Here is a 249,012-nt window from a genome sequence, read left to right as displayed (position 1 = left end):
GAATGCCAGCCAGGGGACCTCACTTTGGAACATACTTTCTTAAATATACCAGAGTGTCCAATCCCTCTTTTGGGTGGAGATCTCCTTTGTAAAGTTCAAGTAACTTTTCTGTCAAAATGGCTTGATACCAGAGTCCCACCAGAGCAAGCTTTAAGCCTACAGATGACAATCATAAAAACCCTAGAAAACGAGACAGAGCTCTTTCCCCACCAAGGTATATGGAAATATAAGACCAAAAGGGTGGGCAGATGGTACCCCAGGGAAGGCCAAAAATGCATAGATCTCATTAAAAAGGGATGGTAGGACACTTAGCCAATACAGAGCTCATTAAAAAGGGATGGTGGGTCACCTAATCTAAAACAACATCCTCTGAGACAAGAGGACAAAAAGGAAAGCCAGACAATTCTCAAGAAGTTTTTGAAAATAGGACTGACGAAACCCTGCAGGTCCCATACAAAACCCCTATGCTCTTGGTCAAAAAGTCAAACGCAGCAGAATATCGCTTTGTCCAAACTTGAGGGCTATTAACGAAATAATTTAAGAGTTGCACTCTGTGTGTGCTCTGCTCACAATTAATCTGAGAGAATATGGCTGGTACTCAGTTTGGGGACTTAAAAGATGGTTTCTTTTCTCCCTACATTCCTATTTGAGGAAGAATCACAGCAGCTATTTTCTTCTGAATGGCAGGACACAGAAACACAGGTAGTCCAAGAGTAATGTTGGACAGTCCTGCCTTGAGGATTTAAAAATTCCCCTACCTTATTTGGGAAAAGGTTGGAAACTTAATATTGAGTGAAGGACTTTTACTGCAATATATGGATGACTTGCTAGGGCGATTATCAAGTCGTGATGGGATCACTTCTCTAACAGACTGACTTGTCAAAATACCAGTCAGTGTATTCAGAAAAGGACAGAGAGAGGGTCAGATAGTAGGTTTTCTCTCTTGATTGCCTGGCTGGAAATGTTGTGCACAAGGAATTGTTTTGATCCCTGAGACACTCCTGGACATTGTGCCGCAGCACATTCATGAAATGAAAATGTTAGTCGCTCAGTCATGTCTGATTCTTTGCAACCCCATGGATTGTAGTCTGCCAGGTCCCTGTGTCCACGGAACTCTCCTGGCAAGACTACTGGAGTGGGTTGCCATTTCCCTTCTCCTGGGGATCTTCCCGACCCAGAGATTGAACCCAGGTCTCCTGCACTGCAGGCAGATTCTTTACCATCTGAGCCAGCAGGGAAGCCCCGCAGCACATTCATAATAGTACCCATTATGGGAGAGATGCCACCTTAAGTGGATTCAGAAGTATTTAATGGGGTCTAACCTATAAAAGACTACACAGTGAGTCACTCAGAATGGCTTGATTTGTGCAAAAATAGCCCAAAGACTGCTGTCAGAGTTCCCCAGTTGGGGACTCAAAACAGAGGGACCTGCCCCACTGAGAACTGGAAAATAGACTTTACTCAAATGTTTCGAGCGGCAGGAAATTCCAGATACCTGCTAGTGCTTGTGTACAGTTTTTCAGGATGGGGGAAAGCATATTCCACCCAGATAGCAAAAAGCCTCTAAAGTTGTTATAGCCCTTCTTAAGGAAATTATTCTCCAATTTGGATGGTCTCTGATGTGTTATGTGCTAAGTCACTTTGGTCAAGTCCGACTCTGCGACCCTATGGACGATAGCCCACCAGGGATCTCTGTCCAAGGGATTCTCCAGGCAGCAACACTGGAGTAGGTTGCCATGTGCTCCTCCAGGGGATCTTCCTGACCCAGGGATCAAACCAGTATCTCTTACGTCTCCTGCATTGGCAGATGGGTTCTTTATTACTAGTGCCACCTGGGAAGCGGTTGGACGGTTTAGTACCCTTCAAAGTGATAAAGAGGCTGGCTTTGTCTCAAGCATAACCCAACAAGTGTCTAAACACTGCACATTAGTTGAAAACAACCACCAACCCAGAGACCACAATCAACAGGAAAAACAGAAAATCAATCATACGTTAGAAAGAAGCATTGTTAAAGTATGTCAAGAGACTAATTTAACTTGAGATAAGGCCTTGCCAGTTGCCCTGCTACAGATTAATGTGGCTCCTAAAAGCAAGCTTAAATTAAACACTTTTGAAATATTTATGGTAGGCTATTCCAGGTGTCTGGGCAGGAGAATCTATAGATGTCTTAAAGGACCTAGCAATCACTGACTGTGTTAAGACTTTAGCACTATATTAACTTCCATGAGACAAACTTCATGAGTTTGTCTCTGATAGTCTGTCTCCCCAAATGAGGAAGTCCTGCTCCCCTTCCTGCCTGGGGATCAGTTCCTCCTCTAAACCTGGAGAGAACAAGGACCTGAACATCAACTTGCCACTAAGTGGACAGGACCATACAAGGTGCTGCTGAACACTCACTCCTCTTTAAATTAGTGGGGATAAGACCATGGATTTACCACACTCAAGTATTAATCACTCTTCCGAAACCTGGATGGAACAAAGAAAAACAGAGTTGGTCTTATGAGCCATTGAAAGTGAAAGTGAAAATGATAGTCGCTCAGTCGTGTCCGACTCTTTGCGACCCCGTGGACTATACAGTCCATGGAATTCTCCAGGCCAGAATACTGGAGTAGGTAGCCTTTCCCTTCTCCAGGGGATCTTCCCAAGCCGGGGATGGAACCCAGGTCTCCCACATTGCAGGTGGATTCTTTACCAGCTGAGCCACAAGGCTTAAATTGTTATTTCAAGTCAGACTTCCTACCAGATAAGGAATGATGACTGCTGCTCTGCTCTTTGTTTCACTGCACTGGCGACAGACAGGGAACTTTTGGAAAGGACCAAAGGAGGAAATAACCTTCCCTCTTTTATAAAATGTTTGCATGTGTGCTCAGTCGCTCAGTCGTGTCCGACTATTTGGGACCCCATGGACTGTAGCCCACCAGACTCCTCTGTCCAATAAAACTTGTTTCTCTTTGTAAAAGACCATTGACTTGGTATTTTGTCTTTCCATTGTGCAGCAGGTCACAAAACCACTTGCTCGGTTACATTTCTAGTTATAAGATATAGGTTCTAATGAGTCTTCCCCGGTGGTTCAGATGGTAAAGCGTCTGCCTGCAATGTAGGAGACCCAGGTTCGATCCCTGGGTCAGGAAGATTCCCTGGAGAAGGAAATGGCAACCCACTCCAGTACCCTTGCCTGGAAAATCCCATGAACATAGGAGCCTGGTATGCTATAGTCCGTGGAGTCATAAAGAGTTAGACATGACTGAGCAACTTCAATTTCCTTTCCTTTCCTTTCCTAATGTGTAGGACAGTGACCATGGATTTTGTTATTTTTGTTCAGTCACTAAGTCATGTCTGACTATGTGATCCCATGGACTGCTGCACTCCAGGCTCCTCTGTCCTCCACTATTTCCTGGAGTTTGCTCAAACTCATGGCCATTGAGTCAGTGATGCCATCCAACCATCTCATCCTCTGCCACTCCCTTCTCTTTTTGCCTTCAGTTCTTCCTAGCATCAGGACCATAGTTAGTAATATTGTATTGTACACTTGAAATCTGCCAAGAGTAGATCATAAGCGTCCTCACCACACACTCAAAAATTAAATCATTACAACGTACACCTTTTAAAAATCACATACAACCTGAATATTTACAAGTTTTGTCAGTCAAACCTAAAAGAAATTGGCAAAAACAAAACAAGAGCACAAGAAAGATATCCAGAAAAGGGCTGAGGCTCTAGGGGGAGTCCCCAAAGGAAAAGTTGATGGAATGAACTGAACACGAAAGAACTGAAAATGAGGTGAGGGAGAGGGCCATGTTCTTGGGCGGTGAACACGTTGGTGAGGGAGAGAAACAACAGGGAAATGTTTTCCATCCCAGACTCAGAGTTATCACCACTTAGTGAGGGGAAGTAAAACTGCCTCAAAACCACCTTCAAAAGTGAGGGGGATGACACAACTATTTCTCGAAAGCCAACTATCTATGTGAGCGTTCTGGGGGTGAAGATGTATCCGTCAACAAGACAAAGTTCCTGCTCTCATGGTGCAGAAGGGGGATAATCAGCAAATAAACTAGAGGGCATTTTTATGAATCTCCAGATGAAAGAAAGTGGCATGAAGAAAACTCACGCCAGGTGAAAGTTCAGAGAGTGGTTGTGGTGAGAATAGTTTGGCAGCAATCTAGATTGAATACTCAGAGGTCTCTCGGGGAAGGTCACATTTGAGCAGTGGCTTCAGTGAAGTGAAGGCGTGAGGCACGTGCACATTTGGGGGCAGATGACCAGTGCTGTGTTCAAGGAGTAGGAAGCAGTCATCGTGGCTAGAGCCTAGTGAAGGATGCAAGACGAGGGAGACAGTGGCAGGAAACGATGAGGGAAGACCTTCAGCTCTGGCTGCTGCTGAAGGCAGGTAGCCTGGAATTCCTGAGGCTTTTAGCTTGATGTCCCCTTCCCTAAATTCTTTCTATGCAAGATATCATCTCATTCTTCCTCCTGGTGTAAGTCGTCCTCTTCCTAGTGGAGGGCTCTTTCCTTTTCCCATGGCTTGGTTGTCCACCTACAAGGTACTTTGTCTATTGCAGGTCTGTATGCTACAGTTTAGAAGTCAACAGAGCTAAAAATAACAAAGTCTCGATGGAGTGCAGTGATAAATCTGCTAAATTCTGCAGAGAGCCAGAGGCAGTAGGGAACCAGACAGCACAGGCCCCAAGCACCCTGCGCAGTCTCTTCCCCTAAGAAATCATCACAAAACTTCTGGTCTTGATCTATTGATCTCTTTCACCAGTGAGAAATGCACTTTTTGATGAAAACATCTCTTGATAGATTTGCTCCTTCCGGAGGTGGTGAACAGCACCAGCCTTGTAAACAGAACAGCCTCTTAAACACTGTGATGCTGATTTTAAAGACAGACAAAAGAAAACAGTAATATTTACCTAATTATGAAGCAATGCATATTTATTTTTGGGAAATTAGACATGCAGAAAGGTATAAAGAAAAATCATCCAAATAACACCACCTGGAAATAACTATTATGACGTGTAATTTCATACAGTTATACACTTAATACGTGTTTGAGTATACCTGAGCATTTGGTAGTGACAATTTTGTATCCTAACTTTAAATTCAGCGTTATTTAGTAATCAGCTTTCCACTGATACTGCTTTTTAATTCCACAGACTGGGCTTTAGGCTCTGGTGATACCAAGGAAACTAGTGCAGGGAGAGGTTGGGGTTGGCAAAGTCAGAATTATGTCCCATGTGGTTGTTTTCTGAGATAAACACTGTTGTGTTACAACCTTGGCAGCTCCTTGACTCCCCTCTCCAGTTCATCAGGGTGTATTATACAAAGAGGATAGAGGAGACTCAGAGATCTGGGGACTGTTTTTTATTTAGCTGATTATCTTATTTAGTGTGTAGCTGTCATTAGACCTCATTTCAGTGCATAGTGCATTACTGAGGAACAGATACATACACACCCACACAAATGGCATTAAAATGTTTTGACTGCCCCTACCATGGAATACAATGACTTCCCAGGTAGTTCAGTGGTAAACAATCTGCCTGCCAATGCAGGTGACCAAGTTCAATCCCTGGGTCGGGAGAATCCCCTGTAGTAGGAAATGGCAACCTGCTCTAGTATTCTTGCCTGGAAAATTCCCTGGATAGAGAAGCTTGGTGGGCTACAGTCCATGAGGTCACAAAGAGACACAACTGAGCGACCGAGCACTCACACAGGCATGCACACACCACGGCATACACATCCTGACCTTTATCCTAAAAAGTGGGGCTTTCTAACCAGAGAAATTGGCTTATTCTGTAGTCTTAAGAGATAAGGGGAGCCGTCCTAATCAAAGATACTATCAGAGATTAACTGTTCTCTGCCTGACTTGGACATAACAGTTCTCTCCTTATTTTTGGCCCTGCTGAGCCTCTAAATGATATTTGTAATGAGTTCAGCCTACAGATAATTTTTTAAATTGAAGTTGATTTATAATATTGTGCTAGTTTCAAAAAAGAAAAACAAAACAAAAAAAAATATTGTGCTAGTTTCAGGCATATGGCATAGTAATTCAGTTATATATATATATATATTCTTTCAGATTGTTTTCCATTAGAGGTTATTACAATATATTGACTATAGTTCCTTGTGCTATACTGCCCTTGTTGTTTACCTGGTTTGTATATAGTGGTGTGTGTCTGTTAATCCCATACTCCTAATTCAGCCCATGGAAGATTTTAGCCACCTTTTGCATTTCTACAATTTTGATGTGTTTGTTATCTTCTTTTATTCTGATTGTGGCCAGGGCTAAAGCAAGAATCAAACAGAGACCAAACCCATTTCTTGACCAGTCCTAATCATATCATATGGACGACTTTATTATCCTTTCTTCATATCAGAGCACAGTGGATCCTATGACACATTACACCACATGATAGCAGCCACTGTTAGCTCATTCCCCCTTTCTTCAGCTTTGGCCACAGTAAGAGTGAAAGACCAAAAAATGTGCTAAAGAGTAGGATAGAAAGGCTGAATAAGCATGAAATTGTGACTGGTCTAAGTCAATCAGAACTTTAAATCTCTTTGCCAGATAGTCACCTTTCAGCCTGTGTTGCAGTCAGAGATGGCTCTTTGATCCAGTTCCCATCTTGGGCATAGAAGAAAGTCTGGAAAATATTTCCTTCTTGATGAACAGGAAAGGTGTTTTTCCTTTGCCCCCTTTTCTCATCTTTGAATGCTGTGTGAAGACCTAAGGCCTGGAGTTTCTGTAGCCACCTTGTGACCTTGTGACAAACGTGAGGATGCAAGGCAGCATGCTTAGGATGCTGAAACTCAAGGATGAAAAGCCGCTGGGTCCCTGATGACATGTTTGAGTTGCCAGTCAACTCTGAAACTGCCCACTTTGGGAATTTTCCTTAAGAAACAAGAAAATTTCCAGTGGCTTAAAGCATTTTTCTTGCAGGTCAATCTATCCTAATTGGTGCAAAGAATGGTCAAAGAATGAGAGTTAAGCTTTTCTGAAGGGTACCCTCAATGTTGTAGTAACAACAAACTCAGTTCAGTTCAGTTTAGCCACTCAGTCATGTCCAACTCTCTGCAACCCCATGGACTGCAGCATGCCAGGCTTCCCTGTCCATCACCAACTCCCGGAGCTTACTCAAACTCATGTCCATTGAGTCGATAATGCCATCCAAGCATCTCATCCTCTGTCATCCCCTTCTCCTCCCACCTTCAATCTTTCCCAGCATCAGGGTCTTTTCCAGTGAGTCAGTTCTTCACATCAGGTGGCCAAAGTATTGGAGTTTCAGCTTCAGCATCAGTCCTTCCAATGAATATTCAGGACTGATTTCTTTTAGGATGGACTGGTTGGATCTCCTTGCAGTCCAAGAGATTCTCAAGAGTCTTTTCCATACCACAGTTCAAAAGCATCAATTCTTTGGTGCTCAGATAACAAATCCAGTTTCAGGAGTTGACCAGTTGGGTGAACAGGGTACATTTGTCTTCTAACTGGTAGAAGCTGATCTTTACAAAAGATGGACAGATTTAAATTAGCAAGTGGCCAAAAAAGAACCAACTAGATTCTATATTCCACCAAACTTTGAGTACAGCTATATGGCATATTCTTTAAAATATACTCTCTGTTACATCTAAAACATGTTGACATTAGTATAAATGTTTCTGACAATACCCAACAGAGAAAAGTAACCTATATAGTATAAGAATGGGCTGCCCAGGTGGCACTAGTGGTAAAGAACCCACTTGGGAATCCAGGAGACATAAGAGACCCTGGATCAGGAAGATCCCCTGGAGGAGGCCACGGCAACCCACTCCAGTAGTCTTGCCTGGAGAATCCCATGGACAGAGGAGCCTGGCAGGCTACGGTCCACAGGGCTGCAAAAAGTCGGACATGACTGAAGTGACTTAGCATGCTTGCATGCATATTATAAGAACAGGGAGTTAGAGTCTGAATAGGGACTTTTCAAGGAGCTCTGGCAGAGAAGGCAATAGCAACCCACTCCAGTACTCTTGCCTGGCAAATCCCATGGATGGAGGAGCCTGGTGGGCGGCAGTCCATGGGGTCGCACAGAGTTGGACACGACTGAAGCGACTTAGCAGCAGCAGCAGGAGCAGCAGTAGCAGCAAGGAACTCTGGAAGGCACTAAGGAAGAGAATGAAGTTGAGCTGGCACATGCATCCATTTCAAAGCAGGTGATACTAATTACGTGTTTTCAGAACCAAAGGAAATCAGAAATATCTCTTGATTTCAGCTACCTCACAACTAAACATTTTAACTTCCATCAATTTTTAGTGAGTGGGTATTCATTTTGCAAATCATTACTTACAGCTCTAAATGGTCCTTTTCCTCACAGCACCTAAAATATTGTTGGGTCTATTTAAAAATTGAATTATAGAATCTCTTCAGGAACATAGTATTAAGGAAAGTTCCTTAACTTTAAAGTCAGACCAAGAAGAATTTAAATTTCCTGATATTAATTAGCTGTGATCTTAGACATATTACTTTATACATTTGAGTCTCATTTCTTAACTGAGAATAATAATGCCCATCACAAAAAGCTGTTGCATGATTTAACTAAAGAATGTAAAGTATAAAACACACAGTAGATATTGATAAGTAACAGGTTCTGTGTCAATTAAGGTCTAACAGGAAATAGATGGAATATTCAAACTGGGATATTTTAAGTTTTACTTTTTCTTTAAAAATTATTTCCAATGGTGGGCAGGACTTAGGGGAACTACCTCTAAGAAAAAATTCCAGGGTAAACAAATAAAGTTGCTCTCCAAATTTAATTTACAGGATTGTTTATCACATCATTTTTGTGAACTTGGGGAACATTAGGAAGCTATCCAGATGTCTAAGTATAGGGGATTGTTATAGTCACATAGCTGAATATCAAAAAGCCACTAGAAATAATATTGTAAATGTATTTACATCAAATATTTTACTAATGTAGTACTAAATGAAAAGAGCAGGTTTAAGACATCATGGAGAGTAAAATCTATTTTGCTTTAATTATATATATGTTTATAATCTACATTTATACCTAGAAATTAATATTTAAAGTCAGACCCTTAAGATTCTTCTGAGATCTTTTCTGAATTGCCAGTTTTCTCAGTCCTGAAAAAGATAGAAAGTTTATTTTAGCTTTGGGGAGATAGGAGTCACCCTTAACCTGATTGGGATGATTTACATTGAGTGGCCAGAATTCTGTTCAGTAATGAGCCTTCTCCTGTGTGTCTGAATCTCCTGCTGTCTCTGAGGTGGGATGGGGTTCAAAGTGAAGGTGGAAAAATTGCTCTTGCTTGCCTACGAGTTTAGAGCATGCTGCCTTGCCAAGTGTTGCTTGTTCCTATGTGATTAATGATGCATGGGATATCTGGGAAACTGAAAACCGCATGAAGGCTGTGAAGCAGTATATTCCCTTTAGAATAGAGACTATGAAATTGGACTGGCCATGGTTTAGCTCAACACAGGCTGGATGACTGAAGTCCACGTATGGAATTACTTAACACAGAATAACCCAGAAAGCATAGCTGCTGGACTACGGTGGTCTGAGTTCATTTTCTGGCTATACCTCTGAGGGTGGAGAGGAGGAGTTTCATCAACAGGGAACTCAAACTGAAGTGCTTTCACTGTGACAGGATGTAATGATACTTTTAGGGAACACATATATGCTAAAGAGTGTTCTAAGGTTTTCTTGAATTATTACTTTAAGTCCTCTAAAAGCTCTGTGAAGGGGACTTCCTTGGTGGTCCAGTGGCTAAGAATCTGCCTGCCAATGCAGGTGACAAGGGTTCCATCCTTGGTCCCGGAAGATCCTACATGCCGTGGAGCAACTAAACCCCTGAACCACAGCTACTGAGTCCTCACTCTAGAGCCCGGGAGCTGTAACCCGCTTCAGCAGGTGCTCTAGAGCCCATGCTCCCTCAACAAGAGAAGCCACCGCAACGAGAAGTTTGTGCACTGGAATAAAGAGTAGCCCCTGGCTGGCCAAAGCTAGAGAAAGCCTGCATTGTAGCAACAATGCCCAGCACAGCCATAAATAAGTAGATTAAAAAAATTTTTAATTAGTTTTTAGAAAAAAGCCCTATGAGAAAGACACTGTTATTAGTTCAGCTTTACAAACTGAAGAAACCTATACACAGAGAGGTTAAGTAACTTGTCCAAAGTTACAGAGCTGGTTAAGTAGCAGAGCGGGGATTTGAACCCCAGTCTGGCTTCTTAAACCATTGCAGTCTGCTACCTCTGTAGTAAGTATAATGTCCTTGATTGAAGCTGGCAGGATGTAGAGGAAAGGGAGAAGGGGAAGCTTGGCAAACTGGAGATAATGTCCTGACAAATGTCCATTAGCAAGCCACTGCTGTGGAGGAATACGGGCCCAGTGTTTCCAGATCATCCGAGTTTCTAAGAGAAAACCAAAATCTGACTTTTATGTGAGATTCCTAATTTAAAAATATATTGCTGATCAAAGCATGAGCGTGCACGCACACACATATGCACACAAACACACATTCTTACTACCATGGATGACTAACTTTTGAACCCTGTAATAAAAACAATGGGTATTTTGGAACTTCCCTGGCGGTCCAGAGGTTGACTCTGCACTTGCACTGCAGAGGGCGTGGATTGGACCTCTGGTAGGGGAACTAAGATCCCACATGTCACAGAGCATGGTCAAAGAAAAAAAGGACATTTCCATGTTCAGTTATCTTGATAAGAGAAAATAATCTAGCTGATTAACCTTAGATGGAAAGGAGAAAAAAAAACCTCATCATTTATTATGCTGTGGTTTAAGCAAGTTAATGTCTCTAAAGTTTTTATTTCATCTGTAAATCAGTGGGGATAATAGTATTATCTCATAGGATTTATGTGGGGGGCTATGTGGGACTATGTGGGGGCTGACTTGGGCAACCAACTTTTAAAAACATAAATAATAAATAATTATTCAATATATAATGTGGTGAAAGTGAAGTCGCTCAGTCGTGTCCGACTCTTTGCAACCCCATGGACTGTAGCCTACCAGGCTCTTTCGTCCATGGGATTTTCCAGGCATATAATGTGGTAGATGTGTCATAAATTTATAATATTTTAAAATATTAAATATATATTTTTTATATATTGTATTATATATAAAATATATAGCTATAATTGACAATTGTTTTATTACTTTAACAAAAATGCAAAAAGTGTTTACTGGAAATAACTGGAAATTATACATCATGCTGTATTATTTGGGCTTCCCAGGTGGTAAAGAGCCTGCCTGACAATACAGGAGACATAAGAGATGTCGGTTGGATCCTTGGTTTGGGAAGATCCCCTGGAGGAGGGCATGGCAACCCACCCCAGTATTCTTGCCTGGAGAATCCCATGGACAGAGGAGCCTGGTGGGCTATAGTCCATAGGGTCACAAAGAGTCAGTCATGGCTGAAGAGACTTAGCATGCACACAACCAAGCAGTCATTTATCAGACGCATCCTTTGCATGTACCTTCTCCCTGTGTATGCCTTGTCTTCTCATTTCCTTGACTGTGTATTTCACATATCAGAAGTTTTTAATTTTAAATAAATCCAGCTTATCAATTATTTTTTTCATGGATCCTGCCTTTGGTATTATATATCCACGGTCTTCTATCAGTTGGCCAAAAAGCTCATTCGGATTTTTCAGTAACATCTTATGAAAAAACCCAAACGAATATTTTGATCAACCCAATATATTTTCACCTGTTATCTTCTAGGAGCTTTATAATTTGGGGCTTTATATTTAGGTCTATGGTCTATTTTGAGTTAATTTTTGTGATGGGTGTGAGGTGTGCATCTAAGTTTGTTTGTTTGGGTTTGGTTTTTGCTTGTGGATATTCAGTTGTTCCAACAGCATTGTTAAAAAGATTAGCTTTTATCCTTTGCTAGAGATCAGTTGACTACATTTACATGCTTCTATTTCTAGGCTCTCTATTCTCTATTATACTGATCTGTCTATTCTTTCACAATACCACACCATTTTGAATAATGTAGCTTTAGAGTAATTCTTGAATAGTGTCAGTTCCTCTGATTTTGTTCTTCTCCTTCAATTCTGAGTTTTTTCCTTCCCCATATGAGCTTTTTTAATTAAAAAAACCAACGACAATAACTGTGTTTTAAACCAGGAAATCTGTGGTAATTTGATTTTTTGTGTAATCTTATCTATTTTTATTTGGCTGTGCTGGGTCTTTGCTGCTGTTCGGGCTTTTCTCTAGTTGTGGTGAGTAGAGGCTACTCTCTAGTTGTGGCACATGGGTTTAGTTGTTTAGTTGTGAAATCTTCCTGGACCAGAAATTTAATCTGTGTCTCCTGCACTGGCAGGCAGATTCTTTACCACCAGGGAAGCCCCTCATATTAACTTGAAAATCAGTTGGTTGATACCCACAAAATAACATGCTGGGATTTTGACTGACATCACATTGAATCTGCAGATCAAGTTAGGTTGGGAAGAACTGACATCTTAGTCTTCCTAACCATGGACATGGAATATATCTTCATTCACTTAGTTCTTATTTGATTTCTTTCATCAGAGTTTTGTAGTTTTCATATACATCATGTCCATAGTTTTTAGTTTTACACCTAAGCATTTCATGGGGGCGGTGGTGGTGGTGCTAATGTAAAGGGTATTGTTTCAAATTTCAAATTCCACTTTTTCATTCCTAGTATCTAGGATATAGGATTGACTTTTGTATATTAAAGTGTATGTTGTACATCACTCATTATCAGAGAAATGCAAATCAAACCACAATGAGGTACCATTACACGCCAGTCAGGATGGCTGCTATCCGAAAGTCTACAAGCAATAAATGCTGGAGAAGGTGTGGAGAAAAGGGAACCCTCTTACACTGTTGGTGGGAATGCAAACTAGTACAGTCGCTATGGAGAACAGTGTGGAGATTTCTTTAAAAACTGGAAATAGAACTGCCAAATGACCCAGCAATCCCACTTCTGGGCATACACACCGAGGAAACCAGATCTGAAAGAGACATGTGCACCCCAATGTTCATCGCAGCACTGTTCATAATAGCCAGGACATAGAAACAACCTAGATGCCCATCAGCAGACGAATGGATAAGGAAGCTGTGGTACATATACACCATGGAATATTACTCAGCCATTAAAAAGAATTCATTTGAATCAGTTCTAATGAGATGGATGAAACTGGAGCCCATTATACAGAGTGAAGTAAGCCAGAAAGATAAAGACCATTACAGCATACTAACACACATATATGGAATTTAGAAAGATGGTAATGATAACCCTATATGCAAAACAGAAAAAGAGACACAGATGTACAGAACAGACTTTTGGACTCTGTGGGAGAAGGCGAGGGTGGGATGTTTTGAGAGAATAGCATCAAAACATGTATATTATCTAGGGTGAAACAGATCACCAGCCCAGGTTGGATGCATGAGACAAGTGCTCGGGCCTGGTGCACTGGGAAGACCCAGAGGGATTGGGTAGAGAGGGAGGTGGCAGGGGGGATCGGGATGGGAAATACACGTAAATCCATGGCTGATTCATGTCAGTGTATGACAAAAACCACTACAATATTGTAAAGTAATTAGCCTCCAACTAATAAAAATAAATGAAAAAAATAAAAAAATAAAAGTGTATGTTGTAGCCTTACTGTAATTACTTACTAGTTTCAGGAGGTTTTTTTTGTCAATTTTTTTCAGATTTTCCACATAGACGATAACGTTATCAAAATAAAGATAGCCCTGGCCCATGCAGACTTAGCTACATGCACTGTTTTGAGAGTAAATTTGTAAAAATTTGTAATTATTCAAACTAACTTTGGGTACAGTTTGTGTCTCCAATTCTTACGATAGCATATTCCAGTGTTTAAACAAAAAATTAAAATAAACAGTGAGAGCACTGTGGTTGTAGAAACAAAGAAATAAAACTTGAGTTACTTCAATTCTGTCATTATATGTAATGTTGTGAAGTTTTTTGTTTAAAAATTTAAGATAAAATTAAAAATTTAAGATTATAGAGATATTTTCAAGTTACTAGAAATGATCCTGAAGAAATAAACACATGGGCAGTGTTTTGCAATCTTGGATTTTATTGTGAAATTGAATTCTTATGAATCTCTGCTTACCTTTTGTCCAAAAAAGAAAATTAACTAGTTTATCTTTGTATACGTTAACAGAATTTTTGAAGTTAAAATTAATTAAAAATTAATAAATCTGGCTATACTGTCCATTAAACACGAGTATGCGAAGATCAGTTTTGACCAAGTCACTGACAAATCTGCATAGGTTAAAAACAACTTTGTCATTTAGAGGAAAAAAATGTTAAAAATTAGTCTGCCCCAACAATCAAATGCTGGGTTTGACTCAAAAATAAAAGGTGTCTATTTTCAGGGTAGTCCAGTTAAATTTTTCTCTCAAGTATCAGAGTTCCTGCCTCAGCTTCCTCTCTTTTTTCTTCTCACTCCTCTCTCTTGTCTTCCTCCTCACTGCCTCATCCAGCTCTGAAGTGCTATTTTAATATGACGGATCTACTGAGAGTGAGTGAGTCTGAGGTGAATTCATCAGAACGGGTTGCAAAAGAAACTAACTGAATGAAAAGTTCGAATCACAAATAGGGGAACAGGAAAGATTTTTAAAAAGGATGCTTTATCAAGTAGTGACCTTTTGGTAGAGAGTGCTGGGTACAGTTTCCCGGTTGCGAGGACTGTAAGGGCTCTGAATGGGCTGCTCAGGATATCCACACAAACTCTTGATGGATGCAGACAAGCAAGATGGGAAGTGCTGGGTGGGCTGGCGGTTACTGAGATGAGAGGGGAAAAGAGAACTTAAAATGCACTGTAAGGAAAGACGGTGCTTTTCAAAAACACAGTGATACAAATTCCTCTTTTGCTAATGCTTTCTTTACCTGGGACAAGGATGCTACATATCCAAACAGAATCAGGATTACTCAGAAAAAGTAAGTGCTTCTGGATCAAGGATATTCATGGAAAATTAAAAAAAGAAATTTAAAAAACATGAATAAAATATAAATGTTATAACATTACAACAATATTGTAATTCTAATAAAATAAAATATGCAACATTATTACAATTTAAGAAATATGAATGAACAGAGAATCAACTTGGTAAATACTTAAAAAGCCACCAAGTGTAAGCATAATGTAATATGTTGTTTGTGGAATATACATTGGTAAGCACTTTTTGATGAATTCAGCAAGTGGCTCTAGCGGTAAAGAACCTGCCTGCCAATGCAGGGGACATAACAGATGCTGGTTTGATCCCTGGGTCGGGAAGAAACCCTGGAGGGCGAAACGGTAACCTACTGCAGTATTCTTGCCTGTTGAATCAAGGACAGAGGAGCCTGGCGGGCTACAGTCCATAGGGTTGCAAAGAGCTGGACATGACTGAAGCGATTTAGCACGCGTTCCTTAAAAATCTATATTCATTTGAACCCAGCACTTCCATCAGAGGAAATTACTGTGATTTTTGGGAAAGATTTAACCTTATGAAAGTTAATTATAGTTAATTATTTTATAACTATAGAAATTCTGGAAATACCTCAACTACTCCAAAATAGTGGTTCAAGTAGATATATTAGAGTCGCCTTTGACTGAAAATTTATCTAGTGATTTAAAATTATGTACTATGTGCTGTGCTTAGTCGCTCAGTCGTGTCTGTCTCTGCGACCCTGTGGACTGTAGCCCTCCAGCCTCCTCTGTCCATGGAATTCTCCAGACAAGAATGCTGGAGTGGGTCACCATGCCCTCTTCCAGGGGATCTTCTCAACCCAGGGAGGGAACCCAGCTCTCCCACATTGCAGGTAGATTCTTTATCACCTGAGCTACCAGAGGAGCCCCTAAAATTATATATTGTGTGCTATCAAATATTTAAGCACATGGAAATAGGCTCTTAACTTAAAAAAACAAATTACCAAACAATGCCACGTTATCCTTTATGCTTAGACAAGTAACTGGAAAATATATATTGAAGTAGAAAGAAAATCTTTTTCCCCTTAAAAGTCTTCCCTTTTGCTCGTCCCTAATCCATCCCAATCCTGAGGAGTTTATAATATTTTGTCAAATTCTGGCGTAATGTTTTAGCCAGTGATAGATTGGCAGTCTCTCTGCATTCAAACGGCATATGTATAACTCCCTCTCTCTTGTCTCCTACCGCCCCCATGCGGTAGGATTGGTAAATTGACTCAATCAGCTCGGACTAGCTGTTTTCACCTGGTCTGTCTTCTTCATAAGCTCATTATTGCTTAGGCCTCCTGTACCTTGTGGTGAGTTAGAGAGTGGAAGATCCCAAGACATGTAATTGGGCTAAGGAAGAAGTGAAAATTCTAAGTTTATAGGGAACCGTGCTAAATCTACCCCTCAAGCATGCAAGGTCTAGGCTGGCTGTCTAAACCACAAGGAGGGTAGGGGATTCCTAGAGATACAACCATTATTTAAGTCATAGAAAATAGAAATCTCAAGGAAAGGAGGCTTTTAGGGTGCGAAAATATTTTTTGACCAAATCCTTTTGTAGCCAGACTTTTGCCCAGACTACAGTCAGAAATAGTAATAACCATCTGTTTTTATTTGCCCCGCATCCATTTTTTCTTAACCTGATATGAACACCATGACTTCCTCTACTGAGGTTTTTGACTTTCACGAGCTAAACGTCTTCCTAGCTTTAGGAGTTGTCACAATGGTACAAGTCTGGTTGATAAGAGCTATGCATTGCTCTGTCCATCGTATTTTGTTTGGAGATGAAACTGCACAAAAGGGAAGATGTTTCTTTGAAACTAGGTGCACTGACATGAACTACAACTCTAATACCTGGAAAAGTCTGTGCAAATAAAAATTATGCAGAACTCATCTAGGAGAAGACATAGAGAACACTCATTGATTGAAATGTCAATAAATCAATCCCTGGTATGGCATAAGAGATGCTATAATGTTAGTGCCAATATTTTGTTGTTGTTCATTGCTGTTCAGTCCCTAAGTCTTGTCTGACTCTTTGCGACCCCATGGACTGCAGTACACCAGGCTCTTATGTCCTCTACTGTCTCTTGGATTTGTTCAGATTCACGTCCATTGAGTTGGTGATGCTATCTAACCATTTCATCTTCTGCCTTCCCCTTCTCCTTTTGCTTCAATCTTTCCCAACATCATTGTTTGTTCCAATGAGTCAACTCATCGGATCAGAGGGCCAAGTATGTATTGGAGCCTCAGCTTCAGCATCAGTCCTTCCAATGAATATTCAGGGTTGATTTCCTTCAAGATTGACTGGTTTGATCTCCTTGCAGTCCAAGGGACTCTCAAGAGCCTTCTCCAGCATCATAGTTCAAAAGCATCAATTTTTCGGCTCTCAGCCTTGTTTATGGTCCAACTCTCACATGCATACATGACTACTGGAAAAACCATAGCTTTGACTATACAGACCCTTTGTTAGAAAACTGATGTCTCTGCTTTTTAATATGTTATCTGGGTTTGTCATAGGGTTACTTCTAAGGAGCAAGCGCCTTTTAATTTCATGGCTGCAGTCGCTATCCACTGTGTTTTTGGAACCCAAGAAAATAGTCTGTCACTGTTTCCACTTATCCCTTTCTATTTGCCATGAAGTGATGGGACCAGATGCCATGATCTTAGTTTTTGAATGTTGAGTTTTAAGCCATATTTTTCACTCTCCTCTTTCACCAAAAGAACGGTAGAATTATGTAATTATCAGAGTGATTATTCATCATTTCTTCAAGTAAGTGCCACTGTGATTTTCTCCATTAGTGTTTCTTTTGTTCAGTGGTTTTCTGTTTCACTAAAATTTGTTTCCTATTTTCTCTCTTACAAAACATCTATTACATGAAAAATTATATCAGCAAACATCATAGTAACAGAAGTATGAAACGAATACACAATGCAGCTACAGTCATGTCTACACTAAGTATTATTTTGCCTCGAATACCTGATTTCATGTCAGGTGGAGGACCACTGAGTATACTACCACCTCTTCCTTCTTCCTTATAGTTCGGTAGTTTCTAACCTTGCTGATAGTGACAATCTTTTGTTGTTGTTGCACACCCCTCTGTAATTGCATTTCTTGGCATCATTAGGGTGGATAATAATAGTTTCTTATAAAGTTAAACTTATATCTGTTCTATATCTCGGTGATTCTACCATAGGAAGTTCCCCACAATGATTCATATATATATATATATATATTCATATATATATATATATATAGCATAGCAGCATAATGCATGGATTTATTCCACAGAGTGGAAACAAACAACCAGTACTGATTAGATGAATGGCAAACAGACTGGCATATTCATTCAGTGGGAAAACCCTCAGTAAATCTGAACAAGTTTCTGATATGTGTACAATCATGGATGTATCTCGTAGATAGGATGATGATAGAAAGAAACTAGAATGAAGAAACTTCATATAGGACTTCCTTTGTATGAAGTTCTGGAATAGTCCAAACAATACAAGGGAATGGAATTTTCATCAATGTTTCCTGATGTGAGGGAATGGAGGGATAGAGAGAACTTTCTGGAGTGATGGGAAACTTTTATCTTTATTGGGGTGTGCTCAAAATGAATGTTTCCTTCCAAAGTTCACATGTTGAAATCCTAAACACTGCAGCCCCCCACCCGCCCCTGCCAGGTAATGGTATTAGCAGTTGGGGTCTTTGGGAGGTGATTGGTGCTTTTACAAAGAGGCCTCAGAGAGATCTTTCAACCCTTCTGCCCTTTGTGGTTAGGTGAGAAGGAGCCATCTATGAACTAGGAATGGTTCTCACCAGACACTAATTCTGCTGGTGTCTCCATCTTGGACTTACCAGCCTTCAGAACTGTGAGAAATATTCTTGTTTATTAACCATCCAGGCTCAGTTCAGTTCAGCTGTGTCCGACTCTTTGCAACCCCATGAACCACAGCACACCAGGCCTCCCTGTCCAACACCAACTCCCGGAGTTTACCCAAACTCATGTCCATTGAGTCGGTGATGCCCTCCAACCACCCCATCCTCTGTCGTCCCCTTCTCCTCCTGCCCTCAATCTTTTCCAGCATCAGGGTCTTGTCAAATGAGTCAGCTCTTCGCATCAGGTGGCCAAAGTATTGGAGTTTCAGCTTCAACATCAGTCCTTCCAATGAACACCCAGGACTGATCTCCTTTAGGGTGGACTGGCTGGATCTCCTTGCTGTCCAAGGGACTCTCAAGAGTCTTCTCCAATACCACAGTTTAAAAGCATCAATTCTTTGGCGCTCAGCTTTCTTTATAGTCCAACTCTCACATCCATACATGACCACTGGAAAAACCATAGCCTTGACTAGATGGACCTTTGTTGACAAAGTAATGTCTGCTTTTTAGTATGCTGTCTAGGTTGGTCATAGCTTTCATTCCAAGCTGTAAGCGTCTTTTAATTTCATGGCTGCAATCACCATCTGCAGTGATTTTGGAGCCCAGAAAAATAAAGTCAGCCACTGTTTCCCTATCTATTTGCCATGAAGTGATGGGACCAGATGCCATGATCTTAGTTTTCTGAATGTTGAGCTTTAAGCCAACTTTTTCACTTTCCTCTTTCACTTTCATCAAGAGGCTCTTTAGTTCTTCACTTTCTGCCATAAGGGTGGTATCATCTGCATATCTGAGGTTATTGATATTTCTCCCGGCAATCTTGATTCCAGCTTGTGCTTCTTCCAGCCCAGCGTTTCTCATGATGTACTCTGCATATAAGCTAAAGAAGCAGGGTGACGATGTACAGCCTCGACATACTCCTTTTCCTATTTGGAACCAGTCTGTTGTTCCATGTCCAGTTCTAACTGTTGCTTCCTGACCTGCATACAGGTTTCTCAAGAGGCAGGTCGGTGGTCTGGTATTCCCATCTCTTTCAGAATTTTCCACAGTTTATTGTGATCCACATAGTCAAAGGCTTTGGCATAGTCAATAAAGCAGAAATAGTTGTTTTTCTGAAACTCTCTTGCTTTTTCAATGATCCATCGGATGTTTTGGCAATTTGATCTCTGGTTCCTCTGCCTTTTCTCAATCTTGCTTGAGCATCTGGAAGTTCACAGATCACATATTGCTGAAGCCTGGCTTGGAGAATTTTGAGCATTACTTTACTAGCGTGTGAGATGAGTGCAATTGTGCGGTAGTTTGAGCATTCTTTGGCATTGCCTTTCTTTGGGATTGGAATGAAAACTGACCTTTTCCAGTCCTGTGGACACTGCTGAGTTTTCCTGGCATATTGAGTGCAGCACTTTCACAGCATCATCTTTTAGGATTTGAAATAGCTCAACTGTAATTCCATCACCTCCATTAGCTTTGTTCGTAGTGATGCTTCCTAAGGCCCACTTGATTTCACATTCCAGAATGTCTGGCCACCCAGTCTAAGGTACTTTTTTTATAGTATTCTCAACACACTAAGACAGCATGGTACTTACAAGTCAAACCTCATCAAGCTACATCATTAACTCTGAGCATTTTATTGTATGCTGAGTATACCTCAAGGGTTGATTTATTAAAAAAAAAAAGTTCTGACTTCAGCTTCTTTTTAGCTCTTTCCAGAATCGTACATCATTATCATGATCATCACTGTCTCATACATCATTTTCTTTGTTTTCAAAATCATTTCTGCATAGGATTGCCTGTAAATGAACTCAACTCAAAATAAGGTAGTTACCATGAGCAACTTATCTCACTTGATTTCTTCTTTTGTGGATTATGTCTTAGTTAGAACCAGTACCACTCATGTTAACAGTTAGAAAAGAAAAATGTCCTACTGTATGAATGTGTTGTATGCAACACTGAAGGATTTTTTAAAAATTAGTGCACTCAGGAATATTCAAACAGATACAAGTATGCTTGAGCTCAGCTGAAATCAATTTACCATGAGAAAAGGCAATTTCTTTTTAATTAAGTATAGTTGATTTACAATATTATATTGTTTTCAGGTATACAACATAGTGATTCAATATTTTTATGGATTATACTCATTAGAAGTTACTGCCCTTTAAATACATGATGCCAGATGCCACTCCCTTCTAGCCTCCAAAGTTTCCACAGAAAAGTCAGCTGATGGCCTTTTGAATTACTGTTTTCCTTTTCTTCTTTTACATACCCAGGTGTGGAGTTGCTGGATCATACAGTAGTCTTACTTTTAGCTTTTGATAAACCTCCATACTGTTCTCCATAGTGGCTGTACCAATTTATACTCCTACCAAGAGTACAGGAGGTTCCCTTTTCTCCACATCTTCACTGACACGTTGTTTCTTGTCTTTTTGATAATAACCATTCTGAAGGGTATGAGGTCATATCTCACTGTATCTTTGATTTGAATTTCTGTAAAGATTAATGATGTTGAGAATCTTTTTTTATGTTTTTATGTATGTATGTATCTTTGACTGCACTGGGTCTTTGTTGCTTCATGCGGGCTTTCTCTAGTTGCAGCAAGCAGGCTTCAGTAGTTGTGGCATAGGAATTTGGTTGCTCCATGGCATGTTGAATCTTCCCAGACCAGGGATCAAACCTGTGTCCCCTGAATTGGCAGATGGGTTCCTATTCCACTGTGCCACCAGGGAAGTCTGAGCATCTTTTCCTGTGCCCGTTGGTCATCTGTATGTCTTTGGAATGTCTCTTCAGGTCCTCTGCCCATGTCTTAATCAGCTTTTTTAAAAAAAAATGTTGAGCTGTTCTTTGTATCTTTTGGATATTAACCCCTCATGGGATATATCATTTGCAAATACCTGGTCCCATCCATTAGGTGGTCTTTTCATTTTGTCAATAGTTTCTGTTACTGTGCAAAACTTTTTTAGTTTGATTAGGTTCCGTTTATTTTTTTTCTTTTGTTTCCTTTGCCCAAGGAGACATATCCAAAAATATATTGCTAAGACCAAAGTCAAAGAAGGCACTATGTTTCCTTCTAGATGTTTTATGATTTCAGGACTTATATTTGAGTCTTTAATCCATCATGAATTTATTTACACTTGTGGAGTGAGAAAGTTGTCCAGTTTGATTATTTCATGTCTACCTGTCCAGTGTTTCCCAACGCCATTTCTCGAAAAGGCTATTTCCCATTGTATTTTCTTGCCACCTTCATAATAGGTTAATTGCCATATAATGTGGTTTTTGATTACTGAAGTTTTGTAGTATAGTTTGAATTCAAGAAATGTAGTATATCCAGCTTTGTTCCTTTCTCTCACGATTGCTTTGGATATTCAGGATATTTGTTTCTCCATGCAAATTTTAGAACTATTTGTTCTAGTTCTGTGAAAAATGCTATTGGTATTTTCATAACTAATGAAAATATACATTGAATCTGTATATGCCTTGGGTAGTAAGGTCATTTTAACAGTATTAATTTTTCCAATCCATGAGCAAGGTATAGCTTTCCATTTTTTTTGTAATGTGTTCAATTTCTTTCATCAGTTTCTTACAGTTTTATGAGTACAGTCATTTTCCCTCAGATTTATTCCTAGGTATTTCATTCTTTTGATATGATTGTAAATGGGATTCTTTTTTTCCTGATAGTTTGTTGTTAGTGTACTAAATGAAATGCAACAAATTTCTGTATATTAATTTTGTACTATACAACTTTATAATATAAACTAAAACTATAGTTTAAACAACTATAAGCTACTGTAATAAACAATATATACTGTACTCATTGATGAGTTTTAGTAGCTTTCCAGTGTCATCTTTAGGATTTTCTATATATAGTATCATGTCATCTGTGAACAATAACAGCTTTACCTCTTCCTTTCAGTTTGGATTCCTTTTGTTTCTATTTCTTGTCTCATTGCTCTGACTAGGACTTCGGATACTATGTTGAGCAAAAGTGGTGATAGTGGGCACCCTTTTCCTGTTCCTGATCTTCAAGCCTCTCTGTCTGGTTGAGGTCAGCTGACAATGAGCTGGGTCCTGGTGCTCCTCTCAGCGCACGGACCTTCTAGGATATGTCTCCCAGATTACTGCAGTCTCGAAGGTTCTGTTAGTTTTCAAAGTGGTTAGGGATCATCTCTCTGGTGCAGGTCCTAAAAGTTGAAGTTACTGGTATGGAAATAAAATACTTCGCTCCTCAGAGAGGAGCTTCAGGTTTTGAACTTTCTCTGCGATATGTGCCACTGTGCTGGGGGTGTGGTTTATGGCCAGATTGTATCCCAGCCTCCTACTCAGTTTGATGCAGTTCCTGTTGTTTGCCTGACTTGTAGTCATCACTCAGCCAGGCTTTAAGTTTTTGAAAGACATTGTTCTATATGTAGCTGCAGACTCTGTGTCTGCGAGATCAAGATTTTCCTATGTTGTCTTCTTGAACCAGAAGCCCCTTTTTTTGTACTCTTTCCTTGTTTTTGGCTATTTTCTAGATAGTTCTGATTACGTTTGACTATCTCAGTTATTTCTGTAGGTCTTGGAGTAAAAGCAAAAATTAGAGAACCCACTATAGTAGTAGTGGTAGTATAACCACTGTCTTTTATTTTCTGTATATTGATGCTTTGACATCTGGGACCTTGCTGACCCTGAAGGGACTACTCCTCCGGAGGTTAGTACATTTTTAGAGATAATAAACAACTCTCTCATGAGCACAGTTTTCAAATACAAAGTAGCCAATCCAGAGCTCACATTCCAATGATCTCTTTTACTGAGCTCTCACACTTAGGGACATTTATCCACATGCCCTTATCACCCCAAGGCTAGGTACCAGATAGCTAGTAGGGACAGCCCCTATGCTACAGAGACCATTGACATTATTCAAACTAATCCATCCTAAGCCTGCTTACCTAGGCTGGTCCGTTCCTTCTCACAGAAGCCACAATGAAGGCTCTCGCCCACAGCTCCTCCCTCCCCCTCTGCCCTACGACCAGCATCAGCGCTTCTCTGTGTGGCCCCCAAGACATAGAGCGTCCTCTTTTCTTGGAAACTGTAATAAACTAACCTTTCAATGTCAGTTGTCTCCTGATCTTTTGGCCCTACTATACCTCTCGCATTCTGTTAATGCACAAGTCAGAGAAAACGACCCATGTTTAAAATAGGTAGGAGAAAACTACCAATTCTTCTTATTCCCCATCTTTTTTCCTGCACTTGAAGAGATGCTATTTTGTATGTGAGTGTGACTAGTAATTACAAATAATTTTTATAAATAATTTTTCCAATAAGTTATTTTCCTACATAGATTATTTTCCTTTCAAACTCAAAAGGCAGGGGCAACGTGGTGGAGTATGTGGTAGAAAATGTTCTGGTTCTGGTTTCAAGTATTGGCTGTTTAGGTTTTAACATTAATAACATTAACTAGAGACATTTAACTTCACATCTCCAAAGTTCGATCTTTCTATCTTTAACATGGGGTAATAATTTTAACCTAATAAGATTTCTTAAGCATGAAATGAAATAACTTCCATAAAGTATCTAGTGAGTTCTTAATATTGCTCTAAGTTTTATGTGAATCCTTGAATTTGGATGGTGTCCTGGCTATCAGGGCTTCCCTGGTGGCTCAGACGGTAAAGAACCTGCCTGCAATGCGGGAGACCTGGGTTCGACCCACGGCTTGGGAAGATCCCCTGTAGGAGGGCATGGCAACCCACTCCAGTGTTCTTTCCTGGGAAATCCCCACGGACAGAGGAGGCTGGTGGGCTGCAGTCCATGGGGTTACAAAGAGTCAGACACGACTGAGTGATTCAGCACAGTACCCGGCTGTGATGGCTGCTTCATTAAGTCTGACAATGGTCACTCTTCAACTCATTTCCAAAGTTACAGTAGGGGAAATTTTCATTGGACTTTCCCTGGCTTCTCTTTCTTGGAGGATGTGAAATTTTTAAAAAAGCCATTCCTAGAAAATGTGTCAGTTTAGAACTCCAAGGGATCAACATTTGGGAACTTTCTTCTCCCATTTTCACTCTTAAAAGTCTATTTCAAGCTGCAGTGGTCTTTGAGAGCGGTCCTCAAACTATAGTGTATAGTTTAGCTTTTGTAAATATAAAAAAACCAACCATATAGGACCTCGTGCTTTTGCAAATAGTTTTACTGGAACACAGTCGCATTCTTTTGTTTATATATTGTCTATGGTTGCTTTCATACCCCAGACTGCAAAGACCCAAGGCCTGCAAGCCTAAAAGATTTACTATCTCATCCTTTGAGAAAATGTTTCCTGACCCCTGGTCTTTGCTGTTTGAAGCTTGGCTTCTTTCTGTGTGGATTAAAAATGACTACACATTCTTTGCACTGTTCTCATCAAGAGGTGGAGTGTAGGGGGACTTCCCTGGTGGTCCAGTGGTTAAGACATCACACTTCCACTGCAGGGGGTTCCAGTTTCATCACTAGTTGGGGAACTAAGATCCCACATGCCTCATGGAACAACCAAAAATTGGGGTTGGGGGTGGGAAAGTGCATGTGACATGTTTTTAAAAAAAGAGGTGGAGTTTAGGTTCCTTCCTGCAGTGACTCTGAGCTTGGCCCTGGCCTGGTCTGGCCAATAAGACATCAGCAACTGTGACAAGTACAAAGGCTTGCCTAAGTGCTTTCCACAATGGGACTGAGAACATCCCCTCGGCATGCAGTAAAAGTCCAGTCTGGTCTGTTGGAAGATGAGAGGCCGTGAGGACAAAAACAAGGCACTCTAGTCTACAGTTAGCATTAAGCGCCTGTAAGCAAAGAGAGGCCATCCTGGGCTACTTACCCCTCCTCTGTCATCAGATGAATGCAGTTCCATGTGACTCTAGGTGGTACCAGAAGAAACAGTCAATTCACAGAATCTTTTTAAATTAAAAAAAATTTAAGACATTAAGTTTTGCCGTGGTTTGTTATGTAATTGCTGACTTACATGCTTTCTTTGACCATCAAGGGAGAAAATGGCCATTCTGTACACATTACTGTTAGAGATTAGCACTTTGACTCCCCGTCTGGACTTTGCTTGAGTCATGTGATAACTTTTCATATCAGAGTATGCAAGGTAGCTTAGGCAAAAGGTCAATACCCAGTTCTGACAAGGCCTTTCACATCCTGTGGCACAAACCCTTTTCTGTCTTCTGTGTATCTTGTGAGGTTTTGGGAGATGGAAGGGATACAAGTCAGAGAGCAAATGTTGGTCACCGCTTTCAAACTTTGTATGAAACGAATGGTACTGCTGCCGCTGTTGTTGTAGAACATTTCATGTAAGGCAGTCAATTCTCTATTACCTATAATGGAAGGGTGTGCTAGCATGGCTGAACCAAATTGAATTAAAATAAAATAAACTTTAATTTCCTGGAGTGATGGAAGAGAAGTAGACTCCTTAATGGCTTGAAGGAAATTCCCAGGTCTGGCACTGATTAGCTATGTATCATGAGCAAGTTATTAATTTCTTTAGGCCTTCAGTTACCTTATCTATAAAAATAAATTATTGATATTGCCTTGCATAGTTATGAGAATTCGTTGGCATTTAAGTTACTGAAAAGGATGGCCCAGCGTAGTGCCCGGAACCATGGAGAGTAGAGACAGCATATTATGGTTATGTATGTAGGTTCTGAAGCTAAACTGCCGGGGTTTAAATCCCAGCCCTGGGACTTAATAGCTGTGTCATTTAGCAAATTAAGCTCTCAATGTCTTGCTTATCTCATCTGTAAAATGGGGACAACAGCAGCAGTTTAGAGTTGTTTTGAGACTTAAATAAACACATGTAAATGACTTGGCAAAGTAGCTGAAATAAGATTGAAATAAATTGATAAGAGTTTAATAATTGTTAGCCAATTATTATTAGCAGTACATGATTGAGCCCTTATCCTTATCTCCTTATCTTCTAAGTCAAAGCTAGGCCTCAAACCGATCATTTAGAATTCTTGTTTTTCTCATTTTATTGCTCTGTCAGTGTTATCCCATGAAGTTGGTGGTTAAATAAGGAGACATTTATTCAAAAATCCCCGAAATAAGGTGGAAAAAAAAAGATTATAAAGATTTATTGACAAATGCAACAAGTTTTTGTTGAATGCCAATACTAAGGTAGGCACAGTTAGATACACTATTATCTTATGTGCTGCATCTGGCATAAAATAGCAAAGCTTAGGAAAGATCATTATCTATTTTGATGGCATCATTAACATACTTAATTTGTAATGGTATTCCTTAGAAAAAAAAGTGGTTTTATGTCCATATATCTTCCAAGTTGCTACAAGGCATCTGCTGGATCTGAGAAACTGACGGCTGTTTTAATCCAGGCATGCAATATGACATTAGGATCAAAATAGAAAGGAAGGAAAACAAAATTAAGGTTCAAAAGAAGACAATCTTATGAAGACTAACATGGGACCTCCCTGATGGTCCAGTGGTTAAGAATCTGCCTGCCAATGCAGAGGACACGAGTTCAATCCCTGGTGCAGGAAGATTCCACATACCAGTGAGGCAACTAAGCCCATGCCCTAGAGCCCGTGCTCTACAACCAGAGAAGCCACCATAACAAGAGAAGCCACCTCAACGAGGAGCCCTGACACTGCAACTAGAGAGTAGCCCATACACACTGCAACTAGGGAAAAGATGTGCACACAGCAATGAAGACCCAGTGCACTCAAAAATAAAAAAATAAACTAAAAAATTTAGAAGATTAATCATGTCTTGGGGGTACAACGTACCTGTACTTTACATAATAAAAACAATGTTCAACATAAAAAACTGTAATAAGAAACTCATATTCAAATCAGCACTGCAGATACAGAATTAAAAGGGGAGCTAGGATCCCACACACCCGGAGCAACAAACCCTGAGTGCCCCAACTACTGAACCCACGCCCAGCAACTACTGAGCATCAGTGTGGCAACTAGAGAAAGAAGCCCGCACAAAAGACCTGGCATGCTACAAGGAAGATCCCAAGTGATGCAGCTAAGACCCAAGGCGGCCAAATAACTAAGTAAAAGTTTTAAAACCACATTCCATTTATTAAGATAAAAAATGGGATTCAATTTTATGATTCCATTTGCAAATCTCAAAACAGAAAGAAGGATCATATTTTCCTGACTGGTCAATCAATTTAATGATTACAGGAAATACAAAGTTCTTTTGTAAATGACTCTGCTAATGATTGACTTGCATTTGAAAAATGCATGTCAGCTCTCTCCCTCTCCCATTTATCACCCTGCAAAAGAAAGGAAAACATTTAGAAACAGGACCTAATCTTCGTGGTAATTTGATCCCTTAGATAGAGCAATGTTTGCTTATACCATAGGTTATTACACTATCATCAAGTGTATCAGGCAAGCAGATTAAGTGCTTTGGAATCTCTCTACAAGTATCTACATCAGGCAAGAGAATATGGCTGTTAAGAACTTGGTTCTGATCAGAATTCCTTAAAATACTGCCTTCCTTTTGTCTTCCTTTGATTACAATTGCCTTTTTGGATGTGAGTGTTGGTCTCAAAAAGAAACAGCAAATGGGCTTACCACAGGAGAGCAACCAACTGTAACCCTATTATATAATAGGTGAGAGTATTCTTGCCTGGAGAATCCCATGGATAGAGGAGCCTGGTGGGCTACAGTCCATGGGGTCGCAAAGAATTGGACATGACTTAAGAGATACAGCATGCACGCACAAAGAGCTTTACAGGGCTTCCCAGGTGGCACTAATGGTAAAGAACCTGCCTGAGAATGCAGGAGACATAAGAGATGCGGGTTCGATCCCTGGGTCAGAATGATCTCCTGGAGGAGGGCATGGCAACCCACTCCAGCATTCTTGCCTGAAGAATCTCATGGACAGAGGGGCCTGGCGGGCTACAGTCCATAGGGTCGAAAAGAGTTGGACATGACTGAAGCGACTTAGCATGCACCCATAAGAGCTTCACAACTCGAATGTACTGCTTCTAGGTGAAATCAGAAAAATACTTTGACATCAAGATCACCAACAGGGACTTCCCTGGTGGTCTAATGGCTAAGAGTCCTCTCTTAAATGCAGAGGACCCAGGTTCAATCCCTGATTGGGAAACTTGATCCCATATGCCCCAACTAAGACCTGGCACAGACAAATAAATTTTTTTTAAAATCACCAACAAATACTCCCTCCCTTTCAGATGGTAAGTTATTTCAGCTTAGAGTGACCCTATTTAATTTATATTTGTACCTTCAGCACCTAGCACATAGTGCATGCTCAGTTGTGTCCGACCCTTTGTGACCTCATGGATTATGGCCCCCAGTGGATTGTGGCCTGCCAGGCTCCTCTGTCCATGGGATTTTTCAGGCAAGAATATTGGAGTGGGTTGCCATTTTCTCTTCCAGGGGATCTTCCCAACCCAAGCGTCAAATTCAAGTCTCCTGTGTCTCCTGCATTGGCAGGCAAATTGCTTACCACTGAGCCACCTGGCAAGCCCAGGGGGTCTCTATACTGGCTTAGTAATAAATGATTTACAGTATTATGTGCAATTTAAAGACAAAAACATACACAAGCACCACTATAATAAAAATGTCATGGTATTTTCAACAGCTATGCACTTCTGTGCATGATTCCACTTGACTTAAGAGGTTCCTAGGTAATTTTCTATAACTTGTATTTCCAATTAAGTCTTGGGAATCATGACATAACATTACACCTTGAGACTTTGCCTGCTTTAATGATACTCACTGAACTGTCTGGCTGTTTTAAAAGTTATTTTTAATCTTCCTTTCTTTGTAAGGAGAATCTTTATATTCTCTTATGGTATTCATTAATGTGATATAGTATCATTTAAGGAAACAATGGTCACAAGGTGAAAAGTCAAAATGACCACTAAAAACGGTCCCTTAAATTAGCTAGCATCTATTCAGTATTTGCTAGGTGGTAGGCCCCTTATGCGGAGAAGGAAATGGCAACCCACTCCAGTATTCTTGCCTGGAAAACCCCATGGATGGAGGAGCCTGGTGAGCTGCAGTCCATGGGATTGCAGAGTCGGACACGGCTGAGCAATTTCCCTTTCTATCGTTCCTGTTGGCAAAGGCAATGGCAACCCACTCCAGTGTTCTTGCCTGGAGAATCCCATGGACGGAGAGGCCTGGTGGGCTGCAGTCTATGGGGCTGCAAAGAGTCGGACGCGACTAAGCAACTAACACAGGCCCCTTAAGAACCTTCATGTACTGAATTATATAGTCCTTCCTGTCTCTAGGAGGTGGGCTTGTTAGCCCCATTCTGCCAACAAGGAGTCCCAAACACAGAGGTTAAGTGACCTGTCCAAGTGATAAAGCCAGTAGTTGGTTGCACTGGGAATTTGAGTCTTGGGTGGAGGGCTATAAGAACAGAGGGTGGGGGGCTTCCCTGGTGACTCGGTGGCCATGACTCCACGCTCCCAATGCAGGGAGCCTAGATTCGATTCCTGGTCAGGGAACTAGATCCCAAATGCTACAACTGAGAGTTTGCAGGCTGTGACCAAGACCCGGCGCAGCCAAATAAACAAAGCATGGGAGGTGGCTGGAGGGGATTCACTGACTGGCAGTGCCCCATGGGGTCTGTCTCTCCCTTCCTCCTTGCTCTCTAATGCTACGGGCCATCTGGAGGTCTGCGAGTTTACTTTTTCCACCCCTTCTATGAGCTACTCCGTGCCCTCCAAGAAATACACTCCCACTTTTTAAAATTTTGCTAGTCACCAAGAATCAGTGTCTGTACTGACATCTCAAAGAGCCCCGAGTACCTGTGTACCCAACAGTACCCAGCAAGTACCTGTGTAGCCCCTACCACGTGCCTGCCCTGGGTTAGCTGACATAAAGCTCACACAGACACGTAAGGCTGACTTCCTGCCCTCCAGCTGCTTACATATATTTCAGAAAAGCCATGGTAATGATTGAATCCTCTGCCCTCCTATGCAGGTTCTAAGTGAAAGAGAACCAGACCTATGTGGGCTAGATCATGGAGAAAAAGGCTTCATGGAGGGCCTGGCATGGGATCTTGAGGGAGTCACTGCCTTGGACAACTTTTCATCATCTGCCCACCCCACAATCCCTTCTTCCAACACTGTCCCTCTCAGAATAGCTGATCCTGATGCACATGGTAGGCACTCATTTGTTGAATGTAGGAAAAACCCATCTGTCCAGAGATAAATTTCAACTAAAACAGATTGGAATAAAATCTTTATCAGCTTCACATGAAATTACATGAACTCTACTCTCCCACACAGTTGAGAACCTTATGTTGTTTCATTTTTAAAAATTGCTTATTTACACAACAAAAACGATGTCCAATGTTAAAAAACAAACCATACTTCTCTAGTTTTGAACTATTGAAATTAGTCGCAGAAGAGCTCATGATTCAATTTGATACTAGGTCAACTCCAAATTGGCACTTGCCATCTGCCTCTATAAGGATTAAATCATGAGCTGCTGCTGAAGATCAGCATCCCTTTTAGACTTTGCTACTGATTTTCAACACCCCTGAAAGGAGTTCAACATGGAGATAGCAATGAGGCACTGTGCTCTGGGAAAACTCAGCAGATCAGGTCTTCAGATAGATATTTCCAGGAGCTGATTTTATAAGCCCAATTCTTGTACCTCCTCATATCTAGAAAAACACTAAATCTTTCATGGTAACAGCTGTTCCTTGTGACTAACAGAAAGCTTTTGCACACACACACACACACACACAAAAACACGTGCTTTGGAGCAGTTTCTCAGAGTTATCTTAAATGCTGTCTCCTGGACTATAGTCCTCATTTTGCTGCAAATAAAACTTAACTCCAAACTCTCACGTTGTGCTTTTTTTTTTTTTTTTTAAAGAGGGCAGATCTTTCTCAGATTATTCTGTGCAATCTCCCAATCAGGCATGATGCTTGCAAAAATACCCTCCAGCTGTCAATCAGTTCTCTGATCTTTATTCAAGGCCCAAAGAAAGAAGATGGAAGCGAGATAAAAAGGATAGTTTTGTCTATATAGTGGATACATTCAAGACATTTAAGACAGAAAGGGCACTTCTGCAACAGACTCTTCAATCTGGGTTGTTAGTTTACACCTCCGAGCCCTGATTTTCTCGCCTTTAAGACAGATTCACCCTAGAATCTTTCAGTTTCAATGTTCTATGATTCAGTTTCAATAGATGCACACACTGACATGCTAATATATTTTGCTGGAAGTTGGTCAGTCCCTAACAAATCGACAGCCAAAGAATGCTTCACTTCTTATTTCATATCTATACTTGAGGCATAAGCTAATGGAGGGTTGGGCTCCAAAAAGGCATGAGTGAAATTCTTATTTGGGGTTGGAGCAATGCCTGGATGTAATACATAGCTTTTTTTTCCCCTGACACTGCACAGTGGAATCACCTGATGAACTGTTTTACTGCTGCCCTGTTCCCACCCTTAGAGATTCCGCTTCATTGATCTAGGTGCAGCCTGGATATTTAGAAATTTTATCAGCTCTCCAGGTGATTCTGACCTGAGAAAAAGGTGACTATTGGCATAGACCAGTGATTCTCAAACTTCAGTGTGCATCAGTTACCTGGAAGGATTATTAAAACTTATTTTTGGGTGCCCTACTAAATTTCTGACTCCTAGGGTGGAGCCCAAGAATTTGCTTTTCTAGCAAATTCCCAGGTAATGTTGATGCTTTTGTCCAGAGACCTCACTTTGAGAACCACTGCCGGTAGGGAAGTATCTTTGGTAGTGGCACCTGAAGTCCTGAGTTTAAATCCTGATTCTATTATTACCACCTATGCAATCTTAGAAAGCAACTTATTCTCTTCTTTACTGTCTTTTTAACACCTAGACCTCAGAGTTGTGAGGCCTCAACAGTGTTACCAATCACCTGGCACAGAATGCAATTAACAGGTATTCATTTCCTTTTTCTGTTACACATGGCTAGATGGTATGACTAAATTAATAGCATTGGTTAAAACTTGGCAGGAAAAGATAACAGAGAATTGAAGCAAACAATGTCTCATTAGAACTGTACATATAACATAGGATGATAAATGTAGAGAAGTGTTTTAAGTAAATGTCTTAAAAGATACTTTCATTCAATCTTTAAAACTGTGAACATTTTGAACATGGTAATTTAGGTGCAAGGAATATTAGATTCAACTGATAAAGTGATAGAAATGTTAGATTTGATCTACAAAGAGCATGAATGTTTTAATGACCTACAATGGACTCCAATACTTATGATGAAATTTAATTCTCTAGAAAATCAGAAATAAGAATATAATTGAAATAGCATACTTGCCTAAACCTTTTAATATACTGATATTTATTTTTTAATTAATTAGGCTGCATCAGGTCTCAGCTGTGACTCATGGGCTCTAGCACACTTTGGGGTCAGCAGCTGTGGTACAGACTTAGATGCCTTGAGGCATGAGAGACCTTAGTCCCCCGACCAGGGATCAAACCTGCGTCCCCTGCATTAGAAGATGGATTCTTAACCACTGGACCACCAGAGAAGTCCCTACTGACTTTTAAATACAATTCCAGAGAAAACCTGAATTATTAGTGTATCAGAATCCCTCTTATCAAAGCAAAACTCCTACCAATGATGCGATGGGTGTTTTTATTTACATATACCAACACACAAAAGATGAAATAGCTTTCCATCCTGCTTGCCTATTGCTTCCTGTTGTATGTCTCAAGGTCTCCTCAGGAGTTAATGTTCAAACCTCAAGAGGAATCCTGGGAGGAAAGCAGGCCCACTGCAGAAGCTGCTGTACATTCCTCCCGATACAGGAAGGGCACCCGAGGTTGTGCCTCCACAGTGGGGCTGGTTGAGGTGAGAACTGGAATACTGTGAGGGTTTCACCATGGAATCTAGGAATGCAGCTGTCTAAGTTGAGCCTCAGAGGTATTAAACTGTTTAGGTCTGGAGGCAGAAATCCTCAGGATCATTTACAGAAAGTTTCTTCTTCTACCAATAGGTGACCCAGAGGCAAAGTCTTATCTGAGATTTTTAGTTTTAAAAGCCTTCTCTTTCCACTTTGGCCTGATGCCATCAACAGCTTTCTTTTTCTGAATTCCTTAAAAAAAAAAAAAAGTGCACATCTTTGTTGCTGCATCATATTCTGAATAGTGCCATTTCTTTTATTATTGTTCTCAACTATTACTTAACCTTAAGATATACTTTCAACTTCTCATCTATTTATAAATTCTCTTAACTAGACTATGAACCAAGGGTCCTTAACTTGACCTCTTCCTCCACAGAACTTTCTCAAGTGCCTCAACTCTCACTAACCATCCCTTTTGTTGTTTGCAATATAAATTTGACCCTAACTTGCAATGCCCTGCCTATGGAGGTAACTGTATACTATTTTATGTGAAAAGGTGTTCTCTTCCCAAATGGAAACCCCCCTCCAAAAAAAAAAAAAAAACCCTTCAGGATGAAGGCTATGTATTTTGCTTCCTTCTAAAAGTCTTAACAAACCTGATGTCCAACAGACATCTGTAAAATTTTTATCAGATTATCCATGCTAAAAATTGGACACAACTGACTTCTTGAGTCCTGAGGGAAAGTTTTCATACTCTTGCTGCCAAGATTATGTAAAGCCTATAGCCTGCCAAGTATACGTAGGGGATGGAAATGATTTTCTTTAAGCCAGAAAATTAGCCTTGGTTCAGCTCTCATGAGTGCTTTAAAATCAACCTTCAATACCACAAGAACAGGAGGGTTCCCACCTCATTAGTGCCCTTGGTATTCCCTAATATCCATTCATCCATAAGTTTTCCCCACAAAACAGACACCAAACTTCCAGAGCCCCTAAAACAAACAAAACTTTCTTCCCCTTCCTTGTAAAATACTTCATTCATTAAAAGCCATAACCAGTGCTTAGAACCTTTCAAAAAAAAGAAAAATCAGCAACCCAAACCGTTTCAACTTAACTGAATAGAAGGAGAGCTGATTACATGCCCGTTCCACTGGGGAGCAGTCCCTCTCTCAGAGTTTGCCTGTTAACAGAAACAGGAAAGAAAGACTGGTAGATGGCCTGAGTTTTCTTCACTGGGTTGGTTTGGCCTCAGAGCTCTGACTACAGTCATTCCAGTTGATCATTTAACAGGACTATAAGGTACCAAAACAGTCACTAGAATAGTCCAGAGACTAGTATGATTTACATTTACATTTCCCAAGTTTTTTAAAGACTTACTTGCACAAAGCTGGATTATGGCATTTTACCTCAGCTGTCCCATAGGTATTATGAAGAAGAAACACTGTTCTAAGATTTTTAATTAGTTGCTTTAGTTTTTGTTTTTTTTTAATGACTCAGATTGCTATAGCCTCTTTTAAGTCTCACTCTGTTACTCTTGCTTCATACTGAATTCTTCAATTGAAGACTGTCACTTAATCCTTACAGCAGAAACCCAGAAACCGGAGTTGCTTTCCACTTCTTTAATTCTCCATAAGGCATCAATATTATACTATCATACATGAATATGTATGTATATATATATACGTGTGTGTGTGTGTGTGTGTGTGTATATATATACATATTTGCTTTTTTTTAAAGTAGAAATGTTCTTCTCATTCATCTTTGTTTGATACAAAGTAGGTGCCCAAGTAGGTAGTAATAGTTAGAAATTAAATAAAAGGCCACAAAAACTTCCCAAGGAAGATCATTAAAGAGAAAAATCCTTTTTTCCTCTTATTACAGCTGGCCTTTGACACATGCCAGGTAAGAAAAAAAGGAATACTGCAAGGTGATGGGAAGACTGGACCTTTCCCATTTTTTGGGTTGTAGCTGAACTTCTATTGGCGGTTCTAGTAAAATACATAACTCTTCGTTTGTTCTAGGCAAGTCCTTCTTTCGGGTTTCCTTCAAACACTGCCTTTACTCTCCCATGAGAATATGAGGATTCAGAGATTTCGAATAGCAAGATTCTGGTTGAGTAGCAGTCTCTTGAAATCATGAGCTGGCTATGTAGAGGGACAGTTATGGAAGATTGGCAGGAGAGGGTGAGAGAAAAAGAGAAACGTATCTTCTTCTTTGGGAGCACAGGAAGAAAGCAAGTTTTTCAAAGTCGTTGCCGGTATCTCATGAAGGCCCAGGCTGCTACCACGGTGAGGGCAAACACTGGCACCAGCACCATAGTTATGGGAATACCACTTGGCTCCCCTTCACCTTGAGGTCCTATGGGCCCATTCTGCACCTGTAACTGGAAGGGAAAGAAAAATGTTAACTCTAGTGACAATGTGTGTTTACCACAACTGCAGTGTCCAAGGTGACACATTACCTGGGTCAGCAGTCCTGTATCACTCAAAGCTGTAAGCCCTCAGCACTACCAAACAGAAGGTGTCCTCTGTCTGTCCCGAGTTGATACACCAATGTCACTGATTCTTTGGAAACAAAGTAAGTCTGATGGAAAGGCATTTAACCTTGCTGTGCTACTGACCTAAAGGGACCCAAGGGTAAGTCAGACAACTTCTCTCTATTTCTGCATCGTCTCCACCAAACTATACGCATACCATACCAGGAAAATGAAGATATGAAATGAAGCCTACTGATCCTATGGGAAGCCTGGAAATTATTGGGCAAGGGCAGGGGTGTCCATCTTTCTAGAAATGTTTACCGAGAAAAATTATCAGTAGTCAGCGTGTAATAACAGCAGATCTGAGCAATGGGACAGGTGCAATGACATTATTTAGAAATACTTTTCAATTCCTGAAAGGTACCTACTCCTTCTGAAGATGGGGTCCTGTCCTTCATCCCCCATTTGGTAATACTAGTCAAAGATAAAGGTGAGACTTATACGGAATGAAGGTAAAAGATTCAAAGGTAAATAGGTTTAAAAATTTCAGATCCTAACAGTTATAATTTTCCATTTCCGAAACATTCCCTTTTGAGGCTTGTAATCTTTCTTCATTTCAGTCAATTTTGTAAAAGGTAGCCTTTCTTAACATCAACTTTTTAAAAAAAACCGTTTTTAAAAATTGAAGTACAGTTAATTTTAGCAAAGCGATTCAGTATATACATAAATGTATTCTTTTTCAGATTCTTTTCCATCATAGGTTACTACAAGATACTGAATAGAGCTCCCTGTGTTATACAGAAGGTTCTTTTATTTATTTTATATATAACAGTGTATATATGTTAATCTGAAACTCCTAATTTTTCTCTTCCCCTGCCTCCACTATCCCTTTTGATAACCCTAAATTTTTTTCTGTTTCTGAGTCTATTTCTGTTTCATAAATAAGTTCATTTGCATTTTTAGACTTCATATATAAGTGATATGATACAGTATTTGTTTTTCTGATTTATTTCACTTAATATGATAATCTCTAGGTCTATTCATGTTGCTACAAATGGCAATATTTTATTCTTTATGGCTGACTAATATTCCATTACCACATACAAACACACCCCATATCTTCTAGTCATCTGTTACTGGACACTTAGGTTGCTTCTATGTCTTGACTATTGTAAACAGCATGAATGTTGGGGGCATGTATCTTTTTGAATTAAATTAACATTAATTGGTAATAGATAACTTAGTAACTGTGAAGCCATCTTGTTTTAGTTAGATTTAATCTTATTAGTCCATGAAACTCTGACCCCTCAATCTGAAAGACAAGACTGAAAAAACTACCTTTTCTATCTTATACCCCGCTACAGCTTTCGTTCATTTCCTGATGAGATGTCCTGAGAGAACATGCTCAACAGAAAGATATGGCTTTTATAGGTCAATTCCTTGACCAGAACAATCTGTTTTGTTTGGAGTTATTTATGGATGTTTCCTTAAGAAATGAACTCACATGCCTTCAAATTTAACTCTAATCATATTACAGTGTATGCCTATATTTGCTTGCCTTTATCTGTTGCGTATCAATACTTTCTCCCATGCTTTAAAAACAAAGAAGGGCCAAGGCAGAAGCAGCTGAATACTAATATGTCTCCTATTGACCTGGTTTTCTAATCCATCACACCCAGATTCTGCTTGCCACCTTGACTGTTTTCTCAGGTATCTTTCATGCCTTGTGCCCTTTCCACTTCTTTCACTATCTCCTGTTGAATTCTTCAGTCTCTGAAGCCTCACTCAGGAATTGGGTGAGGCAAACATAGCATCAATTTAAGAAGGAGCAACTTTAAAGACACAATGAACCTGTGTTGTCAAGTGCATTCCAAAGTCCTTCATGCTACAGGAGGATTATGTCCACTCAGGCTTTTCTTCTTATCATCCAAACGATAAAACACTAGGAACTAAAGAGAGGATATAGAGATAGGTAGCTGTCTTGATCAAATTCTGAATCTCATTTCTTTTCTCCTGGCGCTCCCATTTGAGCACTAGGCCTTTAGTCAAGAGGATGCCCAAGTTGAAGAGCATTGAATAAGAGCATTGATAAGAAAAGCATTCATGATGATGATAGGGAAAAGCACACAGTGGGTAACAAAAAACCCACCACCTCTGAAACTTAAAGAGTTTCATAAATAAAAATGTTCAAGGGAAGACATATGTTTCCTCCCCTACTAAGAAATAAAACTGGCCTGGTTATATTTTTCCCCATTTATTTTAATTTGGTTGTCAGGCTTTATCTTTAGGGTACATTACCTTGAAGCTACCAGGCTGCAAATGTACTGTTACGAATTTCCTTTAATGATTAGAAGAAGTCTCAGAAGACCCTTGCCTATGACAGATAATCTCTTCAAAAGAATGAGAGGGAAAGGAAAAAAGCCAAACACACTACTGAAGATTACACCACATGATTAATTCACAACAATGTCAGAAAAACCTGGTGGCAGCAAATGACGCCTACCCTGTGTTGTACTCTCAGGGACACAGCATAGCCTGCGTTACGGAAGAGGTCTACAGCATCCTGGTGCAGCAGGTTCTTTAGGTCTTGGCCGTTGACCTGTCAAAAGCAGCAAGGAAAAGTAGTGAGAGAAACAGAATGGGAACTCTCGTAAGTCAAAAGATTTACTTACATGTGACCACAGATTTAAAAACAGAGACAATTCCAAGGGCTAGGAGAAGGGGTAAAGTTACTTGGAACTCAGAGTAACTTTTTCATCTTCAAAGCTACTGGTCTTCCAGGTTACCACTCTATATCCTTTATATTTTTAATCCCTGGCATGGCTGGGCCAGCTTCAGCTCTAGAAATGTAACTCTAGGAAGCTCTCCCACAATTTAGTTTGATGTGGTACAAATCGACTAGCCTTTTCTATTGTTCTTATTCTATTCTGAACAATTTTCACTGATTCCATGGATATGCCTATCCTCCTCAAATTTACAAAAAACCATGTTTCTGTGATGATACAAACTTCTAAAAATGTTTTGGTGAAGCTGAGTCCTACCACCTAAAGGTGAGAGATGCGAAGTACTCTGCTATCAACACTTCTGTGTCAGGAGTGACACTGGCCACAAGTGGTATCTAGTCTATGCTATACTCAGTGATACAGAGTAGCCCATGTTATGCAAAACCTCCATAGCTTTTATACATGGCAGTGGCAGCAAGAACATCTAATATATTTGGTAGCTTCTGTTCTACATGCTTTCATACATTATCTCATTGAGTAATCACAATCCTATGAGGTAGACATTATTTTTATCTTGTTTTCACAGATGAAAAAAAAAAACACTGAAGCTTAGCAAGGTTAGGTAATTTACCCAAAGTCATAGTAACTGTAGAAGCTAGGGCTAAGGAGTTTTATATCCTGGAAGGAAGATTAAAGTGCTCTTGCCTCTTACTGCTCCTTCTGGACTATTACTCCTCCACCCTGACTCACCAACTATTCCTTCCTCTGCTGAAGCTCAAGTCATTTACTTATTCAACCTTCTCATCTTCCTTGTCACGGTTTCCCTTCTCCAAGAAGTTCATAATCATCCCTCCAGTCTTTTCCCTGTCAATATTCTTACTGAATAACTCCATCAACACTCTGGTCTTACTGTCTACCTTTCCAAACTGAAGGATTCCAGCTCTATTCCATTCTAGTCATCAACTAGCGTAAGCCTTCCACTTCAACATTAGGCATGCTTCAGCTCCAATATCTCAAACTTAAAAAAAAAAAAAAAAAAATTCTACTTTCTCTGTACTTCCTATACCTCTGAAAATCTCCTCTTCATCCTCATCAATGCCTTTTAGACTTCTGGGAGTTCCTACTATTCCAAAAAAGCACCTGGAAAACTACCGGAATCTGTTATCATGATCTTCTACCATCTTTCCAGTCCTGGGCAACACACTGCATTTCCTTTTCATGTCATCAGGGAGTTTAACATTCCAAGAGAAAAGACACACAGTCACATTTTTTCCACCACAGACCCATGCGAGCTGGCTTCTGCTGTATCTTTACAACCCTTCTCATCTGGTGAACTCCCTAATACATATGCAGTGGGTAGCTGTTCCCAAGACCTTTCCTACCATCAAACTCCAATTCCACCTCTTTTCTCAGCAGATTCCCGTCTTAACTTTTTTGAGAATACTGAGAACTTATAACAAACATTCTCTCCATTTTCTTTCTTTTCCCCTTAAAGTTTCTTAATATCCTCTTAGTGCTGCTTTCTCCTTCTTTTTTTTTAAGAAATTATTTATTTATTTTTGGCTGTGTTGGGTCTTCATTGCTGCATGGGCTACTCTCCACTTGCAGTTCGAGGGCTTCTCATTGCGGTGGCTTCTCCTGTTGTGGAGCACAGGCTCTAGGGTGTGAGGGCTTCAGAGGTTGTGGTGCATGAGCTTCCCCAGTGGCTCAGCAGTAAAGAATCCGCCTGCAGTACAGGGGACGCACAAGATGCAGATTCAATCCCTGGGTCAGGAAGATCCCCCAGAGGAGAAAATGGCAACCCACTCCAGTATCTTAGCCTGAAGAATCCCATGCACAGAAGAGGCTGGCTGGCTACAACGCCTGGGGTTGCAGAGAGTCGGACACAACGGAAGCCCCTGAGCAGCAGGAGCATGGGCTCAGTAGCTTTGGCTCCCGGGCTCCAGAGCACAGGGTCAATGGTTGTGACACATGGGCTTAGTTGTTCCAACACATGTGGGATCTTCCTGGACCGGGGATCGAACCTGTGTCTCCTGCACTGGCAGGTGGATTAAATACCACTGAGACACAAAGGAGGCCCTGCTTTGGGTTTGTCTTTGTAGGTCTTTCTTCTTCCATTCCTCTCTTGTTCTCTCCTCCTGTGGTCCAATGACCGTTGGATTGCTTTTTCTTTTTTCTCTTGTGTATGAGAGTGTATGTGTGAGAGAGTACGTGTATGTGTGTGTGTATCTATTGTAGTTTTAGGGTTTGCTGTTCCCATGAAGTTTTGATATAGCAGTCTATATATGTAACAGGTTGTTTCAAGTTTCTGGTATCTTCCCTGCTTCGAGAAGTTCCTTTAGCATTTGTTGCTGGGACGGCAAGTGTAATCTTGGTCCTCATGTGAGCTTCCTTTTGCCAAGAGGGAAGAAAGACATTGGGTGACATCAGGCAAAAGAAGAGAACAGGCCAGAGATTTCTTTCAACCCTCCTAGTTTTCTAAAGGTATTCTAAGAGGTCAGTTACTCTAATTGCCTTTAAAAAAAAAAGTCTTTTAGAAATGCAAAGGACATTTCTTTTTTAAAGAACCATTTCTCATCCTTTGCCCAAGTATGTGGGAGGTAAAACAGCTCCATAAAACTAATGATTCTTTCTCTGTTGAAAAGTATACATCTCTCTACTCTAAAGCTGAATTTGCTTTCTAATATTTACCTCCTCTAAGTGTTTTTACAGATTCCAGTTTTACAGACTAACTTCCAAGTGCTGTAGATTTTAATCCTAAATATATGTGGAATCCACTCTATCACAATTCTATTAGGTTGGTGCAAAAGTAACTGTGGTTCTACACTGTTGAAATATGCCATTTGATATTGGGATACATTCTTAAATAAATGTGGTTATGCTCTACATTATTTAAAGTGCATTTCTTGCTTTATGTTCTTTTAATAATGACTTGTTACTGTTTATTTTATATTTTAGACTACAGAAATGATTGATGTTAGACAAACAGCAAATTCAAACAATTTTTTTATTTGAGTTCAAAATGGGTCATAAAGCAGTGGATACAACTTGTAACATCAGCAACATGTTTGGCCCAGGAACTGCTGATGAACACACAGTGCAGTGGTGGTTCAAGAAGTTTTGCAAAGGAGACGAGAACCTTGAAGATGAGAAGTGCAGTGGCTGGCCACTGGCAGCTGACAACAACCAACTGAAAGCAATCATAGGAGCTGATCCTCTTACAACTACACAAGAAGTTGTCCTGGAACTCAACGTCAACCACTCAAGGTCATTCAGCATTTGAAGCATATTGGAAAGGTGAAGAAGGTTGATAAGTGGGAGCCTCCTGAGCTGACCAAAAAACAAAGAAATTGTCATTTTTGAAGTGTTGTCTTCTCTTATTGTATGCAAGAAAACAAACCATTTCTCGGACTGTGACATGTGACGAAAAGTGGATTTTATATGACAACTGGCTCAGTGGTTGAATTGAGAAGCAGCTCCAAAGTACTACCCAAAGCCAAACTTGCACCAAAAAAAAGGTCATGGTCACTGTTTGGTGGTCTGTGGCTGGTCTGATCCTGGTGAAACCATTACATCTGAGAAGTATGTTCAGCAAATTGATGAGATGCACCGAAAACTGTAATGCCTGCCTCTGGCATCGGTCAACAGAATAGGCCCAATTCTTCTCCATGACAATGTCCACCTGCTCATCGCATAACCAATGCTTTAAAAGTTGAACGAATTGGACTACGAAGTTTTGCCTCATGGGCCATATTCATCTAACCTCTTGCTAACTGACTACCCTTCAAGTATCTCAACAATTTTTTGCAGGCAAAACGCTTCCACAACCAGCAGAGGCAGAAAATGCTTTCCAACAGTTCACTGAATCCCAAAGTACAGATCTTTACCCTACAGGAATAAAAAAACTTATTTCTCATTGGCAAAAATGTGTTGATTGTAATAGCTCCTATTTTGATTAATAAAGGTGTGTTTGATCCTAGTTATAATGATTTAAAATTCATGGTTTGAAACTGCAGTTACTTTTGTACCAATCTAATAATATAAACCAAAGGTTCTCAAAGTATGGTCTCAGGACCAGCAGCATTAACTTGGGAATTTGTTAAAAGTGCAATTTATTAGGACCCATTCTAGTAATCTGGTGATTCTGAAGTTTAAATTAGCTTTAACCTAAATTGCTTGAAGCTTTCTTTACACCCAGTCTACTTACCCTACTTAATCCATAGTCTATGCATCCACAGACTCCATCAATGATTTTCCATTTACTGGAGTAGTGATTTTTCAAAGACAGGTCTGTTGACCCATTACAAAAGATAGTGAAGTCAATCCAGTGGGTCAAGATTATAATTTTAAATAAGTGAAATTAGAAAACACAACATATCAAAATGCATCACATACAGAAGAGATAGGTATTATTTTGTTTAATTTTGCTTATGTGCATGTGCTTGCATTTCCCATTACAGGTCATAATTTGAAATGTTTGAAAAACACTTGCCTATAGCTGTGCTTCTCAAAATTTATCCACAGGCTGTTTCCTGAGACTCTGCATTTGTAATAAATTCCCAGGTGATGGGTAGATGGTCCTTGGACCCCTCACTTTTACTACCAAGAGCTATTCAATTGAGAAACCTTAGAATACTGCTAAACTTGTTACTTCAGTTTCCTTAACTCATGGTATTGTAAGTTGTATTAAACTTGAGATATGATAGATTTGCAACATGCTAGAAAATTTTGTTAACTGAATGATCAGTGTTAAGATTGTGGTATTCTAGTTAACCAGTGGGGAATCATATGATTTTTTTGCTTTAACTATGGCTGTTTATTAGTTTTTAAAAATGAGTTTCCCATTTCCTGCCTTAGAAAAGGAGTAAACTGAGTTAAAATAAGCCTTCTTGGATGATTAATAATTTTGGACAGCACTAAGATAATCTAACATTTAGGATAATGTAAGAGTTACTGGAGTGCTAACTATAGGATAATATAAATGCAGATGTGTAAGATACAGAGAAAGAATGGGGTCAATTTAGTAAGCACTGACCTCAGATTATACTCTGGATAATTTAATTCTTCCCCCAAATCTTGAAATGAATTACAATTTAGGGGGAGGGATTCTCTTTTTTCATTAAAGTAAAAAAAAAAAAAAAGATTATCTAGTTCCAATTAATCAAGTCAAACCAAAAAGGTCAGTTATAATTCATTCCTAACATTCTGCATTTGCAATAAGTTCCTAGGTGACCAAGCTTCATTCACAGAGCAACTAGCTTACTAGATGCTTACTCTGTGCCAGCTACAGGTGTACATGGTGCTAACGGAGATGAGAAAACAAGGACTTTTCCTTAGAGGTATTCAAGTGTTCTTGCCTGGAGAATCCCACGGATGGGGTCGCACAGAATCGGACACGACTGAAGTGACTCTGTCTAAAGGATTCTGCATATTTCAATGTCTCTGTAACTGACTGGATGAGAGTGTCTAGTTTCCAACTGATCTCCTAAGTGAAAAGGGAAAGTGTTAGTTGCTCAGGCATGTCCGACTCTTTGTGCCCACATGGCAGTAGCCTGCCAGGCTCCTCTGTCCATGGACTTCTCCAGGCAAGAACACTGGAGTGGGTAGCCATTCCCTTCTCCAGGGGATTTTCCTGAGTCAGGGATCAAAACTCTTCTCCTGCATTGCAGGCAGATTCTTTACCATCTGAGTCATCAGGGAAGCTTTAAACTAATAGTCAATAATTACTCACATGAAATCTAGGTCATTTAATGATATTTCTATTAGTTACCAAAAATGAATATGTACTAAAGAAAGGACATATTCTTAGTCTGATTACCTAGCACCAGAAACAGTCGGAGCAAATTTTACAACATGGAAAAATAACCATGTGAGGAAGATATGGAAGCCCTTAAAGAACAAACGGGAATACAGGCCAATAAATAATTTAGCATAGTTTTACAGAGGCTCCAAAGTTAATCATAAATGAGCACTTAAGTACATCAAAGAGATAAAGCAAGCTCAAGAACAGGTGGAACCATTTAATGGTTAACGCCTAACAAGTACACTTAAGGATACAGAGGGAACAGGATGGTGAGGCAATATTTCTTAAGAAACGGGATCTAGAATTTAAATTTTGCAGCTCACTCTTAGAAGGGGAACTGGAGACAAAGAATGTAGCCCTCGATAGAACAGAGAACATGCTGGCCTTTTCTTCTTGTATAAGCTCCGTCTTTTCTTCAGTCTTCTCTATTTCTCTCAGTATCTGTCTTGTGATGAAGGCGAAGAATAAGAGGGGGCCTGTGGTGAGGGTGACTGCATTCCCTGAGGTATGGTGAAGTAGGGAAGACGGCTGTTGCTGCAGTTAGTCGCTGAGTCGTGTCTGACTCTTTGTGACCCCATGGACTGTAGCCCGCCAGGCTCCTCTGTCCATGGGAATTCCCAGGCAAGAATACTGGGGTGGGTTGACATTGTCTTCTCCAGGGGATCTTCTCGACTCAGGGACTGAACCCACATCTCCTGCGTTGGCAGGCAGATTCTTACCACTGAGCCACCAGGGAAGCCCAAACAATAGTGAGATACCATGGGTGCTCAGTTGCTAAGTCATGTCCAGCTCTTTGTGACCCCATGCACTGGAGCCCACCAGCCTCCTTTATCCATGGCATTTTCCAGGTAAGAATATTGTCTTATATTTTTGCCTTTTGTTTGCCTGGCATTTTATCCTCCCTTCTTTTACATACCTCCTCCTTACATGGCCAGAACATAAACTTCCATCATTCTTTGGAATATGTCTTATATATAGTTGCAATGTTTTATATCTTGCAAGAGATCTTCATAATAAGTTTTTTGTATTTTGATAAAGTCAAGTTCTCTGCTATAAATTTTAAAGACAATTGAGCTGAGGTTTTTAGACATCTACTTTTCTCTTCATTGACATTCATCTCCTACCATATCTTTTAAAAAAACTTGAGTGGCCTTCCAGGAGTTCCTTTTCTCTCTGAGGTGATGGCTCACACACGAAAGCCTGCTTATCTTGGCTCAGGTCTAATAAATTCTCTCACACTGAGGTGTACGTCCTTTTGTTCTATCATTTTACCCTTAATAGAGAAGACTAATTTCAGTTTTTATATAAAACCATACATAAACTCTACTACTAATTCACCATCCAACTTTCTCTTTAGGATAAAGAACCCTGGCTCTTCATTTATCTTTTAGAAGGCAATATAGTATATGAGTTAAGAGTAGAGGTTCCAAATTTGCAGACCAAGTCCTCTGCCATCTACTAGTTATATGACCTTGGGCAGGTTTTTTGACTTCACCAAGCTTCCTTAGCGGCAAAATATGCATAACAATTATACCCACCTCATAGGGCTGCTATAATATTACATAAGTTTTAAGATCTCAGTATACTGCTTGGCATAGAATGCTCAAAACCTTTTAACTATTCTCATTTTTCAATGATTTATCTTTAACCAAAGCCTTTTGAATAATGACTCTCTTCTTCACCCTACTTTTTTCAAGTCCCTCTTCACCATGAAGCCTAGTTCCCAGTATTTTGAAGAGAATGCAGTTATGTGTCAAAATATTAAACTGCATAGTTTCTAACTACATGCTACACTTTAATCTTAAAAACCCATTCTCAAGTTTTCCTTAACACATCATTCAAGTTGACTTCATGTTTTTAGAATGTCTTTTTCCTGGGAGCAACAGGAAATAACCTGCTTCTAAACTTAGGTAGATAATTACTGTCTTTATCTCACAGATTAATAAACAGGGCCTAGGAGACCCAGTAAAGAAGCAAAACAATCAGTGAGAAGGATTAAAATGGGGTATTACCATCCATGATGCTATTATTTATATTCTAGATCAGCCAACCTTTCTGGGTGTTCTTAAATTTCTTAACTTGTTCATTTGTTAAATATATATTAAACACCATGCTAGAATATAAATGGTAAAAAAAAAGATGTAGTCTGAGCCCTTGAGGAACTTCCAGAAAATAATAATATCAATGGTCAACATGAAGTCAGTTCCCTCTTAGAGACATTAGCAGGGTGAAGTGGGATCATGGTGGACAGATAACCAAATCAGACTGCATTCCAAATTTCATCTTACTAATGAGTTATTAAAAGGTCTTTGAGTCTAAAAGGACAATTGTCTAAAGGACAATTCCTACCTTCCTCTTTTGTCTCCAATTTTGGAGTAAAGGAAGACACACTTTAGTGTTTAATCAACAAAAGGAAGTAATAAAGTATAATAAAAGAATAACAAAAAAATGTGAGTTTTAAGTACCTTTCCCACACACCAATCCCGCACATTCTGGATTTAATTTGCCTTCTCCGTTGAGTGAGGTACTATCCTCCATGCTCTATGGCAGGGCTGGAAAAGATGACTGATCAAGGTCCTCTTACCAAACTCTGCAATCTGGATACAGTAAGTCCCCTACATACGAACGTTTAAAGATCCAAGTGTGTGTTCGAATGTCCAGTCACGTAAGGACTGATGAAACTGCAGCTTGCCCTCCATCTCCTATAGCTGAGCATCCTTCAGCTCTATCATCTCCCACCTCTTCTCCCTCATCCAAAAACTCTGCTTGCTTGTTCATTCACTGTCAGCCCCTATATGCCAGCTGTTGTACTCCTCTACTTTTCAAGGTACTGGACTGTAAGATTTAAAATGTTTCATTTTCTGTTTTTTAATGCATTATTTGTGTGAAAAGTATTATAAATCTATTACAGTACAGTACCATGTAGCCAGTTGTGCTAGCTGGGTACCAAGGCTCACTTTGTTGGACTTACAAACAAATCAGCATTATGAACTCGCTCTCAGACAAACGCATTCGTCTGTGAGGGAATTACTGTATTTCCAGATCCAAAAAGGCAGGCAGGAATCTTCCCAAGGAAGGGGTTGGGGTTAGGCACTAGTGTCTAAGGAGCCAGGGACAGTGAAGGAGGCGGAAGCCAGTTCTCACCGAGAGGATCTTATCACCCTCCTGGAGCCGCCCATCCAGGGCTGCAGCCCCGTTCTCTTTGATGCGGCTGACGAAGATGCCACTGTCATTGGAGACATACTGCTGATCTGTCCCACCGACGATGTTGAAGCCCAGCCCTGAGAAAATCATGGAGGAGTTGTAAAGGAGATAGGGGTGCAGAAGGAGGAAAGAGGTTAAAGAAGATAAGGAGAAAGAGAAAGGAAAGGCCTTGTGGCAGGGTTAGGGGTTAGGGAGTGGTGGTGGGGGGTACGCGGGGTAGGAGAGTCCAGCCTGTGATGTAGCTGGTGGCTAGTAATGAGCAAGATCAGTGATTAGTATCACTAACAGAGGTCAAGAGTACCCAGAGTTACTCAATGAGACCAGGCAGGGCTAAAAATACAAACACAGTGATCAACATGGTTAGTTGAATACAAAAAGAAAAAGTTTTTTTTCTTCAAAGTCATTAGCACTGTGATGGCTCAGAGTAAGTGGTTAATAAATATCACCTGTCATTATAATAACATGAAAGGCTCTGAGAAGTCCTGCAGGAAAGCACCCTGCTCAACTTTAGCTCAGCCTCTCCCCAGCCTAGCTGCCTGCAGAGCCACCATGGAGCTTGCAAGATGCACCATTGCACAGAATGTATTTGTCCTCATCAAACTTTACACTGCTTCCTGAAACCCAAGACAGCCTCAGCCGCCCGACCCCCACCCCCGAGAGCAGGATCCGGGCAGGAACCCAGGCCTCTTGGCTCTGAGCTCTAAGCTCTTTCTTGCCTTTATGATATCTCTCTATCCCCAAAGCACTTCTTCCAACCAATAAACAAAAGAATTAGGAGCCATTCTCCCAGGCTCCCAAGACTAAGTATTTCACATTTGGATTCTTCAGCACTTATTGGTCAGCTTTGCAGACCACAGGCAATTAAGGCAATTCTAAGATGTGCTGCTCATATTTGATTTAGATTCTGTTGGTAGCATTTGGAGGATCCAAAATACTGACTTTCCTGCTTAGAAGAAGCAATGCTTTTAACTAGTTGGCAAATGAACTGTTCCTTATTGAGAGGGAGATTCTAAACCAAACCTTCCCCTGTACATTTCTCCCAACCTTCAGAAGAGTTTGTGTATGGTGGTGCTTTGGAAGAAATGGCCTTGGGAGTTCATTTATTTTTCTCTATTTTGAATTGAGGTGGTGTCAGAAAAAGATAACTGATGCTTCACGGCAGGACTAAACCACCAAACTCATTCTTCTTTCCTTTTATGCCTCAAGTGCAAACAACTACATCCTTGGGTATAGTGACTGTTAAATATTATTCACTGTGTGTGTGTGTGTTAAGTTGCTTCAGTCATGTCTGACTCTTCACGACCCTATGGACTGTAGCCCCCCAGGCTCCTCTGTCCATGGGATTCTCCAGGCAAGAATACTGGAGTGGGTTGCCATGCCCTCCTCCAGAGGACTGTCCCAGAACCTGCGTCTTATTTACTATAGATAACTAATAACCTATTGATTAGCAACTACCCATTTCCTGCTCTTCCTAGCCCCTGACAACCACCATTCTGTTCTTCACTTCAATGAGTGATTATTTTAAACAGGTGTAAAATTTCAGTTTTGCAAGATGGAAGTTCTGGAAATCCAATGTACAACATTGTGCCTACAGATAATAGCCTTATTAGATATTTAAGAAACTGTTGACAGTAGACCTAATTTAAGTGTTCTTACCACAATAAAATAAAGTTGAATTTAAAAAAAGAGAAAAAAATGACTACCAAAGTACTATTTCTAAGGACCAAACAATAAGTTGTGGGAAGGGTTTCATTTACAAAACTATTGTTATATGGTTTCTATCTATGCAATAGAGAAAAGCCACTTTTTATCTATGCAATAAAAAGAAAAGAAAGAAAATAGGGCCTTCTTTAACATCCAGTGCTATAGAAATCAAAGACACAGTGCAAAGAGAAAGGAGATAGGAAACACATATATCAGGAGACACATAAAACAGATACAAAAAAACATATATCTGGCAGCACAACTGGAAAAATACAGCCATAATCACTAGCCTACTACTGGTTTCAACAGAACACAGATACTTAAAGGGATGAGATGAAAGCTTAAGTGAACCTCATTGTATTAACATACGCACTAGCAAATCAATCTATGATTTAAGGAAACACATGGCCAAAGAAAGCAGCAGGCAGGAAATGTCTAATTGAAATAGCCTACCTCCTGTACAGAGTATCTGTAGCTAGCGAATGAAAAGGATACATAATACAAAGAACTTCCACTGGAAGATGACTACGTCAACTTCTTTAAGTCAGTTCAGTCGCTCAGTCGTGTCTGACTCTTTGTGACCCCATGAATCGCAGGACGCCAGGCCTCCTTGTCCATCACCAACTCCCAGAGTTTACTCAAACTCATGTCCATTGAGTCGGTGATGCCATCCAGCCATCTCATCCTCTGTCGTCCCCTTCTCCTCCTGCCCCTATTCCCTCCAAGCACCAGGGTCTTTTCCAATAAGTCAACTCTTCGCATGAGGTGGCCAAAGTATTGGAGTTTCAGCTTCAGCATCAGTCCTTCCAATGAACACCCAGGACTGATCTCCTTTAGGATGGACTGGTTGGATCTCCTTGCAGTCCAAGGGACCCTCAAGAGTCTTCTCCAATACCACAGTTCAAAAGCATCAATTCTTCTGTGCTCAGCTTTCTTCACAGTCCAACTCTCACAGCCATACATGACCACTGGAAAAACCAGAGCCTTGACTAGACGGACCTTTGTTGGCAAAGTAATGTCTCTGCTTTTTAATATGCTATCTAGGTTGGTCACAACTTTCCTTCCAAGGAGTAAGTGTCTTTTAATTTCATGGCTGCAATCACCATCTGCAGTGATTTTGGAGCCCCAAAAAAATAAAGTCTGACACTGCTTCCACTGTCTCCCCATCTATTTCCCATGAAGTGATGGGACCAGATGCCATGATCTTAGTTTTCTGAATGTTGAGCTTTAAGCCAACTTTTTCACTTTCCTCTTTCATTTTCATCAAGAGGCTCTTTAGTTCCTCTTCACTTTCTGCCGTAAGGGTGGTGTCATCTGCATATCTGAGGTTATTGATATTTCTCCCGGCAATCTTAATTCCAGCTTGTGCTTCTTCCAGCCCAGCATTTCTCATGATGTACTCTGCATATAAGTTAAATAAGCAGGGTGATGATATACACCCTTGACGTACTCTTTTTCCTATTTGGAACCAGTCTGTTGGTCCATGTCCAGTTCTAACTGTTGCTTCCTGACCTGCATACAGGTTTCTCAAGAGGTGGGTCAGGTGGTCTGGTATTCCCATCTCTTTCAGAATTTTCCACAGTTTATTGTGATTCACACAGTCAAAGGCTTTGGCATAGTCAATAAAGCAGAAATAGATGTTTTTCTGGACTCTCTTGCTTTTTCGATGATCCATCGGATGTTGGCAATTTGATCTCTGGTTCCTGCCTTTCCTAAAACCAGCTTGAATATCTGGAAGTTCATGGTTCACGTATTGCTGAAGCCTGGCTTGGAGAATTTTGAGCATTACTTTACTAGCGTGTGAGATGAGTGCAATTGTGCAGTAGTTTGAGCATTCTTTGATGTTGCCCTTCTTTGGGATTGGAATGAAAACTGACCTTTTCCAGTCCTGTGGCCACTACTGAGTTTTCCAAATTTGCTGGCATATTGAGTGCAGCACTTTCACAGCGTCATCTTTCAGGATTTGAAATAGCTCAACTGGAATTCTATCACCTCCACTAGCTTTGTTCGTAGTGATGTTTTCTAAGACCACCTGACTTCACATTCCAGGATGTCTGACTCTAGGTGAGTGATCACACCATCGTGATTATCTGGGTCGTGAAGATCTTTTTTGTACAGTCCTTCTGTGTATTCTTGCCACCTCTTCTTAATATCTTCTGCTTCTGTTAGGAAGCAGAAGAGTGCCGGCTGCGATGGACCATGCAGTAGCGTGGCCGTGAGGAGCTAGCCCTTGCTCAAGGTCAGGGGTGGCGACTGAGAGCACCAGGCTGCGACCGCACAGGAGCGGCCGAGAGGAGCTACCCCATGTCCAAGGAGCAGCGGCTGCATGGGTGCAGGAGGGCCGAGAGGAACTACTCCATGTTCAAGGTCAGGAGGGGCGGCTATGAGAAGATACCCCTCATCCAAGGTAAGGAGCAGCGGCTGTGCTTTGCTGGAGCAGCAATGAAGAGATACCCCACGTCCAAGGTAAGAGAAACCCAAGTAAGATGGTAGGTGTTGCGAAAGGGCATCAAAGGGCAGACACACTGAAACCATAATCACAGAAAACTAGCCAATCTGATCACAGGACCACAGTCTTGTCTAACTCAATGAAACTAAGCCATGCTGTGTGGGGCCACCCAAGACGGACGGGTCATGGTGGAAAGGTCTGACAGAATGTGGTCCACTGGAGAAGGGAATGGCAAACCACTTCAGTATTCTTGCCTTGAGAACCCCATGAACAGTATGAAAAGGCAAAATGATAGGATACTGAAAGAGGAACTCCCCAGGTCGGTAGGTGCCCAATATGCTACTGGAGATCAGTGGAGAAATAACTGCAGAAACAATGAAGGGATGGAGTCAAAGCAAAAACAATACCCAGTTGTGGATGGGACTGGTGATAGAAGCAAGGTTCGATGCTGTAAAGAGCAATATTGCATAGGAACCTGAATGTTAGGTCCATGAATCAAGGCAAATTGGAAATGGTCAAACAGGACATGGCAAGAGTGAATGTCGACATTCTAAGAATCAGTGAACTAAAATGGACTGGAATGGGTTAATTTAACTCAGATGACCATTATATCTACTACTGTGGGCTGGAATCCCTTAGAAGAAATGGAGTAGCCATCATGGTCAAGAAAAGAGTCCAAAATGCAGTACTTGGATGCCATCTCAAAAACGACAGAATGATCTCTGTTCGTTTCCAAGGCAAACCATTCAATATCACAGTAATCCAAGCCTATGCCCCAACCAGTGACACTGAAGAAGCTGAAGTTGAATGGTTCTATGAAGACCTACAAGACCTTATAGAACCAACACCCAAAAAAGACATCCTTTTCATTATAGGGGATTGGAATGCAAAAGTAAGAAGTCAAGAAACACCTGGAGTAACAGGCAAATTTGGCCTTGGAGTACAGAATGAAGCAGGGCAAAGGCTAATAAGAGTTTTGCCAAGAGAACGTCCTGGTCATAGCAAACACCCTCTTCCAACAACACAAGAGAAGACTCTACACATGGACATCACCAGATGGTCAACACCGAAACCAGATTGATTATATTCTTTGCAGCCAAAGATGGAAAAGCTCTATATTGTCAGCAAAAACAAGACCAGGAGCTGACTGTGGCTCAGATCATGAACTCCTTATTGCCAAATTCAGACTTAAATTGAAGAAAAGTAAGGAAAACCACTAGACCATTCAGGTATGACCTAAATCAAATCCCTTATGACTATAGAGTGGAAATGAGAAATAGATTTAAGGGACTAGACATGATAGTGCCTGATGAACTATGGACGAAGGTTCATGACATTATATAGGAGACAGGGATCAAGACCATCCCCATGGAAAACAAATGTAAAAAGGCAAAATGGTTGTCTGAGGAGGCCTTAAAAATAGCTGTGAAAAGAAGAGAAGCGAAAAGCAAAGGAGAAAGGGAAAGATATTCCCATTTGAATGCAGAGTTCCAAAGAATAGCAAGGAGAGATAAGAAAGCCTTCCTCAGTGATCAAAGCAAAGAAATAAAGGAAAACAATAGAATGGGAAAGACTAGAGATCTCTTCAAGAAAATTAGAGATACCAAGGGAACATTTCATGCAAAGATGGGTTCGATAAAGGACAGAAATGGCATGGACCTAACAGAAGAAGAAGATATTAAGAAGAGGTGGCAAGAATACACAACTTCTTTAAAGGGTAGATTATAAAAATTTTAAGTTACTAAATGGTTTCTCTCAGAAAACTCTTATTAATTTTTATCATAGTGGGTAGAAGGTAATGGAAAAGGGATGGGAAGCAGTTCAGATCAGATAGAAAGGTAGGTGGAGCTTGATTATAAAAGGCTTTGAAATACCTTTAAGACCATGACAGGTTTCAGCAAGGTGCGCTGAGGCCAATCAGCCTCTCTCAGTACTGGGAGAAACAATTTGGAGAAAATTTTTCAATGAAATCCAATATCCTCACCAAACAGAGTTGCCTCTCGGAATCTTGGGAATAGGAAGTATATGTTATGTAGCTGAATGCAACATAGTAATTAGAAAGAAAAAGGACTCTGCTACTGGGTATTTAAAACTACAGAACAGTGATTAAAAAAAAAGAGTGGGAAAAAAATCTTCCCAAAATTTCCTATACACAAACAAGTATAGTCTACTCCTTCCCCCACCACAATATATAAGCATATTTATAATGCCACGCTGATTGCTACATCAATTGTAAATGAACCACACCACTTAATATGAGAACTTCTAGACTAACAAGAAGTCTCTTTCTTCAGCTACAACATTTACAAACTGAACTTACCTTTAACTTGAAGTGTCGCTGCAATAAACAGGAATCTCTGAAGCACTGAGGAGCAATATTACCAATTCAAGCCTACATGAATACCTACATAATCCTCAATCAACTTATTCATTATTGATCATTTACTACATGTTAGGTATCGCATTATATTCCATGGAAGACATAAAGCTAAACTGGACAGTCTCTGTTTGAACAACAAATAGAAATATATCCTTTTTCCTGTCCCTCTTAGAGTCTGCAAAAGTAAATTAAAGTCAGAAGACCTAGCTACAAATTCAACTCCATAACTTACCCAATATGTGGACTAAAACAAGTCAGTGTATCTTTGATCCTCAGCTGCTTCTTCTGTAACCTAAGGATTATAAATTCTGTCCTCTCTAACTGAAAAAGTAGGGTCCAATAACATAAAGTCTGAAAAAGTCCTTTATAAACTATATATAGTGGTCGCTACATGGAGTAGCTCCTTTAAGAGAAGTTGCCAATAAAACAGTAGTGCCTGCTACACCCCCAAACTAGACAGTCTGATGGAGAAAGGATGAATAGACATAAAGTACAAATGTGAAAAATCCTGAAATAAAGGAAGACAGATTAAAATGTCTATCCATCTATTAATAGGATAAGACTGGGCTGTGGAACTCTATTAAACTTTCATCCTTATGGAAATTAAGGCTGTCTATTACCTATGACCCAGACATCTCCCTCATTGAGTAATTTCTAGCAATGGCAGTATTGAAAATATTCAATAATTAGGCCAGTACATGTACCAACCAGATGTCAGCTGGAAACAATCAGAATGGGAAGGTCTACCCTAGTATACAACCAATGATTATTGGCTCCATCTCAGGAAAATCTTCCTAAATAGGGTGGACCACATATCTTGGTTTGCCAGGGAATCTTGATAGACACATACTGTCCCAGTGCAATTAAAATAGTCCCTTTCAATTTCAAAAGCATCTCAGTTTGGACCAATGTGATCATTTTGTCAAGGGTAATGTAAGAATATATTAATTGCTACATGTTTTGCGGTAGTGAGGAACTGATGGCAATTTAGGTGTTCACCCTTTGGGGAACAGGTAACTAAGAAAAAATTAAAACATAGATGCACTGAATAATCATACACTAAGTAACAGTTTTAAAATGTAATGTTGATATTAATAGTATGTGTGTATGCATGCTCAGTCATGTCCAACTCTTTTGCGACCCCAAGGACTGTAGCCCGCCAGGCTCCTCCATCCACAGGATTTCCCAGGCAAGAATACTGGAATGGGTTGCCATTTCCCTCTCCAATTAATAGTATAAAATCTTCTTAAAAACATGTCTATGCAGAACAGTGTTATCTATTTACAAAAATGTATACATATTTAAGACACATTATCTGTGAGGGAGGGATAGAAGATAAAGCTTAGGAATGAAAACCAAAAGGAACTCTGAACCTACTGATGAGGACAATGTATTATGGAGCTGAAGCTGCAGTCATTCAGTCGCTTAGTCCGCTTAGTCGTGTCTGACTCTTTGCAACCCCAGGGAAGCACGCCAGGCTTCCCTGTCCTTTACCATCTCATGGAGCTTGCTCAAACTCATGTCCATTGAGTCAGTGATGTCATCCAAACATCATGTTCTCTGTCATCTCCTTCTCCTCCTGCCTTCAACCTTTCCCAGCATCAGGGTCTTTTCTAACCACTCATCTCTTCACATTAGGTAGCCAAAATACTGGAGCTTCAGCTCAGCATCAGTCCTTCCAATGAATATTCAGGACTGATTTCCTTTAAGATTGACTGGCTTTATCTCCCTGCAGTCCAAGGGACTCTCAAGAGTCTTCTCCAACACCACATTTCAAAACATCAATTCTTGGGTGCTCAGCCTTCTTTATGGTCCAACTCTCACATCCATACATGACTACTGGAAAACCCACAGCTTTGACTATACAGACCTTTGTCGGCAAATGTCTCTGGTTTTTAATATGCTCTCTAGGTTTGTCAAGCTTTTCTTCCAAGGAGCAAGCGTCTTAATTTCATGGCTGCAGTCACCATCTGCAGTGATTTGGGAGCCCAAGAAAATTAAAATAAAATAAAATTAATAAAAACAACAAATAGATTGTTTTCCCATCTATTTGCCATGAAGTGCTGGGACCAGATGCCATGATCTTAGTTTTCTGAATGTTGAGATTTAAGCCAGCTTTTTCACTCTCCTCTTTCAATCTAGAGGCTCCTCAGTTCCTCTTTGCTTTCTGCCATAAGGGTGGGGTCATTTGCGTATCTGAGTTTACTGAAATTTCTGCCCTGCAGTCTTAATTCCAGCTTGTGCTTCATCCAGTCTGGCATTTCACATGATGTACTCTGCATATAAGTTAAATAAGCAGGGTGACAATATATATAGCCCTGATACTCCCTTCCCAATTTGGAACCAGTCTGTTGTTCCATGTCTTGTTCTGTTGCTCTTTGACCGGCATACAGATTTCTCAGGAGGCAGGTAAGGTGGGCCTGGTATTTCCATCTCTTTAAGAATTTTCCACAGTTTGTTGTGATCCACACAGTCAAAGGCTTTGGCGTAGTCAATGAAGCAGAAGTAGATGTTTTTCTGGAATTCTCTTGCTTTTTCGATGATCTGACGGATGTTGACAATTTGATCTCTGGTTCCCCTGCTTTTTCTAAAACCAGCTTGAATATCTGGAAGTTCACGGGTCATGTATTGCTGAAGCCTGGCTTGGAGAATTTTGAGCATTACTTTACTAGTGTGTGAGATGAGCCTAACTGTGCGATAGCTTGAGCATTCTTTGGCATTGCCTTTCTTTAGGATTGGAATGAAAACTGACCTTTTCCAGTCCTGTTGCCACTGCTGAGTTTTCCAAATTGCTGGCATATTGAGTGCAGCACTTTCACAGCATCATCTTTTTAGGATTTGAAATAGCTCAACTGGAATTCCATCACCTCCACTAGCTTTGTTTCTAATGATCCTTCCTAAGGCCCACTTGACTTCACACTCCAGGATGTCTGGCTCTAGGTGAGTGATCACACCATCATGGTACCTGGGTTTTTAAGATCTTTTTTGTATAGTTCTTCTGTGTATTCTTGCCACCTCCCGTTAATATCTTCTGCTTCTGTTAGGTCCATACCATTTCTGTCCTTTATTGTGCCCATCTCTGCATGAAATGTTCCCTTGGTATTTCTAATTTTCTTGAAGAGATCTTGAGTCTTTCCCATGGAGCTGAAGGGTATTAATCAATTCAGTACTTGGCATCTACTGTCCAAAAGCAGTTGAGGGGAGAGGGAGAAAGAAAAAGACAGGGACTCAACAGACTTTTTAAAAAGTGAATAAATGAAGACATACTTCATAGTGAATCCTGGTTATAATGCGTCAATAAATTTTTAAAATGTCATCAAGATTAAAATGGATTGCTTGGTCTCTAATTTGGAGAAGTCTAAGCACAAAAATGTACGGATGGCATAAGAATGACACCATCATATGACTGAGAGAGAAAGAAAGTATGTCTAGTTTAAGAGCTTTGTAAAATGAAATAAGAAATGCCTTCCTGAGACCTCTTCCTGTCTCCAGGTCTGGATCGTGAGCTTGTTTACAAATAAGAGCAGCAGCAACTAATAGTTATTAAGTGTTTACCAGGTATAATGCCATGCACTCTACATACATTATCCCATTTAATCTCCCCAGTAAACACATGAAGAGGTTATCACTCACACTTTATAGATGAACTTAAAAGGGTAAGGCATGAAGAGATTAAGTAATTTTTTAAAAGGTAACACAGCTAATTCTTTGTAAAGCTCAGACACTAAATTAGGATGTTTGATTGCTAAGTATAAGTTGTAAACCATTTTGCTATGCTGTATCTTTGTAGAAAATATGAACAACTGCGTTAGAAAAAAAGTTTGCATAAATCAACTTGTTTTGGGGGCTGGCTTGAATAAGCAATGTTGGGATAATGACTGTAGAACAGTCCTCAAGTATAATATATTCCAAAGGAAGAATTGGTTGTTCTTGAGTTGTTACCTCAGTCAGGATCCCTATTGCTTACTATCATGACAGAGAAGGGAAAATCTTTCATTTCATTCAGATTCTTCTCTTTAAAATCTAAACATTATAAAGTAAAAGAGCAATATTTCACAATCTGTTATTCTGGAAAAAATAATTCATTAAAATGAAACAAAATAGTCCATTAACACCAATGATGGTGGCCACACGTTGAGTTATGAACACTAGATGAACAAATACTCTACCTTCCCCCTATCTACCCAAGGGTCTTTCTATCCCAAGATAATCTCTGTAATTTTCCCTAGACACCAGTCAAGCTCTATTGGTCAAACAACCCACTATTCATTTAATCATTTCATGGCAAAATATATGTAGCATAAAATCAAGCTCTAATGGACAAACAGCTTAGTTTGTTTAAAGGTAAAATATATGCAACACAATATTTAACATTTTAACCATTTTAAAGAGTACGATTCAGTGACATTAAGTACATTCACAATGTTATGCAACCATCACCGTTGTCCATATCTGCAACTTTTTCATCATATCAAAGAGAAGTCTCCATCCATTAAAAATAATGTCTCACTCTCCCCTCCCCCTGGTAACCACTATTATACATTCTGTCACTCTGAGTTTGCCTATTCTATATACCCCATGTAAGTGGAACTATACAAATTTGTTCATTGTGTCTTGCTTATTCCACAAAATATGTCTTCCAAATTCATTCTTGTTGTACAATGTATCAGAATTTCATTCCTTTTAAAGGATGAATAATGTTCCACTGCATGTACATACCACGTTTTCTTTAGTCAACTGTCAATGGACATTTGGTTGTTTCCATATTTTTGCTGTTGTGAATAATGCTACTATGAACACTGGTATACAAGTGTCTGAGTTTCTGCTTTCAATTCTTTTGGGTATATATCTGGAACTGAAATGCGGATCACATGGTAATTCTATATTCAAGAATTTGAGGAACTGCCCAACTGTTTTCTATCACAGATGTACCACATTTTACATTCCAAAAAGCATTGCCCATGGGTTCCAATTTATCCACATCCTCATCAATGCTTATCATCTTCATTTTTGGGGGGGTTTAGGATAATAGTCCTAAACTATTGATTAATGGAATAATAGAGAAGGAAATGGCAACCCACTCCAGTGTTCTTGCCTGGAGAATCCCGGGGACGGGGGAGCCTGGTGGGCTGCCGTCTCTAGGGTCGCACAGAGTCGGACACGACTGAAGCGACTTAGCAGCAGCAGCAGCAGGATAATAATCATTCTGATTAATGTGAAGTGGTTTTTCCCAAAGGCTAGTGATGTTAAACATCTTTTCACGAGTTTATTGCCCATTTATGTATCTTCGTTAAAGAACTGTCTCAAGGCCTAATTTTTGAATGAGGTTGTTTTAAGCATTCTTTATGTATACTGGTATTAATTCAGTATCAGATACATGATTTGCAAATATCTTCTCCCATTCTGTGGGTTATCTACTCTCTTTATAGTCTCTTTTGAGTCATAAAATTATTAATTTTGGTAAAACTCAATTAATTTCTTTCTTCTGTGTCTGTGCATCTGGTGTCACATTAACAATATCAGTGAATCAAATGTCATAAAAAAAATTTCCCTATCTTTTCTTCTAAGACTTTAGTCTTACCTCTCATATTCAAGTAGTTGATGCATTTTTAGCTAATTTTTGTATAAAATGTAAGGCGAGGATCCAAATTCATTCTTTTGCATGTGGAGATCTGGTTTTCCCAACATAATTTGTTGAAAAAACTGTCTTTCCCCTCACTGAATAGTGGTGGTATCCTTTCAAAAATCATTTGACTATATATGAGGAGGCTTATTTCTGGGTTCTCTATTCTATCCCACAGCTCTATACATCTGCTCTTACGTTAGCACCACAATGTTCTGAATACTGTAATTTTCAGTAAGTTTTGAAATCAGGAAGTTGTGAGTCCCTTAACACTGTTCTTTGTTTTCAAGATTGCTTTGGCTATTAGGGAGTCCTCTGAGATTTTATACGAGTATTAGGATGGGATTTTTGTATTTCTGTAAAAAGGCAGATGAGATTTTGATAAATACTGAGTCTGCAGATCACTTTGGATAGCACTGTCACTTTAACAATATTAACACTTCTCATCCATGAACATGGAATATCTTTCCACTTATTTATGCCTTTAATTTCTTTCAGTCAAATTTTGTAGTTTTCAATATACAAGTTATTGTCTCATTAGTTATTTCTAAGTATTTTATTATTTTTAATGCTATTATAAATGGGAATGTTTACTTAATATCCCTTTCAACTTGCTCATGTATGGAAACTCAACTAATTTTGTGTTGATTTTGTATCTTGCAACTTTGCCAAGTTTGCTATTAATTCTGGGGTTTTTTTGGTGGAAACTTTAGAATTTTTTACACATAAGACTGTGCCATTTGTGAACAGAGACAATTTACTTCTTCCTTTCCAATTTGTATGCCTTTCTTTTTCTTGCCTAACTGTTCTGGATAGAATTTCCAACACCATCTTGAACAGAGGTGGTGAACCCAAGCATATCGTCTTGTTCCGGATCATGGAAGAAAAGTTTCTTATACCAAGTATGACGTATCCATATGTGGATTCTTCATATATGACCTTTATCATGTTGAGGAAGTTTCCTTCTATTCCTACTTTGCTGAGTGTTTTTAACATGGAAAGGTGTTTAACATGGAGAGGAAATTTTCTCAAATACTTTTTCTATATGGTGGGGTGATAATGTGGGCTCTTTTTCATTCATTTTATTAATATGTTGTATCATATCAACCGATTTTCTTATATTGAACCATCTTTGCATTCTTGGAATAAACAGCACTTCATTACAGTATATAATCCTCTTATAAGGCTACTGAATTAAAACCTTGTAGCTCTGTAATCACCATAGCTTTCTGAAGAAAATTTTTGAGTTACTACCACAAGGTGTACGGCCCAAACAGAATCTAGCGGCTTCATTGGTTGGATGAAATGGGGATCAGAGTTTGGGGAGGGTGAGCCTGCTGGAAGTTAGTTCTGGAAGGGCAAAGTTCTGGAAAGGAGGAAGCTAGACCAAAAAAAAGAGAGTACAAGAGAGAGTGCCAGGTATTCGCATGAGTCTACTAAGAGGCCATGTATACATTAAGTGAAACTCCACAAGGCTAGACAAATAAAAACTAGTACAGGCTAAGCAATTCTCAAAAGTTAACACATGGTAGAGAGACCTTTAACCAACCAGAATCAAAATTCTCAGTGATATACTAGGAAATTCAGTGGCAACCCACTTAGAACATTTGGAGGGTTCAACTATCCCTGAAGTGAATGCTACTTTAGATTCACCCTAGAAAAGTTTATAAACAGTTCTAAAGAGGTACAACTGACCTGCAAGTTACTTAACTGCCTACCAAAACAAATTCAACAATGTAATACTAGAAATAAATGTTAATGCAACAAAACAAAATGCAGACACTGAGCAACGTAATCAGTCACAACATCCAAAATCTAATTAAAAACTTTTAACATGCTGAGAAGAAAACAAGGGTCCATATAATAAAAGCTATGGTTTTTCCAGTAGTCATATATGGATGTGAGAGTGGGACCATAAAGAATGCTGAGTGCTGAAGAATTGATGCTTTTGAACCATGGTTCTAGAGAAGAGTCTTGACAGTTCTTTGGACAGCAAGGAGATCAAATCAGTCAATACTACAGGAAATCAACCCTGACTACTCACAGGAAGTACTGATGCTGAAGCTGAAACTCCAATACTTTGGCCACTTGATGCAAAGAGCTGACTCACTGGAAAAGACCCTGATGCTAGGACAGACTGAGGGCAGGAGGAGAAGTGGGCAACAGAGGATGAGATGATTGAATGGCTTCATCAACTCAACGGACATTAGTTTGAGCAAACTCCGGAAGATAGCGAAGGGCAGGGAGGCCTGGCGTGCTGCAGTCCATGGGGATGCAGAGTCAGACTTGGCTGAGTGACTGAACAAGGAAAGAAGAAAACATGACCTAGAATCAAGGAAAAAAACTCGTCAAGAGAAAGAGAATCAGAAATACAAAACTAGCACACAATGATGTTTAAAAGGCTATTACAACTATGTGAAAATAAAGGAAGTAAACATAATGAGAAAATGGAAGTTTTTTCCTCAAATATTGAAGTTGCCTTCATTTTGAGCTGATTTTTTTGTGTGGCATAAAATAGTAGTCCAGTTCCATTCTTTAGCATTCAGTTTTTCCAACATCATTATTGAAGATATAAATGATACATTTATTATTCCTCCACTGTATATTCTTAGCTCCTCTGTCACAGATTAATCAATCATATGCATATGGGTTTACTCTCTGGACCCCACCCTGTTCTATTGATCTGTGTGTTAAAAATGGAAGCTTTTTTTAGGAAAACGAAACTAATAAGTTTAAAAACTACATATCTGAAAGGAAAAATACACTAGATGTGAATGACAACAGATTTGATACCACAGGAGAAAAGATAAGTGAAAAGATAAGTGTAGGGAAACCACAGTAACACTTGGGATAATGGTACATGGTTTAATACATACGTAACTACAGTTCCAGAAGAAGAAGAAAAAAGGGAGATAGAAAAAAATGTCTGAAGAAAACAACTGGCTCAAATTTGATGAAAATATAAACAAATCTGAGATGTTCAAACTCCAATCAGGATAAATACAAAAGAAAACACACACACAAACACTAATACATACCATAGTCACATTGCTCAAAACCAGGTATAAAGAGAAAATTTTAAAAGCAGTCAGAGGGAAGAAGGACATAGTAAGTATAAAGACATCACAGACTCAACAGATGAGTTTGAGTATGCTCCAGGAGACGATGAAGGACAGGGAAGCCTGGCGTGCTGCAGTCCATGGGGTCGTAAAGAGTAGGACGTGACTGAGCAACAAACAACAAAGTACAAAGGAGTTAAGCGAAGAAGGACAATAGACTTCTCCTTAGAAACTATGCAAGCCACAAGTCAATGAAGCATCATCTTTAAAATGCTAAAAGAAAAATACAAATTAACTTATAATTCTATGTCTAATGAATACAGCCTTCAAAAGTTAGGCAAAATAAACACTTTTTCAGAAAAACAAAAGCTGTCAGAATGTGACATAAGCAGATTTATACTATGATAAATGTTAAAGAAGTCTGTTAGGCAAAAACAAAATACCAAACAAAAGCTTGGATATGAAGGAATGAACACCACTGGAAATCATAAATGTATGGGTAAATGCACCTTAAAATTAACAGGATGAACGCAGATATACTAAGCAGCTGGACTGGTCCCATGAATGTAATAAAAAGTAAACTTCAGAATAAGGAAAATTACAAGGGATAATAAGGGACATTGACTTCTTAAAAAAAGAAGTGCATATAGATGCACCAATAACAGAACTTGAATATCAATGAAACAAAAACTGAAATGAGAAAAAGGCAAATCAAAAAAGACTTGTAGGATTTTCCTGGTGGCACAGAGGATAAGAAACCGCCTGCCAATGTAGGGGACATGAGTTCAGTCCCTGGTCTGGGAAGATTCCACACGCCATGGAGCAACTAAGCCCAAGCACCACAACTACTAAGCCCACGATCTAGAGCCCAGGAGCCGTTGCTACTGAAGCAACTACTGACCCCATGTGCTGGAAGTACTGAAGCCCAAATGTGTAGTGCCTGTACTCTGCAACAGGAGAAGCCACTGCAACGAGAAACACATGCACCACAACTAAAGAGTAGCCCCTACTCATTGCAACTAGAGAAAGCCCATGCACAGCAATGAAGACCTGGTGCAGTCATAAATAAATAAAACTTTTTTAAAAAGGACTTGTAGATTTCAACATTTCTCCCTCAGTAATTGACAACAAATAAACAGAAAAGTCAGTAAAAATACAGAATCTTTGAACAACACTAAGAACGAACTTAACCTAATTTCCATTTACAGAACAATATACTCAGCAACTGTAAAATAAACATCCTTTTGTAGCGCACAGGAAATGTTCACAAAGACTGATGGTAGGTCAATAAAGTAAGTCCAATAAACTTCGAAAGACAGAACTGAATTAGAAATCAATAAAAATAACTATATTAGTCTTCTTGGGCTGACATAACAAAATACCACAGACCGAGTGACTTAAAAGAATTCTATTCTGGAAGCTTAGGAAGTCTAAGATCAAGGTACCAGCAAGACAGATTTCATTCTAAGGCCTCTTAACTTGTAGGTGGCCACCACCTTGCTTTTGCTCCTATGACTTCTTTGTGTATGCACAAGGACAGAGTGAGCTCTCTGGGTCACTTTCTCTAAGGACACTAATTCTATAAGATCAGGGCCCCATTATTACAACTTCATTTAATCTTAATTACTTCAATAAAAGGGCCTGTCTCCAAATACAGTCACATTAGAGCTTAGGGTTTGAGTACATGAATTCTGGAGGGACACAAACATTGTCCTCAACAATAAAGATATCTTTAAAGAAAAAAATCCCTAAATGTTTGGAAAGCAAATAACCTATGAGTTAAAGATGAAATTATTAGGAAAAATAGAAGACATCTTAGCTGAATGACACATTAAAAAGTTTTTACATTGTGGTACACAAAATTATGCAGATGACAGAAAGTGGCAGAAAGTGAAGATGAACTAAAAAGTCTCTTGATGAAAGTGAAAGAGGAGAGTGGAAAAGTTGGCTTAAAGCTCAACATTCAGAAAACTAAGATCATGGCATCTGGTCCCATCACTTCATGGCAAATAGATGGGGAGACAGTGGAAACAGTGTCAGGCTTTATTTTTTGGGGGCTCCAAAATCACTGCAGATGGTGACTGCAGCCATGAAATTAAAAGATGCTTGCTCCTTGGAAGGAAAGTTATGACCAACCTAGATAGCATATTAAAAAGCAGAGACATTACTTTGCCAACAAAGGTCTGTCTAGTCAAGGCTCTGGTTTTTCCAGTGGTCATGTATGGATGTGAGAGTTGGACTGTGAGGAAAGCTGAGTGCCGAAAAATTGATGCTTCTGAACTATGGTGTTGGAGAAGACTCTTGAGGGTCCCTTGGACTGCAAGGAGATCCAACCAGTCCATCCTAAAGGAGATCAGTCCTGGGTGTTCACTGGAAGGACTGATGCTGAAGCTGAAACTCCAATACTTTGGCCACCTCATGCGAAGAGTTGACTCATTGGAAAAGACCCTGATGCTGGGAGGGATTGGGGGCAGGAGGAGAAGGGGACGACAGAGGATGAGATGGCTGGATGGCATCACCGACTCGATGGGCATGAGTCTGAGTAAACTCCGGGAGTTGGTGATGGACAGGGAGGCCTGGAGCGCCGCAATTCACAGGGTCGCAAAGAGTGGGACACAACTGAGCGACTGAACTGAACACAAAATTATTAATAAAAGCTAAATAAATGAAGCTGTACCATGTCTTGGACCAGAAGTCTTAGTACTTATAAGATGCAATTCTCTTTAAATCAAAATGGATTCTAATTTACTTTTTTATTGATTTACAATATTGTGCTAATTTCTGCTATAAAGTGACTCAGTGATACATATATATATATATATTTTTTTTTCCTTTTCTTTTCCATTAACGTTTATCACAGGATTTGAATACAGTTCCCTGTGCTACAGAGTAGTACTTTGCTGTTTATCAATTCTGTATTTAATAGTTTGCATCTGCTAATCCCAAACTCACAATCTACCCCTCCCCCACCTGACCTCCCCCTTGGCAACGGTATGTCTTTTCTCTATGTCTGTGAGCTTGTTTCTGTTTCATATAAAACTTTGTTACATTTTAGTTTCCACATATAAAGTGACATCATATGGCATCTGTCAGTCTCCTGATTTCACCTAGTATGAAAATTTCTAGGTCCATCTATGTTGCTGCAAATAACATTATTTCATAAACTAGTAAAATTTTAATGTAATCCCAATGAAAATCCCACCAGACATTTTTATAGAAATTGACAAGCTGGTTCTAAAATTTACATGGAAATTTATACTCTGGGTTTGTTTTTTTTTAATTTACATGGTTAAACTTCTATTTTACAATAGTCAAAACATTTTTGAAAAGGAACAAACAAAATTGGAAGGCACGCTTTATTTCAAGGCTTACTAAAAAGCTACATTTGTCAACATATTTGTATAGAGAAAAACAGGATAATACAATCAATTTGAGACACACACTGGGCCTACATATAAATGCTCAACTGATCTGATACATTAATGTATTTCAGTGGTGAAAGGACAGTATTTTCAATAAATGTTGGGACAACTGTGTATGAGATAGACATAAAAAGGAACTTGAATGCTTAACCCCAAATACATGCAAAATAAATTAATTTGAAATGAATCACAGAACTAAACATAAAAGCTAATCTATAACATTTTACTAGAAAACATAGAAGAAAATGTTCTTTACTTTAGGGTAGTTAAGATTTCTTAAACATTACACAAATAGTATCAACCATAGAGGAAGAAAGAAAAAAAAACCTGACAAACTGTTCTTAAAACTTAAAGCCTTCCACTCTTCAAAACACAAACTCCACTTCCCAAAAAGAAAACGCAAGTCAAACAAAAGAAAATATCTGTAGCACATAAACATGACAGAGGACTTATGTCCAGAATATATAAAGAACTCTTACAATCTGATGAGAAGAAAACAAGCAATACAATAACAATGGGTAAATGACTCGAATACTTTCCAGAATATATATGAAAGGGCAATAAATATATAAAAATATGCTCCATCATCAATTGCATCCAGGAGATGCAAATAAAAACCATTCCACAACCCTTGTAATGACTAAGATAAAAAGGAAAGATAATATCGAATTTTGGCAAGGATGTGAGATAACTGGAACTGTTATACATGCCTGGTAGAAGTATAAAATAACACACATATTTTGAAAAACAGTTTGGCAATTTCTTTTAAAGCTAAACACACACCCTTAAAACCAGCAAACCCACTCTCAATTATTAGGTATTTAATCAAGACAAATTAAAATACATGTTTACACAAAGAGCTGCATGTGAATACTCATAGCAGATTTATTTTTAATAACCAAAACCCCAGAAACAACATAAACGTGAATTAGTAAGTGGATGGATAATCATATTATGGTATACAGTGGCACACTCACACACGAAATGTGGTGTGCTTTGCTCAGTTGCGTCCAACTCTGCGATCCCATGGACTTGCAGCCGACCAGGCTCCTCTGTCCATGGAATTATCCTGGCAAGAATACTGGAGTGGGTTGCCATTTCCTCCTCCAGGGAATCTTCCTGACCCAAGGATCAAACCCGCGTCTCTTGTATCTCCTGCATTGGCAGGCAGATTCTTTACCACTAAGCCACCTGGGAAGTGAAATACTGACAGTAATAACAAATAAATGTGTAAATGAGTGAAAGAAGCCTAAATACACACTATATGATCCTATTTCTGTGACATTCTATGTTAGGCAAAACTGATCTACAATGACAGAAATCAGATCAGTGGTTGCCTAGAGCTTGCAGTAAGAGGGCCCACTGCAGGAAGATGCAGAGAATTTTCTCAAGTGATGAGTCATGATTATACATATGTATATTATTTGCCAAACTTCTTAGAACTTTACACTTAAAATGGATGTACTTTACTACATGTCAATGATACTGCAATAAAATTGATTTAAAAATGAATCTGATAATTCTCAAGAGCAAAAATGAAAGTATTCTAAGCATCTAATATTTTAAAAATATATTTAAAATATATAATAAATAAAAATATATTTAAAAATATATTTATATTTATATATTTGTTGGGTCTTAGTTACGGCACGTGGGATTTTTGTTGCATCATGCAGAATCTTTTGTTGGAGCAGAGACTCTTCAGTTGTGGCATGTGGGCTCAATAGTTTTAACACGTGGGCTCAGGAGGTTGCAGTGTGCTAGCTTGGTTGTAGCGTGCTAGCTTAGTCGCTCTGCAGCATGTGGGATCTTGGTTCCCCAGCCAGGAATTGAACCTGTGTCCCCTGAACTGCAAGGGGAATTCTTAACCACTAGACCCCCAGGGAAGTCTTTTGTTGTTGTTCAGTTGCTAAGTTGTGTCCGACTCTTTGCAATCCTCTATTACTGACTCACAATTAATCAATAATAAAAGATAGCCCAAAGTTCCTCAAAGCACCAATTACTTGGTAATAACTGAGCAAAATATGTGATTACATTCCCCTACTTCTCACACTTCTCCACAGAACTGACTATTACTTAGCACTAAAAAGAAATGGACTATCAAGCCATGAAAAAACATGGGGAACCTTAAATGTATGTTACTCAGTGAAAGACGCCAGTCTGGAAAGGCTACATACTGTATGATTTTCACTGTATGAAACTTTGGAAAAGGCAAAACTATGGAGACAGAAAAAAGATGAGTGGTTACTAGGGCTGGGGGAAGAGAGGGCTGTATAGGTATAGCAAAGAGGATTTAACGCAGTGAAAACACTCTGTATGATACTGTAAGGATGGACATAAGTCATTCTACACTTGTCCATTTCTGTAGAAGGTACAATGCAAAGAGTGAACTCTAAAGTGAACCACTGGACTTTGGGTATTTATAAAGTGTCAGTGTAGGTTCACCAATTGTAACAAACACTCTAGGGGGGATGTCAATAACGGGGAGGCTATGCATATGTGGCTTCCCTTGTAGCTCAGTCAGTAAAGAATCTGCCTGCAATGCAGGAGACCTGGGTTCAGTTTCTGGGTGGGGAAGATCCCCTGGTGAAGGAAATGGCCACCCACTCCAGTATTCTTGCCTGGGCAATCCCACGGACAAAGAAGCCTGGCAGGCGATGGGGCCGTAAGAGTTGGACACGACTTAGTGACTAAACCACCATGCATACATATGTGAGAATGGGGGATATGGAAAATCTCTTTACCTTCTTCTCAATTTTGCTATGAAACAAAAATTGCTCTAAATAAATAAAGTCTTAATTTAAAAAAATAATAATTACCACCTCCCTGCTTTTCACCCTTCTATGCATAAGTGTCCCGTGTCTCCAAGATTTTCAATGTCCTCTTCCTTTTGCCTCTGGAGAAGGAAATGGCAACCCATTCCAGTATTCTTGCCTGGAGAATCCCATGGACAGAGGAGCCTGGCAGACTACAATCCACATGGTTGCAAGAGCTGGACACCACTTAGCGACTAAACCACCACCTTCCTTTTGCCTTAAAACACACTTCACTGAAATGACTGGTTTAGTTAGCTCTTTACTGCAATCATTAGTTCCAGTGATGAATAAAGTTGCTATAAACATCCATGTGCAGGGGACTGGCTTTTGTTTACTTTTCTATATCCTGTCCCACACAGTACCCCGTACACCTATGGCCCTCAGTTGGTTTAAGGGTTTCTGTTAAACCACTGAAAATAACACTCAAGCCAGGAATTCCTAACATTTCTAATTCTGGGGAAATGCAGCAAGGTTAAAAATGTCTCTGTGAGCCTCTAGGCTTTTTCAAAACCCGGGGGGAAAAAAGGCACAAAAGAAGAGAAATACAGGAGTCCCTAATGTCCCTAAAATGCCTGTGAGACAGGTTACCCTGCCTTTCCTAAATGACTCAGCTCTTACCCTAGTAAAGTCTACTTTCTACACAGCAGCAGTAATGACAGGCACCATTAAATTAATTAAATGAGTTATTTTTGGCAAACTGCTTAGACAAGTACCTGATACAGAATCAACATCATTTGTAAAACAAAACAAAATAAAATCCCCATTTGATTCTCACAAAGATTCTGAGTAGGTACTATTAATACCCTCATTTTCAAGAAATCAAGGTACAGAGAAGTGAGGTAACTTGCCCAAACACAGGTAGCTAGCAATGCAGGCAAAAATGCTCTTAATCACTATGCTCAGCTACCCACTGCAATTATATTAAAAGTCAGTTCTCTTCTGTATCCCCAGTGCTGCACAGAAACCTGCCCTATAGTCATTGCTCAATATATGTGTAGACTGAAAGAAAGATTCAAATAAGTGACTCAAGAGGTTAATAATGAGGCATCTTTTCACTCAAAACTATTATCTTCTCTAGAGAAACTCTGGTCCAAAGATGAAATATGTCACTTTTTATTTGTTACTTATCCCAAAAGAGAGTAACAAATGTGCATGACAAGCAAGGAGAATAAGGGAAAATCTTAAATCTCAAAGGAACAGAAAGATGGTATAGCAACAAAAAAATGTACTGTGCTCAACTCAGTCCCTCTCCATCCTGCTGCCCTCTCTGATGGAAGCAACAAAGAATATGGCCTATATGAATGAAAAAAATATTGCCCACAACAACAGTAAACATAGGTTGCTGCAGCCATCAAGCCATCACATTACAGCCGCCCTTGACAGTGAACCTTGAGCAAACTCAGGACTGAAACAAGATGCCTGTCTTCAAGCAGTCAGCCACTGCTTGGCCATCTCCAAGGAGGTACCCTGAAGAGATCCAGGGCAAGATACAGGATGCTGGCCCTACAGAGCTCAGGTACATATCAAAGGAACGACTTCAATGAGCCCAGACTTTTGCATCTTCCCATATACAGAAGAAAAGACCTGGTGGCTCAGATTGGGGGGGCGGGGAGGGTGCGGACCCCACCTGCAAAGAAGACCTGGGTTATGGCCACAAAGAAAAGCTCTAAATTCATTAATTTGATATGTCTGGTTTTCTTTACTTAACAGTAATCTTTTGATTTTCTGACTACCTGGTCTTTGTTGCAAAAACTCGTGTATATCCTGGCTCCTCCCTTACCTCTTTGGAGCAGACTGAGAGCCACCTGAGAGGCTTTGCCCTGGTCTTAAGTCCTCAGTTCCACCTGCCAAATAAAACATAACTTTAAACTTCTAGGTTGTGCTTTCGTTTTTTAAGTCAATACCTACCAAAGATGTTTTAGGCAGTACCTGTCAGGATGTACATCAGGGCCTCTTTTCATTGCTCCTACACTTCCCTTTCAAATATATAGGTAAGCATTTGATCTACTTATTCCTGATCCTTCCATAATTTGGCTTCTCCAGCTGGCTCGCCTGTGGACTTGATGGTTTACTGCAACCAGATTACAGCTAGTTATTATACTAATCATTGGCTTAATTTGTTCTCTTTGTTTCCTGTTTGTGCTTTACGTCTCTCTGCTGCACTTGACTTTGTTAATGTTACTGGTTGTGTTATTTACATCCTGCCTATTTTGTAAGATTGTTGTCTCCTGCATTATTCCAGGCCTCCAACAAAACTAATGCTGTCTTGAGAGTTAAACATATATAACTCTACATAGAATAATTACAATAGTGCAACTCTAGGTATGGGAAGAAGCAACAAGGAAAAACATTTCTTGGATCATAATAAATTAGTAAGACAGGGGATCCAGAGAATTTTAAATTATCAACAGGGCCTAATCCAGAAATTGGCATCTTGAGTGGCATAGCAACACAATCTTTGCCTGATCTAGGAATGAGCCTTCCTAGGGAGGTTCATGGGACAAAAATTAGTCATGAAATGTTTCTCCCAAATGTTGGTCAAATTTATGACCAAGGGGAGAGATTGTGGATGAAAAAGGTCTCCTGCCACTTTGGTAAACAAAGGCTGTTGCAGCCATTAAGCCGACATATTACAGTTGCTCCTGACAGTGAGCCCTGAGGGAACTCAGGTTGGAGACAAACAGGCTGACCCACTGGCAAGCCATCAGCCAGTGCAGCCACCCCCAACGGTGCACCCCAAGAGGACTCAGAATGGGAAAGAATAGGATACTGGCCCTACATACCTAAGGTGTGTATCAAAGGAATGATTTCAATGAACCCAGACTCGCATTTTCCCATCCACAGAAAAGCCTTAAATTCCCTAACTTGAGATACCTAGTTTTCTTTCATTAACGGTAATCTTTTGATGTTCTGACTACCTGGCCTTTGTTGCAAAACCCCTGTAATATCCTGGCTCTTCCTCTACCTCTTTGGAGCACTCCCTCAGAGCTCTTTGAGTAGCTGTCTTGTGGGCCTGAAGTCCCCAGGAAAACTGCCAGATAAAACATAATTCTCAATGTTTAGATTATGCAATTTTTTTCAGTCACCAACATCTTTATTCTCTCATTCCAGGATAAGCCCTTGTGCAAGAACTGAATGCATATGCCTGGTCTCTGCTAGATCATGTCTCTTACTTAAGTGGCAGAGTTAAGAATTGGATGTAGGTCTGTGTGACTGTAAAGAAACCACTTGCGATACAGAAGATGCCATGGGTTCGATCCCTGGGTCGGGAAGGTCCCCTGGAGGAGGGCATGGCAACCCACTCCAGTATTCTTGCCTTGGAGAATCCCATGGACAGAGAAGCCTGGCAGGCTACAGTCCACAGGTTCGCACAGAGTCGGACACAACTGAAGTGACTGCGCATGCTGTGTGACTTAAGAATCCAGGCTCTGAACCACTCTAGAAAGATCACAGAGTCCTGTGAGAGCATAGGGAGAGAAAGAAAATAGTGTTTATTTCTATATTTGCTTCCTTACTTATCTCTCCTCCCTCAACTTCAGTCTGAGCTCTTCTGATTCAAAGGATATATATTTCATTTCCTGTTTTCCTAGTGCCTTCCCTGGCACATGCCACAGAGTAGTCAGCAGATATTCATGAAATGACTAGGCAAATTGATGAATATCAAAAATATAAAAGAATGTTGTTACATAAAAATAACTAGTAACATGGTCTATTTCAGCTTTCAGAAAGTCATAAACAAGGTTCTCCAGTAAACACAATTTAAGAGAGAAGAATGAATTTGGTTATAATACAATGTAGTGGGTAGGAAACTGACGATGATTCCAGAAACAAGGAGATGGACTATGTGGAAAAACACATAGAGTGAGAAAAGTATATGCTATAAAAACTGTATCTTTAAAGATTGCTTCAAGGATCAACCTTATTAATAATTTTTTTAAGACAAGTAGAAAAAAAAAGGTGATAGATGCTCAACTATAGAAACATTTTGTCAAGCCATGTGACTAGGCAGCATAGCAGCCTAGTAAATGCAGCTACTATACTAGGAGTTAGTATACAGAACACTGCGATCAACAGATCTGGGTTAAATTCTGGGCTTTTGAAACTTACCAACTTTAGAACTTGGGCAAATGCTTAACCTCTCTGAGAGACAATTTTCTCATCTAATAATGTGGATTAAAAAAATAATAATAATAATGTGGATTAATCACCACTCATGGTGGTTTTGAAGAAAAAAAATGTATATTCGTGGGTGTGTATATGAAATAACTAGCATACTGCCAGAAAGATAATATGGAATTCCTTATTCATTATTAAAACTGTTCCATCCCATTATCCTCTGCAACTCCTTTAAATAAAGTAGAAAAATAGAAATTCTGCTCCCTTTTTAAAGATGGTAATCAGGAGCAACTTGTTGAAACTTATTGAGAACTCAGTCCTGAACAAGGAATCCTAATATCCAACATGAAGTAAAAAAATCTAGATTAAATCCGTTGTCATACTTCTTAGAGTAACTGAGTCTTTCCAACATTAAGAACTCAATTTGATAAAGGAAAAAGTGAGAGGCTTTGAGACTATAATGAAGCTGGATTTCCACAAAAAGAAAAGAGTGTTCTGTAAAGGATAAAAAGTGAACTCTTCAAATCTTTTAAGGCATTTGAAATTTCAATTGGTTCTTTAGACCACCTACTGTTAGTTAAAAATGGCAGGACTCATGAACAACACATGGAATGGGCCAAAGAATCATGAACTCTTGGAGGAGGACAACACTTCTAGTCATCTAACCTAAGACTCTCCTCACAAGGCTGAGGAAGAAGGCAGAGGATAGATGCCAAGCTACTTATCAAGCTTCTTTTTGCCTCACCAGATACTCACTTCATTGTCATAATTTTTCCAAGATTTTATTTCCTGTGCAGTAAGCAAGACCAGACAGAACAGGTTCATTTGCCTTGCAAAATGGGCCCCAACACTGGAATTATCCAAGACCCTTGTCCCTGACAGAACACTCACACACAAAAACAAAAGTATATACATTCTTGCAATTACTTGATGAAATTATCAGGTCCCTGCAAAGGAAGCTGTACTGAAACAAAGAGCGACAATATAACCTACAAACAGAAATGCATATTTGGAACTAGAGGCTTTTCCTAGTTTTCTATTTTGGGACTACCCAAATTACTGGAAGCTTCTAGGCGTGATAACTGACTTCTTCCCTATATATCTTAATGATGACACAGTGAGGAAAAGTGGAGCCAGACTGTGAGACGTCTTGGGAACACCACACAGCAGGTAACTAGCTATGGCAGGTGATAAACAGAAACTTGACACCTTGTTAAATGAACCAACCAAACTTCCAAAGTCTGTGGCTCTACTCATCTAAATTTTTGAAAGTTTATCAACTTTTATGGGTAAAACACGAAAATGCTTAGAAAAAATTAAAAGTCACTAGGTGAATAAATTCATTCATTTTGAATAAATGCACATACAAAACAAATTAAGCAACTCTGAGGTGAGATATATTAGCTAAAAAAATTATTATTAATCAGTCCTTTGATGCTCTTCCTAATTCCAATAATTCAGAAAAATGGTTATACTAGGAACTTCAGGTCTGCAAGATTAATAGGATCAGAAAAATTTCAGCAAATGGTCAGCTGAACATCAGCACACTGTTATGTAACTACCAAAAAAGATGAAGTGATATTACACTAAACTTCAAAAATATTTAGTGACTGAAATAAGCAAGAGAATATCAGAGTGCTGCTCTGCTCCAGTCAGGTGATTCTGAAAATATTGCAGATACTACATTGAAGGAACTATGTCAAAACAGGTTAAATTCTTAAGCAGGAAAACAAGAATCAAATCTCAAATCAAAACACAAGAGAACTAATGTAACAACTAGGGATATCTGGACCTAGAAGGAAGAGACAAAACAGGAGTACAACCAACTGCCTTTTAATACTTGCAACTACCATAGTTTCAATTGGCCCTAGGAGAACAAGTAGCAATGGATGAAAAGTACTGAAAAACAGATTTTGCTTTAACAATAATTTTCTATGTTAGTCTCCAAAGTCAATAACCATTAACAGGAAGAGAAGGAGAAACTTAAGTAAGAGAAGTATACCTAAGAGATTTGGGCATACTGAATGAGCCTTTGACAAAAGTGTAGGAGCTCCTATGAAGCATGGCATTTGACCATGCAGATTAGCAATAAATTACACTCTCATTAAGCTGATTTCCAATTTTTTATAACAAGAAAAAAGACAAAGATGATTCTGGGCCATATTTTATGAAAAATTATCTATAAGTTGTAGTCAAGCTACTGCAAAATTTCAGATGAGAAAAGATGGACTGATCTAGGTAGTAGTGATGGCAACAGACAGGTGTGTATGGCTTACAAAAACATCTCAGATAGAGTGCCTGGTACTTGATGAGCTGTTGGAAACTTGAAATAACAGTATTTTGTAAGATTTACTGTGTTAACCTATTCATTTATTTCCTAACAATAAAAACAAGAGTAATGAACACAGTGCTTTCCACACAATGTTCTCAGTATTTTACAGATTAAGTGATTTCATCCTCATACCCCTTAGGAATGGACTCCATCATGCACACTTTACAAATGACAAATTAAAGCTTATATCAGTAAAGTTAGCTAATGAGTATCAAAGAACTAGTAAAAGGTTAAATAAACCCAAAGCTTAAGCTCTTAAAGCACTAGACAGCTATGAAGGAAAGGCAACAAGTCAACGTGGGCAGCAATGTTAAGAGCCTAGTGGAGTCAAGAGCATCAGGAGATAAGAGCACTGTAGGTGAAAATGAAGATTTGGTAGTATCAGAATCACATGACAGGTTTGTTGGGAGGAAAAGAGGAAAAAGCCCAAACAAAGAAACAACTGCACTGAATCCAAATTCAGAGAGATGAGTTCTAGGAATTAACTTAAAAAAAAAAAAAAAAAGAACCAAGCAAAGTTGGATAATTTTGAAGAGAAACCAGCTTTGGGAACATTTGTAGTGGATCTCTAAGGTCTCTTTCTGCTTCAACATTCCAGTTAACCCTCTGAATGAATTTTCCAGAAATGAACGGCGGGAGGGAGGAATACCACCACCGAAAAAACGGATATGCAATTACAGTCCACACCGTTTATGCTCCCATTTTCACTAAACGGTCTCTCAGAAATAGGGGCAGAACAGACAAATGGAAGGAGGGGTGTGGTATTCACCAGTGCTGGCTAAAAAGGCAGGCTTCCCTCCCACCCCTCCCCGCCACCCAGGGTTTTCCAGTACCATAAGCAGAAAGAAACCCATCCTGACTATAAAAACAGGTGGTCACGAAAGGGAAGCCTGGCGTGCTGCAGTCCACGGGGTCGCAAAGAGTCGGTCACGACTGAGCGACTGAACCAACAACCGACTGCAAAATTAGGTGGACTCCTCAGATCCTCTCAGGCTAACGCCGGATGCCAAGACAAGTCATCCGTTTGCTCACAAATGCTTCAGGAAACCTCTTGGTTGGGGCCCGTCTTCTCCGGGGCCAAAAGAATCCGGCTCCGCATAAGAGGTGTTTGCTCTGCAATTTACAGCCTCCAGAACTCGACTCTCAAGCGATGATTACTTCTGCACATACCTGACGGTCCTCGGGTGAGATTGATCTCTTCCTCGGTAACCACGTAATCCACTCTTCCGTTCATATTTTACTCTCTGGCTTCCGACCGGGGTCAGCGAGGACCGGCGCAGGTGAAGGTGAGAAGCACTCCCGGCAGCGGCCACAGCACCACACTTTCGGTTTCAGCAGCCCGCGAACCGGAAGAGGAAGCCGGGCGAGGGGCGGGCGCCAGGAATGCCGGGAGTGGTGGTTCTGGCTGCCGCCCCGCACGAACTCTCACCCGGTTCTCAAATCAAACTGTGAGGTGATCAAGGAGCGCGTTTCTGTCGTGATTTTACCATTCCAGACGGATTCGGGGCGGGGCGGGCTGGATAGGAAAGGTAAGAGACATAAAATAGTTGCTCAGTTCAGTTCAGTCACTCAGTCGGGTCCGACTGTTTGCGACCCTAATGACCGCGCAGCCAGGCCTTCCTGTCCATCACCTACTCCGGGGAGTTTACTCAAACTCCTGTCCATCAGTTGGTGATGCTATCCAACTATCTCATACTGTGTCGTCCCCTTCTCCCGCCTTCAATTTTTCCCAGCGTCAGCGTCTTTTCAAATGAGTTAGCTCTTCGCATCAGGTGGCCAAAGTATTGGAGTTTTAGCTTCAACATCAGTCCTTCCAATGAATATTCAGAACTGATTTCCTTTAGGATTGACTGGTTGGATCTCCTTGCAGTCCAAGGGACCCTCAAGAGTCTTCTCCAACACCACAGTTCAAAAGCATCAATTCTTTGGCGCTCAGCTTTCTTTATAGTCCAACTCTCACATCCATACATGACTACTGGAAAAACCATAGCTTTGACTAGACGGACCTTTGTTGGCAAAGTAATGTCTCTGCTTTTTAATATGCTGTCTAGTTTGGTCATAGCTTTTCTTCCAAGGAGCAAGTGTCTTAATTTCATGGCTGCAGTCACCATCTACAGTGATTTTGGAGCTCGAGAAAATAAAGTCTGTCCCCGTTTCCATTGTTTCCCCATCTATTTGCATGAAGGGATAGGACCAGACACCATGATCTTGGTTTTTGAATGATGAATTTTAAGCCAGCTTTTTCATTCTCCTCTTTCACTTTCATCAAGAGGCTCTTTAGTTCCTCTTCACTTTTTGCCATAAAGGTGGTGTCATCTGCATAGCTGATGTTATTGATATTTCTCCTGGCAATCTTGATTCCAGCTTGTGCTTTATCCAGCCTGGCATTTTGCATGATGTACTCTGCATATAAGTTAAATAAGCAGGGTGACAACATACAGCCTTGACATACTCCTTTCCCAATTTGGAACCAGTCTGTTGTTCCAAGTCTGGTTCTAACTGTTGTTTCTTAATCTGCATATAGATTTTTCAGGAGGCAGGTAAGGTGGTCTGGTATTCCCATCTCTTGAATTTTCCACAGTTTGTTGTGATCCACACAATCAAAGGCTTAGGTGTAGTCAATAAAGCAGATGTTTTTCTGGAATTCTGTTGCTTTTTCTATGATTCAATGAATGTTGACAACTTGATCTCTGGTTCTTCTGCCTTTTCTAAATCCAGCTTGAACATCTGGAAGTTCACGATTCACGTACTGTTGAAGGCTGGCTTGGAGAATTTTGAGCATTACTTTGCTACGGTGATATGAGTGCAATTGTGCAGTAGTTTGAACATTCTTTGGCGTTGCCTTTCTTTGGGATTGGAATGAAAACTGACCTTTTCCAGTCCTGTGGCAACTGCTGAGTTTTCCAAATTGCTGGCATATTGAGTGCAGCACTTTCACAGCATCATCTTTCAGGATTTGAAATAGCTCAGCTGGAATTTCATCACCTCCACTAGCTCTGCTTGTAGTGATGCTTCCTAAGGCCCACTTGACCTTGCAGTCCAGGATGTCTGGCTCTAGGTGAGTAATCACACCATGGTGGTTATCTGGGTCACTGAGATCTTTTTTTGTATAGTTCTTCTGTGTATTCTTGACACCTCATCTTAATATCTTCTGCTTCCGTTAGGTTCATACCATTTCTGTCCTTTATTATGCCCATCTTTCCATGAAATGTTCCCTTGGTATTTCTAATATTCTTGAAGAGATCTCTAGTCTTTCCCATTCTATCTTATAAGAGGCTTGTTTAGCCTTTTAAAGACTTGCATACATGTAAGAGAGACAGAAGAAGGATTTTAATTACAAGTTTGTCCAAGAAAATTCTCTATGGAAGGGGAGAGGGGTAAAGGTCTCTCCCTGTTGGTAAGAGGGAAAATTCAGTCTTTTTTTTTTTTCTCTTTTAAGTCACTACAATAAGACCAGTAAACAGAGTAGTTTCTGGTTTGATTATTAATCTGAATTGGAATGCCTTAATTGGGATTGCACTTTTCATTCTTCCACCAATCCCTGTGGTTTAATTCCAGGTTGTTTCTCAAAGCAAAAGCTACTGTGTTTATCAAACAAAGCAAGAAAGGGGCAGATTCAGCAGGAGGCCTTTTATTTGCCAATCTTGAGAGAAGTTAATATGGAGTAGTGGAAAGAACACAGGAGGTGATGTTAGAAGACCTGATCTCAAGTTTCAGCTCCATCTTCTTCCAGTTGTCTGACTTTGATCAGATAACCTAGTATCTCCCAGTTATGTTCTCCTTGTCTTAAAAAGGGCAAGATAACAGATCTTTAAAATGTTTTTGAAAAGAATAAATGAGATGAAAAATTTTTAAAATGACTTCTCGACTTAAAACTCAGATTTGTGCCATCCTCAACTTGTGGCCCTGCTTAACACATGTTAGTTGAATGAGTAAAGTGACCATATGAAAAAAAAAGTATGATAAGTGAAAAAAAAAAGGTAAGTAGATGACATTGGAATGCCAAGAGAGAAGAGATCAAATTGAAATTGGAAAAGAAAATCAAGAAAGTCATCAATGAAGAAATTTTGAGGGAAAAAGTTTTTTATAGACTGCATGGTGGTAGGGGGAATCACTATTCTGTACTTGCAAGGATTGCTCTTTTCACCTGAGCACTCAGCTTCAAAAGAAATACAAGGAACCATACAAGAAAAAGGGTAAACAAATAAATTGAATAAGTACTGACAGTAAAGAATCTGCCTGCAATGCAGAAGACCCGGGTTTGATCCCTGGGTTGGGAAGATCCCCTGGAGAAGGGAATGGCAACCCATTCCAGTGTTCTTGCTTGAGAATTCCACGGAAAGAGAAGCCTGGCGGACTATGGTCCTTGGGGTCCCAAAGAGTTGGACACAACTGAGAGACTGTCACTTCATTTCATTGTCAATAAGTGGAGGGACAGATAAAGCATTTAAATTGCTGTTATACATTAATGTAAATATAGTTTTTAAAGAATGAGGAAACTTTATAATTCAGCTACAGAGTGAACAACACAAGAACATATGCTAGTTCCTCATAGGGGTTGGACTGGCTAAGGACGACCAGCTGAAGATTCGTGGATTTTAAGTGCTTTTGGCTCACTGAAGCTAAAGTGAGAATTTCCTTGCAATGAGTAGAATTTCCTTTCTATCCTTTATCACATGTTTAAAAACCTCACAACTTGTATGAATATAATCATTTGGGGTCTGCTTTTAACTTGGACTGGTTTAATTTTGGAGTGGGAAATGGCAACCCACTCCAGTATTCTTGCCTGGAAAATTCCATGGACAGAGGAGCCTGACAGGCTACAGTCCATGGGGTTGCAAAGAGTTGGGCACAACTGAAGTGACTTAGCACACACACATGCATAGCCTTCAAAGAGCTCACTGTGGTACTTCCCTGGTTGTCCCATGGTTGGGAATCCACTTTTCAAATCAGGGGACATCAGTGTATGATCCCTGGTTGGGGAACTAGGATCCCACAGGCCGAGAAACAACTCGGCCCATGCCCTGAAACTACTGAGCACATGTGCTCTAGAGCCCATGCACCGCAACTAGAGAAAGCCTGAGTGCCGAAATGAAGACCCAGTTCAGTTGGGGGAAAGAAAAAAACACAACTCACAGTGAGATGGGGAGAAATAACAGGAGTTCTCATGGACTGTGTAATTGTGCTGGGGCTTCACATGTGTTCAGAGGTATGTCAGTGTAATTCCTTCACGCAATAAACTGAAAAGAGCCATGCTGTCTTAAAAAAAAAAAAGAATGAGGAAACAATATGTAGGAAGGCAGAAAACAGGAAATGGGAGTTTCCACTAAGAGAAAACAACTAAGAAAATCTGTGGAATCAGGGGAGTCATGTTGTTACCAAATGCAAGTCCTTGTGCCTAATGCACAGTGAGGCCAAACAATATGTCCCACCTAAGAATTATTTTTCTGCTCTGAATTAACTTTTTATCTAAAGCTAAAAAATTTTACATGTAGATGTACAGCTAATGGAATATTGATTTTACATGTGTAGGATAGCAGTCAAGATTTTACTTTTTTGCTAGGTTAGTATTGCTTTGTCCCAGCACTACATATTTATAAGATATTCCTTTACTTGGTGTGCTATGCCTTTTTAAAAAATTTATTTACTCATTTATTTATTGGGCAAATTTGGTGTTGACCTCTATATGTTTTTTTCCTGGACTATTATTTAAAATTTTGTCTGTTATCCACACACATGTGTATGTGCATGCTAAGTCGCTTCGGTTGTGTCCGACTCTTTTCGACCCTATGGACTGTAGCCCAACAGGCTCCTCTGTCCATTGGATTCTCCAGGCAAGAATAGGAGATCTTCCCAACCCAGGGATCAAACCTACATCTCTTCTGTGTCCTCCATTGGCAGACAGGTTCTTTACGGCTCACGCCACCTGGGAAGCCCTATCCTTGTACACATACCTTAATTAGGATCTTGGGTAAATCTTGGCCCTTTAAACTTCCAACATAAACTTGAGAATCATCTCAGGTTTTACAAAATGGCTGTTGAAACTTTGATTGGATTGCATTAAATTTTTACAGCAAGCTGGAGCAAGATTATATCTTTATGATTCTGAATCCTGTAACCCATGACTATCACTACATTTATTTTCAGTCACTTTAACCTCAGAAAAAAAATTTTTTTCTGTGAAATAGTCTTGAATGCCTTTATTCAATGTAAAATTTGGATACTTTTAAGCTATTATAAATTGTTTCTGAAACTTTCAATTTTTTTACCCTGGTATATAGAAATACAATTGATTTTTGTTGACCTTATATCTTACAAACTTGTTAAACTAATTTATCAATTCTAATAACTCATTTGTGAAGGCTTTTGGATTTTTCATACAAATAATCACATTCAAATAATGACATTTAAAATTTTCTTTCCAATCTTTCACCAATTGTTTTCATTTTCTTGCCTTACTGGATTGGCTAGGACTTCCGGTACATTGTTGAATAGAAGTGGTAAGAGTAAGAATTCTGTGGAAATCCTTGATCTGATCTTAAAGGGAATGATTTCAACATTTCACCATTAAGCCTGACATTTTCTGGGTAGGATTTCTATAATCTTGAATCAAAATAAAAAATTTCCCCTCCATTTTTAGTGCTATTAGTATGTGAGGTGACCTAAAAAATTTCCCCCGATTGCTTTCATGGTTATTTTCCATTTCACTGCTTTTGGCAAACTTTCTATGATGTGTATTTATTGTTATTATTATTATTATTATCATTACTGCTACTACCACAGCTATGTCTATTCTGTGTATAGCTTGTAACATTTTTTGTTTGCAGCATATCTTTCATGAGATTTGGCAAATTCTCACCATTGTTTTGTTCAAATGTTGCTTTTGTTCCATTCATTTTTTATTTGTGTTCTAGAACTTCAGTTATATGTAAGTTAGATTGTCTCACAGCATCCTCTTTTTATTTGGGCTTCCCTCATAGCTCAGTGGGTAAAGAATCTGCCTGCAATACAGGTTCGATTCCTGGGTCAGGAAGATCCTCTGGAGAAGGAAATGGCAACCCACTCCAGTATTCTTGCCTGGAGAATCCCATGGACAGAGGAGCCTGGCAGGCTACAGTCCATGGGATCTCAAGAGTCAGACACGACTTAGCAACTAAACCACCACCTCTTTATATTTAACCCTCTCATCACTGTCTCTTTATTTAACCCTTTCATCACTGTCTTAATCCTTTCATGTCTCCATGTTTTATTCTGGATTTTTTTTCTTTCAGAACTTTCAGTTTAGTAATTCTCTATTCAGTTGTGTTTCATTTCTTACTGTTTTTATCTACTGAATCTTAAACACTGGACATTATATTTTTCATATTAGAATTCTGTTTGGTTCTTTTTCAAACTTACTATGTCTTTTATAGCTTCCAGTTCTTTGCCAAAACTTAAAATCTTGTCTTTTATCTTAAATCTATTAAGCATAGTTTTCTAAGTCTGTGCCTAATATAATAATTAGCTAGCTTTAATAGCTGGAGTCCCCACAGATCTAATATTTGTTCTTTCTGCTGGTTCTTGTTGATGTTGCCTTATCTCTTTGTGTTCCTAGCTATTTAAAAATTTTTATTGAATACTGTATTTGCAGAATCAGAATTAATTTCTGGCCCAAGATGACATTTTCATTATCCAGAGAGCATTTCACTTTTTTACCTTCTGCCAGTGCCTAGAGGCAATAGCAATCCAAAATACTTTGATCCAAATTCAGGGATTGAAATAATTAGATGTTTTAAAAACAGTGAGATATAATTACATGCCATAAAATTCACCTGTTTATGTAAAGTAATTAGCCTCCAACTAATAAAAATAAATGGAAAAAAATAATAAAAGCAACTGGACTATAAAAAAAAATTCACCTGTTTAAAGCACACTTAAGTTCAAGAGTTTTAGTATACTTGTAGAGTTCTGCAACTTTAACCATAATCTAATTATAGAACAATTTTATCCAAACAACTTTATGCCATAAAGAAATCCTGTTCTGAGTAGTACTCATTCCTCACTCCCTTCCCAACTCTAGGGAACTGCTAATCTACTTTTGGTTTCCAGGCTTTGCTTTTTTTAGACATTTCATAAAAAGAATAGCACAGTATGTGGTCTTTTGTGACTAGATTCCTTCAATTAGCGTGTTTTCAAGCTTCACTGTGTGGTAGCATGTGTCAATACTTTATTCTTTCTTATTGTTAATAGTATTCCATCAAATGGATATACCACTTTTGTTTATTTATCAGTTAATGGCATTTGGATTATTTCCATGTTGGTTATTATAAATATTGCTGCTGTGCATATGTATGTACTAGGTTTTGTGTGGATGTTTTAATTTCTCTTGGGTATATGAATTGCTGAGTCATATGGCAACTCTATGGTTAATATTTTAAGGAATTTGCAACTGGCTTATGAAGTGAATGGATTCTGGGCTGAAGTTCCTATAAGTGTCAGTCAGCTGCACTTCTAAAAGCGGAAATTGATTTAGTCCATTCTGGCTGCTATAACTAAATACCATACATTGGGTGGCTTATTTACAACAGTAATTTATTTCTTACAGTTCTGAGCTGAGAAGTTCAAGACCATAGTGCCGACAGATTCAGTGTCTGGTAAGAACCCAGTTCCTGGCTCACAGAGTTTTCTAGCTATAACCTTACGTGGCAAGAAGGAGCAAGAGGGCTCTCTTGAGCGTCACATACAAAGGCAGTAATTCCATTCATGAGGGCTCTACTTTCATGACTAATCAACTCCCAAAACCACCTCCAAAATCCATCTCAATAGAGATTAGGTTTCAAGATGAATTTGGAGGAGTTACAAACATTGAGCTCATGACAGAAATACTCTCAAAGAAAAACAACACTAAATGCCATGCTCAACTCTGAATTCCTTTCTTCCCTCTGTTCTCAGCCTGATAATTATTCTCTATCTTGTTACATATTTTATGCCTTAAAGTAGATTTCTTACTATACATTCTATCTAGATGGTCTAGTTTTCTCAGAGTTTGATCTGAATTACCTAGTCTATCACTATTGGTAGTAGAAGTCCTTTAGTTATTTCTTTAGTTGTCAGTTCTTCCCAACTCTACTGTGAATTCTTTGACAAAAAGGGCTGTATGTCTTGTTCATGTCTGTAGTACCAGATCCTATCACCTAGTACATATTTTATAAATGTTATACAAGTCTTAAGTTCTTGCTTTCAAGTATGGAATGGATGCTGAGTAATTAAAACTGCTCACAAAATCTGGGAAAGCCAGAGAGCCAACCACAGTAACAATGAAGCTAGAGCAAACTTAGGTCCACAAATGGTCTAAGGCAGACCAGGCCATTGTTGCTGATGGGCCCATGAACTGCACTTGTATTACTGATACCAATAAAGCTACATTCTAGAGCCGCTCCTGGGGAAGTAGGGCTATTGCTACTGCTAAACAGGAAGACCAACAGGAAAAGGGATGGCAGTAGAGAAGAGCAGGGAAAGCTGAGGAAGAGAGTGCAGGAATGGACATGGTAAATTTTGGAGAAACCTGATCTTGTGAAAGAATTGATAAGGGAATTTAGTCTTTTTTCACTCTTTCAAAAATGTCATCACCCTCCAAGCCATTTAAATTCCACTGCTGTTCAAAAGGATTTCTTCAGTAGCTGCTATGTGGTCTACATGTCCCAACAGTTTCTATGAAAATGACTTTCAAGTAGAACAAGAAACTTGTTAATAAAAAGGATTATATTTCTCATCCACTTACATAGATAGAATTTTTATAGTAAGAATGCTTCTTCAGAAGCATGGTACTCCTCCAGGAATATCATCTGGTTCTCAGTCATCCTGTCCGCAAGTATGTCAAATCCAAAACCAAGGAGTAACTCTGTAGAGGACTGGGATAATCTGTCTGTGCCACAAAAGACTTTGTTTTTAAATACACTTTGCTATTAATATATACCAAAAGATTTCTATGCAACAGGAAATGAAGGACTATCCAGAATCCAAGTGACTGTTTAATCTCATTTCTTATATGTAGGGTCCCTAAGCAGTCTGTCATCTTTCCACTTTAGAGTCTTCCTCTCTTTGATAAGAATAAGTACTTGGATGGGATGAAGGTACTCCATATTGGCCAGAACTAGGAGTCCTCTACCCATACATTTTTGAAGGGATGGGTATTAGCCTAATATGTAGATGTATCATAAGTTATAAACATCAGTGCTTTTTTTTTATGTACAGGTTATCTATTTTTCTTTTCTTCAAAATTACAGATAATATCATAAAGAACATCTATTACTTTGCAGAGGTCCAAATGTTAGGTCAAAAGGGATATTCATTTAAATTTTGATAAATTTATTGAATTCAGATTAAGTTAATTCATAACAGTGAATGAGCATCTGTTTCTGTACATTTTCACTAACTTTGTTCTCTTCAGTTCAGTTGCTCAGTTTTTTCCAGCTCTTTGAGACCACATGAACTGCAGCATGACAGACTTCCCTGACCAACACCAACTCCTGGAGCTTGCTCAAACTTATGTCCGTTGAGTCAGTGATGCCATCCAACCATCTCATCCTCTGTCGTGCCCTTCTTCTCCTGCCTTCAATCTTTCCCAGCATCAGGGTCTTTTCCAGTGAGTCAGCTCTTTGCATCAGGTGACCAAAGTACTGAAGCTTCAGTTTCATCATCAGTCCTTACAATGATTACTCAGGATTGATTTCCTTTAGGATGGACTCATTTTGATCTCCTTGCAGTCCAGGGTACTCTCAAGAGTTTTCTCCAACACCACAGTTCAAAAGCTTTAGTGCTTCGGTGCTCAGCTTTCTTTATGGTCCAACTCTCATATTCATACATGACTACTGGAAAAACTACAGCTTTGACTATACCAACCTTTGCTGGCAAAGTAATGTCTCTGCTTTTCAATAGGCTGTCTAGGTCAGTCATAGCATTTCTTCCAAGGGGCAAGCATCTTTTAATTTCACAGCTGCAGTCACAATCTGCAGTGATTTTGGAGCCCAAGAAAACACAGTTTGTCACTGTTTCCATTCTTTCCCCATCTATTTGCCATGAAGTGATGGGACCAGATGCCATGATCTTAGTTTTCTGAATGTTGAGTTTTAAGCCAGCTTTTCACTCTCCTCTTTCACTTTCATCTAGAGGCTCCTGAGTTCCTCTTCACTTTCTGCTCTAAGGGTGGTGTCATCTGCATATCTGAGGCTGTTGATATTTCTCCTAGCAATCTTGATTCCAGCTTGTGCTTCATCCAGCCCAGTATTTCACATGATGTACTCTGCATATAAGTTAAATAAGCAGGGTGATAATATACAGCCTTGATGTACTTCTTTCTCAATTTGGAAAGAGTCTGTTGTTCCATGTCCAGTTCTACCTGTTGCCTCTTGACCTGCATTTCTCAGGAGGCAGGCATGGTGGTATGATATTCCCATCTCTTTCAGAATTTTCCACAGTTTGTTGTGATCTACACAGTCAAAAGGCTTTAGCATAGTCAACGAAGCAGAAGTAGATGTTTTTCTGGAATTCTCTTGCTTTTTTTATGATCCAACTGATGTTGGCAGAGATCTGGTTCCTCTGCCTTTTCTAAATCCAGCTTGAACATCTGGACATTCTCGGTTCGTGTTCTTTTGAAGCCTAGCTTGGAGAATTTTGAGCATTAGTTTGGTAGCATGTGAGATGACTGCAATTGTGTGATAGTTTGAACATTCTTTGGCATTGCCTTTCTTTGGAATTGGAATGAAAACTGATCTTTTCCAGTCCTGTGGCCACTGCTGAGCTTTCCAAATTTGCTGGCATGTTGAGTGCAGCACTTTCACAGCATCATCTTTTAGGATTTGAAATAACTCAGCTGAAATTCTATCACCTCCACTAGCTTTGTTTGTAGTGATCCTTCCTAAGGCCCACTTGACTTTGCATTCCAGGATGTCTGATTCTAGGTGAGTGATCACACCATCATGGTTATCTGGGTTATTAAGATCTTTTTTTGTATAGTTCTTCTGTGTACTCTTGCCACCTCTTCATAATATCTTCTGCTTCTGTAGTTAGGTCCATACCATTTCTGTCCTTTATTGTGCCTATCTTTGCATGAAATGTTCCCTTGGTATCTCTAGTTTCTTGAAGAGATCTCTAGTTTTTCCCATTGTATTGTTTTCTTCTATTTCTTTGCATTGATCACTGAGGAAGGCTTTCTTATCTCTCCTTGATATTCTTTGGAACTCTGCATTCAGATGGGTATATCTTTCCTGTTCTCCTTTGCCTTTGCCTTTCACGTCTCTTCTTTTCTCAGCTATTTGTAAGGCCTCCTCAGACAACCATTTTGCATTTCTTTTTCTGGAGGATGGTTTTGATCACTGCCTCCTGTACAGTGTTACAAACCTCCATCCATAGTTCTTCAGGCACTCTGTCTGCCAGATCTAATCCCTTGAATCTATTTGTCAATTCCACTATATAATCATAGGGATTTGATTTAGACCATACCTTAATGGTCCAGTGGTTTTCCCTACTCTCTTCAATTTAAGCCTGAATTTGGCAATAAGGAGTTCATGATATGAGCCACAGTTAGCTCCCAGTCTTTTTTGCTGACTGTATAGAGCTTCTCCACCTTTGGCTGCAAAGAATATAATCCGTCTGATTTTGGTTGACCATCTGGTGATGTCCAGGTGTAGAGTCATCTCTTGTGTTGTTGGAAGAGGGTGTTTGCTATGACCAGTGTGTTCTCTTGGCAAAACTCTACTAGCGTTTGCCCTGCTTCATTCTGTACTCCAAGGCCAAACTTGCCTGTTACTCCATGTGTTTCTTGACTTCCTACTTTTGCATTCCAGTCCCCTATGATGAGGAGAAGGCAATGGCACCCCACTCCAGTACTCTTGCCTGAAAAATCCCATGGATGGAGGAGCCTGGTAGGCTGCAGTCCATGGGGTCGCTGGGAGTCGGACACGACTGAACGACTTCACTTTCACTTTTCACTTTCATGCATTGGAGAAGGAAATGGCAACCCACTCCAGTGTTCTTGCCTGGAGAATCCCAGGGATGGGGGAGCCTGGTGGGCTGCCATCTATGGGGTCGCACAGAGTCAGACACGACTGAAGTGACTTAGCAGCCCCTATGATGAAAAGACTCAACTTCAGCTTCTTTGACTTTACTGATTGGGGCATAGACTTGGATTACTGTGATATTGAATGGTTTACCTTGGAAATGAATAGATATCATTCTGTCATTTTTGAGATTGCTTCCAAGTACTGCATTTCAGGCTCTTTTGCTGACTATGAGGGCTACTCCATTTCTTCTAAGGGATTCTTGCCCACAGTAGTAGATATAATGGTCATCTGAGTTAAATTCACCCATTCCAGTCCATTTTAGTTCACTGATTCCTAAGATGTCAATGTTTACTCTTGTCATCTCCTATTTGACCACTTCTAATTTACCTTGATTCATGGACCTAATATTCCAGGTTCCTGTGCAGTATTGTTCTTTATAGCATTGGAATTTACTTCCATCACCAGTGACATCTACAACTCGGCTTTGTATTTGCTTTGGCTCAGCCTCTTCATTCTTTCTGGATCTATATCTCCACTCTTCCCCAGTAGCTTGTTGGGCACCTATTGACGTGGGGAGTTCATCTTTCAGTGTTATATCTTTTTGCGTTTCCATACTGCCCACTAACTTTGTGGGTGATCATAATGTTTTAATCTTTATAGCTGGCTACAGAATACTATTTAAGATCTCATTGAGGGACTTCCCTGTTGATCCAGTGGCTAAGACTCCACACTCCCAATGCAGGGAGCTGGGGTTTGATTCCTGGTCAGGTAACTAGATCCCACATGCCACAACGAAGAGTTTGCATGCCACAACTAAAGACCTGGCACAGCAAAAAAAAAAAAGGAGAGATCTCACTGATTCATGTTTCTTTGGATGCTATTCGGTTGAAAAAAATTTAAATGTTAAGTGGTAACTTGTAGACGTCAGCAAATTTGGAAAACTCAGCAGTGGCCACAGGACTGGAAAAGGTCAGTTTTCATTCCAGTCCCAAAGAAAGGCAATGCCAAAGAATGCTCAAAGTACTGCACAATTGCACTTATCTCACATGCTAGTAAAGTAATGCTCAAAATTCTCCAAGCCAGGCTTCAGCAATACGTGAACCATGAACTTCCAGATGTTCAAGCTGGTTTTAGAAAAGGCAGAGGAACCAGAGATCAAATTGCCAATATCTACTGGATCATTGAAAAAGCAAGAGAGTTTCAGAAAAACATCTAGTTTTGCTTTATTGACTATGCCAAAGCCTTTGACTGTGTGGATCACAATAAACTCTGGAAAGTTCTAAAAGATGGGAATACAATACCACCATACCTGCCTCTTGAGAAACCTGTATGCAGGTCAGGAAGAAACAGTTAGAACTGGACATGGACCAACAGACTGGTTCCAAATGAGAAAAGGAGTACGTCAAGGCTGTATATTGTCACCCTGTTTATTTAACTTATATGCAGAGTACCTCATGAGAAACGCTGGGCTGGAGGAAGGACAAGGTGGAATCAAGATTGCCAGGAGAAATATCAATAACCTCTGATATGCAGATGACACCACCCTTATGGCAGAAAGTGAGGAAGAACTAAAGAGCCTCTTGATGAAAGTGAAAGAGGAAAGTGAAAAAGTTGGCTTAAAGCTCAACATTCAGAAAACTAAGATCATGGCATCTGGTCCCATCACTTCATTGCAAATAGATGGGGAAACAGTGTCTGACTTTATTTTTCTGGGCTCCAGAATCGCTGCAGATGGTGATTGAAGCCATGAAATTAAAAGACACTTACTCCTTGGAAGGAAAGTTATGACCAACCTAGATAGCATTTTAAAAAGCAGCGACATTACTTTGATAACAAAGGTCTGTCTAGTCAAGGCTATGGTGTTTCCAGTGGTCATGTATGGATGTGAGAGTTGGACTATAAAGAAAGCTGAGCATCAAAGAATTGATGCTTTTGAACTGTGGTGCTGGAGCAGACTCTTGAGAGTCCCTTGGACTGCAAGGAGATCCAGCCAGTCCACCCTAAAGGAGATCAGTCCTGGGTGTTCATTGGAAAGACTGATGCTGAAGCTGAAGCTTCAACACTTTGGCCACCTGATGTGGAGAGCTGACTCATTTGAAAAGACCCTGATGCTAGGAAAGATTGAGGGCAGGAGGAAAAGGGGATGATAGAGGATGAGTTGGTTGGATGGCATCACCAACGCAATGACATAGGTTTTGGTGGACTCCAGGAATTGGTGATAGACAGGGAGGCCTGGCATGCTGCGGTTCATGAGGTCACAAAGAGTCAGACATGACTGAGCGACTGAACTGAACTATAGATGGTTCTACATGTATGATATTAAATACTTAACATCAGTAAGTATTTCAGTGAATTGATACATATCAATTGTGTGTCATTTACTGTTCAAACATATTTAAGAGGCCTTTTTGTTGTTTTTGTTACAGAAATTAACCCATTTATTATAGGCTAGCAACATTATCAACTGGTGGTGCTTCAGCTGGTCCTTCAATCCCTTCAGTCTTCTGATGGCAGACTTTACTGTGACAGCAGAAGTGGTGTGGTAGGTCCAGGCACCACCAGCTACAGTTTTCATGCAGGAACCACAGTGCCAAATGCCCACAGCTCATCTCTTCATCTTGGTTTTGCCACAGAAGGAGCACGTATACTTGGCGTGCTGGCTGATTTCAATTTTCTTCACCATTTTCCTGAGGGAGGCACCTTAACGGGCCCTGTATTTGCCCATAATTCCAGTCTTCTTCGTGCGTTTCACCGTGATAATGCAACCTAGATCCGAGCCCACGAGCTAAGAGGCCTTACTTCTTAATGCAAGATTACAATGATGATGATCATTATTTGTGAGATATTTCTACCTTTTCCCTATCCTATTGGTGGTGTGCTCAGAATTGGTGGTATGCTTAGACTTCTCCAAAATAATAAAAATATTCTTGTGGAAAAATAATTCCTCTTCTCACCCCCTACCCCCCTGCCCAGAGATGTCCACATTCTAGTCACTGGAAACTGTGAATATGTTTTCTTATGCAGCAAAAAGGAATCAAGAGATGGAATTTAGATAGTAAACAGCTGTTCTTCAAATAGGAAAATTATCCTTGGTGATCTAGTGGCCCCAGTGTGCCGGGAGCCAGCTCACAGGATCCCACCCATGATAAGGTCATGAGGACAAAACCCGACAGGCAAGGGGGATCAGGTTTTCAGGGATTCCGAAAAGCTGCCCCCTGGCGCTCACCTTAATGATGATATCTGTCTTTCTGATGCTTGCTGCAATAGACTACTCCCTAATTTCTGTGACACAGGCAGAAGGCCTTCCCTGATCTCTTTCCAAATAAGAATCAATTTAGAACTTTAATCAATAAGTTTCCCAGGTGGTGGTATTTTATGAGATTATCCAGGGTGAAAGGAGTGTTTTAATTTAAACTCCTTTGCTGGTATTTTAGTTTGTTTGGTAAATGCGTCTATGCCCTTGGTACTAATATGCATGACTGCTCGTAATATCCTAATCATAAAACAGCATAAAGATCCTGATCATATAAAGGCCCTAATAGACATAGAGCCCTTCGGGGAGTGAGGAAGCCCTATTAAAAAATGCAAGAAAAATTATTCTAAAAGTGGCTACTGGGTTAACATTTGCTTGCTGTGTTTTTGCTCTTAATGTGCTAAGGTTGTGTTATGGAAACCATTGTTAATATAGTTAAAGATCTAGAAAAATAAGAGCTTAGCCCTAGTGTGGTAACAATGAGATGGTTGTTAATTGTCAGCCAGGAGTGCTAGGCAGAGGCTGCCTCACTGAAGCCGCAGAGTCTGTGTGGGGTAAACCTCTTAGATAAATTCAACTGACAACTTCTGCAGAAGAATTGACTTTTATGTTAACAAGGTTATATTTCTACTATGTTGTGACATGCTGTACTATTGCCCTATAAGACTATAACTTTTCTGTTAAGATCACCGCAAAAACATAAAATAGGTTTACATTCACCTGACTTGCATAAAATGTTAATAGGCCCCAAGGCCAGAAGATAATGTGCAAAGATTTATTATAGAAATAGAATGCAGAAAACATCCTGTTCTTCCTAAAGGACAAGCTGATGTAATGTTAAACTATCTTCCCCTCAGAAATGTATTAACTTAGGGTATAAAAGCTACAGTAAAAAATAAAGCATTGCCAGACTCTGCTGCACACCCCCAGCCTGGTCTCTCCCTCTCTCCCTCTCCCTCTCTCCCTCCTTCCCTCCCTCCCTCTCTCCCTCTCCCTCTCTCCCTCCCTCCCTCCCTCCCTCGCTGACTCCGTTCATCCTGAGGGTACCCCTGGATCCTGCCGAGGCTGGACCCCAGCACTAGTTTAATCACTCAGGTCTTTAAAAGTGGAAAGCAGTGGCAGAAGAAAAGGTCAGAGTGATGCAACAAGATGTGAGAGGGGCTTAACTTCCATGGTTGGCTTTGCAGGTAGAGGAAGTGGCCAAAAGCCTATGAAAGTGAGTGGCCTCCAGAAGCCAGAGAAGGCAAGGAGAGACAGTCTCTCTTAGGGCCTGCAGAAAGGAATACAGCCCTGACAACACCCTGATTTTAGCCCAGTGAGACCCACATCAGACTCAGACCTCCAGAACTGTGAAATTTAAAAAAAAAAAGCCACTAAGTTTGTGGTAATTTGTTACCCCAACAATAGAAAACCAATGTCGATGGTAAAGTAGTGCACAGATATTACCAAAAGGTATAGAAATGGGACACAGGGTTTGGGAAGCACTGTATGCTGCAAGAATGCTGAGGGATACATGTGAGTCTAGATTATATGTAATTACCTGTGGAAAGCAGGGTTACCTTGGAGGTAGACAGAATTAGGAGTGGCACTCTTTGTCTGAAACCATCTAGTAATCCAACTACATTATAGCAAACTGGAGTTAACTAGAGTATGAGGCACCTTCTTTCTCTGGCCCTGGGCTACATTAAGAGAACACCCACCCCAGTAATTCCAAAGTCTTTGGGTTATATTCAAAATTGCATTTGGTTACCTACTAATATAAACTCAAGCATGCAGTACGAATGTTCCTTCAATAGCAAAAGGCAGCATGAAGACAGCAATAAAAAATAAACAATAAAAGTTATTAGTTGACGTTCAGGAAAAAGGGCACTAGAGTACTGACAACTCTGCTTAAGAATTCTAGCAAAAACCCAGTAAACCAAGATCCATGTAGCATGTAAATTTTAGGGACGATACCTCATTCTCTATTTTTTGATTAGCAATAAAACCTGAGAAGCCAAACCATTCTCTTCTTTATAAAAGTCCACCTACTAAGGTGAGGAACTGCATAGACCTGCCATTTTGCATGCAGCAGTTACCTGATCTAAGAGTATGTTTTTGTGTAAAGTAGTCATGTGTGCTATTACGAAATACTGAGGAGAGGAAAAGGAAGAGACACTCAGGGGGGAAAACCTTGAAAAAGAACAGAAAAAAAGTTGAAACTAATTTACTAATATTGTTGTTCTTTGGGGGAAAAAACTATTTCTCTTTGTGTATATACATATACACACACCAATATATACATATATCTGACAGATAATATTTTCCAACGATATCTCCCAACCCACATTTTCTTATGGTAGGTGATCTTGCCATTCTGCCTTTAAGAGACAGAGTCTTGTGACAACAGCAGCAGGCAGAATGACACAGTTTCTTCCCTTCATTATGCAACCAGTAGAACGTCCACAACTCGACAGAGGTGCTTCTACCAAACATACGAGGATGCCAAAGAATTCCACGTACCTGTACACCTAAAGGTGGGTGGACTGGAACAGACGAGAGGAGGTGGGACCAGGGGAATAGTGGAGGTGGTACCTACAACCCAGGCTCTCCAGAGAGTGCAGCAATAGCAGGGGAGGTGGTGCATACAACTCTAGCCTCCAGGCGCAGGTGCATGTGCACCTGTGGCCACAGGTAACTGGGCAGCATTGGCAGTGGGGCCTGAGACACTGACCATCCAGCCACTGAGGTGCACATGATACCAGAGCCTTTCCTCCAACCCCACAGCAGCAGAGCCCATGAAGCTTAAAACACGGAACACAGCAGAGGCTCCCATGCAGCTGGCTCTCATCTCTCCAGGCCTCCAGCCTCCCTCTCTCCCTGCAGCAGCAGAACCCAACACTCAGAAGATCCTACACACGGCAGAAGAGTCCACCATCCTGTGGGCTGCCCCAGGCAGAAACTCCAGTAATACTGGCAATACCAAGGCACCACTGACCCTAGAGGCACAAGAAGCCGTAACAAGGCCTCAGGGTGACACCTCTGACAGAGGAAGTGAAGGGTGTAAATTGGCAACACTCAATTCTAGCCAGAGGCAGCTCAAGCAAGAGAAACCAAAACCTTGTGCTATATATAGTGCCACCTACTGGAAAACAGACTTTATTTTCTTGGGCTCCAAAATCAATGCAGATGGTGACTGCAGCCATGAAATTAAAAGACGTTTGCTCCTTGGAAGAAAAGCTATGACCAACCTAGACAGCATGTTAAAAAGCAGAGACATTACTTGGCCAACAAAGGTCCATATAGTCAAAGCTATGGTTTTTTCCAGTAGTGATGTATGGATGTGAGAGTTGGACTATAAAGAAAGGTGAGCACCGAAGAATTGATGCTTTTGAACTGTGGTATTGGAGAAGACTCTTCAGAGTCGCTTACACTGCAAAGAGATCAAACCAGTCAATCCTAAATGAAATCAGTCCTGAATATTCACTGGATGGACTGATGCTGAAACTCCAATACTTTGGCCACCTGATGTGAAGAACTGACTCATTGGAAAAGACCCTGATGCTGGGAAAGATTGAAGGCAGGAGGAGAAGGGGACGACAGAGGATGAGATGGTTGGATGGCATCACCAACTTGATGGACATGAGTTTGAGCAAGCTCTGAGAGATGGTGAAGGACAGGGAAGTCTGGAGTGTTGTTGTCCATGGGGTTGCAAAGAGTCAGATATGACTGAGCAACTGAACTGATACTAGAGGAAATCTTGCCCTAAAAATTGAGGGGGCTCTTGTTGCATATGTGTGTGTGTGTGCTAAGTCGCTTCAGTCATATCCAACTCTTTGCGACCCTATGGTCTGTGGCCTGCCATGCTTCTCTGTCCATGGGATTCTCCAGGCAGGAATACTGGAGTGTTTTGCCATTTCTTCTTCCAGGGGATCTTCCCAAGTCCATGGGGTTTCAAAGAGTCGTCAGGACTGAGTGACTGAACAAGAACAGCAGCAATGGGAAAACAGAATAAAAGCCTTTACTTTCTAATGAATTGAATCATTAGAATCAAGTAGAAGGGTATTTGTTACTTGAAATGCATCAGTGGATGAACAACTTATCAAGCACTACAAATACCCACAGTAACACTGTTCCACAGAAAGAAAATGATAGTGCTCCAGAAACCAAACTTAAAATCATGAAATACTGCAATCTAACTGATTGTTGTTGTTTTTAGTTGCTTAGTCATGGCCAACTCTTTTGTGATGCTATGGACTGTAGCCCAACAGGCTCCTTTCTGCATGGGATTTCCCAAGTAAGAATACTGGAGCGTGTTACTATTTCCTTCTCCAGGGGATCTTCACAATCCAGGGATTAAACCTGTCTCCTGCATTGGAAGGCAGATTCTTTAATAATGAACCACCAATCTAATTGATGAAGAATTCAAAATAGCTGTCATGAAGAAACTCAATGAGGTACAAGAAGACTCAGAAACCCAGTTCAATCAGCTCAGCAATAAAATTAATGAACAGAATACTTTAACAAGGATAGTGAAACTCTAAAAAAGAACCAAATATAAATTTGGCAGGTGAAGAACTCAGTATATAAGATGAAGAATGCATTAGTAATCACTGGAAACAGAGCAAATCATATGGAAGAGCATCTATTTGTCACTTCCACTGTATAATCACAAGGGATTTGATTTAGGTCATACCTGAATGGCCAACTGGTTTTATGTATTTCTTCAATTTAAGCCTGAGTTTTTCAATAAAGAGTTCATGATCTGAGCCACAGTCAGCTCTTTGTCTTGTTTTTGCTAGCTGACTAGAGCTTCTCCATCTTTGGCTGCAGAGAATATAATTAATCTGATTTCGGTGTTGACCATCTGGTGATGTCCATGTATAGAGTCACCTCTTGTGTTTTTGGAAAAGGGTGTTTGCTATGACCAGTGTGTTCTCTTGGCAAAACTCTGTTAGCCTTTTCCCTGCTTCATTTTGTACTCCAAGGCCAAACTTTCCTGTTACTCCAGGTAACTGTTGATTTCCTACTTTTGCATTCCAATTCCCCCATGATGAAAAGGACACCTTCTTTGGTGTTAGCTCTAGAAGGTCATGTAGGTCTTCATAGAACTTGTCAATTTAAGCTTTCTTCAGCATTATTGCTTGGGGCATAGACTTGGGTTAGAGTGATCTTGAGTGGTAATCAGCCGACACCATTCTGTCCTTTCTGAGACTGCACTCAAGTACTGCGTTTCAGACTCTTCTGTTGACTCTGAGGGCTACTACATTTCTTCTCAGGGATTCTTTCTCATGGTAGTAGATATAATGGTCATCTGAATTAAATTTGCCCATTTCCGTTCATTTTAGTTCACTGATTCCTAAGATGTCAATGTTCACTCTTGCCATCTCCTGTTTGACCACTTCCAATTTACCCTGATTCATGGACCTGACATTCCAGATTCCTATGCAGTATTATTCTTTACAATCACTCAATGAATCGGCACATGAATTAATCCTTTCCATCTCCTTTTCTGCTGGAATTTGTCCAAAGAAGAAACCCCCTTGTCTGCCTGACTGGTGACTTCCTAACATTTTATCAATCCAGAATCTCTAATGTTTCTGCTGTCAATAAAGTGCATTTTGTACCTTTCCTTACCTCATAGGTGATACACACAAAAACTGATCAGTGAGTGCTTTGCAAAGTTCCCAAAGGTGGGGACCGTATTTCAGTCCACCTCATCCTGACCAGCCTCAGACTGAATGTTTCGATTGCTAGCACCTTTTTTTTCACAGAATTTACATTCCTGCTGTAACCTTGTACCTATCAGGAGGCTGGTCCCTAGCACCGGGTGCGATTCTGTGCCCTGCAATGCACCACAGAACCAAGCTGAGCAGAAGGGCTGGAACCTGAATTTAACTCTCACGTTCATTAGTTGGGAGCATCCCTGGTGGCTCAGTGGTAAAGAATCCACCTATCAACGCAGGAGATGGTTTTGATCCCTGGATTGGGAAGACCCGCCAGAGAAGGAAATGGCAACCCACTCCAGTATTTTTGCCTGGAGAATCCCACAGACAGAGGAGCCTGGCGGGCTACAGTCCATGGGGTCGCAAGCAGTAGGACACAACTGAGCGACCACAACAACAACAATCCATTAGTTGATGAGATCAAGATGAACTTAAATGAGCCCATTCCCTACAAGAATGTCAGTGAAAGCCATGGGGAGTCAGGGTGTATAACCTTTTAATTAATCTGATTTTTATTTTCTACAGATAGGAATTAAGCTCAGGTTAATTCTCATTTCTAGGGAAAGAAATTATAATTTGGCTCAGCACCAAGGATGCCCTCCAGTCATGGTGTTGTAGTTCCTTGTGCTAGGGATCACAGACCCAGCTAGAGCAGCTAAGCCTACTCTCAGGCAGATGGCAGAAAACCTTTAGAGACTTACTCTCCTTTAACTGACTTGTCAAATGCCAGAAACTAGTTTCCAAAAGAGATGAACTGTTCTCCACTGGTATTCTTTTTCCACCCCCCTCCCCTGTGCCGCATTCTCTACCTGACGAAGCAGCACGGAAGCTTTGGTGCAGATCGAGTCCTGAGTAGTGGCAGGTGGCCTCAGAATGACAGTGTGAAATGTAACCAAAGAAATCAGCTCCGTCTGGGGGAGGGGGACACTTTTCATGACAGTTGAGAGAATAAATAGTCACAGGACTTTGATTTCCCTAGATATGGATTGGGATATGAAATGAAATAAAAGGCCAGCAAGGTGCTAAAAATTGAAACAGCCCACAGCTGTTTCATCTGCTACAGGCAGTTCAAAATCAAACTCTTTAGCTCTTTTCCAAGTTCTCATTTCTCATGAACAGAGGAGAGAAATGGGGCTTGGGATTTGGGAGTGGAGCCAGATGCATTAGATGTTAAGAGGTAGGAATGCTCCTTTTCTACCCAATACAATTTTCAGCAAGCGACCCTCCCCCTGCCCCCCCCCATACACACACAAAAGGGTACAGTGTCACAAGACCACGAGACATGTCAGTGAAATGAAATCCATTCCCTCCTTGAGGTCTTTGATCTGAGATAGATCTGAGATAATCCTTAGAGATCTAATCTAGTCATTTAATGTTCAGGAAGATAATGAAATAGAGCCCCAGGAGGGTAAGGCTAATCCTGGGATCACAGACTGGACTCCCCACACACCTGGTGCTTACAGACGTCACTTACCCACAGATACGCTCTCCCTCACCCAGGCTTTGTACTCAGGGGACAAACATTAATGTGTCCCTGGCTTGTCTGTTTTCGTTGAGTCATAGGTAATATTGTATATATGGCCACTCCCCTTCTCCTTGTTCATACACATCCATCTATTCATTCGATAAGCATTCTTAGTAGGTATTCACCTTGCAATGTTAAAAATGCTGCAAACACTGTTTTTAAGATTTGTTACAAATGTGAACTCTCAGAGGTTTGTTTCCTCACCCACACTCACAGAGACATGCAGAGTTTATCACCCTTGGGAAGAAATGATGGTTCCCATTCACCCTTAAAACTGAAAGTTAACAGAAGGACTGTCTTTAGCTGGTGGTCAGAGTAACTGGATTTCAGTCCAGAATCTTCCACTAGCCAGCTGTGTGACCTTGGGCTTGTTGCCCTTCTTCTCTGGCCTCATCTATCCTTTTCGTAAAAGGAGGACCTCAGTCAAAGATGGGTGATCTTAAGCTTTTTTCTCAGTTTTACATTCTCTAACTTTGCGTGGCCTCGTGCCTAGTTGCTTCAGTCATGTCCGACTCTTTGGGACCCGCCAGGATCCTCTGTCCATGGGATTCTCCAGGCAAGAATACTGGAGTGGGTTGCCATGCCCTCCTCCAGGGGATCTTCCTGACCTAGGGATAGAACCCCGGTCTCCCACATTGCAGGCAGATTCTTTACTGTCTGAGCCACCAGGGAACCAAGTCCCTGCTGACCTCTATAGGTCACCTAGAAAAGTCTCACCTGTCAGGTGCAGTTTGAGGTGATAATAGGTGAGACTTTCTCTGACTCATCTATGCAGATAGCACACGTGAGGGGTTGTTTCCCAAGCTAGATGGTTCATCTGTGTGCCTATTAGTTTGCCAGCCTCTTTAAGGCAGGGATCATATCTTTTCATCTCTGTGTTTTTCAAGCCTTCTAATGACTCCCCAAATGGTGTACTGGATGGTTGTAGAGTGAGTGGAACTAGACATTCATAAACAACTGATGGTTGCATGATATCTGGCAGTAAAAGCACGAGCATTAAAGATTCACAGATAGTAAGACACAACACCACTTACCATTCAACCTGAACTTTCATGGCACTTTTTATCGCCATTTTTATTAAGCTACACATCACTGCAGCCATGAAATTAAAAGACACTTGCTCCTTGGAAGAAAAGCTATGACAAACCTAGGCAGTGGATTAAAAAGCAGAGACATTACTCTGCTGACAAAAGTCCATATAGTCAAAGCAATGGTCTTTCCAATAGTCATGTACAGATGTGAGAGTTGGACTATAAAGAAAGTTGAGTGCCAAAGTACTGATGCTTTCAACTACAGTGTTGGAGAAGACTCCTGAGAGTCCCTTGGACAGCAAGGAGATCAAACCAGTCAATCCTAAAGGAAATCAGTCCTGAATGTTCATCGGAAGGACTGATGCTGAAGCTAAAACTCCCAATACTTTGGCCACCTGATGTGAAGAACTGACTCACTGGAAAAAGACCCTGATGCTGGGAAAGATTGAAGGCAGGAGAAGGGGATGACAGAGGATGAGATGGTTGGATGGCATCACCGACTCAATGGACGTGACTTTGAGCAAGCTCCAGGAGATGGTGAAGGACAGGGAAGCCTGGCGTGCTGCAGTTCATGGGGTTGCAAAGATCGGGACATGACTGAGCAAGTGAACAAGAACTCTGCAAATTACTGCAGAGGTTAGAGTACTGGCTTCAAAGTAGCTTTTTTAAACCTAATTTTATTGAGCTGATTTTATGTGCCAGGAAGTGTTCTAAGAAAAGACCCAGAACACGGGAGATAAATACAGGTTTCACATCCTTTGACAATTGGTACAAACATGACTGGGTTTCCCTGGTGGCTCAGACGGTAAAGAATCCGCCTGCAATGTAGGAGACCTGGGTTCATCCCTGGGTTGGGAAGATCCCCTGGAGAAAGGCATGGCAACCCACTCCAGTATTCTTGCATGAAGAATCCCCATGGACAGAGGAACCTGGTTGGCTACAGTCCACGGCGTCCAAAGAGCCGGACACGACTGAGCGACAAAGCACGCACAAACAACCAATCTCAAGTCCCAAGAGGACACCAGCTTGCCGGAACTAAATGGCTCGCCCTCGAATTTCCGGAGGGAAGCTTGAGTGTGTTACTACGGATCGATTGCTTTTGCCTGCCGGAGATCGATCTTAAAAAGACCCAGCACTGGGAGGCCAAGGAAAAGAGGTGCGTCAAGGACGTCTTCGTAGCGGAGCTACTGAGATTCGGAAGGCCACGCTGGGCCTGTTTGGCGTCCAAACGACTCAGACGGTTCAGTCATGTTCGCCTACGCAGTGAGGCGCGCCCTGCGCAAGAGTAAGACCCTTCGCTACGGAGTTCCCATGTTGGTGAGCGCAGGGAGGGTAAAGTGTGTGTTGGAAGCGGGTGGGGAGGAGGGATTCCGAAAGGGTGGGACCTCAAGATTGGCTGGGACGAGAGTGCGGTGAACCTGTAATGTGTGAGGCGAGGAACCTTAACCTGCCGTAGAATGTGGCTGGCCTTTAGGCAGTCCTAGTTTCCTAGTCACTCCCCGCGCTGCTAGTGCGATCTCCGGTCCTTGTCTGACCTGTGGTAGTTAACCTGGATGTGCTTCTGAACCAGATTTTAACCCGAACCAGGCTTTAGCTCGAGTCTGGATGATTACTAAACTCCCATTCCCCGACCCCAACCTCCCGCCTGCCATGCTACAGGTTGAAGATAACTCTGATCATTGAAACTAGTTATATTCACTTAATTTAACTACAGTTTGGGGCATCCTCAGGTTTCAGTTTACTAGTTTGTGAATTGGCTTAATTCTTCCAGGGTTGCTATGAGTTAAATCCTTGTGAGTTAAATGTACCACAGTGTAGCAGCCCTGCAAAGATAGCCGCTTCATTATAGTTGATATTTTTAAAGCACGTTGCAAGTAGTTTTGGCGTTTCTTTGTATCCACTCCTACATGGAGTTCTCAGAAGATCCTGTTCGTCTTGAAGATTCAAGTTAATGCTTAATACTTAACACCAACCGGAGTTGGAATCCAGTGAAACCACACTCTTTCTTTTCTGTTTGATCTTGGCAAGGTATTTGGTTTCAACAAGCCTTGATGTCGTAGTAAATGAAATAATTTAAATAAAGCAGGTGAACAGTTTTTAAATAGTTTATTACTTTGATAAGAATTTGGTACAGGAGAAGTTACCAGATTTTACATTTAACCAGGACTAAAGGAAAGTAGTGACCTTAGAAAAGTAATTGTTTTTTTTAGTTCATCTTTGATGAATGTGGATTTCTTTTTAATCTTTAAAAACTCCTTTTTATTTTTTTAAAATTTTAAACAAAATCATTTATGAAACAATGCAGAATTATATTTGTGTAGCCAACACGGACTGTAAAACCTATCCTCTCTGTGGATTCCCTTGCCACAAAATAGAGGTCCATTCAGAAACAGAAGTCCATTCAGAAACATGTGATTGTCAGTGCAAGTTGAGGTCACCTGCAGGTCCCACTGGAAGATAGTTTAGTTTTGTTTGTTATCTTTCAAAATCATCAAAGCTAAGCTCTTAAAACCACTAGTATTAAAGAACCTTCTAGGGATTCCCTCATTTGTTTTATTTCTTGGACAAGACTACCACAGTAGACTTCCTAAGTGTATTTCTCTGTACTGGTCTCTCTGTCTATACTGAATCTGTACTACACTGGACCTAGGTCTATACTGTTTCAAAATGTGGGTCCTCCATTAACTATGTGGACCTTTGTCCACAGAGTGATCTCTGCTTTTTAGTACACTGTCTAGGTTTGTCGTAGCTTTTCTCCCAAGGAGCAAGCATTTTTTAATTTTATGGCTGCAGTTACCATCCACAGTGATTTTTGGAGCCCAAGAAAAGTCTGTCACTGTTTCCATTGTTTCCCCATCTATTTCCATTGTTTCCCTAAAGGATGGGACCAGATACCATGATCTTTGTTTTTTGAATGTTGTGTTTTGAGCAAGCTTATTCACTCTGCTTTTTCACCTTCATCAAGAGGCTCTTTAGTTCTTCTTTGCTTTCTGCTATAAGGGTGGTGTCAACTGCATATCTGAGGTTATTGATATTGGAATAACCTTGATGGAAAAGATTCATTGGAATATCTTGATTCCAGCTTGTGCTTCTTCCAGCCCGGCATTTTGCATGATGTACTCTGCATATAAGTTGAATAAGCAGGGTGGCAATATACAGTCTTGACGTACTCATTTCCCAGTTTGGAACCAGTCCATCATTCCATGTCCAGTTCTAACTGTTGCTTCTTGATCTGCATACAGATTTCTCATGGGGTAGGTAAGGTGGTCGGAGAAGGCAACGGCACCCCACTCCAGTACTCTTGCCTTGAAAATCCCATGGATGGAGGAGCCTGGTAGGCTGCCATCTATGGGGTAGCACAGAGTCGGACACGACTGAAGCGACTTAGCAGCAGCAGCAGGTAAGGTGGTCTGGTATTCCCATCTCTTGAAGAATTTTCCACAGTTTGTTGTGATCCACATAGTCAAAGGGTCCTAGACAAGTAACTAATTCTGTAGGGGAAAATGTTGAACTCAGTTCTCTAAAACCCAACAGTACTAGAAAGAGCTCAGATGATGCATGGTCTTCATCATATATCAGTTGGATATTCCATATTTACTATATTACTATGCCATAATTACTATAGTGTACTACTATACTTAAAGTTGAAATTATTTTCTCTCTTTGTTGTCGTCGTTCATTTGTTCAGTCGTGTCTTGACTCTTTGTGACCCCATGGACTGCAGCACACCAGGCTTCCCTGTCCTTCACCATCTCCTGGAAGTGAAGTAAAGTGAAGTCGCTCAGTCGTGTCCGACCCTTTGCGACCTCATGGGCTGTAGCCTACCAGGATCCTCAGTCCATGGGATCTTCCAGGCAAGAATACTGGAGTGGGTTGCCATTTCCTTCTCCAAGGGATCTTCCCGACCCAGGGATCGAACCCGGGTCTCCCGCATTGTAGGCAGAAGCTTTACCATCTGAGCTAGACCATCTCCTGGAGCTTGCTCAAATTCATGTCCCTTGAGTCACTGATGCCATCCAACTATCTTATCTTCTGTCACTCTCTTCTTCTGCCTTCAGTCTTTCCCAGCAGCAGGGTCTTTTCCAATGAGTCGGCTCTTTATGTCTGGTGGCCACAGCATTGGAGATTCAGCTTCAGCATCAGTCTTTCCAACGAATATTTTAGGGTTTATTTCTTTTAGGATTGACTGGTTTGATCTCCTTGCTGTCCAAGGGACCCTCAGGAGTCTTCTCCAGTCTTCTCCAGCACAGTTTGAAAGTATTAATTCTTTAATGCTCAGTCTTCTTTATGGTCCAGCTCTCACATCCATACATGACTGCTGGAAAAACCATAGCTTTGACTAGGTGGACCTTTGTTGGCGAAGTGATTTCTTTGCTGCTTAATATGCTATCTAGGTTTGTCATAGCTTTTCTCCCAGGGAGCAACTGTCTTTTAATTTCACGACTGTAGTCACCGCCCACAGTGATTTTGGAGCCCAAGAAAATAAAGTCTGTCACTGTTTCCATTTTCTTCCCATCTATTGCCATGAAGTGATGGGACTAGATGCCATTATCTTAGTTTTTTGAATGTTGAATTTTAAGCCAGCTCTTTTACTCTTTTTTTTTTAAATCTCTTACATAAATGTTAGTGCTTGCTTCACAAGAATATTTATTCAACAACAAACAGAAGAGGACTTGGAGTACCAGGTATAGGCTAACAGTACTCTCCTTCCTTTCTTTCCCAAACCACTTGGAAAAGAGAGTATATTTGTTGTTTCAATTTGTGCACTGTCCATTTAGTCCCCAGAATTTACCTTTCTAATCTGACCAGTCATTACTGGTTTCTGCATACTAAAATTCAGACCATTTAATGTCTGAAGATGGTTTTAGTATATTCATTGTTTGGAAACTCATCACAATCTAATTTTAAAACATTTTCATCACCCTAAATGAATCACCAAACTCACTTGTAGCCACTTCCTGTTCCCCTCTACTCTTCTGTCTTAGGTAACCACTAATCATCTCTCCATAGATGTAATAGAATAATACAATTTGTGGTCTTTTGTGAGTGACTTTGTTCACTTAGCATAATGTTTTCAAGGTTCATTCATCTAACGTGTATCAAAGTGTCATACCCTTTTAGTGACAAGATAGTATTCCATCAGTTGGAATATTTATTGTCCATTGATAAGCATTCGTTTTTTTTTGTTTTTTTTTTCATTTATTGGCTATTATGAATAATGGTGCTGTGAATATTCATGTACAGATTTTTGTATGGATGTGTTTTCATTTCTCTTGGATAAATGCCTACTAGTTGAATTGCTGCATCATATGATAGCTCCATGTTTAACATTTTGAGGAACTGTCAAACTGTTTCTCAAAAAGTACATCTTTTTACATTCCCCCCAGCAATATATGAGGCTTCTGATTTTTCCACGTTCTTAACAACAGTTGTCATTGTCCACTTTTTAAAAAGAATTAAACCCTTACAAGGAGATGTGAAGTGGTTTTGATTTGCATTTTTCTCCTGGTAGCTTAGCTGGTAAAGAATCTGCCTGCAATGCAGGAGACCCTGGTTCGATTCCTGGATTGGGAAGATCCCCTGAAGAAGGGATAGGCTACCGTCTCCAATATTCTTGGGTTTCCCTGGTGGTTCAGACAGTAGAGAATCCACCTGCAATGTGGGAGACCTGGGTTCGATCCCTGGTTTGGGAAGATCCCCTGGAGGAGGGCATGGCAACCCACTCCAGTATTCTTGCCTGGAGAATCCCCATGGACAGAGGAGCCTGGCAGGCTGCAGTCCATGGAGTTGCAGAGTCAGACACGACTGGGCAACTCAGCACAGCACAATGACTAATGATGCAGGACACCCTTTCTTACGACTGATTATTGGTTGTCTGTTTATCTTCTTTGAGGAACTGTCTATTCAAGGTTTTTGCCCATTTTTAAGAGAATGTGTTTTTCTTTATATTGGGCAGAGGTTTCCTTAAACACCTGGATTCAGTAAGTTTCCCAGTCTTTGTCAAGGGGCTCTGTGCGCTAGATTGGGCATTCCTTCAATACTCAGGCAGGTTACAACTCTGCCTTAAAGTTTTACTTATTTGCTCAGAGCCTCAAAGTTAGCCATTGTTGAGTGTTTAGGGTCTTCTAAGAAATCTCCTGAACTTACACACAGCTATGGGCACATGGACCATTCTGTTCATATGTATGTGTAACCAAAAGTAAGATCTGGCTGCTTGCAGCTCAAAAGTCAATAAAAAAGTAAAGTTAGTGGGAAGGAAAGGTTGCTTTATTTTGGATGCCAGCAACATGGGTGAACTATTTCAAGCCCTGAAAGATGATACTGTTATAGTGCTGCACTCAATATGCCAGCAAATTTGGAAAACTCAGCAGTGGCCTCAGGACTGGAAAAGGTCAGTTTTCATTCCAGTCCCAAAGAAAGGCAATGCCAAAGAATGTTCAAACTGTCGCACAATTGCACTCATCTCACAGGCTAGCAAAGTAATGCTCAAAATTCTCTAAGTGAGACTTCAACAGTATGTGAACCAAGAACTTCCAGATGTTCAAGCTGGTTTTAGAAAAGGCAGAGGAACCAGAGATCAAATTGCCAACATTTGTAGGAATATTGATAAAGCAGAAGAGTTAAAAAGTATTTACTTCTGCTTTATTGACTACACCAAAGCCTTGACTGTGTGGATCACAACAAACTGTGGAAAATTCTTTAACATGTGGGAATACCAGATCACCTTACCTGCCCCCTGAGAAATCTGTATGGAGGTCAAGAAGGAACAGTTATAACCAGACATGGAACAGCAGACTGGTTCCAAATTGGGAAAGGAGTACATCAACGCTGTATATTGTCACCCTGCTTATTTAACTTATATGCAGAGTACATTATGCGAAATGCTGGGTTGGATGAAGCACAGTCTGGAATCAAGATTTCCGGGAGAAATATCAATAACCTCAGATATGCAGGTGACACCACCCTTATGGTAGAAAGCAAAGAGGAACTCAGGACCCTCTTGATGAAAGTGAAAGAGGAGAGTGAAAAAGCTGGCTTAAAACTCAACTTTTAAAAAACTAAGACCATGGCATCCGGTCCCATCAGTTCATGGCAAATAAATGGGGAAACAGTGGAAACAGTGACAGACTTTATTTTCTTGGGCTCCAAAATCACATGATGGTGACTGCAGCCATGAAATTAAAAGACACTTGCTCCTTGAAAGAAAAGCTATGACCGACCTAGATAGCACATTAAAAAGCAGAGACATTACTTTGGCAACAAAGGTCCTTATAGTCAAAGCTGTGCTTTTTCCAGTAGTCATGTGTGGATGTGACAGTTGGACCACAGAGAAAGCTGAGCACTGAAGAACTGATGCTTTTGAACTGTGGTGTTGGAGAAGACTCTTGAGAGTCCCTTGGACTGCATGGAGATCCAGCCAGTCAATCCTAAAGGAGATCAGTCCTGAATATTCATTGGAAGGACAGATGCTAAAGCTGAAGCTCCAATACTTTGGCCATCTGACGTGAAGAACTGACTCATTGGAGAAGACCCTGATGCTGGGAAAGATTGAAGGCAGGAGGAGAAGGGGAAGACACAGGTGAGATGGGTGGATGGCATCACCAACTCGAAGGACATGAGATTGAGCAGGCTCTGCAAATTGGCGATGGACAAGGAGGCCTGGCGTGCTGCAGTCCACGGAGTCGCAAATGGTTGGAGAAGACAGAGCGACTAAACTGAACTGAACAGAACATGGGTGGGTGGGGGCAGTAGCCTATGCCTGTCCAAAGGCCCCCACAACATTCAGTGGGCTAGAGCTTTTATAGACTGAGAGAGGGGGTGAGATACAGAAACAGCACAGTCAGCTCTGACAGTCATCTTGAAGTTGGTCATCGGTGGTATGGCCAGCATCATCTTGATTGTTTTGAGTACTGTTAATCTTCAGTTCCATCATCATTTTTTTTCCCATTTCCTTGAGGCCAGTTCTTAGAATTGTGGCAGCTTATGTCATGACCAGTCTGGTCATCATGTAGTTAACTTGATTCCAGCTTGTGTGGATTTCATATCTATAAGACAGCTCACAGCATATGGCTCAGAATATTATCCATAGCCCTGAGAAGGAACTAAAGGTCCTGAACTATGCTTAATGATATTATTCAGTCTCCTTTAACTAGTTTTTTTCTTTGTTTCTTCATTTTCTCACTTCTCTGATTAAACTTGTTATTTCACCTAAAGTGTTTTCACAGACAAAACGCAGATAGAGGACATGGAGGACAAACACCTGCTATATTTCACATGTCCTTCCAGAGTGTCAGGAATATGTTTGAGTTTTTTAGAGTCTTCTGTGAACACCTTATTCCTCATATATTCTTTTTGAGTTTTTTGGTTAGATTGTTCTTTATCCAGTTGCCTTATTACCTCAGGCAGTATGCCTCTGAATTTTTTTTTAACAAATATTTCCAGGGAAAAGTCTTTTTGCACTAGTTTCAGTCCAAGTCAGGAAGGCTAAAGACTGCGTTGTAAGTGGGGTCTTCAGGGAACCACTGGACTGGTCAAATAATGATAAAAGATTTTAAGGAGTTCCACCTCATTATGCCCCTTCCAGTCATTACTTCTTTATATCATGATTTTAGGCTGTTGGTTTTCATGGTTACCATGGAGTGGGGATCAAGATGTGGGAATTAGGTAGGTTAAAAATGCCACCAAGCTTTCTGCTTTAACTGAGATTTAGTAATTCTTCTTTAGTAAATGTTTGATGGAGAAAGTTTTAGGAGCTCTTACTCTTCCATTTTATTGATTTCACCTGTTGGTTCCTTTTTTTTTTTTCCCCCCGTCTTTGGTAAGATTTTCTAATTTTCATTTGTTTTAAAAACATCAGATACTGCTCTTTGAAGCACTTTTGTGATGATTCCTTTACAGTCTTTGTTAATGTAAGGCGATTGCCTCTGCTAATTCAAGTTGCTATTTCCTGTTTCTTCTTATGATAACTGAATTTTTAGTTTATCTTGGAGATTCTGAATAGTATGTTAGGAAACTATGTTCTCTTTAGGTCTTCTACTTCAGCAGCAGTTACCATGCTTGGATTAAGCTGTGGATAGTAGCCACAAAAAGTCAGACACGACTGAGCTACTAAGCACACAGTAGCCTTGTATTTGAAGCTTTCCTTCTCATAATAATTTAGGTTCTGGAGCCCTTGTAGTGCTAGTTTGCTGTGTCTTTGTTGTTGTTGTTGTTGAGTCACTAACTCTTTTGCGACCCTGTGCACTGTAGCCAGGCTCCTCTGTCCATGGGATTTCCCAGGCAAGAATACTGGAGTGGGTTACCATTTCCTGCTCCAGGGGATCTCACCGACCCAGGGACTGAACCCATGTCTCCTGTATCTCCTGCATTGGCGGGTGGATTCTTTATCACTGAGCCACCAGGGAACCCTTGTGCCTTGTTTACCTGGTACCTAATTGCGCGCTTAAAACTTCTAGGTGTGGAAAGTTAATAATCAACATGTAATTGTTTTTAAAGTCTAAAACTGATGGAGATCACAAAAGAAATTAATGTAGGCAGGAAAGACCAAACTCTTTGCCCTGGGGGATATTCCAACCTTAGAGAGTTGGGATCTATAGGAGGGACCAATACAGGAAACTAAGAATTCTCAGTGAGGTAAAAGAAAAACCAAGCTTAAGGGAAAAGAAGGGCAATGTGATGAACTGTCAGATTTTGCTCATGACATAAGATGAGAACAGAGAGTTAAACATTGCATTTAGTAAAATAGATGTGAGTGATGATTGGAGTGAGTCTGAGAGAAAGTGGGAAGAGCAGCAAGCATAGATAAATTGTTTGCGATATTTTACTGCAGCTAAGAACAAAGCAATGGGGAGGGAAAGTCTAGAGAAATTTGTTAGTAAGATGGGAGAAATAATAGCATTTTTTATGATGAATTGTGCCCTGTGGTAAGCAAGATTTTTGATGAATTACTGCCTTTCAGTACGTAAGATGACTGGGATCTAGTGAACAAATGAATATATTTACTTAGGAGTATAGGTACTATGGTAATGAGTGCATGGTCACTCAGTTGAGTTCAACTCTTTGTGACCCCGTGGACTATGGCCCCACCAGGCTCCTCTGTCCATGGGATCTCCCAGACAAGAATACTAGAGTAGGTGTCATTTCCTTCTTCAGGTTATCTTCCCAACCCAGGGATTGAACCTACATCTCCTGCATTGGTAGGTGGATTCTTTACTGCTGAGCCACTTGGGAAGCCTCTGAGTGGTTGGTATGTATAATGCAATTTTGACAGTAACTACCCAGCATTCAGATGGAGAAGCTCTATACAGTCAGCAAAAACAAGACCAGGAGCTGACTGTGGCTCAGATCATGAACTCCTTATTGCCAAACTCAGACTTACTGAAGAAAGTAGGGAAAACCACTAGGCCATTCAGGTATGACCTAAATAAAATCCCTTATGACTATACAGTGGAAGTGAGAAATAGATTTAAGGGACTAGATCTGATAGACAGAATGCCTGATGAACTATGGACGGAGGTTCGTGACATTATACAGGAGACAGAGATCAACACCATCTTCATGGAGAAGAAATGCAAAGAGGCAAAATGGTTGTCTGAGGAGTGCTTACAAATAGCTGTGAAAAGAAGAGAAGCGAAAAGCAAAGGAGAAAAGGAAAGATATTCCCATTTGAATGCAGGGTTCCAAAGAATAGCCAGGAGAGATAAAGCTTTCCTCAGCGATCAATGCAAAGAAATAGAGGAAAACAATAGAATGGGAAAGACTAGAGATCTCTTCAAGAAAATTAGAGATACCAAGGGAACATTTCATGCAAAGATGGGCCTAATAAAGGACAGAAATGGTAGGGACCTAACAGAAGCAGAAGATATTAACGGGAGGTGGCAAGAATACGCAGAAGAACTGTACAAAACAGATCTTCACGACCCAGATAATCACAATGGTGTGATCACTAACCTAGAGCCAGACATCCTGGAATGTGAAGTCCAGTGGGCCTTAGAAAGCATCACTACAAACAAAGCTAGTGGAGGTGATGGAATTCCAGTTGAGCTATTTCAAATCCTGAAAGATGATGCTGTGAAAGTGCTGCACTCAATATGCCAGCAAATTTGGAAAACTCAGCAGTTGCCACAGGACTGGAAAAGGTCAGTTTTCATTCCAGTCCCAAAGAAAGGCAATGCCAAAGAATGTTCAAACTGTCGCACAATTGCACTCATCTCACAGGCTAGCAAAGTAATGCTCAAAATTCTCTAAGCGAGACTTCAACAGTACATGAACCAAGAACTTCCAGATGTTCAAGCTGGTTTTAGAAAAGGCAGAGGAACCAGAGATCAAATTGCCAATATCCGCTGGATCATCAAAAAAGCAAGAGAGTTCCAGAAAAACATCTATTTCTGCTTTATTGACTATGCCAAAGCCTTCGACTCTGTGGATCACAATAAACTGCAGAAAATTCTAAAAGAGATGGGAATACCAGAACACCTGACCTGCCTCTTGAGAAACCTGTATGCAGGACAGGAAGCAACAGTTAGAACTGGACATGGACCAACAGACTGGTTCCAAATAGGAAAAGGAGTACGTCAAGGCTGTATATTGTCACCCTGCTTATTTAACTTATATGCAGAGTACATCATGAGAAATGCTGGGCTGGAAGAAGCACAAGGTGGAATCAAGATTGCCAGGAGAAATATCAATAACCTCAGATATGCAGATGACACCACCCTTATGGCAGAAAGTGAAGAGGGACTAAAAAGCCTCTTAATGAAAGTGAAAGAGGAAAGTGAAAAAGTTGGCTTAAAGCTTAACATTCAGAAAACTAAGATCATGGCATCTGGTCCCATCACCTCATGGGAAATAGATGGGGAGACAGTGGGAACAGTGTCAGACTTTATTTTGGGGGGCTCCAAAATCACTGCAGGATGGTTCCTGCAGCCATGAAATTAAAAGATGCTTACTCCTTGGAAGGAAAGTTATGACCAACCTAGATAGCATATTAAAAAGCAGAGACATTACTTTGCCAACAAAGGTCCGTCTGGTCAAGGCTCTGGTTTTTCCAGTGGTCATGTATGGATGTGAGAGTTGGACTGTGAAGAAAGCTGAGCGCCGAAAAATTGATGCTTTTGAACTGTGGTGTTGGAGAAGACTCTTGAGAGTCCCTTGGACTGCAAGGAGATCCAACCAGTCCATCCTAAAGGAGATCAGTCCTGGGTGTTCATTGTAAGGACTGATGCTGAAGCTGAAACTCCAGTATTTTGGCCACCTCATGCGAAGAGTTGACTTATTGGGAAAGACCCTGATGCTGGGAGGGATTAGGAGCAGGAGGAGAAGGGAATGACAGAGGATGAGATGGCTGGATGGCATCACCAACTCGATGGGCATGAGTTTCAGTAAACTCCGGGATTTGTGACGGACAGGGAGGCCTGGCGTGCTGCGATTCATGGGGTCGCAAAGAGTCAGACACAACTGAGCGACTGAACTGAACTGAACCCAGCATTAGTGCAGACTTCATAGATTAAGGGCACGGTTCTCCATAGAACTCTCCTTATCAGACACCAGCTGAAAGTTCTCTGGGGCCTGGGGCCACCTATGCTCTGATTAACTGGTTATAAATTCAGTTGTTCCTAATAGCCCCTTGGGTTCAGTAATTTGGTAGAATGACTCACAGAACTCAGGAAAACACTATACTTAGGATTAGTGTTTTATTATAAAGTTTACGGATTAAAAACAGCCCAAAGAAGAGACCCTTAGGGCAAGGTCCATGGAGGGTCCCAAACAGAATTTCCATGTTTTCTTCCTGTGGAATCAGAGCATGCCACCATCCCAGCACATTGATGTGTTCATCAACCAGGAAGCTCATCCAGAGTTTTTAACTGGGATTTTCATCATCTGTGGTTGATTTGATTATTGACTGTGTGACTGAACTCAGTCTCCAGCCACCCTTTCCTCCTTGGAGGTTGGGAGGTCAGGTTGCTATCACATGGCTCAAAGCCTCAACCCTGTAGTCACATGGTTGACCATTCCAGCACTGCCAGCCTCTATCGTGTGCCTCTCTAGGGACTCCAATGAGTCACTTCATTAACATAAACTCAGGTGTAGTCCCAGTAACAGAGATGCTCCTGTCACTTAAGAAATTGCAAGTGAGTAGCTTCCTCTCAAGAACCCCAGGACCAAGACCAGACAGATTCTTTATTATGTAGCATGTGGGTAATGTGATAGCAATAGTCCAGAAAAGAGATGATGGTGGCCAGGACTAGAATATTAGAAGATGATATAGTCAGAAATTGTGATGTTCAAAAAATAGTTTGAAAGTAGAGTGACAGAACTCAGGGAAGCATTAGATGTGAGATATGAATGAGAGGACAATCCCCTGGTGGAGGGCATGGCAACTCCAGTATTCTTGCCAGGAAAACCCCATGGTCAGAGGAGCCTGGTCCATGGGGTCATAAAGAGTCAGACACGACTGAGGCAACTGAGCACGCATGCATGAATGAGAGGAGCTAAAGATGACTCCAGAGAAGCTAGCTTGAGTAATTGGATGAAAGTATTTGGACTGAACTGGCTTGTGAAAGATTGATTGGCAGCAGATTGGGGCAGAAAGAGTGTTGGGAGGAAAAATGAATTTTTTTCATGTTAATTTATATATTCCTGGTAAACTTTCAAGTGAATATGTCAAGTAAGAGGGCAGGTCTTCAGTTCAGCAGGATGTTTCCCATTGAAAATGTACATTTGAAAGTTGTTATGCTACAGTACGAGTACACGCTCAATTGAGTCTGACTCTTTGCAACCCTGTGAACTGTAGTCCACCAGGCATCTCTGTCCATGGGATTTCCCAGGCAAGAATACTAGAGTGGGTGGTCATTTCCTTCTGCAGGGAATCTTCCTGACTCAGGGATCGAACCCATGTCTCTTGTGGCTTCTGCATTAGAAGGTAGATTCTTTACCACCGAGCCACCTGGGAAGCCCCACTGTTAGGTTATAGAGGCTATTTAAAATCCATGGAACTGGATAACATTGCCTAGAGACTGTGTTGGTTGTAAATAAGTAGAAGAGGTGTGAGACACTGCAACATTTTGAGATGGGGAAGGTGAAAAAGAATGAATAAAGGGAGGCTAAGAAGGAATTAGGAAAATCAGGGATGTGTCTTTTTGTTACCAACCAGGGTTCTTGGCCTTCCTTAATCAACAGAAATTGATAAGAGGCCCGACAAGAAGGCAAGCCTTCATTGGGGCCCCTACTGCAGCAAGGAGGAGCGAAAACAGGTAACAGGTTCCCTTGCTCATTCCCCAAGGGGGTTGAGCTGGTTCCTTAATGGTTCCTTAAATGGGGTGAGGGTAGGAGTGTGTCCAGGGGTTGGGCCAAAAGGGTGGCTTAGGTGGTTTGCCCACCCCTTTGGTGGCAGGGGGCACGCACAGCACTGTACATTTGCTCCTGGCACCATGTTTTTGCTCCCGGTTCTTCAGAAGTGACTTCAGAAGGGCTTCCCTGATAGCTCAGTTGGTAAAGAATCGGCCTGCAATGCAGGAGACCCTGGTTCGATTGCTAGGTCGGGAAGATATGCTGGAGAAGGGATAGGCTACCTACTCCAGTATTCTTGGGCTTCCCTTGTGGCTCAGCTGATAAAGAATCTGCCTGCAATGTGGGAGACCTGGGTTTGATCCCTGGGTTGGGAAAATCCCCTGGAAAAGGGAAAGGCTACCCACTCCATTATTCTGGCCTGGAGAATTCCATGGACTGTATAGTCCATGGGGTCACAAAGAGTCAGACACGACTGAGCGACTTTCACTTACTCTGTTATGTCTATACCATTTCTGTCCTTTATTGTGCCCATCTGTGCATGAAGTGTTCCCTTGGTATCTCTGATTTTCTTGAAGAGATCTCTAGTCTTTCCCATTCTACTGTTTTCCTCTATTTCTTCGCATTGATCACTGAGGAAGGCTTTCTTATCTCTGCTTGATATTCTTTGGAACTCTGCATTCAGATGGGTATATCTTTGCTGTTTTCCTTTGCCTTTCACTTCTCTTCTTTTCTCAGCTATTTGTAAGACCTCCTCAGACAACCATTTTGCCCTTTTGCATTTCTTTATCTTGGGGATGGTCTTGATCACTTCCTCTTGTACAATGTCACGAACCTCCGTCCATAGTTCTTCAGGCACACTGTCTGCCAGATCTAATCCCTTGAATCTATTGGTCACTTCCACTGTATAATTGTAAGGGATTTGATTTAGGTCATACCTGAATGGTCTAGTGGTTTTCCCTACTTTCTTTAAGTTTGAATTTGGCAATAAGGAGTTCATGATTGAGCCACAGTCAGTTCCTTGTCTTGTTTTTGCTGACTGTGTAAAGCTTCTCCATCTTTGGCTGCAAAGAATATCATCAATCTGATTTCGATATTTACCATCTGGTGATGCTCATGTGTAGTATCTTCTCTTGTGTTGCTGGAAGAGGGTGTTTGCTATGACCAGTGCATTCTCTTGGCAAAACTCTGTTGGCCTTTGCCTTGCTTCATTTTGTACTCCAAGGCCAAATTTGCCTGTTACTCCAGGTATCTCTTGGCTTCCTACTTTTGCATTCTAGTCCCCTATAATGAAAAGGACATCTTTTTTGGGTGTTAGTTCTGGAAGGTCTTGTAGGTCTTCATAGAACCGTTCTTTGGCCAGTTCAAGGTTTTTTCTAAGGTTTACCACATACTGAGAAATGTGGCTTCTTCTTATTTTATCACTTGGTAAGTAAATGGAGAAATGCTCTCTAATTGGCTTATTTTGCAAAATCATAAAAATTGAAAACATTCTGGTCTTGAGGAGGCAAGGCCAGATTTTTTCATGGATTTATCTATTGTAGTCACATGCAGGCCATTTAGTTGGTTGTGCTTTTCTTTCTCATATACTAAGTGTATAGTCTTTCCTTAGTTCATAGGTCTTTTATAAGAATTAACTGACACAATGATTGTGATCTGGTATTTAAATCCTAGGATCAAGTACAGGTATAAATTAGTGATTTTGGTATTTGCTAATATGCTAAAATGTTTCCCAGTGATAGTATATACTATATTTGCTCTGAAAAGATGAATGGTTACTCACCAGGAGGAATAATCTATAGGATTTTGTATAGTCTGCCACCCTTGGCATTTAGATAAGTGATATGTAGATATGCTGAAGTCTGCCCTTCTATTTTAATTGTTTCTCTGTTTGTTTCAGTTGCTGATTGTTGGAGGTTCTTTTGGTCTTCGTGAGTTTTCTCAAATTCGTTATGATGCTGTGAAGATTAAAGTAAGAACTCTCATTGGAGTTTGACATGTATATATGTATATTTTGGTTTATGAGACATGGATACTTAAAATACTAAGCTGTCTGAATTTTATCTCGCTTTTTAAAAAAATATTTATTTATTTATTTGGCTGCACCGAGTCTTAGTTGCAATATGTGGGATCTATTTTCCTGAGCAGGGATTGAACCCAGGGCCCCTGCATTGGGAGTGTGGAGTCTTAGCCACTGGACCACCAGAGATGTCCTTATCTTGCTTTTTAAGCCTGATGAATGATCTTTGAGCTCTTTTATAAAACATTTGTTTAAAATTTTTTTTTTTTCCCCTTTGTAATCAACACTCCCACACTTTCCTAACCCTTGGCAACCATAATCTGGCAGTCATAACCCCCACAATTTTGTCATTTTGAGAATTTATGTAAATAATATTGTACAGAATTGTGACCTTTGAGGTTGGTTTCTTTTACTCAGCAAATACCCTAGAGAATCATCCAGGTCATTACATGTTATCAGTAGTTTGATCTTTTTTAATGGCAAGTAGCATTTCATTGTGTGGATGAACAGCTGTTTGTTGGAGGACATTTAAGTTGTTTCCAGCTTTTGGCTATTACAAATAAAGCTGCTCTGAATATTCATAAGCACAAGCTTTCATTTCTTCAGGGTAAAGACCTAGGATTAAGATTATTGGATTATATGGTAGATGTAAGTTTATAAGAAACTGTCAAACTCTTTTCCAAACCATTTTGCATTCCCACCAGTAACCTGTGAGATTTCTGATTACTCTGCATCCTTGTTAACACTTGATTTTGTCAGTGTTTTATTTTAGCCATTCTGATAGGTGTGTAATGGCATTTCATCATGACTTTAATTTGCATTTACCTAATGACTAACGATGTTGTACTTCTTCTCATTTCCTTCTTTGTGGATTGTCTTTGGTGACACGTACAGGTGTTCAAGTCTTTGTCCTTTCTCTAATAATTATTATTTTAAAAGTTTTTGGAAGGTAAAAATGAATGCAAAATGAAAGTCCTTCATTCCTTTTACATTCTGGACCACTATACAGCATAATTCATCCTGTATTTTCAGGAATTCTTGCAAATGGAGCACTCCTAACCCACTTTCCAACTTAGTGACATTTTGTAGGAATGTTAAGAATGTGAAGCTGCTCAGTTGTGTCTGACTCTTTGCGACCCCATTAACTGTAGCCTGCCAGGCTCCTCTGTCCATGGGATTTTCCAGGCAAGAATACTGGAGTGGGTTGCCATTTCCTTCTCCATGGGTTGCCATTTCCTTCTCCAAAAACATTTGTTTAAAATTTTTATATAATGTGTTTAAATTTTTTATTATTGATTTTTGATTGTGCTGTGTCTTCACTGCTGTGTGAGGACTTTGATGAGCTGCAGTGAGCAGGCGCTGCTCTCCAGTTGTGGCGCACGGCTTCTGTTGTCGTGGAGCATAGGTTCTAGAGCACGTGTGGCGCATGGCCTTAGTTGCTCTGCAGCATGTGGGATCTTCCTGGACCAGGGATTGAACCTGTGTCCTCTGCTTTGGCAGGCAGATTCTTAACCACTGGACCACCGGGGAAGTCATACAATTTTTTTTTTCCTATACAGTTTTTAAAGATTACTTTCCATTTAGAGTTATTACAGAATATTAGCTATATTCCCCGTGATGTATCCTTGAGCCTATCGTACACCCAGTAGTTTATACTTTCCACCACTTTACCCCTGTATTCCCTGTCCCCTCCCCCCACTGGCAACCACTAGTTTGTTTTCTGTATTTGTGTGAGTCTGCTTCTTTTTTGTTGGGCTTCCCTGGTGGCTCAGATGGTAAAGCGTCTGCCTGTAATGCGGGAGACCCAGGTTTGATCCCCGGGTCGGGAAGATCCCCTGGAGAAGGAAACGGCAACCCACTCCAGTACTCTTGCCTGAAAAATTCCGTGGACGGAGGAGCCTGGTGGGCTACAGTCCATAGGGTCGCAAAGAGTTGGACACGACTGAGTGACTTCACTTTCTTTCACTTTTCCTTCTTGTTATATTTACTAGTTTGTTGTATTTTTTAGATTCCACGAATACATGGTATGTGTATGAATATGTGGAGAAAGAGACATAGATAATGAATTTATAGGGGTCTTTTCTATAGTTTGCTTTTATGGTAGGACTAGTTTGTTTTCTGTATTTGTGAGTCTGCTTCTTTTTTGTTACATTTACTAGTTTGTGTAATTACTACCAAAATCAGGTTTGTTGTTACAGAAGAATTCTGGTTAATTCGTTCAAAAGTATGTAGCTTTTGTTTGTGGCACACATCTGATACTTGTTTTTTCCCAAGTATAGTTAACTCTGGAACAGCAGAGGTTTAGACTATGCTGCCCCACTGGTACAGTGGACTTTTTTCAATAAATACTGCAGTACTTTACAATCTGCAGCTGGATGAATCCATGCATGTGGAACCCACAGATATGGCAGGCCAAGTGTATATTTATTGAGGAAAATCCTTGTATAAGTGGACTCTCAAAGAACAAACTTGTGTTGTTCAAGGGTCAGCTGTATTTCATTAGCAGACCTCAGTAATGTTGGTGGGAAAGTAGAGTATTGAAAGCTTATTCAGTTTTTTCAGTTAATCTTATGGTTTAAGAGAAATACCAACTCTAGCTAGTGTTAAAGACAGTAGGTATTAGAATAAATATTAAATTAAAAAGGAATATATGGTTTCTGTGAGGGAATAGACCGGTTATCAACTGAGTTTTAAAGTTTCTGTTAGCATCCCAATTATTTTATTAAGGACTTTTTGCCCTTTTGCTCTAAGATGAAAGTTATAGTAATCTGACTTTTGGAAATGGGATGTCATATACATATTTGAAAAATAATTGAGTATTTGTTGAGTCTATCATGTCTTAGATCCTACAGATAAAGATCCAAGAAACTGGTTCTTATAAAGCTTATAGCATAATCAAGGCTGTGCTGTGCTATACTTAGTCACCCAGTCATGTCCGACTCTTTGCAACCCTATGGGCTGCAGCCCACCAGGCTCCTCTGTCCATGGGGATTCTCTTAGCAAGAATACTGGAGTGGGTCACCATACCCTCCTTGAGGCATATTCCCAACTGGATCAAACCCAGGTTTTCGTGCATTGCAGACAGATTCTGTACTGTCTGAGCCACCAGGGAAGCCCAAGAATACTGGAGTGGGTAGGCTATCCTTTCTCCGGGGAACTTTTGACCCAGCAATCAAACTGGGGTCTTCTGCATTGCAGGTGGATTCTTTACCAGCTGAGCTACCCAGAAAGCCCCATAATCAAGGTTGGGAGACTTCTAATATAAAAATGTATCCAAACATACAGTATGACAATGCCTAGTGAAATGGTACATTAGAATTTTGCATAACACATTGCTAGAACTTCAAGGAGAGATACATAGTTTAGATTTGGGAAAGGGATGCCAGAGAAGGTCTGCTAGAGGTATCAACCTTTGAATTAAAGCTTTAAGAATGATAAGAGTTAAATGATAGCTAAATGATGAAAATGATTAGTATTATATAACATAGAGGGACTATTGGGCATATAGTCAGATTTTCAGTTTAGAACTCTGGTAAGAGTACAGGATGGATGGAGATTAGGGGAGCAAGATAGGAGGGAAGAGAGTGTTTCAGTTGGAGATAGAGACTTGTTAAGATACTTTGGCAGTAATATAGATGAACAATACTGGAATCTGAAGTAAAACATAGGCAGTGACAATAGGAATGAATGGATTCTAAAAGAATTTGTAGCAGCAAATTGATAGTGATATATGCAATATTAAAATCTAAATAAATATGGGATGACTTAAGGCTTTGGTTTTAAGGACTGGGTAAATTTTCACAGCAAGGGAGAATGAGGGAGATTGCAGTAACAGAAGAGGTCTAGAGGATGAGGTCAGAGTAAAGAGAACAAAGTTGAGAGAAATGAGGTTGATTGAAGTTGAGAGGATGAGATTGGTCGAAGTCTGTGGAAGGAGGTTTAGAGGACAGAGTTTAGCTGAGAAGGATCAGAGGACAAAGACCTACTGAGAGTGAGAGGTCCAGGTTGGTTGATACTGAGAAGTCAGACTCTGGTGAAGTCAAGAGTCAGTGTTTAGGTGAGGTTGAGTTCAAACAAGGTTGAGAGGGTAAGGTGGACTAACATTGAGAGGAACTGAGAAGATTGGTTGAGGTTGACAGGAATTATAAGGGTTGAGAGGCTGAGATTAAGGGAGAGTCAAGAGGGAAAATTCTTAAAGAGATGGGAATACCAGACCATGTTACCTGCCTCCTGAAAAACCTGCATGCAGCTCAAGAAGCATCAGTTAGAACTGACATGAAACAGTGGACTGGTTCAAAATTGGGAAAGGAGTACATTAAAACTGTATGTTGTCACCCTGCTTATTTAACTTAAATGCAGAGTATATCATGTGAAATCCTAGGCTGGATGAAGCACAAGCTGGAATCAAGATTGCCGGGAGAAATATCGATAACCTCAGATATGCAGATGATACCACCCTAATAGCAGAAAGTGAAGAGGAACTAAAGACCTTCTTGGTGAAGGTGAAAGAGGTGAAAGTGAAAAAGTGAAAGTGAAAAAGCTGGCTTAAAACTCAACATTCAAAAAACTTATGATCACGGTATCTGGTCCTGTCACTTCATGGCAAATAGATGGGGAAAAAATGGAAGCAGTGGCAGATTTTATTTTCTTGGGCTCCAAAATCACTGCAGATGGTGACTAAGGCAATGAAATTAAAAGATGCTTGCTCCTTGGAAGAAAAACTATGACAAACCTGGATAGCATATTAAAAAGTAGAGACATTACTTTGTCAACAAAGGTCCATATAGTCAAAGCTGTGGTTCATCTAGTAGTCATGTACAGATGTGAGAGTTGGATCATAGAAAAGGCTGAGCTGTTAAGAAGAGATGCTTTTGAACTGTGGTGCTGGGGAAGACTCTTGAGAGTCCCTTGGACTGCAAGGAGATCAAACCAGTCAGTCGTAAAGGAAATTAACTTTGAATATTCATGGAAGGACTGATGCTGATACCAAAGCTCCAGCAGTTTGGCCACCTTATATGAAGTGCTGACTCATTGGAAGTTGAGTCAGAAAATGGTGGGAAAGATTGAGGGTAGGAGGAGAAGAGGGCAACAGTGGATGAGGTGGTTGGATGGCATCACTGAATCAATGGACATCAGTTTGAGCAAACTCCAGGAGATAGTGAAGGACAAGGAAACCTGGCGTGCTGAAGTCCATGGGGTTGCAAAGAGTCAGATATGACTTAGTGACTGAACAACGGCAACTGGAAGCAGAGGGCCAAGCTTCAAAGCCAAGTTGTGCCTCTTTGATAAGTCATTCAAACTCCCTATGTTCCATTATCCTTGCTTTGATCAAATAATACTACTTATGTCATACACTTTTTTGTGGGTTATAGGAAATAATAAATGTCAAAATACGTGGCATATAGCAGGTGCTTGGTAAATTTTTAGCTGCTATTAGTTGTAGTAGTGGTCATAGTACTATTGAGATATTAGTTGTCATACAATTTGATAGATTGTAGAGATTTTCCCACATTTTTGTAATCTGCCATGCCATCTCATTCATGCTTATATTAACTTTTTAAATTGCAAATGGAATCTAACAGACTTAAGTAACTTATGGCTGCTTTTATTTTTCTACAGATTGATCCTGAGTTAGAAAAAAGGCTGAAAATGAATAAAGTGTCATTGGAATCAGAATATGAGGTACGGTATGCTAGTGTAGCAATATTCCTAGTCTCTGACTGGTTCTATCTACCTTAAGGTAAATTCAAATTATTACCAGTACAGAAAAAAAATTACCTTAAATATACGTTATTGGAACAACTATGTGGTTGTTTGAGAAGACAATCAACATGGATCTGGTTTTCATATACTATGAGTAAATTCTGGATGGATCAAGAATTTAAAAATAAAAAAACTCAAAAGGCTAAAAGTACTAGGAGTGAAAAATGAAGTTTCTTTTTTGTGTTCTTGAGTCAGAAAAGCCTATTTAAATGTGATGAGAAATAGAGATGCTTTAAAAGTAAATATTCAGAGGTACCATCTAAAAAAAATTGTGTAATGTAAAGTCAGTGGTTAGATGAGAAATCCTAAAAATATTGTTTATCCTTATCATGATGAATTAGTTAATTTTAAATATAAAGAGCAAATCAGTATACAATTTCAACAGCTCAGTTGGAAGTGGAAACATGGGCAAAACATGTAATGAGTTCAGAGACAAGGAAGTAAATAGCATTTTTTAAACATAAAGAGATGTTCAACTTATAATAGGAATGCTAATTAACATTATAACGAAGTGTCATTTTTCCAGCTATCTGATTAACAAAATCAAGGAGTTAATCGTACGTTTCATTATAGGATGTAGGGAAGGAGGACATTCTCCATCTCTTATCTCTTATTTTCCCTTTTCTTTTTATGTGTGGTCCTTTTTTATTGAAATGTAGGAATTGTGAATAGTAAATATTGAAGAGACTTGTGAAGAGTGGTTGATTCTCATTTTAGCGGTTCAGTTATTGGCTGGTCATTTTGAGCTTGATTTTATACTCTGTAAGGGAGGATCTGTGGAAAGCCTTTGAGGTTTCCTAAATCCCCTGAACTTTGTGGGACTCTGAATTGTTTTCCCGAGAGGATCTTGTCAGAGCTAAAGACTGGATCACTATGTTGTTTGCTGTTTTTGTTTTAGTTTAGTTTGAAACTGGACCACTTTTGCATGAAGTAATTCAGTCAGCCTTGCATCCCATCTAACAGTTATTCTTAAATTCTTTTCAGCACGTATGTCTTATGTTATCTGAGTGAAAGCCATTGTTCTTTCTTAAAACTTTTTTTTAACTTTGGAGCATTTCATAACTATACTTGAAAATAATTTACTCTGTTCTTGAATTAGTAGGATTTTGTTCACCTTTGTAGACTTAAACTCTTGGTAAAGCTCTAAGAGAAATTTAGAGAATCATTATTCACTATTCCCTCATTATTTTCTCTTAAACTTCTAACTTGGTACTTCTCAGTATATAAGCAGTATATGAGCTATGAAGGATTTGTCTGGAAGTAGATGTTCCTTACAGTTCTTTTAGAAACCATAGAATATGAGAGCTGAAGAAATCATGCAGACCATTTGGTCTTGTCTTTTCATTATTACTTATGAGAAAATTAGTGCCCAGATAACTCAAATCACTTGCACAGGGTTATATAGCTTATTGGTAAAAGAGTAATGCTTAATATCCATGTGTCAAGGTCAATTTATATCATTTCTTCTGTCACTGGATGTAAACTATCCTGTGTTCTCTGTGTTTTTCTATTTTGTTCAGTTAATTATTCCAGAATAACCAAAGCACATATATGAAAGTTAACTGTCAGAGTGGTGTGAGAGGATAAAGAAATGTTTATGTTCTTCCCTTTTTTCCTGTTTTCATTCCTGTGCTTCAGAGGTACAGCTAACTAAAGATAACACCGATCCAAACTGTATGTAAAACTAGTTTTTATTGCCCCAAAAGGGCTTTGCTTACAGCCGCTATAGGTCATTGCTTTTCATTCTTCAGGCCAGGCTCATTTCTCAGGTGTGGAACAAATCACTGTGATCTCTCTTCCTTCTAGCAGACTCTATACAGTCTCCACCTTTGTTCTCTTCCTTTCATTTACTGCCAGCACCTATGCTAATCATTACTCTGCTGTATCAGTGTTGAGGTGGAATTTCATTTTCTCAGCTTCTTCCCTTTCTTTGTGCTCTCAGAAATAAAACATGTAAATTATTCAAGAAATACAAGTCAGAATGACTTGGAACAAAGAGGAACCACCTCACATAAATCAGAATGGCAATCATTAAAAAAAAACCCTACAGATAAATGCTGAATCTGGTTTAGAGAAAAGGTAACCCTCCCGCACTGTTGGTGAGATTGTAAATTGGTGCAGCTACTATGGAAAACAATATGGGGTTCCTCAAAAAACTAAAAATAGAGTTGCCATATGATCCAGCAATCCCACTTCTGAACATATATCTGGAGAAAACTATAATTCAGAAAAATAGATGTACCCCTATGTTTACAGTTGCACTATTCACAATAGGCAAGACATGGAAATAAATGATTATTGACAAATGAATGGGTAAAGAGGATGTGGTACATATGTACAATGAAATACTACTCAGCCATAAAAAAAGAATGACACCATTTGCAGCAACATGGATGGATCGAGACGTCATTATACTACAGGAAGTAAGTCAGAAAGAGAAAGACAAATGCCATATGATATCACTTATATGTGGACTCTAACATATGACACAAATGAACATATCACAAAACAGAACCAGACTCTGATACAGACTTGTGGTTGCCAAGTCTTGATAGAGAGAACAGACTTATGGCTTGCCAAGGTGGGGGCAGGTGGGGGAGGGAAGGATTGAGAGTTTGAGATTAGTAGATACAAAGTATTATATACAGAATGTGTAAACAACAAGATCCTACTGTATAGCACAGGGGAGTATATTCCATATTTTGTGATAATCCATCATGGAAAAGAATATGAAAAAGAATGCATGTGTGTGTATGTATACATATATATGTATAACTGAAGAACTTTTGCCATAGCAAAAACTAACACTACATTGTAAATCAACTGTAATTCAACAAAATAAATTTTTTAAAAAACATGTAGACTTTGTTCCTTTTTTAATAGTTTTAGTCTGATGAGGGGAAAGATAGGCAGTAATATCAAGAGCAAGAAAAATTCCAGATCCTATAAAGAAATATAATATTTCTTCAATTTTTAAGCTTGACATGCAGTTGATTTATTTACTAAAATTATAAGTGAGGGCCTATTGAATTCTTTCTGCTCATTTATTCAGTTAGGTCCTAGCCAAACTCACAGGGCTCCTATACTAATATTTATGCTCTAATTTTTGTGGCTCTGTAGAAAATAAAGGATTCCACCTTTGATGACTGGAAAAATATTCGAGGACCCAGGCCTTGGGAAGATCCTGATCTCCTCCAAGGACGAAATCCAGAAATCCTTAAGACTAATAAGACAACTTGACCATGCTGATGCTGTTTTTACTTTTTTGATTTTTAATAAAAATGTTATCAACTGGAATTCCAACCATATACTCCTATCCAATGGAGAGAAAATTCCAGACCTGCAGAAGCCTAGATAAGAGTAATTTGATGACAAGTGCTCTTGATAAAAAGTCAAGTACAGGTTTGTATAAGGCCCAACTCTTGTATTTGCAAATGAAAGTAACAATGTTGACCATATATATTTTTTACTGTTCAATAAACATGTGAATACTGCTACTTAAAGAGTGTCCTTTATTCTACTCCCCACGTGCATGCATGCTAAGTCACTTCAGTCATGTCTGACTCTTTGCAAGCATATAGAGCATAGCCCACCAGGGTCCTCTGCCCATGGGATTCTCCTGTTCTAATTGAAATCTCTAGAATACTTCTTCCAACAACAGTGGAATACACTCTTCTCAAACTCACACATGACGTTTATCAAGACAACATTCTTGGTCATAAACCACATGTTAAAAAATTTAAAAGAAAGGAAATTATACAAAGCATGCTCTTAAACCACAATGAAATTAAATTAGAAATCAGTAACAGAAAGCTACTTGGAAAATCACCAAATACTTGGAGATGAATTAATACACTTCTGAGAGAGTCAATTCCTAGGTAGATTGATAAGAAGTCCAGGGTTCCCAAGGAGGAGAAAGCGGTCCAGAGCCCTCAAGAAGGAAGAAGGGATCTGGGGCTCTCAAAAAGAAAAGGACATTCTTTTCTACATTGCTTTGTCTTAGTCAGTATAACAATGTATCTTGAGGACATGTTTCTCCTTAACAAGAACTTTCTGACTAATCCTGTCATCTTAAAATGTATATTAGGGGAGTGGGTCTGGTAAGATCTTTCTATTGTTCATTCTAATCTTGCTAATTTAAGATGTATGTTGTGGGACTATGTCTGAAAAAAGTATACAAGGGGGGCATTAGCGGGGGGGCATTCTCTGTCCCTCTTCCGATGTCTCTATCAGAAGGTTTCTCTGTCCCTTTTCTTACTTTAATAAAACTCTGCTACACAGAAGTTCTTGAGTGATCAAGCCTGATCCCTGGACCCAAAGCTAAATCTTCTTCAGAGATCACGAAACCGACATCGTTCACCATGAGCTATCACTTCTAAATAACACATGTCACAGAAGTCTAAAGAGAAACTTAAAATATTTTGAAGTAAATGAAGCTGAAATACAACTTACCAAAATTCGTTGGGTATAGCAAAAGCGGAGTTTTGAGGCAAATTAGTATCATTGAATGTGTGTGTTAAAAAATCTATTAATCTAATGAAAAAGAAGAGCAAATTAAATTCAAAGCAAGCAGAAGAAACGAAATAATAAATTAGAGCAGAAATCTATTGAGAAAATCAACAAAACCAATAGCTGGTTCTTTTGAAAGAGCAATACAATTGATAAACCTCTAGCCAAACAGAAAAAAAAAAAAAGAAAGAACACAAATTACTAATACTAGAAATGAAAAAAGGCCATCAGTATTGGCCCTATAGATGAAGAATAATAAAGGAATATTATGAACAACTTTATGCCCACAAATTTGATAATCTAGATGAATCAATTACATATCCTTTCAATTCCTTGACATTTCATTTCCTTGAAAGATGCAGTCTGCTAAAACACAAGAAGAAATAGGTATTCTGAATAAGCCCATATCTTTTAAAGAAATTGAATCAATCATTAATGTTCTAACACAGAAGGCACCAAACACAGATAAGTTCAGTCATGAATGCTACCAAATAGTTAAGGGAGAACTTAACACCAGTTCTCTGCAACTTCTTGGAAACAAGCAGAGGAAATACTTCTTAACTCATTCTTTGAGGTCTACATTATCATAATACCAAAGGCAAAGAAAGACACAAGAAAGAAAAACCATAGACCAACATCCCTCATGAAGACAGATGCAAAAGTCCTCAAGAAAATATTAGTAAGACAAATCCAACAATGTATAAAAACAATTATATACCACAACCAAGTGAGATTTATCCCAGGTATATCTGGACTGGTATACAAGGCTCTGTACAAGGCTCAACATTGCTCATTATTAGAGAAATACAAATCAAAACTACAATGAGATGTCACTTCACATCAGTCAGAATGGCCATCATCAAAAAGTCTACAAACAATAAATGCTGGAGAGGGTGTGGAGAAAAGGGAACCCTCTTGCACTGTTGATGGGAATGTAAATTGATACAGCCACTATGGAAGACAGTGTGGAGATTCCTTAAAAAACTAGGAATGAAACTACCATGCGACCTAACAATCCCACTACTGGGCATATACCCTGCGAGAATCATAATTGAAAATGCCATATGTACCCCCAATGTTCACTGCAGCACTATTTATAACAGCTAGGATGTGGAAGCAACCTAGATGTCCTTCAAGAGGTGAATGGGAAAAGAAGCTATGATACTTATATACAATGGAATATTACTCAGCCATAAAAAGAAATGCATTTGAGTCAGTGCTAATGAGATGGATGAAACTAGAACCTATTATAGAGTGAAGTAAGTCAAAAACAGAAAAATATTGTATATCAACACACATATGTGGAATCTAAAAAGATGGTACTGATCAACCTGTTTGCAGGGCAGCAGTGGAGAAACATTAAGAACATACTTAATGTGTCAGGAAGCATTTAACAAGAGGCTTCCTGTGTGCTGTTTTGGATCTGTCAGGAACCCTCTGGCCCTGATTAATTTCTGAATATTCAGGAATTAAGAGGAGAGGCATGCCTTTCCCGGGGCTGGGGAATCCAGGCATTTCTCATTATGGTGATAAGTACCCTCTTCCTTTTTATGAACCATACAATAAAAAGTGATTGCAACTCTCTCTTTGATAGGGATCATCTTATGTTTTGTATATCTGGAATTTTAATCTTCATATTTGCTGAGATTAACTACCTTGTAAGACAGTATATATGCCCACACCATGTTGATTAAAACACCTTTGCTCCATCAGAGCTTGGGTCCCTGTGTCTTTCTTTCTCTCTTCCTCTCTTCCTCTCGTTATCTCTCTATTTCTGGCTGATTCCCTGGAACATGAAAGCCGGCTGCATAACCCAGGGAATATTAGCCTCTTTAGTTCTTTCACTCTCTCATCGTCGACTCCGGACCACCAGGTTCTGGTCCATTAAAGGACCAACAAGTGGCGCCCGAACAGGGACTTGGTACACGTGACAAGATTCAGACGGAGTGACCCCTAGGGCCTATTGAGGCTGATAAGTATTAAGACACGGGTCAATCGGCTGAAAAGCCCCCTCACTTTTCTACTTTACTTCAGCAGTTATTTAAAGTTCAGAGATTTTCGGTTTCACGCCAGAGAATAGAGGCTTGCCTCCAGACAGTGGCTGAATATAACCCTTGGTTCCCTAATGAAGGTAGTTCAGATAGATTTCTGGTCCCTATGGGCTCTCATTAAAGCTGTGATTCTGCCATTTCAAGGTAATTCTAGCCCTCATAATATTCGGCAACAGGCAAAACACTTATTACATATATATAAATTAGACAATGATACCTTACAAAAGGCCCAATTAAAACAACAAAAGATATTTCAAAATTTTCCTACCAAGCCTGCCCCGGTTGCTCCAAGCGCTCCTTCCTTGCTGGAGGGCACATATACCAAAGTCTCTCCCTCTATAAAAACCTAATGATTCTGACAACGACTCCCTTAAGACACCTTTTAACATTAAAACTGACAACACCTTTCTAAATAACAATAATCTACCCCCTTCACGACAGAGGCTCTCTGAATTGCTGGCTTTGCAATCACAAGTCTCTAAAGCCAATGGTTTTTCTGCCTTTCCAGTTTTAAGAAATGCTGATGCTCAAGGGCAGATAATACCTCAATATAAAGGTATTAATCTTTTTCACATGCAACAAATAAAAAAGGCTGTAACTATGTATGGCCCACATTCGCCTTTTTCTAGAGAGACTCTGAATGCTATGGCGTCTTCTATTGAAACCTTTATTCTCTATGATTGGCAAATTTTTATAAAAGCTCTCCTTAAACCAAGAGAGTATCTTCAGTGGACAATGTGGTTTCAAGATATAGCCAGAGATCATGCTAACAAAAATGCTTGAGCTGGCACTCCCCAAAATCAAATTACTTTTGAGATGCTAACTGGCACCAGACAATTTGATGCTATAAAAGCTCAAATATGTTGCCCTCCTTTGTTGCATGATCAATTAAAAACAGTGGCCCTTAAAGCTTGAGATCAAATTACTCCTCAAAGAGAGCCAACAGGTAGCTGCATTAAAATATTGCAGAGACCTAATGAAACATGTGCTGATTTCTTAGCTAGATTGAAAACTGCTATTTCCCATACAGTAATTGGGAAAAAAACTAAAAGACAACTAAAAAAAAAATTACTTGCTTATAAAGCTGCAAATCAAAAATGTCAAAGGGTTATAGCCCCAATTTGTGAAACAGAGACTATTTTTGATTATTTGAAGGCTTGTCACAATATAAGATCAGAAACTCAAAAGACGCAAATGCTAGCTAAAACAAAAAAGGAAAATACCCTAAGAAAGAAAAATGAAAGATGCTTTACATATAGAGATAAAAATTTTAAAAAAGACTGCCCTGTTCTGTATTTCTGTGTCTCTTTTTCTGTTTTGCATATAGGGTTATCGTTATCACCTTTCTAAATTCCATATATATGTGTTAGTATGCTGTAATGTTCTTTATCTTTCTGCTTACCCTAAAAAAGTTAAAAAAAAAAAAAAAAAAAAAACCTCCAAAAATCTGCCCTTGCTGCCATAGAAAAATACATTGGGCCAAAGAGTGTAAATCTAAATTTGATATTAAAGAAAAACCTATTCCAAAAAACTCCAAGCAAGATACCCCCCAGGTCTCCTTCAACAAAAACCAGGGACAAATTCCATCTTTTCCCTCAAACCCTTAATATCCGGCAGTGCTGCCATGGATATACCAGCCCTAAACTCCTTTACCCTCAAACAGTCCTCTCTAAAATACCTACTGGACTTTTTGGGCCCCACAAACCTTCAGTCTTTTACTTGGCCGATCTAGTTTGAATTAACAGGCAAAAAGGCCAGGGGTCTCCAAATGGAAAAAATAGGCTGCAAGTGTCAGACATTTTTATCTCTCTTAAGCAGCAGGAGGAAACAAACTAGTGATTTTTTTTTCTTCTTCTCTATACAAATTTAAAAGGAGGTTTCTCTTAAAATACTGTGCTGCCATAATGACACCTGGTTTCACTTGAAGCTAACTATTCTAAATCCTGAGTTAACCAATGCATTTTTCTTATGGAAATGTTTGTCTTAAGCTATGTTAATGAACTATGTATTTACCCTAGATTCTTTCTTCAAGTTAGTTCTGCCTAAGACTCAGAACCGACTTGACACACCAATATGTTTTATTCATGCAAATGTTCTCTTAAGCTATGTTAACGAAACTGTATTTGCTTGAAAACCTGCCTTTCTTCAAGATTCATGTCATCATTTTGTGGCCCGGGACAACTCACGTGGTGCTAAGGTTATCTCAAAAGCTGTGAAATTTCTTCAAAAACACTAAATTTATCATTTCTCACATTTCTTTTATATAGATGGGACTAAAAATGCCAAGGCTTCATTCTGGTCTCTTAAAAAATATAAAGTCTTTTATACTAAATTTCATTCTGCTCAACAGAATAAATTATATGCTCTTATTCAAGTTATTTGCCTGTATCCTTACCCCATTAATATAGTCTCTGATTCTATATATTCAGTTTTTGTATTAAAAAATATAGAAACCTCTACCATAAACTCCTAGTTCTATTAAAACAGACAATGGCCCTGCCTATATTTCTAGACACTTCAAACAATTTTTACAATCTTTTTCTATTAAACATATTACAAATATTCCTTATAATCCACAGACAGAAGACATAGTCAAATGAACACATCACACACTAAAGTTATAAATAAAAAAATTTTAAAAGGGGGAATACACAGGAACACTACTGTCTTCCTTATCTAAAGCAGACTTTACTGGATTCCAACATAAGATATTTTCTAAACTCACAACTATTGTTAATACAGCTTTTGACCCAAGGGGGCCCCCGACATTCAAAATGGAGACAAAACAACAAAAACCCCGAGAGGAAGAAATTCCAGTACGGGCCATCACGGCTCTAAAGATCTCCAAATTGCACCACCCTCGGCAACATCAACCCTATGATCTCCCCACTTGGGGACAAATAAAAACCCTTATTAATCAAGTTAAAAATTTGGTTTCTCAACAGGGAATGCTTCAGAGTCCTGACAACCTTCTTATCGCTATGCTCTTGTTGGCCTGCGCGACCCCTGCTTGAGCCGGATTAACTAACTTACTTACCCATCCCCTCTTTATTACAGGTCGTGAAATGGACAGAAAAAAGACTGAGAGTATCAACCAATGACTCCACCCATATGCCCCATCCCTGGAATCCTCACACCCTGGAGAAGAGGAAAAACTAATTAACATTTCTGTAGGCTATGAAGACCTTCCATTGCCTGGGCCCAAAAAAATTTATGCATAAACGTCAGCTGACAAACTTGGGCTTTCATCCTGCCTCCAAAAAAAGACTTTCGGACATAGCTGCCCTTTTTCTGTCTGTGAAACATGTTTATACTACTGAAACTTTAGAAAAAGAGTTAAGAAAAAAAACAAAAAACATTATATATTATGCTGCTTAAGTGACTTAAAAGGTTACTAACACTACATTAAAACATTACCATGACAAAGGACTTCTTGGCTGGCCTCCTCCTCGAATCGTCCTCGATAAACAAATTGGGCCTGAACTATGAGACATATATAAAACATAAAAAACTTGCTGCCAACACCAGAAAACTTGAGACTAGAACCAGACATTTCACAGAGACCAGTTGTGGTCATAGTAACTATTTCTTTTGCTATAGTCAGTCAAATTTTATATAGGCCTGTGTCCCACTTCCTTTTGTTATGGCCATAGAAAATTTACAATTTAATAAGACTTTACGTTCTGTAACTTGTATTAATTGCCAATTTTGTGTTACTCCTGTTCATTTCAATCATAGTACCTACAACTAGGAACAAATCAAATTTCATTTACATGATAATGCCTCTCTGAATGTACAATTACTGCAAAAGAAAATCTTTAAAACTTCTTCTAAACATCTGCTCTCTTCCACTAATTTAGAAACTTTAGCTGAACAAATTATCCAGGCTAGACCCACAAGGATGGTTTCAAAGTATTACCCACAGCATTGGGTCTAAAACTGTAACTTTGGTGATTATCTTGATAATTGTATTTGTTGTTTATTGTCGCCTTTCTATAAGGTTGGTTAATACCAAACTCATTTGGTCAGGACCTTTTTTTTTTTTTTTTACAAATATAATAAAATAGGGGAAATTGTCAGGAAGCATTTAACAAGAGGCTTCCTGTGTGCTGTTTTGGATCTGTCAGGAACCCTCTGGCCCTTACTAATTCCTGAATATTCAGGAATTAATCAATCTGATTTCAATGTTGGCCATCTGGTGATGTCCATGTGTAGAGTCTTCTCTTGTGTTGTTGGAAGAGGGTGTTTGCTATGACCAGTGCGTTCTCTTGGCAAAACTCTATTAGCCTTTGCCCTGCTTCATTCCGTACTCCAAGGCCAAATTTGCCTGTTACTCCAGGTGTTTCTTGAATTCCTACTTTTGCATTCCAGTCCCCTATAATGAAAAGGATGTCTTTTGGGGGGTGTTAGTTCTAAAAGGTCATGTAGGTCTTCATGGAACTGTTCAACTTTGGTTTCTTCAGCATTACTGGTTGGGACACAGGCTTGGATTACCGTAATATTGAATGGTTTGCCTTGGAAATGAACAGAGTGGGATTTTAGGATCATATGATAGCTCTATCTTCAGTTTCTTAAGGAGCCTCCATACTGTTCTCCATAGTTGCTATACCAATTTACATCTTCATCAACAGTGTAGGAGGGTACCCTTCCCTCCACAACCGCTCCAGCATTTATTATTTGTGGATTTTTTCTTTTTGTGATAGTCATGATGACTGGTGTGAGCAGATATCTCATTGTAGTTTTGATTTGCATCTCTCTAATAATTAGCAATGTTAAACATTTTTTCATGTGCCTCTTGGCCATCTGTATGTCTTGTTTGGAGAAATGTCAGTTAGCTTTTCTGCCTGTCTTTTCATTGGATTGTTTTTTTTGTTTGTTTGTTTTCTTTTGTTTTGTTTTGTTTTGAAGATACTAAGTTGCATTCAGCTTTGTTTATAAATCTTGGAGACAAATCCCCTTGTCACTCACACAACTGGCAAATATTTTCTCCCAATCTGTGGGTTGTCTTTTTGTTTTATTTATGGTTTCCTTTGTTGTACAAAAACCTCTGAGTTTAATTAGGTTCCACTTGCTTATTTTTGTTTTTATTTCCATTAAACAAAGAGATGGATTGAAAAATACATTGCTGTGATGTAATTTTTTAATTTATTTTTAATTCCAGGATAACTTCTTTACAATGTTGTGTTAGTTTCTGCTGTACAACATGAATCTCCCTTTTGAACCTCCCTCCCTCCCATCACACCCATCTAGGTCATCACAGAGCAATGAGCTGAGTTCCGGATGCTACACAGCTGCTTCCTGCTAGCGGTCTGTTTGACACATGGTAGTGTATATGTGTCAGTGCTACTCTGTCAGTTTGTCCCACCCTCTCCTTCCCTCACTGTGTCCACAAGTCCCTTCTCTATGTATGCGTCTCTATTCTTGCCCTGCAGGTTCATCAATACTATTTTCTAGATTCCATATATGTGTGTTAATAGATGATATTTGATTTTTTCTTTCTGACTTACTTCACTCTGTATAACAGGCTTTAGGTTCATCCACCTCATTACAGGTGACTCAAATCCATTGCAGTTTATGGCTGAGTAATATTTCATTGTATGTATGTACCACAACTTCTTTATCCATTCATCTGTCGATGGATATCTATGCTGCTTCCATGTCCTGGCTATCGTGCTGCTATTAACATTGGGATATATGTATTTTTGAATTATGGTTTTTCCAGGGTATAAGCCCAGAAGTGGGATTGCTGAGTCATATTATAGTTTTATTCCTAGTTTTTAAAGGAATCTCCGTACTGTTCTCCATAGTGGCTATATCAATTTACATTCCCACCAACAATGCAAGAGGGTTCCCTTTTCTCCACATCCTCTGCAGCATTTGTTGTTTGTAGATTTTTTTGATGGTGGCCATTCTGACTGGTGTGATGTGATACCTCATTGTACTTTTGATTTGCATTTCTCTAATAATGAGTGATGTGGAGCATCTTTTCATGCGTTTCTTAGCCATTTGTATGTCTTTTTTGGAGAAATACCTGTTTAAGTCTTCTGCTCATTTTTTGAATGGCTTGTTGGTTTTTTTGATACTGAGATATATGAACTGCTTATATACTTTGGAGATTAATCCTTTGTCAGTTGCTTTATTTGCAATTATTTTCTCCCATTCTGAGGATTGTCTTTTCATTTTATTTCACATATTTCACATCTTTGCTGTGCAAAGCTTTTAAGTTTAATTAGGTCCCATTTGTTTATTTTTGTTTCCATACTCTAGGAGGTGGTCAAAGAGGATTTTGCTGTGATTTATGTCAAAGAGAATTCTATGTATGTTTAGAATTTTCTATGAATGGTATCAAGTCATCTGCAAATAGTGACAGTTTAATTTTTTATTTTCAAACTTGGATTCCTTTTATTTATTTTTCTTCCCTGATTATCATAGCTAAGATTTCCAAAATTATGTTGAATAAAAGCAGCAACAGTGGACTCCTTCTGTCTTGTTCCAGATCTTAGAGGAAATGTTTTAAGGTTTTCACCATTGAGTGTGATATTAGCTGTAGGTTTGTTATATATGGACTTTCCTATGCTGAGGTGTGTTCCCTCTGTGCCAACTGTCTGCAGAGTTTTTATCATAAATAGGTATTGATTTATTTCAAGTTTCTTCTCTATCTATTGAGATGATCATATGGTTTCTATTCTTTATTTTGTTGATGTGGTATATCACACTGATTAATTTGTGACTATTGAAAAGCCCTTGCATTCCTGAGATAAGTCTCACTTGACCGTGGGGTCTGATCCTTTTAACCTACTGTCTTGGATCATTGTGCTTTTGTTTTCATTTGTCTCTAGGTATTTTTCAATTCCTTTGTCTTCTTCAGTGATCCATTGGTTGTTTAGAAACATACTGTTTTTTCTTCACATTTTTGTGTTTTTAATAGTTTTTTTTCCCTATAGTTGATTCCTAATCTCATAGCATTTTGGTCAGAAAAGATACCTGATGTAATTTCAGTTTTTTAAAATGTGCTGAAACTTGCTTTGTGGACCAACATGTGATCAATCCTGAAGAATGTTCCATGTATACATGAGAAGAGTGTGTATTCTGCTCCTTTTGGATGGAATGCTCTACAAATATCAATTAAGTCCATCTGGTCTGATGTGTCATTTAAGGCCTGTGTTTCCTTACTGATTTTCTGTCTGGATGATCTGTCCATTGATGTAAGTGCAGTGTTAAAGTCCCCTACTCTTACTGTTTTACTGTTGGTTTTTCCCTTTATGGCTATTAGTATTTGCCTTGTATATTGTTGTGCTCCAGCGTTGGGTACATATATATTTACAATTGTTTTACCTTCTTCTTTGATAGATCCCTTGACCATTATGTAATGTCCTTTTTTTTTGCCTTGTCTCTTGTGAAAGACTTTATTTTAAATTCTATTTTGCCTGATATGAGTATTGTTACTTTAGCTTTCATTTGTTTCCCATTTTCATGGAATATCATTTTCCATCCCCTCTCTTTCAGTCTGTATGTGTCTCTAGGTCTGAAGTAGGTCTCTTGTAGACAGCATATATACAGGTGGTCTTATTTTTGTATCTATTCATTCAGTCTGTGTCTTTTGCTTGGAGTGTTTAATCCATTCGCATTTAGAGTAATAATTGGTATATGTTCCTAGTGGCATTTTCTTAATTGTTTTGGGTTTGTTTTATAGGTCTTTTCCTTCTCCTGTGTTCTCTGTGTAGAGAAGTCCTTTTAGCATTTGTTCTAAAGCTGATTTGGTGGTGCTGAATTCTCTTACATTTTGCTTGTTTGGAAAGCTTTTGATTTCTCCATTAAATATGAATGAGAGCATTGCTGAGAAGAGTATTTTTGGTTGAAGATTCTTCCCTTTCATCACTTTAAATATATCATGCCACTTCCTTCTGATGTGCAGAGTTTCTGGGGAAAAATCAGCTGATAACCGTATGGGAGGTCCCTTGTATGTTCTTTGTTATTTTTCCCTTGTTGCTTTTAATATTTTTTCTTTGCCTTTAATTTTTGTTAATTTGATTTCTATTTGTCTCAGCATGGATTTATCCTACCTGGGACTCTGTATTTCCTGGAATTGGGTGATTGTTTCCTGTCCCATGTTATGGAAGTTTTCAGCAATTATCTCTCCAAATATTTTCTCAGGTCCTTTCTCTCTTTCTTCTCCTTCTGGAACCCTTAAAATGGAAATGTTGGTGCATATAATGTTGTACCAACGGTCTCTTAGACATCTTCTCATCTTTTCACTCTTTTTCTTCATTCTGTTCTGTGGCAATGATTTCTACCATTCTGTCTTCCTGGTTACTCATCAGACTTTCTGTCTCAGTTATTGACCTATTGATTCCTTTCAGTGTATTTTTTCATTTCAGTTTTTGTCTTGCTCATCTCTTTTTGTTCTTTAGTTATTCTAGGCCTTTGTTAAACATTTCTTGCATCTTCTCAGTCCTTGCATCCATTCTTTTTCCAAGATCCTGGATCATCTTCACTGTCATTATTCTGAAATCTTTTTCCAGAAGATTGCCTATCTCTACTTAACATGGTGTTTTGTTTTGTTTTCTGGGGTTTTATCTTGTTCCTTCATCTGGGACATATGCTCTTGCCATTTCATTCTGTCTGACTTTCTTTGATTGTGGATTCCATTCTGCAGGCCTCAGGATTGTAGTTTTTCTTGCTTCTGCTGTCTGCATTCTCGTGGAATGAGGCTATCTAAGAGGCTTGTGAAGGCTTTCTAATGGGAGGGACTAGTGTTGAGTGGAGATGGGTCTTGTCCCTCTAGTGGACAGGGCTGTGCTCAGTAAAACTTTAATCCGCTTGTCTGCTAATGGGTGGGGCTGTGTTCCCACCCTGTTAGTTGGCTGACCTGAAGCAATTCAGCACTGGAGCCAAAGGCTGTTTGGTGGGGTTAATGGCAGGCTCTTGGGAGGGCTCATGCCAGTAGAAACTTCCCAGAACTGCTGCTGCCAGCAAGTGTCCCTGACCACACATCGAGCCCTAGTCATCCCCACGTCTACAGGATATCCTTCAATACTAGCAAGTAGGTCTGGCCCAGTCTCTTATGGGGGTCACCCCTTTTTCCCCCTGGGATCTGACGCATATGAGAGTTGTCCTCTCTCTCCAAGAATGGAGTCTCTATTTACCCCAGTCCTGGGAGTGTCCTGTGATCAAAACCCACTGGGCTTCAAAAGTAGACTATCTGGGGACTCCTCCTCCTGCTGCTAGCCTGGGAAACCAGATGTGGGGCTTAGAAATTTCACTCCAGTGGGAAAACTTCTGTGGTATAATTGTTTTCCAGTTTGTGGATCCTGGAATTTAAGTTTATCACAATTGAGCCCTTCTTACCATCTCTCTTTGTCTTTGGATATAGGGTATCCTTTATTAGTATGTTCCAGTGTTTTTTTGTTGATGGTTGTTCAGCTATTAGTTGTGATTTGGTGCTTTCATAAGAAGAGTTTTATCCTGCATCCTTCTACCCTAGCATCTTGAGCTAATCTCCTACCACATCTTCTCAGCCAATCATCTGTTGATGAGCACATGGGTTGTTTCCATGTCTTGGCTACTGAAAATAGTACTGCTATGAACATTGGGGTGCGTGAATCTTTTCAAATTAGTGTTTGTTTTCTTTTCCAAATATATATACCCAGTAGTGGAATTACTGAATCATGTGGTAGTTCTAATTTCAGTTTTTAAAGGAACCTTCATAGTATACTCCATGGTGGGTGCAGCCACTTACAGTGTACAGGGGCTCCCTTTCCCCTGCCTCTTCTCTAGCATTTATCATTTGTATACAATCTGATGATAGCCATTCTGACAGTTGTGAAGTGAAACCTCTTTGCAGTTTTGATTTCCATTACCCCAATACTTAGTGACATTGAGCGTCTCTTCATGGTCCTGTTGGCCATATGTATGTCTTATTTGAATAAATGTTCATATAGGTATTCTGCCCATTTTTTTAAATCGGATTTTTGCAGCAGAGGTTCATGCTTGTCAAGAAGCATCCGTCCTGCAAAAGGTGCAAACAACAAAGTAGGCCAAATGATTTGGCCAGGCAGCGTTAGGCAAACTTAACCAGTAACCATCATGGAACTGGCAAGGTGGGTACAAGAACAGAGTGGCCATGTTGGCAGAAGTAGTGGCTACACTGGGCTCAATAGCATGGACTCTCATTTGCCAAGAAAGTCCAGTCTCTAAATGTCCAACTTGCCAGCAACAGAGATCATTGCTGAGATCCTGAGAAGTCACTGTTTCTCAAGAAGACCTGGCAACTGCTCGGTGGGAAGTCAACTACTATGGGGCCCCTTAATCTGGAAGGGCCAGCATTTGGTCCTCGCAAGAATAGATATCTATTCTAGTTGTGATAAGTGGCCTTTTGTGCCTACAGAGTCACAGCCAACATGTGTACTGAGGGCTTGCTTAGAAATGTATGATCTTTAACCATGGAATCCCACGTGGCTTAGCATGTGAACAGATATTTCAGCCTTCCATGACTGAGGCACAGAAATAGGTCCATCCTAATAGTATCCATTGTTTGCATCACTTATCAAATATTCACTAGCAACCACATGCACAGTGTGGTGCAACAAACTATAGAAGACACAGCAGAAAAAGCAGCTCAGAAACAATATCCTGGAAGGATGAGTACCATCCTTCAGGGTACAGTGTCTATACTAAATCAAAGACAGCCATGTGGTACTGTATATCCATTATAAGGAATATATGGGATCAGAAAGCAAGGAGTAGAAGTTGGGTGGCCCTCCTTAACATGACTCTTAGTGAGCCACTGGTTGTTTTTCCACTTGCCCTCCCAGCAACTGGGTGTTCTCCAAGGCTGTAGGAAGGCCGTGGGCCACAGAAAATGTACTTTTGCCAGAGACACAGCATGAGTGCCATGGAACTGCAAGGTACAGCTGCCATAAAAGCCCCCCAAGTATTAACATGTCCAAAGACTAGTCTGTGAGAGGAGCAGTCACCATTTTGGATGGAGTCATTGACCCGGAGTAGCAGGGGAGTTAAGGCTACTAATCCTCAGTAGAGGCTTGGAAGATTACCTGTGGAACCCAGTTGATACACTTGTCAGACTCCTGGAGCTCCCTTGCTTGGGCAGTGGTGTGACTGGACTTGTGCAGCAATCTTCACCTGAGGGGTCTCAGAATCCTGAGGATAAAGATGCAAAATTTTTAAACAAACAATATTGAGAGTCCTGTGTTTTCCCCATATATTCTACTCTGCTCCCTCTACTTTCTCCTTTCTTATACTCATACCCCATGGGTATCTAAAACTACTATAAGGCTGGGAGAAACAGTTCTCAGCAGTAGTGTTCTGTTTCTTATCAGGACTCCTCCAAGGTATGGGATAGTAGGAAACAGCCTCCTGCGTTAGTTTTTGTTAAAAGAGAAACTGTGGCTAAAGTTTAAACATAGAACTGTTATTCTAATTCTTCCTCTTCCAAAAACCCTGACCCTGTTTCATCTGGAAAGTGACCTGGTCTGCAGATGTTCTCTGATACACCTCTACACAATGAAGTCTTTACCATCTATTGGAGTCACAGAAATCTTTAAAAAGTTTTGATTCCATTGTTTTGGAGAAGTGGAAAAGTTTCCAACACTGCCTAGTGGGGTCAAAAACAGAACCAGTACAAAAGACCTGTATATGGAAAATTATAAGACACTGATGAATGGAATCAAAGATGACACAAACAGATTGAGAGATAGTCCATGTTCCTGGGTAGGAAGAATCAATATTGTGAAACAACTATACTATCAAATGCAATCGACAGATTCAATGCAATCCCCATGAAACTACCATTTTTCACAGAACTAAAACAAAAAAATTTCACAATTCATATGGAAACACAAAAGACCCTGAATAGACAAAGCCTTCTTGAGAAAGAAGAATGAAACTGGAGGAATCAGTCTTCCTGACTTCAGATTATACTACAAAGCTACAGTCATCAAGACAGTATGGTATTGGCACAAAAACAGAAACACAGACCAATGGGACAATATAGAGAACCCTGAGATAAGCCCACACACCTGTGGGTACCTTACTTTTGACAAAGGAGGCAAGAATATACAATGGGGCATAGAGAGCCTTTTCAATAAGTGGTGCTGGTAAAACTGGACAGCTACATGCAAAAGAATGAAATTAGAACACTTCTTAATGCCATACACAAAGATAAACTCAAAATGTATTATAGACCTAAATGTAAGACCAGAAACTATAAAACTCTTAGAGGAAAGCATAGGCAGAACACTCAATGATGTAAAGCAAAGCAAGATCTTCTATAACCCACCTCATAAAGTAATGGTAATAAAAACAAAAATAAAGAAGTGGGACCTAATTAAACTTAAAAGCTTTTGCACAGCAAAGGAAACTACAAATAAGATGAAAAGACAACCCTCAGAATGGGAGAAAATAATAGCAAATGAAACAACTGACAAAAGAATTAATTTCCAAAATATAGAAGCAGATCATACAACTCAACACCAGAAAAACAAACAGCCTAATCAAAAGTGGGAAAAAGACCTAAAAAGACATTTCTCCAAAGAAGACATACAGATGGCTAACAAACACATGAAAAGATACTCAACATCATTCATTATTCAGTTCAGCTCAGTTCAGTTCAGTCGCTCAGTCGTGTCCGACTCTTTGTGACCCTATGAATCGCAGCACGCCAGGCCATTATTAGAGAAATGCAAATCAAAACTACAGTGAGAAACCACCTCACACCAGTCAGGATGATCATCATCAAAAGTCTATTAAAAAAAAAAAGAAGTCTACAAACAATAAATGCTGGAGAGGGTGTGGAGGAAAGGGAATTCTCTTGCATTGCTGGTGGGAATGTAAACTGATACAGCTACTGTGGAGATTCCTTTAAAAGCTAGGAATAAAACCACCATATGACCCAGCAATCCCACTCCTAGGCATATACCCTGAGGAAACCAAAATTTAAAAAGACCCATGTACTCCAATGTTAGTTGCAGCACTATTTACTATAGCTAGAACATGGAAGCAACCTAAATGTCCATTGACAGATAATGGATAATGAAGCTGTGATAAATATATACAATAGAATACTACTTAGCCATAAAAAGGAAGGCATTTGAGTCAGTTCAAATGAGGTGGACGAAACTAGAGCCTTTATACAGAGTGAAGTAAGTCAGAAACAGAAATGTAAATATCCTATACTGACACACACATATATATAGAATCTAAAAAGATGGTACTGATGAATTTATTTTCAGGACAGCAATGGGGAAATAGACAGAGAACAGACCAATGCACACGGGAGGAGGGGAAGAGGGAGAGAATGAGATGTATGGAGAGACTAACACAGAAATTTACAATACCATATGTAAAATAGAGAGCCAGTGGGAATTCACTGTATGACTCATGGACCTCAAACAGGGACTCTGTGACAATCTAGAAGGGTGGGATGGGGAGGGAGCTGGGAGGGAGGTTCAGGAGGTAGGGGACATTGGTGTATCTATGGCTGGTTCTTGTTGATGTATGACAGAAAACCACAAAATTCTGTAAAGCAATTATCCTTCAATTTAAAAGTTAAATTAAAAAAACAGAACTGGTCAAACCCCACCCCCCTTTTTTTTTTGGTGCGGAGGTAAGTCCTCCTCCTGTTCTCATTTTTTTCCTTGTTTCTTTTTTGGTGTGTTTGTTTGTTTATAATTTGGAGTTCAGTTCAGTTCAGTTGCTCAGTCATGTCTGGCTCTTTGCGACCCCATGAACCGCAGCATGTCAGGCCTGCCTGTCCATCACCAACTCCTGGAGTCCACCCAAACCCATGTCCATCGAGTTGGTAATGCCATCCAACCATCTCATCCTCTGTTGTTCCCTTCTCCTCCTGCCCTCAATCTTTCCCAGCATCAGGGTCTTTTCAAGTGAATCAGCTCTTCGCATCAGGTGGCCAAAGTATTGGAGTTTCAGCTTCAACATCAGTCCTTCCAATGAACACCCAGTCCTGATGGACCGGTTGGATCTCCTTGCAGTCCAAGGGACTCTCTAGAGTCTTCTCCAACACCACAGTTCAAAAGCATCAATTCTTTGGCGCTCAGCCTTCTTTATAGACCAACTCTCACATCCATACATGACCACTGGAAAAACCATAGCCTTGACTAGACAGACCTTTGTTGGCAAAATAATGTCTCTGCTTTTTAATATGCTGTCTAGGATGGTCATAACTTTCCTTCCAAGGAGCAAGCATCTTTTAATTTCATGGCTGCAATCACCATCTGCAGTGATTTTGGAGCCCAGAAAAATAAAGTCAGCCACTGTGTCCACTGTTTCCCCACCCATTTACCATGAAGTGATGGGACCAGATTCCATGATCTTAGTTTTCTGAATGTTGAGCTTTAAGCCAACATTTTCACTCTCCTCTTTCACTTTCATCAAGAGGCTCTTTAGTTATTCCTCACTTTCTGCCATAAGGGTGGTGTCATCTGCATATCTGAGGTTATTGATATTTCTCCCAGCAATCTTGATTCCAGCTTGTGCTTCTTCCAGCCCAACGTTTCTCATGATGTACTCTGCATATAAGTTAAATAAGCACAGTGACAATATACAGCCTTGACATACTCCTTTTCCTATTTGGAACTAGTCTGTTGTTCCATGTCCAGTTCTAACTGTTGCTTCCTGACCTGCAAACAGGTTTCTCAAGAAGCAGGTCAGGTGGTCTGGTATTCCCATCTCGTTCAGAATTTTCCACAGTTTTTTGTGATCCACACAGTCAAAGGCTTTGGCGTAGTCAATGTAGCAGAAATAGATGTTTTTCGGGGACTCTCTTGCTTTTTCGATGATCCAGTGGATGTTGGCAATTTGATCTCTGGTTCCTCTGCCTTTTCTAAAACCAGCTTGAACATCTGGAAGTTCACGGTTCACGTATTGCTGAAGCCTGGCTTGGAGAATTTTGAGCATTACTTTACTAGTGTGTGAGATGAGTGCAATTGTGCGGTAGTTTGAGCATTCTTTGGCATTGCCTTTCTTTGGGACTGGAATGAAAACTGACCTTTTCCAGTCCTGTGGCCACTGCTGAGTTTTCCAAATTTGCTGGCATATTGAGTGCAGCACTTTCACAGCATCATCTTTCAGGATTTGAAATAGTGATGCTTTGAAATAGTTCGTAGTGATGCTTTCTAAGGCCCACTTGACTTCACATTCCAGGATGTCTGGCTCTAGGTGAGTGATCATACCATGGTGATTATCTGGGTCATGAAGATCTTTTTTGTACAGTTTTCCTGTGTATTCTTGCCACCTCTTCTTAATATCTTCTGCTTCTGTTAGGTCCCTACCATTTCTGTCCTTTATTAGGCCCATCTTTGCATGAAATGTTCCCTTGGTATCTCTAATTTTCTTGAAGAGATCTCTAGTCTTTCCCATTCTATGGGGGCTGTAAATCTCTTGAAGGTCAACCTTTTGTCACAATGAGGTCAGTATTTTTCTTTTGCTTTCTTAAGATTTTTGGACAAGCAGAAAATTAGGCATCTTTCCTAAGGTAGATCATGTGCCTCCTTTTACTTCAGAGTTCTTTTACCAGAGAAACTCCTATTTTATTCAAACCGTTGGTCAGATTTACTCTAGATATATGATCTGCCAGAAAGACCCTTAGTCTGTTAATTTCTTCTCAAAGTAGTATAGTCTCATTGAGTAAGATCTGGAATTGTAGTGGCCCTCTCTGGCTTCTTGGGGATGTCAGAGTTGTGAGTGTGGCCCCTGAAGAAGAAAGGTCATTAGAATAGCCATCTCATCATGGGGAATCTACCTCAGTTTGAGGTAGGAGATCGATGGGCCCCTGGTATGGACAGCTGGTATTTGTCAAATGGAGTAAAACCAAAGCTTTGTTTTCCCCCAGCCAACCCAAGGACAAAGCCAGTGGCAGAAGCTGAACTCTTCTGAAGTAAAGAGAAAAGGGGACCACTCCTAAAATCAAGGAAAACCTCCCTGTCTGCACATGTGCAGGAAGGTTGCTTGGGGTCAAAAAGGGTGGAGGTACCACCCTGTAAGAAGTGTGGACATACCCCCACAGGCCTCAGGAGTGGGATCCATCTTTGCAAAAACTTGCAAAGGCATGCTGGGGAGGGTCCTAGGGCAGGTCAGGTGTGAAAAAAGATAACTGGCCAAAGGTAAACAAGGACCCAGAAGGACTGTCCCACTTAAGTGATTTAAATCACCTCTGACTGCCGACTTCCTCCTTAGAGAGGACAACCTCTCGCTTTCTCTCTTGTCTCTCCCAGTGTGTATTTATGCTTTGTTTCTGCCTTAAATAAACAAACTGTTTCTCTGTGTGCTCTCCCACTTATGCTGTGTCTCTAAGAATAAACTTTGTTCCTGCTTTTGTGTTCTTGAAACATTCTTGCTTTCAAATGGGAGCTAGAGCCAGGGGGTCATTGCTCCCAGCCTCTAGTCACTGGTGGTCCAGTGGTGAGGATTTCTGGTTTTTCACTCAAGTTACCCAGGTTCAGTTCCTGGGCAGGGAACGAAGATCTCTTAAGACCACTCCCTGCTATCTCTTCAAAATCAAGCTGGTGAAAAGAAGCCAAGAAATGAAAGATTTTAAGTAGATTCTAATATTCTGTGGCCTATATTATGTAACTTTCACCTTGCTTCTTCTTCTGCTTTTTCCGTAGAAAAAGACCTTGTCTTTCTATGTCTTCGTATGTTTGTGTGTCTCACAATCCCACTCTTTTCTCAGCTTTCTCCTATCCTTACCTCTGTTTTCCTTTCTGCCCCCTTGATTCTCTTCTTTATTTTGTGGCGCTCCCTCTTATTTTCTTCTGGAACTCCACCCTTTCTTGATATGCCACAGCCCTAGCAATAGGAAAAAGAAAATCTTCTAGGGCTCTTTCCAAGTGTGTCTGCCCTTGTTTGCCTGGGAATAATCAAACTGTTAACTTGGCTGCAATGATTTGATCTGACGTGTCTGACACCAATTAGAAACTGCTTTTAAGGAATACTCATGTTGGGCCTTAACACAGGACAGACACCATTTAAAAGTATGGCCTATACCTAAAATATCTAATGCTGTTCAGAAACATAAAATAGATGGGAGATCACACCTGTCCTCAATGTAAAACACTTTTGGTCAACATTTTTGGAGATAGCATGGTAACCAACGAGAAAACCATACACGATCGAGTGTATAGTACTACAAATTGAACACCTTGAGAGAAGCAAAAGGTCTTCCACCAGTATAAAAAATCACTAAGGTTATGAGTAGATATCAGAAAAATAGAAATAAAGAGAGGGAAAATGTGACAAGGACCACAGCTATCATGTTTTGGCAAATGGCCTGCTCTTTAGGCCTGCAAATGGCCTGTCCACACCCCCACCCCCAGCCCACCTGTTTTCATCAAGTGTCTTTGGGTCAACAAGAAATTACCGTGTTAGTAAATCGTTATCCAACTCAATTTTAATAGACATTTGTGCAAAGAGCAAATGCAAACACATGTTTGACAAGGGTATAGTTAATTGATTCTCAGATCTGTCATGGATTAAAATCCAGATTTCTCTACCAGATGAACCTCATGGATGAGAAGGGCTGCCTAAGAGAACTCTGTAAAAGTTGGGCAAATTATGATTAAACAACAATGTCCTATGTATAGCATAGAGAGCTATATTCAGTATCCTATGACAAGTCCTAATGGAAAAAATATTTTAAAAGAATGTGTATATATATGTTGTATATATATACAACATATATATATATATATATTACTGAATCACTTTGCTGTATGTCAGTAATTAACACAGCATTGTAAATCAGCTATACTTCAATTAAATGGAAAAAAGTGGATAAATGAAAGTGTCACAGGGTGGCTATTCCATTGATTCTCTACTGCTACATCCATCCTTCCTCTTCCCTTAGGTAGCTACATCATCTGGATGCCAGATATTTTCAGAAAGGAATTTGACACAAGATCTGAGATATACAAATAGCATGAATGTAACACATCTCACTTATGAGACCTGCTTCTAACAGTCTCTTATGAAGCAATTGCATCCTATTTCCTTTTATGTAAATGTTTGTTTCTGTATATACATCAGGCACTCAGTTCTACCTGTACTTTTTAGACAGGTCATGCTTAGCCAAGTCCTATGATTTAATGTGAGATGCTATGACATTAATAACTAGGGGCTGCAAGAAGTAACACAGCAGTGATCAATGGCTTCTTGGTTGATGGTTTTACAATAAGAGATATCAAATGCCAAAGTCATTATACTTGAAACACCTCTGTTTTAGCACAACCCAAGAGAACAATGAGAATGATAGTGTCAGCATTTTTTAAGTGCCTAACATATTCCAGGCCCCACTTAGGTCCTTTCTTTGGACCATCACAAAACTCCAGGAAAGTACATTTCATCTCTCAGTCTAAAATGTCAGATATAACGATCCTCTGAAAGCCCATGACTTTTGGCAAGATCACATACTTAGGGCTTCCATGGTGGCTCAGTGGTAAAGAATATGCATGTCAATGCAGGAGACCCGGGTTCCATCCCTAATCTAGGAGGATCCCACATGACATGGAGCAACTAAGCCCTTGCACTAAAACTATTGAGCCTGTGCCCTAATAGAGCCCTGAAGCTGCTGCTGCTGCCCCCATTTGCTCTGTGCTCCACAACAAGAGAAGCCACTGCAGTGAGAAGCCTGTGCACCACAACTCGAGCGTAGCCCCTACTCTCGGCACCTAGAGAAAAGCCCGTGAAGCAACGAAGACCCAGCACAGACAAATATAAATAAATAAAATTATCTACTTAGCAGGCTGTTGAACTGCTGTTGATATTCATATGCCAATGACACGGAATTTTTGGTCTTCCTACTGCATCAGTCAGTGTGTCTCTTATTGCTATCTTTTACGTCTGGCTTGTTTAACACTATCAAAAACACGAACCAGTAACAAAAATTTGTACATAATCAACCAAGGAAAAGTCTAATAAACTACTAAACAAGGGCATGCCAGTTCAAACAAGATGTGCTACAGGCACATCCATGAAACATCAGTAACCACAACATAAATAAGTACAGGTCCTCTTGTTGGTGGGAATCTAACAGTTCCCATGATCATTGAGAGGAGTAGTAAGACTAAGACCAGATATAAAATATTAAATGCATTTAACCACACAGATCCCTTTTAATTGTCAAGTCATTTTATTTGAAGATAACAACTTGGGAATTATCAGTGTGATTATTGATCATTTCTCCCAGTAAGCGCCAATGTGATTTTCTCCATTTTGTGAACTCCAGTTTTATTTACTTGGGCTCATGGATTTTTCTCCAACAGTTTATGTATCATCCTCTTCAAGTATATCTTTTATGTAGTAAGTGGCACCCATAAATGCTGCAAAGAAAAGAAGGCAAAGGCGAAGAAGCAGTAGAGATAATGATTTGTTTAGACTCAACCTTAGACTGGCTTGAATACCTACTTCTTTGTCAGGTGGAATACCACTATCTACACTGCCACCTGGTCCTCTCTCAGTACAATTTGGTGGTTTCCAACCTTGCTGACAGTGACAATGTTTCCTGCTGTTGCACACCCCTCTGTAATTGCATTTCTTGACATCACAGTCAAAACCCAGGTCTTGAAAAAAAGTACAGTTTTGGTCCTTACAGTATGCTCCTGGGCCACAGTTTGCACCATCCACTACAAGCCCCATTTCTGGCACGTCTGTCCCGAAGTGGGCGTCATACCCAAAGCAGGATCGTGGTGTAACATCATGTACTATTATATGATGAAAAGTAGTGTGCTCCCCACCACCAGGAAGCTTCTTCACATCCCCACAGTGCAGCATTCCACACAGAACATCGTCTTGCTCACATGGCACAGGTTTCCCTCCTCCTCGACCCACCTTCACACCACAGTTTCCAAATCGGTCGCCCCTCATATTCAGCACGTTATAGCATGCTGGCGCAGCCTCTTTTATGTTATAGCCAAAGAGGGCTTGACACTGTAAATCACGGTCACTGCAGTTTCCCTTCACACAGACAGCTGATGGTGAACACGGGGTTCCATCCTGGATATAAGTGTCAGCTGGACACTCATGTGTCTTCCCGCTACAGTATTCTGGTAGATCACAGACACCAAGAATATCTCTGCACGTATATCCAGGTTGAGCATATTTACAATTTCTGCAGCAATCTCCATAATCACAATCACTGCCAAGGGTGAGGACACAATTGGAATTGCAACATGCATCCTGAGTACAGTCTTTGAAGGTGCCACAGTCACATTCTTCATTGGGATCTCTCTTCTTGTCACCACATCGTCTTGCTTCATAAGGAAAATTTTGGTATGGTACATTTGGAACACTCAAACAAGGATCCCAATTATGTAAATGTCTGTGAATGGCCTGAAAAGTACAATTACTCATCATATCTAGAAAACCCAGATTAATATTCATGAGACAGTTTTGTCTCCGAAAACATCGACAACCTGGACTATCATGAGGAACACCCAAAACATGACCTATTGCATGTGCTGCAATAGTTGCAGTTAAAAATATGTGGTATCTTGGAGCATATACATATGATGCTCCCCAATTGGGATTGCATATTCCGTTAAAGCTGCTACCATAGAAGGCCCCAGCAATTTTACGTCCTGTTATAAGCAATGAAGTATCATGAGGAATTTGATCAAAAAATCCCCAAAATTTCCATAAACCAAAGTCAGTTACTGCAGCTCCAACACTATTATAGCTATTCAAATCTAACAGATCATAGCCATCCCATATACATATAAGACGTATCAAAACCTGAAGTTGAGCCTGGTAAAAAATACTATGCAATATGTTATTTAAAATCACTATATTCTCTACTATATGTGTCTGATTAGTGTCCTGAACATATAATGAGTTAGAAACTGTGTAGTGAAGTTTTAAGCCTTTTCTATGTGGCCACCACAAATACACAGGGCCTGCTTTAGGCATTTCAGAAATCATTGCCTCCTCATACTCTTGATTAGTATCTGTCTCTTCAGTCTCACATTTCTCATCCTCTGCTGCTGTTTTCTGTGTCACAAGCTGAGAAATCAGATGCTCAAATTTGGAAGAAGCCTCCAATGGTTTGATTTCGTAAGTGAAGTCATCCAGCTGCAGCATGCCATGCAGACCCCCGTAGCAGGTGTCCAGTGTACCCATGGACCCAGGAACCCCTTCCAGGTAGCTAAAGTAGTAACAGTCTCTGGGGATATAAGGGTAGTTCTCTTGCATGGCACCTTGGTCATTATTGGTGATCACAGGAAAATGTCTGGGCAGCAAATTCTTCTTGACTCTCAAGTGAACCACATGTCTTTGGCCGCTGAAGCGAATCTTGTAGGAGAGCTGGCCTTGTCTCTCAATTCCACTCACTCTGTGGGACACCTTCCTGGGAATCACAATTTCAGAAGAAATGAAGCGCCATCCTGGTGGATCATGGGAACAGCAGGCTGGAAACAGGAATAGCCAGAGCAGAGGCAGCCAGAGATCACCTCTCAGGTGGGCCTGGGTCCAGGCACACCCCATGAGTGAGGAAGTCTGTGACCAAAGAAAATGCACTCCGGTGGGAGGCAGGCAAGACTATCCCTGGAGCAGCAACTTGTAGATAGCAGGATAGTCCTGAGGAGAGCAGAGACAGACTGGAGGCTGGGCAACCCCAGAGAGGTGGGGGAGGGAGGGGAAACTCTTACATAACAATGTGTCCTCATGAAGGGGAGGGGCTGTACTAAGTGGTCCTAGGGATCCTAACACAGGGGTGTTAGGGAACACAAAACATGGTAGAAATTAGGAAAAACAGAGTGCATATCTGGGCTGAGTGGTACCATGGTCCTTTGGAAAAGTCACAGGGGAAGAATCAGGGGGTTTGGTGCAGTTTTGAGACAGTGATTGACTTTTTGCCCTCAAACCAAAATGAGACAAGGCTTCAATTTGTAATGAAAATACAAAATGGAGAAGAGAATGGAAGCTTCTTTTAGTCAGACTTTTGAGGAGAGAATCAAATTCTTTCATACTTTACAAACGTGGAATGTGTTGGGGGTGATGAGTGGAACAAAACAATAGTGTCATGAGTAGAAATGTGAGGGTGGATAATAATAGTTCCTTATAAAGTTAAAATTATGCCTGCCCTGTGTCTTGGTGATTCTAGCCATAGAAAGTTACCACAATGATTCTATATACATATTCATAACAGCATTATGCTTGAATTTATTCCATAGACTGGAAACAAGCAAACAGTACTGAACAGATGAATGATGGACAGACTGGCATATTCGTTCAGAGGGAAAATCCTCAGTAAATCTGAACAAGTTTCTGATATGTGTACGATCATGGGTGTATCTCATAGATAATATGATAACAGAAAGAAATCAGACCAAAGAAGCTTTACATAGGACTTCCTTTGTATGATGTTCTGGAATAGTCCAAAGTGATATATGGGGAATAGAATTTTAATCAGTGCTCTCCTGATGTGAGGGAATGGAGGGATGGAGGGAACTTTCTGGAGTGATGGGAAACTTCTGAATCTTGCTTGGGTTGTGTTCAAGATGAACATTTGCCTCCGGAGTCCACATGTTGAAATCCAACCCCCCGCTCCAGGTGATGGTGTTAGCAGTTGGGGTCTTTGGGAGGTGATTGGTGCTTTTACAAAGAGGCCTCAGAGAGATCCTTCAACCCTTCTGCCCTGTGCGGTTACAGTGAGAAGGTGCCATCTATGAACCAGGAATGGTTCTCACCAGACTGAATGTACTGGTGCTTTGTTTTTGACTTACTAGCCTCCAGAGCTGAGAAATAAAGTTCTGTCTTATGTATAAGTCACTTAGTCTAAGGTATTTTCATGACTTGACTGAATATAACATTAAAAAGTCCATCCCTGTTATGAAGTAGCAGAGAACATGGCTGGACTGTGTTTGTGTCCTAATGATTTGTGGAATGTAGCACTTCCAGTCGTAAGTTGGATATTTAGTTGGGGATATACCTCAACAAAGTGCTGGAGAAGTGGCTGGGTTATTTCCTTTTTCCATAAGCTTCTAGTAAAATGTAGGAAGAAAAAGGTGATTTAAAGATTAAACTGTTCATCAAAGAGCAGTGGAACTTAAAAGATTTGGAAAATTCCCAGGCCATTCATATAGAAAATATTGAGAAATCATGGTCTGAAAAGAACACTATGAATGTGGCCAGAATCCACTTGATTAATTAGTCTTCTCCAAAACAGTACAGGAGCTATGTACCAAAAAAAAAAAAAAAAACCACAAAAGAAAACAATAAATCTTTATTCACCAAGAGCTGTTGACTGGTAAAATCACTTAAATTTGATATGTCAGTGGGATTTTACCAATAAAGTAATTCCTAAACTCTACAGTTACAGAATATTAAAAACATACAAAAGTGCTGTTTTTATACACAGCATAACTGAAATATAGTTTAACCAATGATTTACAAGGTAGTCAAATACCACAACAGCAAACCATGGAAGGAGTCATAAATTAAGTATTTTCTACATGTCTGAAAAGCTTTCAGCTGGGACCAATCTTGTGTTTTTGTCTTTGAAGGATGACTGCTGTAAAATGACCATATTCATTAGCCTGCCCTCTAAAAAGCAATAAGCTTAATTTATAGAATGAACAAATGAGCAAATTTTCTGTTGTTCTCAAAGTATAATATAATCCCTTTATTTAAGTGGAGGGTATCAGAAGTGAAAACCCACTGTGTGAATCTCCCTCTCACTTCAGGGATGAGGACATCAAGGCCCAGAGAAACGCAGGAACTTGGCGGAGGTCAGCTCAGCAAGGTCTCTGATTCCCAGTTCAGAGGGACCTGGGGCTCTGGGATGGTCCTTCCCCCTGAGTCATAACATTGTAACAGACTTGCTCTGGGTGAGTATGTAGAAGATTTGGAACTCTTAGATCCTATCTATACCTCAGCTACAGTTTCTCTTCTTTTCCAGGAGATAAGGGTCACTTGTGTTGAATGGTTTCCCAGGGAGTTGATCTCTGTACAGCAACTCTGAGATGCACTCTTTGTACCTTCACCAAAAATCTCCCTGCACTGTTCATCATGGCTATTACAGCTCTTTTGATAGCAAAAAGCACTGTCAGTGCAGGGAATCCCATCCTGCACGTGGACATCTTCTGGGCACTGATGAGATGTCCCATTGCACCACTCTGGGAGGTCACATTCATTGATCTGAGGTCTACAGAGCTCCCCTGATGGCACGAACTTGCAGTCTGCAGCAAAGCCCGAAAGCACAGGCAGCCCCAGGCCTTAGAGTACAGTTCAACAGACAACAGGGGTCGTGTTCACACTGCTTTACAGATCCACAGTCACACTGCTCTCCTCCTTCAGTCACACCATTCCCACAGCGCTTCAGCATGAAGACTGCCCCTGGAATTGGAGGGTTGTGCAGACATGATCCCTGGTTTAAAGTGGTCTTTGTAAATTCTGCATAGCTACAATTCGTGAATCTCTCTGCTGGCAACCTGATAGCATTCATGAGGCAAGCTCTTTGTCCACACACACAGAATTCATCATGCTGCATACCCAGAGTATGACCTAACTCATGAGCTACGGTGAGGGCAAAAACAGACCAGGGGTCTCCTTTGAAATTATTAACTCCGCAGTCGAGAGGAGGGCGACATATTCCTGCCACATAGGCTATACCGAGGACACTTAAAAGTGAACCTTTAACGAAAATATGTGCAGCATCATACTGTAGCTCAGAAAGACTGATTTGTTTTCTCTGTCTTTATTAGTAATTTGTGTCCTCTCTCTCTGTTTTTAGTGTGGAAAGTTTATAAGTTTTACTGACATTTTCAAAGAACCAACTTTGGTTTCATTGATTTTTCTCTTTTGATTTTCAATTTCATTATTTTCTGCTTTATTTAATTTCTTCTCTTCTGCTCACTTTGGTTTAAATTAGGTAGCAGACTAGTACAGATCTTCTTTCTAATATATGCAATCAGTGTTATGAATTTTCATAAATACTAAATACTGCTTTCACTGCACCCCATTAATTTTGAAAAGCTGTGGGATTTCCATCTTTGAAATTTGTTATGTTTCAGAATGTGTTCTACTTGGTAAATGTTACATATGAGTTTCAGAAGAATGTGTTCTCCTGTTGTTGAATGAAATGTTTTATGAATGTCAATTATATCCAGCTGATTGATGGAGTTGAGTTCATCTATATCCTTCCTTACTAATTTTCTGCTTGCTGGGTCTGTTGTTGTTCACTCATCCAGTCCTGTCCGACTCTTTGTGACCCCATGGACTGCAGCATGCCAGGCCTCCCTGTCCCTCACCATCTCCCAAAGTTTGCCCAAGTTCATGTTCATTGCATTGGTGATACCATGCAGCCATCTCATCCTCTGACACCCTCTTCTTCTACCCTTGATCTTTCCCAGCATCAGGGACTTTTTCAATGAATCATCTGTTCACATCAGATGACCAAAATACTGGAGCTTCAGCTTCAGCATCAGTCCTTCCTGGTTTGATTTCTTTGCTGTCCAAGAGACTTTCAGGAGCCTTCTCCAGCATCACAGTTTGAAGGTATCAATTCTTTGGTGTTCTGCCTTCTTTACAGTCCAGCTCTCACAACCATATGTGACCACTAGGAAGACCAGGGCCTTGACTATACAGACCTTTGTCGGAAGAATGATGTCTCTGCTTTTCAACACACTGTCTAGGTTTGTCATCGCTTTTCTGCCAAGAAGCAATTGTCTTCTGATATCACAGATGCAGTCACTGCAGTGATTTTGGAGCCCAAAAAGAGAAAATCTGTCACTACTTTTACCTTTTCCCCTTCGATCTGCCATGCAGTAATGGGGCCAGATGCCATGATCTTAATTTTTTTTAATATTTAGTCTTAAGCTGGCTCTTTCATTCTCCTGCTTCACCCTCATCAAGAGGGTCTTTTGCTGGGTTTACCAATCACTAATAGAGAGTTGTTGACATCTCCAAATATAATAATGCATTTGTCAGTTTCTTCTTGCAGGTTTATCATTTTTTTCTGCTGCCCTGTATTTTGCTGCCCTGTTAATAGGAATATACACATTAAGGATTGTCGTGCCTTTTGGAGAACTGACCACTTTATCATTATTTAGTGCTCCTTTGTATACCTGATCATTTTCCTTGCTCTAAATTCTGCTTTGTTTGAAATTAATATAGCTATTCCAGCATAGTTTTGATTAGTCTTAGCATAGTATCATTCTTCATCCTTTTACTCTTTATCAGTGTCTTAAAGTATGTTTCTTGTAGACAACTTATAGCTTGGTCTTGTATATTATATACTCTGATAACTTCTTTCTTTTAAAATGTATATTCACATTTAAAGTGATTATTGATATATTTGGTTAATATCTACCATATTTATGTTTTCTGTTTATTGCTCTTGTTCCATTTTTTGTCTTCTATTCTTTCTCTCTTTTTGCCTTTTGTGGTTTTAATTCTGAAAATGTTTCTCACTTAAATGAAACCTACAAAACTTAGTTCCCTTGAGCCACTTTCCATCCCCTTTCCAGTATAATTCTGTTAAATATTTCTTCTCTATATATTAAGAACTACATTAGACAATATTATATTTGCTTTAGCTGCTAAATGTAATTTATAAAATTCAAGAGGAAAAAGAAAGTCCATTGGATTTACCCATATTTTAACTCTTCCACTGTCCTTCTTCCTTCCTGATATTAAAAGATTCCTTGTTTTATAATTTCTGTTCTGTTTCAAAAATTTTCTTTAGCCATTATTTCAAGCAGGTCTGCTAGTGACAAATTCTCTTAATTTTCCTTCATCTGAGTATGTCTTGGTTTCCTCAGCATTCCTGATGAGTATTTTCACTGGATATAAAGTTCTGTATTGATATATATTTTTTTTGATATTTTAATTCTTATGAAATACTTTGCTATTTCCTTCTGGCCTATGTGGTGCCTAACAAGAAATCTGCTACTTTTCAAATTGTTTCCCCCTTAGAGGTAAGATTAGGCAATATAAAGTTTCTCTCAAAGTACTTTCAAGATTTTTTCTTTGTCTTTTAGTTTTCACAATATGATTATGATGTGTCCATCATGGATTTCCTTGGGTATATCCTGTTTGTGATTCTGAACTTCTTAAATCTGTAGGCTATGACTTTCACCAACTTTTAGAAATCTTCAGTCATTATTTGAGTACTCGGAATCCCTGCCCTAATCTTCTCTCTTTCTGTAACTGGGATAACATGAATGTTATATCTTTTGTTATAGTCCTAGAGGTTACACATTTTTTTCCACTTTATTTTTTCTCTCTGCTCTTCAGATTTAGTAGTAATTCTTGCTCTGTGTTGTTTCACTACTTATTTCCTCTGTTAACTCTATTTTATTTTCCAGCCCATCCATTGACTTTCTGCCTTTTGTATTTTTCAGTTATAAATTTCCATTATTTTCTTTTAAAAAATATCTTATACTTCTTTGGTAGGACTTTATTTTCCTGAAATGTTCTACTTTTCCCAATTGTTTTGATCATCCTTGTCATTGTTCATTGGAGCATTTTTATGTCGGCTACTTCAAAATTCTTACCAGATAATACCAATATCTACATCATCTCAGAGTTGGCATCTATTAATCATCTTTTCTCCTTCAAGTTGAAACTTCTCTACTTCTTTATGACAGGTGAATTTTCATTGTATTCTGAACATTTTGGCTGTTATATTTTGAGGCTTTAGATCTTATATAAATACCAGGACCCCTCTGACAGTGCACTAGCAGAGGAAGAGAAGTATTTCATTGTTATTGATATGATGATACATGCTCAGGTCTCCACTCTGTTTCTGTTGATGTGCTGAGGAGAAGGGGAACCTCACATTGTTAAAGTATGGAGCACATTAATTTCCCCTCTTGGTCTCTGCTGACAGCGCCCTGACTGGGAAATTTAAGAATTGCTCATTACCACTGCCCAACAGGCCTCCAAAAGCACTGTAGTATGGGAGCCTCATTACTACATGGTGAGAATGAAAGTCCCACAAGTCTATTTGACCTTCCCTGATACCACCCCAATGAGGGGGTGGCTGAGGCACATCATGAGCTGGGTGAGATTGGATGTCTAATCTCCTCACCTGGCCTTTGCTTATGAGGATTCATGTGGGACTACAACTTTTCCCATGACATTTGGCTGGAGTAGTAATTTTCTATTAATGAAAGGTTTCTGTCTTTCCAGGCTGCTCATTTCTTGTTCCTTTGGCTAGAGAGAACAAACTTGCCTTGGGCCTTTTGTTTGTTTGTATCTGTTGCATTTTAGTGTTACAGCCTTTTCCGTAATACAAGGAGGGTAAAAGAAAATAGAAAGAAATCATCACCATGCTGTTCTTGGGTTCCAGTGTCACTAGCTGGCCTATAATTTTTGCTCCACCTTTCTGAATCTTCTTATGTTTGTTTCATATATAAAGTACAGTACTTTAACCAGTACTGAGCATAAGCAATAGGGAGACAAGTGTTTATTCTACCTTTTCTGGAACCAGAAGTCCTTAAATACTATTTTAAAAAGCATTACTCCCTGTTAAAGCAAGCAAGACCAAGTCAAAACTACTTTGGGAGATTTCAATTCTTTCTCACCTCTCAATCTCCTGGGATAGTTTCTATCTGAAGCAGGTGCTCTAGTCTTCTTTCCTGAGTTGAATTTCCTTGCTCTGCTTACAGGTCCTACTTGTCTGTTACTAAAACTTTTCCATGATTCACTGTCTATAGTTTCCTACTTTCTTATCTCTTGGTTATATTTTCTTCATTGTTAATTACCTCATGCATAGGAGCAGACTTAATCCACTGAGTTTAGCTGTAGACAAACTTTTTTAATCTTCCCTTCCCAAGAAAGGGATATCTCCAGTTCTGGGTGGTTGAATGAAACAGTTTATGAAAAGAAACATCTCAAACAGCTTTCTGAGGAAATCAGCATGGATGGAAAGAACTTTTCCTGAGAGTAAACAGAAGGGGACTGTCACTAAAAATGCTTCTAATTGATAATTATTTCACAGAGCTCTGAATCCAGTTAAATTAGGAGGTGATGAGACTCATTTAGCCAATAATCCTCTTAAAATAGGATCTACCCAGTTTTAGTATTTTATTGAATCAGTTTTTTTCTATGCAATAGAGTTGAAATCATTTTAGAGATTACCTATTTTGCCAAATATTATACTCTAAATTATCTACCAAATCATTTTGAGCATTTTTTTTGTCAAAATATTACAGTTTAATAGAAGATGTAACTTTTAAAACTTGTATACAAAGCAAAATAGCAAAGTTATAAATTATATAATACAAAAATGTGTTGAATATGGTAATTATAAGGAGAATTATAGAATATCAATGTTGTTTATATTATTTAGAAAATATGTAATATCTTGACCTACAATGTTAGTATAATTTAAACCCCATAGTGAAAAGCGATTAGACAATCTGGCCAATACAATAGCATGGGTAAAACGATGAAGCAGAAATGAATCTACACAAATTGGAGGTGAAGAGGCTATCTAATTTCAATTATAGTGAAGTCAGACATAAATTTGTATAGAAATGGTGGAGCCAGAGCAAGACATTCTTGACAGCCAGTTGTTTCTGGAGAAGTGAAAGATCTTTGTTGCTAAGCAGCTAAATCTAGAACTTTGTCACCGGAGAGACAAGAGGGGCAAAGCTTATGTTTTCCTTTGTTATGTGAGGTCTCAACTACCTATCTTGGTTCACTGAGAAGAGTGGTACAAATTATCTTGAAGGAAAAAAGCGTGGAAGCTACTGTTACGTCTATTGGTAAGTCATTTATCAAGTTTGTCTCTATGCATAATTTGGTAATCAGAATAGTATGTCAAATAATGTAAAGATTCTTAACTTTGGGTGTTTTTCCTTTTAAAAGATGCGTGAGACTTTAGCATGAGGAGGTGGGGCTATGTTGCAGCTAGGGTTTGCCTAAGACTGAGGGGGTTGCTGTGATGTGGGACTTTCAGTTTATAAACAAGATAGTACTGGGCAAAGCAAGATAAGTTGATTACCCAAACTGCTAGTAAAGAACAGGAAAATAGGAAAAAGTAGAGTTGAGAGTAGGAAAAATTTATAGACTCAGTGCTTTAGTAGATAGGAGATATTATCTGGAATAGAAGATAAGGGCTACTACCTGAATCTCAGGCGGGATCACTCTTCCATTATGACTGGACTATGGAGTAGGGTGGCACCCCACTCCAGCACCCTTGCCTGGAAAATCCCATGGATGGAGGAGCCTGGTAGGCTACAGTCCATGAGGTTGCGAAGAGTCGGACATGACTGCTTGACTTCACTTTCACTTTTCACTTTCATGCATTGGAGAAGGAAATGGCAACTCACTCCCCAGTGTTCTTGCCTGGAGAATCCCAGGGATGGAGGAGCCTGGTGGGCTGCCGTCTCCGGCGTCGTGCAGAGTTGGACACGACTGAAGCGACTTAGCAGCAGCAGCAGCAGAGAAGTGAAAGAAATGGGCATGCATTCATATAGGTTTGTAACAGTGAAAATTCTAAAAATCATTTGTCTTTGAATTTGGCATCAGTATGAATATTTTTTTTTCACTCTGTTCTGGAGTAAGAAATTCATTTTGCATTATGACCCAGTGGCCACACATACACAAATACCCACAAAATTTGTGCCTCATTCGTGTATGAGTTGCTAAGGAACTTCTAGGGATGTCCTCTGATACTTTAATTCAATTTTCTAAAGAATAAAAACTGCATGTCAAGAAACATTTAATTGACTTCATGACTCTAATGAATCAGTAACCAACTGTATTCAAGCATAACAGAGTAAGAGAAGTGATGGGTAGGTAAAGGTTTTCCGAAATTTGAAATAGCTGTGGGAAAAAATGAAAAGTTGATAAAAATATATGGAGGAGGGCTATTGTCTACTCCAAGTTTCCAATAATTATAGAGAATATGGATTTTTAATGGCACCACCTCACAGTCTTAAACATTTAGAGTGATGTTCTTTTAGGAGTTTGGGTCTCTGGGGTCCTAGAAATAATGAGGACAGGGATTATGACAAAGATACCTTGAAGCGTTTTCCTATTCCCTGCTCTCAAGGTGAGAAGAATATGACATAGGTTGTTTGGCATCAGGGCAACTCAATATAAAAAAAAAAAGAACAATAAAAAATGAGTGGGGAGGTCCTAAGACGGCAGAGGAACAGGACGGGGAGACCACTTTCTCCCCCACAAATTCATCAACAGAACATTTGAATGCTGAGCAAATTCCATTAAACAATTTCTGAATGCTGGCAGAGGACATCAGGCACCCAGAAAGGCAGCCCATTGTCTTCAAAAGGAGGTAGGACAAAAGATAAAAGATAAAAAGAGAGACAAAAGAGGTAGGGACAGAGATCTGTCCCGGGAAGGGAGTCTTAAAAAAGAGAAGTTTCCAAACACCAGGAAAAAATAAATAAATAATTAAAATAAATAAATAGTTGCCTAACGGCAACTCCCCGCGGAGAAGCAGCCCAGACGCTCACATCCCTCACTAGCAAGTGGGGGCTGGACAGGGAGGCACTGGCTGCATTGCTTAGGGTAAGGACCGGGCCTGAATGCCCTGAGGGCAATCTGAGGGAACTAACTAGAGATAGCAACCCAGACTGTGGGATAGCTATCCCATGAAAAGCCCTAACCTAAGACACTGCCAGGCCTGCTCACAGAACAAAGGACTGAGCAGAGCTAGCTGGCTGTGGACCAGCCCATCCCCCACCAGAGCCAGGCAGGCGGGGCAGCCAGAGCTGGAAGGGGGCAATCACGGCCCCAGAGAGGCATCCTCTACCACACTGCAAGCAGACTTACTTGCTAACCAAGACTTCTTGGGATTCTGGACGGTTGACATCTGCTGGGAGGGTCGCAGCCAGAGATCAGCTCCCCAGAAGAGACACACGGCACACCTGAGAACGTGGCACAGACACACACACACCCCCCCCCCCAAGAAAATCGAGCGGCAGGGACAGGGGAGTCAATAAATCACATCCTTCAACTGGGGGGTGACTGCGCTCACCAAGAACCTGGTCACCTGAGCTGCTCGGACCTGGGAAGGGCACAAAACGCAGGCCCAACCAAGTCTGCCCCTTTGTGGAGTAACCGAGAACCTGAACCTAGCGGCTTAGACCTGGGAAGTGCATGCAACCCAGGCCCACCTCAAACAGTTCCCGGCAGAGCAACCTAGAGCCTGAACAGTGTAGATTGGGAAAGCACACACGCTGTGAGCGGGGACAAACCCAGTGTGGCCAAGACACAGCGAGCACTCCCCACACATGCCAGTGATATATGTTTGCAGTGTTCCTCCCTCTCCACAGTACGACTGAACAGGCAAGCCTGAAAAAGTGACCACCACTGCCCCAATGTGTCAGGGTGGAAATTAGACACTGAAGAGGCCAGGAAACAGAAGAGGCTAAAATAAACAGAGGGGACCACTTTGGAACTGACAGGTGCAATAGATAAAACCCTGAAGTTAGCACCAACTACCTAGGAAGGGGATTGTAGATCTTGAGAAATGTAAGTCAGATCAAGGAACTATCTGAAAATGAACTGACCCCACACGGTCCACAACACCACCAGAGAAAGTCCTAGATATTCTTTTACTATTATCATTTTTTTAATTAAAAAAATTTTTTTTTAATTTTAAGTCCTCTATTATTCCTTTAATTTTCATTTTTATAACCTACTATTACTTTGCAAAAAAAGAGACCCTATTTTTAAAGCAACCTTTGTATATATATATTTTATAATTTTTGTGACTTTGTTTTCTCTTTAATATTGTATTTTTGAGAATCTAACCTCTACTCTAGATTTTTAATCTTTGCTTTTTGGTATTTGATATCAAATTTGTACCTTTAAGAACCCAATCTTCAGTACCAATTTTTACTTGGGAGTGAGATTACTGACTTGATTGCTCTCTCCCCCTGTTGACTCTCTTTCTCCACCAGGTCGCCTCTATCTCCTCCCTCCCCCTTCTCTTCTTTACCCAACTCAATAAATCTCTTTGTGGGTTCCAGGCTGTGGAAAACACTTAGGGAATTGATTACTGGCTGGATCTGTCTCTCTCCTTTTGATTCCCCCTTTTATCCTCCTGGCCACTGCTGTCTCCTTCCTCCCTCTTCTCCTCTCTGTGTAACTCCGTGAACATCTCTGAGGGATCCAGACTGTGGAGAGCACATAGGGAAGTGATTAGCTGGCTAGCTTGCTCTCGCCCCTTTTGATTCCCCCTCTTCTCCTCCTGGTCACCTCTATCTCCCTCCTCCCTCTTCTCTCCTCCATGTAACTCTGTGTACCTCTCTGGGTGTCACTCACTATGGAGAAACTTTGCATCATTAACCTAGATGGTTTCTCATCGGTGCTGTACAGATGGAGAAGTCTTGAGGCTACTGTAAGAATAAGACTGAAAACCAGAGGCAGGAGGCTTAAGTCCAAAACCTGAGAACACCAGAGAACTCCTGAATCCAGGGAACATTAATCGATAGTAGCTCATCAAAAGCCTCCATACCTACACTGAAACCAAGCACCACCCAAGGGTCAGCAAGCTCCAGAGCAAGACATACCATGCAAATTCTCCAGCAACACAGGAACATAGCCCTGAGCTCCAATATACAGACTACCCAAAGTCTCACCAAACCCACTGACATCTCAAAACTCATTACTGGACACTTCATTGCACTCCAGAGAGAAGAAGTCCAGCTCCACCCACCAGAACACTGACACAAGCTTCTCTAACCAGGAAACCTTGACAAGCCACACGTCCAACCCCACCCACAGTGAGGAACCTCCACAGCAAAGAGGAACCACAAACTGCCAGAATATGGAAAGGCCACCCCAAACACAGCAACATAAACAAGATGAAAAGGCAGAGAAATACCCAGCAGGTAAAGGAACAGGATAAATGCCCACCAAACCCAACAAAAGAGGAAGAGATAGGGAATCTACCTGATAAAGAATTCTGAATAATAATAGTGAAAATGATCCAAAATCTTGAAAGCAAATTGAAGTTACAGATAAATGGCCTGGAAACAAGGATCAAGAAGATACAAGAAAGGTTTAACAAGGACCTAGGAGAAATAAAAAAAGAGTCAATATACAATGAATAAGGCAATAAATGAGATCAAAAACACTCTGGAGGGAACCAACAGTAGAATAATGGAGGCAGAAGATAGGATAAGTGAGGTACAAGATAGAATGGTAGAAATACATGAAACACAGAGGGAAAAAGAAAAAAGAATTAAAAGAAATGAGGACAACCCCAGAGACCTCTGGGACAAAGTTAAATGCCCCAACATTTGAATCATTGGAGTCCTAGAAGAAGAAGACAAAAAGAAAGACCATGAGAAAATACTTCAGGAGATAATAGTTGAAAACTTCCCTAAAATGGAGAAGGAAGTAATCACCCAAGTCCAAGAAACCCAGAGAGTCTGAAACAGGATAAACCCAAGGCAAAACACCCCAAGACACATATTAATCAAATTAACAAAGATGAAACACAAAGAACAAATATTAAAAACAGCAAGGGAAAAACAACAAATAACACACAAGGGGATTCCCACAAGGATAACAGCATCTTTCAATAGAAACTCTTCAGGCTTGAAGGGAATGGCAAGACATACTTAAAGTGATGAAAGAAAAAAACATACAGCCCAGATTACTGTACCCAACAAGGATATCATCCAAATATGAAGGAGAAATCAAAAGTTTTACAGACAAGCAAAAGCTGAGAGAATTCTGCACCACCAAACCAGCTCTCCAACAAATGCTAAAGGATCTTCTCCAGACAGGAAATACAGAAAGGGTGTATAAACTCGAACCCAAAACAACAAAGTAAATGGCAATGGGATCATACTTATCAATAATTACCTTAAATGTAAATGGGTTGAATGCCCCAACCAAAAGACAAAGACTGGCTGAATGGATACAAAAACAAGACCCCTATGTATGTTGTCTACAAGAGACCCACCTCAAAACAAAGGACACATACGACTGAAAGTGAAGGGCTGGAAAAAGATATTCCACACAAATAGAGACCAAAAGAAAACAGGAGTAGCAATACTAATATCAGATAAAGTAGACTTTAAAACAAAGGCTCTGAAAAGAGACAAAGAGGGACACTACATAATGATCAAAGGATCAATCCAAGAAGAAGATATAACAATTATAAATATATATGCACCCAACATAGGAGCACTGCAATATGTAAGACAAATGCTAACAAGTATGAAAGGGGAAATTAACAGTAACACAATAATAGTGGGAGACTTTAATACCCCACTCGCACCTATGGATAGATCAACTAAACAGAAAATTGACAAGGAAACACAAACTTTAAATGATACAATAGACCAGTTAGACCTAATTGATACCTATAGGACATTTCATCTCAAAACAATAAATTTCACATTTTCCTCAAGTGCACATGGAACGTTCTCCAGGATAGATCATATCTTGGGCCATAAATCTAGCCTTGGTAAATTCAAAAAAATTGAAATCATTCCAAGCATCTTTTCTGATCACACTGCAATAAGATTAGATGTTAATTACAGGAGAAAAACTATTAAAAATTCCAACATATGGAGGCTGGACAACACGCTGCTGAGTAACCAACAAATCACAGAAGAAATTTTTTAAAAAATTCAAACTATGCATAGAAATGAACGAAAATGAAAACACAACAACCCAAAACCTATTGGACACTGTAAAAGCAGTGCTAAGGGGAAGGTTCATAGCAATATAGGCTTACCTCAAGAAACAAGAAAAAAGTCAAATAGATAACCTAACTGTACACCTAAGGCAACTCGTAAAGGAAGAAATGAAGAACCCCAGGATTAGTAGAAGGAAGGAAATCTTAAAACTTAGGGCAGAAATAAATGCAAAAGAAACAAAAGAGACCATAGCAAAACTCAACAAAGCCAAAAGCTCGGTCTTTGAGAAGATAAATAAAACTGACAAACTATTAGCCAGACTCATCAAGAAACAAAGGGAGAAAAATCAAATGAACAAAATTGGAAATGAAAATGGAGAGATCACAACAGACAACACAGAAATACAAAGGATAAGAAACTATTATCAGCAACTATATGCCAATAAAATGGACAACTTGTAACAAATGGACAAATTCTTAGAAAAGTACAATTTTCCAAAACTGAACCAGGAAGAAATGGAAAATCTTAACAGACCCATCACAAGCACAGAAATTGAAACTGTAATTAGAAATCTTCCAGCAAACAAAAGCCCCAGATCAGACGGCTTCACAGCTGAAGTCTACCAAAAATTTAGAGAAGACCTAACACCTATCCTACTCAAACTCTTCCAGAAAATTGGAGAGGAAGTTAAACTTCCAAACTTCATCACCATAATACCAAAACCTGACAAAGATGCCACAAAAAAAGAAAACTATAGGCCAATATCACTGATGAATATAGATGCAAAAATCCTTAACAAAATTCTAGCAAACAGAATCCAAAAACATATTAAAAACAAATCATACATCATGACCAAGTGGGCTTTATCCCAGGGATGCAAGGATTCTTCAATATCCACAAATCAATCAATGTAATATACCACATTAACAAGTTGAAAGATAAAAACCATATGATTATCTCAATAGATGCAGAGAATGCCTTTGACAAAATTCAACATCCATTTATGATAAAAAAAAAAAAACCTTCAGAAAGCAGGAATAGAAGGAACATACCTCAACATAATAAAAGCTATGTATGACAAACTCATAGCAAACATTATCCTCAATGGTGGAAAATTGAAAGCATTTCTCCTAAAGTCAGGAACAAGACAAGGGTGCCCACTCTCACCACTACTATTCAACATAGTTTTGGCCACAGCCATCAGAGCAGAAAAAGAAATAAAAGGAATCCAGATTGGAAAAGAAGAAGTAAAACTCTCACTGTTTGCAGATGACACGATCCTCTACATAGAAAACCCTAAAGACTCCACCAGAAAATTACTAGAGCTAATCAATGAATATAGTAAAGTTGCAGGATATTAAATTAACACACAGAAATCCCTTGTATTCCTATACACTAACAATGAGAAAACAGAGAAATCAAGGAAATAATTCCATTCACCATTGCAATGAAAAGAATAAAATACTTAGGAATAAATCTACCTAAAGAAACAAAAGACCTAGATACAGAAAACTATAAAACACTGGTGAAAGAAATCAAAGAGGACACAAATAGATGGAGAAATATACCGTGTTCATGGATCAGAAGAATCAACATAGTAAAAATGAGTATACTATCCAAAGCAATCTATAGATTCAATGCAATCCCTACTAAGCTACCAACGGTATTTTTCAGAGAACTAGAAAAAATAATTTCACAATTTGTATGGAAATACAAAAAAACTCAAATAGCCAAAACAATCTTGAGAAAGAAGAATGGAACTGGAGGAATCAAGCTGCTTGACTTCAGGCTCTACTACAAAGCCACGGTCATCAAGACAGTGTGGTACTGGCACAAAGACAGAAATATAGATCAATGGAACAAAATAGAAAGCCCAGAGAAAAATCCACACACCTATGGACACCTTATCTTTGACAAAGGAGGCAAGAATATACAATGGAAAAAAGACAACCTCTTTAACATGGTGCTGGGAAAACTGGTCAACCACTTGTAAAAGAATGAAACTAGAACACTTTCTAATGCCATACACAAAAATAAACTCAAAACGGATTAAAGATCTCAATGTAAGACCAGAAACTATAAAACTCCTAGAGGAAAACATAGGCAAAACACTCTCCAACATAAACCATAGCAGGATCCTCTTTGACCCCCCCTCCCGGAATATTGGAAATAAAAGCAAAAATAAACAAATGGGACCTAATGAAACTTAAAAGCTTTTGCACAACAAAGGAAACTATAAGCAAGATGAAAAGACAGACTTCAGAATGGGAGAAAATAGCAAACGAAGCAACTGACAAAGAATTAATCTCAAAAATATACAAGCAACTCCTGCAGCTCAATTCCAGAAAAATAAATGACCCAATCAAAAAATGGGCCAAAGAACTAAACAGAGATTTCTCCAAAGAAGACATACAGATGGCTAACAAACACATGAAAAGATGCTCAACATCACTCATTATTAGAGAAATGCAAATCAAAACCACAATGAAGTACCATTTTATGCCAGTCAGAATGACTGCTATCCAAAAGTCTACAAGCAATAAATGCTGGAGAGGGTGTGGAGAAAAGGGAACCCTCTTACACTGTTGGTGTGAATGCAAACCAGTACAGCCACTATGGAGAACAGTGTGGAGATTCCTTTAAAAATTGGAAATAGAACTGCCATATGACCCAGCAATCCCACTTCTGGGCATACACACTGAGGAAACCAGAATTGAAAGAGACACTTGTACCCCAGTGTTCATCGCAGCACTGTTTATAATAGCTAGGACATGGAAGCAACCTAGATGCCCATCAGCAGACGAATGGATAAGACAGCTGTGGTACATATACACAGTGGAATATTACTCAGCCATTAAAAAGAATACATTTGAATCATTTCTAATGAGGTGGATGAAACTGGAGCTTATTATACGGAGTGAAGTAAGCCAGAAAGGAAAACACCAATACTGTATACTAACACATGTATATGGAATTTAGAAAGATGGTAACGATAACCCTGTATGCGAGACAGCAAAAGAGACACAGATGTATAGAACAGCCTTTTGGACTCTGTGGGAGAGGGCGAGGGTGGGATGGTTTGGGGGAATGGCATTGAAACATGTATATTATCATATGTGAAACGAATCACCAGTCTAGGTTCTATGCATGATACAGGGTGCTCGGGGCTGGTGCACTGGGATGACCCAGAGGGATGGGATGGGGAGTGAGGTGGGAGGGGTTTCAGGATGGGGAACACATGTATACCCATGGCAGATTCATGTCAATGTATGGCAAAACCACTACAACATTGTAAAGTAATTAGTCTCCAATTAAAATAAATAAATTTTTAAAATGAGTGGAAGATCTAAATAGATACTTCTCTAAAGAAGACATAAAAGTGGCTAAAAAGTATATGAAAAGATGCTAAAAGTGAAAGTCACTCAGTCATGTCTGAATCTTTGCGACCCCAAGGACGGAATTCTCCAGGCCAGATTACTGGACTGGGTGGCCTTTCCCTTCTCTGGCAATCTTCCCAACCCAGGGATTGCACCCAGTCTCCCACACTACAGGAAGATTCTTTACCAGCTGAGCCACAAGGGAAGCCCTGAAAAGATGCTAAACATCAATAATTATTAGAGAAATTCAACTCAAAACTACAATGAAGTGTAATTTCACACTGGTCACAATGGTCATCATCAAAATAATCTACAAACCATAAATGCTGGAGACATTGTAGAGAAAAGGGAATCCTCCTACACTCATGGTAGAAATGTAAATTGGTACAGACACTATGGAGAACAGTACAGAAGTTCCTTTAAAACCTAAAAATAGAGCTACGGTGTGTGATCCAGCAATCCCATTCCTGGGCATATATTTTGGGGGAAAAAAACCTAATTTGAAAAGACACATGTACTTCAATGTTCATTGCAGCACTATTTACAATAGCCAAGGCAAGGAAGTAGCCTAAGTGTTCATCAAGAGAGAAATGGGTAAATAAGATGATGTATATAAAATATACACACACACACAATGGGATATTATTCGGCCATAAAAAAGAATGAAACAATGCCATTTGCAGCAACATAGATGGACCTAGAGACTATCATACTAAGTGAAGTAAGTCAGATAGAGAAAGTCAAAATTCATATAATATCACTTATATGTGGAATTTAAAAAGTGGTTAAAATGAACTTATTTACAAAACAGAAATAGACTCACAGACTTTGAAAACAAACAAATATATATATATATATATAGTTATCAAAGAAAAAATTAGGAGTTTGGGATTAACATATATATACACTATTATATATAAGGGCTTCCCTCATAGCTCAGTTGGTAAAGAATCCGTCTGCAATGAAGAAGACCCCAATTTGATTCCTGGGTCAGGAAGATCCACTGGAGAATTCTTGTGGATTCTTGGGCTTCCCTTGTGGCTCAGCTGGTAAAGAATCCGCCTGCAATGTGAGAGACCTGGGATCAATCCCTGGGTTGGGAAGATCCCCTGGAAAAGAGAAAGGATACCCACTCCAGTATTCTGGCCTGGAGAATTCCATGGACTGTATAGTCCATGGAGTCCCAAAGAGTCGGACACAACTGAGCAACCTTCATTTTCACTTACTATATATAAAATAGACAACTAAAAGGACCTACACTATAGTACAGGGAACTCTACTCAGTATTCTATAATAACCTATATGGGAAAAGAATCTGAAAAAGAATGGATACATGTATATATATATATATATATATATATATATATATATATATATATAAATGAATCACTTTACTGTACATGTGTAACTAACACATATATAACTTGTATATAAACTATACCCTGTTATAAAATAAAAATTAAATTAAGCAAAACCAAAAAGACAACCTACTGAATAGGTGGCAATATTTGCAAATAATATGACCAATAAGGGATTAATATCCAAAGTATATAAACAACTCATACAACTCAACATCAAAGAAATAAACAGCCTAATTTAAAAATGGGCAGAGAACTAAACAGACATATTTCCAAAGAGGAAAGGCAGATGGCCACAGGCACATGAAAAGATGCCCAACATTGCTAATGATTAGAGAAATGCAAATCAAAACCACAGTGACATCACTTCACCCTAGTCTGACCGGCTATCATCAACAGAAAGACAAATAACTAATGTTGGTGAGCATGTGGATAAAAGGGAACCCTCATACACTGTTGGTAGGAATGTAAATTGGTGCAACCACTGTGAAAACAGTATGAAGGTTTCTCAAAAACTAAAAAATAGAACTTCCATATGACCCAGGAATGTACTTCTGGGTGTATACCTTAAAAAACCACAAACATTAATTCGAAAAGATACATGCACTCTATTGTTAATAGCAGCACATGGAAACAACAGAAGTGTCCATAGACAGAGGAATGGATAAAGAAGATGTGCTATATACATATAATGTAATACCACTCAAGTATAAAAAAGAATGAAATTTTGCCATTTGCAGCAACATGCATGGACTTTGAGGGCTTTACACTATGTGAAGTCAATCAGAAAGAGAAAGATATATATTGCATGATATCACTTATAAGTGGAATCTAAGAAAACAGCAAACTAGTTACTATAAAATAAACAGACTCACAGACATAGAGAACAAATGGGTGGTTATTACTGTTGGATGGGAAGGAGGGATTTATAGGAATAGGGATGTGTGAAGTACAAACTATTCAGGGTAAGACAGGTTCAAAGATGCCTTGTACAACCCAGGGAATATGGCCAATATTTTGCAATAACATTAAATGAAAAGTAACCTTTTAAAATTATATAAAAATAAAAAATATTAATCCAGTGAATCCTTGATTCAAACTGATATTTGCTCAAACTCTTAAAATTTAACAAAACTGATAATTCAATGTCTAAAATAAATAAATAACAGACTAAGTGATAAAAAAAGAACACATAAGTAATCTGAAAGATAGAATAATGGAAATCACCCAATCAGAACAGCAGACAGGAACAAAACAAAACAAAAGCAATCTATGACATCATTATTTGAACCATCACTACAAACAAAGCTAATGGAGATGATGGAATTCCAGCTGATCTATTTTACATCCTAAAAGATGATGCTGTGAAAGTGCTGCACTCAATATGCCAGCAAATTTGGAAAACTCAGCAGTGGCCACAGGACTGGAAAAGTTCAGTTTTCATTCCAATCCCAAAGAAGGTCAATGTCGAAGAATGTTCAAACCACTGCACAATTGCACTCATCCCACACGCGAGCAAATAATGCTCAAAATTCTCCCAGCCAGGCTTCAACAATACATGAACTGAGAACTTGCAGATGTTCAAGTTGGATTTAGAAAAGGCAGAGGTCCCAGAGGTCAAATTGCCCACATCCATTGCATCATCAAAAAAGCAAGAGAGTTCTCAAGAAAACATCTATTTCTGCTACATTGACTGTGCTAAAGCCTTTGACTGTGTGGATCACAACAAACTGGAAAATTCTGAAAGAGATGGGAATACCAGACCACCTGACCTGCCTCCTGCAAAACCTGTATGCAGGTCAAGAAGCAACAGTTAGAACTGGACATGGAACAAAAGACTGGTTCCAAACTGGGAAAAGAATATGTCAAGGCTGTATATTGCCACCTTACTTATTTAACTTAGACGCAGAGTACATCATGCAAAATGCCAGGATGGAGGAAGCACATTCAGGAATTAAGATTGCCAGGAGAAATATCAATAACCTCAGATATGCAGATGACACCACCCTTATGGCAGAAAGCGAAGAAGAACTAAAGAACCTCTTGATGCAAGTGAAAGAGAAGAGTGAAAAAGCTGGCTTCATACTCAACATTCAAAAAACTAAGATCATGGCATCCGGTCCCATCACTTGATGGCAAACAGATGGGACACAATGGAAACAGTGACAGACTTTATTTTTGGGGGCTCCAAGATCACTGGGGATGGTGACTGCAGTCATGAAATTAAAAGATGCTTGCTCCTTGGAAGAAAAGCTATGACCAACCTAGTTCAGTTCAGTTCAGTTCACTCAGTCATGTCCAACTCTTTGAGACCCCATGGACTGCAGCATGCCAGGTCTCCCTGTCCATCAGCAACTCCCAGAGTTTACTCAAACTCATGTCCATTGAGTCGGTGATGCCATCCAACCATCTCATCCTCTGTCATCCCCTTCTCCTCCCACCATCAATCTTTCCCAGCATCAGGATCTTCTCCAATGAGTCAGTTCTTCACATCAGGTGGCCAAAGTATTGGAGTTTCAGCTTCAACATCAGTCCTTCCAATAAATATTCAGGACTTATTTCTTTTAGGATGGACTGGTTGGATCTCCTTGCAGTCCAAGGGACTCTCAAAGGTCTCCTCCAACACCATAGTTCAAAAGCATCAATTCTTCAGTGCTCAGTTTTCTTTATAGTCGAACTCTCACATCCATACATGACTACTGGAAAAACCATAGCCTTGACTAGATGGACCTCATCAACAGTTTCTTTAGTTCCTCTTTGCTTTCTGCCATTATAGTGGTATCATTTGCATATCTGAGGTTGTTGATATTTCTCCTGGCAATCTTGATTCCAGCTTGTGATTCATCCAGCCTGGCATTTTGCATGATGTACTCTGCATCTAAGTTAAACAAGCAGGGTGACAATATACAGCCTTGCAAAGTATAGAGAAATACAAATGAAAACCACAATGAAGTATCACCTCACACCAGTCAGAATGGTTATTATCAAAAAGTCTACAGATAAAAAATGATGGAGAGGCTGTGAAGAAAAGGGAACACTCCTATACTGTTGGTGGGAATGTAAAGTGGTTCAGCCACTATGGAAAACAGTATGGCATTTCTTTTAAAAAACTAAAAATAGAACTACCATGTTATCCTGCAATCCCAGTCCTAATTATATATCCTGAAACACCAATTCAAAAAGATACATGCACCCCAATGTTCATAGCAGCAGTATTTACCATAGATAAGACATGGAAACAACCTGAGGACCCATCAACAGATGACTGGCTTAAGAGGATGTCATATATATATATATATATGTATATGTGTGTGTGCATATGCATGTGTGTGCATGCATGTACACCCACACACAATGGAACACCACTCAAGCATAAAAAGAATGAAATATTGCCATTTGCAGCAACACGGATAAACCTAGAGAATATTATATTTAGTGAAGTAAGGCAAACAGACAAATATTGTATATTACTTGTAAGTGGAATCTAAAAAACAGTATAAACGAATCTATGTACAAAATGGAAACAGACTCAAAGAAATAGTAAATAAACTTATGGTTACCAAAGGGGGATGAAAGTGAAGAAGGATAAATCAGAAATATGGGGTTAATAGATACAAACTACTATACATAAAACAGATAAGCAACAATGATCTAGTGTATAGTACAGGGAACTATATTCAGTATCCACTAGTAAACTACAATGGAAGATAAGAAAATAATCTTAAATATCTATCTAAATAATTTGACTGTACACCTGAAACTAAACACAATGTTGTAAATCAACTCAACTTCAATTTAAAAAGCTTGACTTAAATAACAAATACAAAAACAAAAAACCACATTGAAAAACCCTCCTGGTTTTCAGATGGGTTGTCTATGTACTTGCTAGCATTAGTTATGATGAAGGTAGGATTTTTGATGGAGAATAATTCTATCAGTCAGGTGTCAAATCTTTGAAGTCTGTGCAAGAATGATAGGGACTGGTTGATGGAAGAGTGAGAAAGAAAGGTTAAAACTTACTGTAGTCAGAAGCAGTTGGATAAATGGTCTGGATTTGACTTGGTGAACTGTGGGCAACAGGAACCCAGCCTATGGACCATAAAGACATATGACTTCTATGATATGTGTTTCTCTAGAGTGAGCTTTAGGGCAGCAGTAAATTGTGAGGAAGCTCAAGTTTAAGAAGGTAAGTATATGTAGGGAGCTTTGTGCAGAGGTGAGGATTGATTTTGGTTGTCTCTCTCTGTCTGCCTGCCTGTCACTTTCAACAAATGAAACTGCAGAAGTAATAGGGCAAGTTGTATGTAGGGATGATAAAGAGGAATTTGAATTAAAGTAAAAGAAGTATTGACTAGGAATGGATTTAGAATCCAGGAGATGATTGGTACTGGGTCAAACATCTTTATTTTCATACCACCTATGAAAGGCTTCTTAGATTAGCTTGGCTTAGTTGCTCTTCAAAGGACATTGAACTTACCTTAGCAATACATTTATCATAGTCATGGATGAAATCAGATTTTTGAGCCTGAAGCACCTACAAGAGGAGAGGCCACTTTAAGAAAAAGAATAGAAAATTACAATAAGGATGAAAATGTACATTTATTTAGCATGGGAAGAAGTCACAACAAACAATAACTTTCAAAAGTTTGAAAATACCATAAACATCACAAAAAAATTCAAAAACCCAATACTTGCATTAACTTCCTAACACACATCTATGTTTCCCTACAGTTTTATAATCACTTCCTCTCTAGCTGCCTCCCTCATGAGAATTATTTTGTTATATTTTCTCTGGAGGGAACAGAAAGTAATTGCCTGTCCCTAGTGTATTCAACCAAAATTTCTTTTTTATTATTGATATTTAGAAAAATTCAGCTCTACAACTTGTTACTGGTAAAAACAATAAAAATTACCTAAGTTATTGAATTTTAGGAAACACTTATCAAGTCTTTAATATATGAACCATTTTATTTCAGGGCACTTCAAATTTTTTTGTGTAGTAACTAATTTTGAACACTCTTACATGGATGACTCTCATAAACTGCATTACTAAGCACCTCCTAGGGGTTTATGGAGGTCTACACAATGAGGGTCCCTGAATCATTAACTTTATTACTCAGATTAATCTGATTCAGATCCTATTATAATAATCTGATTATTTATCTTTTTCCCACAGGCTCAGTGCTTCTTAGCCTCTTTTTTGTCACTTAACTGAGACTATGATGATATCTATGAACAATCTCCCCAGCCATAGAAAAGGGCACATAATATACAAAGTATTGAATACAACGTTATAGAGCCTTCTAAAACTTATTCTTGCTCTCGCCACATATTTCTGCACTAAATTGATAATCTGCTTAATGCACTGTATTTTAATTTTATTTCCCTAGTATCTAGCACAATGTCCTACATTTTGTATGCTCCAGACATAAATTAAAGAAATTAATGAATGTAGCCAGGCAGATTGTATGCCAGGTAATACAGAAATTCTTCACTTTCAAAAACTGTTGGTAAACACATTTTAGCAGACATTGGGAATTTTCCCCTGCAGTCTTAAAATACCAGGCACTCTGATGCCTTTGCCCCTAGAAGACAGAATTCCTTTTCTCAAACTTTTAAATTTCATGAATTCTTATTATCCCTTCTGAAGTTATTTCCTCTTGTATTTCATATTCTCCCACAGGTAACTGGGGAGAACAACCTCGTTTTTCTCATTCCTTTAGAAAATGTCAGTATTTATGACTTTTTTTTCTTATAAAAATTATATTCACATATGAATACATTTTAAGTGGCATTCATCTATAACCCAAGTACTTCACCACCCCTCCCTTTCCCCACCCACCTTTTCCATTTTTCGCTATATGGAGGGCTATACTAGGTATTATAGACCCTATAATAGAGGGGATATTAAAATGAGTTAAAATCATAAACCTTGCACTAAATGACTCAATGAATGAAGGAGAATATTGCAAGGAGATAAGCAAATAACTTGAGATAAATAGTCTAAAGTAAATCATAAGACTGATGCAAATTGACATAAGGATTGCGATGGTCTCTGACCTCTCCACTTTTGGCAGGAGAAAGTAACAAGAGTTATGCAAGGGCAACAGGCACAAACCAACACAGTTTTGGACAAATTGAAATACAGTGTCACTGTATTCTGAAGTTTCTTTAGTTTTGCTTTAACTTTATATTAAGGAGATTTTTATACCACCTATCTGTGTTTGAGATAATTGTATAATGAAAACCCAAGTGCCTATCATCCAGTTCCAACAACTATCTGCTATCGATAGGGCCAATATTGTTTTATCTTTGTTCCCTCTAACTTTACATCCCCAGTTATTGAAAACACATCCAAAGCTTTTTGCTGCATTAATCACTCTTGACACATTCAAATTCTATCCCCTATTTTCCTTACCCAATCCCACCACCATCCCCCACCCTTCTTTTTATTTTCACTTTTCAGCACTGCCCGCTCTGATGGTCACACTCTGACAGGACACAGATCCTCAAAGCTGAGCTCAGAGGGAGGAGCCAGGTCAGCAGTGCCTGCTAAGTTCTTCTCTGGACAGATGGCTCCACAGTGGCTGCTCCATCATGGTGACTGGTGAGGCCATAGTGTCCATGCGACTTGTTGGACTGCTCTGGCTTGAGGTGTCTCTGTTCTCTTCTGGTCTCTCCCAGGAAAGGCACTCTCAAAGCCTCAACTCCCCAGATGTGGTGATTCCCTTGAAGGTTACCAACAGGGGCAGAGGTCCAAATGCTCCAGGTTGGCTCTCCTACAGCCTGCAGTTTGGGGGTCAGAGACGTGTTGTCTACATAAGAGCTAAGAAGATCTTAGTTTCCAAACCCCTCCCAGTGTTCACCTACACGGACCAGCACGCCCTTCAGCAGGATCAACCTTTTGTTTCTAATGACTGCTATTATCATGGTTATGTGGAGGGGGTCCCCGAGTCCCTTGTTGCCCTCAGTACTTGTGCTGGGGGCTTTCAAGGAATGCTGCAGATAAATGACTTTACCTATGAAATCAAGCCCATCAGACACTCTACTACATTTGAACACCTGGTTTATAAGATAAACACTAAAGAGACACAGTTCTCGCCTATGAAATGTGGCTTAACAAATAAAGCAGCACACCAGCAGCTGGAATTCGAAGAGGCTGAGAGATTAACTCTGAAACAAAATTCTGCTTATAACCGGTGGGCCCATTTGTGGTTTCTGGAGCTGGTTGTGGTGGTCGATCACAATTTCTTCATTTATTCTCAAAGTAATTTCTCAAAGGTGCAGGAGAATGTATTTGTTGTTGTCAACATAGTGGATTCCATTTATCAGCAGTTGGGAACCTATGTGATTTTGATGGGGATTGAAATTTGGAATCATGGAAATGTTTTTCCACTGATAAGCATAGAACAGGTTCTGGAGGACTTCTCTCAGTGGAAACAAATCAGTCTTTCCGAGCTACAGTATGATGCTGCACATATTTTCATTGAAAATTCACTTATAAGTGTCCTCGGTATAGCCTATGTGGCAGGAATATGTCGCCCTCCTCTCGACTGCGGAGTTAATAATTTCAAAGGAGACCCCTGGTCTGTTTTTGCCCTCACCGTAGCTCATGAGTTAGGTCATACTCTGGGTATGCAGCATGATGAAGAATTCTGTGTGTGTGGACAAAGAGCTTGCCTCATGAATGCTATCAGGTTGCCAGCAGAGAGATTCACGAATTGTAGCTATGCAGAATTTACAAAGACCACTTTAAACCAGGGATCATGTCTGCACAACCCTCCAATTCCAGGGGCAGTCTTCATGCTGAAGCGCTGTGGGAATGGTGTGACTGAAGGAGGAGAGCAGTGTGACTGTGGATCTGTAAAGCAGTGTGAACACGACCCCTGTTGTCTGTTGAACTGTACTCTAAGGCCTGGGGCTGCCTGTGCTTTCGGGCTTTGCTGCAAAGACTGCAAGTTCGTGCCATCAGGGGAGCTCTGTAGACCTCAGATCAATGAATGTGACCTCCCAGAGTGGTGCAATGGGACATCTCATCAGTGCCCAGAAGATGTCCACGTGCAGGACGGGATTCCCTGCACTGACAGTGCTTTTTGCTATCAAAAGAGCTGTAATAGCCATGATGAACAGTGCAGGGAGATTTTTGGTGAAGGTGCAAAGAGTGCATCTCAGAGATGCTATAAAGAAATCAACTCCCAGGGAAACCGTTTTGGCCACTGTGGTATAAATGGCACAACATACCTAAAATGCCCTATTTCAGATAGCTTTTGTGGGAGAGTTCATTGTGAGAATGTGGGAAATATCCCCCACCTGAGAGATCACTCAAATTTTCAATACACTCACATCAATGGTGTCACCTGCTGGAGTATAGACTATCACTTAGAGATGAGTATACCTGATGTTGGTGAAGTGAAAGATGGCACCATGTGTGGTCCAGGAAAGATCTGCATACACAAGAAGTGTGTCAGCCTATCTCTTCTGTCACAGGTCTGCTTGCCTGAGACCTGTAACATGAAGGGGATATGCAATAACAAACATCACTGCCACTGCGGCTATGGGTGGTCCCCGCCCTACTGCCTACACAGAGGCACTGGAGGTAGTGTTGACAGTGGCCCAGCATCTGCCAGAAGAATTTTCTTGCCAATAGTTGTGCCTCTTGGTTTGTTTGTTTTGCTTTTACTTTTAATTGCTGTATTTATGTATCTTCAAAAATGTTTTAGACCCAAGAAGACTAAGACTCACTCTCCCAAATAAGAATATGACTGTAACCTCATAGCCTATACATTAAGTTTTAGTCTATTGGCAGTAGAAATATTCCAACATGCATGAAACTGAACACAGTTCTGATAGCTTGCAGAAAAATGCAGACACCTTGCCTTCTGTCAGTATCAAAAATATTGCCATCAAGCAAAGGTAATTCCTAACATATTCCTATCTACTGTTCATGGTTGTAAGCGGCAAATAAAATTCATTTCCTGCAAGTGAGTCCTCTTTGTGTTTCTTGAGCACACATATGACTCAGGAAAGGCAGGAGATAGACATCTGGGGACCCAGGGATGAGTTTGCCTCTTTTCATTTCTTCCCAAAGTAACTTATCAAAGGTACACAGGATGTATTTGCTGTTGTCAGCCTAGTGGATTCCATTTATCAGCAGTTGGGTACTGATGTGATTTTGATTGGGACTGAGGTTTGGAATCATGGAAATGTTTTCCCATTGAAATGCACAGAACAAGCAAAGACTGCAATGCAGTTCATGCCATCAGTGGAACTTTGTAGATATAAGGTCAATAAGAGTGATCTTCCAGAGTGCTGCAATGGGACATCTCATCAGTGCCCAGAAGATCTACATGTGCAGGACAGGTTTTCCCTGTAGTGACAGTGCATACTGTTACCAAAAGTGAAATAATAAAGTTATAAAATTACTTAATTAATTTTCTAACACTGTGATCCAAAATCTGAAAAGAAGGGTAACAATAATGCTTTCCCATCCAACCTCTAGGGGTTATTAGGTAAACAAGAGAAAGGAATGGTTTCTCATTAAAGTATAAACAAATTGTTTTTAACAAAAATTCCTGACACTGTTCCTTCTGCTTCCTAGCCAAGCTTATCTGCTCTAACACTTTGCCTTAATTTGGCAGTTTGTGTATCCTCTTAGAGGATTTTCTTTGAATATCAGAATATACTCTTCATGAGGGCAGAGTTGTTTTAACTGTTTTCTGCTCACTGTTGTGTCCCAATACCTAGAACAGTGCCAGATACACAACAAATGTTTAAATGGACTACTAATTGCATAAAATTAATTACAAAATGAAAAAAAATACTTTGGTCCTCTTTTAAAAACTACTATAGCTCTTCTTCAAAATTGAACTTTGAATATTTAAAATGTGTATTTATAATGCTCTTTTTGTACTTGTCCTTCGCTATCTTTTAGCCCCTGGTTTATGATCTCCTCAGTCTATTCTCAGTATAGATGGAAGTCTTGTCTCTTAAAAACACATTTCTGTATCAGATACCTTCTGTATATGGTCCAGACCACTTCTACATGCCTCTCTTTGTCAACTGAATTAAACTTTTTGATATCATTTTCCACTATCCTTTGTACATTTTGCATCCTCCAGCTATTTTCTGTTTTAAATATACTTAGCTGTGTCATACCTCTGCACATCTGTACATCAATTCCCATTCCCCAAATTCTGTTTACCACCCTCTCCAACCCCCTTGCCTTGGAAAACTCCCATTTTCCTCTCAACAGAGGTTAAACAAAACATCTTTGGAAAAGCATTTCCTTGTGAAATGCTTGTTCTGCTTGGGTGCTTCTGTCACTCTGCTCATCGCTTTGAGGCATTCCAGGAACAGATGAGGAATAGACAGCAACAATGGATCCCCCAGAAACAGAAGGAAGAAACCAATGTTAGTGGAGTCACAGAAACAGAGAAGCAAGAACCAAGGAAGCACGCTGATTAAATTTAGTTTTAGAACATAAATCAGAGATATACTCACACGTTTTCAGCATACATGATCATATGGAGACAAAAGGCAGCTGCTCCAATCTATTGTTTCTCTTTTGAAATTATTTTGTGTATGTTGTCGTTGTTCAGTTGCTAGGTCATATCCAGCTCTTACAACCCCAAGAAGTCCGTTAGGCTCCTCTGTCCATGGGATTTTCCAGGCAAAAATACTGGAGTGGGTTGCCATTTCCTTCTCCAGGGGATCTTCCCAACCAGTGATGGAACACATGTCTCCTACATTGGCAAGTGGATTCTTAACCGTTGAACCACAAGGTAAGCTCCTGTTTTTGTATAAAAATATTAAATTTGGTAACAGTAAAATTTATCAGTCTAATATTATTTTACATTCACTGGGTTTACATTTTTCACTTGCAGTAATTTTGAGATAATCCTTTTTATTTTCTAGGATTATGCTGACTTCAGTTTTCAAGCTCAAATTTGGACTTTATTTTGCTATAAGAAATGAAATCTTCAATTATCTACTAAGAAAAAAACCCTCAAATTGTCAGAGAGCAAATATAATCATCAAGAAGTAAAATTCCTTAAATATATTAAAAAATTAAACACATATCCATTGTAGCAATGGACATGCAAAATATAATTTGTATAATTGAGAGTTTCTTTCTATAGATCAGAACTGAAAAGCGGAAACAATGAGAAAAAACAGAATGCTCAAATATTTTTCCTTTAAACTCCCTTATGACTTAGCATGGCTAGATTAGGAAATTAGAAAACAAAACATATCCTTACCTAGGAGTGCCACCAGGGTTAGCAGAATCATAATGTGTTTCATTCCGTTTCTTTTATGGAAATACAGGAGAAAGCAGAAAATTAATATTTCTAAAATCTTAAAAGGGAAAAGATAGGAAGAGGAAAGTGTAAATTATTCTACACAAAGTCTTCAGAATGCCACACTTCTCTTTTTGATTTTGCAACGATTATCATATGAGGGTTGAGGGTGACTAGAGTTCCCAAGAACAATTCTAAATATATGAGAACAACATAAGGGGCCGCAGCCATCCAGACTCAGGGTTCTAACGTCACCTGCAGGGCAATGACACCAGGCTCTAGCTCTCCAGTTCTCCCTGCCACTCCACTCTCATTTACCCAGTTGTCTACCAGACATTCCCACAAGCATGTTCAACAGCCATATCATATGAATATGGGCAACACTTACCTCTTTTTGAGGGGGAGGGGCTGTACCATGCGGCATGTGGGATCTTGGTTCCCTGACCAGGGATGGAACCTGTGTACCCTTCACTTGAAGTGTGGAGTCTTAACCACTGGACTGCCAGAGAAGTCCCAACACTTAACTCTTTTTTCTCCCCCTCTCCATCAACAAGGTTTAATTGTTATGGCTCATTCCAGTGATAACAAAAATAAAGAATCAATGGTACAACAACAATGACAAAAAAAGAAATGAAACAGAAACCCAACCATATGTTTTTTTTTCAAATGGCTATCCAGTTGTTCCAATGTTTTACTAACAAATTAAGATTCTGTATTGTACTTTAATTTGTTAGAGTCATATTGTTTTCCTTGCAAAATTTTTTCAAGAATTTGTAACGTTTGCAATATTTCTAATTTTAGGAAAAGCTGCATTGTTATTTTATGTTGGCTGAGTTAATTAGGGCTGAATCTGTCAATTATATCAAGATTAGTGGTTAAAATTAACCTCCTCATAATGAACATAGAGTCATAATTGGAGTTCCCTAAAAAGTATGCACTAAGATTAGGGTTTAGGTGGAGTTAATTTATGTGGGAGGCACAAAATTGAGTATATTATGAGCAAATTTCCCCTGTGGGCTACTGGAGCCATTCCCTGTAAACTCTCTAAGTCATGTGAAACACACCTTGGAATATTCCTCCATGGTGTAGGAGAAGGCTATCAGAAAAAGAAGTGAGATACAGCATTTGAAGTAGGAAACTGCCACAGGATGGAAAATTGTCACAGCAGGAAACTGCCTCCTGCACAGTGAACTTAGGTGGAACAGGGAGGTGGAGGGTGGGTCATCATCTACTGTACCCAGGTTCCCTAGAAAATAGATGCTGCGTCAAGGATTACATGCATTTGATCTTCTGTGGTATGATGACAATTCCTATACAGACTAGTGGCTTCTGACTTTACAGCAGTGTATTTGGCCCATCCACAGAGCAGGCTAGAAGCAAAAAGGAGTTGATACATCTGGAAGCAACTCTTAATCAATGAGAAAGATTTTGCAAATAAATCTCACCATTTCCCCAGTCCTCATGGAACAATTCTGAGGTGTCTGACAGTGTCTCTCAGAGAGTCCACAGTAGAACTGTGTCCTAGTTGCTCATGTGGCCACTCACTAATATATGCTTGATTTACTTTTATCCCTTCCCTGTCTCAGTTGTAAAGTTTGGCATGGTATGAAAGTCCCAAGACCTCTATAACAATGTTTACAGAGAATCTCAGCCTACAGACTGTGCTGAAAATAATACCCAAGATTTGTCACACAGCTGCAAAATTATAAAGATTTAGATCTCTGGTTTGTTTCCTATGTAAAAATTAAAAGTCCTCTTAGGAGAGAAGTGTTACCTTAAGATTTTGGATGAGAACATTTGAGGGGGTGCACTTGAAACCTTGAATCATGAGATTTTCTTGAACACTCTGGGCCAGCAGAACTCATTCCTTAATGCTTGCTATAAGAGAGCATCCTCTCATTGCCTGGAGACCAGGCTTCACCAAAGATTATGCTTACACTCCTGAAGATCTGTCCTTAATTTTCCCTCATAGCATCTAGACCAATAACTAGGGTCAGTCCTCAAAATGGTCTAAGTGGGGCTGTACAGTTTTTAGTATGAGAGGAACTGGATCATTGCTCAAAAGAACTATGGGAAGTGGCTAATATATGACCTTAGGAGTCAGGTAGAGTGCCTGAAGAACTATGGATGGAGGTTCGTAACGTTGTACAAGAGGTGTTGATCAAAACTATTCCCAAGAAAAAGAAATGCAAAAGGTCAAAATGGTTATCTAAGGAGGCTTTGACAGAGCAAGATGGAGCTCCATCAAATCGATGGAGCAAGATGGCAGAGTAGAAGGACATGTGCTCATCTTCTCCTGTGAGAACTTCAAAATTGCAACTTGCTGATGAAAAACCATTGACAGGAGAATGTTGGATCCCACCAAAAAAAGATACCCCATGTCCAAGGGCAAAGGAGAAGCCCCAGCAAGATAATAGGAGGGGCAAAATCATGTCTAGAATCAAACCCCACACTCAGCAGAGATGCTTGGAGGGCTGAAACAAAACCTTGTGCACACTACACCCAGAGACCCCACAGAGACTGAGCCAGACTGGCCTTGGGGTGTTTGAGTATCTCCCGTGGAGTCACAGGTCAGCAGTGGCCTGCCACAGGGGCAGGGGCTCTTGCTGCAGCAGACCTGGGTCACACAGCATGTAGCATAAGCCCTCTTGGAGGAAGTCACCATTAACCCCACCATAGAGCCACCAAGCAGACAACTCACAAACTGCAGAACAATCATACCAAATAAATTCTCACACTGTTAAGAAAGCTCTAGGAACCACAACAGATTTCCCAACCTGGGGGTCTGGCAAAGGGACTGAGAACCCCCAGGGAATTTGACTTTGGAGGCCAGTGGGATTTGATTACAGAACTTACACAGGACTGGAGAAACAGACTCTTGGAGGGCACAAACAAAACCTTGTACACACCAGGACCCAGGAGAAAAAGAGCAGTGACCCCATAAGAGACTGACCCAGACCTGCCCATGAGTCTCCAGAGACTCTAGCGGAGGCACGGGTCAACAGTGGCCTGCTGCAGGGTCAGGGGCACAACAGTGTGTGCATAAGACCTTTTGAAGGAGGTCGCCATTATCTTCATTCAGTTCTGTTGAGTCGCCCAGTCATGTCCAACTCTTTATGACCCCATGGACTGCACCACATCAGGCTTCCCTGTCCATCACCAACTCCCGGAGCTCACTCAAATTCATGTCCATTGAGTTGGTGACGCCATCCAACCATCTCATCCTCTGTCATCCCCTTCTCCTCCTGCCTTCAATCTCTCCCATCATTGGGGTCTTTTCCAATGAGTCAGTTCTTTACATCAGGTGACCAAAGTATTGGAGTTTCAGCTTCAGCATCAGTCCTTCCAATGAATATTTAGGACTGATTTCCTTTAGGATTGACTGGTTGAATCTTCTTGCTGTCCAAGGGACTCTCAAGAGTCTTCTCCAACACCACAGTTCAAAAGCATCAATTCTTTGGCCCTCAGCTTTCTTTATAGTCCAACCCTCACATCCATACATGACTACTGGAAAACCCATAGCTTTGACTAGATGTACCTTTGTCAGCAAAGTAACGTCTCTGTTTTTTAATATGCTGTCTAGGTTGGTCATAGCTTTTCTTCCAAGGAGTATGTGTCTTTTAATTTCATGGCTGTAGTCACTATCTGCAGTGATTTTGGAGCCCCCAAAAATAAAGTCTCTCACTGTTTCCACTGTTTACCCATCTATTTGCCATCAAGTAATGGGACCAGATGCTATGATCTTAGTTTTTTGAGTGTTGAGTTTTAAGCTAGGTTTTTCACTCTCCTCTTGCACTTGCATTAAGAAGCTCTTTGGTTCTTCTTAGATTTCTGCCATAAGGGTGGTGTCATCTGCATATCTGAGGTTATTGATATTTCTCCCTGCAATCTTGATTTCAGCTTATACTTCATCCAGCCTGACATTTTGCATGATGTACTCTGCACCTAAGTTAAATAAACAGGGTGACCATATACAGCCTTGGTGTACTCCTTTCCTGATTTGGAACCAGTCTTTTGTTCCACTTCCATTCTAACTGTTGCTTCTTGACCTGCATACAGGTTTTGCAGCAGGCAGGTAAGTTGGTTTGGTATTCCCATCTCTTGAAGAATTTTCCACAGTTTGTTGTGATTCACACAGTCTAAGGCTTTAGCATAGTCAATGAAGCAGAAATAGATATTTTCCCAGAATTCTCTTGCCTTTTCCATGGTCCAATGGATGTTGGCAATTTGATCTCTGGTTCCTCCACCTTTTCTAAATCCAGCTTGAACATCTGGAAGTTCTCAGTTTACGTACTGCTGAAGCTTAACTGGAAGGATTTTGAGCATTACCTTGTTAGCTCAAGTGAAATTTCACTTTGCCAAATTTGTGCAATTTGTATAATTGCAATGTGAAATGAGTGCAATTGTATAGTAGTTGGAACATTCTTTGGCATAGCCCTTCTTTGCAATTGGAATGAAAACTGACCTTTTCCAGTCCTGTGAGTTTTCCAGATTTGCTGGCATATTGAGTGCTGCACTTTAACAGCATCATCTTTCAGGATTTGAAATAGCTCAGCTGGAATTCCATCACCTCCACTAGCATTGTTCATAGTGATGGTTCCTAAGGCCCACTTGACTTCACACTTCAGGATGTCTGGCTCTAGGTGAGTGCACACCATTCTGGTTATGTAGGTAGTTAAAATCTTTTTGTACAGTTCTTCTATGTATTCTTGCCAGCTCTTCTTAATCTCTTCTGCTTCTGTGAGGTCCATACCATTTCTGTCCTTTATTGTGCCCAACTTTGCATGAAATGTTCCCTTTGTATCTCTAATTTTCTTGAAGAGATCTCGTCTCCCCCATTCTATTGTTTTCCTGTATTTCTTTGCATTGTTCACTTAAAAAGGCTTTCTCACTTATCCCTGCTATTCTTTGGAACTCTGCATTCAGATGGGTTTATCTTTCCTTTTCTCTTTTGCCTTTTCACTTCTCTTCTTTACTCAGTTATTTATAAGGCCTCCTCAGACAACCATTTTGCCTTTTTGTGTTTCTTTTTCTTGGGGATGGTTTGATCACTGCCTCCTGGACAATGTTACAAACCTCGGTCCATAGTTCATTGGCACTCTGTCTATCAGATCTAATCCTTTGAATCTATTTCTCACTTCCACTGTATAATCATAAAGGGATTTGATTTAGGTAATACCTGAATGTTCTAGTGGTTTTCCCTATTTTCTTCAATTTAAGTCTGAATGTTGCAATAAGTAGTTCATCACAGTCAGTTCCCTGTTTTGTTTTTGCTGACTGTATAGAGCTTCTCCATCTTTGGATGCAAAGAATATAATCAATCAGATTTCAGTATCGACCATATGGTGATGTCCATATGTAGAGTTGTCTCTTGTGTTGTTGCAAGAAGGTGTTTGCTGTGACCAGTACGTTCTCTTGGCAAAACTATTAACCTTTGCCCGCCTTCATTTTTCAGCCCAAGGCCAAACTTGCTTGTTACTCCAGATATCTCTTGACTTTTAATTTGCATTCCAGTCCCCTGTGATGAAAAGGACCTCCTTTTTCAGTGTTAGTTCTAGAAGGTCTTGTAGGTCTTCATAGAGCCATTTGACTTCAGCTTCTTCAGCTTTAGTGGTTGGGGCATAGACTTGGATTACTGTGATATTTAATGGTGTGCCTTGGAAATGAACTGAGATCATTCTATCATTTTTGAGATTGCACCCAAGAACTGCATTTCAGAGTCTTGTGTTGACTATGAGGGCTACTCCATTTCTTCTAAGGGATTCTTGCCCACAATAGTAGATATAATGGTCATCTGAATTAAATTTGCCCATTCCTTTCCATTTTAGTTCACTGATTCCTAAAATGTCGATGTTCAATCTTGCCATCTCCTGTTTTGACAATATTTCAACATAAATCAACATGCCTTAAAATAACTTTCGGATAACAGGACAAATCATGAGAGATATTAGAAAATATTTCAACTGCATGAAAATAAACTTACTACATGTCAAATTTATATATTTATTCAAATAAAATATGTAATATGCAATTACTATAGAATATTGCCTATTCTAGGATCTCACATAGATTTCAATAGTATGCATTCTTTTGAGAATTGCTTCTTTCACTCAGTATATTTTCGGAGATTCGTCCGTGCTACCTATTCATGAAGTCTTGATAGTATTGGTGTAAGAAAAGATATATAGATCAATGGGACAGAATACGGAGTCCAGAAAGAGTTTTTCTTGCTTTGTTTTCATGATAGTTCATTATTAATGTGTAGAAAAGCAACAGATTTCTGTATATTAATCTTGTATCCTACAACTCTATTGGACAATCATTTTTTGCTGGAAACCTCAAAATTTTCTCCATATATTACGACATCATCTGCAAATAGTAATAGGTTACTCTTTCTTGGATAACATTTATTTCTTTTTCTCATCTGACTGCTATGGCAAGGACTTGCAATGATGTGTTAAATATAAATGGTTAGAGTGGGTATCACTGTCTTGTTCCTGATTTTAGAGAAAAAGTTTCAACATTGAGTATGACGTTAGCGTGGGTCTGTCATAATGGCCTTTATTATGTTGAGATACATTCCTTTTATACCCACTTGGATCAAATTTTTTATCCTGAATGAGGTTGTCAAATTTTGTCAAATGCTTTTTCTGTGTCTATGGTGATGATTATGTGCTTTTTATCCTTCCTTTTGTTAATGTGGTATATGACATTGATTTTTTTCAAATGTTGAATCATCCTCACATCTCTGGAAGAAATCCTACCTGATCATGGTATTTAATCCTTTCTACATATTGTTGAATTTTCTTTTTTTAACTTTATTTACACATTTTCAATTAAAATAGAATAGGCATAAACCCAAGAGAGGGGAAAAAAATCAGGATGATGTACCCCTGTCATTCTGTGAGCAGGGAGGAGGCAGGAAATGGAACAGATGAGCAGAACAATGTTCTGAGACTGTCCCAGGGCAGCTAGGCTACACAACGTGTAAATGCCTCAATCAAGTCTTAGCCCACTTAATCTACATGTGAAAAAAGGAGTCAAGGTTCATCCTATTTAGTTCAAGAATTTTTACACTGAATATATAGTGCTTCATTTCTCAGAAAGTGATACTTTTATAACGAAGAAGTTCCCATTGCACAAGGACTGCTGCTGCTGCTGCTGCTAAGTCACTTCAGTCGTATCCGACTCTGTGCGACCCCATAGACGGCAGCCCACCAGGCTCCCCCATCCCTGGGATTCTCCAGGCAAGAACACTGGAGTGGGTTGCCATTTCCTTCTCCAATGTGTGAAAGTGAAAAGTGAAAGTGAAATCGCTCAGTTGTGTCCGACTCTTAGCAACCCCATAGACTGCAGCCTAGCAGTCTCCTCTGTCCATGGGATTTTCCAGGCAAGAGTACTGGAGTGGGTCGCCAGCGTCTTCTCCGTCACAAGGACTAGAAAACCTCAAATGCAAGTAGATAGCTGTGGTAGCTCAGGATGTACCGCCAGACTGTGCAGCTTGTGTACATCTCATTTGAATGCAGAACTGCATCTGGTTTTAGAAAGGCAGCAATCACTACATCTTGGCTTTTATTCTAGATGCTTAACTTAGTTAAGGTGACAGTTCAAGTGCATTAAGTAGTTAAAATGTAATGACAATCGATACAATCTCTTACAGCTACACACATTGTCTATTAATGCTTACATGGAATGAAACCAGTATTACTTAATTGGTGCGTGACACACACAGAAATGAAGAAAACTAATTCTAAATGTACTACAGTGACACAGTAAAAATGCAAATACACCGCAGAACTAAAGTGATCCGATAGCACTGCTTGATACCCAGGGTGAAGGTGATGGGTCTAACACAGAGCTGAGCCTGTATCAGTCATCCCACTCACAAAGCTTGTGAAAAAATCAGTTTGGTTCAGTTCAATCGCTCAGTCGTGTCCGACTCTTTGCGACCCCATGGACTGCACCATGCTAGGCTTCCTTGGCCATCACCAACTCCTGGAGCTCACTCAAACTCATGTCCATCCAGTTGGTGATGCCATCCACCCATCTCATCCTCTGTAATCCCCTTCTCCTCATGTCTTGATTCTTTCCCAGCATCACGGTCTTTTCCAGTCAGTCAGTTCTTCACATCAGGTGGCCAAAGTATTGGAGCTTCAGCATCAGTCCTTCCAATTAATATTCAGGACTGAATTCCTTTAGGGTTGACTGGTTTGATCTCCTTGCAGTCGAAGGAACTCACAAGAGTCTTCTCCAATACCACAGTTCAAAAGCATCAGTTTTTCAGCACTCAGCTTTCTTTATAGTCCAACTCTCACATCCATACATGACCACTGGAAAAACCATAGCTTTGACTAGATGGACCTTTGTCGGCAAAATAATGTCTCTGCTTTTTAATATGCTGTCTAGGTTGGTCATAGTTTTCTTCCAAGGAGCAAGCATCTTTTAATTTCATGGCTGCAATCACCATCTGCAGTTATTTTGGAGCCTAGTGATTTTGATCCTGCGATCAGGTTCCCAGGAAAGCATCAGGTTCCCAGGAAAGAAACTGGTCTGTGAAAGTCTTTTCAACTGTAAAACCAGGATAAGATTACAACTATCTTGATGTCTGAACAAGATACCTGATCGAACAGTAAGATTCCCAGCCCTACTGTAAGACATGAAGGTCCTCACACACCAAATGCTCACTGGCTCCTGGAAGGCTTCATGTGCATAATATAAAGGTGAGTTGCCGAAGGCTTACAGAACTTCTGGGAAGTTTCCACTGTGCCCTGAATTCTAAACCTCAGGAATGGTGTGATCCATCAAGCTTTTCATTATGCTTGGAGGAATGGTGTGATCCATCAAGTTTGTCACTATGCTTGGCACCATCTGTTTAATAATGTGTCCAAAGATAAAAGCAGACATGATTATTACAGTAACTATATTTAATTATATTTCCAGCTGTGGAGAGCACATCTGCGATTTGAGAGTCCTTCAGTCCAATGATGTTCTGTCCATTGACAGAACATTGTCCATTGTTGTGTTCTGTGAGAAGACCATTTCTAGCTGCAGAACTATCTTTCACAATGGATGTGATTTTTCCATTTTTTAAAGACAAAGTCGACGAGTACTATCCTTATTCAAGGTAATTGTCTGTTGAAAGGGCCTGTCACGAATGGTCATGATGATCTTCTCCCCAAAAGCCTGTTTGAGCACCCTGAGTGCCTGATCTGAGCTCCGGCCTGCACAGTTCTCCTTGATCTGAAGCACCTAGTTCCCAAACCACAGAGCAACAGGGAGGACCAAGACTAGGCCTGGACGAGCTGAACAAATGCACCATTGTCTATGGATTTCAGCCTGAGCCCGATTTTTTTTCTGTCCTAATCCTTACACAAGATGACTTCCCAGATTCCTTACTTAATCTCTGCTCTGCAGATTCCCATGTCACCACCAGTGACTGGAAGTTCATGCCAACCAACTGCCCATCACGTGGTGCTCCAGGAACCATGGCCCTATTTGCACGTATTTCTTCTTCATTTAAACTCAGGCCCATTACTGAGAGAACTCTGGATATAATTTAGGACAGAGATTTCCATCTGGAGAGACAGGAGCAAAGGCTTCGGATAAAATCGCTGGGTTGGCAGGGTTCGCAGAAAAGGCAGCCTGAGCCTGAATCACCTTGTCTACCTTCAGGTCTTCAGGAGACGGGTACAGAGACATTTGTGCAGGATTCTGCGAGCCTGCTGAGACCCGCTCACTGCCGCTGCCACCGCTGCTGCCAACCACTGGCTCAGACTTCTGAGACCCCCAGTTTGCTAGTATTTTCTTGAGGATTTTTGCATCTATATTCACCAGAGATATTGGTCTGTAATATTCTTTTTCTGTAGTGCCTTTGGTGTCACAGTAATGGTGGCCTCATATAATAAATCTGGAACTCTTCAATCTTTAATTTTTTGGAATAGTTTGAGAAAGATAAGTGATAATTCTTTGTTTGGTAGAATTCCCCTGGGAAAGCTTCAAGTGTTGGACTTTTGTTTGCTGGGAGTTTTTGGATTACTAGTTCAATGTTACTACCAGTGATCAGTCTGTTCAGATTATCTTTTTCTTTCTGATTCTTTCTTGGAATAGTGTAGAAATTTAATATCTAGAAATTTATCCATGTCTTCTTAGGTTGTCGATTTGTTGGCATATATCTGTTCATAATATTCTCTTATGATTGAGTTTCTGTGATACTGTCTTAATTTATCAACCTGCATTTTTAATTTTGCTTATTTGGGTCCTTTATCTTTTTTTCTTTTTGTTAAAGGCTTATCAATTTTCTTTTTCTTTTCAAAAATCTAGCTCTTTGAGTCATTGTTCTTTTCTATTAGTGGTTTGTTTGTTTTGGTCTTTGTTTTATTTCCTCTCTGATCTCTATTATTTCCTTCCTTTTGCTGACACTGGACCTTGTTTGTTCTCTTCTAATTCCTTCAGATGGTCAATTAGGATGGTTATTTGTGATTTTTCTTGTTTGTTGTGGTAGGCCTATATCACTACAAACATCCCTGATCAAATGGCTTTCACTGCATCCCATAGACTGTTGAAAGTTCTAGTTTTATTTTCATTTTTCTTGAGGTATTTTCTGAGTTTCTATTTAATTTCTTCATTGATGCATTGTGTTTTTAGTAGTGTGTTTATTTAGTTCTGATGTGTTTGTGTTTTCCCCATTTTTCTTTCTGTAATTAATTTCTAGTTTCATACCATTGTGCTGGGGAAAAGGCCTGATATAATTTCTATCCTCTTAAACTTGTTGAGGTTTGTTGTCTTGTATGTGATCTATCCTGAAGAATCTTCTATATGCACTTGAAAAGAATACATTCTGCTGATTTGGGATGGAATTTCCTCTGTGTGTGTCTGTGTATATATATATATATACACACACATACACATATAAATATTAAGTGCAACTGGTCTAATGTGTCATTTAAGGCCACTGTTTCCTTATTAATTTTCTGTATGGATGATCTGTTCCTTGATTTAAAGGGGGCGGTTAAAGTCCCTTACTATTAATGTACTATTGTCAATTTCTCCATTTATGTCTCTGAATGTTTGCTTTATATATTTGTGTGCTCACATTTAGTTGCACATATGTTAACGAATGTTATATCCTCTTCTTGTATTGATTTATCATTATATAATGCTATTCTTTGTCTTTTATTATAGACTTTGTTTTAAAGCCAACTTTGTCTGATATGGATATTATTACCCCAGGTTTCTTTTCATCTCCATTTGCATGAAATATCTTTTTCCATCTCCTCACATTTAGTCTGTGTCTTTAGATCTGAAGTGTTTCTTTTGTAGGCAGCATATAGATGGGTCTTTTTTTTTTAAATCCAAGTAGCCAACCTATGTCCTTTTTTAAAGATTTACTTATTTGGAGCTGTGCTGAGTTTTCACTGCTGTGCATGGGATTCCTCTAGTTTCAGTGAGCAGGAGCTACATTCGAGTTGCGGTGTGTGAACTTCTCATTGTGGTGGCTTCTCTTGTTGTGGAGCTTGGGCTTTAGGCATGTGGGCTTCAGTAGTTCTGGCGTATGGACTCAGCTCATGGGCTCTAGAACACTGGCTTTGTAATTGTGGTGCACAGGATTAGTTGTTCCATGGCAAGTGGGATCTTCCTGAATCAGGGATTGAACCTGTGTCCCCTGCATTGGCAGGTAGCTTCTTAACTACTGGGCTACCAGGGAAGCCCAACCCTATGTCTTTTGATTGAAGCATTTAATCCATTGACATTTAAAGTGATTACTGATAGGTATGTACATGCCATTTTGTTCTTAATGGTTGTTTTTGTAGTTTTTCTTTGTTCTTTTTTTCTTGTCATTTGGTTTTCTTTGGTAATAAACTTGTGTTTCTTTCTCTTTAGTTTTACGTATCTATGGTGTATAGATTTGGGGTTTTTTTTTCCAATGAAGTACAGTTGATTTATAATGCTGTATTAGTTTGTATTATAAAGTGATTTGGATACACACACACACACACATATACACACACAGGGAAGATCCCCTGGAAAAGGGCATGGCAACCCACTCCAGTATTCTTGCTTGGAAAATCCCACAGACAGAAGAGCCTGGCAGGTTACAGTCCATTGGGTCACTGTCAGGGGACATTTAACTTTAAGGAATCCAATATGTTGCATTTTTCTTCCTTTGTGTGCCATTTCTCAAGGATTCTCTGTACATTATCAGTTCCTATTCCAGGAAAGAGTTAAGCTGCACTCAGCTCTCAGAACTGAGATCATGAGAAACAGTATCTGCTTGGATTCCTTTCAGTAACTCCCTTCAGTGACTCTTTTCTCTGTCAGCGACCTTGTATGTATTAGACTATCCATATTGTGACTATTGATAAAATTTCATCCTGTGTAATAGCTGAATAATCATCTTACTAAAGATATATAAGCCTGCATTTCTGCTAATAGGATACCTTTGCTCCATCAGAGCTTGGGTCCCCGTGTCTTTCTCTCTCTCTCTCTCTCTCTCTCTCACCCTCCAGCTAATTCTCTGGAGCATAGAAACCTGCCGAGCTCATTCTCCTGCCCCGGCTTTCAAGACCCACCTTGAGAGGGCGCCCTGTGCCTTCGTGAGCAGTGCAAGCCCTGTTCTAGGGTTTTATTGGTTCTCTGCGTAAACCAGAGAATATTAGCTTCTTTCTTTCACTTTCTTATTGTCGACTCTGGACCACCAGGTACCGGTCCATTAAAGGACCGCAACAGGTCGCAAAGACTTGGACATAACTATAGTTACTTAACAACAAAGGGGAAGTACAATGAGTAACCCATGAAGATGTGTACTACACTCCAAAAGAACTATTTGAGTTTTCTAATTTATAGAAGCAGACATCAAGCCAACATGTGTGAGAATGAACACTGAGTACGTAGGATAACGGTAGAGGGATCATAAAGTTGGACTGATCTGAATTTATTGATATGAGCTCACTAAGCTGAGATTCTGCATTTAATGTTGCAGGTTGGGGTGTCAAAAAGGGCTCTAACAATTTGTTAGTTGGTTCTCTGAAACATGGACCAAAAGAAGGCCTACTGTGAGCCAACTGGAAATGCCCAACGTCTTTTGGTTTAACATAGAAGGGATTCAGAGACTTAGGGAGGCTGAAATGTTAGAGTGAAGTCATTTAAGACCTGCTCACCCACACTGGGAGGGTCCAGAGGACATACCTTTCACTTAATATTTTCAGAAATAAATTTGTGAGAGGAGCCCAACATCATGGAAGGGCTCAATGATGGCCCTTCTCTGGAGGACAGATCTTTGAGTGGAAACCACAGCCACTCAGTTGGGAAACTTAATGCAATAGGAATATGTGGATCCTAGGGTGACAGGGGCCAAGTGATGGCACTCAACCACAAAAGCCAAGGGAGGCATGGTTACCATGATGAACAGGAGAGCCAAAGTAGAATCAGAATAGTTAGGCTCATGCAAACCTATGGTCTTGGTGAGTTAATCATGATGTTCCTACAAGTGAAACAGGAATTCTCTCTTGAGTTAAATAAGCAGAAAAGTTCAAAGTCAAGTGAACAAAAGTCACTTGACTCAAATCAGGAAATGAGTCACAGCCACTCAATCAATTCCCAGACTTAAGCCAGTTTATAGACCCAAAAGCCCTTGAATGAATGGGAGGTTAGGTCCCCTTGAGGAAGGGCCCTGGTAGACTAATGAAAATGTATACAGTAAACTTTTCTCCCAGCCTTCCCCAGAGGGACCTGTGGCCTTTTCAAAGGGTAACTGGACATTGAGGGGAAGCAAATAATCATACTTCTGGAGACTACCAGACAGTGGCTCTGAACTGATACTGATTCCAGAAGACTCAAAGCATCACTGTGGCCCTCCAGTTAGAGCAGGTGCTTACAGAGGTCAGGTAGTCAAGGGAGCTTTATCTCAGGCCCATCTCACAGTAGGTCCAGGGCCTCTCTGTACCCACCCTGTGCTTACTTCCCTAGTTGTAGAATGTGTAATTGGAACAGACATATTTAGCGGCTGGAATCCTCACACTGGTTCCCCACTTGTGCAGTGAGGGCTATTATGGGAGAAAAGCCCAAGGGGAAGCCACTCGTACTGTCTCTACCTGGGAAAATAATAAACCAAAAGTAACACCACATCCCTGGAAGAACTGCAGATACTGCTGCCACCATCAAGGACTTGAAGGACACAGTCCTTCACACCACATTCTCATTCAACTCTAGCTGACCTGTGCAGAAGACAGGTGGATCTTGGAGAATGATAGTGGATTACTTCATTGTAAGCTTAAAGAAGTGGTGACTCCAATTGCAGTTGCTGTACCAGATAGGATTTTTTTGCTTGAGCAAATTCACACGTCCCCTGGTACCTGGTATGTAGCTACTGAGGTGGCCAATGCCTTTTTCTCCATTGATGTCCATGAGGCCCACCAGAAGCAGTTTGCTTTCAACTGGCTAGGCCAGCAATACACATACACTGTTCTCCCTCAGAGACCTATCAACCACCCAGCCCTATGTCATACTTTAGTTTGCAGGGATCTTAATCAGCTTTCCCTTCCACGAGATATCATACCAGCCCATTATGTTGATGATACTATGTTGATTACATCTAGTGAGTTAGTTATAGTAACTATCCTAGGCTCATTGGCAAGACATTTGTATACCAGAGGGAGGGAAATAAATCTGACCAACATTCATTCCTACCTCAGTGAAGTTTTTAGGGAACCTGTGGTGTGGATCATGTCAAGATATCACTTCTAAGATAAAAAGTAAGTGGTATCTGGCTCTCGTACAACCAAGAAAGAAGCTCAATCCTCAATGGGACTCTTTGGATTTGGGAGGCAACATATTCCTCATATGGTGTGCTACTCCAAACCATTTACCAAGTGACCTGAAAAGGTGCTACTTTTGAGGAAGCTCAGAAGAAAAGGTTCTTCCCCAGGTCCAGCCTGCTGTGCAAACTGCTCGGCCACTTGGGTCATATGATCCAGCATGTGGAGCGGTGCTTCAAAGTCTCTACAGCAAATAGGGACACCATTTGGAGATGCTGTCAGGCTCCTATAGGTGAATCACACTGTGGTCCTTTAAGATTTTGGAGCAAGGCTATGCCACCACCTTTGGAGAACTACTCTCTTTTTGAGAAACAGCTCTTGGTATATTATAGGGCCATAGTAGATATGAATGCTTGATGATGGGCTTACTAAGTTGCCCATCACGAATTGGGTATTATCTGAGCCAGCACACCATAAAGTGGACCTGCATAGTAAAATTTCATCATCCAATAGAAGTGATATATACAAGTCAGGCCTGAGCAGAGGAGCCTCATGGGGAGTCCCCTGTAATCAGATGACAGGGGAATAGAAGATCCAGGCCTGGTTTACAGATGGTTCTGCATGCTATGCATGGACCACCTGTGTGTGAAGAGCTGCAACACTATGGCCCTTTGCTGGGACATTCCTGAAGCACAGTGAAGAAGGAAAATTCTCCCAGTGCACAGAACTTTGGGGAGTGCACTTCATTGTGCACATTGCTTGCAAGGAGAAATGGCCAGATCTGTGATTACATACCAATTCATGGGCTGTGGCCAATGGTTTAGGGACATGTGAGGAACATGATGTGAAAATTGGTGACAAAGAAATATGGGAAAGAGGAATTGTGGACGGGCTTCTCTGGTCAAAAAACATGAAGGTATTTGTGTCACACATGAATGCTCACCAGAGGGTTACCTCAGCAGAGGATTCTAATAACCAAGTGGATAGGATGACTCATTCTGTGGATACCAGTCAGCCTGTTTCCCTAGCTACCTATCATCACCCAATGGGCTCATTAACAAAGTAGCCCTGGTGGCAGGGCAGAGTTGACAGTTATATGTGGGCTCAGCAACATTGACCACCACTCACCAAGAATGACCAGGCTATAGCCACCACTAACTGCCCCGTCTGCAGTGGCAGAGACCAACACTGAGCCTCCAATATGGCAGTATTTCCTGGGGTGATCAGACAGCTTCCTAGTGTGTGCATCAGAAGGTGGTTCATTATACTGGACTGCTTTCAATATACAAGGTGAAGCGTTTTATTCCTACAGGAGTAGACACCTGGATGTAATCTGCCCCCCACACCCCACCCCACCCCACCCCCAGTACTTCTGTGAAAGATACTATCCATGGACTTAAAGAATGCCTTATCCATCAGCATGGTATTCCACACAGCATTACTTCCGATCAAGAAATGTACTTCATAGAAAAAGAAATGTGGCAGTGGGTCCATGCTTATAGAATTCACTGGTCTTACCATGTTCCCCACCATCCTGAAGCAGCTGTCTTGACAGAACAGCCATTTGAAGACTCCGTTATAGTGCTAGCTAGGTGGCCATACCTTGCAGGATTGAAGCAAGGGTCTTCAGAAGGCTGCTTATGCCCGGAATCAGTGTCGAATATATGGTGCTATTTCTCCATACCCAGGATTCAAGGGTCCAGGAATCAATGTGGGAATGGAATTGACCACACTCAGTATTAACCTTAGTGACCTACTAGCAAAATTTTTGCTTCCTATTATGATTTTACACTTTACTAGCCTAGAAGTCTTAGTCCTAGAGGGGGAAATGCTTCCACCAGGAGACACAACAGTGATTTTATTAACAGAAAGTTAAGACTGCCACCTAGACAATTTGGTTTCCCATGCCTCTGAATCAATGAGTGGAACTATGGTGATGACTGGGGTGATGAGGGGAAATTGGACTACTATTCCACAGAAAAGGTAAAGAAGAGAAGGTCTGGAACACAGGAAATATCTTAGGGTATCTCTCAGTATTACTATGCCCTGTGATTAAGGTCAATGGCAGATTGGATTGGCCCAGACCCTCCAGGAATAAAGGTTTGGATCACCCCCATCAGATAAAGAACTATGATTAGATAAAGTACTTGCTGAAGACAAAGGAACAAAATGGGTAGTAAAAGAAGATGGTCATAAATACCAGCTACAACCATATGAGCAGTTATAGAAACAAGGATTGGAATATGTCATGAGTATGTCATCCTTATCTTGGTATATTTTTATAATCATATTTCTTGTCTTTTCTTGTTATTTCCTCTTATTCTACCATGTAGCATAAGGCATATTGAATTTATATCATAATATCTCATGATTAATTTCTCATTATAGTGTTCAAGTTACCAGATTTCGAGAAGAATAAATACCACCCAAGGACTTTACTTCCTCTTCTGAGGAAAGGGTAAATATAGAAATCTCCATAGCCTCTTGGTTCTGTCTCCCTGGGGAACTCTAACACAGGAACCGTCCCAGGATGGACTGTACACAAAAACCTTTACAAGGGTCTGGGAACCAGGGGCTGGAAGTAGCAGCGGCACCACTTACCATCACTCCCTATGACTCACTGGTGTTTTCTACTTCCTGTCCCCTGCAACCCTGCGCTCCGCAGAGTCACCAAATGGGTCATATTTTTGCCTTGGGACAAAGCTAAAGTCCCAATGGAAATAAAAGCTGCCACCTGGGCATTCGGGGATTCTTGCATCCCTGTCATAGCAAGAAGAGGTCAGTCTTGATGGGCATAGCTGAGCCTAATCATAGGAGGTAGGACAGGGGTGTAGAACCCAGGTGGTCTCAGGTGTCTCTTCTTATCCTCTAGCTCTATTCTGACTGTGACTGGATAGATTCAGCAATCCCAGCCTGAGAAAGGCAACGTGATCAGACATTTGGGGACTTTAAAGATAAGGACCTGGGTAATGACAGAGGGTGAATATCCAACCCAAACCATCAGAACGCTATCTAGAGATGTGGGAAACTAGAATGCATAGTGGAGAGAAGCAGTAAGAATCAACCTCAGCTCCAAAACCAAACACAGTAGTAGGGTCCATGTTTCATCCCATTAACTTCCCTCTTCTGTGGTTCCCCACAGGCAGAGGTGCCTGCCAGAAGCCCAGAGAAGCTGTTTTAAAACATAGAAAGAAAAGCTGATCAGAGCAATGTAAAGGTCAGACTGTGGAATTTCCAAATCAGCCACCTTCATCGTCCTTCCAGGAAGGTCTTGCTGACCAGCTGCCGGAATTATCAGCATAGAGCCTCCAGATATTAACTCTTTGGGGTCAGCCTCAGTTGCTGAGGTGCATGGCCAAGCTCTTACCCTTCTTGAGGCACCCACATCCAGAGAATGGGCAAGGGGAAAGTATGAAGACCAGGCCATTTTAGCCCAATTCAAGACTAGTCTGTCAGGTAATATTCACTCCAGAGCTTGCTGCCAGGTTGGCCAAGGCTAAAATGGTAGTATTATTTCCATCTGTACAGCTAACTTCCTCCGCCCTTTCTCTCTAAACTCTAATTCCATGTCTGCTGCTGGAGAATTCAAACTGCACCATGAAGTAGCTCCTGAAAGCACCTTGCAGCCACAGGGCCAAGGCAGCAAAAGAAAGAAGCTGGCTCCTTCGAGCGCTGGTGGTTTCAGGAGGTCCTCTGAGAGCAGGGCCCAGGACATCTACGGAAGGCAAGTGACCAGCTACTGCTGGTGCTCCAGCAATGCAGAGGAGAACCACACTGCTAACCCCAGAGCTACCACTGTGATCTCTCAAAGCGTCAGTGGTCAGCTGCTGCTTGTACTTCTAATGAAGAATGAGGGTGGTTCTAACAGAGTCAACGAAACTGGAATCCAAAACCACGCTTGGCTACCAACATGACAGACTAACTATTGGCACACTAGAAGGTAAACTCCCTTCTCTCTTCATCCACCATTCCAGGCTACTTTTACTGGCCCCCCTTTGGCGCAGCTCCCCAGAAAAGAGCTGGAAAAACCGGAATAGGGTATATAGCGGCACATCTTGGACATGACATATTAAGAGTACAAAGGTGGGAGGATATTTACAACTGGTAGACATTAGCATACAAATGCGACTTTGCCGTGCCTTTGCTCAGGAAACATAAAGAGATGACTTCCAGAGGGAAAAAATGAACTTTTAATATTGATTAACACACTGAAGAGTAAGTTAAGAATATGATAGGAATCCTTCAGTGAAATATTAATGCCTGTGACCCTGCCATGAGAGATCCTTAAATTTTTCTTAAAGCAGTCAGACATGCCTAATGCTCCTCTACTATTTGAAAGAAAAACTAGGGATTTCTTTATTTTTTGTGAATGAAGCAGGAGCCTTAGTCACTTTCTTCCTCCACCTCCTCTTCTTCCATTTCTTCCTCTGTCATCATTTCTGACTCCTTTTTCCTTATACCCTTCTTACATAGCACAAGGAAGAAACATACAAATAAACAAATCAAAGGAATAAGCCACAGTTGAGTTTTCTCTATTTTTGTCTGTTCTGCCCCTTCTGCCTGTTCTGGCTCATCTGCCTCATCTTCCTCATCATCTTGGGAATTACCAGGTGGGCCACTACTATTACTACCTCCATTGCCTTCATCCTTGCAGTAAGGAGGTGCCCATCCAGGGTTGCAGTGGCACTGTTGCTTATTATTGCAGATCCCCTTCATGTGGCAGGTCTCAGGATGACAGGTTTGTGACAAAGGAACCATATTGACACACCTGCTATCAATACATATCTTTTTTTGACCACACATTGTGCCATCTTTCACCTGACCGATATCAGGTATGGACATTCCTATGTGATAATCGGTGCCCCAGCAAGTGGTGTCATTGACATAAAACTGATACACTGTGGAATGTTCAATCAGATTAGGAATTACTCGCACATTTTCACACTGAACTCTCCCACACAGGATATCAGAGACTGCACATTTTATGTACTCTATGTCGCTGATACCACAGTGACCAAATCGATTTCCTTGGGTGTTGATTTCTTCGTAGCAACTCGGAGATGCACTCCTTGCATCTTTGCCAAAAATCTCCCTGCACTGTTCATCATGGTTAACACAGTTCTTTTTATAGCAGTAGGCGCTGTCACTACAGGGAAGCCCATCCTGCACATATACATCTTCTGGGCACTGATGCGATGTCCCATTGCACCACTCTGGAAGGTCACATTGATTGATCTGTTTTCTGCACAAAGTCCCTGCTGACCTGACCTTGCATTTTTTGCAGCAAGACCCAAAAGCACAAGCCGCTCCAGGCTTCAGAGTGCAATCTGGCAGACAGCAGCGATCACGTGCACACTGGCCTATGGTTCCACAGTCACACTCTTCTCCTTCTTCGACCACTAGGTTCCCACAAGACTTTATCCTAACAATATTTGCTGGATTTGGAGGAGAGTAAAGACAAACCCCATTCCTCATCACATTGTTCCAAAACTCGGCATAACTACAGTTGCTGAATTTATTCGTTACCATTTTGGCAGGATACATTATGCAAAACTGAAGTTCACACACACAAGATTGATTATCATGCAGCATACCTAAATTATGACCAAGTTCATGGGTAACAATAACTGCAAAATCATACAGACTATCATCTTCAAAAGCAGCAACTCCACAATTAAGAGGATACTGGCATACTCCAGCAACATAGGCAAGTCCAAGCTGCCTGCCAAATGATTTCTTTACCAAAAGATGGGCTGCATCATGTGGCAGTCGGTTATCAAGGTTAAAAAACTTCCAAAAAGCAAAATCCTCCAACATTGTATCCATATTATCAGTGGCAATTAGGTTTCCTTCAGTCCAGATTTCAAGCCCAGTTAAAATTACATGAACATCCAAAGGGTGATACAGGCTATTTATTACGTTGACAACATTAGCTATCTCATTTTGTATTACTGACACATTGCTTCCCGAGTGAACGAATCGAAGATTGTCCACAACCACTACCAGCTCAAGAAACCGCAAGTGGGTCCACCAGCCTGTGTAAGAACTTTGCATCAGAGTGAAATTACGCAACTCCTGCAGCTCCAACTGGCGTGCTATTTCCTCTTCTGTTAACCCACATCTCATCCGTGGGAACTGAGTGTCATCGATGTCTATTCTATACACCCGGTGTTCAAATGTGGCAGAAAACCTAACTGGTTCAATTTCATAAGCAAGATCATTTATCTGTAGTATTCCTCGAAAACCTCCAGAACAGGTACTGAGGGCAACCAGGGACTTGGGAACACCCTCCACATAGCCATGATAGTAGCAGTCATCAGGAACAAAAGGCTGATCCTGCTGGAGGGAACGCTGGTCTGTGTAGGTGAACACTGGGAGGGGTCTGGAAACTAAGAACTTCTTGACCTTCATGTGGGCAATGTGTCTTTGGCCCCCAAATCGCAGGCTATAGGACAGCCAGCCTGGAACCTTTGCATTTCTGCCCCAGCCAGTCACCTTCAAGGGGATCACCAACTCTGGGGAAGAGAAGTGCTGGGAGGGCCTGGCCTGAGAGTGACCAGAAATGAACAGACACACCCCAGACCAGAGCAGCAGAGGAGTGACTCTGAAGTGTACCAGGGCCTCAGCCACTGTCATTATGGAGCCACCTGCTCAGGGCAGAAGAGGGCGGGGCATCAGGCACTGCTGGTCTGGCTCCTCCCTCTGAGCTGTTGAGGGTGCAGGGATGACCTTTATGGATCTGTGTCCTGGAAGAACTGGACCATCAAAGCTGCAACGCTGAAGTGAAAATAGAAAGAAGATCTAGGATAGGGTGGTTGGGGCAGAGAGGGTAGGGGAGACAGGGAAAGAGAGGGAGAGAAAGTGATTTCAACTGGGACAAGGCTTGAATCAATAAAATTCCAGAGATTGTCTCATATCTATGTAAAGGCAAGGTATAAGGGAAGAGCAGGTTTACAAGGAAAGAAATGAAGGAAATTCATCATAGATGGATAATTGTTGGATCCTGTTTTAATATAAGGACTCATTAATATACTATTCTCTAAGCATGTACACTGGCATGACATTTTTCATGTTAAAAAGATTGACATCTGACTCCCAATTACTCCTCCACCCAAAAGTCTACTAGTACTCTGCTACCTTCAGTAAGCATGTGGACAGCCCATCCAAAAGTCACCATTTTTTGGTTTCTTTATTCAGACAGTTTGCTCCATCTCCCCCTTCTTTTCTACAGACATCTTATCTAGCTCCCATTCTGCTTGAGGTTAGAAGTCAAAGTAAGTCTCACTTAAGGGACTCATGAGTTTTGGGAGTCCCCCCTCAATCCAGACAAACATGTATTTTATAACACACGCTCGTCTGCAGAAAACCCCTGGACATTCCAAGGAAGGCAGCTATATTGACAGAGTAATAGGAATGAGGCTGTTATTTGGGGACAAGTCAACAACCCAGTTGCCTCTAATCACAGCATGGAAGCAGCAGCCTTCTCTGCACCTAGCTCTGTTGCATCATGTTCTCAATCATAAGAGACTCACTTTGGCTGTGTATAGATATATTCCATTCTATATTTTACATGAATGGCGAGTTAGCTGAATTCTCTAGAGAACGTTAGACTGAAGAATTTAAATCTAGAGTCAGTTGACTAAAATATTCAGAGATCACAATTTGAATGGACTTACTTCATACCTGTTGAAAACACAAATTTTAACTCAAGTAAAAGCTAATTTTGTTCATTTTCTGACATTCAGTTAAATGTATCAATAATTTGCTTAACATTTGAAAGCAAAAGATTAAAAAAAATTGGAGACACGTCAGAACATACACTGGTGGCCTGAATATTCTAAACACAGACACAAATGGGGTCAATCGTAGAGAGCAGAAGACTACTCTCGGCATTACGATGTCAAGAACACCTGGATACTCCTAGATACTTTACCAGAACTAATGGATAGCTACTGGAAGCTAAGAATACTAGATGAAACTTCTAGGGGGATAGCATCTCTGATATAGGTCAAATCCTAATGACCAGATTTCCTTTCCATGTCTCCCTTCATGATATCCTTGGTATCTGCTACAGATCTGGGGATACTAAGATGGAAATGTGTGAGGTAAAAGGGGACTATTAAAAACAAAGCATTATAAAGAGGAAAATAACTTATATTAAGTTATTTCATCAGAAATAGGATGTGGTAACAAGAGAAAACTTCATTGCCAAGGATCTTTAAGTCATGCCAGTCTTTGTCACTATTGTACCATTAATTACATTGAACTGGTGTCACTCCAAAGCCCTTCCTCTCTAACATTACCTGCACTTGAAGTAGTGTCAGAATCTTCCTCAGCATCAGTAATTAACTCTTTCTTCTATTCCCAGCAGCTACTTCAAACTCCTCAAGACCTCTATCTTGCCTCGTCTCCACTCACTCTTGCTGCTAAGTCACTTCAGTCGTGTCCGACTCTGTGCAACCCCATAGACGGCAGCCCACCAGGCTCTGCCGTCCCTGGGATTCTCCAGGCAAGAACACTGGAGTGGGTTGCCATTTCCTTCTCCAATGCATGAAAGTGAAAAGAGAAAGTGAAGTCACTCAGTCGTGTCCGACTCAAGGCGAACCCATGGACTGCAGCCTACCAGGCTCCTTCATCCATGGGATTCTCCAGGCAAGAACACTGGAGTGGGTGCCACTGCCTTCTCCACTTACACTTACTTACTTCATTCAAAAGTGTTTGGTAGAGTTGGTTAAAAAAACTTAATAAAAACAAATTGATAGATTCTGCTACCAATCTGCTATATTTTTACTCTGATGAAGACTCATCCTTTGCTGTTGCATATAAAATACCTTAAACATCACACTGTATGTTTTGGGAGAAAAATTAGCAAAGTTACACTCTGTATTCAGTTTCTCCTTGCTCACAATGAGGTTTAATAGCCAAACAAGTGAAATATTACTTCTCTCCTAAAGATTTTAAATCTTCCCAGCTAGTTCTTAAAAACTTATATTTGAGCCTTGAGGGAAGAAAAAAAAAAAGGATTATTAAAGTCCTTGGAGAAAGAACAGTTTTATTAATAAAAAAATTTTATGAATGAAAATACTAGAAGATTCAGATTTAAGTTAAAAATTCATTAGATTAATATCTTTAATGAAGTTTTTTTAGGTGCCAAATAGCCATTCAAATACCTTTTAATTATAGACAATCCTTTGCAAATAAGCAAAGGACATCCAAATAAATAGATGATGTACTACATAAAGAAAGAAAGTAAATTATCCAGTCTTGTTTTTAATTAACCACTTTTAGCACTAGGAATTTAATCCAGTAAGTCTGACTCAAAAGCCTATGCAATTCCTATTATTAAATAATTCCATTTAACTAGGGATCACTGGACTACTAATGCACAAACATGAAGTCTGTGTTTTTAGATCTCAAGATTTAGAACTCTACTTTCTTAGAATAAAATATCTTTCCATTATGTTTTCAAAAGAAAATACATTTTCACCAAAGAGAAGGGTCCTGAAAAGCTGTGCAGTTATAATTTCCAGGGCGCTGCACTGAAAAGACACTTTAAAAAATCCAGAGCATTTATTTCTAGCTGTCTTTTCACTTTGCCATGTTGTACATACCCCTCCCAACAATTATGAAGAGCCTTCTAAATGTCTTTTTTTTATTCACATGTGCATATGGACCAAAGTATTATAAGTATGACTTCATGTATGAGGGAGTTCTTAAAGGTACATACCATTAGTTACTTTTCCTCCCCCAAGTCTGAGTTCTGAAACTGCTCCTTCATTGACAGATGGGCAGCAGTTACAGTAATCGGCAATTCCAGGAAGCATCAGATGTTGTGATCTACATATCAGCAGGTCAAAGGTGGTGCACTCAAGCATTCTGCTTACTGAAGGAAGGCATTTCAGGGATGCAGAGAGCCATTGTAAATCTTACTCTTAGTCACAGCGAATTCAGGGTTTCTTACACTTAGGTCACAAACCATTCAGGGTCATGAGAAGAATGTAGTGAGCCACAACTAAATAAAACAACAGAAAATATCAGAGAGCGTCACACAAATCATTTATCACCTCCTATATATTACCTGTCACCACAGATGCTATTAGCAGAACTCTGCTGACATAGCTTTTACTGATTATCAACTATTTTCTGAGTCCTAAAGCTAAAGTTTATACTTTGTCTGTGGAGCTAGAGATGGGAATCTGCACATTATATTTCCCCATTTCTAGCTGAATTCCTGAAAAGTGCTGTCAAGAAAAGCCTGAGAGGGAGAATAAAAAGCCAAAGGGAAGGACAAGGGGCTCTTGCTGTTTGCCTGCTGTTACTGTCAGTGACTTTCCTCCTCCGCCCTGAATGGTATCTTGCTCTGGTGATGAGAGTCAGTTACCACATTCCCAGAACCAGCTCCATCAATCCCTACCAAAGGCACCTAGTGGACAGTGCCCCCTCCCCAGAGGGCTCAGAACCAGATGTACAGAGCTATCTTCCAGTAGTGTGGGCAACCCATACCAGCCAGCCAGTATCTCTTTCTCAGATGTTTCAGGCTATACCACAAAGGTCCCTGATACAGGCTTGATAGCTCCATGAGAGGAGTAACCCTCTGTCTCTGAGATCTGTGTCAGAGTTCTAGAGGACCTTCTTCCAAGTCCCTAAGGAACCAGTACCAGCTCAATATTACCTAACAGGAAGTACAGCTATCAACTCCACACAACTTTTCTGAGTTTCTAAATTACCAGCATCACCTGGGCTGGTAATGCTCTATCTTCTATTGTCCAGGTTCAGACCTATGAGGCCGCTGTGAGAGCTTCTAGGTTATGAAAACCCCAATCTCTTCCCTTTGTTCCCACAATCTTAGGGGTGCAACTCTCTCTGGTAATTCATACTCCTGTGTACCTCTGTGTTCCCTTTTTACCTTTTCAGCCCTCTAAAACCTTTTCAAGAATTCCTTATAATAATTACTCTTGGTGGATTTTTCTTTTCTGGACTAGATCTTGACAGATACAGGACTTGGTACCAAGAGTGCTGCCAAGAGAGATAGATAAAATGGGTCTCTGGGATTCGCTTAGGTATGTCCATGGCCTTAACACACTGCTGAACTCCTGTTGAATGGGGGATGGGCTCATAATGACATCACAATTAGTTAAATTTCTACTCAGTGTTGATTGTGATGAAGTGCCCTATTGAAGCAAGTGTGTGGGGGGGACCAAGGGAGGGCTGTGATGATGCCTAGAAGTATCTCAAAGACTGAGGGGTGGAATGGGTGTACTAAATTCTAATGGAGATTTTGCACAATGAGGCTCAAGGCTCTAAGGTTTCAGCTCAGATTGCTGATAACAGTAGACTTAAAAAAAAAAAACAAAAAAAACTCTCCTTTAGCCACAGAGCCAACTTCAAACAAAACCAAAATTTAACTGTGGAGGTTCAGAATCACAGCATAAGTTGAATACCGAGATTTGCCAAGACTGTAGTGGGAAATCTGATTGAGGCAAAAAAACAAACAAACAAACAAACTTTGACCTTGATAATGGGAGTTCCAGGTGGACTGGATTGGTTCTGAGTATCTAGATCCTCCCAAGTACCCCTGACGCTCCTTTACCAGGGAAGGTGCCTAGACTCCTCTTCTCTGAGAAGCCTAGCCACCTCTAGCTAGAGACCCTGTAATTATCTCAGCTGGGGAAATTATCCTGCGAGGGCATGTCTAATATCCTCAAGACATACTCCTACTGCCCTTTATTGGCTCTAAATGCAAATCAGAATCTAAATTTCCTCTGAATTGAGAGGAAAGAACTTCTACTCTACTCTAAATTAATGACAAAAGTTTACTAATTTATACTGGCAAAAGAAATGAAATGAACCATATTAATAGCAGAAAAGATGAAGTCATTACAGAGATAAAGATATATTTAATATGATAAAATTCAGCAGGAGTTTGTATCTACTTAACAAATAGCTTTGAAATATATAAAGCGAACACCAACAGAACAAAAAAGGAGTAGAAAAATTCAAAATCTACTTGTAAGTGTTAACATACTTTCTTTCAGCAACAAATACATCAGACCAAAAAAAAAAAAAGTATAAGATTTAAGCAAACTTAATCAATTAACTTAATTGAAACAGGCTTCCCAGGTGGCCCTATGGTAAGAACCCAGTTGCCAGTGCAGAAGACATAAGAGACGTGGTTCAATCCCTGGGTTGGGAAGATCTCCTGGAGGAGGGCATGGCAACCCACTCCAGTATTTTTGCCTGGAGAACCCCATGGACAGAGGAGCCTGGCAGGCTACAGTCCATAGGGTTGCAAAGAGTCAGACATGACTCAAGCAACTTAGCACACAAGCACACACATGATATTTACCAAAATAGACATATCTACAGTCATAAAGGAAGTCTTAACAAATGCTAAAAATAACTGCATAACATTCCTTACTTGCAGAATTAAAATTGTATAAAGAAGAAAAAAAAACTAGAAAATAGTTATTTGCTAAAAAGTTAAAGAACAGCCATGATCCAAGCATGGTTTAAATGTATAACTGAAAATATTTTGGTCTGAATGAAAATATAACATATTACATTTGTAGAATGGAGTTAAAGCAAAAGCTTACATGAAAATTTCTGGCTTTGGGGATACATAGAAGGAAAGGAGAAAGACTAAAAATACTTTGTATAAGACATAATGTCATAAAACTTGAAAGATAACAGCTAATCAATCTTTAACAGCAGAATTAAAAAACAGAATACCAAAGACATAAAAAATAAACACTAAAAAGAAAATTAAAGCGAAGTTCCTTGTAAAGAACTGATAAACACCTACCAACGATGATCAAGAACTACACTGGAGAATAGAACTGGGGTCTCCTGCATTGCAGGTAGATTCTTTACCAGCTGAACTACCAGGGAAGCCCATCTTTTCACAAAGACATAAAAAATAATGAACATATAAACAACTTTATATCAATAAATTTGAAAATTTTAGCAATATGTGAAAATTCCTTGAAAAACCACACTAACAAAAGTAACAAGAAAACTAAATGGTTCTATATTAATTAGAGGTTGGATCTATAGTAAAAATATAAATTAAAAATAATATATCTTTTCACAAAACCCCTAGTACAGTGGAGTCTTCCAGCCGTTTTTGGTGGTAATACAAATGACTGAATAGTAATAAATCAGAGATTATCCTTATCAAATTTTATTAATAAAGCTTCAACTGCTTCAACAATAGTAACCTGAGAGCAACTGTTTGAATCTGGAGGAATTACAAATATTTGTGCTATGATAAAACCTTTAATTATACTGGGATAATATACCAATTACACTTATATTTAACTCACCTGTTTCACGTGTACGAGTGGGTTGATCTTTAAGAGTTACTATTGAGTTTCCTAAACTAGGCAGCAGTGATTGTATTTACACTTGCTGTTTCAGTTGTGATTTCTTTGCTAAATAAGCCAAACCTAATATGAAGGTAATTATGCAAGGCTGAAAGCAAAAGATAAAATATGTGGATATTAAAAAGTAAAGAAAGTAGTCAATGCAAACATTATAAAAATAAATCATATTAAAAGATGACAAGGTATTGACAGTAATAAAAAGGTATAAATCAAGTAGAGAAACATCCAATATGATAAAAAAAAACACTGAAAAAAAAAAAAAAGAGTCATAGTTGAAAATAATATCCTGAGTTAATTATAAATCAGACATAGAGCCCAAAAAAAAAAAAAAAAATAGGGACTATTCCACAGTGTTTTATATGCACATAACAGCATAGCTTCAAAACATACAAAGCATATGTTGAGAGATGAGAGATCATGAAGCAAGAGTTGAGATAAAGACAAAAAAGAAAAATCCAGGATCATACTCGAACAAGTTTACCAAGAGTAAGCATGCAAAAAAAGTAAAGACATAGAAGAATTAAACAACATTAATCAAATTGACCTTGATACATATAAAATACCATACTCAAAAACTGTAGAATACACATTATTTTCAAATGCATGTGGGACATTTACCAAGATTGATGATATCCAAAGCCACAAAGCATTTAAACAAACTTTAAAACATACAAATTGCACAGCGGATGTCCTTTCAATTTCCACTCTGACATGCAAAGATCTTGCACTTTCATTCTCACAAAAAGAAAAAAACTAAACTGAAAAGCAATGAGTTTTCTTCAGTTAAGTCACTCAGTCATGTCCGACTCTTTGCAACCCCAAGAACCGCAGCACGCCAGGCCTCCCTGTCCATCACCAACTCCCAAAGTCCACCCAAACCCATGTCCATTGAGTCGGTGATGCCATCCAACCATCTCATCCTCTGTCGTCCTCTTCTCCTCCTGCCCTCAATCTTTCCCAGCATCAGGGTCTTTTCAAATGAGTCAACTCTTCACATCACGTGGCCAAAGTACTGGAGTTTCAGCGTCAACATTAGTCATTCCAATCAACACCGAGGACTGATCTCCTTTAGGATGGACTGGCTGGATCTCCTTGCAGTCCAAGGGACTCTCAAGAGTCTTCTCCTACACCACAGTTCAAAGCATCAATTCTTTGGCCCTCAGCTTTCTTTATATTCCAAATCTCACATCCATGCATAACTATTGGAAATACCATAGCCTTGACTAGATGGACCTTTGTTGACAAAGTAATGCCTCTGCTTTTGAATATGCTGTCTAGGTTGGTCATAACTTTCCTTCCAAGGAGTAAGCATCTTTTAATTTCATGGCTGCAATCACCATCTGCAGTGATTTTGAAGCCCAGAAAAATAAAGTCAGCCACTGTTTCCCCATCTATTTGCCATGAAGTGATGGGACTGGATGCCATGATCTTAGTGTTCTGAATGCTGAGCTTTAAGCCAATTTTTTCACTTTCCTCTTTCACTTTCATCAAGAGGCTCTTTAGTTCTTCACTTTCTGCCATATGGGTGGTGTCATCTGCATATCTGAGGTTACTGATATTTCTCCCGGCAATCTTAATTCCTGCTTGTGCTTCCTCCAGCCCAGAGTTTCTCATGATGTACTCTGCATATAAGTTAAATAAGCAGGGTGACAATATACAGCCTTGACATACTCCTTTTCCTATTTGGAACCAGTCTGTTGGTCCATGTCCAGTTCTAACTGTTGCTTCCTGACCTGCATACAGGTTTCTCAAGAGGCAGGTTAGGTGGTCTGATATTCCCACCTCTTTCAGAATTTTTCACAGGTTTTTGTGATCCACACAGTCAAAGGCTTTGGCATAGTCAATAAAGCAGAAATAGATGTTTTTCTGGGACTCTCTTGCTTTTTCAATGATCCAGTGGATGTTGGCAATTTGATCTCTGGTTCCTCTGCCTTTCTAAATCCAGCTTGAACATCTTGAAGTTCACAGTTCATATACTGTTGAAGCCTGGCTTGGAGAATTTTGAGCATTACTTTACTAGTGTGTGAGATGAGTGCAATTGTGCGGTAGTTTGAGCATTCTTTGGGATTGCCTTTCTTTGGGATTGGAATGAAAACTGACCTTTTCCAGTCCTGTGGCCACTGCTGAGTTTTCCAAATTTGCTGGCATATTGAGTGCAGCACTTTCACAGCATCATCTTTCAGGATTTGAAATAGCTCAACTGGAATTCCATCACCTCCACTAGCTTTGTTCGTAGTGATGCTTCCTAAAGCCCACTTGACTTCACATTCCAGGATGTCTGACTCTAGGTGAGTGATCACACCATCATCATTATCTGGGTCGTGAAGATCTTTTTTGTACAGTTCTTCTGTGTATTCTTGCCACCTCTTCTTAATATCTTCTGCTTGTTAGGTCCATACCATTCCTGTCCTTTATCGAACCCATCTTTGCCTGAAATGTTCCCTTGGTATCTCTAATTTTCTTGAAGAGATCTCTAGTCTTTCTCATTCTATTGTTTTCCTCTATTTCTTTGCATTGATCATTGAGGAAGGCTTTCTTATCTCTCCTTGCTATTCTTTGGAACTCTGCATTCAAATGGGTCTGTCTTTCCTTTTCTCCTTTGCTTTTGGCTTCTCTTCTTTTCACAGCTATTTGTAAGGCCTCCTCAGACAGCCGATTTGCTTTTTTGCATTTGTTTTCTTGGGGATGGTGTTGATCTCTGTCTCCTGTATAATGTCACGAACCTCCGTCCATAGTTCATCAGGCACTTTGTCTATCAAATCTAGTCCCTTAAATCTCTCACTTCCACTGTATAATCATTAGGGATTTGATTTAGGTCATACCTGAATGGTCTAGTGGTTTTCCCTACTTTGTTCAATTTAAGTCTGAATTTGGCAATAAGGAGTTCATGATCTGAGCCACAGTCAGCTCCCAGTCTTGTTTTTGCTGACTGTATAGAGCTTCTCCATCTTTGGCTGCAAAGAATATAATCAATCTGATTTCAGTGCCGACCATCTGGTGATGTCCATGTGTAGAGTCTTCTCTTGTGTTGTTGGAAGAAGGTGTTTGCTATGACCAGCGTGTTCTCTTGGCAAAACTCTATCAGCCTTTGCCCTGCTTCATTCCATACTCCAAGGCCAAATCTGCCTGTTACTCCAGGTGTTTCTTGTCTTCCTACTTTTGCATTCCAGTCCCCTATAATGAAAAGGACGTCTTTTTTGGGTGTTCTAAAACTATTAATAATAGACAGATCAATAGACCAGAACAGAAAGACTAGAAATAGACCCACACAAATATGGCAACAGATTTTGACAAAGGTAAATCACTGGAGAAAGGGTAGACTTTTTATATACAGTGCTGGAACAACTGAATGGAAAACAAAACAACTTAATTTCATATCTTGCATCACATACAAAAAATAGTGTAAAATAGACCACAGACCAATATGTAAAGCCAAAAACTATAAAACTTCTGTAAGTAAACACAGGAGAAATCTTTTAAACTGACAGCTGAAGGTTAAGCAATAATTTCTTAGATGTGGCAGTGAATAAAAAATTCATGAAAGAACAAAGTGATAAGTTGAACTTCATCAAACCTACAAGCTTCTTTTTAAAATATTTTATTAAGAGAATTAAGAGACAAGCCACAGAGTGGGGTAAAATATTTTTAAAATGTACATTTGCTAAAGGACTATTCAAAATATATTTTTTAATAAAACCTCAAAACTCAGTAAGAAACAAATCCTCAAGAAATAAGCAAGAGATCTGAACATATACTTTACCAAAGAAGGTACATGGAAGGCTAATAAGCACAGAAAAAGATGCTCCACATCACTAGTAATAGGAAAATGCAAAATTAGCCACAATGCATATCACTATACACTTATTAGAACGGCTAAAATTTAAAAGACTGACCAACCAACTGATGGTAAAGATGCTGGGGGATTAGAATTCTTACATATATACTGCTGATGGAAATGTAGAATGTTACAACCACTTTGGAAAACAGTTCTGCAGTTTCTTAAAAAAGTTAAACATTCAACTACTATATATCCAGACATTCCACTCTCAAGTTTTTACCCAAGAGAAAAGAAAGCCCAGGTTCATACAAAGATATATACATGGAGGTGCATAGCAACTTTATTTATTTAATAGTCAAAGTGGAAACGAAAAAAATGTCCACCTATTGACCGGAAAACAGATAGCAAATCATGGTGGTTTCAGGGATGTACACATATATAAAAATTTAGCTAGCTATATTACAGAAATCACAAGTCTGTGTGCCCAACACACAGTGAGGCCCATCAATACTAAACATTAGAGTTTGGAAGAGAGAAAGGTTCATTACAGATTCATACAAAGAGATGGGTGGCTCATGCACTGAGAACCTCAAAGTTACTGAAAGCTTCCAGCAAGTCCATGTAAAAGCCAAGGGTGAGGGATGGGTGTGGTTAGTTATTGCAGACTTCTCGGGGTCAGGTGCTTTGTTCTTGAGGTCCGGTCACGGTCAGGTAATTATGTTCCTGTAAATCTCCACCAGATGAATGTTACTCTCTGTCCTGACCAGAATGGGCAAAGTCCCAAGGCACAACTTTCCCTCCAAGGTCCCAGCCCTGGCTAAGGGGAGGCGGATCTCAGATGGCAGCTCTTTCAGGGCCAGGTACCCACATCCTGCCCACTTGTCATGCCTGAGGGAGCCAGGCATCCAGCTCAACTGGCCCTCAGTCTCCTCAGACCGCCCAAATGGGGAGACCAGGTCTCACAGACTATGACCAGATAGATGGCTACTGCTACTAGGTCACAGAGACAGGGATGGGGGAAGGGGTTCACCGCTGCCTCAAGGCCTGGACCAAGGCTAGTGGAGGGCCTTAGTGAGGGCTCTGGAGCCCTGCAGGACATAGGGCCGTCTGTTCCCTGGGCCCTCCAGCTCACCTGCTGGCCCAAGGCTTGGGTGAGCTGGAGGCCCTCCAGGAGAAGGCCTGGTTCTCCCTCTTACCTCACTCTCCACCCGATGACCACCACACCACCCACCCTTGACTGAATCACTTTCCCCAGTGGTCCCTCACTGAGATACAAGTGGGCAGGGCCCACTGAGAACCCCGAGCAATGGCTGGGCAAGAGCCGCCGCCTTAGTTACAGGGTGCAGAGCAGTGAGGCACGGCAGTGGCTGCCTGCCAGGAGCTGTGCTCACTCTGCTCTGCTGCAGTTACACAGTAGTTCACTATAGAATAAACAAACTGCAATAAAGCTGTTTTATTAAAATAAAATTTAAAGGGGTGAAAAATTATACTGTATTAAACTAGTAGCTCTGTCTCTCTCTCTCTCACACACACACATACACACACACATATACACACACACACAATTTACTCTTTACTGAAGGAGTTTAGCAAAAATGCAGTTAATACCCTCTTAGGCTTCCTCACGGAAACAGACTTAGGTTATATCCCTTTTAGGAACAGTCAGCAGCTGGCTTTAGTAAAATTTTATCAGCCCATGGTGGGAACAAGTTACTGAAAATTAGTTTTGCCTATTTGTTCAGGACCAATACCAAGAAGTGAAACAGGCTTGATCTCTCAATTTCCATAGCCTCTTCCAGAATGCTGACCCCCTAAGCTTCTCTTTCAAATTAAATTCCCTTCACCCCAGCGTACCTTTTTGCTGCTCTTTTCCTTACACCTCCTCACTCCCCCCCCTCCAAGCCGCTTCAGTTGCCTGCTCAGTTTCCTCTTGTTCTCACTCTACTTTTTTTCCTGTACTTCTCCCTCTGGCCAGCTTTCAGACCCTGGAACCCCAGCTGCAATTCTTATAACGGACCAGCACTGAGGAACCGCCCCTTCCTCAGGGCCAGGGCGGCTGCCGCCCAACCCAGAAAGCTGGGTTCCCGCCTTGGAAGAGGGTTTGCTTAGGAAGCAAATTTTCGTACTCAAGTCTCCATCACCCACCTTCCCAAGACCGCAAAGAGCTGCGCTGTAATTCTCCGAAAGACCGCCCACGATGGACAGCTTTGGGGCCTGGCGCCTGCGACTGCGCCCTCCGGCGGCTCAAGCTGCAGGTGCTCCTAGCCCGCCCGCAGGCTCCGCGCAAATCCGGCCCAACTGGCACCGGGGCTCACCCAAAGTGGGGCTTCCCCAATGTCCCCAGCGCACGTGGAGCCTTCGCGGGTGGCTCAGGGTCTGGCCTCCAGCTGCACCCGCGTCATTCGTCTACAGCCTAAGAAGCTCTTGGTTTCCAGACACCTACAGGGAGCAGCGTGGGTTCCAAGAGAATTAGCCCTTCATCTGGGATAACTGCTACTATCATGGTTACGTGAAAGGGCTCCCAATTCTCTGGTTGTCCAGCATTGGGGAACCTTTCGAGGGATGCCACAGATAAATGACCTCACTTACAAAATTGAGCCCTGAAGCACTCTACCACATTTGAACACCAGTTGTTAGATAAGATACTAACAAGGGTCAGTTTTCATGAAATGCAGCTTCGAGGAAGAAATAACTATATCAGAAGCTGGAGTTCAAGGCAGAGTTTAAAACTGCCACAATGCCACAAAACTGCCATTCCCTTGGTTGCTGGACTCACTGGCCCTTTGTGGAGTGTGCTTATGGTGGTGGACAATCACAGTTTCAATTATTCAAATGTCTCCAAGGCCACAGAAGATATATTAAATGTGCCTAATGTAACAGATCCAATCTGTCTACAGCTATGTCTTCACGTTTCTGTAACTGGGACTGAGATTTGGAACCACGGGAATCTTATTAATGTCAACCAAGACATGAGTCAACTTCTTGACAGCTTCAATTGAACTGTTCATCTCTACCCCCATTTGCCACGTTTCTGGGCATCTGTTTGTGTGCAAGGACTTTTCTAATGTATTTAAGTTGGCTTGAATCTCAGGGATATGCTACCATCTTTTTGGGCTAGCAGTTTATAAATGCCTCAAAGGTAAATCAAATGCTTTCATTTTGCAGTGGTCATTGTTCAACAAGGGTCATAATCTTGCTATGTCTTACCAAGGACATAGGAATTCTGTTTATGTGAGAAAAAACATTGCATCATGAATGCCTATAATACAAATATCAGTACTGGCAACTGCTGCTATGGAAGTTACTTTAACCTCATTAATTACAAGGGACTCTGTGTGATGAATACACCAACTTCTCAAAACATCACCCATCAGAATAATGTCATAACAAGGAAGCGGAAGTTGAAAAAGTATGCTGTGACTGTGGATCAGAATGTCAGTGCAGAAAGGATCCTTGTGTACTTCTTGTAAATTGAAACCTTGGGCAGGCTGCTTTTGGATCTTGCAATGTAAAATGTAAGTTTGCTTCTCTTGGAATGCTCTGTAGAGCACAAAAATGTAACTTTCCTGAGTGGTACAATGGAAGTTCAAGGTGACACCCTGACAATTTCTATGTGCAGGATGAGATGTCTTGTGGTGACATTTTGTGTTACAAAATGTGTAACCACCACAATAAACAAGGTCAATACATTTTTGATCAAATGGCAAGGAGTGCCCCCTGAGCTTATACAAAACAATTAACGCACAAGGAGATAGTTGAGGCCAATAAGGTGTGGAAATTCAACATACAAAAGATGTTTTCCTTCAAATGTTTTGTGTGAAAGAGTACAGCCATGAATATATAAACAATTCCCAATCTAAAGTAACACAATGCCATAATTCAGATAACACTGTTAAAGGTATCAAGTATCGGGAAGCCAGCTACCACTTCAGGACGGATACAGTTGACATTGGAGAAGTAAAAGATGGCACCCTGTGTGCTCCAGGCAAAGTGTGCTTAAGAAGGAGACTGTCAGTTATTTGACCCTCAACTCTGTAAATTAGTGACATGTCATTAACAGAGGAGTAGGCAATGATAAAAGACACTGCAACTACTGATTGGAGTATGCTCCTCCCTATTGTGACTTTACAGGCCTTGGAGAATGCAAAATAATGAAGCTTATAATCAGAAGAGTACATTTTCATAACTGTAATGTAGAGAAAAACCTCAAACAAGACACAAAAAAGCATTAATAAAGGAGGAGACTGACAAACTAAGCTATGTTAAAATTAGAAACACTTGATCATTTTTCAGTTCAGTTCAGTTGCTCAGTCATGTCCGACTCTTGGCGACCCCATGAAATGCAGCACGCCAGGCCTCCCTGCCCATCACCAACTCCCAGAGTTCACCCAAACTCATGTCCATTGAGCCGGTGATGCCATCCAACCATCTCATCCTCTGTCGTCCTCTTCTCCTCCTGCCCTCAATCTTTCCCAGCATCAGGATCTTTTCAAATGAGTCAGCTCTTCGCGTCAGGTGGTCAAAGGACTGGAGTTTCGGCTTCAACGTCAGTCCTTCCAATGAACACCCAGGACTGATCTCCTTTAGGGTGGACTGGCTGGATCTCCTTGCAGTCCAAGGGACTCTCAAGAGTCTTCTCCAACACCACAGTTCAAAAGCATCAATTCTTCGGCGCTCAGCTTTCTTTATAGTCCAACTCTCACATCCATACATGATTACTGGAAAAACAATAGCCTTGACTAGATGGACCTTTGTTGGCAAAGTAATGTCTCTGCTTTTTAATATGCTGTCTAGGTTGGTCATAACTTTCCTTCCAAGGAGTAAGTGTCTTTTAATTTCATGGCTCCAATCACCATCTGTAGTGATTTTGGAGCCCAAAAAATTAAAGTCAGCCACTGTTTCCACATCTATTTGCCATGAAGTGATGGGACCGAATACCATGATCTGAGTGTTGAGCTTTAAGCCAACTTTTTCACTCTCCTCTTTCACCTTCATCAGGAGGCTCTTTAGTTCTTCTTCACTTTCTGCCATAAGGGTGGTGTCATCTGCATATCTGAGGTTACTGATATTTCTCCCGGCAATCTTGATTCCAGCTTGTGCTTCTTCCAGCCCAGCGTTTCTCATGATCATTTTTTTTTTTCCTCATGATCATTTTTAGGTCACCATTAAATGGTAAGAAGGCAAACCCGAGTGGACTTACACTCTGGCTTTAAAAATACATTTAAAAACAATACATGTAAGGACTCTTGTCCATGCATACAAAGGACTCTTCTGACTTTGGGAGACAAACAGACAAAACATACTTCACAAAAATGGACACACACACTTCACAAAAAAGAATATTCAAATAGTCAACAGTCACAGGAAAGAATGCTTAATTAACATCACTAAATCACCAGGAAATACAAATTTCAGCCTCAACAAGATACATAAGATGGGTGGTAGTGGTACTGTTCAGTCACCTAGTCACGTTCGACTCTTTGTGACCCCATGGACTGCTGCAAGCTAGGCTTCCCTGTCCCTCACTATCTCCCAAAGTTGGCTTTTCACATCAAGTGGCCAAAGTATTAGAGCTTCAGCTTTAGCATCAGCATCAGTTCTTCCAACGAATATTCAGGCTTGATTTCCCTTAAGATTGCTTGGTTTGATCTCCTTGCTGTCCAAGGAACTTTGAAAAGAGTCCTCCAGCATCACCATTTGAAAGCATCAATTCTTTGGCACTCAGCCTTCTTTATGGTCCAACTCTCATATACGTACACGACTACAGGAAAAACCATAGTTTTGACTATATGGATCTCTGTCAGCAAAGTGATATCTCTGCTTTTTAATATGCTGCCTAGGTTTGTCATAGCTTTCCTTCCCAGGAGCAGTGTCTTTTAATTTCATGGTTGCAGTCACCATCTGCAGTGATTTTGGGGATAGCTTTTAATATATACAGAATAAACTGATACGTGTGCGGACGTACGTGTATTCATTCATGTCATACACACACACACACACAATCCTTTTCTTTTTTTTTTGGCCATGCCATGCAGCATGCAAGATCTTCCTTCCAGAACCAGGGATCGAACCCATGCCCCCTGTAATGGCAGCACAGAGTCTTAACCATCAGGCCACCAGAGAAGTCCCAGTATATATCTATTTCTTAACTCTATCAGCTAAAAGAGCCCAGAAGTCATGGCACCCCAGTAGCAAATGCACACACCTAGCACACAGATCTTGATTTCCAAATATATTCTCTATTAAAAAGAAGGAGGGATCCTTAGAGAAATGGCTGACTCTAGGGTTTTTGAGATGAACTTGGGGTATCTTACTGTGCCAAAACACAAAAGAAGATACTCAAGGAATGACAGGATTATGTCAAAAGGACCACAGGAATCAGTTTGAACCAGTTCCCATTGGCCCAATCTAGGACAATTTGAGCATCAGTATAAATTAATGATGGTGAAGAAATACAACACATTGAACAAATGAGATTCCAGGCATCTATAGTGATATAAACAAATAAGTACTGGCGTTGGGGGGGGGTGTGCGGGTGCAGCTCTTATTTATAACAGAAAGCCAAGTAATAAACACAGAAAGAAAGAAGAAATTAGAAAACCACCATCTGGCAACCGTAATAGTAATAAATGATTCAGGTAAGAATGATCAATGAAAGCTGCTGGACGGTAAAAGTTTTGAGGAATAACATGGTATTTACAGAGCCTCAAACTACTTCCCCAGCCCCTACCCCCACCTCATGATACTTAAAATTACGAAAAGAAAAATTCTAACTTTACAGTGGAGTACCTGACAAACACTACCTTAACTAAGTATTCCAAGTTAACATCACTAGCAATGGAAGTTGGTATTTTCATATTTTGTTACTACTGTAACAGCAAAATAAAACCTTTGCGAAAAACCACCTGGCAATATGGACTAACAACAACAAAAAAAGTACAGATTCTAGTGATTCTACTGCTGCGAGTCTATACTGAGGAAATAAATGCTAAATGTAATCACTGCGTGCGTGCGTACTAAGTTGTTTCAGTTGTGTCCAACTCTGTGCGACCACATGAACTGCAGCCTGCCGGCCCCTCTGATCCTGGAATTCTCCAGGCAAGAACACTGGAGTGGGTTGCTGTATCCTCCTCCAGGAGACTTTCCCGACCTAAGGATCGAACCTGTGTCTCTTGTGTCTAACCTGCATTGGCAGGCGGATTCATTACCACTACCACCACCTGGAAGCCCCAAAATCACTACAGTCTTATTTAAATAATGCAAACTGGGGAAAACTTAAGTACAACACAGGGAGAGCTTAAGAAAAGACATACAGTCATTCACAGAATTATTCAGTCAATAAACTATAAATAGTCTATAAAAACTAGGTAACCATGGCATAGTGCATACAACAGACAAAACGTGATAAAGTAAAACAGTATGAACAGAAAAATTACAAACTATTGTTTTGAAAATATCTCACACAGGAACTTTCCTGGTGGTCCAGTGGTTAAGACTGCATGCTTCCATGCCACGCAGTGAAGCCAAAAAAAAAAAAAGAATCTACACATAGAAAAAGACGACAAGGAAAATTCACAACATTGCTACGGTATTTGTGAGACAGTGGTTTCGGTGAATAAGGTTGTTTTCCCTTTATCTTTCACATTGTTAGTAACTTTACTATTTTAATACTGAGGAATATGCAACTAAGAATAGAAAATCAGCTTAGTTGCTACTTTAACAAAAATCCTTTGTGTTCGCAAAATGTACCTGGAAATATTTCAGAGGGAAAATGGAGGGGGGGGTGGAGTCAAGATAAAGTAATTTATACAAATACCTTTATTTTGTTTTTAAACATATATAGCAGTAAACATGTGAGACAGGAAGCTGCTTAAGTCCAGAAGGGAAAAGGTTACGAAAGATACATTAAAAATATTTAGGTTGAAAGCATGAGCATCCTTACATCCTTTCTTAAAGAATAAGCACATTCTATACAAATGATTGTGACAAAGAATTTTAAAGTCCAAGAGCCTGTCACAGTAATGAGGTAAAACGTGGACAAGAGGAGTCTTGCCAGCTTCTCTCTTCTCCAATACTCACTGAAGTCTCATTCGTTTTTCAGGTGGGCCTTTAGTGCCCACTGTCTGTTGCACATTCTTTGCAGTCTCCTTCTCCTCAGATTTTACAGTCTCTGGTAGAGGTTCTGCCTCTTTCTTTGTCTGATCCACTAGACATCAAAAGCAGGTATTTTTTGGAGGGGGTGGTGGGTGGAGGGATAAGATCAGTTTAGACAATGGTTAATGTGAATGGGTCAGACTCTCAAATTCATTTGAACTACTTATCCCAAGTTCTAGATTTAGCTGTTTAATCAGGCAGATGTTTAAGAACCAATTCATTTTACCTGGTAAAACCCAAAACCTGGTAATACAAGCAAATTATGATACAACCTCAAATCACCTCACCTCTTCCATGCATCCTCAATACCTATTCATCCCACTCCAATTCATCTTTTAAATACTACTATAATTACCACAAAAACACCATCTTTTGGCAATTCAGCAAATCAAAACAAAGGTTAGGAGTAACAAATTACCATTAGAGAGTTGAAAAGGACAAAATGACAATTCATCTCACATGTTATAGTTACTATTATTTCAAGTTTAATAATTATCAGATGAACCATACCTGGGACAGGCTTTTCTCCAGACTTTTGCTGCATTTTAAGAAAGAGTACGGGAGGGAGGTGGAGGAAAAGGAGAAAAAAAACAGGGAAGGTTAGCAAAGCTTTCTTCTTCTTGACTTCACAATCTTCATTAAAATTATACCTGCATGCAAATTATATTATAAATGACTTCATGAAGAAGAACTACTATCCATGTACCATAAAAAGTAAACTTGTAATTTTCTACTTCTTATCCCCCAGTTCAGAAAAGACACAAATGTAAAACTAGAACAAAAGAATCAAACATTTAAAAAAAAGAAAAACCTGGAACATCAACAAAATCCTTTGTGTCTGCACCGAGGCTATATATTTTTAAAAAGTAGCTAAGGAGAATCCAATGAGAGGGAATAATGGAGTTTTTCAAAACTCCATAGACTTACTTGCTTAGGGGAAACGAGCTATAAGTAAGCAGAATGAAACCTGGATGACTGATTTTTAAAGTTGGCAGGTATGGGAAGTAAAGAAATAGAGGTATTTTTTTCTGACTATAAGACTTCTGTTGAGTGAGTGCACTATTAGAAATCAAACTGCAGGAAAAAATGATGAGGGCACTAGGAGTCAGGAACAAGGTCAGATCCTTCATTCAGCATGGCAATTCTTTCACTTGAGTGGGTCCTGTTGTCTCTGGGATCTCACTACCCAAGTTAAATACTTTAAAACACTTTCCTCCTCCCCCTCTCCTTCTTCCTCCTCAAGGCTCACAACCTACCCTTCACCATCAGCCAAGGAAGCTGTCAACATCCCAAACTCTCTCCCTTCTATCTACCTTCAAACATATAATACCTTTACATGCAGACATACATACATGAGAAATACTTCTCTATACTTCCCTGTCATCTCAGAATAAAAGTATAATGCTGGGAAGGATTGGGGACAGGAGGAGAAGGGGATGACAGAGGATGAGATGGCTGGATGGCATCACCGACTCAATGGACATGGGTTTGGGTGGACTCCGAGAGTTGGTGATGGACAGGGAGGCCTGGCATGCTGCGATTCATGGGGTTGCAGAGTTGGACACGACTGAGTGACTGAACTAACTAATAGAACACTTAATGCCTCTGTTTAATGAATTTCCTTCTGAATTTACATGCCCTCCCTAAGCTTTCTTTTCTATTCCTATGACTAAAGGCTTCAAAATTTTCTGTTACCACATGCTCCAGAGTCATGCTGCCCACTGCCTACCAACCCACTCCAACTACAAGTTCTGGGAACCACTACACTTAATAAGACCAAAACTGAGTTCCCCATTATTACCCACTGTACAGAAAAGGTTAACACAGAAGGCTACGATCCTTAGAAGGGCCAGCTTGCAAGGCTGGCCTTTGACTGGTATCTGGAAACTTGGATTTCAGGAGGGTTCCCACCACTTCCTAACTGATAACGGCAGTTCATTATGCCTAGACTGTTTGTATTTACAATGCTGTTTTTGCTTCCTTCAAAGAGTGCAGTGGAATTTTGCTATGTGCTAGCTGTGCGGGTGCTAAGTCCCGTCAGTTGTGTCCAACTCTGTGCAACCCTATGAACTACAGTCCGCCAGGCTCCTCTGCCCACGGGATCCTCCAGGTATGAATACTGGAGTGGGTTGCCACGCCCTTCTCCAGGGGATCTTCCCAACCCAGGGACTGAACCCGCATCTCATGTCTCATGCATTTGCAGGCGGGTTCTTTACCACTAGTGCCACCCGAGAAGCCGACATGTGTTAGGTAAAGGGCACCTGAGAAACCTCCCAAAACCTGGGCACCAAGTCTCTAACAGACTTCCTAGGGCAGAAATATCACAAACACATTGCTGCATTTTCACTGTTGAAACGAGTATATCCTGTATGACTCTTGGGTTATGGGTTTAAAATAGTGACTGAACACTGGACTACAGAGTTAACAATAAACTCCTTTGTGGAGCATGTAAAGTTCTTCTAAATGTGACTTTAACCCAATTTTTAAGTCTCATATTTCACCACTCTTCCCTTCATAAAACATGTAAGAGTGATCAAACTTCAGAGTATTTTCTGGTTCTTTTTTTTTTTTTTTTTTACAAGTACATTGCAGTATAACTGATATGCAAAAATATGGCACATATTTGATACACACAACTTGGTGAGTCTGGACATATACATACACCTGTGATACCATCACCACAATCAAGGTAATAAACATATCCATCACCCCCAAAAGATTCCTTTTGCTCCTTTAGTTTGGAGTTTTGTGTGTATGTGTGCGTGCACGCTAAGAACACTCAACATGAGATCCACCCTCTTAGCAAGTTTTTAAATGCACAACACCATACTGTTAACTATAAGCAGTATGTTATACAGCCTATCTCTACAACTTATTCATCTTTATAGAGCTGTAACTACATCCTTTTTACAACTCCTTATTTTCCTCTTCCTTCATCCTTTGGCAACCACTATAATGTTTTCTGCACCTGTAAGTCTGACTACTGAATATTTTAGATACCTCATGTAAGTGAAATCATATAGTATTCATCCTTCAGCGACTAACTTATCTCACTTAGCACAATATCTCCCAGGTTCATCCATGATACCACAAATAGTACAATTTCCTTCTTTTTCTAAGACTGAATAATATTTAACTGTATGTCTATCCCACAGTTGCTTTTTTTTGGAAGTTAATTTAAGAGTTTATTATGATTTATAAGTCTCATTTTAAAAACATCAGTCCATCAAACCATGTAGAAGTATGCAAAAAGTCTGCAAAACAAAACACATTTTAAACATGTTTAAGTAGAGAAGTTATCTGAAATTCTGGATTTTCAGTCACTTCATTATTCATATTATTATGCAATGGCAGCCAAATAATCCTTAACTTCAGTTGTTGTAAGCCTCCTAAATCCAGCTTCATTGCAGATTCCAACTTCTATATTATCTTCTGTCACCTGCCCTTCAAAGGTTTCCTTTAGGGTTAATATGACTGTATGAATGGCATCTTCAAGTTCCAGATCTTCATTGTATCTTTCCTCAAGGAAAGCTTTCCCATTCACATAGTTCTTTCCCATTGCTGTGGCTTTCCAGGCAAAGTAAGCTCCAGATGGATCTGACTGAAATAAATATGGTCATCTCTCATTCCAACCACAGATAAGTAAAGAAACCCCAAATGGGTGAACACCACCTGACTGGATGTATTCCTGCATCATGGAAGTTACTCTCTGGACCAGCTGAGCTGTGGGAATCGGTTCTTGGTAAATGAGATAGTTCTGTTGAGCTAGTTTTCGAGCTCTGTGCTCTGGGCCCATGCCACTATACACCAAACCTATATGTGTGGTGATCGCTTCCACTTTGTGGACACTTTGCTCATCGTACAGAATGGGCTTCTGTTTCTTCTCAGTTGCCAAGACCACGCCATTTGCAGCTTTAATTCCCACTGAAGGAGCTCCTCCGGCTACAACAGCCAAAGCATATTCTATCTGGACAAGTTTACCAGACGGGCTGAATGCAGTCAGCAAAAAGCTGTAACCATGCTCCACCATCTTTACCTGAAGACCTTATCCCAGATTCTTTATCCATTCATCTGCTGATGAACATTACGGCTGCTTCCAGATTTTGGCTATTGTGAATAATGCTAAAATATTCACAATAATTATACATGTGGGAGTACAGATAACTCAGATTTCAAACTATATTACAAAGCCACAAAACCCAAACAGTATGGTATTGGAATAAAAACAGACACAGAGCAATGGAACAAAATAGAGAGCCCAGAAATAAACCCATGTTTATATGGTCAATTTACACCACACACAAAAATTAACTCAAAGTGGATTAAAGACTTAATATAAGACCTGAAATCATAAAACTCCCAGAAGAATAGACGGTAAGTTCCCTGACATCAGTCTTGGTGATGACTTTTTGGGTATGACACCAAAAGCAAATGCACCAAAAGCAAACATTAACAAGTGGGACTATATACATCAAACCAAAGAGCTTCTTCACAGCAAACTAAATCATCAACAAAATGAAAAGTCAATCTACAAAATGGAAGGAAATATTTGCAAATCTCATATCTGATAAGTTAATATCCAAAATATATAAAGAACTCATACAAGTCAACAGCATAAAACAAACAATTCAGTTAAAAACTGGGCAGAGGACCTGAATAGGTATTTTTCAAAAAAGATACACAGATGGCCAACAGATACATGAAAGGTGCTCACCATCACTAATCATTCAACACAGCACCATAAAGCAATTACACTCCAATTAAAAAAAAAAAAGACAATTGGTGAGAATGTTTAAAAGAAAAAAGAGGGGAGGAACACTTGTGCACTATTGGTGGAAATCTAGTTAGCCACTATAGAGAACTATATGGAGGTTCCCCTAAAAATTAATAACAGAACTATCATATGACCCAGCAATCCCATTTCTGGGTATATATTCAAAGGGAATGAATACAAGATCTTGAAGAGATACCTGCATTCCCATGTTCACTAAAGCATTATTCACAAAAGTTAAGATATAGGAAACAACCTATACATCTGTCAACAGAAAGGATAAAGATGTGATGTGTATGTGTGTGTGTATGTGTGTGACAGCGAGACTTATGTGATACAAACACACACTGGAATACTATTCAGCCGTGAGAAAGGATATTCTCTCATTTGTGAAAAAAACAGATGAACTGAAAGAGCACTATACTAAGTGTTGAATAATTCAGACAGAGAAAGGCAAATATGGTATCATTTATGTGTGGAATCTAAAATATTCAAACTCATAGAACAGAGTGGTTCCCGCCAGTGGTTGAGGGAGTGGGGGAAATAGAGAGATGCTGGTCAAAGGTAAAAGATGAAATGAGTTCTGGGAATCTAATGTGCAATTTGGTAATTACTGCTAATATTACTGTAGTATATATTTGAAAGTTGCTAAGAGTAAGAGCTGACTCGTTGGAAAAGACCCTGAGGCTGGGAGGGATTGGGGGCAGGAGAAGGGGACAACAGAGGATGAGATGGCTCAGTCGTGTCCGACTCTTTGCGACCCCATGATTTGCAGCATGCCAGGCCTCCCTGTCCATCACCAACTCCAGAGTTTACTCAAACTCGTGTCCATCGAGTCGGTGATGCCATCCAGCCATCTCATCCTCTGTCGTCCCCTTCTCCTCCTGCCCCCAATCCCTCCCAGAATCAGGGTCTTTTCCAATGAGTCAACTCTTCACATGAGGTGGTCAAAGTATTGGAGTTTCAGCCTCAGCATCAGTCCTTCCAATGAACACCCAGGACTGATCTCCTTGCAGTCCAAGGGACTCTCAAGAGTATTCTCCAACACCACAGTTCAAAAGCATCAATTTTTTGGCACTCAGGTATTAGGTAATGCTATGGTGGTAGTCATTTTGCAATATGTAAGTGTATCAAATCCACAGGTTGTACATGTTAAACTTACACAACATGGTACACCAATTATATCTCAATAAAGTTGATAATAAAAAGTTTATCTCTGAGTGTTTTTTGATGCTATTTTAAATGGAATTTTCTTGCTGTCTTTTACTGATAGTTTGTTGTTAGTATATAGACATGCAACTAATTTTTGGGTTTTGATTTTATATCCTGAAACGTCACTGAATTCATGTATTGGTTCTAACAGTTTTTTAATGGAGCCATTAGGGTTTGCTATGCAAGCAGACAATTTTACTCCTTTCCTATTTGAATCCCTTTATTTTCCTGTTGCCTAATTTCTCTAGCTAGGCCTTCTAATACTGTGTTGAATAGAAGTATGAAGAATGTGTATCTTTGTATTGTTTTTCATCCTAAGAGAAAATGCTTTGTTCTTCACGACTGAATATGACAGCTGTGAGTCTGTTACAAACAGCTTTTATTATATTGAGGTATGTTCCTTTCATACCTTTGTTTTTATCATAACAGGATACTGAATTTTCCCAAATGCTTTTTCTGCATCTATTGAGATGATTATGTGATTTTTATCTTTCATCCTGATAGTGTACTATAATGATTGATTTTGGTATGCTGGACCATCTCTGCATCCCAGGGATAAATCCCTCTTGTTCATGATATATGATCCTCTTAATGGGCTATTGCATTTAATTTGCTAGTATTTCACTGAGAATTTTTGCACCTATTTTTAGTAGGAATATTGGTCTGCAGTTTTCTTGTCTTGTAGTGTCTGTATTTTTGCTATCAGAGCAATGCTGGCCTCATAAAATGAATCTTGAAGTGTTCCCTCCTCTTTAGTTTTTTGGAAGAGTCTGAGAATGATTGGTGTTAATTCTCTTTAAATATTTGGTAGAATTCACCCATGAAGTCATCTCTTCCTGGACTTTTCTTTGTTGAGAGGTTTAAGATTACTGATTCAGTCTCCTTACTCATTATTGGTCTGTTCAGATTTTCTATTTCTTAATGAGTCAGTCTTGGTAGGTCATGTATCGAGGAATTTCTTACAGGTTATCCAATTTCTTGGTATATAAACTGTTTACAGTAGTCTCTTGTGATCATTTTATTTCTGTGGCTTCAGTAGTAATGTCTCAAATTTTATTTGAGTCTTTCTTGTTAGTATAGCTAAAATTTAGCAAATTTTATCTTTTGAAAACAGCAGCTCTTCGTTCCTTTGCCTTTTTACTGTTTGCTTGTTTTTAAATTGAAGTACAGCTGGTTTAAAATGCTGCATTAGTTTCTGGTGCACCACTGATTCTTTCTATTACTTTTCTAGTCTCTATCAGTGGAAGTTAAACAACATACTCCTGAACAACCAACAGGCCAAAGAAGGAATGAAAAAGGAGAATCAGAAATTATATGGAGAGAAATGAAATTGAAAACATAACATATCAAAACTTATGGGACAGCAAAGGAAGTACTAAGAGGGAAGTTTACAGTAATAAAACTCTTCACTAAAAAGAAGGAAAGATCTCGAAAAGTATAACTTTCCACCTCAGGAAATTAGCAAAAGAACAAACAAGGGATTTTCTTGGTTTCTGGGTATATTTTCATCAACAATTTTTCATGTTTCTTGTTTTGCGTTTTCCATTTCCCTTTTCTAATCAGCACTGCCCAAAAAAAATGTGAGCTACAAATGCAACTATATATGTAATTTTAAATTTTCTAGTAGTCACATTTTCAGAAACAGATGAACTTTAATATTTTTAACCAAATGTATTTCAAATAGTATCCTAGACATATAACCAATATTTTTAAACTAGACATTTTATATATATTTTTATGTACTAAGTCCTTGAACCCAGTATGTCTTCCACACATATCACAACTCAATATGGACTAGGTGTGTTTCAAATGCACAACAGTCACATGTGCTGAGGGTCTATTGTACTGTGTAGGTCTAGATGTTCTGCCTCCAGCATTCCTAGTATATATATTATGTACTCACAGAAAGAATGGTCAACCACACCTAATCTCTTACACTCTGTAGTCACTACTCATTATCTTACATACAGCTGTAACTCACTTATTTATTTATTCAACTGACATTGTTTCATCTTCAAATGTAATTCATGAGATTTCTCTAAACTGACTTTTCTGTTCTGAGTTCCAACTGGGCCTCTGCTCCCTTCAGAACCATATCACCATTCCAACAGTGCATCTCATCCAGTAGTCAGAGAAGGGGGAAGGGGAGGTCTGTTCTAACATCATCTCAGGGTGCGAAAAATTCCAATCAGAAACTACCCTTGAAAATCTCTTAAATAGGCCCGCAACAAGAAAAACAGTATCTATGACCTTAAGTCTAAGTATCTAACTTGTATCTGACTCTTGCAACCCCAAGGACTGTAGCCCATCAGGGTCCTCTGTCCATGGGATTCTCCAGGCAAGAATACTGGAGTGGGTTGCCATTTCCTTCACCAGGGGATCTTCCTGACCTGGAATGAAACCCAGGTCTCCTGCTTGCAAGCCAATTCTTTACCAACTGAGCTACGAAGGAAGCCCATCTATGACCTTGTGTGTATACAATCCTGTAAAGACAAATAACAGCTGAGACAAATCATGAGAATAACATGTTCACATATTCCATTTCACACCTACTTCTCTGCCAAACCTGCTATTGCTGTTGGAATATCCAAACATAATAGAATTCATTTTAATTTCAACACCAGTAGGATATAAGCCTATTTATTTTTACTCCTGCCTCCTCCATTTGTCATGCCAAACCCTCCACATCAAATGTGCTAATCTGTTACAAAAGTTTAAGCTATTCTATCATTTAACGACTTAAATATCCACTATATTCAGGCTAGAAGGTAGCATACAGAGGGACAGCATGAGTTCCAAATTCTAGTTTTGTTACCAACACGTTCAGCAACCTTCTGAATATATTATCTATAAGCAGGCCTCACAGTCTGTGAGGATTCCATGAGGAATTAAACTTAAGAGCACAGAATAGTATTAATTTGGTTCCCTTTACCCATTTCTTCCATTAAGTCCTTGAAAAACTTTCTTTTCATTCAGAGTTTTTAACTAATGAGGAAATCAATATGTTTAGATCACATCCGAAACAGTTCTTACTTAAAAATAAAAATGTCAGGAAAAAGTGCTGAATCAAAATTAACCACATGTATTCTCATTACCTGCACAAATTTGGGTGGAAATTTTTGTCTAAGATCTAGGAGTAAAGCATCCACACGCTGTCTCTGGAAAATAGAGCTTGGTTCTTCTTTCCTTTTGACTTTAGGTTTGACTTTATCTATTAAAATATGAAGTCCAAATCAAAACACTGATTACTTTGGTGCCTTATATTTTACAAATCTTTGTCTGCAACAAATATATTCAAATTTCATTTTTTTTAATGGCTGCTATTCCAAAGGCAATCCCCCTAAATACATTAAACATAGCATAAGGACAGAAGCATTCACATTCCCTCTCTGAAATGAGGTTAAAATTCTAACATTTAAAAGGCTGACATGTCTTTTAAAGATATTTAAGTTTTAGCATGGATAGACACTGTCCTTACGTTTTCATAATTATTTAATTATGAAAAACTTTAAGGCTACATTTTCCATAATTGTCTAACACATTCTGATTATGTCTGAAATTATCTTATGTCTACTTTAAGTGTATTAAATTTGTCTTCCCACAAAACCTAATAGGCACAAATGGAAAATGTAATTTTCATAAACTTAAGTTACCATACTCAATTATGAAGACTATAATCCACTACAGACAACAAAACCAGACAACAAAAGATCATGAAAAGAGAAAAGAACTTACAAGAGAAATTCTGAAATTAATCATGCGTGGGATTTTCCCTGGGAGGGGAATGTGCTGGTGGATTGTTTCTAAAAGAAGGGTTCCAGTTAAGTTTTACTTCAAATACTTCATTAGGGGAAAGAGCTCTTGGGAGAAGTTTATTCAACTCATGCAAACTTTCCTAAATCAAATGTTGTCGCCAGCACCTACTATCAAGAATAAATACACCTACATCTCAAAGACCCTTTATTCCACGGGTCTGAATTTTATTTCAAGGCTACCTTTTCCATAGTAATTCATCCTAAGTTGCTATTTCTCTAAGAGAAATACAGAATATAGGTATACTGCTGTAGATGTGTTTCTAGAAGTATTTTTATTGGCAAAATATGGTGCAGAACAAGTAGTGGATTAGCAGCTATGGAAACTATAGACACCTGGCATCACAACAGGTGGTAATATGGAAAAATCAGAAACAGACTGGTAATCATCTGGAGATATGGCTTTAAGAGTATCTCCCCTAGTTCAAAGACTCAGATTTAGGTTCCAGGCTTCAAGATGACTCAAGAGTTAGGTAAGAAGGAAATATCATCATTACTCTTTCCTCATCATTGATTTCCCTTATGTTTTCTAAATATTTTAAAACTTTGAATCAACTTATCAAAAACATCACTTACCAAAGAGATTAAAATTTATACCTGCTGTACCTATGCGAATGCTATGACTACCACATCTAGTTACAGGAAACCTAGCTCTGACAATGTTATCATCCTATGAAATCTTCCTATAAGAGGTAAAACACACCAAGAAATCACTGATAGCCATTTTTCGAAAGAAAAACAGCTTCATCCTCCAAGTAACAAAAAGTGTTTTAGGAGGGTCCAGGTGTCCCACCTACCTTGCTCTTCGTGATCTCTGAAGTGCCACCAATACCCTTTGGAAGGGTGGTATCGACAGTATGACATAGCCTCATCAAAAGCTGACTGAATGCCATGCACTGCAGTAAGCTGACAAAGGGAAAACCAATTTTGAATTTTTCATCAGTCATCCATAATTTACAGAGTAACTACAAAGTATTACATGTGCAAAGACAGTAATTCTTCTGTTTTTCAGAACCTGAATCACTATGTATCTGGGGCTGTGGTATATACTTTGAACATGGAGCAGGCCCACAGGAGGCAATGCTTAAGACATTCTAATGGTCAACCCTTTATTCCAAGGGAGAGGAGTTCCTGTTTAATTCTTGGAAGCAAGGTAGTTCAGCTACAAGTTTTCTGTAATGTTTAAAGAATGTAAAGACACTTACCACTCTAGAGTTTATAACTGACCCCAAGTCTGGTGCCTGATAGATCACTCCAGCAATAATATAGTAATCAGCCAGTGGGATAACTAAAGCAGTGGAAGAAACAAATGTTTATTAACACAGCTATGCACACAAACTGCTAAATACACTTCCTTAAGAACAACTAAAGTTTGACATTTTCCCATATTAAAGCTTAAGGTGGGATTTGCCAATTCCTGCTTTTGTAAATAAAGTTATATAGAAAAATCGCCACAACGCTTCATTTGCATCATTATCTAAGGCTGCTACAGCACTAGTGGAGTAGTCTCAGAGACCATGAGGCCCACAAAGCCTAAATACTTAGTCTTTGTGATGTGGACCATCACAGAAGTGTGCTAACTTTTGCCCTAGGAGTGGTGCTTTTAAAACTTACTGACCATCTGAATCATCTGAGTATCTTGTTAAAATTAGACTCTTGAGTAGTAAGGACAATGCATTTCTAACAAATTCCTAAGTGATCCAATGCTACTGTCAGTCAACCACATTTTGGGGAATAAGACCTCAGAGCACGAGAGATTTAGGGTCCAGGATGAAGGTATCAGACGCACTGAACTTGGCTCTGTGCTCCAGTCCAAGGTTCTAAGGAATAAAACAGCTGCTAGTGAGGCTGGTGTCAACGTGGGTCACTTTTGTACCTAGAATCCTCCCATCATGGAAACTGTGTCCCTGGGGAGGGACTCTGATCTTTGATTTTGAAAGTTAGTTTGGATTCTTGACTCTGGAACCACAACTTCATTAGCAAAGTCATTCTATGGAATCAACACCAGGGTGAAGGTTGTTCTCAAAGATCTTGAAGAGAGTATGTAATTTAGGAGACGCAGCTGATCATCTCTGGAATGAGTGACTAGCTCTTTGATTCAAAATCAAGTCTGAATTCTATACTCTTCATACAATTTCTAAAGCAGTTTTTATTCGGTAATATAACCCAAATAAGACTTTTGGTTCAATGTGTCGATGAGGATTTTCAGTTGATCTTTTACAAATCTGGTGCAACTGCATCTACCAGGAATTAAACATGATTTCCTTCTGAGAGACTAGAATTTTGACAGACAGAAGATGTCTACATGATCAGGCCTCAATAAAAATTCTGGACTCAAGAGTCTCCAAGGGTCTTCCCTGAGCAGACATCTTATGCACGTGGGGGTGCATTTCCCTACTGGAGGGAGGGTGCACTTGGTCTGGCCCCTCACAGAAGGGAAAGCATGGGAAGCCTACACATGGATTCCCACAGATCCCTAAAATAGAAGCCAACCCAAAAACATAAGAACATACAGCTCAGGAGTCAATATATCATGGTATTTTAAGAAGAAAATAATACCTGAAGTTTACACATTTTACCTTGAGTAGGGGACTGCCGCTGTTGCTTCCGAATGATAAAAAGAATGGGCTCTTGAGCGTGTAAAAGGATGTACTCCACTCCAACCATCTGACTGAAAACAGGAGACAAAACTTCAGAGACCTATGAAAGCCACCCAGACAACTCTGCACAACATTCAATTACTAGATAAAAGCGGAGCAACAATGTAAATAGGATAAAACTTCCTGTGTGTGATATTAAAAATTGGCTGTTCAATAAAACTGGCTGTTTGTCCCAGGTAGGTGGAGCACAGATAAAGATATGGTTTTTAAACAATAAAATTTCTCTATAAAAATTCATGATGAACTTACATTAGAGTATTTTCAGTCATGAAAAGTACCCTGAACTTACATTTCAAAAAAGGCAACTAAAATACCCATGATGCTTCCTGACCAAGGAGATCTACAAATATATATAAAATATAAAAATATACATGAACACTATGTCTGTCTTAATTATATCTCTCTACTGTATATTCTACCCAACCAGAAAACAAACGTTATCCTCACCTCCAACAAATTTTCTCCTGACATACTATATTTAAAAGCAACAAGGAAAAAAAAAAAATAATAAAAAAAAATAAAAGCAACAAGGTGCTTCAGTTAACGTAAATATTTACCTCACAATGAAAGCTATTTAAAATACCAGAAATTTAATTACCTGGAATCCACTCTCCCCATGTATAGCTGACAGATGAAAAACTCTATTACACAGTTGTTTCAGAGACTTTTGTATCAGTAATAAATTCTTAATTATTCAGCATCTGAAGTCTGAAGAATCTTGCTTTGCATTAGTATGGCTAAAATTTTACTTGTCATACAAAAAAATTTTCTATAAACTGCACTATGGTTTAAAACATTAAATTAGATGTAGAGGAGATAATAAATATAGTTACCTGGTTAAGGACAACAGAGCTGCATTGTTAAAATCAATGACATCTACATCTAAACTTCATACTGCATTTTAAATGGACTATAATATAGAAAGTTATAAAGAAAAGACTTCCTAGGTTACAAGTGACTACTAATAATTCCTTTGCAGGTCAAACTTGTACAAACAAAACTCCGGTTCTTCCAAAACTTCTACTCTGTACTTCATGATCCACAGCTGGAAAGAAATATTCATTACAAAATCTGTAGCTGGCAAAGATGCTATCTTCTGACTAATAACTTACTTTAAGTGCTCTAAAGTTAGCCTCTGCATTTTGACCACTTCGTTATTACATGTCCTGTCATAAAAAGGATTACTTCTTTCTGAAAAATAATCCAGGACACTTCCACTGTTCAAAATAGGGATCCAGGAACTGTCAACCCAAGAGATTCCCAGCAGATTATCTTCAAAAAAAGAAACAAAATGATAAAGGATGAGAAAAGAGAAAAAAATCCAATCCAACAAACATTTATTATGCATATAACACAGGAGGCACTATGAATATAAGAATGTCATGGATCCTAAACTATATACCCTCACGGTCTAACAGAAGTGATAAGTATGCAAGAAAACAATGACAACACAACATTAAGAACTATAATAAAGGTGTGAATAAATATGTTATGGGAGCACAGTGGAGCGAGCAGAATACCTCACCTGAGGGAACAGAAATGATTTTTCATGGGGTGAGGAGAAGGTGGGTTTTAGCAGGTGAGTTTTAACATGATATGTTAAAGAATAAATAAGAGGCTCACCATGGAGAAAAGAGAAGCAAAGCAATTCCAAGCAGAGAGAATGTAAATACAAAGGCAGGGAAATATAAAAATATATGATTAAAGGTTTAGGTGAAGAAGTTATAGGACTTGAAATCTAGAGAAGTCTTTATTGGAAACCCTGAGTTTTTATAATGCTGGCAACTAATTCAAAAATTTTCAAACAATACTCATGCCAAAGAAAACACAGCCACTGCCACTAGTCTGAGACCTTCCAATTAAAGAGACAGAAATAAGTTAGGAAGCTATTTTTATAGATGAGATAATAATGATGTTAAAGGGGCAAATGAAAAGTTGAATGCCCTTAATTACAGCCATGCCATTTCATGTTTTAAAGAATTAAACCTTAAATTTTTCAAAATGGAAAAAGAAAAAGACAGACTTGGAAAGTAGGGCTAGACAGCTTTAATTGCGCTTTTATTGGGTAGCAGCTGCAATGCTTCATAACACTGACAGTACCAAATCCCACTGGGTGTTAAGTCATGGATGTCAAACTGCCTAAATAATACTGGTTGAAGGAGGTAGAACTGAAAAGTTCAATCTCTTCTAAACTGTAATTATTTCTGGCATCTATAAAGAAGTCAGACCTAATCCAAGGTGACAAGCAATTTAGAGGAAAATGAATCAAATTGAAAAAGCAATTACACAAAGGTAAAACATGCTGTGTACATTATAAAATAAAGGAGGAAAAATAGATGAAGCATGTTAACGACCAAATAATCAGTAGAGACCACTGAGATGGCCCATCATAAATGGACCATGCCATAAACAAATATTTAACAGGCCAGGAAAAAATATTTTCAGAGAAAGAAAGGTTTTCCAATGAAAAACAACTAAAGATAATCATTATTTTCAGCTTTAAACATTACAGTCCAGTTACTAAAATTGTTTTCTTTAAATCAACTTTCTCACACTTTTCTTTTTTATTTCCTTAGGAACAATTATATAAAAGCATTTGCAGAATAACAATTTGAGGTTGGTTTCTCCTTTACATAGTAACTATGTCTATACGGTGTTATAAGTTATTGACAAACCATTATAGTATCACAGATCATTTCAGCATAGGCAGAAAAATGATCTGCAGAAGCAAATAAATGTATAATTACAGATTCTTCCTATCCACAATTATGGAGCATTAATAGATAAAGGCATGAGGTGATGAGGAATTAGTGGAAGGCAATGGCAATATACAGCAAGATAAAAACAAAAGAAACATTTTTAGGGGGGGAAAGAGACAATTTTCTGAATGACCAATTATAAAGTCAGCAAGCTTAGGAACCAATAAACGATTTATGAAGGTGTAATGAATTTGGCTTGAATACACTGAGTTTACATATGGCATCAGACTCTCGGAATTAGGAAAAATTACAAATGTCATCTGATCCAAGTGACTGTTCAGTAAATTCTCTCTACAATTTTCTTCATCTAGCTATTTCTTGATCAGCAATTTTATGTCATATTTTCCTCATTTAGTAAACTAGTCAAATATAAAAAGTAAGGTGAATATGACCTGGAGATAAATACAGAGAACAGTATTTACCACTTTTGAACACTAACAGTACAGACACTAACTACTTTACCCATTAACTTAAGATTGGTATTATTATTAATATTAGTTTACAAAAGAAAAACCTGAAACAGCAAGGTTAACTCGTCCAGGTCACAGAATCACTAAATGGTAGAGTTAAGATTTGAAACCAGGCAGCTCAGCTCCAGAGCCCACACACGTCTATACTTGTCTGCCTCAAAATCAAAATACTGAGTAAGGAGAATTTCTGAGAGAAGTGAGGGCTGATACTACAGATTTGGAGACCACTAGTAGAATGAGTGCTGTACTGGAGAACAGGGGGTCTAATCAAATTCACTTCCTCTTCTCCATTCCTTTTGCCAGTATCACATCTAATCTTCTTCCAAGTGTCACTTGGACAGCAGCCTCCTTACGGGGCTTCCTGTCTCCAGATCTCTCAATCCTATTCAGCCTTAAAAATGCCACTTATACATTAAAAAAAAATTTAATTAATTGATTTTATTATTTTTGGCTCTGCTGGGTCTTTGCTGTGAGCGGGCTTTTTCTAATTGCTTAGAGCAGGGGCTATGCGGTGCATAGGCTTCTCACTACAGTGGGTTCTTTGTTGCAAAGCACGCCGGCTCACTAGCTGTGGCGCGTGGGCTTACTTAGTTGCCCCATGGCATGTGGAATTTTCCCGGACCAGGGATCAAACCTGTATCCCCTGGATTGGCAGGCAAATTATTAACCACTCGACCACTGGGGAAGCCCAACTTGTACATTTTTGAGTGAGAGCTGCATAATACGTCATGATATTCTATGCAAAATTTAATTATGTCACTTCTTAAAGAACAGCAGTGCATCTACAGTCTAAAAGAACAAGGTCCAAATTCTTTAACATGGCATTTCACAATCTAGCTCCACTATTCCTACTTCACTGCCCACAATTCACCATCACACAGCAGAATGGCAAAGGAAAAAGTATTGACAACTATAAGACTTCAGGTGAGTTAACCTCCCCATGCCTTACTTTTCTCATCTATAAAACAGGGATTAATATGTATGTAAGAGGTTTAGTACATTGTAAAAATCCAGTGTCAATTATGATGATGATGGTGGTAGTGCTGGTAGTCAATTTCATTTAAGATTAATATGACTGACCTTATTTCTGGCTTAACCAAGGCCGTCCTAGTTTGGGCCTCTTTTTTCTTCTTTTTCTAGTTTATACACTTTTTTGGAAAAAATAGAAACCTCTTTCATTCTCAAAAGGGTACAGGTTTACCAGAAAATTCAAAGGTTCATGCTAGATTAAACTCATTTCAAATGTTACTAATCTCTGCAAAGTCTTTCTCCAGTTAGCAAGGTAGAAATAATGGCTTCTTTCTCTATGTTCTCATAGCAGTTTCTATATACTTCAATTATTAGTTATTAATAACCCACAAATACAAATGTGTTCCTATTAAATGCTGACAGTTTACAAAGATAAACTCAAGTTTTAAGAAACTGGGGCTGTGGGTTACTAATCAAAATTAGCACAGGATCTGACTGGTAAGACTAAAAAGTTTATTAACTCATGATTAAGGGCTAAGGGTAAGTTACTCTACTGATCATAAATTTGCACATACTCCAGTATCCAAAGATGTTCATTTACAAAATAGTTAACTGGGTGTAAAAGAGAATACCTTAGCTCTCCCACATAGTAACTACCTAAGACCACAACACAATAAAGAGAATACACTACCAAAACAAGCAGACTCCAACTACTACTTACCATCTCCACTGTTACCACCCTAGTCTGAGCTATCCCCAAATCCCCATGCATTACAAAAATGACCTTCTAACTAGCCTCCCTAATTTCACCATTGCCCTCCTACACTGTTCTCAGCAGCCAAGGTGATCGTAAAAAAAAGTAAGTTACATTATGTTCATCCTCTTTGGTGAGAACCCTCCAGTGGTTCTCCATTTTTACTCAGAGGAAAAGCCAAAGACCTTATAACAGCCTACAATTCCTATGTGACCACGTCACCAATTCTGACTATACAGTCCATGGAATTCTCCAGACCAGAATAATGGAGTGGGTGGGTAGCCTTTCCCTTCTCCAGAGGATCTTCCCAACCCGGGGATGGAACCCAGTTCTCCCGCTTTGCAGGTGGATTCTTTACCAGGTGAGTCACCAGGGAAATCTAAAGTTAGGAAAACTAAACAGTCTGATAGACTTTTTATTTTTTATTCAATTGCAAGCGAGAGCGTGTTGACGTGGCCCTAACAAAGCTGTCTGACAACAAGCGAGTAATGAAATTAGGTAATTGATATTCTCACTTATAATGAAAGAAAAACATATAGTAAGCATTATTCAGAAATGCTGAAGATCACTAGACATTTTGACAATATATAAATGACAATTTATTTGCAATGCATGTGCCAGACTCCAAATTGGTCAATAAAGAAAAAGGAATCTCAAACGTCAGGATTAAGGTGGCCCCCAGGCCAAGTCCCAAATATGAACCAAACCCTGTGGCGGCTTATTACCCCACCCCCTTCTCTACCCAAAGGCCGTTCCTTCACCCGGATAGGCAGCCCCAACCAATACTGTTGGAGAGATACGTATATAGAACAACACCGCAGGTATCAGGGCTCAAAGCACAGGGCTTCTTCCAACCGCCTTCGTTTTAACGTCTCTAAGAGACTCCTGAAGAACTGCGAAAATCTAGGCAGTTTTCCGCCAGATTAGAGCTGCGAGTCGTTCAGAAAAAAAAATCAAAAGAGTTTGGCAGACATCACAAAGGAACCAGAATTTTGCCCTCAAGAGCCATAAATCCCTAAACCAGGCCCCAGACAATCAGAAAACAAAGGATGATAACGCAGGTTACCTCGGATATCCACCGCCGCCATAACTCCGAAAGCGTTCTCAGGTCCTTCTTCCGGCGCAGAGAAAACGTCACAACTCAGAGACGAAAGAGGTAGGCTGCAGAGCGGAAGAATGTCGAGGAGGAACCAAAAGAGGGCGAGGCGGGCAGAAGCGGGGGTGGAGCGGCGACGGGGAGAGGGAGGGACTGAGACCGAGTGGGCGGGGATAGGGGGAGGGGCGGGGATGGGGGCAGGGCTGGGATGGGGGCGGGGCGGGGAGGAGGGGATAGGAGAGTGTTGCTGTAAAGAGCCGCTACCGACTCTGTGTGACCCCATAGACGGCAGCCCACCAGGCTCCCCCGTCCCTGGAATTCTCCAGGCAAGAGTATTGGAGTGGGTTGCCATTTCCTTCTCCAGTGCATGAAAGTGAAAAGTGAAAGTGAAGTCGCTCAGTGGTGTCCGACTCTTAGCGACCCCATGGACTGCAGCCTACCAGGCTCCTCCGTCCATGGGATTTTCTAGGCAAGAGTACTGGAGTGGGTTGCCGTTTCCTTCTCCATGCTGGAAAGAGAGAGCAGCTTCAAAGAAAGGAGAGGTGGAAGCTGGAGATGCTATCGGGTTAAAAATTTGGAGACTTTTGAGGAAAAAGGGACTGAGCAGAGGCCTGCCCAACGCCCATTACTGAGGGATTCGAAAATTCCACCTTGATCTGTGATAGTTTAAAAAAAACAAATTCTGATTGTGCAGAATTGGGGGCGGTAACGTTTTTAATTTTAAAAACTCTTTCAGGAGTATTCAATGAACTGCTCAGTTTAGGAGCCACTGTACTGTTCTTAGTCACTCAGTCGTGTTGGTTTCTTTGCGATCCCATGGACTCTGTAGCTTACCAGGATCCTCTGTCCATGGGGATTCATCCAGCAAGAATACTAGAGTGGGTTGCCATGCCCTCCTCCAGGGGATCTTACCAACCCAGGGATCGAACCCAGGTCTCCCACATTGCAGGCAGATTCTTTACCGTCTGAGCTACCAGGGAAGCCCAAGAATATTTTAGTGGGTAGCCTATCCCTTCTCCAGGGGGTTTTTCCCACCCAGGGATAGAACCAGGGTCTCCTGCATTGCAGGTAGATTCTTTACCAGCTGAGCTACCGGGGAAGCCCTTAGGGGCCACTGACCATTCTATTTTTCACCCTACCTCAAGTGTGGGAATTGGACAGGACTAAGCAGGAGGAATTTGACAGCTATTAGATTTATGTGACCAAGCCCATTAAAAGTCTAAACCATTGAAGAAAATATTACATACCTTTGAGACAAAATTTTCACAAGACAAGGCTTCCGGCACAAAACATTAACAAGATTAAAAGAAAGGGAATACCCTGGGTCCCTGAGTAAAGACATAGTGTCCAAATTCCGGGTAATCTGGGCTAGATAGCAAGATGCCTTAGAGGGAACAATTCTGGAATGGGGAAGCTATAGGGAGTCTTAGAAAGATTTTCAAGCTCCAGTGTGTCTCCATAAAAGCAAAATGTTGAGGATATTTGCAAGCAACTCACAGATGCCATGAAGAGAACCCCAAAATCAGAAGAAGCCCCTTGTATGGGGATGAAGTGTTAGTGCCTATATCTTCTCCAGAATTTAGGTAGTGTGAAGGTTCCCCCAGAATTTAAGCACAGAACAGTGCTAAGGGGTGGGGCGGTTACAGGCGCGGGGGGTGAGGGGCAGAACGACCATGAACTTACTGGAATTTTCGACGTTATAGACTGGGAATTAAAAACTTTTAACTCTAAGTGGCATAAAAATATATTGCTTTGTTTTACTCCAGTTTTTGAACTGGGATTTTATGCTTGAGATGGTATGTATACGTGTCCCAGTAAAAGTATGCACACACACAGAGTAGGGTTTAGTTTTCAGAGGAGGAAGGCCTGGTGGGGCCTGGTTGAGGAGGCATTCCAAAACAGGGGTTATCACATCCAATAAACATAACTGTGAAACATCAAGCTTTCTGTTTTGTTTATGTTTTCTTGTACTTTTATTAGGAGAAAATAACAGAACACAGATCCTTAGGTAATAAAACATATGGTAAGCATAGTAAGCCAGACCTGGGAACTCAGCCTTTATCTTGTAGGCAGTGGGAGAAGTGAAATTGTGATTCCATTTTATCAATATGAAGATTATCCAAGGAACACGAGTTAGAGGCATTTATAAGACCAAGAACAGGAAGTCAGTTTAGGAGACGATGGCAAACAAATGATGTCTGCACTCATACAAAGGCAGTATTAGCAGAGGGAAGAAAAAGGATGACAAGTATTTAGGATATAAAATCAAAAGGTAATTAGTGACTAGTAGATGAGCCTGATGAAGGAGAGGCAGGAAATAAAAAATTATTCCCAGGATATAGCTTTATAAGACTAAGTGCTCCTGGAGAAGGAAATGGCAACCCATTTCAATATTCTTGTCTGGGAAATCCCATGGAGAGAGGAACCTGGCAGGCTGGACTCCTGGCAGCTGGAATCAAGATTGCTGGGAGAAATATTTGTAACCTCAGATATGCAGATGACACCATCCTAATATCAGAAAGCAAAGAGGAGCTATCTTTCACCTTGATGAAGGTGAAAGAGGAGAGTGAAAAAGCTGGCTTAAAACTCAACTTTAAAAAACAAAGATGATGGCATCCGGCCCCATCACTTGATGGCAAATAGGTAGGGAAAAAATGGGGAAGGTGACAAATTTTATTTTCTTGGGCTCCAAAACCACTGTGGACAGTGACTGTAGCAGTGAAATTAAAAGATTCTTGCTCCTTGGAAGAAAAGTTATGATAAACCTAGACAGCATATTAAAAAGCAGAGACATCACTTTGCTGACAAAGGTTCATATAGTCAAAGCTATGGTTTTTCCGGTAGTCAGGTATGGATGTGAGAGTTGGATCATAAAGAAGACTGAGCACTGAAGAATTGATGCTTTTGAACTGTGGTGTTGGAGAAGACTCTTGAGAGTCTCTTGAACTGCAAAGAGATCAAACCAGTCAATACTAAAGGAAATCAAATCCTTAATATTCATCAGAAGGACTGATGCCAAAGCTGAAGCACCAATACTTGGGCTACCTGATGTGAAGAACTGACCCATTGGAAAGGACCCTGATGCTTGGAAAGATTGAAGGCAGGAGGAGAAGGGAACAACAAAGGATGAGATGGTTGGATCGCATCACCAACTCGATGGACATGAGTTAGAGCTTGCTCCGGGAGTTAGTGACAGACAGGGAAGCTTGGCATGCTTTAGTCCATGGAGTTGCAAAGAGTCAGACACGATTGAGCAACTGAACTGAACTGAACTGAACTGACACAAATCTGGAGTATCTACTGATTCATGGACAAACCACTCAGAGAAACAATTTGCCTTCTCAGTATTCATTCATCTAATCATTTTTATTTATCCATTCAGCTGTCTGTTGTGGGTGTGTATCAAATGGCCTTGTGAACCAATATTGTCATACAAATTGGAAAGTGATGTAATAGATGTTACTACTACAGGCTTACATAAGACAAATCAACTGTAAAACTGCTGAGGAGCGATGGAATAATGGGGAAATCATTCTATGCTTAAGATTTAAGGTTGTATTTTTAGATGATAAAACATAGTTGTACACATGTCTATGCTCAAAGATGATATAAATAATTCATAACTAATTCTTGATGCAAATTTTATTATCCTTCTTACCAGAAAATTCTATCTACATAGAAGAGTTTGTCAGATATTAAAAGCTAGATTAGAAATCACAATGAGGGACTGACTTCCCTGGCAGTCCAGTGGTTAAGAATCTGCCTGCCAAGGCAGGGAACATGGATTCAATTCCTGGTCCAGGAACTAAGATCTCAAGGAGAAGCGACCACAATGAGAAGCCAGTGCACTGCACCTAAAGAGTAACCCTTGCTCTCTGTAACTAGAGAAAGCCCTCATGCAGCAACAAAGACCCAGCACAAGCCATTCCAAAAAAAATTTAGAAATCACAGTGGTATGTGTAGCATTTTGATATAGAATGAAAATAAATTTAATTTTGACACATAGTTAAAATTGAAATAAATCAAATTTGAAATTAAAAACAAGTTCAAAGTGGTATATAAAAATCACAGTTGTGTGTATAAATTCAGTAAAAATATTTTTCCCCATACAGACATAATGAACATAAGTACAAAGAGTTTTACTAAGGTAGACTCTTTGAATTATTTGGTTATGTTAATATTGCTTATTATTAATGCAAAGCATTGAAAATACCTGACTGGACTCTAAGAACCTCCAAAATACAAAAGCTTGATCCTGGCTCAAAAGTTCCCGATGGAATTACAGTTAAAAATATCATTATCACATGGCACATGGCAGTTCAATATCATTTGTTCAACCATACTCCATGAGATACAACTGGAATAAATGCCAAGGGAAAAAGGAACTACAGTTGATAACTACTGTTACCTTGGTCATTTGTTTCACCCAAATTAATATAATCCTATGCATACAAGGTGGCTAAGTTAAAACATAAAAGTTAGAACACAATTAAGTTGGAGAAAATGTCAGCAAAAATAAAAAAATAGTCAATATTTACATATTAAGTACTTACAAGATGCCAGGCACAATGCCAAGCCCTTTAAAAAGATGACTGCATTTAATCTTCCCAACAACCTCATATGGTTTAAGGGTTTCCCTCATAGCTCAGTCGCTAAAGAATTTGCCTGCAATGCAGGAGACCCGGGTTCATTTCCTGGGTCAGGAAGATCCTCTGGAGAAGGAAATGGCAATCCACTCCAGTATTCTCACCTGGAGAATCCCATGGACAAAGAATCCCAGCTCACAGAACCAGAAAGTAGAATGGTGGTTGTCAGGAGCTAAGGAAAATGGGGGAGAAATTGGTCAAGGGTATAAACTTTCAATTATAAGACGAATAAGTTTGGGGACTCTCACAGTGATTATAGTTAACTAATACTGTACTGTATACTTGCAATTTGTTATGAGAGTAGATCTTGTCTTCTCACCATGCAAGGCGATGGCTGTGTTACCTAACTGGACTGTGGTAATCATTTCACAAGTATATGTATCATCACATTCTACAACCTAAATATATACCATTTTTATTTGCCAATCATACTTCAGTAAAGCTGGAAGGAAAAAGTCATCACCTTATGTATGAGGAAACAGAAGCTGAGGGAAGTTTACCAAGTCGCTTGAGGTTACAGTGATCAATGGTGGAACCTAGGTATCCAGTCTCCTGTTAATCACTCAGTCATGTCCAACTCTTTGTGACCCCATGGACTATAGCCCAACAGGTTCCTCTGTCTGTTCTCTTGCTTGGGATTCTCCAAGCAAGAATACTGGAGTGGGCTGCCATGCCCTTCTCCAGGGGATCTTCCCCACCCAGGGATTGAACCTGAGTCTCCCTGCATTGCAGGCAGATTCTTCACTGTCTGAGCCACCAGGGAAGCCTCCCTACTCTTTCCCATTTTGCTATTCTGCTTTTAACATATTGAACATAACAACCAAAATTAGAACTACTATGAAAAGATGATTATGATTTTTTCCTAGAAGAGAAAAAACAACAGGCACTTTGACTGGGAGAAGAGCTGGCACAAAGCCACCTAAGTGGACAGGATTTTGTTCAAAAGAGAGCAAGCATGTTGTGCATTGCGTGAACAATATGATAATGCTGGATGATGATGAAAGATAAGATCCTTGGGCCCCATTTGTTTCAGACCTTATTTGCTTAAGAGTTTTGACTTGATCCTAAAGGCATTGGCTACTCAATGGAGGTTGTTATTTGATCATGGGAACTCATGTGTCACTGTGGAGGCTGAATTAGATGGAACCTGAGTGATAGTTCCTAACAGTCCAGACAAAGGCTGATGATGGACAAAACTAAGGCAGGAACTAACAAAGTAATGGAGATACAGATCTTGAAGGGGTCAAGGAAATTTGCTCTCCTCTTCCCCAAGCCCATAGATACAAGTACTTCAACTGGCTGTTGAATGTGTGCAAAAATGGGAATGGTCAGCAAAAAAGTGCTGAGTTTTTCCACACAACAATATTTCCTGCTGTGGGCTCTTCTTTACCAATCCAGATGGGAAATTATTACTTGTAGACTTCAGAGGAAAAGGTAATTACAAAATTCATTAGGCTTCCTGAGTGAAGAAGTGCAGTGTCTTCCAAGAAAATAATTAAACCACTGTGGGCCAAGAGCCTCATCTGTATAATTTAAAGCTATGCAGTGGGTCATTGTTTATGTCTCAAATCTAGTCTACATGTAGCTAATTCATAATCATGCTTCACCTGGCCAAAAAAATTACATTATTCTGTAGGCCAAGCAAAAATATTTTAAAAAGAGGTTTTAATATCCTATCCAGTGTAGTTTAATGTGCATCTATAGTATCCATTCTCCTTTTCTCAGAATATTTGAATCTTGCTAGAGTGAAAAGAAAAAATTAGAATATATGGCATGTATAAGACAAAGCTCTTGTTTCAAGAGCCCAGAGTCCTTAATAGAACAAAGTTAGGATGGAACATTCTTGTATCTATTTAAAGGTCAGGAGACTGGGAAAACAGGCAGATGTGTGCCAAGCTGCCAGGTGTTGAGGTGTTCAATTAGGATTACAAGCCAAGATGAAAGTAACAACCAAACCTCTTTATTCATTTCCTGCAACAGTGCAAGTGAGAGGTGAAAGAGAAAGGCATTGGCTCACTAGCATTTCACGTCCCCCCATGGAATGGCCCCAGGCAGGGATCAGTGGAAGCACAGATGGGAGATAAATCTCACTGTCAAGGAGCCCTGAACAAAAAGCTCCTGCTTTTTAATGGACCTGTGTGGCTATAGGAAAAAAGGAAAGAGCTGGGTGTGAAAAGTACTGACTCAAAGTGAGAAAAACGGGCTCAACCAAGGGTCCTGGTCTTGGTAGAGGGCCTTGGAAAACATCTCAGCCAAGGTAGTTTAGTGGTTTATATGTTAAGTCGTGTCCAAATCTGTGTGACCCTATAGACTATAGTTGGCCAGGTTCCTCTGTCCATGGGATTCTCCAGACAAAAATACTGGCATGGGCTGCCATTTCCTTCTCCAGGGGATATGGAGAACCCAGGGTATCCCTGGGTTTCCTTCCCAGCCCAGGGATCGAACCCAGATCTCCTGCATTGCAGGCAGATTCTTTACCAACTGAGCTACAAAGGAAAGCTACTATCTCAGCCAAAGCCCCGAATAAAGAGCATTGGTCTGAATGGAGGTACCGGGCTGGGGATGCAGATATGAGCATGGCAGCCCAGCGAGGCCTGAGTTCATTGACTGCAACTCCCTCCAGAAAACTACAAAGCACTGGCTGTGCACCAAATACGACGTGGGGAAGGCAGCTTCTCCCGTGAGGCCTGCCAGGCCTGACCATACACAGGATTCTGTCTTAGAGCTGCACTACTCAATGAGAATCCAGGAGAAACCAGACATGATAGTAAGTTGAAATAGCTTCATGTGTCCAGCGTGCCAATCTGCCAAAAGCCATAAATTGTGAATGGAGAGCATAGAGAAAAATTTTTGGTCTAATGTTATGCAGCTACTAAAGGTTGCCATCTTGATTTTGTGCTTTTTATCTGAGAGGCCCAAGTACAGAGTTTAGGCCCAGGGTTTGGGTAGTGAAAGGAGAAACTGGGATTTTCCCTCCTGTTTCCCAACTTTGCTGATGTCTCACCTTTCTGTACATTAGACTTTGAGAAGAGAAGGGAGGAGAGAAGGAGTGGTGCTCTGAAAATGTTTGACCTTCTCAGTCCGGTGAGCACTCACTGGGTCAGCCTTCACCACCTGGGAAGTAGACATCAGCACATACAGCATAATTTCAGAGCAGTGGCAGAAGGTTCTTCATCTGGCCTGGTGCAACTTGTGTCACTAACATCTCTTCAATTTGTTCCCTAATTTCCATTCTCATTGCTTCTCGCTTAAGTTATTATAATAGACTTTGGATTACAGTCTCTGCATCTGGTTTATTTCCCCCCCCGGACCATTTGATAAGCCCTAAAAGACATAGAACCAGAGCTTCTCTGGGAGTTAATAATGTAGAGTTGGTAATTGAAGCTTATGGGAATGAGTAAGCTTTCCTAGACAGTGATGTAGCATTAAAAAACAACAATAACCAAACTCTTCCACTAACGAACTAGGGAGAGAGGACACATCCATTTTTTCCACTTACTCAATAGATAATTATTATGAATATTTATTTATACCATTACCACACTAAAGATTAAGAAATCCTATCCAGGAAATAAGGAGGACAATAGGGTGGAGTTTTCAGCAAGGCTTTGTATGACATTTGAACTGACATGAAAGATGAAAAAGGTTTTTTTTCCAGATAGGGAAGGAAGGGGAGGAAAGAGAGGAGTAGGAAGGAGGAAGGAAAAGAAACAGAAATATTTAGACATGAAGCATCCTGGAATATTCAAAGTCTTGCAAACATTTCTCTATGTCTGGATAAGGTAGATTTTGAGTGAGATGAGTGAGCATAAGATACAATAGGAGGCAAATCGAAGCCCCATAACTGGAGGGCTTATAGCCCATGGTAAGTAGTTTGGGTTTTATTCAGTAGGCATTTGAGGAACCATTGGAGATTTTTTTTACCTAGAGGAATAATAAGGTCAGATTTTTATTTTAGAAAGCCCGTCTGGCAACTGTATGAAAGATGAGTTGAAGGATATAAGTGACTGAAGAGATTACTGCCAGTAAGTGGAAGTGAAAAAGAATATGGACGTGAGTAGGGAAAATAGCAATGGAATGAGGAGGAAGGAATGGATGTGATGGGCATCAAGAAAGTAGAATTTAAAGAACTTAGTGATTGAATGGATGTGAAAGTGAGAGAAGTCCAGGGTGACTCCCCAGTTATTTGGCTTGGGTGAATGGATACATATCATTTGCTGAGAAAGGGAATAAAAGAGGAAAAGGGGACTTATTAGCATATTAAGCTTGAGATTACTATAGAATATATAAAATAGTGTGGTCCAGATGGCAATTGGAATATGAACTAGAGGTCAGAGGAAAGCTGTACCTGGATATTGTTTAAAGCAAAGAGATCTCATATTTCCTCTCTGTAGCCGGGCCTGTGACTTTGTTCATGACCTCATCATTTCTCATAGCCTCCTCATTGATCTTCATTCTCTACCCTTTTCAGTTCATTCTTCACATTCCCATCAGAATTATATTTCTAAAATACAATTATATACTCTGCCATTTAAAACTTCTCATGGCTCCCCCCTACAAGTCTGCAACAGAAAAATCCATACTTCTTGCTTTGGCTTTTAGAGAATAGAGTAGCCTCATTAAAGGCATTTATTTTTACATCATCCATTGTAAGGCTCTAACACTTTACAGTTATTCACAGGATATCTTGGAAGAGTGGTTCCCAAACATGTATGTTGACTACCCTCTGAAATGACAAAGTCAGATGGCCAAGATATTCTTCATGGTTGTCTTAAGATCTTAGACACATTAAGAAAATAATTGCTCTTCTTTACCAACTACGGCTTTGAATCCAAACCCTAGTGCATTATCCTGGAGAACTTGAATTGCCACCCAGAATGGGCAATTCTCAAAACTCCAGGTGAAACACAAGTGGAAGTGTTTACTTGGCCCCTTGCCCCATGACCTATTCCCTAATCATTACCCTCAGATACTTGTCATCTTAGTGATAACTAAAAGGAACTAAATAAATGACCCAAGAGAACAGAAATTTCTCCCTGCCCTCTAAATCTCTTAGAGATTTCACACTGGCAGCTGCTACAGCAAATTCTACTTAAAAGCATCTTTTGTTAGCTAACACAGTGAGGCCCCATAAAATATTCTTTGTAAAATCTTTATCGCTTCCCTTCCATAAAAACATGAAAAATGAACTTGCAGAGGGGTGCTGGTGCTCTTTACATTTTAACATCCCACAATCACCTGG

General features: G+C 39.9%; 5 protein-coding genes, 1 long non-coding RNA gene and 3 pseudogenes across 6 annotated transcripts; 2 read left to right on the top strand and 7 right to left on the bottom strand.

The window, feature by feature from the left end:
• Positions 1-8,973: 8,973 nt before the first annotated feature.
• LOC122705424 lies at positions 8,974-27,371 on the bottom strand. Its single transcript, XR_006344096.1, has 4 exons — positions 25,645-27,371; positions 14,896-14,956; positions 14,652-14,790; positions 8,974-9,112 (listed from the first exon to the last, which is right to left on the bottom strand). It is a non-coding gene; the product is annotated as an uncharacterized LOC122705424 (long non-coding RNA).
• A 4,368-nt stretch (positions 27,372-31,739) lies between these two features.
• Positions 31,740-77,089, bottom strand: LOC122704404 (synaptojanin 2 binding protein). The gene is made up of 4 exons (XM_043919034.1): positions 76,904-77,089; positions 47,773-47,909; positions 38,606-38,701; positions 31,740-36,009 (listed from the first exon to the last, which is right to left on the bottom strand). The coding sequence occupies exons 1-4, from the start codon at positions 76,965-76,967 to the stop codon at positions 35,869-35,871; spliced, it is 438 nt and encodes a 145-aa protein (XP_043774969.1). The 5' UTR covers positions 76,968-77,089; the 3' UTR covers positions 31,740-35,868.
• A 14,079-nt stretch (positions 77,090-91,168) lies between these two features.
• Positions 91,169-98,666, bottom strand: LOC122705100 (annotated as a pseudogene).
• A 2,719-nt stretch (positions 98,667-101,385) lies between these two features.
• LOC122704405 (cytochrome c oxidase assembly protein COX16 homolog, mitochondrial) lies at positions 101,386-125,859 on the top strand. The gene is made up of 4 exons (XM_043919035.1): positions 101,386-101,604; positions 116,474-116,545; positions 122,213-122,275; positions 125,477-125,859. Exons 1-4 carry the CDS (start codon positions 101,536-101,538, stop codon positions 125,594-125,596), a joined length of 324 nt encoding a protein of 107 aa, XP_043774970.1. The 5' UTR covers positions 101,386-101,535; the 3' UTR covers positions 125,597-125,859.
• Positions 125,860-159,270: 33,411 nt separating this feature from the next.
• On the top strand, positions 159,271-178,011 carry LOC122705098 (disintegrin and metalloproteinase domain-containing protein 21-like). The gene is made up of 2 exons (XM_043920306.1): positions 159,271-159,371; positions 175,724-178,011. Exon 2 carries the CDS (start codon positions 175,855-175,857, stop codon positions 178,009-178,011), a length of 2,157 nt encoding a protein of 718 aa, XP_043776241.1. The 5' UTR covers positions 159,271-159,371; positions 175,724-175,854.
• Positions 178,012-189,329: 11,318 nt separating this feature from the next.
• LOC122705097 lies at positions 189,330-190,290 on the bottom strand (annotated as a pseudogene).
• A 9,144-nt stretch (positions 190,291-199,434) lies between these two features.
• Positions 199,435-203,834, bottom strand: LOC122705185 (disintegrin and metalloproteinase domain-containing protein 20-like). The gene is made up of 2 exons (XM_043920415.1): positions 203,611-203,834; positions 199,435-202,108 (listed from the first exon to the last, which is right to left on the bottom strand). Exon 2 carries the CDS (start codon positions 201,941-201,943, stop codon positions 199,691-199,693), a length of 2,253 nt encoding a protein of 750 aa, XP_043776350.1. The 5' UTR covers positions 201,944-202,108; positions 203,611-203,834; the 3' UTR covers positions 199,435-199,690.
• A 16,433-nt stretch (positions 203,835-220,267) lies between these two features.
• Positions 220,268-239,240, bottom strand: MED6 (mediator complex subunit 6). Its single transcript, XM_043920334.1, has 8 exons — positions 239,095-239,240; positions 234,189-234,348; positions 232,996-233,087; positions 231,622-231,704; positions 231,214-231,322; positions 229,700-229,815; positions 221,132-221,159; positions 220,268-220,673 (listed from the first exon to the last, which is right to left on the bottom strand). Exons 1-8 carry the CDS (start codon positions 239,114-239,116, stop codon positions 220,543-220,545), a joined length of 741 nt encoding a protein of 246 aa, XP_043776269.1. The 5' UTR covers positions 239,117-239,240; the 3' UTR covers positions 220,268-220,542.
• Positions 223,781-224,791, bottom strand: LOC122705128 (annotated as a pseudogene).
• Positions 239,241-249,012: the final 9,772 nt, after the last annotated feature.

This window comes from Cervus elaphus, chromosome 12 (genome assembly GCF_910594005.1).
Source record: "Cervus elaphus chromosome 12, mCerEla1.1, whole genome shotgun sequence".
NCBI lineage: Eukaryota > Metazoa > Chordata > Mammalia > Artiodactyla > Cervidae > Cervus > Cervus elaphus.
This window is presented reverse-complemented; position numbering and strand designations above follow the sequence as displayed.

Excerpts from the sequence above, each read along its gene's own strand:
- MED6 (XM_043920334.1), bottom strand. The coding sequence starts at position 239,116 with ATGGCGGCGGTGGATATCCGAG. Across the intron at positions 231,323-231,621 it reads CAGTTATAAACTCTAGAGTG|CTTACTGCAGTGCATGGCAT; the intron begins GTAAGTGTCTTT and ends TCCCTTTGTCAG. Across the intron at positions 221,160-229,699 it reads TTCCACCCAAATTTGTGCAG|CAAAAGTCTGGAGAAAAGCC; the intron begins GTAATGAGAATA and ends CTTAAAATGCAG.
- LOC122705098 (XM_043920306.1), top strand. The coding sequence starts at position 175,855 with ATGGTGACTGGTGAGGCCATAGTGTCCATGCGACTTGTTGGACTGCTC.
- LOC122704405 (XM_043919035.1), top strand. The coding sequence starts at position 101,536 with ATGTTCGCCTACGCAGTGAGGCGCGCCCTGCGCAAGAGTAAGACCCTT. Across the intron at positions 101,605-116,473 it reads GCTACGGAGTTCCCATGTTG|TTGCTGATTGTTGGAGGTTC; the intron begins GTGAGCGCAGGG and ends TGTTTGTTTCAG. Across the intron at positions 116,546-122,212 it reads ATGATGCTGTGAAGATTAAA|ATTGATCCTGAGTTAGAAAA; the intron begins GTAAGAACTCTC and ends ATTTTTCTACAG.
- LOC122705185 (XM_043920415.1), bottom strand. The coding sequence starts at position 201,943 with ATGACAGTGGCTGAGGCCCTGGTACACTTCAGAGTCACTCCTCTGCTG.
- LOC122704404 (XM_043919034.1), bottom strand. The coding sequence starts at position 76,967 with ATGAACGGAAGAGTGGATTACGTGGTTACCGAGGAAGAGATCAATCTC. Across the intron at positions 47,910-76,903 it reads TCTCACCCGAGGACCGTCAG|GGCTGGGCTTCAACATCGTC; the intron begins GTATGTGCAGAA and ends TGATTTTCTCAG. Across the intron at positions 36,010-38,605 it reads CCCTGAGAGTACAACACAGG|TTACAGGTGCAGAATGGGCC; the intron begins GTAGGCGTCATT and ends TTTCCCTTCCAG.